This window comes from Arvicanthis niloticus, chromosome 18, assembly GCF_011762505.2.
Source record: "Arvicanthis niloticus isolate mArvNil1 chromosome 18, mArvNil1.pat.X, whole genome shotgun sequence".
NCBI classification, from domain to species: domain Eukaryota; kingdom Metazoa; phylum Chordata; class Mammalia; order Rodentia; family Muridae; genus Arvicanthis; species Arvicanthis niloticus.
Window position 1 is genome coordinate 51,032,600 of NC_047675.1, and position 239,492 is coordinate 51,272,091.

Below are 239,492 nucleotides of genomic sequence, written 5' to 3' on the forward strand. Positions count from 1 at the left end.
CTGACTGATGCTGTGGACCTTAAGATGGTTAAACGTTAGCTGTTTCCAGAAAGAAATGCTAAGGGATTGTTCTTGCTTCCTTCCTTTGCTGTACTAAAACACCCTGACCAAAAGCAATGCAGGGAAGAGAGGGCTTATTTGGCTGACAGTTCCAAGTTATAGTCCATTATTCAGGGGAGGGGGGTGTGGGGGCAGTGAGAGATGGAGTCAAGACAGACTTTAAACAACCAGTCCCATCGTATCCACAGCAGAGAAAGATGGATGTGCCCTCGATGCTGGCTTCTTGGCTGCTTCCGCTCAGCTAGCTTTCTTCACTCTTACACAGTTCAGGGCCAGCCAATCACATGATGTCACTCAACTTCAGGGTGGGTCTTTTCCACTTGAATTAACAATCAAGGAAATCCCCAACAGGTATGCCTATAAGCCAACCTATATCTCCCCAACTCCCCATAATATCTTTCTTCTCAGGTGTGTGTAGGTTGGGGTAGCAAGTTGACATTTAAAACTAACCGTCTCAGGGATTAACTCTGTTATAACTATCTTAACACGTACTGGTCACAGAAAAATCTATTGGGGGTAATTTCCACTCCCAAACCTGAAGAGAGACATTTTGTAGATACAAAAAGGAGAGCTGAAATTGAGGTAGGTGTGAGTTTGCAAGCATGGTGCATCCCATGACGTCATACACAACAGGCAGGAGTGTAGCTGAGTTGGTGGCATGCTTATCCAGCATACGTGGAGCCCAGCAATGCACAGACCAGATGTATCACCATACAGAATACACTCGTAATCCCGGCAGTGGGGAAAGGTGGTAAATTAGCTTTCATCACAGTTTGGCGTTCCTGCGGGAGAGACGTGAGTCCTAGCCTCCTCAGGGCTGTCAGCACGAGGCTCCCAGCAAGGCTGTAATTGAGTCAGTGAGCTTCCGGAGAACGGTCTGATGGACTTGACTATCTTCAGTATCTTGTCACTTCCCCAGGGGAATCTGTCTGTTTATCCAGCTCCTTTCAGGGGCTTTCAAGCAAAGTTTGGGCATCATTAGAGGCTCAGAAATGACAGTTGTTCACCTCCTTCCGGGATGTGTCAAAGCCCTGCCTGGGACTTGTAAAGAAATACAGGTGATTTTAATTTAAGAGAATGCCTCTGATAGTCTTCAAAGCCACTTGTCACATTGTGATGTTGTTGCTGAGAGCTCTATGAGACCATGTTGAGTGTCTGGACACTCTCTTTTAGGACACAGGAGAATCGTGTACCATAACTATAAAGATATGGTGAAAAGCCACTGAAGAGACTGGGGGTGTCGATCAGTGGTAAGGTGCCTGATGTGCAAGCAAGCAGGAGAGCCTAGTTTTGGGTCCCCAGAAAAAAGGCTGGGCATGGTAGCACATGCCTGTAATCTCAGCATTGGAGAAGCAGAGACAGTGGATCCCTGTACCTCACTGGCAAGCCAGCATAGTAAATTCAATGAACTCCTGATTCATCGGAGAAAGGCTGTCTCAGTAAATGAGGTGAAGAGTAAAGGAAGACACATGACGTCAGTCTCTGAACTCTCTACTTGCATGTATGCATGGGCAAGTACACACATACATAGAGAGATAGACACACAAACACACACACAGACACATTTAGACACACAGACACAAAGAGAGATACACACACACAGACACAGATAGACACACACACAGAGACACACACAGAGAACCACACAGATACAGACACACACACACAGACACACAGATACAGAGACACACACAGACACACAGATACATAGACACAGACACATATACATACAGACACACAGAGACACAGAGAGATAGACACACACAGAGAGAGACACACAGAAACACACACAGAGACACAGACAGACACACACTCAGACACAGACATACATATGTGGGGGAGAGGGAAAGGAAGGGAAGTGGGAGGGTGGCCTGTGAGTAGTTTTATGTCACAGCATGTTGAGAGCAGCAGCAGCAGCAGTAGCAGGAACTTAAGAGCTGCCTTGGCTGAAAGCTCTTCCTCTTCACTCGGGCTGCAGGTGTCCATGGATCCATAAACACAGCATCAGGCTTAGCTTCCCAGTCTTCACACTGCCTCTGTCCACTTCGCTCAGGTTCTAGCTCTGATTTAGGAAGATATGGTAACCATTTAAGGAGTGTTCATCTAGTGCTGGTGTATGTGTGTGTCTGTGTGGTGTGGTGTGATGTGTTTTTCATATATAAAAGGATAGCCAAAAATACAAATGCTGTTAGTCTTCCTGAGTTGGGCTTATTTCATTGAATATGGTAATCTCCAGTCCCATCCATTTTCTGCAAATGACGTAATTTTGGTACTCTCTTTGGTTGAATAAAAAGTCCCCTCTATACACATTCCACAGTCTCTCTGATAGGCCTCTGGCTGTTCCCGGGTCTTGGCTTTTGTGCCCAGCACAGAGCTGAGGGTAGACGTGCTGGTATCTCTGTGGTTTGCTGAATGAGATTCCTTTCTTATCATGATGAGGCTCCCAGCTGCCACCCTGAGACAATCACAAACCAGACCTTGACCTGACCATGACCCCCAGCTATGTGACCCCTGACTTTTGTCTTCCTTGTAGACAAAACTTTTCTCAGCACTCTTAAGCTGGTGCTTGGGACTTTGGTCCTCTGTTCCTTCTTAGTATGACCACACAGTTGATTCCTTTCCTCTTTCCAACACCCTTGTTTTTTGTCACCCCAACGGGGTGAGTGGCTGATCCTGCTTCATTGGCACGCCTGAGTTGGACTAGCCTGGAACTCTGGTAGGGCCCCTCTGAGGAGTAACTGACAATAGACAGTCATTTCTTCTCAAGGTTACATTCCAGACTTTGTATTCCATCCCTCTCCTCAGTCTCATACAGTCTCCTGCATGGTCACAATAGAAAAGAATTCTGAACATATTCTCCATGGGTAGAGAGTAGATAAGCTTGGGTTGGAAAGATTATTCAGCTGGTAAAGTGCTTGCCACAGAGGCCTGAGGACCTGAGTTCTGTTTGGTCTAAAGCAGGCTGCTGACAATGTCCTAAGTGACAGTCAGGACTTAGCTCAGGCTGGACCCTGACTATTAGGTCCAAAGCAGGCTCTCAAAATGGCAGTGCTGCTGACAATGTCCTGAGTGACAGTTGGGGCTTAGCTCAGGCTGGACCCTGTATAAACAGAAGGATTGCTGTCAGATAAACAAAAGCCTAAATCTGGTATTCCTCAGAAATGTTTCTGTTTGTGGGAAAAAGCCATTGCTTCCCTTATCTGCCCCTACAGCCAACTGCCTCTGGCAACGGGGCATCTAGGTCCCTATTAATTCAATCAAGACAGAACCAAGTCACCATGGTACATCTCAGGCTGGCCTAGCCCTCATGCCCTAACCCTTACTCTGACTCCTGGACTATCTGGCGTTCTCCCACCATAACCTGCTCCTATAAAACTGGCAAGACTATTCCATTTCCTGTTCTCTCTGCCCTGACCCCAGAAAGCCTCAGCAATTTGAATTTCCCAAATAAGCCTTCTTTTCTACCCACAGAAAGGTCCAAGTGGTGGTTTCACTGTGCCCTCATAAGTTTAATCCTCAGAACCTACATTTTAAAGAAACTCTCAGGCACTGGAGTGTGCACTTGTAACCGACGTACTGGGGAGACAGGCAGGCAGGTCCCTGGGACTCACTTGCAAATTTGCCTTTCCATTACGGCAAGCTCCAAGCCAATGAGAGATGTTGTCTTAAAATCCATAGTGAGGAATGACACCTGCGTTGACCTCTGGCTACTACATGTGCATGTGTGCACAGTCACACACATATGGACCCTACACACATGAGCACACACATCTATACATAGAGAAAAAATAAATAGGTTTCATCAAACTTGTCCTGTCCTAAGATTCTGACCTCTCTATAGCCTGTTCCCTTCAAAGGACCTCCTGTCTGACATGGAGGTTTGCACAAAGATAGCTCTGCATTGGAGTGTTCTCTTGTGGCCCATGGACACAGCTTTTCATTCCAAGCATGTCACTGAGTGTGAGCTGATACCAAGATGAAGAACGGTAGTGTGGTCTTCCGTGAGGTTTTCTTATTGACCACTGTCAGAACAGGAACAATAGAAATGTTTAGCAGGATCCAGTGAACTCAGAACACAGTCATCAATCTCTCAGTGTTCTGGAGAGATAACCGGACATTTTGTACATCTCCAACAGAAATCTGAAGGCCCTTGGGCAGATTAGGAGGCCGAATTCTGTGGCTGGCCTACCAGGCAATCCCCAGTGCAGGGGTGTAGGAAGAGTTAAGGTGGGAGGAACAAGGAGAGGAAGAGGATGAGGAAGGAGAGGAAGAGGAGAAGGAAGATAGAAGCTAGGAGAGATAGAGAACAAGAGAGGGGGACATGGAGGCTGATGTTCGCTTGTCTGTAGCAGTCAAAGGTCGTTGGTATATCTAGGTTGGGTATTGGGTTACACCTCTGATTGTATGGGCATCTTGTTATTGATCATTACTAAATATGTAAGACATTGGATAATCTAAGCATTAGAGTCTCATCTGTACTGAGCCTGTGTGATTGGCAGGATGGTCTGGGCAATGCCCAGCCTTGCAAAGACAGCGTGGAAGATTGGCAGAGCCATCTCCCATGCTGGCGTCTTGTGGGTGGCAGAGCCAGTGTTTCTGGCTGGCCGTTTTTAGCTGTGGCGCGCACGTGGCCTCTGGCCACACAACATGGCAGCTGAGCTAGCTAGCCAGAGCCACAGCAGCTTAGATAGTCGGCATGACTGGTGGCTGCTTTTTAAATAATTAAATAATTACTACAACACAGAGGGCTGTTCACCTGGGCCTCGTTTCCATGCTAACCCAGTGAACTGTGAGTTGTCAGGTGTTTGAGCAGAAACATTTCATCATGGATGAAAGACCAAGTCTAGGAAGCTTTCATATAGGACGTGGTAATCCCACCAAGACAGCCACCATCTTTGGCAGATCTATGCCTGCTTGAGAGAGTCCGTCACTAGAAGGTGCCGGTTCTCAACCTTCCTAAGGCTGTGACCCTTTAATCCTCATGTTGTGGTAACCCCAACCATAGAATTATTTTGTTACTACTTCATAACTGTAATTTTGCTATTGTTAGGAACCATAGTGTAACTATCTGATATGCAGCCCCTGTGAAAGGGCCATTCAACGCCAAACGTCACATGTGTAGAACCATCACTATGGTGTCTGTGCACTGTTGATGAGTTCCCTCATAGAGGATTAAGGAGGATCACTGAACCTCCTCAGAAGTTTCTAGCTTCCCTTGCCATCCATATGTATGTAATTCTGTCCTAATGACACACAGCCTCAGGGGCTCAGGGAAAGGCTAGGGTTCATAGGCTGGGAAGTCTAGAGGAAGAAGACTCCACCCGTGTGATTACAGGGAATTCACCATACAGGCTGGACAGAGATTTTTACATCGCTGATGGAGTCTGCTCTTCCCCTCAGGATATCCAGGCACCCTTGAACACTGGGCTGGACCGGAAGGAATGAAGCTTAGTCGGGTGGGTGGGTTAGACAGGATCTGAGTCTTCGTGAGAGTGGCAGAAAAGGCCTTCCCTAGAGATGGTTTTCAGTGAAACAGCTCTCTTTATTGAGGGTGAACAAGGGCTATATAAACACTGGGGAATGGGTCGGGGTGACTGTACATCGTGACTGGGAATGCTTCATTTTCATGAAGAGGAATTCCAGGTGCTAGCAGGACTTGTCCTTATAGGGAGAGAGGAAGTTTAAGCTGTAATTTGGCCACCAGGCTATGTGACCACCTCAAGGGTGGTAGAAGTGAGAGTCATAAGGCTTACGTGTGCTGGGACATGCAGGCCCAGAGCAAGGAGGACGTAGTTCTACTCTTGCTTGTCTCAGGACAAGATTTTGGGGGTTTGGACATGTCTCAGCCTCACTCTTGCTGTGGACTGGTTCCCCCAGTTGCATGGCTTTCGGTTCCACACACTGCTGCGTTGGGTCACCTGTGTTCTTGCTGGCAACCCTTCATCCACACTCTGCAAGTAAGCCTGCCAAACTTATCAGCTGCCCGGGATGAGGTTCGGTAGAATCCTCCTTTGCTCTCCGGACTTTGTCAGAGGGGGTAGATGTGTTTCCATTTCCCCAGGGAGCAGTTCTCTCAACAGAAGTAACTCTGAGCTAAGCCATACAGCTTGCAGGAAGGAGACACGAAGCCCAAGTGAAAACAGCTGACTCCCACTCTGCCTCTTGTAATGTCCCCCGTAGGGACCTCATACAGGTTTGGCACCAAGTGCCAGACTCGGCTAGCCCTGGGCAGTGTGGTGCATGCAGCCTCCATGCCTGGGACACCATGTGCTTGTGGAGCTGCTATCAACAGCCTGATTGTTCTACCCCAAGTTGTCTTTTCCCCAAATCAGGGTGCACTTAGGCTACTTAACAAGGAGGGCGGCGAGAACTTGTCCCTTAGCCAAAAAGCAAGACCACTCTGGATGTCATCGGCTCCCCACGGATAGGCTGAGGCTTCTTCTGTGAATGTGTCTCTGTGCCGCTCTCCCCTCTGACCCCTCCACTTCATCCATTCACACAGCAAACTTCCCTGTTGGGAGTTTTCACACAGCATCTCTTCCCAGGGAACCCGAGTTGAATCAGGCAGCTGTGTTCAGACAAGTTGGCTCCCCCTCCCCCTTCATCCACTCTGTTCACCGAGGTCATCCTCAGGTAGTGTATTAACTTCGGGCAATTACAAAATGAATAAATGATGTATTTTGGCCCTCAAATAGCTCACAGTCTATTCAAGGAGAAGAACATGTCTAAAAATAGAATCATCAAAGCTTTTGTAAGAAATGGCGGGCCTACCAGTAACCCTTTAAAAAGTGGGTCAGGTGCCTTTTTCAAAGCAGTTTTCACTCAATAACTACTCACATGTGGATATAAAGTTCTGCCTGCAGACTCGGTGCAAGGCGTCCCTGACAGGCTGGCTCAGCTTCAGAAGTCCCACAGCACTTGATAAAGCCAACTTTTGTGTTTCAAAATGCCGGAGCCTCTTGGCTGTGAAGCTAGCTCTGTCAGCAAAGTGCCTTCCACAGGACGGTGAGGACAGAGGAGCTCATTCCCCAGAACTCTGTAGAAAGAAGCTAGGTGTGTAGTGTGTACCTGTCATCCCAATGCTGGATGGTTGGGGGGCGGGCAGGAGGCTCCCCAGAGTTCCAGGCCAGCCAGTCTAGCTGAATCAGTGACTTCTGGGGTCAGTGAGGGATCCTATCTCCAAAAATATGATGGAGCAAGATTGAGGAACACACCTTACATCAGTCTTACACACACACACACACACACACACACACACACACACACACAGAGAGAGAGAGAGAGACAGACAGACAGACAGACAGACAGACACAGAGACACACAGAGAGAAACAGAGAGACAACAAGGGAGAGAGAGAGAGAGACAGAGAGAGAGAGAGAGAGAGAGAGAGAGAGAGAGAGAGAATGCCTGAACCAGTCTTCCTGACTTATCCTGATTCCTTCTTTTTTTCCCCACAGATGGGGATCTTATGAATCCTTTCTGCATCCTTTGTGCTTTATGGTCTCTGGCTCAGGTCTGCTCCCCAGAAGAACTTGACTTGAAATTTGTTCAGATTCTCAAGGAGCTGGGTCAGCCTCTGGCCAGCCAGGAGTGAGGACCTCACTGGAGTTGACAAATGTGGCACCGATGATCCCCTGGCCCAACGTACTGTGGAGGCTGTCAGAACGTCTTTCAGAGGTTAGCTCCAGAACACACCAACAGAAAGAACTGCGACAGTTCATGTTTTGGCTCACTGAAAAGTACAGGCAGACACACGGGACAGCGTGTTGGGTGGCTGCTGTTTAGGGGTGAAGCTTTGGGGAAATGGCAAAAGCCCATGGTGCCGAGTCAGTGGAGTGCTGGGAACAGAGGCCTGGCGTCAGTGATGTGGCAAGAGGGTGTGATGCTGGCAGGAAAGGGATGCAGGAAGCTGAGGAACAGGCCCAGATTGCAATCACAAGAACACTATAGAGAAGTAATAGCTTTCCAAGAAAGGGTGGGCCACCATACCAAGGTCAGGACATTTTGTAAAAAGCTTGGATCCTAAGATGGGAGACAGGGATATCATGATTAACAAACTAGAATGTTTCCCCTGAGCCATGGGACTCCCAGAAGTTACCACCCCAGAAGCTAGGACAAAGGCCTCTGTCCTGTGGGGCAACAAATGCCCCTCTGGAGGCCTTAGCTACCTTCTCTCTGGCCAGGTCAATGGCTAGTCATAGCACAATTCACCAGGGCAAACAGATCCTAAGGAAAAGGAAAATTCCAGATTCCAAAATACTCCCGGACATGCTCAAGGGCACCTGCAGGATGCAGCTCAGGGTGCAGTGGGTTTTTTGATGGATTAGAGAAAGTGTATCATGTTGGGAGCAGGAGCTGACACCTGCCTCAGAACCCTGGGATGATCCCAACATGCTATGGGGGCGGCTCCTGGACCTACAGACAACACAGTGGCTCACACTACCAGGGAATGCTGGGATTGATTCCCCATGTAGGAGGTAGAAATGGAGATCAAAAACCTCAACGTGATCAAAACACCCAAGGGAGTATTGTCTGCAAGGACCGGGGCTGTGGAAGAGATTCAGGGAGAGACAAACAACATCTACCCCTTTCTTCTAAGGAATCTGTGACAAACCAGAGTAGGATTCCATCAAACCCTTTTCCCGGGAATAACAAGTTTATTATCCTTACATGGGTGAGGGTTTGCTGGCAGAAACGGGCCAACCCAACGCAGCTCCTAGGGATCGTTCTCCTCCACCATGGATGATGGCTTCCCCATAGCTTCCTCAACCTATACATTCTGGCCCATCTCCAAGTCCCTGAAACCAAGAGCAATTGAAGCAGACGTGAGTATAGATGCCTGGGAGGGGCAGGTGGGTACTTGAGTAAGGTCTCTCCTCCCCCTGTAAGAGAATGTCAACAGTCACAGGTCTGATCAAGACTGAGGTCTGCAAGCAGGCACAGCTGATCCAATGTACATGGCTGCTGTTTGGTTTAAAGGACACCGTTCTACAATAAAGGACACACATACCCCACAAAGGAGTGTGCTAGAAACATGGCCAAGGTATCGATGAGAATTCCCGAGTTGTTTGTCTGTCAGCCGTAGTGATCTGAGAGATGCTCTTACAGAACCAGGCTTGATGACACCCGTGAGATGGGCCCCTGACAGTATGGCAGCTGGCCGAGCTTCACCACCAGGACAGGGTGGTCACAAGAGCAGGATTACAGCACCCAACCATAGTATGGGCCCACACTGAATAATGAGGATTAGGAGACCTCATCTTTCAGCCAGCAGCGGCTCTGATTTATCTCTGTAACTGAAAGAAATAAGGAATTGAAAGTTACAAGTCCCAGGAGGCCTCCACAAGAACTCCAGTCTCATGTCCACCCTCTGAGCCAAAGCAGTTTGCATATCCAGAATCAGCCTTGCACCACGGTGCTGTATTTAAGTGTGCAACTTTCAGATGCTTCCCTGACTAACACGTGGCCAACTTCTCAGGAGATTGTTCATTAGGAAGAGACAAAGAACAAAGATTCCAAGGAGTGTTAGAGAGTAGAGTCCAGTAGCACAGTCCTGGGGGACCCAGACAAACTTCCCTACCAAGACAGTGGACTTGGAGCCAGTGATCAACGAGGTTCAGCCCAGATTGTTCTCATAAGAGCCCCAACAGCTCTGCAGACCCACTCTGTGTTGTCCGCCTGGTTCTGACTCAGCCACTGCCAAAGGAATGCTGGGATCCTTTTCCATTCCTCACTGGCTGCTGAAGCACCGGGGCCATCGTGGTCTTGTAGAAAGCCAAGCTTGTTATCAGGCCACGCCCAATCACTTCTCAGGTGGTGACACATGCCTGCAGTCCTTCCTCGGGTAATGGCAGCGATCATCCACACATTAATGACCAGGCATGGAGTGGTTGCTGGGAGGACCATTAGTCCCCAGCAGACTCTGGCAGGTTTCTGTGAATATCCTCTAAGTGGTTACCCTGGAGACCTTCTTAATTAATCGAAATCCTTTGCACACAGCTGCAGTCTGTCAGTAGCCAGGAGAAGCAGCCTTTTCCGAAGGTTTGGCCCAAGGCCGTCCTCTATCCAGAGGACTTCTCTTTCTAGGTGGTTCCGTGATGGTACTGAACAGCATCTGTGCGCCCTCAAGTGCCAGGCAGCCCTGTCCTATGAGCCTAAGAAAGCTCTTCTTGGAGGCTTTCTATTCACCCCAAACCCAATAAGACCGAAATCAAATACCCTCTTCCATCACAAGCATGACTAAGTCTGTGTGACACTCTTCTCTGATCAGAACCTTGCACACATTTAGTTGCACAAGCCAGAAGTCTTAGGGGGTTCTTCTTAGCATACAACCAGAAGTTGTCTTGAACCCCTGACTCTGCCTTGCTCACCCAGAGTCATCTCTGGAGCCTGTTTTGTTAAATTATTTATTTCTCCAATCCATCTACGTCTTCCTCTGAGCTACAGTCATCTCAACAGCCCTGGGAGGCAGCAAGCAGTAGCCTCTCAGCTGGTCTCTTACATCTCTAATGGTCTGTCAGTCTGTCTTCACTACCTCAGCAAGAACAATCTCTTCCAAAGTGATCTGATTGCTTCATCCCTCTGAAGCCAAAGTGACCTTCTTGGATCCTAACTCGTGGCAATCACAGCCATTACCATCTCCTCCCATACTCAACTTGAGCAGATCTGTGTGAGCAGTAGATCAAGGTTACCTTCAAGTCTGAGTACACAGATACCATCCCAAGGGATGAGGCACCATCCACAATGCACCCCTCCCCCCCCTTGATCACTAATTGAGAAAATGCCTTACAGCTGGATCTCATGGAGGCATTTCTTCATCGGAGGCTCCTTTCTCTGTGATAACTCCAGCTTGTGACAAGCTGACACACAGAACTGGCCAGTACAGCCGAGCAGTAGGGGTCTGAGAGAAGAAGCATCCACTGCCTAGACACAGCTGTCTCTTAGCCAAGCGGGGCTGGTAGAAGGCCTTTTCCCAGATAGAAGCATCTTAGTGTGTGCCTGACTCCAGAAACAGCTTCGGAAGGGAGCGGCTGTGATTTCCAGATGAAACCAAACCAAGCCAAAAAACCAAACAACAAACCAACCCACCAACACCGGGTCCAGGAAGATGGCTCAAAGTGCTTCTATCTGTGCAAGCCTGGTGACCTAAGTTCAGATCCCAGAACCCACGTAAAAGCTGGTTATGTAAAAGTAGCACAAGTGTCCAAAAAGACCCACAGGCCTCCATGGAGAGATGGGAGGTGGAGACAGGAGGATTCCAGGAGCTTGAGGGCCAGCTAGCCTGGTATATTCAGTGTCAAAGAGACTGCGTCTCACCCAGCATGGAAAGCCAAAAAGTTGTCCTACTAGCTCCATAGGAATCTGTGACGCTCGTGTATCCACACTCACAAGTGCACTCACACATCAAACATAGTCATCAAAAAATCCTCACCAACATATGTGTGTGTGTATATGTATATGAGTGTGCATGGCTGTGTTACCTGTAATCAGTGTGTGTGCGTGTGTGTGTGTGTGTGTGTGTGTGTGTGTGTGTGTGTAGGTAGCCTGGGGAGTTTGCACTCCAGCTATTCAGACAGCAAGTAAGTCCAGGGAATGAGGAGAGAGGGGGGCCTGGATGGGACCCTCCTTTCCTTCCATGTCGCCAAGGTTGTGTGCATGAGTGTGTGCGTGGCTGTGTTACCTGTAATTAGCCATTCTCTCCACTCTGTATATTTATTTCCACCCTAGTATGATTTTTAAGATAAAACTTGAAGTCTCTAGTGACCTCAGGTGTCCTTTCTCTTCTTGGTATTCCAGGTGGGGGTGACACAGCTGAGGGTTAAACTCCAGGCAAATTTCATCATTTAAAACCAGACACCAAGGCAACAGTCAGGGTGAAGAATATTAATATGCTAAGGGTATAGCAGAGAAGGAGGCTGGGCTGCCCTGGGGGCAAGAGTGAGCTCTGAGCCGACCTAGCACCTCCAGAAGATTTTTCTTGGTTCTTTAGATTCCTGGCAGGCTGAGGAGGCAGGTCAGTGGGTCGAGCGCCTATTGTACACAAAGGCCTGATTGAAGATAGTCTTCAGCATGGTACTGACAAGATGTGGTGCTGCCGGCCTGTAATCCCTGTACTTGGAAGGTGGAAGTCAAAGGGTCAGAGGTTCAAGGTCATCCTCAGGCTACAAGGTGAGACCGAGGCTGGCTCTTAAAACAGGACAGACAAAACGGGAGTGAGGTGCTCAGAGGCTGCACTGTTTTTTTTACTAGGATAATACTTGGGTTGTATATTTTTCTGTCTGAGGTTTTGCTCCAGATAATCAGAGCCTGAGACTCCACACACCCCGCCTGGGTAGGAGGAGGGTTGCCTCTCTGTTTGCTCAGCCCAGGGAAGATAGAATGAGGAGTTAACTGACCCTCCCCAGCCTGCTCCCATTTGGATACACCTCCCCTGATGTTTGAAAGCCTCTTCTGTGGATGATTCTCAAGGATCCTCGCAGGGAGAGCTGAGTCCTTAGCTGTAATGGCAGTGGGCGCCCGTCCAGATTCATAACCATTCTGCCTCCCACACTGGATGCTGAATCCAGGCAGGGGTGCGGCTCTGATTTCTTATCCTAGGAGCAAAACCAAACCAAGGAGGGTGAGGAAGGGAAGCATTAATTCCACACTGTCCCAACAGTTACAGCTGCTGGGCCCTGTGGCACATGCTTACAGCACCAACATCTGGCAGGCTGAAGCAGGAGAACTGGGAGTTCAAAGCCAGCCAATGCTAAATGGTGAGTTTAAGACCAGTCTGGTTTGTACAGTGACACTGTCTCAAAACAAACAAATAAACAAACACACAAGCAAACAAACAAACAAACACGTGTGCTTGTGTGTTAGTCTTCTGAAACTTGGCCCATGTTCAGAAGAGAGCCACTGGTAGGGCACAGAGACGCGGAGCACTGAGAAGGTCTTTGTCGAGGATCTCCGTATTTCATTTCAGCCAATTCTAATTCAGTAATGAATAATTGATGATTCAATTTCGTCTTAAGTAGCCACACGTGGCGTAGCGGCATGCGAGGCGGCAAAAACTGTTTATAAAGGCGATTTGTTACGGAGAGGAAGGAAAAGAAAGAGCATCCAGTGAGCACAATGCCAAAATGGGCATCTTTCCTTCGCCGTCTTGATGAATTTCGGGAGAGGGGAGGAGCCGGCTGAGAGCTGCTCACGCTGGTAGCTGTAGGTGGGGAGACCTACTGGACTCCTGTGTCAGCCCGCACGGAACTCTTACTTTATACCCGCTTCATTTTAATCGATTTATAACACAGAAAAGGGCAATCTGTTTTTTTAAATTCTCTCCCCTCACCCTGTGTGTATATGTATGTCCTAGTCGGTGTGTGTGACTATCAGGTTAAGCCTTTGAGATGTGTTAATGTAATGGAAGAGAGTCTCCTCCTGGCTGCCTTCAGATCAGGAAGTAGAACTCTTGGCTCCTCCAGCACCATGTCTGCCTGCACGATGCCATGCTTCCCACCATGATGATAATGGACTGAACCTCTGAGCCTGTAAGCCAATCCAATTAAAGGTTGTCCTTTATAAGAGTTGCCTTGGTCGTGGCATCTCTTCACAGCAACAAAACCCTAACTGTGACAGTGGACTATGTTATCTGTAAACCAAACAAACCCTTACCTTCCCCAGTTACTTTTGGCTATGGTGTTTACCATAGCAACAGCAAACCAGCACAGTCATGCATATTTGGCTTGAGATTCTTCCTGAAGAAAGAGCTATGTTTTGAGTCAGGAGCTATGTAGCGAGTTAAAACTAACTGAACGAAGAGATGGTCTCGTACAGACTCACATTCAAACTCGAGACATTATTCTTGTGCTTTCCAAAGAGAAACGGGACAGACATCCTGGGCTAGTAAGCAAAATACTGCAGAGATTAGGAACTGTCAGAGAAGCCTCCTGGAACCAGGGCTCTTTGACGTGGGAATCTGCACCACTATCTAGGCCCCTGAACATATCAATAAACTTTGATGTGAGGAGAACTGGATGGTGGGAAGAATGCACTGTTACGGTTGTGTTTGTTTAGCTGTGGTACACAAACACCCCTGGGGCTCCCAGGCACATTCTGGGGCTGTGGCTTCTGGCATTTCAGAATTCCTTCAGCTAGTCATCTTCCATCCTGGAATTCTTTCCCGGAGCTTTTAGAAATCTGATTGCTGTTTGCAAAGTAGATCTACCAAAGGGAGTGCAGCTAAGATCAAACAAAAAGTGACAGGCAGCGAGGAAGAGCTGAGTCACCCGCGATGGACAGTGTAGGCGTTGCTTCCATTATGTCTAAATTACCTTCTCCTTTACGTTGGATTTATTTATGGGTATGTGCTCAGGCAAAGAATAGCTATTAGGGCTGTAAATTGTGACTGATACGGAGATTGATAGCCTTAAAAATAGTCCACGAGGGAATTCAGGGTCTTGTTTAACCACCTCTGAAATGTGTCTCCAGCATTCACGGGTGTTATAAAATTTATAAGCCTGTGATCACACTGCCCACGTGGCAGGACTGGAAGTTCATCTCAGAATTCTGCATCTGAAGGGAGCCTCTCTGTAACATTCTGAGTGGGTGTCATATTAACACTGTCATTGTCTGAAGGTCATAGAAGCTAGACTCAGAGCTGGGACTCAAACCATCAGAAATCAGTATCATCTTCAAGATGTAAGGACTGGGAGGAAGAGGAGTCTGCTCACTTCCTTGGATACTGGCCTGAGGAGGACAGGGAAGGACCTATTGTCTCCTGAGGCAGAGGTGGAGCTTTCCCACATGTAGGCAGGTTCTGCAGGCTGGCAGGAGTTTCTTGTTAAACTTTGGGGAACTTTGTAGTTCTGTTTTTATATATAACTGCCATGAATCCAGCTGAGGGCACAGCTATGACTCAGGCACTCAGGTTCTTGAGGCCAGCCTTGGCTGCCTAACAAGTCAAAAGCCAGCCTGGACTACATGCAAGCCTGTCTCAAAAACAAAATAAACTCAATCTTGAAGTTGCACTGCTCAAAAATATATTTCAAGAACAGAGTTAACTCTTGCTGAATATCCTGGTTGTGGGACTGTTACCAGGTAAGGCCTAGCTGGTAAAAGCAGGTCACTGAGGGCAGGCCTTTGAAAGTTCTCTCCATAATCCCAGATACTGGTTCCCAGTCCTCCATGATGTGAAGAATCCATGTGCCCCCTCTGCCATGCCTTCCCCATCATTGACTGAGACCATGAGCTAAAATAATCCTCTCTTAATTGTTCTTGTCAAGTATCCTGGTCACAGTGACACAAAGGTAAGAAACATGGGGTCAGGCAACCTTGCCGACTTGAATATTCTCCTGCAGTGGTTTATTGAACATGACTTTAAGAAAAGCTCTGTGTGGACTTCGTGCCCCTTTCCCTGTGTGGTTTTCATGTGTGTTTTGCTGTGTGGACTTCATGCATGTTTTCCTGTGTGGGCTTCATGCATGTTTTCCTGTGTGGACTTCCTGTGTGTTTTCCTGTGTGGCCTTCATGCCCCTTTTTCTTTCTTTCTTTCTTTCTTTCTTTCTTTCTTTCTTTCTTTCTTTTCTTTTTTTTTTTTTTTTTTTCTGTCTTTTGGGGTTGGGTGGAGGTGTCAGGATTCAGGGAGGACTGACTGGTTTGCCTGGAACTCTGTGATGGTAGAATACTTCTTCCCATGGCATCCCTCTTAGCTTTAGACCGGAGTCAGATTCTTATCAAAATGCATTGTTCAAAAGTCCACTCATAGTGGAAGTTAACAGGCAAATAAGCAAGTTCTTCCTTTATTTTTCTGCCCTTCTATGGTATCCAAAGGTAGAAATCAGAACATTACAGACTGCACTGTGAGCTGGAGCTGGGAGAGGATATGAGAGCATGCTCAGTGTAACAGGCCCTGTCTTCCCTAGCTGGGGTCATCCAATTAGGAGGCTGCTGGAGTTCGTGTTCCAGCTGCCCGTGGTGGGCATCATGAAACCAAAACATGGAGCTGTGGAACTCACTGCAGCAAATGTCCACCCAGTCTAAAGAATGAAACAGCCTTGACCCCGCAGGGCCCTATCTCCCGCGGACATGAGTGGCTAGGTTAAAATATGAAATATAACTGTCTTGTTTTCTGTTCTCTGATGACCTAGGCCTGGCTGACCTACAGAACCCTCAGCCAACACTAATCCAAATTAGACCTAAATTAGACCAGCAGCTCCCTTTCTGTTGGTCTGATGACCTGGAGTTCCCATTTTCCCTGCAGGCTTAAGCACAAATAGGAAATATCTAAATGGCTGCAGTCACATCAATTAAAGTGAAGATGGCTTGCCCACTTTGACCCAGAGTCTTTTATGTTTGATATACTTTCTTAATTAAAAAGTACACCATGATCAGAACTGCAACATTAGGAGGTTTTGTGTGTATGTGAGTGTGTGTGTATGAGTGTGGTTGTGTGCCTGTGTGTGCAAAATAAAAAGGAGAGGGAGGCTGAGGGATAGCTCTTTGTGGTGTTTAAGCTTAGTGAGTCATGCTTATTTTCAACATAATAAGCCACAGACAGAAAGAAAGTCTTTGGTGCTAAAGCTTAGCTTGGCATCTGTTTCTAGGACTTCTGAGGTTGCTGAGGAGAACCTGGAGATCAAGTCTCCTTTCCAAGCAGATACAATCCTTCTTCCTGTCCAGCCCCCTCCAGTGTGTGTTGCCACACAGAGAACAAGCTCACACTACAGCTTGGGCCATAGGTCCTCCGCATGAGAACTCACTCCACACTCAGTGCTTCAGTACACACCCCTGTCATCCTTCACCACATACAATGCTCTCAGAAGTCATCTTCCTTGTCTGCCACTCACCACTCAGTGCCTATTCCTCCTGACTTAAACACAAGATCACAGAGGGCAGGACAAGCCCTTGCTGTCACCATGGAATCCTGGACTTCAAACAGGGGCTATAACTACCATGTTCACGATAGATATTTGATTAACAAGAACATCTGTGAGCTTTAGTGTGAACATGGGATCAAACCAGCCTTGCCTGGACCATGTCACAGGGAGGCAACTAGACTGTAAAATGTCCTGCGTTCAGTTCTGTGGACATGTGCTTCCCCAGCACTGTTCATCTGGGAACCACTGATTCCGTCTGAATGTCTACTTTAGATGACAGCAGAATCCACTCTGAGGTCCACTGAGTACATACGGGGGAATGGTTCATTTTTTAAAAATCTTTTGTTGTGTATATGCACACATGTATGGGTGATGATATGTATGTGTGTGTTCATGTATGATGTGTATGCATATGTATGTTCAATGTGTGCATGATGATGAGTGACAAGTGTTTGTGTTTATGAGTGCAGGTGTTTGTATGAGTGCAGGTGTTTGAGTGCATGAGTGCAGGTGTTTGAGTGCAGGTGTTTGAGGGCAGATGTTTGTGTGCATGAGTGCAGGTGTTTGAGTGTATGAGTGTATGTGTTTGAGTGTACAAGTGCAGGTGTTTGTGTACATGAGTGCAGGTGTTTTTGTGTAGGAGTGCAGGTGTTTGTGTGCATGAGTGCAGGTGTTTAAGTGCTCAGAGAGCATGTAGGGGTTAGAGGACAGACTTGGGTGTCCGTCCTTGCTTTCTATTGTGTTGGGGCAGGATGTTCACCATTGTATACACCAAGTAAGCCAGAGATTCTACTATCTTAGCCTTCTAACTTGCCATGAGTACAGGAATTACACATATGGGCTGCTGAGTCTGGCTTCATGTGAGTTCTGAGCATCTGAACTGAGACTGTCACAGCCACACAGTAAGTACCCTACCCCCTTGAGCCATCTCCCCAGATCAGGATTGCTTCTTAATGTGGCTACTTGATCACTATCAATGTGTTGGGTGCTGGTTGCTACCTGCACTGGTAACTAGTCACAGGTTTTCTCCATGTTCCCAAGACTCCATTTCCCCTCTGGCAATGGCTGGCCAGAAGGGCTCTCAGAAAGCACCAGGTTGTTTTCAGGGTTCTGAGACTCAAAAGACAGAAGAGCAAGAAGCCAAAAATAGCTCAGGGCCACCAAGGAACTGCTGGGAGTAAATTCTGCTTCCTCCTACAACTGGCTGTGTGACCTTGGGCAAGCTCCTCACCCTCTCTCTGCCTGAGGCTGTCATCTATGTGAGGTTAGCTCTCACTGGCACTCAAGATGCTTAGGGATGTCAGAGTAAAGGAATTAATGCCAGCCATGCCAGTCACGAAGTCAGCACAGGGGAGCATGTCAGGTACCTTGTAAGTTTTCTCTTTGCTATCTTTCCTACCCATAAGGAATTTGCTGGGGACAGAGGAGGACAGGCCAGAGCAGAGTGCCCAGAGCATGTCTGATAAAGACCTAGTACACTTCAGTGACTGGAATACCCTGGACTGGGGTTTCAAAAGGACTCAGCATGAGATTTAGGCTGACACCCTGTAACATGAACAGCTATCTTCCTGTGTCCTGGCGACCACTGATTGTGTTGATTAAAACAGGACACAGCTCAGTGATCCTGTGTCCCAACCCATGTTTACTCTCACCTGACTGTTACAGAAAGGTTGCAAGATGCGATAGAGACACCCCAGGGCTCCTCACCAACACAGAACAGTACTTCACAGTACACTGATACTGTTGCTGGAAGAGTTTACAATAGTTTGTTTTACCGAGTTGATACATAGAGGCCTTGGTCAGCAGAAGGAAGCTATTGGAAGTCTTACCTTCTTATCTATGCCCTTGGCTTCTTGGGACTGTCAAATTCTCAAATCCAACTTCCACTCTCTTGACCGGAAAAGGACCAAGATGATAGCCCCTTAACGGTGAGCCACAATCTGTGTAAACCACTCTCCCCCTGCCAAGACTGGGGGCCTCCATACCAACGCCTCTATCCTGCTCCTCTTCCCTGGGTGGCACAGGACTCTGGTTTACTGGTGACTCCAGTGTTCAGCTGTGGATGCAGCTGCCTTCCTCCCTGTTAGGTTCCATGCGTGGCTGCTCATACAGCAGGGTGGGAGTGGCCACATCTTTGGAATTTTTTTCCATTTTGAGTCAGAAGAACCTGCATCTGTTGGCTCCCTGGGAACAGCCAAAGTTAATGAGGAGCTTTGAACTGGCTTTTGTGATACCTCCTGCTGGAGAAGGCATGTGAGGGCAGTCAGGTTACTAGAGACCATCTAGCCAGCCCGGGTATATGTATGCGTTTGTGATGGGACTTTCCTGGAGATACGTGAATGGCATCAGCTCATCCCAGATAGAGAGGACATCAGCAAACCAAAGGGAAGTGCTCATCCAAGGAGTGAATGGGTGGGTTTGTGGAGATTGTTTACAGGAACAAGACCACTCAAGGGCAGCCACACTGACAGCAAGTCCCAGCCCAGTCAACTCTATTTCATACATAATAGTGACTGACATCTTTGGGAGAGGAGGGAACTTGTGGGAATGTTCGGGAGGCCTTGTGTTTCCTATGCCTGGTAAATTCCTCCCATTCCTCCATGCAGGAACATTGACAGACCAGATCTCATGAGGGTGTTGTGTAGGTGATCACAGCTACTCTACTTCAAGATGGCAAGGCTCCTGTCCAGCCTGGAGAGAGCATCTATATTACAATCATATAGTGTCATTATATTGCATATGTACACATATATGCATGTGATATATATTATAATACACATGTGTTACACAATATATATTACATGTGTAATATACAAGCATATATTACACACACATACATCTGTTACATTTATATATACCTTGCTATGTATTCCACAAAGTCTAAGCCTTAGAAACATGGTCCCCAGAAAAGAAATACTGAGAGGAGGAGACAATGCACACTCTCCTTTATTTTAGCATTAACCAAGCTGCAAGTTGTCCCAGGACTGGCTTGGTTAGCATCTCTACTTCCTCTGGCCGACTTGCTGTGTCTCACCATGTGACATGCTTTGCTTCAGTATGATAGTGCTTGGCTGGGCTGAGTAGGCGTCAACCTCATGTCCCTAGCCAAGCTAGTCTCCAGAACCAAGGACTAAGTATATCTCTATCCCATAAAGATTGATAAATTGCCCTTCTCAGGTACTCAGGTATTGCCACAGACATGCCCATCCTTGTAAACAAATGTCTGCCATACATCTATGTTTCAGTCTAAATACTGAATGTTCTGGAACGATGTCATGAAAAGATACCTAGGGGGATCGTGAACGTCTGTCTGTGCGAAAGGCTGTTGCCATGGCAGCTCAGCACCCTTGGGCAGCCTCCTAATGAAGAGTTATTACTTCTTAGCCGAAACACGTCGCAGGGAATGGATTAGTCATCAGCTTGTGGAGAGATACAAGTTATTTTTTTCTTCCAATTGCTCTCGGATGTAAACACACTGATCTACGTGTGACAATCCCTGCCCACGTCTGACTCACTTGCCCTGCTCTTTCGTCACCGAGCTAGTGAAGGAAGGGATGTGAGGTCTCTATTGCCCCCCAGGGACCCTTCAAACATCTGTGGGTGGCATCCTGTGGCATTGGTCGCATCCTGTGGCAACTTAGATGATGTATTCTGAAAGAGGGTTCGGGAAAGTCTCTATAAAGCTGACAGGCCCCATTGTCTGGCAGCCACACTGTGCCTGACAGAAATATACCACAGGCTCCTGTGAGCTTCACATCAGAGCTGGCCACTGTTCTCTCCTCGGCCTCCAGTAATTGGGGCAGGGGAGACTGATAACACGATTAGAGAGGTGCTGAGCGCTCCAGGCCCCTGAGCTGTGGAAAAGGCTTATGTTTCCATCTTGGGACCTGGAGATGTATCTGATAGCTGTGACTGTTACTCCCCTGGGTTCACTGATCCTTCTAAATTCCTGAGATGTCTTCCTCTTCCTCCTCCTCCTCTTCCTCCTCCTCCTCCTCCTCCTCCTCCTCCATCCCAGTCCTCAGGCAAGTCCCCACACATCGATGAACGTCCCACTGTAACATCCACAAAGCAAACCCACAGAAATACCACACATGCTCGTGTGCTCCTGAGGGGATAAAAACCTTAACTCCACAAAACCATCAAGTCATCTTTGATATGTGGGAAAGATTTCCAGGCCGCATATTTGTCAGGCATAAAATATGTGAGGTAATAAACCATAGGGACAATTATAATAAATAATTAAGAGAGTTTCCTCTTCTGCCCTGAAACTGCAGGACACTCGGAGACAGACTGAGACGACAGCTGAGGAGACAAGATGTTTTCTCTGTCACCCTGTTCTAGTTTTCTCTCTGCTGCTGTCATAAAAATGTTTGATCATGGGAGGGGGCGGGAGCTTAGCAGTTAGGAACACTGATGGTTCTTACAGAGGATCAGGGTTCAGTTCCCAGAACTACGGGGTGTCTCACAACCATCCATAACTGTAGTTCCAGGGGATCTGACAGTCTCTTCTGGCCTCCACAGGTACCAGGCATGTGAATGGTGCACAGACACACAAGTAGATAAACACTCGTTCACAAGAGGGGGGGTTGTCCTGGAGGGGGTGGGAGACAGAGGACTGCCCCTAGATAGAGAGGAGACAGACATGGCCTAGGGGCAAATGGAGGTTTATAAAAGTAGAGGGAAAAGCCTCCTGTTAGGATGAGGTGTTTAATTTTAGTTGGGCATGTTAATCAGGGCAGTCAAAGAGGGCTTTTGATCGCTGGACTTCGATACTTTGATAGCTGGACCTTGATAATCAGCCTTAGAAAGAGGAAGCAGCTTTAGGAATGGTGGCTAGCTTTAGGAATGGAATCTAACGGGTTTTAGCAAGGCAGAGGGGATGGGGGAGAAGAGCAAGGTCTGCAGAGCCATGTTTGCCAAGTTTGGGCCTGCTAGAGCCCCTTTGTATATAATCTCGTGTGTGTGTGTGTGTGTGTGTGTGTGTGTGTGTGTGTGTGTGTTTGGCTTATACTTTCGTGTCACACTCTATCACTGAGGGAAATCAAAGAAGAAACTTAATCAGAATCCTGAAACAGAAACCGTAAGGAAACCTGATTGCTGGCTCACCCTCTGGCTCTGACGTGCTCACTCTGGACTCAGCTAGCTTGTTTATACAACTCCAGGACTACCTGCCAAGGAATAGGCTGGTCCCACCTGCATCAATTATCAATCAAGATGATTGATTGGTCTACAAGCCAGTAGACCAATCTGATAAAGACAATTACTCAGTTCGGCAATGCAATGCAATGCAGCTCCCAACACTCCTGTGAGAAGGCGCATAACTGGCCGTGACTCCGGTTCTAAGGGACACGACTCTATATTCTGGCCTCTGTAGGTACCTGGACTTTAATAGGCATACCTACCTACACACTGATTGACACACATCCACACACAATAATTCTTAAATTACTTTTAAAGATCCCTTTCTCCTGATCACAGAAAATGAAAAACTTAACTGGTGTATAGAAAGAGAAGTGTAGGAGCTGAGACTGCTGGGCAGCAAAAAGGGAAAGCATTCACGACATTGATGTGTCACCTACAGTTAACGAGAAATCGCATCCTCTGGGAGCTTTGGGGAAAGATTGGCTGGATAATATCATTTGGAAAAGCCTGACAAGGGACAGTGGCCACCGTCACTTGTTCTCTATCTGCTCTCTGGCTGTAAACTTTGCCTGATAAGAGCTTTCAGGGAAGGGGCCTAGATTCTGTTCCTGCAGGTCCTTGGCTCAAGCTCAAATGACAAATCATATAGGAGATAAGGAAATCATCTTGGTTCTTTAGAGTTAGAAGAAGATGAGATTTAAAATGTCATTTGGTGGCTACATGAGAAGAGTTCCCACAATCAGGCACCACAAATAAACCACGTTACTTAGCAAATGTCCACAGGGAGACAGCCGAGCAGATATTTAGAGAGTGAAGAAAGAGCTAAACATGTCTGGAGCATCAAGAATTCAAGTCTAGGAAGGAAAAACGGCCCCGTGGATGACCGGGGATTAAAGTGTTAAGGGACATGGCTCACATGGAAAAGAAACATTTTGGAAACTCGCAGTGGAAATCTCACGTGAGCCAATTCCAGGGCAGGCATGAAAAGGAGTAGAGAGAAAGAAGAAATTCACCCTAGAATATAAAGCAGAGAGTTTCTTTTATGATTGGTGGCTTCCCCCACCCCCCACTTTCCCCGTCTGCTCTCCTAAGTAACCCATGTATCTCGTTTACCCCAAACAGCTCACACTTCTCATGCACTCTCTTGCAAATCACTAAGAGCCCTGTTTGGCTCTGAGACCAGGCATCCCAGCCCTTCCCAGGTAGAACGGATCCCTACGGTCAGATCCGACTGTATAAAATAGAAAGAGTCACAAGAGCAATGTTTAAATTGGATCTGTTATTTGCTCAAGCAAATGCCTCGCACATTTTTTTTTTTGAGCTCCGCTTCCATTTTGTTTATCTCCAGAATTAAAGATAATGAGACACACTAGTCTGCCGCAGAAGCTGAGGTGGGAGATGTTCCAACCAGAATCCTGCCCTGCCCGACTGGCCCCTCAGTGGCCTCAGCTCCCTCTGCAATCCCTCTGGATGCCAATCTCATTAGAAGGCTAAATCAGGGGAAGAGAGTGCTTGCCTAGTCTCCTGGGCTACATGTTGGGGCTGGGGAGAGCATCTGGGTGCATTTGAGCATGACAACCGAGTGTGTCCAGTCTGAACTGTAAAGCGTTGCAGTCACAGGGACTCCAGCGTAGTGAGCAGAGCCACAGAACCTTTGTTCCAGCTCTGCACTGTAGGTCAAAGCCAGTGGCATCTCCAGTGACTGAGGAGCAGGGCTTCCCCCCACACCAAGTTAGACTCTTGGAGCCTCCCTGCTAGCCAGTACACATTTTGCTAAGAACCTGGAGAGGTCGAGGTGTCGCCAGATCCCAATCTGCAGCAGGCTGTGCTGTCTTGGCAGCCTATAGCGAGACTTGCAGGCTTCAGGCCCTAACCCATTGGTGGAGATAGGCTTTGATCAGCAACGTGTCCACTTGGCGCTGTCCGTGCTAGTCCTGCGCTGTCAGGAACCTTCATTGTCTTCTAGTCCCTAGTGGCTTTCCCAGGAGCCACCGGAGGGAAACTGAGGCATAGCTGATGGAAAAGCAGGGGGTTTCAGGAGAGAGAAGTCCAAGGGATCTGAGCTAAGTCTAGCTGACATATGCTCCTGAATTCTCTTTTCACTGTGTAGCCCAGGCTGGCCTAGTCTAGAACTTGATGTGTAGACCAGGCTAGCCTCATAACAATCTGCCTTCCTTTGCCTCCCAAGTGCTGGGATGAACGTCACACACCACTAGGCCTGGCTAGCCATTTTTTTTTTTTTTAAATTAAAAAAATAACTAAATTTGCTCAGAAGTTTTTTTTTTAATTTTCTTTTATTTTTATTTTATTATTATTATTATTGTTTTTTGGTTTTGTTTTTTTGTTTGTTTGTTTGTTTGTTTGTTTTGTTTTTCGAAACAGGGTTTCTCTGTGTAGCCCTGGCTGTCCTGGAACTCACTCTGTAGACCAGACTGGCCTCGAACTCAGAAATCCACCTGCCTCTGCCTCCCAAATGCTGGGATTAAAGGCGTGTGCCACCACTGCCCGGCGCTCAGAGATCTTTCTTGAATCCTTTCTTCTTTCTGTACTGCTTTTGGTACTTCATTCCTTCTTTACAAAGTCCCTTCTTCGATTCTTCTCTTTCTCCTTTCCTTCCTTATCTTTTTCTCCTTCCTCCTTTCCTCCCCTTCCCCAGCCTCCTCTCTCTAACCATCCTAGCTACTCAGCATCCAGCGTTCAGGGTTTGCCTCACCGCCTGAGTTGCTCCTGTATCCCAGTGGTTCTGTTCTCCGACACCCCAGCATTGTTGTTGGCTGTGCCTCATCCTTTCCTTCAGGATATGAAGATGCTTCCCATCTTCGGGTTGAATTTGAGTCTGACACTTGCTCACACATACTGTGAAGACTACTGGAGGACACCTTCGCCCTGGGCTCTGGTGGGGACAGGGCTCTGAGCTCCCACAATGCCCTTGGATGGGGCGGGGACAGGGCTCTCAGCTCCCACAATGCCCTTGAGGGAACGGGCCTCTGAGCTCCCACAGGAGAAGATGCTCCAGTCACATAGCTGCTTTTGAAGTCTGGCCACACCCCTATGAGGTCAGCTGAGTTCTGCCGTAGCCCTGCTATCCTAGCTAGGCATAGGCAACCACCCCCACTTCCTCTGTTTATAGAGATCTTGTGCGTTGGAGGAACGGGTGCCCTGCTACTTATTATTGAGGGACCTTCTTCTGCCTCCATCATTTTTAGAGACACTTTTCTTTCTGGTCCACAAGGCCTAGGGCTTGTGTTTGTGGCTGGCTATGCCTTATAAGTACTTTAACCGTTTACAATGTTCAGTGAGGGTGGGGGCAGGAGAGAGGCAAGAGTGAGAGCTCTCTTCAACATCAGAGACCCAGTTGTCTTAGAACTCTTCAAGATTGACTCATACTCTGGGACCATGGCAGGTTGGCTTGTCCCTGGCAGGTCTTGAGTGCTCATGAGATTAGGATGGGGATGGAGCCTTGGAAAGGCAACTAGAGAGAGGAAGAGCAGAGCTATCCCCAGGAAGTCACCATGGCTACAAACCCTAAGGTGGAGCCTTCCCTTGTCCAGATTCTTATATCCTGAGTGAGGTTTGCAAGTGCTCTCCGGTAACCACCTCCTCAGGGGTGCTTCATGCTGTAACATATTTGTGTGGGAACATAAGATCCGCAGAACATGGACTGTTTCCCACGTGGTTGATAACATGGCTAATATCTCACCGCCTGGTCTTCACTGTAAGATCAAATGCAAATGGGCAGGGTTTGGGTGAGGAGAGGGCTTGAGTTGCGGGGAGGGGTAGTACTGTTTTCCCAGCAGCAGTGTTGGAACTCCTACAGAATGTGAGCCTGCTCCTGAGGTTAACAACCTTGTCTCCTGGTTGCTGGGTCACGCGGTGTTTCCTCTTAACCAGAGCACAAGTGCTTGGAGCTCATCATTCTAAGCAAAGTTAATCCCTGAGGACAGGATCCTGGCTGAGAGCCCAGAGCCTGTTGACTGGAGCTCCGGAATGCTGGGTAGGAGGGCCAGCCTTGAGGGACGAGCTGCTCTTCAGTGTGGTCTCCACACTTGTAGATTTGGTTTGGGGGATTTCAGGTGAAGAACCCTAGAAGATAGGTGCTAGGGGAGCAGGTCCCCCCCAGTGTGTCCAGCCAGAACTTCAGAGGCCACTCCACTTGGAAATGGATTCTTTACAGATACTGTCAGTCAACACCAAGTCATGATGAGTTAAGCTGGACCTAAGCCAGAGGTCATTGCCCTCATAAAGAAAGAGCGCTTGGAAACAGAAGACAGAGAACAGAGGCAAGAAGCCGAGTGACCATGGAGACAACAATTGCCCAGGAACGGCCAGGGCTGCTGGCCATCTCCAGGGGCTAAGGGGCGAGGAGGAAGGGAACTGAGCCTGACAGTGTTCTGAGGTGTGGCTGCCTCCTCTATATCAAGAATTTCATGGGCACCGTTACTTTGTTTCCAGCAAAGCTTTCTTGCTACACTGTAATATGCTCAAGCTTTTAGTTCATTCTAGAAGAGGCCAAGAACCTAGAAACATCCAGCACAAACCTTTGAAGATGGAAAACAAACAAACAAACAAAAACAAAGCAAAACAAAAACCCTATTGGTATTACAAATTGAAGTGCAATTTGTACACAATAGATAACAGAAACGCCCACATGTTAAGTGGCCAAGATGGTGAGTTTTAATTCCCCCCCTCCCCCCCAGTTCTAGGCCTAGAACCCAGTGTCTCCACACCCTCAGTGAACACTCCACCCCTGAGGTACATCTTCAGCCCCTTTTCACTTCTTTTCAGAGCAGGTCTCACTAGCTCACCCAGGTTTACCTTGAGCTCACTGTGTGGTGGGTGGGTCTGAAATGGCACCTGACTTAACTCTACTCCCTAAAACTCCCCAGCTCTGCAGCAAACCACTTCTTCTGGTTTGTAAAAATTTCACAGTCTTTCAAGCATATTGTCACCATCTGGGGACCAAGTGTTCAAAGACATAAGCCTTTAGGGGACACTTTACACTCAAAGCATAACACCTGTGTATTTCTGTTCAAATCAGAAGCCTGTGTCCACTGGGGCCTACAGTGAAGGACAGAGAACCTTCTCACAAGGGGCTCACACTCATCGTGAAAGCCGTGAAATGATAGGGAAATGTGTTCTCTGTAACCACTGTCGCCTCTGCAGTGGAAAGAGGTTAGAGTAGAGACAAGGTAGGAGAGGAGAGATGCCTCAGGGAGAAGCTGGCAGAGCATTTGTGCTCTGCGCTGTCTCTGTACCACCTTGAGGCCCAGCCTCATCCCACACAGATGAGGTCATGGCAGGACCTAATGTATCTAACACCTTGCCCTGCCTACAGATACTGCGGACAGAAAGGAGTTGGGACGGCCCTACCAGGCTTCTGGGAGAGTTTGGCCTGGGTCCACTTCTGCGTCTGTACTTTTAAGAAAACAAGTTTCTTTACTGCCGATCAGCACCAGCCAGGAGGTCTTGATCCTGCTTCTGTCATTTGTACTTGAGTCCTATCTGTAGAGTGGGATCATCTAACCTGCTAGAGCTGGGTACACTGCTGCCAGAATGATCTGTGGTCAAAGGGGAGCCACTTGGGAAAGCATGGGACAAGATTGAATTGTGTGGCAGTTTCTACTCTGTCGTTTGGGTCATGAATCTGGCTGTAGATGCCATGTAGGATTGTTGGCCAGGACAATAGGACAAAGCCTATGTCCTCCTGGGTTTGACAAAGCCGAACATCTGGGCCCTTTCTTGACTGTGGGGCACACAGTGGCTTGTGTCTGCGGAAGGGCCTCTGGTGTCTTCTCATGGCTGGCTGTGCTATGTTTGGTGGAGACATGGTAGTGTGTGGTGGATGCGCTGCACGAAAGACAGCCACACAGAGAGCAGACACAGAACAGCAGCAGAATGTCAGGAAGAGGCAGGACAGCAGCTGGCTTGCTGCACTGTCTAAAGATGAAAGTGAAAGCCACAGAGAGACAGGAAGAGACACAGAGAAGAACAGAGAACAAGGAAGAGAGAGAGAGAGAAAGAGAGACAGAGAGACAGAGAGACAGAGAGAGATAGAGAGACAGAGAGAGGCAGGTGGCAGGGGCAGGAAGGGTCACAGTGGAAAACAACATTTACAGAAGTGGACAAAGGCCAAAGAGTTTAGCCAGCAGTGATTAAGTCCAGCCTGTCATGTTTCAGATAAGGAAACTGAGGCTGGTGAGTGAGCCTGATCTACTTGTAGCAAATGAGAACTGTGGCTTACTTTGGAATCCAGTTCTGAATCTTGGAGGCAAAAACATCTTAGCTTGTAAAATGTTTTTTTTTTTTTTGTTTTGTTTTGTTTTTGTTTTTTTTTTTTTTTGTTTTTTTTTTGTTTTTTTTTTTTTTTTTTTTTTTTTTTTGTTTTTAAGACTTGCTTGCAAGTGTTTACTGTCTGTTGGGATTAGAGAATTCACAAGCTATATTTGTTTTTCTAGTGTATGTTTTCTTGTAGGATGGAGTCTATTGATCTGTGACCACATGACTAAAGACCCAGGGTGAAGAAGAGGAAGAATGTCCGAACTCCCACTGAGAGAGAGATTGAAAGGAGCGAGATGGAAACCAGAATGAACGGAACGACAGGCTGCACGCAGGGACAAGCACCACGGTGGCCTTAGAAATTAGCCCGTGAAACACTTCCCAAAGCAGAGATAAGAAAGAAATTCTAGTCCAGGACAGGGCAAAGCCCCTGGAAGGAAAGTAATGAGAACACAAAAGGCAAAGTAAAGCCAGACAAAAAGAAAACTCCGAGGCTCAGACGGTGGAACTCAGGAACCCAGCAGGCAGGTGCCTTAGAGACAGCCTGAGAAAGGTTCAAAAGCCACCAAGTGGACATGCATAGGGGCCAGCTCTGCAGAGAGAGGAAGGCAAGGACCTTCTCCAGCCACAGAAGGTGGGCTCTCACAGGACATGCACATGAGAGCAGGTGTGGTGTGGCTCAACTTGGCATTCACCATCCTTGGCATTGCTGACCTAAGGCTCACGTGTAAGGCAAGAAGACTGCATCAGACACATATGAGACCATGAATAAGAAAGTTAACTCAGGGCTGGAGAGATCGTTCAGCTGTTAAAAACATCGCTGCTCTTTCAGAGGACTTGGGTTCAATTCCCACCACCTACATGGCGACTTACAACCACCTATATAACTCCAAGTCCACCGATCCAGCACCCTCTTCTGGCTTCTGCAGGCACCGTACACATGTGATGCACAAGCATACATGTGGACAAAACGCTCACACACGCACACAGAAGCAAAAAGTTTTAAAAGAAAGTTTACTCCAAGAGCCAGAAACCAAGAAAGGCCGTCACGTGGACTGTCCTGTACAAATCCTCTCTACAAATCAAGAAAATCAATCACCTACAGAAGTCAAAAAGGAGCCTCCCCTCCCAAGCTCCTCCCCTCCCAAGCTCCTCCCCTCCCAAGCTCCTCCCCTCCCAAGCTCCTCCCTCTCCCTCCCCTGTTGAGAAGAAAGCCCCCCCCCCCCATTTGAGGGAAAGAGGCTCTTGAGCTTTGCGTATGCTCTGAACATCACAATCACAGGACTTTCCGAAAACCCCTCCAGCAATGAGGCTTTATAAAATGCAGGCTTCTGGGCTGCTGATATCAGCCTGGATTCTAGTATCATCTGTCCACAGTACAATGGAAAATTTGTATTTGTAGTGCTTTTAGGAATGACAGTTCCCCGTAGGCTTAATAACCACTGTGAGAGCCATTGGGACAACACGATTTGCTTCATGCTGAGTCGGCCCATCTGAATCTGACCTGTGTGGTCAGCCACTCCGTCTATGTGTGCTTATCAGGAACTCTCCTCAAGACGTTAGCACAAAAGCTGAAGACAGAAAAGCAATTGAAACCGACAGATTCCTGGCTTCTGACATCCCTCATCCCTCACTCTGAGGTAGCCTGTGGGGCTTTTCTGAGGCATCTCCAGAGAATGTCCATTGAATGAGTGGAAACAGAAGATTTCTAACAGAGGCACAAGAGGTTAGAAGCTGGTTTCTGTACTATGCCATCCCAGGGTCTTGGGTAGCAAGAACAGCTTGAAGAACCTTGTCAGAGGAGTGGGTCACTCTAGGCAAATAAGGCTGAGGTGTGAGCTTATAGACCAAAAACTTTTCTCGACCAGATCATGCCTCAATTTGCCAATGACCTGTGGTCTATTGAAGATGTATGGTCAGTACCATGCCAAACATAAGTCTGCCATGTCACCCTTCCCAGATATTTGAGTCTGGGAACATGCCACGGAACATACTAGCACTATGGGCACATAGACTCTCCAAGGACTGGTGTGAACTAAAGGGAGAAAATGAAGGAGAGAGAGAGAGAGAAAGAGAGAGAGAGAGAGAGAGAGAGAGAGAGAGAGAGAGACCCATGTTAAAGATTCTACAAGGCCAAATGACTGAACTTCGGTTAGGAAGGGTTAAAATGTTGCTGACAGAGCCACATTACCCTGGGCTGCTTTTAGTCCCTTTTGAAAACTGTCTATTGTCCCTACCTGTCTGACCGAATACCCTCCTGACTATGGAAGACCTTATGGTGTATTCTTATGCATTTGTTTTAAGCTGTCACCTGGACACAGCCCACAGTTATCTGAGGGAGTCCCACCTGGGGGACTGCCTAATCAGATTGGCCTGGTGTCCTGTCTGTGGGGCATTGTCTTCATGTCTTACTGTTGTAAACAGCCCAGCCAACTCTGAGCATTCTTAGGCAGAGAGTGCAGGGCTGAGCTGTTTACGAAAGCTCGCTGAGCTTGAGCTCCTGTCCTAATTTCTCTCAATGATGGTCTTGTGTTTGGATATGAAAGCAAATAAGCCCTCTCCTCCCCACGTTGCTTTTGGTGGTAGTGTTTATCACGGCAGTAGAAAGCAAACTGGAGCGGCCGGTCACTCGTTTTTTTCAACAATGCAAAAGCTAGAAATGTCACCAGATGCTGTCTGACATCTGTAGCAGTTTCTCTGCTTTCCTAGAACATGATACACTATGCCCCACTCCGTGTACAGATGGGTGCTTTGATTTCTGACTTTCTTTTTCTAATAAGATCTCATGTAACCACTCCCACTAATGGGACTCTGGCCTGGACACAGTGTATCCAGCTTGAGGAGAGGCTGTGAAGATTAGCAGGAAGCCTAGTTTAGACCCAAGGGTGTGTGACTTTCAAAATCAACACAAAGACTGAAGTGTCTCTTCCTGAACGACTGGAAGGGGTGTGTGTTTCATTTGGGGATGCACGAGACTCTGTTGACGGCTTCCCTGTGAATCCAGATGTGTTTCATAGTCCTATGGAGAATCATAGGCATCCATGCAAGAGCCCCTGGGCAGAGGCTGCAACTTAAAAATGAACTTGGGGCAGCATTCAAGCAGCATTTCCAGTCTCTTGTCAGGGTCACCTTATCACCCTCCTGAGACTCAAGTCGTTTTTCTTCTCCTTCAGGTTTGTTTTAATTTAATTAGTCTGAGCCCTGCAAGAGGCATGTGCCGACCTTCTAAGGCAGCCTCGGAGCAGGTAATTATATATCTGTGCCTAGGGCCAGATGCGGAGGTCTCAAAGGCCCCAAGGATTTGTAAAGCTGCCACAGTTCTGCACCTGGCTTTCCATCCAGCTGCACATCTCCAGTGCAACATTTCAGGCCAAGAAGGCCCAGCTGTCCTCAGGCCAGCAAGGAGCCTATATAGCTTCCGTTGCAGCTGGGCCATGTATCCAGCCATTACGGTGGCTTCTGGCATGGACCTTGGCCATCTGCTCAGCATCCTGGGGACACAGGGCAGTGGATACCCTGGCTTCATCATAACCCCATCTTAGAGCTCAGAGCCACGCAATGGGTCCTCGGCCACTTGGCTAAGAAGCACATGCCATACTCCCGGTTAAGATGCTGCGGTCTGGCGTACACCTCCAGGGAGGCAGTCAGTTCTTGTGGAATTACAGACATATGGAGAGTAGCAAACAAAGTGGGAATTGTTAAGACAACATAAATATAAGGAAGTATGTGGAATAGACCAGAGGGAAAGAAAATTAGAGACCCAGCAGCAAGAAAGCTACAAAAGTTGGGGACATTTATGTCACGTTCTCCAGGGTCTTGGGGGTCATTGGCATAGTGTGGGCCTTCTTGTGCATGTCCTGGTTTTGGGGGTTTTGTTTTGTCTTTTGTTTGGTTTGTTTTTTTTTTCAAGACAGGGTTTCTCTGTGTAGCCCTGGGTGTCCTGGAACTCACTCTGTAGACCAGGCTGGCCTTGAACTCAGAAATCCGCCTGCCTCTACCTCCCAAGTGCTGGGATTAAAGGCATGCGCCACCACCGCCCAGCTGTGCAAGTCCTGTTAACATGAAATTCTCCACACAGCTTCATGCATCCCGTGTCTCATTAACACACTAAGTCTCCACTTAGGACACATATGAGCCATGGGTCACCTTCAGCGCCTCTGCACCTGCACTGGGGGCACTAGGCCTGGAGTGCGCTAGGGGTTGGGTTACCAAGCTGACTCAGCCTTGGTATAAGGTCTTCTGGATGCAGTGCTCTGCCCTATGCTTCTGCCTCAACTGGACCTTCTTCACTTCTCCTGAAGGACTTTCCAGAGCCTCCCTGCAGAACAGAAGCCACCATTCCCTTCATTTCTGTGCCCTCATCTTGGCTCTAGAGTTTAAAATCCTCAGCCCTCATCCAGAACACAGCCCGCTTGTGTTCCTGCACTACAAAGCAAGGTGTGGCTGTGGGGCTCTCCACAGCCTGAACTGAGCATAGTGTAGTTGGCAGTGAGGGTGTATAGTCCCTGTGACTGCATTCCCATGTGAGACTGTGGTCTGGACATCCTCAGCCTGCTGAGCTGAGGTCTGGCCCAAGTAATGAGCAGGCAGTACTGGGGACTTGTGTGCTTCCCACCGTAAACCTTCTGTAGCTCTGGGCCTCCTAGATTGCAGGTCAAAACTCCTCCTCTTTGTCTTGGGCCAAAGAGTCATAGTCTTCTCTGAAGATCTGGGAGAATGGTGCTATTGGGAATAGGTTTCACTCCCTTGTCACAGCTCAGACTCAACCTTCTGTCACCAGGGGAAGAGTTTGGGTTCATTTGGCTAATGAGTGGGAACCTGTCCCCAGACACTGCAGCTCCTGGGTGCTGTGTGGCAGCATCTGGAGCTCACAGTCGGGAGACAGCCCCACTCTCTGTCCTGGCCCTTAGTTGGAATACACCCCCAAGTGCTGGTCACTAAGCACTGTGCCACTGCTGGGGCACAGAATGCATTCCAACACACTTCAGCTCGTGCACACAGCTCCTGCTGCACTAGGCCACTAAACACTGTGCTACTGCTGGGGCACAGAATACCTTCCATCACACCTCAGCTCGTACACACAGCTCCTGCTGCACGAGGTCACTAAACGGCAAGCTGACAACAAGACAGGGGGACCAGGACTAGGGAGATGTCTCCATTGATAAAAATGCTTCCCTGCAAACAGAAGGGCTTCAGTTCAATCCTGGGAATGCACATGAAACAGCCAGGCATGACAGTACAATCTTGTAACCTCAGTGCCGGCCGGGCCTGTGCAGACAGGCAGACCCTTAGCTAACTTAGTGAGTTCTAGGCCAGTAAAAGACCCTGCCTATAAACAAACAAACAAATGGTAGAGTGTGCCTGAGAAATGAGTCTGAAGTTGTTCTCTGGCGTCCATGTGCATGTGTATATGCTTACATGTGCATCTATGCACCCACATCCACCTGCACATGCATACCCATACATAACAAACATGGACAAAGTGACGTGTATTTCTTCAATGCAATACTTGCAGACTTAACCGTCACTGTGGCCCTTGTGAAGAAAGGAGAGGACAATCCCAAGTGTCTTTCCCTCCCACTCTGGCAGATTCTCTCTTGCCCACTACCATGTGCACCAGGGAAGCTGACTTGTGGGCTCCATCAATTCTGTCTCTGTTTTCTGTTCTCCACCACCCATGCTGGCATCATAGCTATACGTGCTGTTACCTCCAGCTTCTTCCCGCCTGGGTTCTGGGGACCTGAGCTGCATTTGTCAGACTTGTCTGGCAAAAGTTTTAACCATTGAGTCATTCACCTCCCCAACTCAGTGGAAAGGGTTTTGGAAACGTCTGTAATGAAAATACACGCAAGCGCAGACTCAAATTACAAAGGGCACAGAAAGTAAAGGGCCAAGTGCAGAAGACAGGGCAGCGCGTGGGGCCGGGTGGAGAGCAACATCTGGACCATCTGGAGAGCAGCATCTGGACCAGGTGAAGAGCAGCATCTGGACCAGGTGGAGAGCGATAGATGGGGCCAGGTAAAATGGGTCATGAAAGAGAATGGAAAAAATTTGCAATGGGTCCAGCTGACAGGATTGAGCAAATCTTGAAATAAGTGTGTGTGTTGGTAAGTAGGTGTGGGATTCATGGCAGAGATGGGCTTCCACGCCAGGGGGAAGGCCAGAAGGGGCCAGCATCTCTGATCTGCTTGCTCACACATCCGCAGTGAGCACTGCTTTTGGCCAATGGGTGCTGCTCTCTGAAATGTTCACACTGTACTTACATTGAGTATTCCTACTGGAGTGTGTCCTCCAGGGTGCCAGTTAGTGTGTGTGTGGCTTGGGGTCCTCGATGGGCAGAGTCTTGGCCAAGTCCGGTGCAGAATCACCTGTCATGTTAAACTGTCTTGCTCTTCTCTCTTGCACCCCGCTGTCAGAAGCAAGTGATAAATACCACCTCAGCTCACCCTCAGTGTGCCCGATTTAGCACAGCAGAGTCAAGAGCCTGGGTGTCGTTCTGCATCAGCAGATGGCAGCCTCCGGTAGAAGCCAGAGTGACAGGCCGGCCATCCAGTATCAAGGTCAGGACCAAGATCTGCCTGTAGCCTTCTGTGCGACCTTGAGTTTAAGTTGTGTGTTCTCCAGCCAGTCCAGCTGTCACAGCCTATGAATGTATGCCCAGTGCAACAGCCTGTCCAACTTCCCTTTATCTTTAAACACAACAAATCGGTATTTAGCCTTCAATCAGCCAACTAAATGATGCTCTTAAGATCACTTAGACTGTTTTAGGGCTGGGTGGTAAGTGTCTTACCTACAATGTAGCAGGCTCTGGGTTTGATTCTCAGCACTGAAGAATCCCTATAGTCCTGTGTATGTCTGCCTCTGCCCAGTGCTCCTCAGGTAGACCCTTAAATTTAACTGAGGACAGAGACAATAGGTGGTCAATTCTAGAACATAGCTTTGATGAACGTTCCTTCCGGAGCTTCATTGGGGGAATTAATGTAGACAGGTACCTATCACCAGACAATGGGGACCCAAAGGCAAGAGAGACTTCAGTCCTGCCAGACAATGAGGTAGTCATCCTTAAAGCTTACCAAGGATAAGGGCAATCCCATACCACAGAGAGCAGGCTTAACTGGGAGAAGGAGCACAGGCAACTTAGAATTGCAGGCTAAAAGCCAGAGGACTAGCTGTTTCCTGGAGTGGTCCTATCTGCTTGGGGTCTGGTTACCTTGGTTACCTGGAAGTCCTGGATTTTCTAATAGGGAAGACATTTAGGATACCATGGTAGCCTCTCTTTTGTACCCCTGAGGTCTTGCTGTGACATTCTGGTTTCTCTGCACTGCAGAGTGTGTCAAAGAAGAGTTACACATCTCCATGGCTGCACTTCTCAGGGACTTTTCTTTTCTTTTTTCTTCCTCTGTTTTTATTAAACAAAATATCTTTTATTTAGTCTTTGATAATTCCATTCATGTAAACAATGTGTCTTGATCATGGACATCACTTCAAGTGACCACCCCATTCCCACCTTTGTGTTTTTCCTCTCTCTCTCTCTCTCTCTCTCTCTCTCTCTCTCTCTCTCTCTCCCTCTCTCTCTTCTCTCTCCTTCTCCATCTCTTCCTCCCCCTCCACTCTTCCTTTCAAGTCCAACTTGTTGGCTTGGCCTTATGCAAGTGGCCATCCCTGCAGTGAACTCAGGAGTACAACAGGCATTTCCTGTCCAGAAGACAGCATCCCACGTTGCTCTTCTCCACCCTCCTGACCTTATATTCATCTCTCCCTCTTCTGTAATGTTCCCTAAGCCTTGGGGGTGCTGTGTGGAGCACGTGGTGGGGCATGGCAGAGACAGGCTACTTAGGACTGAGCTGTCAACAAGCATTTGTTCTCAGAGCTTTGACTAGTTGTAAGTCTGCCTGAACCGACAATCACTGCCGAGAAAAAGTTCTCTGGCCAAGGTTGAGGCCAGCACTAACCTACAGGTGCAAGAACAAATATTTAGAAGGCAGTTTGACAGCATGCCGTTTAGCAAAAACAATACCAGTAGGTTCTTCCTTAGAGCCCCGGGCTTTCAGCCAGGCTGACAGAATCAGGCATGAAAGGATAATTTCTTAAACTAACATTTCTTCTTTCTGGGGGATAGGCTGGGGATGGGAAGTAGGATTGGAATCCTGCTTATGGGTCAGGAAGCAGAAGCTGGGGGACTACAGGTGACCAGACCAGCTGACCTGTCAGGCCAATGTGGTCATTGAACCATAGACTCTTGACTCTCAACACTCTCTGACAGCACTTCACTGGAGGCGGGCAGCTTTGCAAGCCAAGCATGTCTTGTGAGGGATTCTCTGCTGGCTTCTGAGGGGATGTGAAAAGATTAAGCCAGGACAGAGAATATGTATTAAAGTCTTAAAAAAGAGTAAGTGTAGAGGATTTTTAATCCAGCAACAGGGCTGCTATGGCAAGAAAAAACACCCAAAGACCTTCTGGGTAGGTCTGTGTGATCTGGCTTGCCTTTGGTATACACCTTTAATCGCAAACAATGAAGATAAAGATGGTTTGTGGAAGGAAACAGCCATTGAGGGGCAGACAAAGTGAGGAACCAGAGAAAGATTTGACAGAATAAGTTGGAGATAGGATACACCCAACTCTCCTGAGAACAGCAGAGGAAAAAGAAGCTACTTAAGAGAACAGTGCAGAGAGAGAGGCAGGACACAGTCTTACTAGGACAGTTTTACAGAGACCACTTGTAGGTAAAGACAGAATGTGCCAGAGAATGAGAAGGAGGCAGAAGATTAGGACAGATTGCCACAGTTAGAGACCAAGCAGAGCAATTCAATCAGAAGGTGAGAGAAGCCAGATTGAATCAGTCAGCTTGGAAAGGAGCTTGAGTCACAGCAGCTGGGTTGAATCAGCCAGCCAAAGTTCAAAATGAACTAGAAAGGGTGAGATTATTCAGCAGTAAGCCTGGAGACAATAATTACATCTAGTGAACAAAGGTTACAAGTAAGGAAAGGGTAGTTAATGCAAACTATATAAAGCACCTCTGCTGGAGAGACACTCCATGTTTATGTAATGGTGGAGTGGGACACAAACCTGAGAAGAAGCCAAAAGAGGGCCTGTGCTTGACAGCCTCAAGCCAACTTTCACTTACATAACCATATCAGTCAATACCTCCATGGTGTGAATGGTTGAGCCCACAGTCTCCTGAGTCAGAAGGTGCCCATTTCAAAGCCTTGGTCTGAGGCACCATGCTGAGCCACCAGGGTGGAAAAAGCACACAGCAGGGCATATGAATGGAGGAGCTTGAACTTGGAGACCAGAGTCTCTTAGGTGGCTCAGCATATGAATAGATACTCACCCTGCCCCAGCTCCATCTGACCAGGCTCTACCAACCTATCCATCTGTAAAGGACCAAGGCCAGCTTTCCCACTCTGAGAGGAAGTTGAGTAAGGAGGCCATGCTAGCTGGGCACTTGAGCAGGAGTGATGGATGCTCCCTGAAGCTCATATTTAAGCACTGAGAACTGTCAGGTGACTCTAGAAATGGATACTGGACCTCTGCTCACAGAGCTCGTTGAGTAATCTTTCCTAGAGAGTTTTAAAGAAAATGTCTGATCCTCCTAGATAAGTCACTATCCTCTCTCAGGATCAAGCCCAGCTGGGGGAAGAGAGAGTGGGAGCCAGACCCTCAGACAGGAGTCTCCTAGCAACATAATTCCAGGAACCAATACTAATGGCCTCATCACCATTGCCGTAGACCTGGACTTAACTGATTGATTGTCCTGCTCTGACTTCTGGGAGCACAGTGCGCTATTAGCCACTCATTCCTGATGGCAGTGCTCATGTTAGACCCAGAGGCAACAGCTTTGCCAAAGGGGCCCTTCTTGATTCCATGTTTGAAGCTCACTGGGCAGGTGCACAGGATTGTGAATAGAAGGGCATCTCACACTGACCCAGGCAACCATGTGGAACAGTGATGGGCTCTTGGACTAAAATTAAGCCTTAGCTCTGTTCACGGCTTCTAGTGCTTGAGCAGGGTGCCTCTTGGCCTTGCAGCCTTGGCCTTCCAGTTGAGTGCAGTTTTGTTGGAGGGAAGCAGAGGGAGTACAAAATAGGCTCAGGTCTTTACCACGTTTCTTACGTTATTGACCTGGCAGCTCAGTTCATCAGTCACCTCTGTGATGCAGTGAATTCCATGGACCCAAGTACCACAGTCCAAATATACAGAGTTCAACCTCATGTCATAGGCCATCCATTCCAATGGACCAAACTGTTTTTACTTGAGAGGGAGGGAGGCAAGGAGGGAAGGGGGGGGGAATGTCATGGATAATTAAAGTACAAACACCTACTCATCTTGCTTTCCCTTATATAAAACCCACTCCCTCTGGACTCCTTGCAAACAACTCTTAAATACATTCGCACCTGAGGATTTCCGCTATCAGGATCATCCTCACTCTGAGATCCCCTGGGAGACTTGCAACCTCCCCATGTGCCAGGTGCAGACACTGGTCAGAGGAGAGAGTCATTGACACCACACAACGGCTGCACAGGCAGAGTTCATCCCTTCTGAGCACAAACCAGGAGTTATCTCCTCTGACTGAGAGGCTGGGTTGGACCTGGGCAAATACCCAGGTCAAAATGAGCTGAGTCTCCACCTTCCTACGTCGCCACTAAGCTCTTCTATGCTTAACAAACCGTGCTAGACCCTGTCACCATGATAGGCATGGATCAGAGTCCTGATACTCCTATTAGAATTTCTAGTTTCTTGTTTGGGAACAAAGAATTGGTCCATGGACACACGGGGAACAGTAGAAATAGTTTATTATGAAAGAGAAAGGCGATCCTGAAAATGCATGTGGGCCAGAGAGTTGGAGAAATCCTGGACTTCCGACCCTGGGCGGATCATTTGAATAACCACGCCTTCTATTTTGTTAACTTGTATCCTGGTTAGAGGCTTCCACGCCCTCCCCCGACCCCTGCCATTGGTTTCTTTCACAGGCCCATCTTGATGCCTTATGATCCGTACTGCTTCATAATCCATCTATCATGAGCTCCGCTTTTATTAGCAATCTTGAGACTGCATCTTCCAAACTATCACAGAACCTGACCCTGGTGTTTGTTCCTGGAGGGTGAAAACTGTGTTGTCAGCTTCAGCCTGAGCTGCAGAGAAGTCGATAGAGACAGAGCAGAGCGCAAAGCGCAAGCTGACTCACAACAATGTCTGTCTTCCCCTTGCCCATAGCTCTGCTTCCGTTGAAACAAAGGATGGCCCCAGTTCAGGATGCGGCCAGCACAAAGCATCTTGCTTGTGACCTGCTGGAAGCCATACAAGCCTGTTCAGGAGCTGCCTCCAGCTCTGTCAGGCCACCAGCTGTGGGCTGTGGCTCCCTGAAGAACAACCTGATGAAGGACGTGGTGTTTATTAGCAAAATAAAGATAGATGTTGAGCCAATGGTGTGGAGAACTCAGCCAGCTCCTCCCACAGCCACACCCACAGCTTTGGCTCCGCTCTTCCAAAGCAAAGATGGCCAGGAAAAGGATGTAAGGTAGAATTATTTGGGGGAAAATATAGAAGCCTACCTGTTTTTAATAAAATGAAATCTTGATTTAAAAGTTAACTTTTCGGGTTGAAGAGATGGCTCAGTGGTTAAGAGCACTGGCTGCTGTTTCAGAGGTCCTGAGTTCAATTCCCAGCAACCACATGGTGGCTCACAACCAACTGCAAGCGGAGTTAGGGTGTCTGATGCCCTCTTCTGGTATGTCTGAAGAGAGCAATGGTGTACTCATATACATAAAATATTTTTTTTTTTTTAAAAAAAGAAAGTTAAAAAAAGTTAACTTTTCAGTTGATATCCCACTACCCCACCCCACCCAGGTTTGGAGACATGCAGTCACTTGACCAGCTTCTTTCCATAAGCCACGTCTCTCCAGGCCTGTGATATCTTTAGACTTCCACGGGCTCTTTCCCTGCTCACCTCTCTCATTGCCTTGTGTGAGCAACCCCATATTTTGCATGTTTCCCCCTCTTTTCTTAATCAGGACATCACTTTCCGATTTAATATTCAGTTTAAGAACTTTGTATAGTAAGTATCCATGGGCAGAACACTACCCACTCTTGTCTGCTTCTCTAGAGAAACAACCATACAATGAATATGTATCACAAAGGGAGGGGTTTGTTTTTGGTTTTGTTCTTTTTTTTTTTTTTTTTTTTTTTACAATGGCTTACATGATGTGGGCTGGGTAACCAGTGGCATCTGTCTGCACACCAGAGAGGCTGAAAACACTGTAACTGCTCAGTTCGAAGTGTTAGGCAGGAACCCCTGCTCCTCCCACACACAAGCTTAAATAAAATAAAATAAAATAAAATAAAATAAAATCTGCCCTTCTTCCCCCCACAACCCTGCCTGCACAGAGAAAGCTCCCCCACTCCTCAGAGAAATCTTCAGGCAACATGTCATCACTCCTCGCCCAAACTCTACAAAACCCCCTTGCTTCAGCCTGAATGTGTGACTTCCTGATCTCCACACCTGTGAGATGGGTGAACCACTCAGAGCTGCTTCCTAATAAACCTGCCTTTATCTCAGACAGACAAGGAGAGAGAGAGAGAGAGAGAGAGAGAGAGAGAGAGAGAGAGAGAGAGAATGATTATAAGATAAATGCACCCACCATTAAGAGGGAACTCTGGCAAGTAACTTTGTTTCTTCCTAGCTGGCAGATAAGTTTGTTTCTTCCTGGGAAGGCTTTGTATCTGGGCTGCCTGAGGATGGTGACACCCACTCTGTGGAAGGGGTTTTCCCTTTCAGTTATCACCCTGGTAGTGCCTCACAGTCCTGTTTGTATTGCAGAGCCAGGACAAAGCATCACCATGCCACCCACCACCCCACTGTGGTGCCCTGTCATCTTTATACCACACACAGCAAAAGAGCCACCACACCTGTGATTATGTTACTCCACGGAGGCTCCAGGAAGATTGGAGAACCACTGCAAAACTCCCTCAAAACCAATGCATGCCACACAAGTACCACAGATGCCCAGGACCATCCTGCCACCCGGCTCTGGTGGCAGGATCTTGGAGATCTGGATGGAGCCCGGGCCCTGTGCTCTCTCCCTCACGGAGAATGAGCAGGAGAACTTCTGCCAGAGCAGTTGCACACGGTGGATGTGGAAGAGAGACGGTCTGTGGACCACAGCACTTGCCAGGGGCGACCACCTTGATTTGATTCTAGGCTTAAAGGGGAGCCTGGCTCTGTCACTCAGGAAAGGAGAGGTGCAGGAAAGAAGAACAGTAAGTAGCTAAATCACAGGTCATCTGTAGTAGTGATGGTAAGAACCCAGGTCTTGCTGTCTTCACCAGCTATGGGCGTTCTGTAGCTGGGTGTCCACACCCTCAATCTACCTTCTGCCCACGCTTGCTCTGAGAGGCTCAGTGTCAGACACAATGGGAGCTTTATGGACACACTGTCACCTCCACTCCCTGATACAGGTTCTGGGCCTGACTGTTTCCACAGTCTGTGACAGTTCCAAGTATTTGTGCCAGAGAGATGAAATAAACAGGAACACCCCACCTAGAACAGATGGGCTAACATGTGGAACAGAGTGTGGGGGAGGCAGGGGAGGGGAGAAGAAAAACAGATAGGAGACCAAGCCACAGATGAAAAATATTAGCTTACCATTATTCGGTTTGACTGAGAGTAGACGTATCCAAGCCATTCCAAATCTCCACACAGAGTTCATAGGGCATTAGCATGCATTCACCTTCAAAGGGACATGGGCCTGGAATTCCAGCCTACATGTCCCATCAAGACCCTGGTTAAGAGTACTTGGTGCTCTTGTGCAGGACTGGAGTTCAGTTCCCGGCACCCATATCAGACAGATCATGTGGGGTCAGATGTCCTCTTCTGCCATCTGAGAAACACACATGTGTGCGTGCGCACACACACAAACACACACACAGAGTAAAAATAGATACAATAATAATAATAATGATAAATCCTGATCCATTTTTTTGAGACGCAGCCTCATGTGTCTTGAGATGGCCTTAGCCTGGCTGTATATTTAAAATGACCTTCAACTTCTCATCCATTTGCTTCCTAAGTGCTGGGATTTAGAGGCAAACACCACTGAGCCTGGTTTACACGGTGTTGGAAATTGAGCCCAGGGCTTTGTGTGCAGGATAAACACTCTAGCAGCTGAGACCCTGTCCTTAAAGCACCTGATATGTGAAGTTCTCTCAACCCCCAACTGAGACCTTCAACCTCATAGAGGCCCCACTGTGTGCTAAGGCAGCATTGCTTTCTTCACAGATCTGCCTCTTGTGTTTTCTGCTGACATCGGCTAGCCTTCATGCTAATCTGTGAAGGGCTCAGCAGGGTTATCTTATCTTGAAGGTGTGCAGCATTCACCACTGTGGCTCCATCCCTCCCAGCTCTGGCCTTTTCTGCCCATCTCTCCTTGTGTGTGACTTTAAAGCAGACGCCTCATCAGCAGATCTGTAGGCTTCTGGCAATTGATTCGAAATGAGAAAATGTAACTCAGACCCCCTCACGGCCATCTGAAGTGACCTTCAGGAACAGTCTTGTGACTGGGAGCTTGACTGCCTCCTGGAACCTGACAGCAACGATTGTTTCATCTATAGACGCCTCTTGCCTTGTCTCTCAGAATGGGGACCCTGGAAGGATTAGCACCAAGAAAGCCCTGACCCTAGGAGAGAGCTTTGTACATGGCAGCATCCACCTTCGTTCGAGACTCCTTCCCTTTGCTCTTGGGCTTCCAGGGCTGAGATCTTCCTGTCCATAAAAGTTGTTTCTTATATAGAGGGGCTGGCACTTGACAGCAAATGGCCAAAGCTTGTTTAATTTTTTAATATTTGTTGTTTGAAAATTTTATACACGTGTTCTGGTTTCTGCTTCTGCCTCTGCGATAATTATCATGACCAAAAGCAACTTAAGGGAGGGAAGGATTTATTTCAGTTTACACTTCCAGGTCACAGTTCATTCCTAAGGGAAGTTGGGCCATAACTGAAGCAGGAGCTTGACACAGACCCTACAGATGAATGGTGTTTGTGGCCACACTTCCTGGCTCATGCCATTGGCTTTCTCAGACAGCCCAGGCTCACCCACCCCCTCAGCTGGGGTTGGGACTTGGTGAGTCACTCTCCTGCCCATGCTAGAACTTCGGCTGGCTTGATCTTGTGCAGGCTGTGTGTTGGTATCCAAGTGACTGTAGATCAGAGCAGGACACAGCTTCCAGCCATACTGTGCTCCCCTGGGAAGGTAGCACATCTGTCCAGCATCCGTTTATCCAGCTGTGGAGCAGGAGTCTGTGATGCTGCCTACATACTGCCTCTGTGAGAAGACATGAATGATATCTGCCCAGTGCAAACCTTGGCAGGTGTTCTTGGCTGTTGAAAAGTCACTGGCTTTCAAGGCTGACACTATAGGTGAATAAGGATCTAACATGGGTGCAGGACCATAGAGAACAAACATACACTTCTGCAGTCTCCTAAAGAGGCTGACTTTCCCATTCTGTTCTATCTGTTTCTCCCTCTGAAGTCCTCAAGGCTGCAATGCTTAGTAACATCCGTCCCCCAGGGAGAGTGGTGACATTACTCCCCTAGAGCCCAGCTAACCTCACCTGCCTGTGGACTGTGAAGGAGGGCTGGCCATCTGCTCTGTCTTCAGAGAGGACCAGAGACAGTGTGCAAGAGGAGGCATAGGTTCCAGGTCATATCCTTCCTGGAAAGTGAGCATGTCATAAAAGGATAGTGCTGGAAGGTCAGGGCACCCAGCCTTGGAGACCTTTAACAAGACAGTGCTAACCACTCAGCTGACTGTGTCAGGGTTTGTTGTATATGTGAGTACATGTGTATGTGTGTACGTGTGTGTGTGTGTGTGTGTGTGTGTGTGTGTGAGAGAGAGAGAGAGAGAGAGAGAGAGAGAGAGGCATGCTCACTCATGTGCCTTCTTCCTTCCTTTCCCCCCTCTCCCTCCCCCTCCTTCTTTCTCTCTCTCTCTCTCTCTCTCTCTCTCTCTCTCTCTCTCTCTCTCTCACACACACACACACACACACACACACACAGGACACTCATAAGGACCCTGGGTATGGGAGCTACAGACATCTATCTATGAGTCTCTGAGGCAGTGATGTCATGAGGCAGGAGGACTGCAGCCTCTTCCAACAACAGTTCTGCAGTTTACTCCTGTGTGTAAATCTCGAATTCAGTCACAGCCGGCACTCCAGTGGGATCTGGACACTGGGCCTGCTGTGCCCAGTCCCATCTGTGAACCTGTCCCTTCCTCTCCCAAGTTGTCCTCTCCCTCAGATTGACACAGCTTGGATCCTTCACCAACAGGGCTTGCTTAGCTTGTGCAAGGTCCCTCCTCAGACAGCTTCCTCCAGGCTGGGCCTCCTGCCCTTGGTGTCTACAGGTCTATTCATCCATCTAGTATATGTCTGCCTTCCTCAGACTGTGAGACCCTCAGAGCAGAGTCAGGTTCCCTTTGGCCTCTGTTTCTTTAGGAGGCAAGGGCAGAGCAAGTTTTCCTCCCGTCTCCATGCTGGGGACAGAGGAGGCATTGACTTCTGACCCACTGCTTTCCCAAGTATTTGGGAAAGTCGCCAGCGTCAAGCAGGGAGGGTCAAAACTGCAAGCTCTGAACATTTTGAGTGAAACGTCAGCAGGGCTGGGCCTGTTAAGGACTCAGGTTTTTCTAGGATGAAATAGTGGAGGATGGACTTATAAGAAGATGGGGTTATTTTGGCTCATGGTCTCATGGCAGGGAAGCCATGGTAGTGAGGCCTTACAGCTTGCTTCTCACAGACGGCAGATGGGGAAGCAGAGGCCTCCTGTAGGAGGGAAGCAGGCATGCACCCTGCCCCTCCTCGAGGCCCTGAGACAGGGCCACCAGCTGGGATCCAAATGTTCTAACATATGAACTTGTGGGGAACATCCCCACACCCAGCAAGCACCTGCCTCCCCTCCGTCACTGTAGAAGGTTCTTTTAACCTTCAGTTCCAGCATTTGTCTGGAAAGGTCACTCCTGGAGGACTCTATTTCCAGCCCTGAGCTGGCTGCCAAGGAGGCTTTATTTATGGCCTGTGTTTTGATAGTGTTGGGGGTTTGCTGCCTCCGGGCATTTGGGTAGGGCTGGCCTGAGACAAGTCAAGCCTGGCTTCCCTCAGGTCTCCAGGAGCCAAGCTTTAACTTGGCTGAGGTCTGATAAACCTTCAGGACTGCCTTCTCTCTTTTCAGGACTGGACCTAGATTAGTTTACTTCCTGCTGAGCTGGGAACTCTTGGGGCCTCCCTCCAAAAAACACAGCATGCCAAAGAGAGTCAGAGAGAGAGAGAGAGGGAGAGAGAGAGAGAGCCTTTCTTTCTCCTCCCCCACTCCTGGCTGTGCAGTTCAGACCTGGGCCTCTAAGGACAAAACTCCCATCCTGTTCTTGCTCCCACTTGGCAGCCAGGCCAGTCCAAGAGGCCACTTGGCGTCAGCTTGAGGAAGTCAGTCTTCAGGTATGTGTGAGAAAGTCAGAGACCCAGCTGCCTGGAGGGTCCACTACTGCTGTCCAGACCCCAGAGTAGAAACAGCTCAGAGCTCCAACACCCTAAAAGCAGTAAGAACTGAGAAGAGCCACACCTGTGGCTCTCAGTAAGCAAGAACGTCTTAGGGTTTCTATTGCTGTGATAAAACACCTTGACCAAAGGAAACTTGAAGAGGCAAGAGTTTAATTCTGCTCACGCTTGCAGGTAACTAACCGTCCATCGCTGAATGAAGTCAGGGCAGGAGCTAAAGGCAGGAACTTGGAGGCAGAAACTAAGACAAGCCATGATGGAGAAGTGCTGCTATTATCTTGTTCAGGTGATTTGCTTCACCTTCTTTCTTTTCTTCTGTCCAGGACCACCCTGGATAAGCCTACGCACATCACCCATTAAGAAAATGTCCCACAGACCAATGGGAGTTGGGGGGGGGGGGAGCATTTTTCTCACTTAAGGGTCCCTCTTCCCAGATGACTCCAGCCTGTATTAAGTTGACATAAAAACCAGCCAGGTCTTTGAGATTGCCAGCAGAGCAAGGGGAAGTCCCCAGGACTTGCAGAGTTTCCCAGCCTGTGGGAAAACACTGTATAGCCCATGCTTGCTCCAGGCTTCTCTATGGAGGATCAAGGAGGCCAGGGTCAAGGTTGCACTTCCGGGCCATTTTTTTTCCCCATGGGTGCTTATGACATCCTTTGAAAGGGATTGGTGTGGAGTTGGGGGCAGACTGAGACCTAGAGGCACACATGGACAGACATGTCTCCGTGGCTTAGAGTTGGCACTTTACTTCTCTTTTGTTCCTAACCCACTGGGACTAAGAAAGAACTTATTCCCAGCCCTCCAATGGCAGGAAAGGCAAGCCGCCAGGCCTTTCTCCTTCTGCTAAACAAAGGAGCTTGCACATGAAGGGCTCCCAGGAGATTGACTTAATCCCCAGCCAACTCTGGGGGGTTTGTGACCTTGAGAATTGTGGGCCTTCCGGAGCTGGCTGGCTGGGGTGTTCAGCTGAGTCACTGTAGGACCCAAACCCCTGCATGCCCCTCTGCCCCTGTCCCGTCTTGATGGCACCTCATCCCACACTCAGGTCTCCTCCTGTAGAGTGAAAAATTATAAAGGCCATTTTATGAAATATGTGTAGATTTTTCCGCCTTACAGAACTCAGAACTGAAAATAAGATTTCAGGCCTTCACATTCCAGGTGAAGGACACTTGCTGGATTACATTCCCCGAGCCTCACCCAAGGCAGGAAGGCATTCCTGACTACAGATAAAGATGTTATCACCTAGGTGGGGCCATAGCCCTATAGCCGGAAGGAAAAAGTGACTCTAGATCGTTTGGGCTAGATTCTCTGAAATGTTCCACTGTTCTTGGTTACCCCTCCCTTGGTCTTCCCAGTGCTATGTTCAAAATTTGTAAAACAACCAATCATGTGTAAGCGCGCGAAAATGCCTTCCTCCCCCCACCCCATGCTATAAAAGACCCTTTATCCCACCACACGTGGCCAAAAACCCTGCTCTTGGAGCTAAAGAGCTTGTCGTTTTTGACCGCCGGCTCCTCCCCTAATAAACCTCTGCTGATTGCATCCAGGTATGGTTTCTTGTGATTATTGGGTGGTCGCGATTCCAGAGGCTTGAGGAAGGGTCTCCCGAGTATGGGGGTCTTCACTCCCATCCCTCAGATTCTTCCTTCCCTTTCCCTTTAGTGTCCTATGCAGGGATCAGCAGGCTACAGCAAAAAGAGCTCCCCCTCCCCACAGCCAACAGCCAGGGCAGTTTATTCCAGCTGTAAGTCTTGTGGAAGTGAAGAAAATAAACACCCTATCAATAATAAATGGAATGGAAAATAGAAGCAAACATGTCCTCAAGGTAGAGTCAGGGAGGAGACAAACTAACCAATTTTCTTTCGCTCGCCCTCATGCCCCTTGAATGGCAGAAGGATGGCAGTTCTGGAATGTTCCTCATCAGCTGGAGTCCCAGAACTACAGCCCGAAAATGTCTCTCGGGGAAATTCGGAGCTGCCTGACTTTATAAACTTTGTCTGGATAACAGAAAGTGAGCTGGAGAAGAAACGATTAAAAATAAATGCTAGCTGCCTGCCACTGCAACTTTCCAAGTCCCCCAAGTCTGGGCTGCGGTTTTACAAATCTCCACGGCATGATTTGAGACAGAACTTTTTTTCTGTTGGTTTTATTTTGGAAGTGTTGGGGATGAATTCAAGCAATACAGGTCATCCAAATTCCATGTTTCAGCTTGATAACCACTGCATAAAGTTTTTTTTTTTTTTTTTAAGATGTATTTATTTTATGCATGTGAGTACACTGTTGCTGTCTTCAGACACGCCAGAAGAGGGCATCAGACCCCAATACAGATGGTTGTGAACCACCATGTGGTTGCTGGGAATTGAAATCAGAACCTTTGGAAGAGCAGTCAGTGTTCTTAACCACTGAGCCATCTCTCCAGCCCACATAAAGTTTTTAAGGTAGCTGAATAAAGTCATACATCCAAATACATTGGTTGGTAGAAACATCAGAGGCGGTTGCGACGGTGTGGGGAGACCTTTGCTATAGGTTGCAGATGTGATCTGACAATGTTCCTAGTTTTGGGGTTGGCAGAGCTAGAGGTCCGTACAGTCCAAAGGATTTACCCAATAGTCACTGTGCTGGATAGCTGTATGTCAACTTGACACAAGCTAGAGTTATCCAAGAGGAGGGAGCCTCAGTTAAGAAATGTCTCCATCAGATCCAGCTGTAGGGTATTTTCTTAATCAGTGATTGCTGTGGGAGGGCCCAGTTCATTGTGGGTGGTGCCATCCCCAGGCTGGTGGTCCTGAGTTCTATAAGAAAGCAGGCTGAGCAAGCCGGGGAAGTAAGCCAGTAAGCAGCATCCTTCATGGCCTGTGCCTCAGCTCCTGCCCCCAGGTTCCTGCCCTGCTTGAGTTCCTGTTCTAACTTCCTTTAGTGATGGACCATGAGATGGAAGTGTAAGCCAAATAAAGTTTTCCCCTCCAACTTGCTTTTGATCATGGTGTCTCATTGTATTGGTGACCCTGACTATGACTGTCACAAAAGATGTCAGATCAGTGTACAGAGGAGGACAACAAGTGACTGTCAGGGGCTAAGGATTCCTCAAGATGATTTGCCTCTGGACTGGCTGTATCCCAACCTTTGCATCCCTGAAGTTCTAAGCAGTCAATCAGCTTTAGTGGGCATGGCTTCTTCCTTTCATTCACACCAGAAAGCCCACTATGGAGGAAAACACTCAAAGGCTGAGAGCAGGTAGTGATGCAGGTGACACTGTGTCCAGCTTCACGCTTGGGCAGGCTTTGTGCTGTTTTCTAAAGTTTCCTGGCAGACAGCTCCCTTACAGAGGGATGTTACACGGTCACGTGCCAGGTGTGAGCACTGAGTATGTTACACCATCACAAGTCAGGTGTGAGCATGAATGTTACACCATCACATGTCAGGTGTGATCACTGGGTATGTTACACTGTCACATGTCTGGTATGAGCATGAATGTTATACCATCATGTGTCAGGTGTGAACATGAATGTTATAGCATCACATGTCAGGTGTGAGCACTGGGTATGTTACACCATCACATGCCTGGTGTGAGCAGTGTGCATTTATGCCCCTCCCGGAGTGTGTATACTGAAGCTGACATCAGAGCTGATTCACTCATTCAATCTCCCGTTGAAAGACAGTGCAGTAGGAACCTTCCACGTGACAGGAATGGTTCTAGACGTAAACTTACATTTTGGAGAATTATGGCTTTTTCAAAAACTCATATGCAAATGCTTCAACATTAGTCAAGATGTACCCCAAGACTGAAACTTGTGAAATTGGGGTTTCATATTCATTGGAGATGCACAAAGACCATAAACATTGCCTAACTAGGTTGATTCAAGGAACCTGATTACTGTGAAGTGCTTTTTACAATAAAACCACTCTGAAGGTGAGTGAACTATAGAAATAATATTTTCCTGGGTTTTGGGCATAAATATATATTACAAGAAGGAGCATGAAACATGACCTAGGTGTGTAAGAGCCCCGTTTCTCTAACCCAGCTTATGACCAAATACATGGCAACACGCTTTGATAAGTGCAAGGAGAGGTGTACACTGTCAGAGTATCTGTCATTCCTGTCTGTTTCCTATAACAAGTTCAGACCAGTTTAGACCAGTTCTCTCCACTTGCTGGTTGACTTGAGACCTGAAGTTGTGTTGCATCCTTAAGCTAACATTGAAAGTCTAGGTTTCATTCTCGGTTGGAATGAAAACTGGGGTGGCCACTGTGGAACTGGTTCAGAGGCTCTTAAGATGTCTACAATGCACTATCTGACCCCAGTACCCAACTCTGGGTCGACACACCATAGCGTGCTGTACACCTGCATATCAGGGCTGCTCTAGTCACGGTAACTAAGACATGGAAGAAGCCTTGAGGCTGGGAGATGGTTTAGCAACTGAGTGCTTTCTGTGCAAGTGTTCAGAACGGAGTGTAGAAGATGATTCTCAACATCAACTTCAGGCCTTCAGTGTACAACAGACACACACATATACACACTCCCATACACATACATGCACTTGCATACACACATGCACACACACTTACAAACATACATGCACACACATGTACATAGACACACATACAGGCACATGAAATATACACACAGACACCCACATACACTTATACACACATACGTGCACATACATACACACAGAGACACACACTCACATGTATATACATATACACTCTCACACACATACATGCACATACATATATGTACACACACACGTACATGAACACACAAATAAATATGCATATACACATTAATACCATACATGCATGAAAAATAGAAAAATAAACTAGAGTCTAGAAAAAATAAAAGAGGAACACAGACTATTTGGGGATCAGGAAAAGGGAATAAGAGAAGGCCACAGAAAATTGACTTTGACCAATATATATTACATATATGTTTAAAATGTCATGATGATTCTGACTATCTTAGATAATTACTATATATTAATAAAACATACAAAATAGCATTTTAGTAAAGTACGCATTTTAATAAGATCAAACTTTTCTATGCTATTTGAATATCTTATTGCACTAGTATTCATTCATTTATTGAGTATTTTTAAAAGATTTATTATTATTTTAAATTAGATATCGGTGTACATGTCTGTGTTTCTGTGCATATGTGTGCAAGCCTCCCTGGAGGCCAGAAGAAGGTGTTAGATCCCCCCCAAGCTGGAATTACAGGTGGTTGTGATCTGCCTGACATGGGTGCTGAGAACCAGACTCAGGTCCTCTGTAAGAGCAGTAATCACTCGTAACTTCAGTGTCTCTCCAGACCCTTAAGTGTATACATAGCTAATGTGCACCCATGGAAACACGAAGATGAACTCAAGGCTTACGCTACTGAGAGAGTTTGCCACACATGTGGCTCTGGTTTTCTGTGAAGGGACTATGTATGACAAAGTCAGGCACTCTAAGTTATTTGTAGAGGTGCCCAACCCTTTGACACTGCAATGTGATGCTGTAATTTACAAATGTATTGGGGCCCCATCCAAGTCTATCAAGTCAAATTACCCACTTGAAGCATTTCAGTCCTCACGGCTTAAAGTGATTATCCAAATAATAAGAGGAAATAACAAAAAACCCCACACAACGGCAAGCTCGGTGTCAGAAAGTCAGAGTCTCTTCTTCCGGGATTTGACAAGTTCCAGCTGCAACTCTAGTGAGTGACATAGTCCACCGACGATCTGGACCTGACATGGAAAGAGGCCATCGGTCCAAGGCCAGCAACAATATCCGTTATAACAGCGCCATGCTTAGAGGGAGAAGAAGCTTTGAAAAGAAAAGGACCAGGGTTGGGGAGACAGCTCAGTGAGCAAAGCCCTGGCTGTGTAATCATGCATGAGTTCAGATCTCCAGACCTATTGTATTGGCTAGTTTTGTGTGTCAGCTTGACACAAGCTCGAGTCATCAGAGAGGAAGGAGTCTCCATTGAGGAAATGCCTCCATGAGATCCAGCTGTAAGCCATTTTCTCAATTAGTGATCAAGTGGGGAGGGCCCAGCCCTTTGTGGGTGGTACCATCCCTGGGCTGGTAATTCTAAGTTCTATTAGAAAGCAGGCTGAACAAACCAGGAGGAGCAAGCCAGTAAGCGGCATCCCTCCATGGCCTCTGCATCAGCTCCTGCCTCCAGGTTCCTGTCCTGCTTCCTCCAAAGATGGGCTATGATCTGGAAGTGTAAGACAAATGAACCCTTTCCTCCCCATCTTGCTTTTAGTTCCTGGGGTTTTGTTGCAGCCATAGAAACCCTAACTGAGACACTCACATAAAAGCTAGACACCAGAATACATCTGTAATTCCAGCACTCCTAGTGGGAGATGGGGGTCAAGAGACAAGAAAAACCCCCCAAACACTTGCTGGCTGGCTAGCCTGGTATACTTAGCAATGAGGAAGTGACGTTGTTACAAGCAGAGGAAGGTGAACACCAACAGTGAGGCCATCCACTGACTTCCACAAGTACATTCTTGGTTCTGTGGCACAAGTGCATTCCCCTGCAACACATATGCTTGCATGCACAGATATGCACATACACATACATGCTCACATGTTCACACACACTCACATGCTCACACACACACACACACTCACATGCTCAGATACTAACACAGGTTCACATGATCTCACACACAGTCTCACACACATGCTTACATACACACTCACATGCTCACACACACATGCTCAGTGTTCTGACACACGCAGACACACATTCATACACATGTTCACATGCTGTCATACTCACATGCATGTATGTATGCACGCATACATGTGCATGCGTGCACGCACACACACACATACATCACGTCAAATTTTTTCTTAAAGGAAAAAAGAATGAGAAATCAAGCCCCATTTTTCTCTGTTAATTCTCAGGAATGAGTTAACTGTGTGTAGTCTGTGTGTGTGTGTGTGTGTGTGTGTGTGTGTGTGTGTGTGTGTGTGTATGTAAGTGTGTGAGCATGTGTATGAGCATGTGTGTTCGTGTGTGTTAGTGAACCTATGAGTGTGTGTATGAGCATGTGAGTGTGTGTGTGTGAGCATGTGAGTGTGTGTGGATGTAGTCCCTTATTAAATTTAAAACAGCCTCCAGAAAAGCAGGAAGGGGGTGGGGGAGGGGAAGAATAATAATGACTGAAAAGGTATGGGGGAGACTCGGAGGCGGATTAGTGGAGAAAAAGAAGCCTACAGGGAGGGACTGACAGGCAGAAAGCAAAGACCAACCAAAGCTTCCCAGCAACACAGCCCCAGGAAATCCTATTAGACTTCAAACATGAGATTACTGTACTTTCATTTCTCCACAATATGCAAATGACTCCATTTAGCTGCTGAACATGCTGTTATTGAATTCTGAGAAATCCCCTTCATGAGATGTAATATTTTTGTGACAATATTGTCAGCGATGCCAGATTGCTTTTCTATTGCGGGTAAGCTTTTATCCGAGTCTGGTCTATGTCATCCACTCCCAGATCCAGAGTGATGGCTTTTATGTAATTTTTTTTGTGTGTGTAAGCAAGAAATAATAACAGGCTTGGAAATGTGAGAAATGTATTAACCTTCCCATTATTTTTTTTAATGCCCAAGAGAATGAGAGGGTGGGCCACCATAGAGGATGTAATTATTTTTCATGATGAGGTTTTATTTATGTTAATAAACCTGCCAGCCTACAGTGCCTGTTACCAGCTGGATGGGTTAGTCCGGTTCCATACGTCATACCCTCTCCTTCCAACGGCTTTCTGCATAACGTATGGAACTTTAAAACATAGACACAGGGTATGGGATCACAAGCTATCGGACACAGCAGTCCTCAGGGTTGGTTGCTCTCGCCAGTTCTTCTGTGAGTTTGAAAGATGCTGCACTTACAATGCTCAGGTGTGATGCACCCCTCACCTATGAGCTCGGACAACTTCTCTGATAAAGGGAACTCCCACCCACTATCGTGAACCCATGAGGAAATGGGGGACTCAGAGAGCAAGGATTGTTCTGTAAGATGCATGGGTCACAATAAAACACGCCTACCCGGTCATAGCTACTGAAGAGGTAAGTGGTCAGACACTTGAGCCCAGACAGTAACTGTGTGGTCAGCATGAGTAGTGATCTCTGAGGGACAATGGCTTTGCTGAGGGATCTGATCACCGATAGGTAGTGGAAGTTCCATAGTCAATTTTACATGTCAGATATTCGGGGAGTCCGTTGACAGGAAGACTGGAGACTCCTTTCCACACGCACCACATGTACCAGACACGGCATACACAAGAAAAGTGTGTGCTGTACAAGTGGAAGAGAAGCAGGAGGTAATGATGATGACCCAGAAAGGCCATCATGGCCCTGGGTGGGGATTTTAGGCCTCAGATCTGTCCTAGATCTCCAGCTCCTGTTCTCTCTTCCCATCACCTGCCTGTGTGCCCTGAGACAATTATTTTTGTTCTGGGACAATGACTGAGACAGCTCAGTGGATGTCCTGCAATCTCTGCTCCATGCCTGTCACACAGCACTGACAACAGCTCCTGGATTGGTACAACTGAAGCCTCCAAGGAAGCACTGTATCGGCTTAGCTGTGTAACAAACATCCCCGAAGGTGGAGACGTAGCATGTAATGGTTATCCCTGTGTCTGAGGGTTCTGTGACAAGAAGATAGGTAGTTGTTCTGTTGTCCCTTGAGGCATTTGTTCTGACTCCTAGATGTCCTTGGGAGTCAGGTGACACCTCAGGATATGAGCTTCTTTCCACATTTGCAGATCATTCTGGTGTTGGTCACATGATGGCAGAAAGGGTCCCAGCAGCCAGTGAAGGATACCACAGCGCCTGTGGCAGGTGCTGTCTGAACCTCTGCTAGAATCAGCCACTTTGCTTGGGTCTGTTTAGCAACTCCAGCCATGCTACCCCAACTGAGGGCTGGAAAGATTCCTGCCACATCTTGGCAGGGACAGCAGCAAGAGGCATTTAGATTAAGATTGAGGGTTTGTGGTCTGTGGCCTGTGGCCTGTGGCCTGTGGCCTGTGGCCTGTGGCCTGTGGTCTGTGGTCTGTGGCCTGTGGCATAGTTCCTACCTATCCTGGAAGACAGCAAATGGTGAAAAGGTGACCAGGCCTCAAGCCATCCCTTTGAGAAAAGTGTTAAAGGAAGCAATAGAAAGCGAATGGAAATCACAGTGGGCAGTGGAGCCCAGAAAGAGTTTTATTGTTTCTGTGGTTGGAGAGATGTTCAGTAACTCATTACTGTTCTATCAGAGGACCTGAGTTCAGATCCCCTGGTGCCCACATCAGTCGGTTCACAAACACCTGTAACTTCACCTCCAAGGAATCTGACACCTTTTTCTAGTTACTGTGAAAACCTGCACTCAAATGTGTGTTCGCATGCACACATGCACACACACATCACCCCACCTACCCTCCAGCACATACACCACACCCCACCTGCCCCCAACACACACACCTACCCCATACCACACACATATACACACTCTGTCCCCAAACACATATACCACCCCATCTGTCCCCCAATATACACACACCTAACACACACACACACACACACACACACACACACACACACACACGTGCAGCTTTTACTAAGGTTAAAAGAGGAATCCAGGCACTGGCTGCTTTTCCAGAGGACCCAGGTTCAATTCCCACCACCCACACGGCAGCCAATAACCAACTGTAACTCCATTTCTAGGCATCCTGGCAGATGCCATGCAGGAGAAGCTGTCTACAGCAGACAGGTGAGCTTCCTGGAGATGGACCACTGGTTTGCACAGCTGTGATGGGTGCACCTTCGAGAGACACAGCCCCAGCAGCTTTGTCCCAGGATTGCTTCTTGCTACTGCTGTGCCTTCTCGTGTTCATCCTTGCTATATTTCTCATTTATCCGGGATGGTGCATTTGGGTGTGGGGAAACCCTTACTGCTTACAGCCTGGTGTGATTACTTCTCCTGCAGATCAACATGAAGATGAACTTTCATGAGATAATATTGTTTAGATGAAAGAATGATTTTAAAGTTTCCTGATTTGATTTAAATAGGTTTAGGAAGTTGGAGTCGTTGACAGGAAGTTTAAGGAGATGGTTTAAGTTGTTTGGCCAGAAAGGTGTAATCAAGTTAGAATCAAGAATATAATGTGCCCCCTCCTTGCAGAATAGTGAGGGCTGCCGAGGTTAAAAAAAGAGCAGTGAGTTCTCATGTGTTGCAATCAGGTAGTTGTACTGGGACAAGTCAATGATCAAAGAAAACGTTTCATTCTAGGGTCTGAGTTTCTGCATCTTGTGATCTAGGGATGTAGCCACAGGCACAGGTCTCGGTGTGCACCATGAAAAGGCAGGGTTATGAACAAAGAGTAATTCTATTATGTCTATAAGAACAGGAAAAGGATGATTAGCCATTTTAGCCGAACAAGACTTTACCAATAAGATGTAAGATAGATGATGTCTTCCTTGGTAAATACAAATTGTAGGGGGAAACTTGCTACTATAGACTGGCTTGCTTAAACTTTGTTAATCAATGACAAAAGAATTATTGCGTTGGGGATACAATGAACTTGTGGAGAGAAACATAGATGGGAAATGTTTAGTTAGGTTCATTTCAAAAGAAAAACACATGATCAGCAATCTTGTTGTAATTTCCTTTTGTGTAATGATTTTAATATGTTTTTGAGGAACATGTTTTGTAGTGGTTGTGTTTTTAGAGAATATGTAACTTGTGGCTATGAGGTAATCTTTTTCTTACATAGAGGACGGTATAAAAAGGCTAAGAGAAACCTGGAGAGATGGCTCAGTGGTTAAGAGCACTGGCTGTTCTTCCCGAGGTCCTGAGTTCAATTCCCAGCAACCACATGGTGGCTCATAACCATCTGTGATGCCCTCCTCTGGTGTGTCCAAGGAGAACCATAATGTACTCACATACATAAAATAAATAAATCTTTAAAAAAAAAAAAAAAAAAGAGGCTAAGAGGAAAAATAAAGTTGCTGGAGCCTGCTCATTTGAGTTTGGTCCATCCACCAAATGTGTGTGTGTGTGTGTGTGTGTGTGTGTGTGTGTGTGTGTGTGTGTGTGTGTAAAGTAGTTGGAGCCTTGTTCCATCACATTCAATGGGTGAATGTGAACATGTCTGTATCTATGTATTTATGCGTGTGTGTGTGTGTGTGTGTGTGTGTGTAAAGTGGTTGGAGCCTTGTTCCATCACATTCAATGGGTAAATGTGAACATGTCTGTATCTATGTATGTATGTATGTATGTATGTATGTGTGTGTATGTGTGTGTGTGATATTCCCCCTACCTTTTTTCCCTTCTTGCTGGTCCCCAAAGAGTTTAAAGAATTCAGAGTAGAGTCTCTCTCCAGTCAGAGAGGATGTCAGCTCCAATGCATCAAGCTTTATTCCCTCAGAGAGAAGTGTGCTGAGTGATCCATCGCGACTCTACACGGCTCCTCAGATTCCCCGCCCTGTGGAAGCTGGCCTGCGACGGGGTCCGACGCCCTCTCCAGGCCGTCACAGGCAATGCACGTATGTGGTGCGCAGACTCACCCACAAAACACAAAACAAAACAAAAACGAAGAGAAATAATTTTTAAGGAAAACTGAAGTGCTGAGAGACCCGAGGACCCGGGTCCTTGAAGAAAGTTCCTCAGCTGGAAACATCTTGACTCTCAGATGAGGGCGAGTGTTTGGGCTTGTCAAATAGTTTGCGTGGCCAGAATAAGACTCCCAACCTCCATCTTTCTCATCCATGGCTAACTCAGAAGGAAACGGTGGGATGTGGGGTTTCCCAACGCCCCTTCATTCCCCATTGGGCATCGCTTGAGAATGGTTTCTGACATTCACACATCTAAGGAGATTCTGGGTTTCCCAAGTTTATTAAGTCTTAAGTCCACTGAGTAGCAATTCTTTGTATGCAACAGCTACTCAGAACTTCTAGCAGGGTTGGGGTTGGGTGGGTGAGGGGGTGGGATGAGGTGGGGTAGGTGAGTGAGGGGGTGGGGTGAGTGGGGTGGGTGAAGGGGTGAGGCAAAGTGAAGTAGGGTGGGGTAGGATGGGTGAAGGGTGGGGTGAGGTGAGGTGGGAGTGGGGTGGGGTGGGTGAGGGGGTTGTCTCCCCTGCAGAACATTGTGAGACAATCTCAGAAAGCTTCATTTAGGAAAGCCTAAAATTGGAAACCAGGATCTGCCCTTTTAAGAGCCCCCAGGAGACCCCGCAGGTGGGCGGTAACTGAACACTGCATTCGTTGAGTTACTGCCTCAACTGGAGTGAGAGGTTTTCTGCAGAGCCCTGTATATATGTACCTGGCATAGAGAGGCACTGGGAGACCATAGATGAATGATTCCACTCAAGTCCCACTTGGTTGGGTTACTTACAGAAAGGCTGGCTTGTGGCTGGAGGATTAGGGGCTGGTCTGAGTTCTCCCCAGGGGCCTGTGCAAGGGAAGCTAAGCCCCAGTATGACCACGTGAGAAGTCACAGGCTCTTCCAGGGGCAGCACCCAGAGAGCGGGTCACCCTTAGAAGGTATTGATGGGATTCTAGGGCCCATCGTTCTGAGATAACGGTAATAAATGAGCCTACCTGGCCCTACCCACTCTCTCCTGTCCTGCCAGGAGCTCACTCTCTGTCAAACTCTTCTGCCTCTGTGACATCCTCCACGTGTCCTTCACTAGAGCCCAGCAGAATCTGATTGTGAAATCTCTGTTGACACAGCAAGTAGGTGGGAGGTGGGTGGAGGGAGCCAGGGTTTGTTTGCCTGCAGTTGTTTGCTGAGCAGCGCCAGCTAAGGGCTTGACTGGGTTTCTGTAAACGAAGGCACCGACCGACGACCGACCGGGACTCTTCAGGTCCCTCCTCAGCAAGCAGTGCTGAGAGTCAGCTCATCAGAGGTTCACAGTGCCACCCTGCCTTCGGAGCTGGCTGGAAATGCTTTGTGCTTGTGTGCTACCTAGTTTTCTGTCAGTTTCACACAAGCTAGAGCCATTTGGGAAGAGAGAAACTCAGTTGAGAAAATACCCTACCTGATTGGCCCATGGGAAAGCCTGTGGGAAATTTTTGTGATGGATGATTGATGTGGGAAAGACCCAGCTCACTGGGGACAGGGCCACCCTGGGCTGGTGGTCCTGGGTGTTAGAGGAGAGGCTGAGCAAGCCATGGGAAGCAGGCCAGTAAGCAGTACTCCTCCATGGCCTCTGCTTCAGCTCTGACTCCAGCTTCCTGCCATGTTTGTGTTCCTGTCCTGATGTCCCTCAGTGATTGAATGTTACTGAAATAACTGAATAACCCTTTCCTCCACACGTTGTGGTGTATTATCACAGCAACAAAAACCTCAACTAAGACAGTTCACTGTTCCCACTGTCCCACTGTCCTTCACACTGTCCCACTGTTCTTCACACTGTCCCACTGTCCTTCACACTGTCCCACTGTTCTTCTCACTGTCCCACTGTTCTTCACACTGTCCCACTGTCCTTCACACTGTCCCACTGTTCTTCACACTGTCCCACTGTTCTTCACACTGTCCCACTGTCCTTCACACTGTCCCACTGTCCTTCACACTGTCCCACTGTCCTTCACACTGTCCCACTGTCCTTCACACTGTCCCACTGTCCTTCACACTGTCCCACTGTTCTTCTCACTGCCTCACTGTTCATCACACTGTCCCACTGTCCATCACACTGTCCCACTGTCTGTCACACTGTCCCACTGTCCATCACACTGTCCCACTGTCCATCACACTGTCCCACTGTCCATCACACTGTCCCACTGTCCATCACACTGTCCCACTGTCCTTCACACTGTCCCACTGTCCATCACACTGTCCCACTGTCCTTCACACTGTCCCACTGTCCTTCACACTGTCCCACTGTCCATCACACTGTCCCACTGTCCATCACACTGTCCCACTGTCCTTCACACTGTCCCACTGTCCATCACACTGTCCCACTGTCCTTCACACTGTCCCACTGTCCTTCACACTGTCCCACTGTCCATCACACTGTCCCACTGTCCATCACACTGCCCCACTGTTGTTCACACTGTCACATTGTCCTTCACACTGTCCCACTGTCCACCACACTGTCCCACTGTCCACCACACTGTCCCACTGTCCATCACACTGTCCCACTGTCCATCACACTGCCCCACTGTTGTTCACACTGTCCCACTGTCCATCACACTGCCCCACTGTTGTTCACACTGTCCCACTGTCCATCACACTGTCACACTGTCCATCACACTGTCCCACTGTTCTTCTCACTGCCCCTCTGTCGTTCACACTGCCCCACTGTCCTTCACACTGCCTCACTGTTCTTCTCACTGTCCCACTGTCCTTCACACTGCCCCACTCTCCTTCATACCACCCCAGTCCCCTTCACACTGCCCCAGCATCTCATAACAGTGCCCAGCTGTTTCTTCAAACTGTCAACACAGCTGCAGTTGGTGCTTAGGGATGTGGGGATGGCATGAAAGTTTGCAGGGTTCACTACTGATGGTAGGAACTAAGGCATCTAAGGTTAGGAGACCCAGTGCCCAGATCCACCAGTGGAGTTCAGTCTCAGAGAAGAGTCATGCCTCTGAGATGAGTTGCAGTGTCTTCAAGAGCAGATTGTATCTCCAGGAACTGACCTGGTGTCCATTCACGGACTTCTCTAGAATGTTCCAAGCCCACATCCCACACAGTGGACACCCAAAGGGTGAGTAAACACAGCAAAGATAAAAATCCACCTAAAGCACAGTGAAGACACATTGCTGTGCGTACGGGGCACTTCTTGTAATTTCTAAACTATGGCTAACGAGAATGTCAGTGGTTCATTTCATTCCCTTCTCAGCAGTAAATGGATTCCAGCAGGTTTTTCCTCTACAGCCTCATCAGGAAGCTTCTGTAGTTAGGTGTAATTCATCAGGGTTTAGAATTAGCCCAGATTTCTGTAAATTCTTATTTTTTCACACAAGGCTGGATGATTGTAGCTTTGGAACATTGAGATGCAAATGATGTATAAAGCCTGAGATATTTGCACGTGTGCCTGCTGAGGTTCACACAGCTCAAAAAGAAAAAATAAATAAAAAAAATGCTGTCACCTGGGATGCTGGGAGAGGATGAGGAGGCCAGCCTTACAGAGCTTTGGGGGCCAGTGGAAAGATTCTTCACTAGGTCTTCAAGACCTTGCAACAGAAATCTCAACCCAAGTCAAACAAAGCAAAGACTGACCTTGTCTGGAGACCAGGCACGTAGACCTGACATGCAGACCCTACATAGAGACCAGCCATGCAGACCAGACATGGAGAACAGGTATGGAGACCAGGCATGCAGACCAGGCATGGAGAACAGGTATGGAGACCAGGCATGCAGACCAGGCATGGAGAACAGGTATGGAGACCAGGCATGCAGACCAGGCATGGAGACCTGGCATGCAGACCAGACATGCAGACCAGGAAGGGAGACCTGACATGGAGACCAGGCATGCAGACCAGGCAGGGAGACCAGGCATGCAGACCTGGCATGCAGACCAGACATGCAGACTAGGCAGGGAGACCAGGCATGCAGACCAGGTATGCAGACCTGGCATGCAGACCAGACATGCAGACCAGGCATGCAGACCAGGCAGGGAGACCAGGCATGCAGACCAGACATGGAAACCTGGCATGGAGACCAAGCATACAGACCAGGCATGCAGACTTGTCATGTAGAACGGGCATGCAGACCAGACAGGCCTCTCATGTCCCTGACATCTGCCTGAGGTCTGATAGACCCATCTTCCTTCCTCTTTGCCTTGCAAAGTTCGGGGGAGGGCCTTTGACGGTAGCCCTCCCCCTGCCACTCATTCCTTGCCTGGTGCCACAGACATGTTTGTCCACCAGGGCTTGCTGTTAGCTGCTCAGGACTCTAACATTCTACCCAAGGAAGGATGAGCAACAGCCTTGGGCCTCAGGCCTTGGAGGGTGAGGTGGAAAGATTAATGTTTCACTTTGATCTTGAGCCAAGATGAACCAGAGAAGGGCTTTGCTTCCAATGTGCTTGCCATGCTCAGCAGAAGGGCACTGAAACCCTGCTCTCTGCCCAATCAGGCCTCATGCAAAGAAAGCCAGGCTGTTCTTGTTGGACAAGGATGGCAGGCCTGCTCATGTCTGGTGGCTGGTGGCAGCTGACACACTCAGTAGCCTTGTGAACCTGTGCAGCTCCCAGACCTAATCTTGGGAGAGCAGAAAGATGGTCATGAATGTCGGGGCCCTGGATGAGATCCCTTGATTTATCTTACTGGCTTCGTGTGGTCCAATGAGCCAACACTAGGCTCTGGGCTCCGGGGTCACCACTATAGGCATGGAGAGCTCACGTCTTCTGATGCCCACACCTTCATGCATGCTGAGTGGGTACAGCTCCACCCTCAGTGTTGAGAAGCCCTCTGAGCACCAAGTTATTCTCAGACACAGCTTTCGGTTTGCCTAGGACTTAGGAGTTGGCCCTGAGGAGTGCATAGGCTGGCAGGCCACCCACCCCTTCCTGGTCTTCCTTCTCCATGTCTCTGCTGGTTGCTCTAATTTCCTGCCAGTGCCCGAAACCCACCATGACTTCCTTGGCACCCACAGTGCCCACTGGGGGACATGATTTGGACTTCCATTTTCCTTTTTGTTGCTCTCTGTAAGATAACTCATGAGGATGCTGTTTGTTCTGGTGGGGTTTAGGGTGCAGTGGGGTACAGACTCTGTAACAGCACTTTGTGTGTATTTCCTCCTGTCATTACTAGCACGATCTCTCTATGGGCGGCCCCTCCCCCAGCTCCTGCCTGCTCTTTCTGCTCCTACACAGTTGGCATGGTTATGACCATAGATCCTTGGCACACACTTCTCCCAGCCCTCCCTTCCCCTCTGTATTTCACAGCCCCCCGCCCCCCAGTTTCTGCTCCATGGCAGATAGTCCTCTTTTACCCCTCTTTCTGGCTATTTCCCATTGGTCTCCTAGAGCTCGCCTCTGCAAGTCAGCACACATACATTATAGGCGCTCAGTTGGGGCAGAGCCCTGGCCCAGCCAGCCATGGCAGAAGGAGGGGCTGAGAGATTTGGCCAACTGTTTAGCAGATGCTGTGGGAGGCCCCTGCTCCCCAGCAGGCAGGGGTAGGAGGGGCATGCTTGGCATCTCCACCCACAGGCAAGGGACTGAAGAACCTCCATAAAAGGGAGGTGCCTGCTCCAAAGAAGGAAGGCCAGAGGAAAAAGGCCTGGTCCCACTGACACAGCTCTTGTGTTTTATCAGAACACATGGCTTGTCCTGGTCCTCTGAATTGGCAGGGACCTATGTTGACCTCGCAAAGTCCCTGGGAACACACAGTGTGCCATTTGGGCTTTCTACACTGGCTTACCAAGATGTTCGTGTCACTGGGAACAATCAGACCATTCTAGAACTAATCAGAAGCGCTACATTCTATTATAAACGCCTGAACAGATGATCATGCTGCCTGGAGTTCTTTTAGGGGCACAAGGGTCCCCAAAAGGGAGTTCCTGGGTTATAAATATCTCTTCTCTACAAAGGCTGCTCTCTCTCTCTCTTCTCTCTCCCTCCCTCTCTTTCGACTGAAACACCCCTGTGTCTAGCAGGGGCTTCCAGTTTAGCTAAAGGAAGCGTAATCTAGAGGCTCTTGCCAGAAACAAAAACAAAAACTGTGGTACAGCCATCAGTAGCTGGGGTGAGGAGCAGAGGTGGGGTGGAGAGAGGGAGGGAGAGGGAGAGAGGAAGAGAAGAGTGGGGGGAAGAGATGGAGAGGGGGAAAGAAGAAATGAGAGAGAGAGAGAGAGAGAGAGAGAGAGAGAGAGAGAGAGGGAGAGAATATGCTGGTACTCAATTTGCTTCTGCTTTTTTATTTAGTCTAGGACCCCAGCTTGTGGGACAGCACTTGCGACATTGAGGGTGAGTCTTTTCTCCTCATTTAACTTCACTGAAAACTTCACAGACACACCCAGAGGTCTGTTTCCATGGAGATTCCAAATCCAATTAAGTTGACACTTAAGATTAAGGCTAACACATGGCTACGGCATGTCACAGCCTGTGATGACTGTCTATGTTATGAATTTGGGAACGGGAAGTCCCTGAGGGAAGCCCTGGTGAATTGTAGCTCCTGTGTGTTCATTGTCCTTGAGCCAGGCTGGAAGGACACTCCCCACTGCACACGTGAGGAACTGCTGGTGCCTTTGTCAAGTATAGAGAACACTCAGCATATACTGCCATCCCAAGGTACCTGTGCCCAGTATGCATTTTGGGAAGGTGGGGTAGGTGGGGTGGGGCAGGAGAAATCAACAAAAGAAATCCCACAAATCAAACTCTGCAAGCAGTTAGCAGAAGTTCACCCGAGGGCCTGCCTGCCCCGAGGAAGGGGTTCTGTTGTCTTCTAGTCCTTCTTGGCTCCAGTTTGCTCATCCCTCCCAGCCAGGTGCCTGAGGAGAGAGAAATAAGAAGCCAGTGGACATTGGTGGGAGCGTGGGTTGTTCATTGTGGCATGCCTGAAACATCCTCCCCTGTACATTATCCCAGACTCAGAAGACAAGAGCTTATCCTGTTTGTACTTAAGGGGTGGTGCTGTGCACATTTCAAAAACAGAATCTGGAAGCAGAGAAGTGTAGGTAGTTGAGAAGAGGATTCGATTTTGTAAAAGTTGTCCTTAGATGTGTGTGTGTGTGTGTGAGTATGTCTGTGAATGTGTATGAGTGTGTATCTGTATGTGTGTGTGTCTGAGAGAATTTGTATGTGAGTGTGTATGTGTGAGTGTGTGTGAGAGAATGTGTATGTATGTGTGCATGTAATGTGAGTATTATGAGTGTGTGTCTGTATGTGAGTATGTAAGAGAATGTATATGTGTATGTGAGTGTGTGCATGTGTGTGAGTGTCTGTGTGTATGTATGGATAAGTGTGTGAGTGTGTGTGTGAGTGTGTGTGTGAGTGTGTGTGTGAGTGTATATATGAGAGAATGTATGTGTGACTGTGTGCAAGTGTGTATGTGTATGCATATATGTGTGAAAGAATGTGTGTGCATGTGTGTATGTGTGTATGTGTGTGTGTATGTGTGTGAGTGTGTGAGTGTGTGTGTGTGTGAGTGTGTGTGTGTGTGTGTGTGAGTGTGTGTGTGTGAGTGTGTGAGTGTGTGAGTGTGTGAGTGTGTGAGTGTGTGTGTACAGATGGAGGCCAGAGGTTGACATTTCATGCCTTCCTCCATTACTTGTCACCTTATTCCTCTGAGGCAGAGTTTCTCACTGATCATGAACCTTGCTCCTGTCTCTGCTCCTCAGCACAGCGTTACAGTGCCTGGCTGTCTGTGTGAACTCGGACCCTCATGCTTGTGTGGCAAGCACTTTGCACCTTAAGCTGTGTCCCCAGCTCCAGGTATAGTCTTGCAGAAAACAGCCATATTTACACAGGTCTTCCTCTACGCGATCAGTGCTCTCGAGTCTGCTTTATCCATCAAAGCCCAGCCCCAGGAAAACCCATGGAACACAAGGGCAGAGCCTGGTTTATGTACATGTGAAATGCATTGCACTGCAAAGCCAGTGCCTAATATGCCTCTGTGGTACCGTTACCCCTCCAAACTCCTGGCTGCCTTCCTCTGCTGGGTCACAGCTAAGTGCTTCTATAATCTGAATGATGATCACATGAGCCACTGAGAGGACAGGCACGCACAACAGGCACGCACCATCATTTTTCTGAGAATGTCTGAAGACGGAGGGGTTGTGGGATGTTGTCACCTGATCATGGTGGCCATTACCACCTTCATCAGAGCAGCTGTGACTACTCACAAGAGACCCTCAAGATATGACCTGCTGACCTTTTCTTTATTGAAGAAAGGGCTGGGGAGGGTCATTACACCCTTGGTTGAGATTTCAGTCAGTCCCTCCCAGCTGTGTGTAGTTTGCTGCCCAAGGTCTTGGGAGGTGCTAGAGGTTACAGAGTGAGGAAGGTTAACTGAGAGTGGGGAGGGATGCCATCTATGTGGCTCTGAGAAAGTTGTTACTCATGCCAGAGAAAGACTCCTACTCTGTTGCGGTTTGGGGCTCGACCATTCTCCTTTAAGTGAGCTCAATAAAGCCATTCACCAAGGTTCACCAAGGTTGACTCTGCAGTGATCATTCCTTTGCTCTGTGGTTTGTGCACTATCTCAAGGAGACATGTTTGTTTCCTTCAGGAAAATGAATGAAACACGAGTTTCATTAATCAAGAGAGTGTCTGATCCTCAGAGACAGCATTCCCTAGGAAAAGCCCTGTGGGGAATCTTGGAGGATGCTCTAACCCCTGCTCTTTCTGCACTTGGTTCAGGATGACCCGCCATTCCTGACAGGCTTCTTGTGGGTTATCTGCATTGTGAATGACCTCCTTGCTTCAAATGGGACATTGAAAGATAGTCCTATCTCAGGCTTCCTGCCAGATACAGAGACTGTCAGCTGAGGCTGTGTTCTGGCACCAACTCTCCACTCCTTTTGGATAAAGCTCGAGAATGAAAGCCTGGCTGTTTATGGACAGTATCCAATTGTCCAGACGCACTCAACCATATGACTATGGAAACATTTGAGGTTGTGTTCAAAACAAGGAGAGCTGTCGTGCCGTGGATCTGGGCACATGGCTCAGAGGCAGTGGACCCGATGGGTCTCTGTCACATGACACAAGCTCTCCAGACATAGACCTGTATGTCACTGGGTTTCATTTTTTTTTAACAGAGAGATGTCATTTCTGCCACTGTTACTTCTGCTAGCTTAAGATCTCTCAGAGCCAGAGTATATGGCCCCACCCCGCATCACTCAGAGGCTGCCCCTCACTGTGTACAGCTGACATATGGCTATCAGTAAGAATGGTGTTCTAGGAGAACCAGGGGCAGGTGGAAGGCAGAAGAGATACATCACACAGGGATTCCTGTTTACAAATAAATAAATAATTTAATCTGTGTGTGTGAGTGTGTATGTGAGTGTGTGTGTGTGTCTGTGTGCGTGTGTGTGCATGTGCACACTCCTGTATGTATGTATGGAGGTCAGAGGACAACTTGTGGGAGTCCGTTTTCTCCTTCTACCATCTGGGTCTAAGGCATGAACTCAGGTCATCGGACTTGGTGGCAGGCGGGTGCCTCTTTCTGCCATCTTGCTGGCTCCTGTTTACTTCCTCTTAACAAAATCAGCCTTGCTTGAACAGTTCTTATTGATTCTTGTTTTGGTTTGGTTTTTTTTTTTTTTCATGCAGAGTTTAGTAAAAGGAAACGTTCATGTAAAAATCCGGATTTTCCTTTTCCTGGGCTCAGCTATCCCAGCACTAATTGCTGGCCAGGAAGGGCCTAAAATAGCAAGGCTGCCAGTCCCTGCCTGGGCCTGGAGCCAGATCCCCAGAGAGGATGCAGGACGAAAGGGAGAGAAGACTTGGGAACAGCCAAGCTCCTCCTAACGGCCCTGTCTACAGAGTCAGGCATTGCCACCTGTCCCCAGTGTTTCTCTTTAATTATTGTGAGGCCACTCTGTGACTGTCACCAAGGATGCTGCCACTGCTGTTCTGAGCATAGTAGGGCCTGATGCAGGCTCAAAAACGGGAGCCATTCCTAGGTAGACTTGGCCTTCCATTGGCAAACCCCTGTAGCATTCTTTCCCTGAGATACAGAACCAAGGACTTCTGGCTCCATCTAGACAGGGAAGGAGCCTGCATCTTTGGTGTCTGGGGCGGGGGTTGGGGTGCAGCACTGTATGGATAGATGACATCAGCTGGAGCCCATCCCCAGTGAGGACGCTGATGCTAGTTAATAACTAGCAGGACCCCAATGGATGACACCATCTGCAGCTGAGCTGACGAATTAAGGTCTAAGTGGTGGGAGCTAGAAAGAACATTCTGGAAACATGGCTGACAGGAATGCACATGTGAAGAGAATAGGGCTTTTTTTTTTTTTTTTTTTTTTTTTTTTTTTTTTAATTGCACTATTCTCAAAGACATTCTGTTCCAGCCAACTCTGCCTGGCTTCGGGGTTGTGCTCTTGAGGACACAGCAGGGCAGACTGCTGTTGATGAGTCTGGGATTGTGGAACCTAGGTTCACCTTAGTCTGAAAAGGGAAAGCTGTATGAGTTCTGAAGAGGTTTCATAAACATTTCTGGACTTTGGGGATTTTTGTTCGTTTTGTTTGTTTTTTGTTTTTAATTATTTACAAAATGAAGGCAGCGATGTGTATCCATCAGGATTTTTGGATTAGCACAAGAAGAGATGGGTGAAACCGTCGTTTCCTTTTGTTTAAAACAGCACGGTTTCCGTTCTTAGGCAGAATGGGGGAGTGATGCCTTCGTTGGAGGAGGGAGCAACGTGCCTGGGAGTAATAAATGTAGCTTGCTTGTGAGCAAGGGCCGGTGCATGCGGGGTGCACGCTGTCCGAGGTTTCCTCCCGTCTCCCACCTCCCAGCTTGAGCCTTCCTTCTCTATTTGTGAAGATTAACTTCCTCTGCAAGTCAGCTCTCAATACTCAAGTCAAAGGACAACCCCCAGCTTCCCGACTCATTCTAGGTTGGGTAGACAGACAAGACAAGAGGACAAGAGTCTCCGGCTCGCTTCTCAGGGAAAACATCTGATTGGCTCGTTCTTGATCAGGTGACCAGCTCTCATCCAACTAATTAAATCCCCTGCAAGAAGTACCTCACAGGTAGAGATTACATCCCGAGAACTAGGTAATGGTTCCAGAGGGTGGACGGCTGCTCTGCTCTGCTTTGTAACCTACAGAGGGCACGTTGGACATGAAGCCTGGGTGGCAATTACACCAGGACCTTTGGCACTTTTGCACTTGTGCCTTTAACAACCGTTTCCAGTCTGAGCCACCCTCTGCAGTGGTTTAGTGGATCGACCCCCAAGAAAGAGCCAGGAACAAATCCCTGCTCTGAAGGTCAATTGGAACGTGGGCCTGAGATACCACTCTGAATAACAATCAGAGGCCAGGCAACGAGAGGTTTTTACTCCTGTGGGAAGACGTTTGCCTGTTTGCCTTCTTGGTGGACTAGACGCCAAAGAGCCTCATCAGGAGGAGACTCTGGACTGAGGCAAGGTATAACAGGACCGCCACTGCTGTGGCCTATGACCTTCCAAGGGCATTAGCTACCAGGAAATTAACACTTAGCAGGTATAGGGAAGAGACCAAGGGGGTTGCTCGCTACAGGGCTGGGGAAGAAGCTTGCGGCTTCACTGCTGGCTTCAGGGAGCTGAGATCACTTCCTGCACAGCACACTGGCATTTTGCTCCGGGCCTGGACCCCTCTGAGCATTAGTCTGGCCACTTTCAGCTCCATTTCTCCCGTGGGGCGGCTACTTTTCTCATCTTTGTGATAAAGATCTGGATAAAGCCACTTGAGGGACGATATGTTCATTTTGGTTAAAGAGAAAACAAGTCTTGCCTGGTGGGGAAGGTTCTGTGGCAAGAACAGCTTGTGGCTCTGGTGGGAGGGCCGTGAGGCTGATCCGGAAGCAGAGACTGGGCTGTAAATCCCAAGTTTTGCCTGCAGGGACCACTTCCAGCAACATCTCCTAAATGTTCTGAAACCTCCCAAAAAAGTGCCACCCATTGGGGATCAAGTGTTAAAACACAGGGACCTAAGGAGAACACCTAACACTCAAACTCTAAACCCACTAGTGTATGCCTGGCATTCCCTCGGACGACTGCTTCATAACTCAGGAAGTAGGCGGGGTGGGGTCCAGCTCTTGGAATGCTCGTCCTTCTTCTTCTATAGTAGACAGCCTAGATAGTAAGGAAAGAAATTGTATCCAAAACTATCCATGGCTGTGCAACCTGTTGCTCATTAAATATAGAAAAATAAATACAATGTATATGTTGGAGAGATGGCTCAGACTCGAAAGTGCTTGCCAGGACCTGGGTTAAATGCACAGAATCCACATTTAAAAATCCAGGTGTGGATCAATGTTCCTGTAACCCTGATACTGGGAGGTACAGATAAGAGGCTCTTTGGGGCGTACTGATCTCCGTTCTAGCTGAACCAGTAAAGTAAAATCAGGAAAAGGAAAACAGAGACACTGTGTCAAAAAGTTAAAAAATGATTGCAGGACAACATTCAAGTTTGCTGCTGGCTGCCACATACCTGTGCACACATGTACATTTATACTTGAATACAACACACATGCATATGATCCTTCATACTAACAATAACAATGTGTATTTCAAAAACCTAGCTGAGAACGAAAAAGTGAATTTTAACACCTCGATTCCAATATGGTTGGGCTCCCTCAGCTGTAGACAACACTCCAAATCTTAATATTCAGCCTACAAAGGCCTTTGGAAGGGCATGGTAATACCACCACCCTAAGTGCCCAGCCCCACCAACATGCCCACCGGATTTTTGCCCTCACACCTGTGATAGACAATAGGAAATGGGCCCAGTGCCCAGAAGGGGCGAGGTGCTGTCTTTGGCATCTGTTCAACAAGACATGGCCTAACGCAGGAACTGATCATTTGGGCACCTGTCCTCACCCCACCTCCCCACCTGGACCAAAAGCTGTTCACAGAAGACCATCTGGACACTGTGTAAGTTTATGTGGCCACTGAAACAGGGGAGGGATAGGCACACAAGAAAGGCCCAGAGAGGAGCAGCCAGCAACCTTGGAGGAGGGGGCAGTGGGACTGTGCTAACATAGAGAACAGTGGGGCACAGGGAGGGCACAGACAGACCCCTGTGATGGAGTGGTTACAGCACCAAGCTGATGGCAGAGGCTGGCTCTGTCACACCTTAGGGATCTGTTGAATTCAGATAGCCTAGGACCTGGGTTAAATCCACAGAATCCACAGACCTGGAGGTGAGCAAACAGGCAAGAGCCTGCTTAGGGTGACATTTCTAGGCACTGAGGTTTGAGTAAACCCTAAATGAAGACCCAAGGTTATCTCTGTAGGGAATGCCTGTAACTTTAATTCTTCTTCAAAGTCTACTTTAAATGATGGTTCTTAAATGCTTTAACCTCTCTTTTAGCCCACCACCCACCAGAGGTAGAGGGAAAGAAAGGATACAGGGGAAGTGGACCTGTTTAGAAAGGTTCTTTGGAGCAACTCCCATCTGTGTTGTCAGGAAATCAGCAGTTCAGTTCACAGGTCAGTAGCGGCAGCTTGACCCACTCACAGACATGTCACAGATACACCAGCAGTCCTGTTTTGTAGTGTCAGGATAGCAGCAGGTGGTATGACCTAGCAGGAATAGCCAGGCAGGAGGGAGGGGATCAGCATCGGGGACTTCAGGAGCAGTTCTAGTGGCCTTTCCCAATAAAACAAAGGCCAGTGAAGACCAGCAAGCATTTAGCTATGCAAGCAAGCCAAGCTAGGCCTCCATCGCTGTCCATCAAGCCCTTTTTATAGTCCCTCCAAGCATCATATGTCCTCCACAGGCCTTGCCTAGGCATGTGAGTCTCAGTTGACATCACTGTCAATCAGCCTGAGTCCTTGGAAGCAGCAACAAACTGCAGCACACCACCAGAAGTTCTTTGGTGTGCTTCTTTCTATGGAATCTGGACAAATACAGCTCAATACACAATGTAAGGTGGACCAATACATGCATGTTGTTAGCAAAGAATCCTTCATCATGTGTCCTTTCACGTGCTCGCTTCAGCAGAACATCCTCCTGTGTCTGCTTCAGTGAAATGTTCCTTCTTGAGTCTGCCTTAGCCTTTCCACCTGTGTCCACTTCAGGAAAACACTCTTCCATGTGTTTGCCCCAGCAAAACACCATCCAACACAACTGACTTTCCAAAGAACCCTTAAGTTTCCACTTCAAAGGCCAGCATCCTAGTGGGCGTGGTCCTGGGGTCCAACATCAGTTATCCAGAAGGAGGTTCCGCTGGAGAAGAGCCTGTAGCCCGAGCACATTCGCTGATAACATACAAAACAAAAAACAAGATGGCTCGCCAAATAAAAATGCCTGCCCAAAGAAAGAGGTGGTCCCTACAGAGAGGGCAGGCATTCTCCATGGCAACACCACATGCACTGAGGCCAGTGGCTGGGACAAAGAAGAGCCTGAGGTACCTTATCAGGGAACATCTAGAGACTTGTTCTTGCCTCCAGACCCATCACCCTGGTCCTTTGTATCGGTGCAGCTCAGAGACCCCTGCATCGAAGAACACAGGACCCCAGCTGTTCCCACAGGTTTCTCTGATCTCTAAGCTGCTCTCCCCCATTCAGGTTTTGAGCCAAGTACTATTTTTGCTGCCCGTACCATGCAACAGGAATGATGAATTGTTTGGTGCCAGGGACAAAACAAAGAAGGACAATGGAGGTGAAACCAGTCCTGGTGTGATTTATGGGGCATCTTAGCATCCTGTCTCCTTTCGACACTCGTCCAGCCTCCACGCTCTCCCTGCCTTCCTAGCCTTTCTCCTTACTTTCCAAAGTTTGTTTCAGAATGAATATCTTTTCCTCTTGTGGCATAGTCTCTCCCTCTCTCTCTCTCTCTCTCTCTCTCTCTCTCTCTCTCTCTCTCCCTCTCTCCCTCCCTCCCTCTCCGTCTCTCTCTCTCTCTCTCTCTCTCTCTCTCTCTCTCTCCCTCTCTCTCTCCTCTCTCTCTCTTCCTCCCCCATTTCCTCCCTCTCTCTGGCTTTCTCTCTCTCTCCCTCTTTCTCCCTCCCACCCCCATCTGTCCCATGCGTGTGTCTGTGTATGCACACGTGCAGGCCAGAGGCTGACAGGAGGATGGCTTCTTCAGTTGCTCTTATTTTGAGGCAAGGTCTCTCACTGAACTTGGAGCTCACCGATTGGCTAGATTCTGGGCCAATAAGCTCCCAGGACCTGCCTATCTCCCCACCTTCCCCCAGCACAGAGTTATGGGCGACTGCTTCCATGCTCAGATTTTGATGTGGGTGTTAAAGATCCACACTCAGGTCCTCAAGCCTTGCTCACTGAGCCATCTTCCCAAGCCCATGGTGTGCCCTAAGCAAGTTCACAACGAATCTCACCACCAAATTCCTGCACTTAATCTTGTTCTTAATATCAAAGCTAATTAAACAGGGGAGATTTTCAATCATTTATTGTTTTCAATGAGTATTTGCTAGAAATTATGTCTCCCAGCAGATCCACTCCGTATTTGGCCACTGTCTAGGGGTCTGATAACCTGGTGGTAGATACAAGAAAAACACATGGCTTGCTAGTCCAGGGAAGAGACACAGGCAGAACAGTGATGAGAGGTGCTGCATTGCTCTCAGAGGGAGGAAAGGCAGGCAAGATGACAGAGTAGAGCATCCGCTGCTTCTGCAGACACCAGAAGGAAGTGCGTCCATAGGCGGAGAGCAGAGGAAAGGGCCTCTGGACAGGGGTCTTTGAGGGCGGTTCCCTCTGGCCAGGGGGCGGGGCTGTGAGGGCTGTTCCTGGAAGGAATCACCTCACTCTTCCCCTCCCTTTACAGAAGTGCTGAGGAGACACTTGTGGATAGAAGAAACAGTGAGGGCAGCGAAGATGGTGACCGTACTAGAGAGTAAGAAGCCATGTAAATAAACCTCTGTTCAGGGATGACCATAGTTCCAGTAGCTCACCAGAGGCTGAACAGACAGGGAGGCAAAGGCCGAGGGGGCCATGTTGGCTAGGTCTGGGAGCAGCCAGAAGATTCCAAGTTTCCTCCCAGGGGTGCTTCAGGCACTATGTACTTCAACAGAAAAGAGCAAGACATGCTACTACAGGCCCAGGAACCTGGGCGCCGCACCCCGACACCCACAGATGTTGCTGCTCATGATGTGATTGTTCAGGTCTCCCCAGCACTGGTGACTGTCTCCCCAAAGAGCCGCAATGAATTAAGAACAAAAGATGCCTGCTGTTGGCCTGCTGTATTCTGTACTCCACTTCCACGCAAGCCAGTGGGTAGTAAATCAACCCCAGACCATGTTTAATGGCTCCCAGTAAAAGCCGATTTACTCACCTGCCAACCGTGAAGAAGCCGGTTGCTTTGTCAGAGGTGGGAGTTTCATTCACTGCAGACTGCAGGGGCTGTCCTAGACAGAAGAACGCATTCTCCTGATTTAGATCAGGACGATATATCAAAAACGAGCCAAAATAAAATAAATAAATAAACCCGCCCAGGAGCAACACGCCTGCAGTTAATAACACCAGGCGTTATTATTCGTCATCGACGCCAGATCCAGTCACTTCGGGAGCTGGCATCCTTCTGGAATTTTTAGCCAGAGCCTAACAGGGCAGGGAGGGAAGATGGATAAAGACAGACTCACAGAAAAACTACATCCTTCCTTCCTGGCTGTTGAAACAAGCCTCTAGGCTCAGCCTCAGGGGAAGTTTTGGGCTTTCTAAGTGACATCTTACTATGTGGTGACCTACTGCTGGGTTTCCAGAGGACCTTTCTACCTTCTGACTTTTGGATTGACCTGAAGGGAATTAAAGGATTTTTTTTTTCCTTCCCACCCAGTGATTTTGGTCCTGTACTGTGAGTAATGGATTTCTTTATTTCTAGGCACTGGTCCTTCATTGATGGAAGTCAGGACAGGAATTCAAGCAGGAAGCAGGAACCACGAAAGAACACCTACTCAGAGGGTCATTCTTTCTTATACAGGCCTGGACCATCTCTCAGGGAACGGTGCCACCCACAGCAGGCTGGGCCCACCTACAGCAATTAACAGGAAAGCCTTCCAACAGTCATGCCCACAGGCAATCAGAGTTGCTCGATCCTTCAATTGAGACTCCCCTTCACAGGTGATTCTAAGCTATGTCAGGATGATCGTTAAAGCTAACAGACAACAAGCCCTTTCTTTCTTTCTCTCTCTCTTTCTTTCTTTCTTTTTTTGTTTTTTTTTTTTTGTTTGTTTGTTTTTCAAGACAGGGTTTTTCTGTGTAGTCCTGGCTGTCCTGGAACTGTAGACCAGGCTGGCCTCGAACTCAGAAATCCGCCTGCCTCTGCCTCCCAAGTGCTGGGATTAAAGCATGAGCCACCACCACCCGGCTAACAAGCCCTTTCTGCCTTGTCTTTTGGTCTGTAAGCATCAGGGAAGATGATAAAATGCTTCTGGCCTCATAGCTGGGATAACTGGAAAGGTCCTGTACCTCAGGCCTAGCAGCGGCTCACACACTTGCTACACATACATGGGAAGCTGGGTTCCATATCTAAGAACTGGAGCAAAAGTTGGGTTTGGTGCTGCACCCTCGTGATGTTAGCTCCGGGGAGGTGGAGACACATGGATCTCTGGGGCTAGTGGGCTAGCTATCCTAGCTTAGTCTACAAGCTAGTGAGAGAGCCTGTCTTAAACAAAACAAAGCAAAGCACTGTGATTGATGTTACCTGACAGCAACACACACACATATCCCTTGGTGACTATGGCCTTGAAAGTCTGCCCAGGAAAGAATCCAAAATCTAAGACATAGTGAGCAAAGAACTTGGGTGCAGCCTTCAATTTCCAGACTTAGAGTATGGGCAGGGTCCACAGTTACCCACAGCCTGTGGATTTATGTCAAAGCTGAGCCCAGGTTTATGTCTGCAGATAGCAAAGACTCATAGTCAACCTGCTGATCACAGTTACACACATTTATCCTTTGCATGCTAGGCTCACACAACAGCCCTATGGCGCTTTAGAATCTGTTCACAGCCACAAACAAGAGGGTGTGGAGTGTGCCAGACTCCCTATTAATAGTAAAAGTCATGGTTCACACAGTATTGTCACAGCCTATAGTTCTCTACAGAAAATGGTTGAGCAGGGCATTTCTTAAATTAGTCTAGGATGATACATTCTCAGGGGCCTTGAAAATGTTTTATTACATTAACCAGTTAATTAATTAACTAGCGTGTGGGTGTGTGCATGTGTGCGTCTCTGTACCATAGCGTAGGTGTAGAAGTCAGAAGTCTTGTGGAAGTCAGCTCTCGCCTTTCACCGTGTGGATTCCAGGTCAAACTCAGGTCACCAGATTTGACAGCGAGCGTCTTTACCCACCAAGCCAACTCAGCATCTTTTCTTGGTGTCTCATGGCATGAGATTGCATTGTTTGTGAAGACGGTTTTATTTCTTTTTATTTTATACATATGAATGTTTTGCCTATATGCATGCAGGGTCCACAGAAAACAGAACAGGGTGTCTGGTCCTCTGGAACTGGGGTTCCAGTGGGTTGTCCTCTATGTGTGTGCTGAGAACTGACCCCGAGTACTCATAACCATGGAGCCTTCTCTCCAACACCCAAGATCTGGTGACTCTTAACTACGTCACCGTTTTGCTCTTCCAAGCATGTATCTTCCTTTCCAATCCAGCACTCAAAAACTCAACTGTTTTGCTGCACAAAAATGGGGACATGTGGTAAACATTCAAGAATTACAGAAAATTACTTCTCCTCTAAATGCAGCCATACACCCCTTCCAGTCGCAAAAGTACAAACTCTGGAACAACTCAAGCTAGTGTTGAAAGCCAGACAAGGCTCCTTCGGTTATGGGACGTGAGGGACCTGTCTTACCTTTCTCTGTTGCCCTAGCACAGGTGCTGTTGAGAGCAGGAGTGCTCCTGTGTCCCCTGTGCAGGGCTTGGGTAACAGGCAGTCTTCACACCTGTATCCCTGTGCAGGGCTTGGGTAACAGGCAGTCTTCACACCTGTATCCCTGTGCAGGGCTTGGGTAACAGGCAGTCTTCACACCTGTATCCCTGTGCAGGGCTTGGGTAACAGGCAGCCTTCACACCTGCCTTTCTATCTGGTGGCTGAGTATGGAACCTTAGAACATTCGTGACAAGTGCTTAACCAATGGAGCCATCTTGCCTTAACTCTGGTTCAGAAAAAGTGTTCTATTGTGTGACCTTGTGTTCTACCCTGTGACCTTGTATTCTACCATGTGACCTTGTATTCTACCATGTGACCTTGTATTCTACCATGTGACCTTGTGTTCTACCATGTGACCTTGTATTCTACCATGTGACCTTGTATTCTTCCCTAGCTTCTCTGGTCTCTGTGTTTTTATACCTTAGAATACAGAAAGGAGACATTGCCACAGCTAGGGCTGTATGAAGAACCCAATTCTTAGTTACTCCCACTGAGGCCAAGCACAGCAGGTGGAGATCACCTAAGATCCTCTGTGTTGGCTCATTCAGCCAACTCCCTCAATAATATGTTTGCCTAGAGCCCCAGGTTAATTGAGAAACAAGAACTAAATTTCCTCCCCAGGAGCTGGGTTCCTACCAGATCATATCTGGCCACGAACTGTTTAGCCTTCTCTTTCGGACACCTGTTCCATATAATTTAGTGTCTTGTGGGATGCTTTAATCTCCCTTTTCTAAGAGATGAATCATGTCCCAGGGTATCCCTTCAGAGGTTTTTAAAAAAAAAAAAAAAAAAGCCACAGCTGGGTGAGAGGCTTAGCAACTTTTTTTGCGACGAAGAGATTTGCCAAACTCAGCAATCTGAGGCAGTAGAAATTCATCATTATGTTCACAGGGCACCTGGATACCAATTGGCCTGGGGAATCCTCCTTCCACCAGTAAGGAAATAACCTTCATTAAAGTTCTGAGAAGACACTGCTTGAGCATTTGCCAACCCCGCTTCCCCTGTTTCTCTCTCTCTCTCTCTCTCTCTCTCTCTCTCTCTCTCTCTCTCTCTCTCTCCCCTCCCCTCCCCTCCCCTCCCCTCCCTCTCTCTCTCTCTCTCTCTCTCTCTCTCTCTCTCTCTCACACACACACACACACACTGGATACCCTCAGAACTCAGCTCTTTGCCCAGAGCACAGATATTTCTTTTTCTTTTTTCTTTTTGTATAGTGCATTTTAAAAATTAAATTTATTTCTTTATTCACTTTACCACTCCCTATCAGCTCTTCCTCTCCTCAGAGCACCCCCCCTCTCATGCAAGTCCTTCCCCTGTTGTGAATTAACAGCTCAATAGTAACCCTCAGATGCCAAACAGCATTGCTAGAGAAAAGAGGGACAGGGTGGGTGGGGTGGCGGTGGGAAGGTAGGGAGTAGGGTGGCTCAGCTGTGAAGGCTCAGGGACCTGAACAATAGCAACCTGAGTGTTGGTGCACCTATGACCCCAGCATCATCAGGGGGAGGCAGAGGCAGGCAGATCTCTGGGGGTCCCTGGCCAGCCAGCTTAACTAAAATCAGCAAGCTCTGGGTTCAGTGGGAGACCCTGTCTCAAAAATAGTGTGAGGGCTATAGAAATGGCTACAGGGTAAAGAGCACTGGCTGCTCTTCCAGAGGACCTGAGTTCAGTTCCCTAGCAACCATGTGATGTAACTACAGCTCCAGGGGGCGGATGATCTTTTTTTTTTTTAACCTCTGAGGATATTCGCAATATTTGGCATATAAACACACACATGTACACGCACACGTGCGTACACACACACACACACACACACACACACACACATGGGCGCGTCCTAATTTTGATGCAGTGACTTGCTGGAGACATTGGGTTCTCTGGAATGCCTTACCACCAAACTAAAATATTGCTGTTTTTGCATTTTAATGTCTATGGCCCTGTGTTCTCTCCTAAGACCCTTAACTTTGTTCAGTCAAGGGAACTCAGATCAGTGATTCGAGATGATTCATAGCTAATTTTTAGGACACACGCTAGACATAACAAAGACTGTTCCTTAAGATAAGTTCTCTATGTTAACGGCCATACATACATTTGGGCGGGCCTTTATCCACCAGTCTCTGACTACCAGCCCTGGATTATAGCCACACCTCACCTTACCTGGGTTTTGGGGTGGTTCTGGAGACCTAACCTGGGACCCTAGGCTAGCATAGCAGGGACTTTACTGTCTGGGCCTGAACCATTTGCCCAGTCCCTTTCCCTGGAACTGTAGCTACATTCTGGTTGCTGGGGGACTGAGTTCAAGCCTTTTTCTTATCAGCACCAGGAAAAGGGAGTCAAGGAGAGAGAAAAATGAATAGAGTGGTCTGAGCATTGACTGCAGTTAGATGCTGGGGTGTTCTCGTGAGTAAAGACAGACGTAGCCCTGCTACTGCACAGGAAGTTGCAGTGACAGGTCAAAGCTGCCACAATGACGTACGTAGGAGAGTCCCAGGGATGGCTTCTTTCTACCTCAAGCCTGTCCCACCATGGTGCATCCCACCGTGATGCATTTACCAGCGGACTCTTCTCACTGACGCAGGGAGCCTGAGACAGGAACAGGTGCTCGACAGCATTGCTGCTCTCAGCTCCGAGCCACTCACCCCCACGAGGATGGCTGTGGACAGAAACCCAACAACCCCCCCCAAACAACAACATAAAACCGGCAAACCCCAAAACAACAAACAAACAAACAAACAAAACCAACAAAAAAAGCAAAAAAAAAAAAAAAAAAAACAAACAAAAAAACAGTACTAGATGCTGGTGGGGGTGGGGGGACCTCATGCAGCATCAGAAGGGGTGTAAAACTGAAGTAGTTTGGCAGGTCCTCTGAAGATTAACACGAGTTATCTTGTAACTAGGCTGTTCCATTTGCACATAGACACACAGCCAACGCCCTGACACTGAAAGTAACCCAGGTCTGTCAAGCGAACGGGTAAATAAAATGATCCCCAACCATATGTGTTGAGGCTACTTGTAAATGAGAAGAAAAACAGCAGGTAAAAAAGTCAGCAGAAATGAAATGCCAATGGATGCTAGGCATGGCGGGCCTTAGACATGTTTCCAAAGCCCTAGGTACTTGGTTAAGACACCACATTCTCTAGGGTTCCACTGACGTAGAAGGTCCAGAACAGAGATCCCACAGAGACAAAGGCAAGGGAGTTACCGCGAAGGACTAAGCAGCTTGAGAGGAAGTGGAGAGGCGTAGCTATAGGCACAAGGTTTCCTTTTAGGGTGTGAAAATATTCTAAGATTGTGCCGCTGGCCACAGAGGTGTGTGGATTCCCTAAACCCCTGGGGTTAGTGAGGCATGAGCTATGTGGATTATTTCTCAATAAAATTAGTGCACAAGAGAAATAAATGACCTGGAAGACCCTAGATTTGTAACTCACCTTAGGCAAACAGAACACTGGGTCGAAAGGCAAGCAAGGAACATACCTTTGCCTTTACGTCATTGACCAGACGTGGGATGGAATTTGAGTTTCAAACCAGCAGAGAAGAGAAATTAATTGCCCTGGTAATTCAGTAACAGACATCTTGGTGATCTCTCCAGGAAAGACTGAAGTTAGGTACTGTGCTTTCAGTATATAGAAAAGAGTCCTGATGGACAGATGTATATGTAAATGGAGTGGGTGGAACCACCTAAATTTTCTAAAAGAAATAGCAAGTAATCCCCCCCCCCCTTCAGAATAAAACAGCTTAACACCAGGGCAATATAAAAATCTAAAGATGGTGAAGATGGGACATTGCTATAGAAAATGCCCAGGGAACAGAATATTGAAGTTCTGAGCCCAGAAGAAGAAAGAAACAAGGACTAAGAAGCTGGCTCAGTTGGCCAAGTGCTTGCTGCACAGGTGTGGGGGCCTGAGCTGACTGCCAGACCCCATGTTAAAAAAAAAATCTATTGGTATATGTGCCTGTCAGCAGAATTTGGTGCCATCTTTACAACTATCTTTGCAGTTCCCAATTAAAAATCCAGCCTTAATACATATCTGCACAAGGACTTAAAAGCACAAGTAAATATCAAATATAGCAATTATTTATAACAGGAAAAATTGAAGGCCTCCAAAGAGACAGTTGCTGGGGGAGTCGCATGAACCATGGTAGGTTCGCACCATGGAACAGTTCATGGTTGTTAAAATAATATACACTGGGCTAGGTGTGGTGGTGCATGCCTTTAATCCCAGCACTTGAGAGGTAGAAGTTGTCAGATCTTTGAGTTTAAGACTAGCCTGGTCTACATAGTGAGTTCTAGGACAGCCAGAGCTACATAGTAAGACCCTGACTCAAAAAACTGGGGGAAAAAAAAATACCACACAGAATGACCTTCAAGGTCATAGGGACTGTAAGAAAAGTCTCAAATTATAAGCACAAGAAGGTCCTGTCTATATTGAATGGTGTGTGGGCATCATTGTCTGGAACAATGTGCGTGCAGCGAAGGACTCCACTTGGATCTCTTTAGTGAGTGTTTTTGTATCGTTATATAATTAACTATGAGTGTGTGTTCATGTACGTGTACTTGTACGTGTGTACATGTGTATGAATAAATGGGAAGCCAGAAGACAACCTTGAGTATTGTCTCAGTTAGGGTTTCTATTGCTGTGATAAAACACCATGACCAAAAAGCAAGTTGGGGAGGAAAGGGTTTATCTGGCTTACACTTTCAGATCACTGCTCATCATTGGAGGAAGACAGGACAGGAACTCCAGCAGGGCAGGAACCTGGAGGCAGGAGCTGATACAGGGGCCATGGAGGGGTGATGCTTGCTCCCCCTGGCTTGCTCAGCCTGCTTTGTAATAGAACTCAGGATCACCAGCCTAGGAATGACACCACCCACAGTGGCCTGGGCTCTCCCCCATCAATCACTAATTGAGAAAATGCCTTACAGCTGGATCTCACGGAGGCATTTCCTCAACTGAGGCTTCTTCCTCTCTGAGGACTCTAGCTTCTGTCAAGTTGACACACAACCAGCCAGTACAGACATTATCCTCAGGCTTTGTTTGCCTTTCATTGATGGAGAGCCACAGGGACTTTCATAGGCTTAGAGTTTGCCAAATAGGTGATCTGTGGTGCTGCTTCTGGCAAGGGCTGACTGTAGAGGGAAGACATCTACCAACTTAGCCTTCAGTGATGGTTAGCTTTGATTGCCAAGTTGACACAACCTACAATCAACCAAAAAGAGAATCTTAAGGAGTCATCTAGATCACGTTTTCCTGTGGGCACTTCTTCGAGGAATTGTCTTGAATATTAATTGACATGGGAAGACCTAGTTACCAAGCCAGCTCAGTCAGTCGACAAGGTCTCCAGGGAGGGAGTGAGGATTGAAAAGAAAAGGACAATTAGACAACACTATAGCATGACTTCAGACAGTGCTGAGGCTGAAGCGGGTTTATTTTTTTCCCGTCTGCTTTTATATTACTCTAGGTACATACAAAGAATATGGTCAGTCCTAAGGCATAAACAGAGTAGTCAAGGAACAAAGCATAAACAAAGGTCCCATGATTACTGTATTCAGGGTCTTAACAAGACCCATCAAGATACAAAGAACACAGTCCTCAGCTGTATTCATCTTGAGCCTACTTCCGTGTCTTAGCCCAATGTCAAATTCTTGGCAAATTCCTAGAAGCTGGCCCCAAATGCTCTCCGCAACCTAGACCACTATGGGCAGCACCATTCCCTAAGCCGTGAACTATGTAAGAGTGGAGAAAGCAAGCTGAACACAAGCGAGCAGGTGAATGAGTGACTGTGCATGCATTAATCACTCTGCTCTTCACTGTGGATGTGATGGTGTGAGTGGCCACCTCAAGCTTCTGCTGTGGATGACAGACTATAACCTGTAACTGTAAGCCACAACCCACTTTCTTCCTTAAGCTGCTTCTTGCCAGGATATTTTATCACAGCAGCAGAAATGATCTGGGACAGCTTTTCCTACCACACTATTGTCCTGTCAAGCATACAGCTATTGTTCAGGTAGGAGGGAAAGACACCAGGGAGCCCAGGCCTCACCAGGGTTTGCCTCACTGTTAAGTTTGGTCACATGCATTAGGCCTGCCTGACCCCTGAGACCCAGGCATCAATCGATGTCAAACCTGTTATTCAGAGGAAAGCTGGCTGCCTCAGGCTTCTCTCTGGGTTGCTTAGAAGGCAGCAAACCCAGGCACTGCCCCAGCATCATGCACACCCAACCTGGGCCTGGCAGGGAGAGTGATAGCATTTCTCTGTTGCTTTGTTCTCAGGCATTCCCCAGGACTCAAAACCTCACCCAGGAGTCAATATCCAGAACAAATAGCAACAAACTCTGTATGTCCAGGTAGCAGCAGATACGGAAGCAGGAGCCGGGATCTCAGCTCACAGAATGAATGGGAAAGATCCTCCAGCCTGCTGTCAAAGCACTTCAGAGAACTGGAGACTCTAGTTGCTAAGCTGCCAGTCACAAGGAACTTTGTCCAATCCTCTGCACCTCCTCCTCTAAGAGCCCTTCTCATGACCCACCGGGACTCTGTGACCTTGACAACCATCAGGTCATCCCAACAGCCTGATAATGTGTCAAGAGACAGAATTGGGGGCAGACAGTAAGTGTAGTGCCTGGAAGTGTGGTTCTCTGCACAGGGGACAGGTGTTCCAATGAGCTCTCCCTTCAGCCACTGGCTGAGACTCAAGCTGACAGTGCACGTGGGAAAGCCCTGGGGACAGGGTACTCTTGGAACAGGGATGCCCCTGGCTGGGGTTGGGAGCATGAAGCCTTGGTTGGCTGTTCTGACAGTCCTGCCTTTGAAAGCTTGTTTTTCTTCTTAGTCTTGCTTATCTGTTTAGGCCCAACAGGGGCTCTTGTCTCCAGGAAGAAGAGCAACCTTGAAGAGGGTCTGTTACAAAGAGGGGAGTCACTTGGGTTTGGTCTTTAATGAGCTGGAGATAGGGAAGACTTGACACAAGGTCTCACTATAGCCCAGATGGACTTAGAATTAACTGTTCAGACAAGTGTGGTCTCTAGCTTGCAGCAATCTTCTGCCTCAGCCTTCTCAGTTCTAAGATCACAGGTAACCATGTCCTCCTGCTTGGGAAACTTTAAATCTATGAAATGTTTTCAATATACATATAGGCATACAAGTGTACACACATGGGCAAACACCAAACATATCACACATACACGTATGTGCACACATGAACACACATGCATTTGCATGCATATACATTCATAAACACATGGAGACACATGCAGATATAAATACAGAGAAATACATACACATGTACACATACATACATGATTATTCCTGTGTAGGCACAAAGATATACACACACACGTATACATATAAACATACCCACACCTGCACACACACACACTTACACAGGGACACACATGCAAAAGCACAAACATGCCAATATAAGGACATATGCAAAAACACACATGCACACACATACATGCAGACATGCTCACACAGGGACATGCATGCAGCAGACACACATGTGCACACAGGTACATGCATGTGTACACATAGGCCAGGCACACACTCAGTGATACACACATGGGTTGTGATCTCAAGGACTGATCTGCTGGGCTCAGCGGGGGGCCACTCTCCACCCTGTGTTCTGCTGATTCGAAGGACAAGGCTCAAGACTCCGCTGGAGCTTTGCTCCCTTGCAGGGGCACCAGCCACTGTGCCTCCTCATGTTTGCTCAGTGCCACGGAGATGAGAGGCCCCGTGAGAAGAGAGATGCTGTTTCATTATTGATGGTAACACCGACAGCTCAGCTCTCCTCCAGCTGTGCCACTTGTCCTCTTGAGCGGGCAGTGGGAAAGGCTGCCAACAAAGAGAGCTGAGCTAATGTGGCCTCAGGTGGCCTGGTTAGGATGCACCTTCCTGAGTGAGATGCTGGCTACCTGGATTCCTTCCCCCCCAAACATCCAGAACCTGGCAAATGTCTGCATCCTGGTGCTGTACCAAGGAAAAGGCAAATATTGAATAGTGATGGCAAGAATCCCACAGGCCTGTTGGAAGGACTGATCCATGGAAACATGGCCAGTTAGGTGTGAAGCCAAGTGGGCCAGGCAGCGTCCTGACACTATCCACCTGAGGTAATTAAGTTACAGAGAGAGGGGGTTTACTTTGGCTCAGTTTGGATGGTTCCAATCTAAGATTGAGAGACCCCATGTCATCAGCCAGTGAGGAGGTAGCCCATGAAGGCAGGAGCCTGTGGCCTTGCACACATGCTCACCTCATCAGAGAAGATGCCAAAGAGAGAGGAAGGGGCTGGGTTCCCACAACCCCTTTCAAGGACTCATCCCCAATGACCTAAAGACCTCCCAGGCAGCTCTTTCTCCTCAGCTCTCCAGCAGCATCACCAAGGGGACCAACCCTTTTACATGTGGTTCTTCTGCATGTTTGTACCAGGTCTCTGAGAGGTCTGTGTACACTTGCTGAACTCCTAACGAGCATCTGACATCTCCATTGACAGCGATACTGCAGAAGAGCGTTTGGACTCTGAGGATGTCTGGTAATTCCAGCAGCTGATAGGTGCTTTCCTGCATGCCTTCCAAGGGCACTCTCAACTCTCACTGCCATATTAAGAAGTAGTTACTATTATCAACGTTCCCTTATACACAGGGAAACTGAGTCACCGAGAGGCTAAGCATCTTGCCCAGCACCACACAAACTCATGAAGATCAGCATCCTGACGTGGGCTCTTAGCACAGAGCTTGACAAGGGTTCTCACTGGAAGAACCGCTGTGCATGTTGTGGCTGTGGTGGGGGAGGGGTCAAACCGTCTCCTAGAGTCCCAGCGTCCCTCTGGTCTTGCTGCTGAAATAGGGGACCAGCAAACAGATCCCGAGTCTGTGTCTTGTTCCGACCTCTCCCTTCCTTCTTCCCCCTCTTCCTGGAGACGAGGAAGAAGTCAGGCCACCCTGGGAAGTTTGGTGAGCCATTTTGAAACAGGTAGGAAGTTCTTTGGAAGATAAAGTTGAGCTCTCAGTGGTAGAGCAGCCATGGGGAGGAGCCAGGGTCTGGAAATCCAAATGACTTCCCAGAGGAAGCCACATCTGAGGCCTGCTGACCAGCCCTGTGGGCAGCAATGCCCCTGGGTCCCGTCTGCTCACTACTATAAATGAGAACAGCTGTGTTGGCCTAGAAGCAAGCTCCCACCCCTGAAGCAGGATGCTGGCATACACAGGGGGAGCCATCAAGGTGAAGGGCAGATGGGGGAAGGGCGGGTAGACAAGAAACGCTGTTCCCTGTGGTAGCTTCCTGATCCCAGAAGACATTGTGAGGAAGGTTCAGAGGCAGGTACCTAAAAGGACTAATGGAGAAGGGTTAAGGCTATAAAATATCTAAGCTCTCTCCTATCCCCCCAAAAGCTGTTACTTTCTCTTTCTCACAAGCTTGTCTGCACTAAGGAACTAACTCAGCCATCCCTGAACTGACCACCAGCACCCATTACAAAGGACCCTTCACAGAGGGTCAGCCATAGCAGCTCCTTATGGGGTTAAGTGCTTTGAACAACAGGAGCGTTCTGGAGGTGAAGTGACTGTTGCTCTGTCCAGGCTGAGCCAGCAGGTCAGCTGGGTCCCCATCCAGCCCTGACTTTCTAGGAGCAGAGAGAGAACAGGCCACATAGTTTGCCATCCTTCTACCCGCCCCTGTGTCACCAGGGCAGAGTGGAGGCTGCAGTTCCCAGCTGCCCAGCTGGGCTATGCACTCAGTTTGGTTTGAGTATGCCTCAGGCTTGAACACCAGGTTTGAACATTTGGTGTCTTAGTCAGTGTTTCTATTCCTGCACAGATCATCATGACCAAGATCAGCTTACACTTCCACATTGCTGTTCATCACCAAAGGAAGTCAGGACAGGAACTTGGAGTCAGGAGCTGATGCAGAGGCCATGGAAGGTGCTGCTTACTGGCTTGCTTCCCCTGGCTTGCTCAGTTTGCTTCTTATAGAACCCAGGACTACCAGTCGAGGGATGGCACCACCCACAATGGGCCTTCCTCCCTTGATCACTAATTGAGAAAATGCCTTACAGCTGGATCTTAGGGAGGCATTTCCTCAAGGGAGGCTCCTTTCTCTGATAACTTCAGCTTGTGTCAAGTTGACACACAAAACCAGCCAGAACACTTGCTCTCTAGATAGTGTTCTGTTTGGGGAAGGTTATAGAACTCTGTGGGAGAACAAAGCATTTTGGTTTGATAGCCCGGCCTTACTCCTGTCCATCATGTTTCTGTACCCCAGACACAGTGTGACTGGCAGTGTCCGGCTTCTGTGGTGACATCTCCTCCATGACGGATGCCTGGATAAGTCTCTGAATCTTGATCTGAAAATAAGCCTTTCTTCCCTTAAGTTGCTTCCTGTAAGGAATTTGGTCATCCTGACAAGAAAATAACTAATACACCAGCTTAGGTGCCCAGCCTGATCCCAAGGGTGCTGGTTCCTGCTGAGGCCACTCAACACGCCTCATGACAATGACCCACGGCCATCTGCCCTGCCAGGTGCCTGAGCACTACACAAACACGGGCCTTGCTGGTTTCAAAAGAGAAACACTAATTCACAGTCTCTGTGTTGTGGGGCACAAAATCCAAGTGTGTTTACACAGTTAATATGGAGTTCTGTTGTCACAAACCCTGGCTCTCAGGTGGCTCTTCCTGGCACGGCTCCTGGCTCTTCTGCTCCTCAGTCATGAGGCAGGAAGCAGGAACCATGGAGACCAGAGATGCAGTAGATTGGACCCAGTTCTGTGCACCCTTTCTCCTGACCCTGCATGCTCCCTGGTGTGCATAGCCTGGTCCCTTCCTTGATAACAGTGGTTCTCTCAGGCTGCTACCTCCCAAAAGACCCATTGCATGGTGCTCCAGCTCCTGGAACAGTGTCTACACCATAGAAAGAATCCGCCCCTGGCTGAAATGGAGTCAGCAGTTGGCTGAGGAAGACGGGAAGTGGGAGCTATGATGTGGGGGTCTGGGCCCATCAGAGATCAGGAGTGCAGAACTCAGCTTCCTGAGAGCCGAAGTCATGATTGGGAACGCTCTTCCCAGAGATGTCGTACTACAAGACAAAGAATCCACACAGCAGAACTTTATCCACTTTATCCAGGTCTGCTGAGAAAACAAAGGCTCTCCTTATGCTAACCTTGAATTGAGAGCTGCGCCCCTTAAGGCACCCCGCTGTGGCCACACTGCTCCTCATAGAGGCCACCCACCTTGTAAAAGGCAAAGAGTTGGGGTGATGGTCACATGATCTTCCTCAGTCTTCTTCTGTTGAGGCTCTAACCCCAAATTCACCTCAGCCAGGCAAAGGCCAGCAAAGGGAAGCCAGGGACACAAGCGCAGCCTCCGGTCCCTTCTGAAGGACACACTGGATCCTCCCACGTTCTTGGCACTCAAGGCTCCTGTGGACACTTCCCAGGTCTCACAGGCGAGCATGGACTCACAGGAGCACAGAGCCTCTGCAGGGACACACAGATAATTGGTTTCTTCTGACTCTGACTGAGACACTAGCTGCTTGCACCGGTAGAGGTTCAAGTCCCAAGAGGCTGAAGGTAGGATGGCCCTGACCCAGTGTCCCCCACAGCACAGATCCCTCCTGCCTGCCTCCTATTGACTGTCATAAGCATGTCCTTATTGACATGCTGAACCATGCTTCCCTCTCAGAAACAGACAGGGTGGGGGGTGATGGCCCCAGCATCTCTGAAATGGTGACACAGCCATGGGGAGTCATGACTCCCTTGTTCTTCACCTGTGCTGTGGTTTCTCAGGAACTCAATGGTCCTGAGATCCTGGATCAGGGTGGGGAACAGTTTGGAATTAAGGCTACCCTGGAATTAATAAGTATGGGAACCTGAGTTTTACTCCCATCACTCCCTCTCCATCACACACACAAACACTTGCACACACATACTCACACTCTCACACACACACTCACACACACACTTACTCTCACACACACTTGCACCACACATAAACACACACTCACACACTCATGTTCATACACTCCCCCCCACACACTTGTACAACACATGCACACTCATACTCTGACACACACACTCACACAATACACTTGCACAACACACACAACATACTCTTACTCACACACACTTGTACACACACTCTCTCACATACACACCACACACCAGACATGGTGGCTGTAATAGAACCTCAGACTTTAGCAGACTCCCAGGCCTTAGCACAACTGACTCAATGATGGAAGGACCTAAAACAACACGACATAAAACAACAGCACACGGCCCCACCTGCCAAAATGAAAACAAAGTCCTAATCCATCAAAGCCTGTAGTTTTGGGAAAGTCTCTAAAGGTAAACTTTCCTTCTGGCTTCTATGATTCTACCTCTGGCTAAGTGTTCTTGTTAACTGAAGTATGTCAACCCAGAATACAGGCTGTGTGCTTAAAGGCTCGCCCTGAGACAGGCTTACCGGGATCCCCGCTCACCCTGAGACAGGCTCACTGGGATCCCCAACAGAGTGTAGTTGCTGGCCAGCTAACAGTGACTTTCTATTGGCTTGAACCCATGTTCCAGGAGTCTTCTCCGGTGGATACCTCACCCACAACAGTGGCAGTCATCTGAGATCCTAGCATTGGGGTACTGGAGACAAGAGAACCTCTGGAGCTGACTGGCAGCCAGTCTGGTGAGCTGCAGATTCAGTGAGACCCTATCTCAAGATGATGATGATGGTGGTGCTGATGATGATGTGGAGAACAAGTGAGGAAGACAGCAACCACTGACTTCTGGCACCAACACACACACAGGCACACTCACACGCACACGCACACACACAAACATACACCCGACTAAATTTTGACTTACAGGGTCTCACTTGTCCTAACATACACAGGTTAACCAAATTCTAAGCACAGATATTTTAGTCAGAATCAAGCCACCAGGGCCCTCTCTGTTCACTAGACCTTCCTTTGGGGACTGCCTTTCCAAAGGCTGTTCTGTGAACCTGGTCTCCCAAATGCCTCATCTGTCCATTCTGTCTAAATCTGGTTTTACAGCACTGAGGACGCTTTCCTCCTGCCCCATGGCACCAGAGGCTTCTCACAGTAGCTGGTCTTCTCCTTTGAAGTGTGGGTCCCTCTCCTTCTCCCTGAAGCCCTGTGTCTCTAATCCCCTCCCTGCTGCTTCCGATCTCACTCCATAACTCATCCTACCAGATGCTGCAATTGGAGATTGGTAAATGTTAAAGTTTAGGGCCCGAAGCAAACGTTCCAGAACCATCCTTCTTCTTCCCTGCACCGATTCATTAATTGTTAAGTTAATCACTCTTCAGAGAGGCTTCTCTTCCCTGTGGGCCCAGAGCTAAGCCTCCAAGGCACCCAGTGGGCTCTTCAGTGGGATTTCTGGTTTCCTACAGGCACTGGGCTCTGCAGATCTGTTTTCTGTATAAGTGAGTCTGACCACTCCAATACCCGCACTTCATATAAGAGGGGTCACATGGTCACTGGTCTGGGTGGCTGGCTTATCTCTCTTTGCATAATGTCCACGTTCATATTATAGCTCATGGTGGCATGCTTTCTTGCCTCACTGTTGTGGCAGAAGGGTGGGGTCATTTCAGTCTGGGGCTATGGTCCTTCCCAGTGGAAAAGCCAGTAACAGGCTCCTGAGGTGGCGGCTGGTCGCGAGTGTGTGCCTGTGCACACACGCACACACACACACAATACTAATGCAATAAGAATAAACTAAAACAGTCTGGAGAGATGACTCGGTGGTTAAGCAATGACTGCCTTTGTAGAAGACCCAGGTTAGATTCCAAGTACCCACCCGGCTCATAATTGTTTGTAAGGCTAGTTCCAGGGAATCCAACACCCTTTTCTGGCCTCTGAGGGTACCAGGCACCCACACAGTACACAGACATTCACGCGGGCAAAACATAAATACATAAACTTTAAAAACAAAACTAAAAGCTTCTCTTATACATGTAAAATGCACGTATAAACGCACGGATTTACTGTTGCTGTCCAGTGAGAGCGTTCACACAGAACAACCTTTACGAAGTTTAGATTTTAGGAGATTCTGCTGAGCGTGTCTCCTTCTGTAGGTGTGTTTGTAGCCTGAATTACTTCAGATCATTTGCTGAATGAAGCACTTTCACTCTGCATGGCACCCCTGCCCGACTATCAGGCTCCACTTCCCATACCAGTCCCTCAGAGGCTGATGGATGGGCACCGATGGCCAGGACAGCAAAGTTCCACTTTTAATTACTTTTGTTCTTCAGTAACTTGAGGACAGTTCAGGGGTCAAAGGGAGATTTTCACATGTGTCTGGTGGGAAGGGCTCACTGTTTCTTGTTGACTGTGCTGGCACAGGCTGCTCTGCAAGACTCAGGCAGATCACTGACATCAAGGAGGGAAAAAATCCAGCTGTTTTTAGTTGACCCTGTTATCAGGTGAGCAAAGACTTGGATAAACTTTAGAGGTCAGCAAATCTGGTGTGTTAGGATGAACTGGGTCAGGGAGGGGCTCACATGTTTGGATGTGAAAGTATGTGATGTTTGGGGATGGGGTTGGGGGGGGAGAGCTCAGTCAGTTAAATGCTTGCTGTGCAGATAGGAGACCCCACTGCATCCCCAGAACCCGCAATAAACTAAGTCAGAGTGAAGATGTGTACAGATAGTCCCAGGGCTGGAGAGAGCTGGAGCTGGGGTTTGCTGGCTAGCCCAGATAAATGGGCCAGCCCCATCCAGACCAGTGAGAGACCCTGCCTCACACTCCATAAACTAGAAGGCACAAGAAGCACAGCAGATAGAGGTTGTCCTCTGGTCACCACACATATTACATGTTACCCCCAAATGTGACATCTGAGGTGACACCTGTTGAAGTCTTGTATGTACCTAATTTTCAGGAGAGCAGGCTGACTCACTTTCCAAGGATCCAGAGCTACTTAATGGTCTCCCAAGGCACAGACTGACAGCAGAGCTGGTGTAGAATCCTTCAGAAACTTCTCATAAGTGCATTCATGGTGAGGTGGCACAGTTGCCACTGTGGTCAAGAGGGACACAGAGGCTTGGCCAGATGGTTCACCTCCAAGGATATGGAGCTCTCCATTTGGCTGGAAGTACATAGTCAGCTCCATAAGAAATCTCCACAGCTTCCTTCCTCATACCAGAGAATGAACTAGTGCCTCCGTCAGAGGCTCGGCTCCGAGGCAGCTTCAGGAGTCTCAGGCTGGTGTTTCACAAGGGCACGTGACTTATCCAAACACTCTGCCACTATCAGGTGATTCTGTCTCCTACCGCCTCAGCATAGGAGTGTGTTGGGATTACAGATGCATGCCACTGCGTCCAGGTCCAGCGGTCTGCGTGGTTCCACAGACAGAGCTCAGGGCCTCGGGTGTGAATGGCTAGTGCCGTTACCTGCCGAGCCATCTCCCCAGCCAGCAGGCCCTTATGCTCACAGGTGGACATCTCCCCAGCCTTAGGCTTTGCAGGTTAGAAGCTGTGGCTTCCTGATTCTGATGCCCTTTCTGGTAAATGACTTATAATCAAACTGCATTTTGAATGACTGGTGGGGCCCTGGGCTTCTTCTATCTCACTGATAACCAAGCAGCTGAGCAAAGCAGGCTTCCACCATTGCCCTTCGAGGCCAGCCTATGTTTTTAATAAGCCCTCTCTGTAGTCCAGGAAAAAAAAAACCCAATATGCTAATTACTTTCAACTGCCACATACTGGGAAGGTTTTGACACACAACTGTTCACCCCACAAGGGGAGAAGCAAGCACCAGCTTAATTATTCTGAAATCAAAGATATTTCCTTTATTGGCCTGATTCCAGTATCAGTTTGTAGGAGTGTGTCCTCATAGCAAGTTAACGTGCGCACGTCAGAGGTGTCAGTAACCAGGCATGTCTGGTGCAGTGCAAAGCCGTTCAGAACTACATGTACGGCAGGGGCAGGAACCCACGTTCAGTTAGCCTGGCTAAGTGGAAACATCACTTTTGAAGAGTAACGAACCACAGTCACCTTGCCCCTGTGTTAAACATGTCTCAGGACCTGAGGGATGACTCTACTCTGGTCTTAGACACACGAGGGAAGACTTAACCTCAAGAAGACACTGCTGTCTTGGGCAGAGGTGATGCCTAAAGGTGGGACGGCTGGTTTTGGTTGGAGCCTCCATTTTCTCTTAGGTATGCTCACCACAGCTGCTTGGCTGCACTCTAAAGATCAGACCTGCTCCAGATCAAGGACTTGGACCGGTTGTGCTCCAGGTCCTGGCTAGACACGTGGCTGTCATGGCTGAGCTTCTGCTACTGTTTTGCTGTACAACTGCCGTACAAACAATTCTGAATTCCTGGAGTAAAGCAGCAATGTATAAAATGAGTTGTGTGAGGTAGCACGAATCTGTATGTCAGGTGCTGAGGCAGGAGGAGTGAGCTCAGGTGAACCTGGGCTATAAAGTGGTCCCCGGCTTAAAACCAACCAACTAAATAGTTTCCCACCCCAAAGGAAGCTTGAGCAAGTTTTCACCCCAAGTCCAAGTTTATAAAATGGTTATACAATGGAGACCTCCAGACCCCTCCAAGGAGAGATAGCTACTCTTGGGATCAGGGGACTTGAAGCTGAGAGAATCGTGTGTGTGACTGTAGCAGTGGATCCTCAGCACTCTGAGCCAGCAAGAGGGAAACAGTTCTGAACATAGACCAGGGTCCAAAGTGATCTGCAATAAACTCACAGGGATGACCCCGACATGTCACAGTCCACAGACAGGGAACACTGCTTCTAACGTTGACTTCTTTTGAACATTTATTAAAAAAGCAAAATGTATGTTCATCTCAAATATAACAGTTAAAAATGGAGAAGCAATACAAACAACGTGTTAGCCAACAGCAGCCGGTCCTCAGCTCGCCCACCTGCTTCAGCCAGGCCCAGGTGAGCTAAGTCACTGCCTGCCTGCCTCCCGCCTTACAGCTAGCGCAGGTGAAACAAAATCATATAAAATTAACAAGTTAGGGTTAAATAAGCTTAAATAAGAGTGTTAAATACAAGACACTTCATCAGAGGTTCTGTACACAGATAAACGATCTGGTGTTGTACACAGGACCCTGCTGGCACTCAGCATCGGGGGCTCTATCGGGGAGGGCAGACTGACTGTCTGCAGCAGAGCAACTACGAGAAAGCAAACTATACGGAAGTGACTACTGACAGGTCCAGCCGTTCACAAGGCATACGCATCTTTTTTTTTAAAAAAAATCAGAACACTGTTAATATTCAGGCACTGTTTGTTCCTGCAAATAAATATGTCTCTACGGCAACAGCGTTCGTGCTAGTGTAAAACTTCAGGGCCTGTCTCTGACAGAGCTCTGCAGACTGCAGACTGCTTACTGCGCCCTTCTTATTGCTATGATAATGTGGAAATAAAACTACTGTACATCCAAAAAAATAGAGCACCTTTAACATTAAAGTACATGTCTGATTATCTGCCACCTATTTATTTTACAATCCTACAGCCCTGCCATAGTACACTGGCTTAGCATCTCTGCAGGTCACCTGCTTAGGTTCTCTCCCCATGGGAAGCTGAGGCCAGCGCATCGTCAGGGAAACCACTCAGCTACGGGCTATGTTAGCATCCACCAGCAGCTACATTCACCTTCTGCTGCGGCTACCCGGGAGTCCAGGCCCCTGACCCGCCTGCTGGGTGAGACAGACAGACAGTGCGTGCGACATCTACCTACAGGTGATGGAAAGCACATGTAAAAACTGCATTGCCGACTTAGAAGGGACCGCGGGTAGGGAGGGTGACAGGCAGGCAGGCCAACCAGCCCATGGTCCCACGGTGAGGGGCAGTGAGCTGATCAGGCCTTTTTGTCAATGGTGCTAAAAAACCACTCGGTGAACTTGCGCAGCTGGGCTGTGGCTGTCTGTGACTCTTCCTGCAGACGCATGTTGTCCTGCCTCAGGTGCTGGACCTCAGCCTGCAGCACTGCCTTGTCCTGCTTCTCCTGTGGGGACCAGAGACAGATGGTGTTACAGGGCCGCTGGGCAGCTGCTCTCATTGAGCTGCCCACGAGTCCCAGGGTCTTGCCTGGGTTTTGCTGCTCACAGGGATTGGAGCCACCCTAGCCTCTTGGCTCCCCATTCTTAAGGAGCAACGCTTGGAGCTGCTGTGAGGAAGGCTGCCAATCAGAAGGTATACTACCCCATGCCACCTGAAGAGACAGCTAGGCTGGTGTGAACCCCTCCTGACTCGCAGGGCGTCTCCAGCTGACTTCCTGAGACTGGCACCGATGTGGCAGCTGCAATGCTAATTCTAGGACAATCACTCGGCCTCTCACGCCATCCTTCTGGTGCTGGCGTAGCTCCACGCTGACCTTCAACGTTTGCCTCTCACGAGTACACACTAGGACTTTCAGAAGAACTGCTTTGGGTGCATCTACCATGAGAAATACATGACAAGCTTCAGATCTCCAGAGCTGAGGGGCAGAAGTCACAGCAGCTACTGTTCCTAGTGTGGTTCACTGCTGTGCCACTCAGCGGGTGAGCAGGGGCTGAGCCACTGGGAGCCCTTCACCTCCTTCATCCTTCAATAGCCTCCCGGTTCCCCAACTCTTTACCCTGTCCACGTGTCTTGTCTCTAAGATCCTCTCAACACTAATGGACAATTCTAGCGCCCGGTTCCTCTTCTCTCTCCAACCCTCAGTGCGCCACACTTCAGCACTGATGCCACGGGCCCTTCTAGAGCAGTTTCATGTGTTTTACTTTCTAGCTTACTGCCACGTCCTGTTTTCAAAGGAAGCTTCCTGGTGTCCACCCTCCACTGTCTTCTAAGCCCACCTGAATGCTCGCCTCCCACCACCATTCCTGCCCCACACTACCGTGCCCTCCTTCCCAAGTGCTCCTGCAAGGAAGGATCTTGTGCTGGTACACACTCCTCAGGCAGCTCACACTCTATGTTTCACCCCTGATGTACTGCATACCCTGGGGGCCCTTGTGTCTCAATTTCTCTCTTGATTTTGTATCTAGATCAAGTTAAACTCAACTGCCTTATCTGCAAGGGAGATAAAGCTGAGTCCTCTGCTGGGTTACAACAAAGTCCTAGGGCCTGGGAAACTTCTTAGCCCAGGCTGACTTGGCGCGTGCACGCGCATACACACACACACACACACACACACACACACACACACACACACACACACAGCTCTACCAGGAGGATCACCTTAACATGAAGTAGAAAAGCAAAGCCTTGTTGGCATCTCAGCTGAATATGCCCTGGCAGTTTCCCCCTGCCCTTGACCTTAGCTGGTGGTGGGAGACGGTGACCATCAGAGGAAACTGTGTCAACACATGAGTGTGCATGTACACACAGACCCACATGTGCTTAACAAACGGCAAAAGCTGTCCCAGTGCCCATCCTAGATCAGCTCATTCCCTGCACACTAGGTAAGGACTTGACTCTTGTATAATAAATTCTCTTCATTAGTTCCTTCCGGCTTGGACCAACCCCATCCACACTTACCAGCTATTTACACCCCAGGAGGCTTCAGGGGCTCTCTGTGACACTCACTCCACTCTGCCTCCAAGGGCAGCAAAGGCACCCAACATAGGGGCACAGCAGTGGGAACCAGCATGTTATTCCTCTGGGGAGAAGCTGGTACATGAACATGTTCAAGGCAGCTGTTCTGAGGTGGGAGAGCTGACTGACTATGAGAGCTGACTGTGAGTGCTGACTGACTGTGAAAGTAGACTGACTGGGAGAGCTGGCTGACTGACTGAGAGCTGACTGTGAGAGTTGACTGACTGGGAAAGCTGACTGACTGGCTGTGAGAGTTGCTGACTGACTGACTGACTGTGACAGCTGGCTGACTGTGAGTGCTTGTTGACTGACTGACTGACTGACTGACTGTGAGAGCTGACTGAGACCTGACTGACTGTAGGACAGCTGACTGACTGGACTCTTGGAGATCTTGTCTTTAGTGAGTAACAGATTCTCCTTTGGGTTGGCTCACATGTGGCTGCTGTAAGCAACAACCCACAGAATCTTACTATATGTAGAAACCTCACCATTTAGAAGCACAGACACCCCCAGGCATGTCTACAAGACTCTGTGCCCTCAGTGGAAACCCCACACCAGCTGCCGGTGAGAAGATGAGAAGAGATGAGGGAAGCTCCTTCCTGGCTGGACCCAGGTCTGCTTAGGGTTCTCATCTATTCATTTGCAGGAATTAAAGGGGCTGAGTGTGGGCAAAACTTTGCTTTGTCTGTGGACTCCAGCAATCACATACCTTCCGAAGGTCAGTCTGCAGTTGTCGGAGAATCAGTTCTAGCTGGTTAACTTTCCCAGTCAGTGTGGAGGGTGATCGCTCCCTGGTAAATGGTACAATTAAGAGGACTTAAGAGACCTAAGGCTAGGCCATTGCTCGTGTTCATGTTAGTAAACTTCTCACTGAAAACATTATGTGTAAGTTGACGACTTAGGACATAGCTACCACCACGACTCAGTGTCCGTAAGACACTAAGGCTGGTAAAACCCAAGCCAGGCTTATTTACATGGAGGAGAGGTGGGCCAGAGCTAAGTCCTGGGAGCCACGTGTGCATACGATTTCCCGTTCCCCAGCAAGTTAACCATGACTCAGTTCACCAAGCTCACGCATCATGAGTGGGGTGCATCCCTCATACATGTCAACTGTAGGCAGATAGTTGGGTCAAGGATCAGGGTCTGAGAAGAACTGTGCCCTAGGCAGGCCTTACAGCACGAGTGGCCTGGCTGGCCAAAACTGACTGACAAGGAGTCCTTGCCTGGTGCTTTTGTAGTAATTAGCTGACTGGAGGTTCCACTTGCTCCTCTCAGTCAGTGAGGCACAGGCAGCCAACAGGCAGGATCTGTCTATGAAGTGTGATGGTCACACATACCAGTGTTATCATTTCTAGTGCCCAGGTAGTCCCATTGTCTCCAGCCTGGCTTGGGATCCCTAAGTGTCGGGAAAGTGGGAGAGAGGGTTTACATACCCAGGTGTATCCATGAATTCTTTGCCACTGGTGGGATCTACACACAAGGACAGCTCTGGGGCCCCTTCTAGCTCTTGTCCATGTTGGAGGTCGGTCAGGGTACAGAAGGAGGCCACCCTCTGGTCTGGAGATGAGAAACATACAGAAAGCAGGTTGGCGAGAGTCACCAGGCCCCGTGACTTTGTGGAGACCAATTTACTGAATGGAATCTGCTGGCCCTCCTTACCACACTGCCCTGTGTGAAACAAAATGGAGAAACAGAAACTCAGGCAAGCTGGTGGCAATGAAGAAGCATGAGGCTAGCTGCCCTCCACAGGGAGGGTATGGTCCATATAGCACAGCTACAGAGCAAGCTGGCTTTCTTCTTTCCATACTCCAAGGAATCTAAAGCTCCTGGCTGTGTGTGGTTTAGCAAGCTGGATGATGTGGCTGCTGACAACCATGGAAATGAACCCTGCTGCAAGCTTCCATGAGCTCGAGAACATTCCCGAGACAGGACAGCCAGGGCACACGTCCCTGTGCACCCCCAACACAGTATGTGGACCACCATGCAGGCGTGCAGACATATGAAATACAGAACAGGCTACAAAACAGCAAGAACCTGTGCCAATCACCTAGGTAGGAGGCGTGGTGACAGAGAAGCCCGAGCTCTTCATCTGAGTCAAGACCTGAAATAAGATTGAGAATTCTCCTGTGAACAGGAAGATCTCTCTGACCTTGAGGATCTTAGGGACCCTTCTAAGGCTTGAAAGATGGGGTTGTGCAAGTAGAGCATGCATGGGGTGCTGGCATTTGTTGGAATAGGTGTGTGTGTGTGCTCATGTCTCTGAATGTGCAAAAGACACAACCAGGTATTATATATAGTGTCACACACCACGGTGAGGTAACATGTTCCATGTGTTCTAGTTAGAAGTCAGGTGGCAGCGTCTGACACAATGGATCAACCACAGATGCCATCATTTCAGACTGACAGGAACGATCCATGCTTCGAATTTAAGAACAGTGGTGGTGACAGCAGTCAGCTGGGCCGTCTCACTAGGAACTGTGCAGGAAGCTCAGAGGTCCCAGCAACGCCAGGAGCAAAGCCGTACGCAGGTGAGACTCGGCCTCTTACTACAAGGCATTATGAATTTGCCATTCAACGTTTCCAGAAAGTTGGGTTGGAAAGAAAAGGAAAGAGGAACAGCCCAGCCTTGGGGCTGAACTCTGACCCAGAACTCAGGCCAGCAGCACTGCAAGGTAGGCAGGAAGCACCTTGTCCTTACGGAACATCACCTTGCCCCTGGACTGAGTGGTGTGCATTTGCAGCTGGGAAGTGAGGGAGCGATCTGCCAGCTAGTACTGAGGAGGTCCTTCGCACAGGGACTGATTAATGGGGAGGAGCGGTACCCAGGCACGCTGGGAGCTCTGTCTCCTGCTGGCTGCTGCGCAGGCCTCCTAATGAGGTGACCTGCCTGTTTGGTTGATGTAGGGTCACACACTACCAGTTAATTAAAAAGGGGAGCGATGCTGAGGCTGCCAGGAGCACACGATGGGAAGTTACTGCAGCCACACAGCGCTGAAGGGCTCAGATGCTTACAGTGCCCTGGGCCCACCCAGTGACTGGTCATATCAAGGTTCTCCAACTGCATGGCCCCCACCTAACACCTGCCAAGGGCATGCAGGTCCTTTAATTGACCTTCTGTGACACTCAACGTAACCTACACATGACAGAGATTCTGTACCCACTCAGCCCAACAGGGAGCTGCATTACCCATGTAGCACTTGATTCTCAGCTGCAGGCACGTGGTCGCAATAACCTGCAGCTTAATGATTGATGCACTTGGACCACCATCACATCTGCAGGCTTGCTCAGCATCTAAGCCACCAAGTTTTAGAACCACACTGGTACTCCTGACATTCTGATTATGAATGGGAGTAACTAACTTCAGGGCCTGTGTGTGTGTGTGTGTGTGTGTGTGTGTGTGTGTGCATGCTTATGTGTATGCAGGTGTGTGTGCAGACCAGAGGTCAACTGGCTACTATTCCTTAGGATGCTGTCAACCTTGTTTTTGAAACAGGGCCTCTTGCTGGCCTGGCCCACTCACTGACTGGAGTAAGCTGGCTGGCTGGTGAGACCCAAGGCTTCAAGAGCCTCTGCCTAGCACTTTACTGCCTGAGCCCTTTCCCCAGCCCTTTACTGCTAGGACCATTAAAGAGACCCCACTTCCCCTCCCTGCCTCAGTTTGAACCATAGCCAGAATTTTCTACTTGGCTTTGATCCTATTCATGAGGTCCCATCCTGTTAAACCTGGGTTTGAGTGAACACACTTTTAACACAATTTCAGAAATGCATGTAACACAGTGCCTACAGGACACCGCGGCCCAGCCACACAGCACATTGACAAGTGCCTGCCATCCCCATTATGATCACAGAGCTGATGAAAGTGCAGGCGGCACCTTGGGAGAGGGTCCCAGAGCTCGGCAGATTCCATGTGCCTCTAAGGAGGTGTGTTGCTCTTGAACCATTGGAAAGTAGAAGAATTATTAAGAAAATGAGTCTACATAAGCACATCTCAAGCAGCAAAAGATAAACTGGGCACCACATGGTGGGCGGCTAAAGGCTCTTGCTCTGTTAGGCAAATCTACAATTCTGCTCAGAAACTCTGACAGGCAAAGGGCATTATCACATTCCACACCAAATGGAATGGGAAATAACAAACAAGCTTGCATGTGGCTCAGTCAGGTCTTAAATGTGACTGTCATAGCACAGGGGAATTGCTGGCCTGGGCTGACACCATTAGCACCTAGACCCTCTCCTAGACCAAGGAGATATCTCCATTCTGACACTGTGCCTTTCGGGTTACAATCTGGTCACCTACCTGCTTCTGATTCATTTCAACTGTGCTATATTATTTTATATTGAATAACTAGCAACCAGCCAGTTCTTAGGAATGAGATTTCAGGTTTGGGGAGGGGATGTGGTACATTTTTCTTGCTTGGCTATGAATTGTCACTGTGCTTGAATGAGAAGATGGATTGCTTTATAATCCACAGAGTGGGCCAGGCTTCATGTGCTCTCTGTGGCTTCCTGGAGCAGCAGAGCGTTTGTTTTTCACACTGAGCAGGCAAGCATCCAGAGCTTGTTAGCACTGGCATTTACACCAACATCACTTGCACACTCAGTTACTGTGTGTCTTCTTCAACACGCCACACACACTCACTCTAGCTGTTTAGCACAGACACAGCATCTTCCAATGCTCACTTACTGGACACATCTGGCTTTCTCTGCCACGTTCATTATAAACCTTTCTCTACAGCTCACATGTCTCTTTTAAAACTTACTCTTTCAGGCTCATGAAACGTCTAATACATATGCTTTTATCTGGCCATATCATATTTCACATTTTCTCATTATTCTGTAATTAAAGCTTCCAAATGGTGATATTATTATTCACTTTTATAAAGTTGACTTTTCTAGTTTCTATATGTAAATGGTGTATATAAATTGCCTTCTCATTTAGTGTTAAATACATTCTGATGCCTATGTTCCTTATTTTTTCAGAAGGACTTACTCTATTTTTGAATCATTATTATGCTATTTTAATTATTATTGATTTATAATAGGTTTTTTGTTGAATACTGTTCGTCTTTTTTTAAATGGGTGCAATTAAGTTCTTAGCATATCTTTAGATAGCTGTATTGAAACTGCACTTATCTCAAATTAATTCAAAAAGGACTGTCATTTTTACCACAGAGGATTCTATCCATTCCTGTCCTTGTCTATATTAAGACACTACAGTTAACAGTGGCTCCGTTTTCTCATTGTGATTCTAATGATAGCTTGATTTACAAAGAAGACATAGCTGGATCTTGCTGGTTGGCTTAAAGTGTCCTTCACGGCTGCTCCAGAGACTGTATGACCCAACCAGACCTTCCTCTGCTGTGTGAACATGCCACCCTGCCATGAGGTGTTGGCCCCAGCCCCAGCCTTGTGTCTAACTGTCCTTGTGTCCTGATTGACCCACAAGGGCGGCAGGTATCACAGCCTGGGACTTCTCAGATCAAACAACAAGCCATCACAGAACTGCCATTATCCTTTTGGGCATTCCATCACACACAACAAAGCACCATGACCCCAGATGGGTGCAGAGTTCAGCCAGGGTATGGCCACTGCAGACAGACACAGGCATGGAGTCCTCTGGATGAGCCTGACAGTCAAGCTCTATGCGTGTGCTCTGTGGCCTATGAAGCAGAACCAACCAGTCAGCTCAGCCCTAGCCAAGCACAGCACTGGAGGGCACAGAGCGCCGATGGCACCAGCTGTACGTATACTTTGGGATGGCTTATTATATAGAAACAGTAGATAAAAAAATCAGGAATACTTTGAAAAATTGCTCATCTAGTTTATTTTAGATTGTTTGTTTGTTTGTTTGAGACAGGGTTTCCTCTGTGTAGCCTGGACTGACCTGGAACTCAATTTCCTGAGTGCTGGCATTAAAGGCATGTGCCACCACTGCATGGCAATTTTAGAATCTCTGATAATTTCCATTTGATCCTACTAGATATATAAACATGACTACAGCTTTAAGCCACTGGAATTCAGTCCTTTTTTCCCCGCTTTCCACATGACATTGTTGATGTGCTAAGGACTCCAACACAAACAGTAAAAGATGTGGTTTCAGTGAGTTCCTGTTGTGTTTGCATACGTGTTCTCCACGAGCTCATTGGTTTGAACATTTGGTCCCACTGCTGGGAAGGTTGTAGAACCTTTAGAAGGTGGAGTCTCAATAGAAGACGAGGGTCTCTGAGTGCACTGACCAGGCCTCTGTCATGTGACCACACCCCCTACATATGGTCACATAGATCAGAACTGAGTTCAGACAATAAGCTTCCCTTCCTGGACATCCCTTCCTGCAAAAGGTATTTAATCTCTGGTCCACCTCGAGGAGGTGACTTGTACCCATTTTCTATGATGAACAACCAAAAACCAGTTTGGAACCAAGGACTATGTCTCTCATCAAGAACTGCTGTGGGAAGCATGGAGGAAGCCTTTGTCTACAGAGCCGCGCCATCTAAGTCTCCTGTAGAAGGCCATCCATGCTCCCAGACAATTGCTGCCAAGCTAAGGACAATGAGCTAATCCGGGGTTTCCCATCCCCCTGGCCCCAACCCAACTCTGTTCCCAATTCCCCAAGACTCAGTGGTGTCTGGATGTCCAGGAGTACAGGACCACCAGCCCCCGCTCCTCATCACAGTCCTGTGGACCCCTGACCCTCCCTTTCAACTCCTCTGCATGGTTTCCAGTGGCTACTGAATGCCCAGGAGTCAGGAAACCCCAGATTTGGCTTCCCACGTCTTAGGCTGTGTTTTCCCACCCCCTGAGCAGTGTATTGGTGCTTCCCTCATAGGGTGAAACACAGAACCACACTACCTTGTCTTGTGTCCTGTGTGTGGACAAAATGGGATCAACCAGCTTCCAATGCTGTGGGCAGCCACACCATGCCTTCTCTGGTGATTGGAACGTGTTTGGCACAGGGAGTGGCATTATTAGGAGGTGTGGCCTTGTTGGAGGAAGTGTGTCACTTAAGAGGTGGGCTTTAAGATGCTCATCCTAGGTGCCTGGAAGCCAGTGTTCTCCTAGTGGCCTTCAGATGAAGATGTAGAAGAACTCTCAGCTCTGCCTGCATCATGTCAGCCTGGATGCTGCCATGCTCCCACCTTGATGATAATGAACTGAACCTCTGACCCTGTAAGCCAGCCCCAATTAGATGCTGTCCTTAATAGGAGCTGCCTTGGTCATGGTGTCTGCTCACAGCAGTAAATCCTCAGGAGACACCTTCCCTGACACTACCTCTTAGGAACTGGGAATCAAAATACATGCTTCTCCCTTACGTTCTATCAGGGCATCTTATTTCAGCAATGAGAAAAACACTAAGGGCCGGGCGGTGGTGGCGCACGCCTTTAATCCCAGCACTTGGGAGGCAGAGGCAGGAGGATTTCTGAGTTCGAGGCCAGCCTGGTCTACAGAGTGAGTTCCTGTCTCGAAAAACAAAAAACAAAAACAAAACAAAAAAACAAAAAAAAAAAAAAAAAAAAAAAAAGAGAGAGAGAAAAACACTAAGGCAGCTCCTAGTTTAACTTCTGACGAAGGAAAGCCCTGCTCATCAACATATTCCCTGCTGCATCATGTAGACATCTGGGAATAAGGATACATCCTTCATGAGACTGTGGAAGGATCTCTCACATCTTACCTCTTATTAGAAATCTGTCCCAATTCCATTAGATATACTTTTAGGAAATTAGTATAATCACTCTTAATTACTTCACCTACTATAACTTACTATAATTAAAGCTTTTCTTTTATTAAACTAGTTAAACTCTTGATTGTAACAGTGAATAACCTCAGTCTACTACAGAATCTCACGCACGCTTTCTCACTGCAGTCACTGCAGACAGAGGCTGTCTAAATGGGGCTCTCTTTTTAAGAGATTTGAAAAAGAACAAATTCTGTTACACAAGAAAGCTGCCTCTAGATTTCAGGAAAACCTTGTACAAGGGCACCATTATTCTTTGAAACTGAGAACAATTCACTGAGCTTGGTAGTTCTGAGTGACACTTGGTTCGGGAACATTCTCATGGCTCTTCAGTGACCTCTACACTCTGCCCTTTGTTCTTCATCCCCCGTTGGTTCTTGCAATAAATACTCAATTACGTCACCATAAAGTTTATTCCTATGCAGTTGACACTCCTCAATAACTTCTTGTAATTTTTCTTTAGTGTCACCCAGAGAATATGTAATGAGGACGTGTGAAGGAACGAGGGGTGGGGAGGGGAGAAGTGGCATCTCATACTCAGTGCAAATGGAGCCAGCCCGGCTGAGGCCTCAGAACAGGGCCAGGTGCACAGTCTACCACCAATCAGAAGATGGCCCAACAAGCACTGTGTTGAGGGAGAGCCCCATTGGAAGTAAGCTAAGGCATGGGCAGAGGGGACTGTGAGCCAAGGGACTTTCATCTATAAATTGTCTGGTGACAGGTTCCTTTTACTCTCAAAGTTAATTCCTAACACTGGGGAACTGTGTCTGAGTTTCTTAGGGAAAGTTCTGTTTCTTGTGGCACTAGATATGGAATCCAGGGCCCTGCACTTTCTGAGGCAGGATCTCCTGCTGCCCAGGCAAACACTGAAGCCATGCTTCACCTCCTGCTCAGGTTTTCAAGTAGTTAGGATGACAGGCCTGGGTCAAGGTCTGCATTCTGCAGGGGTCAACAAGCCCCCAAACACCACAAGGCCTCCTGACACAATCCTGAGAGAGGTCTTATAGAGCCTGTGTCTTTCCCAGAGGATGACAGTCTGCTGCAGCCCCAGTAACCTTCTCTCCCACAATTCCATCTTGCTCTGCTTCTATGACTTGGAAACATATCTGGTAAATGTTAATCAACATTCAAAGAAAAACTCATTATTGATCTATCTACACACTGATACTTTATTGCTGCTGTATTTTAAAATGGGTTTCTTTTATTCCATTCCTTCTTTAGCAAGCTCCTGGATCCGCCTATTTCTGCTCCACCTACCAAGGCTGGGTTACAGGCATGCAGTCAATGTGCAGCTTTGCTGGAGTGCTGGGGATTCAAACTCAGGTCTTTACACGCTTGTACAGAAAGTGCTGTTACCACGGGACAGTCTCCCCAGCCGCTCTGCAGTGCTTAATTCTTCTCAGACAGTTATCACAGTAATATTTCACACAACTCTAAAGTTCAGACCTCAAGTTTCATCTCTAGTTTTCTTGATTGTTTTATTGCCTGTGGTCAGCAAGCCCTGGAAACACATCCCTCTCTGTAGGGTGTTCATCCAGTGGTCTCGGTAGCACACTTCCCTTCTCCACAGTAACCATATATAAACATATTCTAACAGTTGTAACTGGAGGTGCCGTGAATTTGGTGCCTTGTCTGTATTCTGGAAGAACATGATAAAATTTAAGCACCTAAAAGCTTTAGCTCAGTGAAAATGAACGTGACCTTTCTGGATGAATGAGGCAAGTCAATGGGAAACATGACTGCCAGAGAGGGATTCTTGTTTTGATTTTCTAAGTAAGAATCATGTGTCTGTTGTGTGACTTCCTGAGCTGATGGAAAGAAACATGTATTCATCCCAGATTCAGAAACAGCCTTGACAAGCCAAAGGGAAGACCCATTCAGGACAGCATGGAGAACCAGTGAGTTTCCTGGGGTGACTTAGGAGAGCACAAACACCCGGGAGGCAGCTGTACTAATGAAAAGCCCCGCCTCACCCTTCTACCTCGTATGTGCTCTGGGTAAGAGGGTATGGCAACTGAAACCTCAGATCAGGGTCCCATGACCCTCTTCTTCATGAGGGAGTACTGGTAGGTTCAACCTGGCAAGCACTCCTGCATGTCATGGCTGCTGACATAAGATCTCAGACCTGGAGGAATCAGTTACCCTGATGTTTCACTCTAATAGGTTAATACATTCCATTTTTAAGAACCTGTTTGCAGATATACCAGCTGCTACTTATATGGTGCTAAAGTCTGATCCATCACCTTCAGCAGTTTGTAACAGTAAAACCATTAAGTATCTGGATACCATTCATTCAGACTTTCCAGGAGAGAGAGATTCACTAGTGGGAGGTAGGGACGGTATGCTGACTTACAGTGTCTCCTCTCAGCTGTCCTGACTCAGAGTAACACCCCCACCCATGCACCCCAGAGGCACGGGTACAGAGAAGGCCTCTTCAACAGGCCAGGTCACAAGAGGAGAGGATGGCTTACAGTAGCAGACTTTGTCTTCTGTAGTCTGATACCCCTCTGGGATGTGACCCAACCTGCCTTCCTGAAGCCTGATGTCACAGGTGTGGGGGTCAATGGAGGCGCTGAGCCCTAGGGCCACATACTCTGATAAGACTGGAGGCTGGGAGTCTCACAGTGGGCAGAAGGCAAGACATCCCTGTGAACAGCCTCAATCAATTCATCTACTGTAAAGGTGGGAGCAGAAAGAATGATGGAGTGTCAGTTTGTATGTAAGATGTCCCCACGGGCTAGTGTGTAAAATGTCTCCATGGGCTAGTATGTCTGAGATGTTCCCATGGGCTAGTGTGTCTGAGATGTCTCTATGGGCTAGTGTGTCTGAGATGTTCCCATGGGCTAGTATGTCTGAGATGTCTCCATGGGCTAGTGTGTAAAATGTCCCCATGGGCTAGTGTGTCTGAGATGTTCCCATGGGCTAGTGTGTCTGAGATGTTCCCATGGGCTAGTGTGTAAAATGTCCTCATGGGCTAGCGTATCTGAGATGTCTCTGTGGGTTAGTGTGTAAGATGTCCCTGTGGGCTAGTGTGTAAGATGTCCCTGTGGGCTAGTATGTTTGAGTACTTGTCCCCAGCTGGGAATGGTGCTTTGGGAAATTGTAGAAACTTGAGAGCCAGGTCATTATAGCTGGGCCTACTTCCTGGCCCACTGAGATGTGACCCAGTAACTAACTAACTAACACACTAACTAACTAACTAACACCCACTGCCTACTCCCCAGCCAAGGCCTGTCCACCACCATGCTGTTAAGGGTCCTTCTCAAACCACAAGCTAAAGGAGATTTGTCCTCTCCCAAGCCATTGCTTGTCAGGTTTTGGTCACAGTCTTGAAAAAGACAATGCAAGTGAACAATGGAAAAAATTCCTCAGAGTTGTGGCCCCACATCCCATTAGGCCCAAATGCTGGGAAGTAGGTTCTTTTTTTTTTTTTTTCTCCTCTTGTTATAGATAGATAGATAGATAGATAGATAGACAGACAGACAGATAGATAGATAGATAGATAGATGAGGGAAGCTGGTTCTTCATCTACTTTGTGGACAGTTCCCAAAAAGGAGAAGGATATTCCCCAAGTGGCAGCTTCAACTGGACAATCACAGCATCAATGGTGACCAAAAGCAGCATGGCAGCTGGAGGGCTCTTCAGAACTCAACTGACCCATGGTGGCCCACTGACCACAGGCTCAACTGACCCACGGCGGCCCACTGACCACAGGCTCAACTGACCCACGGCGGCCCACTGACCACAGGATCAACTGACCCACGGCGGCCCACTGACCACAGGATCAACTGATCCACGAAAGTCCACTGACCACAGGCTCAACTGACCCACAGGCTTAGAAGGAGCCAAGACCCACACAGACAGAGAGACCTGCAAGGGGCAAACAATCCTGCTGGAGTCATCTGCATTAAACTCAGAAGCTCTGGCCTCTACTGGGTTCCCTCCCATGTCACCTTGTGCTTCAGGACAGAGACAGTATGAGATAGGCAAGCATGCTTGCTTTTCCCACAGGGAAATGGAGCTAAGGAGGAAAGGGGGCTGTGGGTGAGGCGGCAGTTGGTGCATGGAGCAGAATTTAAGCATTCAGACCCCTGCCAAGTACTTATCAAGTGACCGGCCACCTCTAGATGCTTCCCCTCCTGTCATCTTCAAAGATGGGCAGAGCATCCAGCATTTGCCAGATGATCCAATACACAGACATGATCCTAAGCTGCAGCACAGGCCCTGCAAGAGCTCTCTGGGCACAGAAGGACCCTGCATGTGGGTGAATCTTTACCTTCAAATGCTCGTGCAGCATCCACGAGGTGGGACCAGTCTAACCCTGCAGCTGTGTCTGGCAGTGGCATCAGGCCAGGATCTGCACACTTGGACTTGTCTGATAAGGACCCGTCGGAGAACCAGAACTCATCTAAGTAGAAACAAAATCAGAGTGTAAGTCAGTCAGCCTGTCTCCACCCAGTCACAGCATGGGCGCCACTGTCCCAGAGTCTGACAGTCTATTAGTCAGTCAGTCATAGCACACGGGTCCTTAGATCCCACATGTACAGTGATATGAGCCGCACAGTCCCCCAGAAAGACAACTGGTCTCGCAATCCACCAGTCACTGTCTTCATGGTCTGTCACAGCATGAGCACTGTGACCCAGTTAGAAGGTCACAGCTCTGCTGCACCTTTTGCACACAGTCAGTCCCACATAAGCACCACAGTCCCTATCTGGAGTCAGTCAACCTAACATGCCATTAGTCACTGTCCTCACAGCCAGTCAGCCAGTCAGAGCATGGGTACTACCACTGTCACAATCAGCCAGTCACAGCCTGAATACCATTGGTTCCTATGTAGAGTCTGTTAGTTTGTGATCCTTTAGTCCATCAGTCCCTGAATAAGCACCATCATCCTCCGAGAGTCAGTCAGTCACAGCGCCAGTACTGCTGATCCATCCAGGTCAGAGTCAGTGAGCATGGAAAGCATGTCCCGACTCAGTCATGGCGTGAACACCACAGTCCCCAGAGTTGGTTACAGCACAGATACACCATCCACTCTCACAAAGTAGCCCAGGAAACTGTGTAAAATGTGCGCTGCTAAAATAGGAACCCTTGAGATGCTATCACCCAAAAGAGACAGAGCTTTGTCATAAGCAGACCAACTAGGCGCTGGACAGCAAGCAGGGGGTCAGCATGGAGCCTTGTGGAGCATACACTCTCTGGCAGAAGCTTTCTGGAAGTACCAAAATCTGAGTGACCTGAGATAAGCTCCTGTTTTCTCAGGGTAGCCGTGCCCCTTTAAAAAGTGTTGCAGCCTCACACTGCCTTGAGACAGCTGGCAGCCATCTCTTTCTTGATGATTTACAGTCTGAGGAACAAGGTTTGCAAAGCTGAATGGTAAACATCTCAGACAGTGCACGGGCCTCTTCTCACCGGGTACAGTGAGGCTGCTTCAGTTAACAGACTGGAAAGAGAAAGGAAGTCTCCTTGTGACCTGTGCACAGAAGTGGCTGCTGGCCTGCTTTCCTGATTCCACAGGACAGGCCTACTGCTGCCCCTCCAGAAGCCTCCATCCCTCCCTCACTTCCTGAAATACAGTTCTCCTTCAGCCTCGTGTTTTCCCAGCGTCCCTTTTCTCTGTAAGTGCTTAGGTCATTAATAACACTCATTGTTAAGAACTCGTTACGCATCTGAGAATAAATTCTGAAAGGGCCTGACCGGACACTTTCAAAGTGACTTTTCTGAACCTGCCCAGAGCATTACATGCAGCTGCTTGTGGCTGCATCAGACTAATGAGGCCAATCAAAGTAATGGCCACCTGGCTAGCTGAACCTGCAATTAAGTTCAGGGGCATAATTAAGCAAATGCACCTGTGATTTCTGTGCCTCCATCCTTCTGGGGTGCTGTGAGGTGCTGGCATCTGGAATGGGACAGGCAGCATTTGCACACGTGGCCTTGAAGGACACCCACAGTCTGCTCCCACTCCACAACTGTAGCCTGTGCAGACCTCTCATAGTGACGGTGACACCAACCAGACAGGGCTGTTTCCAGGCAACCATGCTGAGATGTGGTGACACCTGCCAGTGTGCTCCCAGTCTCTCCTGGGAGGGAATACTATGGATCCCCTCCCTGTACCTCTGGACACTAACAGCAGCTCATGCTTGTGCTCTGCCCTGTCAGTACTAAGCCAGCAGTAAGGGTAGAGCAGGAGCTGGGAGAGAACACTCATGATTTTTGGGTCCCTCCTCTGAGGTACAATGGAGGTACACTGGCCAGTGCTGGGGAGAGAAAGACAGGCTTGTGTCAGTAGAGTAAGGACAGTGGCTGGCTGGCATGACAAAGGAGGAATGGAAACCTATATGGGAAGGGAAGGGAAGGGACAGTGGCTGGTTCTAATTCAGAAGGTGGGATGCAGTTAACATTCTCCTGTGGAAAAACCACTCCCTCAGTCACTCAACGAAGCAATCAGTTGGCAGACTTGGGCTAAGTCCAGCTCTGTTTCTGAGGCGCAGCACATAAGAGTGTTGGAGCAGAGGGGCCGATGTGAGTCACTGGGTATGCAGACAGGTAGACCTGGCCAGCTCTGGAGTCTGCTCATAGGAGCACACCAGGACAGTCACTACTAAGTGGCACTGAGAACTTGGGAAGTATCCTGCATAACCAGAGGCAAACGCAGACACCCTCACCTCCTCCAGCTTTCAGACATGCAGGGAAAAAGGGTGGAATACAGCAGGAAAGGCTGCTCAGTGTCAGTGTCCCCTCCACTGTGAGGGGGACTTTGCAGACTCGACACTGAGGAATGGAGGGAGAGGAGCTGTGAGAGTCCCTCCCCTGCAATGTCTTTAGATGTGACTGCTCCATCTTATGGGAGAGGGACAGCTGAGACACAGCTGCGGTTCAGCTCTGAGGCTCTGTCACTAGGAGACAGACAGACCAGACGGGGCTTCTGCAGAAGACAGGCTAGGTGATGTGCTGTGGGACAGAGTCCTGTCTAAGGAGGTGACACCTGCCTGAGATCCCAGTGACAAGGGGAGCTGGCAGGTGCCTGACACACTACTGGCATAAAAGCTAGGGCTGAGTGTGGGTAGATTTGAACCTCCGCCTGAGGCTTGACCTGAGCAGGGGGAGCCTCAGGCTGTGGCTGTCTCTCAGACAACCCAGGAGGCACATGTGCCTTTTCCAATAATCAAAATCAGGCACACTTAACATTTTTTTTTCTTCCACTAAGTGGAAATGAGGTAATTAGGAATAAGATCTGCCTTTTAAAATTAATTTTTTGTCCAAAGTTTCAAACCGGCAAGTCTGTTACATGTCTTGAGCTGACATGAACACCCCTGCCAGCATTACTGGACTCTACACTGGGAAGCCAGCAGGTGTGGCCACCGTGACAGAGCAAGAACCCGTGTGGAGCCAGCACTGCCAGATGAACACTGTCCATAGTCTGGTAGAAAGGAGGAGACACCACTCTCCAGTGATGTCACACACAGTTCCTGTTCTGTTCTCCAGGCTTGAGGGCTTCTAGAAAAGACTCCCCCACCATGGCTACCCACAGCTACCCTTTCCAATTTAACTCTCTAAAGCCTTGGAGTGCCTCAGGAGACTCAGAAGAAAGTGACCAGCTGGTACTGACTAGCTCCCTGGCCACCAGCTCCCGGGGCACAGTCGGAGAGCATATGGCAGCATGCAACGGACTCTTAGGATAGCATCCGGGGCTGCACAGAGTCAAGAAGGCCTATGCTAGCTAATGTTCCGGTCAGGAAAGATGATGCAGTTAGAAGAAAGATACACAAAATGGTAACTTTCTGGGGGCCCTGAGGAGGTGAGAACCAAGGGGCATGGCTGGCCTGAATGCATTTAAGAGTACAAGTGGACAATGTTCAGCTTACCCTGGACAGAACCTGGCAATTTCTCTGCTCGACCATCCCTGCCCATATTACATGAAAACCTAGATTTTGAGGCCTGGCTAGTGTGTAGGCTCTGCTGCTCGCCTGACATACTCTCCATGTCTGGACACCAGTCTTGTGCATTCCTATAGTCACTCCACTGTCCTGACTGTCTGGTTTTATTGGTATTGTTATAAACGCTGAGGGGCCACCGTGACAGCAACCACATGGCTCTTGAATGTGAGTTTCATAGGTGACAATGTTGTCTCCCAAAGACATCACAAAGATACTCCCAAGTCTTCATGTGACACAATGTTTAGGTCTTTTTAAGAGGTATTCCCAGGCATTTGCTCTTGGGGATCGGGGTTTATACTGCAGCAAGTCAGTCTGCGGCTACATTCTCAGAGGGCCATGTTCCCTTTGGGTATCTGTGGAACATCCAGGAGGGCACAGGGAGAATGGATCTGGGAGGACAGATGGAAACTGTCATATTTCTGAGACAGTCATGGACTAGGACCCAGCATCCTTCAACTGGATCCATGATGCTTAAGGTTCATAGGCATGCAGTGGGAGGGACTCAGAGGTTTTGTGGAGGAGGTAAGTCACTCCATGTTATTTCAAGGTTTCTTATTTACATAGTTACACATTTCAGTTCCCACTTGTATCCCAGAGCAGCACCTGAGCAGTGTCAGGCTCCGAGAGGCACACGGCCAAGTAAGGGAGTGTACCCGAGAGCAAGGCCCTGAGAGAAGCCACAGGGACCGGGGGCTTCTGCTTACTCCCTCCTTAGGCTGTGGACAGTTCTGGAAGGATTCAGAGATGAGAAAGGCTTAGAGCTGCCTCAGCTGCTGCTACTAGGAAAGGCAGCATGAGGGCCACACTTCAGCTACCAGGCATTGCAGCAGCATGGGAAGAGCAGAGACCAGGGCTCACACAGGTGGAGGGTAGGAGGGAAATTCAAGAAACTAGCTTTTTAGGGCAGTGAAACTGCTCTGTACAACATTGTGGAGGCAGACCTGCGTTACTGACCGTCTGTCAGACTTGTGTTACTGTCTGTACAGACCCTGCCCGTCTGTCAGACCTGTTACCATCTGTATAGACCCATGTAACCAAATGTCTGTCAGCCATGCAGTGTGGAACCGTAAACAGCGACTGCGGGCCTGGACAGCAACACTGCATCACCGGACTCCACTGTAACCGATAATAATAACCGACATGCTATGTTACTTGGGGTGGGGTCAGGATGGAGGACCTCACACTTAGGAAGGGAGTCTCCCAGGAGCAGGGAACACATGCAAACTATAGTATTTTCTGCTCAGTCCTTGTAAGAACCTAAAACCTAAGAAGTAAAGTTTATCACCATTACCATCACCACTACCACTATTTACTTTAAGACACTGAAACTAAGACACCATGTCTCTCACAGGGAACAAAAGAAGGGCTGAATGGAAACCCTGGCTACACAGAAACCAAGGTTAGTCACACCTGTACTGTGGGGAATGGAAGAATAACAAGAGCATAAAACAGAACTTCAGGAGGTTCACAAAAGCTCTCAGGAGACACTTAGTGACCATCTTGAGCTACAGGAGACCCTGTCTCAAAAGAGGCAATGGGGGGCAGGGGTAGAGGCTCAGTAACACTTGACGGAACACGAGGACACAGACGTGTCTGTCTGAACTTCTGTCTTGCTATTGAGAAACTCAGAGGCTTTCTAACAGGCAGGGTACCATGCTCTACACTAAGCACGGCACAAGATGAGGTTCAGCCCAGCTTGTTAAACATTATTAGAAGCCTTATGTCAGATAGTCTGGGATGTTTATATACACTGCAGAAATTAATTTGGTTCTAAAGATAGTTCTTTTTATGATGAAGTTTAAAAAACAACCTGAATATAAATGTATAGTTCAACTGCCATCCTCTCTGTGCAACAAGAATGGAGGTAGGACAGAAACTAACACACTGATGCTGCAGAGATGGCTCAGTGGGTAAATGCTTGCTGTGCAAACATGAGGACCTGAGCTTGGGAACCCAGTACCCACGAGAAAACCAAGCATGCTGGTGCATGCTGTAACCACAGTGTTAGCAGGGGAGATAAGTAGATCCCAGAGAACTGGTGGCCAGCCAGTCTAGTGAGATGGCAAATTCAAGGGTCAGTGATAGACCCTGACTCTATGCATATATGTGCCTCTCTCTGTCTCTGTCTCTCTCTTTGTGTGTGTGTGTGTGCACAAATACACAGGACACTAACATTTATAGTTTTAAAATTTGATCTGGTAATCATCAAACTGACCTGTGACCATGGTGTGGTGTCAGCTGGGACACAGGGATACAGAGGTGATATGCAGAGGGTCATAAAGCTGTATCAGGGTCTCCCAAAACCCACCTGTTACCACATGCTACCAGAACCATGAAGAGGAGGAATAGACTACTTGGCACAACCTGAAAAGCCACCCTAGACCACTGTTCCTCTTTGAAAAGGTTACAGACTCTATACAGCACTTCCTTCAGAATAAAGAGAAACAGTATTTGATAATAATGTCTAATGTAAACCACCTTGAAGTCTGCTACTTGGAAAGGACTTAGGAAAGAAAGAAATGGTGGCCAACAGTTGACATCACATCCCACATGTATACCTGGATCCAATTCAAGGACCACATGAAACCACAGGTTCCCCAGGAGCCCTCCCATGCAGCCCTCACTTACTGCGTAAGCTCCCCATGCTGGGTGCAGGGTGGGTTCTTGGAGGCAGCGTACTGTGGTAGGGTGGAGTCGTGCTGAACAGAATGTCGTTGGGCAGGGCCTGGTCCAGGATGGAGCTTCGAGAGCTGGCGAAGGAAGAGCCCCTCCGGTTGCTGCACACACTCTCATCGGACAATGTTCGGTACAGTGACCTCCGTGGAGACAGGTTTCCATAGAACGAAAACTAGGGGTCATAAAGACAGGAACGTTGACAATGTGAAGAAAGCTAGGGGTCATACAGGCAGGAACGTTGACAATGTGAAGATCTGAGTAGTGCTGCACACCTATAATCCCAAATACATGGGAAGCTGAGGCAGGGGGACTGCTGAGAGTTCAAGGGTTACATGGCAGGTAAAGGCCAGTTTTGGCTACCATACCAAGACCATCTCAAAACCAAATCAAATACCCACAGTAAATATGCAGTTAGAGTGTCTGCCTGTGCTATGGCTTCCTTAAATTTTCTGCTAGTTGAGGAAAATCCAGCATGCAGGAAGGCTCCTGGAGCACGCCTGGATTTCAGAGTTCCCTCCTCTGACAGTCCGTGAAATACTAGCACAGAGTAGACAGGTTCAACGGGACTGAAGAGGGTTCCAGTGCTCCGGGAATATACAAGGTCGTCATTCAGGTCACTGATGGTCACAGAGGGTACATGCTGTGGGCTAATGGTGATTAGAAATGACTACATTTTAATATTCATCAATTGACAGCAGGGAGGTCCGACTGAGTCTAAATAACAAACTAATTCTGAACGCTGACATTTCCAGAGTCATATAAATGTGCTCAAGAGAAAAAATTTAAATCTAGTAAATTCTGCTGTCCACTCAAGAATTACCACTTGCAAAAGTCTGTGTAATTGTTGGAAATCGAATTACAGTTAATGGGACAAAACTGTTTTGAGAGTTAGCTTTGTCAACTGACATAACTCTAGGGCCACCTGGGAAGAGTGTCTTAAATGTCTACTTTGGGTTAGTCTGTGGCATGTATGTGGAGGTTGTCTTAAGCTAAGTGATGTGGGATGATTCAGCCCACTGTGGGTGGTACCATTCCCTAGGCATGGACTCCTGAACTGTGTGCAGTAGAGTGGAGAACAGAGCTGAGCACAAGCAAGCAAGCACACACCCGCCTACTTCTCTCTGTTTTTGTCTGTGGGCATGCTGTAAACCAGCAGTTTGAGCATCCTGCCTTGCTTTCCACACATTTATGGACTGTAATCTGAAATTGCAAGATTAAATGAATCCCCTTTTCTTAATTTTTTTAAAAAAAAAACAGCAAGAGACATGAAAGTAGGACAACCAGCTGTAAGGAAAGCACTAACATCACTGTGTTACATCTCAGATACAGTAAAACAATTCCAACCAAGAGTGGTCATAACCAACCGAACCTGCAGCACTTCCTTGGCACTGAAACACAATTGTCTCACACCAATACCATTTCTAACACACACAGAAGCGGCCATTAACATTTCTGGATGTGGTAAGGAGGCTAGAGACCCAGCTATTGCCCATGTTCTACCCATTCTGTCCAGCCTTTCCAGTGAAGAATACAAGAAGTATGTGTGTGTGAACTGCAAAGCTCACTGGTATTGGGCCAGCAATTTGTCTTCGAAGAAAACACACACATCAAGCACAAGTTCAGCCATTCTGAGAGGATGCTTACTGTGGAGTCATCTGCCTTTGAACCCAAGCACACAGTTCCTTAACGGGGCCCTGATACAAACTTTGAGAAAAGGCTCCTTGTGAGACATTCTGGCAGGATTCCCGGTTCAAGTCCCAGCAAGTTCTTTAGAGCTGAGTGCCAGTGCTCACATCACAGTGGACAGGGACAGGCGCAATGTCTGATGGTACTGCTGCCCCAGGAACACAAGACAGCTATCTGTAGTAAGATGTGCAGACTGGGGTCACGGCCATCCCAGGCGATGCCTCACTTTCCCAGGGAACCACAGAAGCCTGGGTTGTAAGTGTGAGAGGGGTTCTGTTCTAGAACCAAATACTAGTGTGTGCTCCACAGTCTGCAACCAGAGTCTCAGTTACTCAAAAAAGAAGTGATTGGCCCAGCTTATTTAGGCTCTTTAATTACTCTGTACTATTTTAAACATTGCTTTGCCGCACACGCATCATTTGTGTGGGGCACATACCCACGGTACACTGGAGGGCAGCTGGTCTCCAGAATTCAGGTCATCAGGCTTAGCAGTTCCTGCTCTGCATTATTTTAAGAAATGACTTAGGAAGGAGAACTTCGGGGGAGCAAAGCAAAGACATGAATTCCTCCTGAGAAGTCGCCGCTGAGGGCCATCGCTGAGAGCTGCAGCCCTGTGTGGCAGAATGCAAGGCTTGACTGATAGATGGGGTTGCAACCATTTCTGGAGCACACAGTCGGTCAGGATGTCCTATGGTCAGGATGACCTGGGCAGGGCACAGGTGGAGGCACTGGGGCACTGGTGAGTTAAGCAGTGTGACCTCACTGGTTGAGGTCTGATGGCCAGCTGTGTCTAGGCACCATGCTAGCTCCTGTGTGTCACTTCCTGGCATAGCCCTGACCCTGAAGGACACTTACTGCCATAATCTTTATCACATCAGCACACAAGGGCCTACTTGCTCATGTAACAGGTCACTGCTGGAGCCAAGACCTGAGGGAACCTGCCTGGCTCTCAGAACAACTCCAAGAATATAATGGCCCCCACCCCAGCCTCCTCAGTTCTTCGTCTTCTGAAGGAACTGGTAGTGGCAAGGGCCATGGTTGGGCTGCAGCTCTTGCCTAGAACGTGCAAGGCCCTGGAGTTTCATCCTCAGGACTATAAATAAACCGAACTCTGACACCCATGACAGTTAGCAATGGCCACTCTACACTGGGCTGTTGGTGGGACAAGAAGGGCTGTGGGGAACACCCAGAGTTGCATCAAAGCCCTCATGGTCACTCACCTTCCGTCTCCCCTCCTCCACTAAGGGGCTGTCAGGCAGCATCAACTTCAGAAAGTCATCTTTGGATAAGACGTGTTGAGTTTCCGAAACAGAGTCTCCCACCACTGCCGGGTGCTGAGTGGCTGTAGACATGATGTCCATCTCGCCATACATCCTGATAGAATAAACCAGAGCATAGGTTCAGAGGAGCTGCAGCCTACCTATAAGCTGCCCCTTGGCGGTCAGATGAAAGTCCAGGAGGCATCTGAAGCTAAAGGGATAGCTCAGTTAGTATGAGGACTTGAATTCAACCTCCCAGAACCCAGATTTAAAAACAGTCAGGTTGGTCTGCCTGGCACTGGAGAGAAAGAGACAAGCAGATTCTTGGGCTCACTGCAGACCGTCTAGCCTTAGCAAGCTCTAGGCCAGTGACAGATACCATCTCCAAAATCACAATGGGTAGAGCCCAAGGCACATTAGTCAAGGCTATTCTCTGGCCTACACACGCACACACTTACGCACACAGACACTCCACTATGTGGAGGCCCACAATTCTCAGCTGCGGCAGTTCACTGTGGTTGTGTGTATGCCATCCCCACAGCATCTCACATCTGTGTAAATACAGTTAGATCTCTGAGTAATTCAGAGACACCTCAAATCCCCAAAGCCCAAGAAGAAAACACTACAACTTTAAAGTAAGGCCACCGGCCCCTAACCTTCAAGAGTCCGTGTACTCTCCCATAAGCCATGCACCCACAGGCATGTGCAGCCCACGCCTACACCAGGGCTCGCTCCTACTGAAGACCACATGATTCAGACCTACGGTACAGGGTCTCTTGGGCTTCCCTGAACAATACCAAACCTTCTGTTTTTCCTCCTTTTTTCATAAACATGGGTATTCCCCCCACCCCCGACACCTGCCCATCAAACCTCAAGAGTCCCACTAAACAACCAGGTAAAGTGTTTTTGCTTTTATGTTCTCTGACTGTGGGGTTGATAGTGCTCTTGGCCTTGAGACACCATGGAGTCTATGCACCACCACCAGCTGTTACCATGGCTCCACCGCACACACCTTCTGGATATAGGTCAAAGACAGCAGAGCGTTACACACTGCTACATTTAAAAGCCAGAGAGATGGCTTAGCAGGTGAAGGGCTTGCCTTCTCCAAGTTCAAGCCTGACGAGCTGAGCTCAATTCCAGAATCCCTGTGGTGGAATGAGGGAATTAACTCCACACATGCCACAGCAGCTTCCACACATCATCATAAGCCTCACCACCTCCATCATCATCACCACCATTACCACAACCACCACCATCAACATCACTACCTACACCACCATCATCACCATCATCACAATAAAGTGAAGACTTTAAAGAAACATAAACCCCAACACTTAAAGAGTTTAAAGCAGAGGGCAGGAATGGAGATGGCCCAGTGGGTAAAATGCTTGCCTTGCAAGCACAGAGACTTGAGTTCCATCCCCAGGAGCCAGGTAAACAGCTGAGTGGTCTGCACTTGTAACCTCAGTGTTGGGCAGGTGGGGACAGGAGGGTCACTGGGACCAAGGGCTGGCAGGCCTCACCTGCCTGTGAGTTCAGGCAGCGCCTGAAGGGGCTCACCAGAGGTGGTCCTCTGGACTCATGTGACTGCCTACTCTGTGCTGGCTGGTTTCCTGTCAACTTGACACAAGCTACAGTGATCTGAGAGAAAGGAGCCTTGGCTGAGGAAATGCGTCCATGAGATCAGGCAGAAGCCATGTTTTCTTATTAGCGATCAATGGAGCAGGCCCCGCCCACTGTGGGTGATGCTGCCCTTGGGCTGGTGGTCCTGGGTTCTATAAGAAAGCAGGCTGAGCAAGCCAGTAAGTAAGCAGCCCTCCTCCATGGCGTCTGCATCAGCTCCTGCCTCCAGGCTCCTGCCCTGCTTGAGTTCCTGTCCTGACTTCCTTCAGTGATGAACAATGATGTGGAAGTGTAAGCCAAATAAACCCTTTCCTCCCCAACTTGCTTTTGGTCATGGTGTTTTGTCACAGCAACAGTAACCCTAACTAGGGGACAGACAGATGGACAGACAGACATGGTAGGGTGTACAATGAATATGGTTACAGATATGACAGAAGCCACTCACCTGGGGCATTCAGCCACTTCAGGTTCCTCGGGTGGTGGGCTGCCTTCTGACTTTTTCCAGCCAATGACGTACTTGTTTGCTGCTCCTTGTCTGTGGTAAGGCTTTGCCACAGCCCCAGGGACCTGCTGTCCGCTGCTGTGAGTGACGATGTAGACTTTGGAGCTGTCCAGAGACCCAGTGCTTTTGGAGCAGTGAGTGGAGGGGCTTCCTGAATGGTGAGAGCCACTGTGGGGACAGCCAAAGGCAGTATCACTATTAGATGCAGTGGTGACTTGTGGTCCCTGGCCACCGGGCTGAGAAGGCAGGTGACCTCTCCACCACAATGCTTGCTGGAGGGGAAGCCTCCCTGTCTAGAGGCTCTCTTGTAGCAGGAACAAGATGAGAAATACAACGGGGGGGAATGCTACAGCAAAAGGCAGGCAAGTGGCAGGCCACTCACTCGGTGCCTAAAATTCTAACTCAGCTGCCCACGCTTCCAGTCTCACAAGTACAAAACCCTAGGCCAAAGAGGTGCTTCAGGCCATCTCCTCATGGACTTCTAATCCCCTAACCTGTCAAATTAATAAACAGCTGCTGTAGACAGAAAGCCCCCTGAACACCCTTCCTCTACCTCATGAAGGGTGTGCACCGAAGACAAGTGTCCAAGAACACTGGGCAGTTTCCACTTAGCGGTAACCCGAAACTCACTACACAGATTCCACGAGTCCCAAAGGTACTCTGACTCTTGACACCAGGCCTGAACTTTGAAAAGATACTACATGGCTACAAGACTCCAAGGTGGCTTTTATAGAATGGCCGACTTTCATCGAATCCTGGAGACGGTGGGGATCATCCAGGAACTAGAATTCATGTGATTTCTGAATACAATGTTATCTCACACTGAACTTCATTAAACCGCACCAGTGAAAAGCAGCAGGAATGTCTCCTTGGCACACAGCCTCATACCTTGTTCCCCTGCCCAGGCCAGCAGGCGCTAGCTCTAGTTCCCGCTCCCTTCCCTGGCATGGTGGATGTCTCACCACAGTTTAGCAGCCCACACCCAGCAGAGGTTCTAGCTGTCCTCAGTGGTGCCACCTCAGCCATGGTGGTTTAAAGCCAAGGACAGCTGAGAAGACACATGGTGCTGGGTGTGATGTTTACTTTTGTCAACTTGACTAGATTTGCAATTTCTGAGGTGACAGGTGTGCCTGTGTGAGATGTGTTGAAAACCCACCCTAAACATGGCCAGCAGCACCCACACACTGGGCCAGCTGCACCCCACACACTGGGCCAGCAGCACCCCACACACTGGGTCAGCAGCACCCCACACACTGGGTCAGCAGCACCCCACACACTGGGCCAGCAGCACCCCACACACTGGGCCAGCAGCACCCCACACACTGGGCCTGCAGCACCCCACACACTGGGCCAGCAGCCCGCACACTGGGCCAGCAGCCCTGCACACTGGGTCAGCAGCCCCGCATACTAGGCCAACAGCTCCGCACACTGGGTCAGCAGCCCCACACACTGGGTCAGCAGCCCCACACACTGGGTCCCGGACAGAGGGCTGAGCACCAGCGTGCATCTCTGCTTCCTCACGGCAGACCTTGTTCTTCTGCCATCATGTCCTCCCCTCCACAACAGACTGTATCCCTCAAACCACAAGCCAAAATGAACCCTTCTTTCCTAACTGGTACAGGGACTTCTCAGGGGAGACCTTCTGTAGATACTAGAGAAGACCCTCTTCTCACCTGGGGATGGCCGTGAACATTGTCAGCAGGAGACAGGAAACCTGGTGTCGGGCAATGTCACTTGGCCTACGGGGTTACATGAATTAAAGTGGCACAGAAAGTGACCCCTTGGTTATACAACCTATGAGAATGTGGTTTTACCCTACGGTTGTTACCCAGCACTCATGGTAGACACTGTCCTTCAGTAATGGCCAAGAAAGGGCAGAGGAGGAACCCAGGGAGAACTATGGTGTCCACTGCTTAGGAACAGAGGCCTGTCACCAGAAACTAGGGGCCTGCAGGTACCACTCCTTGGGGACATGCCTATCAGACGTCTAGGTCCCACTGGAAAGCTGGGGAGTAACCCAGAGCCCTGGAAGGACAGGACCAGGGACAGGGAGCAAACATGAGAGAAGCCACAACCCCTGATGAGATCCCACGGAGACACACTGGATGAGATCCCACGGAGACACACTGACACATGAGCTGCTTCTCTCAGTCTTTCAAAGAGAACTCAGAAACCTGAAGTTATCAGCTTTTAAACCAGCATATAGATGTCTGTCAAGCAGGAGTACAAAACCATGCACAGACATGTGTTAATATTTATATTTAGAATATAATTCCATTATACTTAGGTCCCTCTTACCCCCAACACTGGGAGGTTGAATCACCAAAGCCCAGAGTTATTTCACAAACAAATCAATTAATTTTGAGACAGGTCTCACTAACAGGCCCAAGCTGACCTTTAGGTAGAATATGCCCCAGGCGGCTTTGATTAGCCTCTGAACAGACAGGATTACAGTCCTGCACCATCAGGCTTAGTCAGTTAATGTTTACTTAAAAAATCCCAATGGAGGCTGGGAAGACAGTTCAGCATTTAGGAGTGTTTATTGCTCTTCCAGAAGACCCAAGTTTGGTCCCAGCACCCACACTGGGTGGATGACAACTGCCTATAACTCCAGTTCGAGAGGCTCCAACTCCCTTTCTGGTCTCTGAGGGCAATTAACTATGTGCACACATCCTTGCACACACCCAAAACAAAATTCCAGCTGTACATGCCTGCCATCAGGCTTCAGGGACAGGGATTGTGTGACGGTGCTCACAAGCTTACACAAGGGGTGAGGTAAGTCCCTCACAAGGAGCCTGCTGCTCTGCCTTCCCTCCTACAGGCTCTACAACTGTTTCTGACAGGCATGGTGAGATGACGTCATGTACACACGTGTTGTACTGTATTCACAGTTAACCTGGGACACAGGTGGCCTGCATGGTGGACATGGCTGACAGACACTGAAGATTAACCAGTTTACGGTTCTCTATCAAAAGATATCAGGGTCACAGGATGAGCATGGAGAGACAAGGGACCTTACCCTCCAACAGAAAGGAAGAATAAAATTGCCAGGACACGAGTAAACACGCACACCTTGATGACAGAGTTCAGGAGAGCACGCTCCGTGAGGTCAGACAGCCGGGCGGAGCAGGTGCAGCCTGGCACATGCTGGCTCACCTGGAGTGAGAAGAGACCTCACTGAGGTCACCCGTGCTGCCGTCCGCAGCGCTGCTGGAGATGGCGGAGGCATAGCCATGCAGTGTATACATCTTGGCAGGTTCATCATCAGCTCCCGTGACATCAGCAGCATCTGCCCACTGTTCGGCCCGGCTGTGGATCAGGGACCTGCTGCCCGTCAGATGCACTGGGCCCAGGATGGTGGCTGGCATGCACGGCGTGGTGTCGATGCCGCTGTCGGTGGACGCGCCTTTGATGTAGGTCAATCCCAGCAGCTCGGGGTCCATCAGGTCCCCTGACCCAAAGTGCTTGTCATCGCTGTTGCTGGAGGTGTTGCTGGAGAGTGTGTTGCTGCTGGAGTGGCTGGAGCAGCTCTTATCCCCAATCTGGAGAGAAGGACAGACAGACAGACGGCCTTTGAGTAAACCCCATACACTGCCCTCCCCAAACATTAGGCTACGGCCAAGGCCTGGGTTGAATTCTATGTGTTCCTTAAGCCAGCAACAGAAATAGAAATGGCTTTTTTTCCTCAACAGCCTAGTCATGTGTGTGTGTGTGTACATGTGTGTCTATGTATGTGTGTGTATGTGTCTATGTTTGTATGTGTATGTATGTGTGTCTATGTTTGTGTGTGTACGTGTGTCTGTATATGTGTGTACATGTGTGTCTATGTTTGTATGTATGTCTGTTTATAAGTATATGCTTGTGTGTGCATGTGTGCGTGCGTGGACTTGTGTGCTTGTTTGCACCAGCAGTCAGGCCCCACTTTGTTCCTTTGGTTACCAGTTTATTTTGGAGTCAGTATCTCTGACTTTTACCTGAACTTGCCAGTTCAGCTGGTAAGCCCCAGGGATCTGCCTGCTTCTGTCTCTCCAGTGCTGGCTTACACATGAGCACCCACAGCTGGTTTTCAGAGGGTGCTGGTGATTGAACTCTGGCTCTCAAGTTCACACATCAGGCACTTTAAGGCAGCCCCCCACCCCCGCCCCGCTACAGAGCCACAGCCTGGTCTCATGCAGAGGTCCTGCCTCCTGCCTCCTCCATCACTGACATGAGCTCAGCATCCTGTCTTTAGTCAATCACTGGCGTATGCAGTGCTCTCAAGGAGCTAAAGCCAAACGAAGTCCCAAGAAGGAAGATTCCAGACTACACTGTCTGAAATGCACCCATGCGTTAGGGAAGACCAATGTCAAGACAGAAGAGATCCCCTCTGTCACTATGCTCATACCACTCAGCCTGTCCCAATCTGAGAACCAGCAGGACCAGAGCTTCGGAGCCAGGACACCAGCTCCTGCCCAGGCAACTTCCTAGGGGGCTTGGCCATCTCTTCCCTCCATCCTACTTTATGCAAATCCTGGCTTCTTTGGTTTTAACCTGGTCTCTCCACAGCCTGTCTTCCTCTACAGAACTACTCTGGATAACTGTGGTCAAGGATGTGAGTGGACTTGGGAAGTGACTCAAGGCCAGGTCAGGGCTGTGGCTGCAGGAAGAACTGCTGTGTACAGTTATGGGAACTGCTGATGTGCCAAGGGGAGGGAAAAGTGGTACCCATGAGTTTGTAAGTTTCTTTCACCTGCACATTTTCAAACCTTACAACTGCAGCAACTTTGTACAGGGTCTCACCAAAAGCCGTTTCTCCTACAGGACCCTCATAGAGACTTCATGGGGGAGATACCTTGGTCTGTGGGATTAGCAAGGACTGTGCTGTCAGTGGCCTGTCAGCAGGGTGCTTTGCTGCTATGGTTACAGATATCTCAGTGACATCAGCAGAGGGACCTTGCTGTAGCCCCTCTGGGGAGTCGCCTGTTTCAGTTTCTACCACTGCACTGTCCCATTAAGTAGCTAAATGGTTGACCAGCTAAACCTGGGGCAGGATCTCATCACTGTCACCCTGGGTAGCAAGGTCAGAGGGCTGATGTATGTGCCAGCTTTACCAGGAATCAGCTGTACACCCTTTCTGAGGCCTTCATGAATTGAGAAAATAAAAACAAAAATTTTCCAATTCCTGTCTCTTTTTATCCCCTTTTATGAGTGTCCTGAACGGAAGACAACACACACCTAATCCCTGCCACAGGTGTGCCACCTACTGTGTGCTGGAATGTGTTTATGTTCTCAATCCTGGCCACAGGTATGCAGCCTGCCCTACTCTGTACTGGGATGTACTCCACATAGCACTGAACACCACATGTGGGCACATGCTGCCATACTGTGTGCTGGGCTATACCCCACACTCTCAGACATGGAAATACCGTATGTAGTCTTACTGTGTTCTGAGATGCATCCTATGTTCTTGAGCACTGTGAACAAGTGTGCTGAGCCACCCTCCATAGGCTGACATGCGTCAATCCTGCTAAAGGTGCGATCGGCTGCAGGCGAAGGACTTACGTGAGATAGCTTGTTGGGGGACTCTTTGCAGCTTCCATCTTTCTGCAGCACCCTCTCCTTATAGGAGCTCAGGACTTTGGAAGGTGGGCCATGCCATTTGGTTTCTGTGACATAAAGAGAGTTGAACCCACAATTTCCAGTGTTAGCAAGAGGGAGAAAAGCAGGGTCCTGATAGGTTAGAACAATCAAGCAGGACACCTTTACTACAACTTCCCAGGTTACCAGTGAGCAGCAGGAAGGAGCAGCGCTCCCACACAGGGGGCTGATTTCTCCAGGAGTCATAACCAGTTATCCAAAGCCATAGTACAACCACAGCTACACCAGAACCAACCAGCCACCCACAGGCACCTCACGTGGCTCACAGAGAAGCTCATCAACTATGGTTGTCCAAGTGGATGAGTGGAGACAGGGAAAAAGTACAGGTCAAGGGGCGCCCTGGAGGTCGGGTCCCCAGGGCTGCATTACCTGGAAGCCTGCCTCCCTCCATGAGGTCCTCATGCTCCCCAGTTCCATCACACTCCACAGAGCCTGGGCCCTGGTGCTCCAGCAGTAGGGGGGATGGGCACCTGCAAAGAAGGAGTCCAGCTATTCTTTTCTGACACCACCAGCCAGCAGAGGACACAGGGGTCAGGCACAAGATGGCTGAGGTTTCCTACGGAGGCCACCACCATTCCAGGGCTGACGTCATCCTAGGCAACAGTTCCCTGACCAGTGGAAACACAGTATCCTGGCTGATCTCTCCAGAGCAGAGGATGTAGTTTCACCAGGGCTGACACACAGCCGGCCTCGACAGACAGACACCCTGTCAGCATCAAGGCCGGTCGCAGGCTGTCCAGCACTGGTGGAACACAATGATCAGCCTTACTTTTGACTGATGCCTGTGACACTGGTTCATCAGAAAACTAATGCTTTTAAATAAAAGAAAACCTGACTCAGTCTGGATTCTCCCCTGATGGCCTTTGCATTATGGAAACCAGAAAAAGGAAAACATAACCTTAGAAATGAAGGGAGTGAAGAAAATGTGTGTGTGTTGCAATGTGATTCTCATGGACTGAATCCATGCTGTGGACCTGAAACCACACAAGGCTTTCCATTTATATAAAAACAAATCAAAGCCCCACTCTCCTTGTTTAACCATGGCTTCATTTAGAAAAGATATTTGCTATTTAGCTGTGAAGAACTCTGTCTGCCATCTGAGGTGAAAAGCATGGTGTCCACTTTCAAGCCCAAACTGGACAGCAGAATGCCTGGACTTGAGTTCTGCTCTGCACCTGAAGACAGTACCATGACTGCTAGGGTCTGCCATGGACAGGAGTTTCCTGTCCATGCCAGTTGAGGCCTCAAGGATGACTGTGTTCTGTTTACAAAAGGGCCCAGCTGCTGACTACCATAGATGGACTGGAGTCACCACAACGCACATGTCGAACTTGAATGCTGTGCTACATGCCACCTCAAGAGTCCCACATAAGGTCAGCATGTGCGTGTGCTCGTGTGTGTGTGCCCGCGCGCGTGCGTGTGTGTACACATGCGTGTGTGAATCCACCACAAGGGTCTCCAGTTGTGCCCATACTGCTGATTCCTGGGGTATGACACAAATCACAAAGGCTCCTGCCAAGGAGGCCTCCCTGGCCAAGGTGGCCACTATGTTGCTTCTCCAACAGGAAACAGAGAAGTTTCAATGATAACCTCATTCTCTGGCTCCTGGGAGCTGTCTCCTATTAGGTTGAGTCAGGGGAACTTCCTGAGAGTTCCCATCCACAAAGTCCCAGATCTTCTTTGTGTTCAGAAGTCCATTCCATGTCACAAAGAAAACAGGGAAGACTGGGGAACACTGTCACAGAAACAGAGTTTCCTAACAGGGCATGGAGGCATGAATCTGCCATCCCAGCACTTGAGAGGCTGACACAGGTGGATTATCATGAGGTAGAGACCAGCATAGGCTACAGTGTGAGCACTGATTCAATCAGAAGACTCTGCACTTGCTAAAAGTGCTTGCTACAGGTGGCCTTCCATGAAAATCACACACAGGATGGCTTTTGAATAAGTCCCAGGTACACACACAGCCCCCACCCCCACCCCTGGGGAGACAGAAAGGCAGGAAGGAGCCATACCCATCGTAGCCCACTTGTGGTCGCCAGGGTCCACTCCCACCAGGTCCTGGGTCACTGGATGATGACTGGTTGCTGGGAGAACTTCTGAAAGGGGAAGAAGAGCAGCAGGGTTATGGACATCACCAGTCCCAGTCCACCCACCATCTGACGTGAGCTGTTTACCACAAATTCCCCATGTCTACTTCACATAGCAATGTGCAGTGGAACCATCATGGAGATAATCTGAGAACTGGTGAAGCCCAAGATTTCTCGGCTATATGACAGAACTACATCACAGGAAGGAGATATGGATTAGTGGGCATTTGCTGTCTAAAGATGAAGGCATAATGGTGGCTCCAGAGGACACAAAACCAGGCACACAGCGGGAGCATACAGTCTTTGAAATTGCCTAGGCTCTATATAATTAAGGGAGGTGCTGCTGACACTTGCCCCAGGTGTCACCATGTGCGCCTTGAGCACAGGGAGGCAGCATTGTAAGCCCATGGTCTTCAAGTACAGAGGCTTGGAGCCCAGATGACTTGATGAATATAAGTTAAAAGATTCCTGCTCCTCCTGGGAGCATAAACTAGAAGAGGCAAGAGGGGCCGCACATTTTGTTAATTCTGGTAAATATTTGTATAGGTTTACAGTGTGCAGTGCCTGGGTCTAAGCCCTTCAGTGATGCTGATCTGGGTGGTCTTTAGGAGGTCCTGCCAGGGTCTGCATCCTCCTTATATTTCAGACAAAGGAAGTACATCAGAGAGGCCCAGGGGACAGCCCAACAGGCCAGTAAGACCCTGGCTCCTGGTGTGTACTGACAGGTCTACTAGATCAGAGCCCTCAGGGATCAGCTGTCCGGAGTAAAGGCGCACATCTCTACGGTGTAGGTCACACGGAAGTTTAGATAAGAAATATACACAGAATAAACTTTTTTGCTCTCAAACACAACCTATGGAAGTTAAGGTGCCCTGAGCTCTCATCACCTTCTGGTGTTACTGGATTTAACTTTAAAAGCTGTGTCCCGGGTGGGTAGAGGGCATCTTCTCTGACACCAGGACAAGGCTAGACTCTGAGCGGCACTGTGACTGAGGCTACCCCATTGCCCTGTTTGCCAAAACTCATAACAAGTTATCATAGAACTGGCCAGGCTGCTTAGTTAGTTTCTAAGGGAGGCTGTGGTGTTACCTGGTGCCATCAGGCAGCTTCCTATCAAAGGACGTGCTCCGGGGGATGACGGCCTGGGCCTGCTGCAGCAGTGGCTGGCACTGTAGTCGGTCAGGTGTGCCAGGCACAGGCGAGGCTCTGGAAACTGGCTGTAGGGCAGGGGTGGGCACACGGTGCCACGTGGTGTTCCTCCTGAAAGGTGTCTTGTACTCACAGGGTGTGCCCTCGCTGTCCAGCTTGTATTCCACCATGGGGATCCGGCAGAGCTCTGAGCAGCCCCTGTGGAGCCAGGAAGAGGTGGTGAGACTATAGCTTCTTGGAGGACCCAGGCAAGGCCTGCTCATGGCTAAGCAGATTCTCCAGCAAGTACACCTGTGCTTACTGGGGCCTAACTGGATAGCAGCACCTAAGAGGCATCTTTCCCTAGATGCTCGAAAGTGTTCAGCTACTGTCTGGCCAACAGTCAGACTGCGATTCTAAAAGATCCAATTGCAGCTTTCTCCTGCTTGCCAACATACCACAGGCTGGTTGGGGTGGGAAGTGCTGCACAGTGGGAGGGACCACAGCCCTTTGGATGCCGTGGGTTATTGTTAGTTGTTTTCAAAGCCCTTCTGTATTTCTCCAAGTTCTGCCTACTGTCACGAGATATCAAGACCCAGAGATGCTGCAAACCTGCTCAGTATTACATGTCAGGGTCATGGCCAGACCCAAGTGCTACAAATGTTGTCCACAGAGCTAGACATGGGCACAGACATTGTTCACCAGGGCCCAGGCATCAGTGTCAGTCACTCAAGTGGCCATGGCTCAGCAGTCAGCTTCTGAAGGGAGTGCCCTCTAGATACTCAATGTGAAAAAATTGTCTCCTGGCCAACCTTTGAAAGAGCTGCTCCAAGAACATGCACCCATTAGCAGACGCTGGAGTAAAGCTTGTAGGTCCCTTTCAAAAGTGTTGCAGAAGAACAGCAGGAGCTTAGCATCACCTAGAACATAGAGAGGGAAACCACCATGCCCTGTACAGCCCATAGAGGCGCAGTGAAGAGATATCGGTATAACCCACTGACAGAGGAGTGCAGGGGCTTACGACAGAGGGCTGTATAGAAAGCAGGGTTCATGAGAAGTTCGATCCTAGGCCCTGAGGAACAACGGGCAGGGAACAACCAGAGGGTCCTAGAGAGCAGGGCTCCTCGGTGCTCTGCAGAAAGACAGGTACTTAAGCCACTGGCACTGAGTGTGTAGGAAAGGAAGAAAGATGAGACTTAGCTTTCTCTGCCATGAGACAGACCCCCACTGTCTTCAGATGAGGTTCTGACCGCCACACACCTCAGTCCTCACCATCTAACTGCATTTCCTTCCCCCAAAGCAAAGCTTGCTTCACACGATAGCTTATATTTCTCTGGATTTTCTGAGTTTAACAGTCAATATTTAAGTTCAGATTTGCCCTGGATTGTGATTTTTTTTTTTCTAAATGGAATCTGAGGAAACATTTACCAAAGACTGGTAAATGTTTTTGAGTATTTTGCTATGTATCTAGATTCAACACCTGCTGGCACTGCAGATTCGTCCACATGGCCTAACTGGAACTCACGAAATGAGACACTATAGTAGGAAGTACCCAGGAGGGTCTACTGAATTCACGCTCGTGGACTCTAGCTGTCAACAGCAAACTACAATTTAACTTGGATCTTGGAAGAAAGAACTTACATAAATTCATACTCACATCTCGTATTTGAGGGGAGTGTCGTGCATAAGGCAGAGTAAGGATCAGAGTAGAACTAAGTCTCCCCAAACATCTCAAAGAAAGTCCTATATAAGAGGCTTTTCAGATGCAGATAGTTAGATAGATAGATAGATAGATAGATAGATAGATAGATAGATAGAGACAGATGTGTAGTCTTCTGCCACAAGAGAGTTACCTATTCTCTCAGGCTGCAAATGAAGCTGAGTCACTGAAGTGCTCACACTGTACAAGCATAGGAGCCAAGTTCAATCCCTTAAACCTACCAAAATGCCAGAGGTAGCTTGCGTTTGTAGTCTCAACACAGGGGAGGTGGAGACTGGCAGCCCCAGGGCTGACTGACCAGCTACTCTAGCAAATCAAATATGAATTGAACAACTGTGTTGAGCCACAGTAGCCGAGGCCTATGACCAGATATTTGATGGTGACACTTGACCACACACTGGCACAGGTACTGTCACCACTTAGCTAACTGTTCACAAGTGTTCCTCAGCGAGCTTCACAGGTGTTCCTGGGAACCCAGTGCCTCACGTCATGCAACACACATCACATGTTCCACGTGTCATGTACGGTTCTGAGGGACCAAAGAAGTCACCATCTCTCAGAGTTTTCTCAGAAAACTCAAGAGCAGAAAAAAAAATGTTTCTTCCATTATAACATTTGTAAGTTACACAGAGAAGTTTCCTGGTAGCTACAGATAATGAAGGGTTTTCTAAGAAGGGAGCACCCGGCTGTCCATCATCTAGGCCATGGGTAATCTGGCTGGCATGGGATGGCGGCCTTGTTGCCCCTGCGTTCCTGTTATTGAGCAGTAACAGCATCTGTGTAACATGTAAGAAGGAACTGGCCAGCAGGAGGGCGACAGTCTTACAAATGGCTACACACTCTTTGCTATCAGGTGAAGCAGTGATGCTCTACTTAGCAAATCACTGTTTTAAATAGCCAAAGCATGCACAAGAAGAACTGTGTAAGAACACTGGGCAGACTCATCAGGGTGAAGATGAGGCTGTCCTGTCAACACTGCAAGTGATCAGCAATTTCTGGCACTGAGTTTTTGGGAATTATAACTGAATGAATTGAACCAACCAACAAACAACTGCACAGATGAACAAGTGAACAGATGAATTAATGAATAAACAAATGGATGGCAGAGAGAATGAGAGAATGATGAAAACATGCAATCTGGCAATGGCTCTGGGATGCCAGGCTCACGATTAGAACACAGGTACACATGGTACTGCCAGGCACACCAAGACTGAGCATGTGCCAGCTGCTACAGTTTCAACTCCTGAACGGTTTCTATATTTCACACCAAGATTCATTAGAGGGTTGGTAAGATAAGAATAGACACAATAGCCATTTTATTATCTATACAAACAAATTAGAACTGTAATCTAAAAATCTCACTTGAGTCTAGATTCAACTAACACAGACTCTCACTTAAGTCTAGATTCAACTCTCTTTCTCTCTCTCTCTCTCTCTCTCTCTCTCTCACTCTCTCTCTCTCTCTTGCTCACATACATACATACACACACACACACACAGAGAGAGAGAGAGAGAGAGAGACAGAGAGAGAGAGAGAGAGAGAGAGAGAGAGACAGACAGACAGACAGACAGACACTACCAAGCTGTTAAAACAGAATTTTCTTCCTGTTTCTCAGTTCCCATCCTCCTTTCTCCCTGTACTTCAGGCAACAAAGGCATGGTGCACAAAGCTTTAATGTTATAGAACACTGTGAGAGCAATCATTTTGGCTCCAGATAACCCATGGAAATCTCTGCTGTCCCATGTCACATGGAAATGTGGACCCTTGTCAACAAAGCACAAAGAATCGCAGGAGCCAGATGCACAGCCTGGAGTTTCATTTCCATTTTTATTGGACATATTTACTAAATTCGCTAGCAATGTGTGGCAAGTCATGCATGATTCCGGAGAGCCATTACTTCTCAGACAGTGGCCTTTGAAGGAGGCCTTTTCCCTAAAATGTCACTGACAGAATGTGAGGGTTAGGGGTGGGGCCTCATCCTTGGAAAACAGAAGAAGAGCTTTAAAAACAAACACAAAAACAAAACCCAACAAGTTTGTGTGTACAAATGTGGGTAGGTGGATGTGTGTGTGCCTCAGTGCCCATAGGGAAGTCACAGGACAATCCTGCGTGTCTATTCTCACCTTCCACCTTGAGACTGGGTCTCTGGTTCACTGATGCACACCAGACTAGCAGGCCCATGAGCCTCTGGGATTTCCTGGCTCTCCCTCCCATCTTGCCATTGGAACACTGGGCTCACAAATTCCCAGGCTGGTCTCATGTGGGCCTAGGGATCCAAGCTCAGGTCCACATGCTTCCTGGAAAGCCCTGCACCTACTTAGTAATTTCTGTCAGAAAGACCTTAACCGGGCAGCCAGGGCTGTGGCTGCACTTCCTGCCCAGTAGCCTGAAAGAGCCCATTCCTCAGCTCATTTCCATCTGAAGAGCCATCCCAAGATAGCCCAGGCCTCTCAGTCCAGACATGCATGAATTTACTCAAGGGTCCCGAGCCAGCAGGAGGTCCCTTAACAAGCTTCCCTCACCAACTCCATCAAAAACCAAAAGTGGCCCTGGTTTCTTTCAACTGAGAGCAAGATGGGGGCAGGCAGCTGGACTGCCCTTGAGACTGGATCAGAAAGGCTTTTGATGCACACAAACACCATCCCCACAGAAGACTTCAGTTAACTCTGCAGTGAAGGGCATAACCAGGCATTGCTGACTCCAGGACTGCCAGAAGTGCCCATTAACCAACCTGAAGGCCCCTCAGGCTGCAGGCAGAAGCAGATGGGTTCTCAGTCAAATTATTTTGTCACTGATACCCTGTAAGACTATTACTGAGTTGATGTATGTATGTATGTATGTATGTATGTATGTATATATGTATGTATGAATGAAGCCCCTTCCACATCTATCTATGTATCTATGTATGTATATATGTATGAATGAAGCCCCTTCCACATCTATCTATCTATCTATCTATCTATCTATCTATCTATCTATCTATGAATGAAGCACCTTCCACAGCATTAAGACTCCTTATAATTAACTGGTTTTACCGTGCCTGTCATCCTTGTGGAACCTGTGCAGAGGACTACTGCATAACAAAAAAATCACACAGATGTGTGCACATGCACATAGCTGCTCATTTAATTCCTTTCCTTCCTGACAGGCTCTAAGAGCCAATTTATGAAAGAAGATGGAGGTAATTTTCCACACCACAAATCAAATGTGATGTCAGAGCCTTAGGCAAATCCTGTATCCTTAACTATGACTATGGAACCAAAGTAAGCTTCCCTTAAAAAGAGTTTCCAGTTTTAGTTAAAAGATTTATTATTTATTGGTGTGCATATGTATGCACACATAAGTAGCATGTGCAAGCAGACTCAGGGGTACATAGAAGAGAGAACTGGATCCCCAGGACACAGAACGAGAGGCAGTTATGAGCAGCCAAACATGGGTACAGGAAACTAACCTCACGTATCTTATAGAGCGGCAGGTGCTCTAACTCCCTAGCCATCTATTTCTTCAGGCCCAAGTTTTTTGGATTATAAAGTGCACCAAAGCATGGCTAGGACTCTAGCATGAAAGAGGCTACCGTGAGAAGATGGAGAGTTTTGGGCCAGCCTGGGCTACTATGTAGTGGGGGCTCTGCTCCCCGCCAAGAAATCCAAACCAAAATTAAACCCAATCCATCACAGAAAAGCCAATGGTTACCTGCTCTCCTTTTAGCAACTCTTCTGTGATTTCTTAATGTCTATGAACATAGGTTGGGAGTGATAATGTGTGGGATGCAGGGGTCGAAAGAGTGCAGCTAGCTCAAGGCTAGCGGCCCCAAAACTGTAGGATTGGGAATGCAGCTTGGTACTTGCCTGGCATTCCTGAGGCCTCTAGGGACACAGCACACAGGTACACGTGTAAGACACATGCACACAGGTACATGTGTGAAACACACACACTCCTTCTTTCCAACAGGGCCAACAGTGCTACACGGCCTGCCTGTGCTGGGACACAGCTGGCACACACTGAACAGCCCTTCCTGCACATCTAAGAGCTGGTGTGACAGGGCTGCAGGCCAGAGGACATCTGAACACAGCACATACCATCCTCAGGGCCCATACGTATCAGAAGTGAAAATGAGTCAGGAAGAATGAAAATACGAACCTTAAAACAGTTCAAAATCAGATTCACAAAGAGCAAGGAACAACCGAGAATCCTGCTTGCTGTGTGCTAGGTTGGTTCCCTCCCCAGAGGTGAGAACATAGACAGGGTGACTGAGCAATGTAAAGCAGAGGACTGTGTGCTCAGGGAAGGACATCAACAAAAAGAATTAATTATAGGCAGATCCAGTCAGATAAGAAAGTCTCTCTGGAGGAAAAACATGCTCTTGAGGAAAAGACAGCAGGAAAAAAAAAAAAGAAAAGAAAAAAAAAACCACTCTGTAGTTTTGTTTATTTGTTTTAGCTGAAAAACAATTCAATATTCCTTAGGAAATCCTATTCTTTGAAATTATGTGCTCAAAATACCAGGCATAATGAGAATGTTACTATTTTTATTATCTAACGTTCTTAAAAGCTTCTAGAGCTTCTTACAGAGCAACAGCAGACCAAACCTACATCAGGTCTGGAAACGTTTTCACTCAGCTCTGCAGTGTCCAAACTGAAGCCCTGACCCTTACTGACGGAGGAGACACACATCTGTATTCTCACCACAGATGAGCTTAAAAGTTGCTGCCAAAGACACTTACAGGACACATTAGCTTCTAGCAAGGCCGAGAAGAAGCTATGCTCTTACTCAGTCTGAGTCTTGTTTTATGAAACAGTTTTTTATCTTCCATTGTGGCTTCTTTATCCTAAGCGTGGCTCCTGCGTCCTGGGTCCTGCGTCCTGGGGCAAGGCAGCTGGGTCTAACGGGCAGAGTCTGGAATGTGAGGCTGTGAGAGACTCCTGTGGGGCTTTACAGGATCTGGACCTTTAACACCACGAAGGAGTTCAGCTCTTCAAACCTTTATTTTATAAACCTATTGACAAATGTAGGAAACATGGCCACTGAGAGACCGGGGGCTGCAGCTCAAGGGTGGAGTCCGTGCTCAGTGTGCACAAGGCCTCTGGTTCTATTCACAGCATCACAAAACAGACACATCAGGCTGGGATGCTAAGCACAATGTAACAGACTTTACAAACCTGGCATATTAAGCACAGAGACCAAGAGGACACAAGAGCAGTTTGTTTTCTAAAAGATCCCCATTTAGGAATGAGCTCCCCAAAAGGGCAGCCATTAGAGCCACCTGTGGTTAATTAAGCTGCATTAATTAAAGTGGAAGGCTCAGCCACACTTCAAGTGTGTAGCAGCTGCACGCGCTCGCCCGCTATACTCGGGCATGGCATAGATGCGACCAGGCGTGTGCCGCTGGGAGGGAGGAGAAAGGACACCTTTGTGTCATGAGTCCAGAAGGTAGGTACAGCCAGTGTACTGTCCTCATAAGAAAGTCCCCTTTAATATGACAGGAACTTGTTGGGGGAGGGTCTCAGGGAAGGGGTGGGAGGGAAGGAGGGAGAGGAAACTGCAGCTGGGATGTTATATGAGAGAAGAATAAATTAATTAAAAAGTGACAGAAACTCCAGTGAATTTAAAGCAATCGCTTTTCCTGTCAACTAAAATGTAGAAGAAACACTAATTATGCAGGTGAGTTCTGAGTGCTCTAAGGGATCAGGGTCCCTGTGGTGCAGATGTGAAAGGAACTTTAGGATGTCTTAGTTCCCCAACCTCAGGCCTCCTGCTTCCTCTCAGCAGGTAAACTCTGGAGCCTGCCTCCTGACTAACTGGATGGAGACACAAGCTGCATGGTAAGATGGCCACTAGAGCCCCACCACACCCTTAACACTGTGGTCTTCAGGGAGCATAGTTTTAACTAGTGTTCTCTGCCTTATGGTATGACTGGCAGGCAAACTTCTAACACTGAAATATGACCTTGTTATCTATGCACCGAAACTAAAAGAACCACACAAAAAGTCAAATGTCAATGTTTTAAATACATTTATGACTCTCAGCAGTTCCTGCTGCAGCTGCAGGTTGGACAGACCTACTGGTGTTGCCCTGAGGCTGAGAAAGAACCATGGTCATCTGCCCGCAGCAGACAGACCACGTCCCACTTCACGCCTGTCCCTTCCTGCCACTTGTGCATCTCCAGGCTTTCCAGTGGTTTTTCATGACAGGTCACAGGGATGCCCTGTCCCCGCCCAACACCTCGGAGGCTTCAGTGTGCGAACAGCACGGCCCCCAGAATCTGTCTGCTGTCCCACATTCCCCCAGACAGGCAGCCCTGTCTTGTTAACTAAGCATCCTGATTTGAGGTGTACAGGCTGTGAAGGCTACACTGTGCATTCTCAGTCCCAGTGCCAGGTGAGTCAAATGGACCCACTCCCTGGTCTTGGTGACTTAGTTACATACACAATATCCAGTGTTACTCTTTAGAGTGGCAGTGGTGCATGTCACATGCCCATTTAAAGCCCTTCAACTGCTGCACTGATGGCTCTCACGGTCCACAGAGACATCTCACTAGCTCTCTGAGGATCCTGCAGGCAGTCAGGAATGTCCTGGTGACAGTGCACACTGCTCAGCCTGCCTCCTGGTCTTACCTGCGGGGAGAGCCATCCTCGTGGGGCTGGATGATAACCACTTTCACAGTCACAGATGTCCTTAGGAGGTCAATCATCTGCTCGTGGGTCAGTGTGGCCACGGCCACCTTGCAGATCTCCACGAGCCGGCTCCCCTGGCGAAGGCCTGCCTTCCAGGCGAAGCCGAAAGGTTCCACATCGGCAACAATTCCTTCAAAGTTCACATGGAAGCCAAGCTGACCCAGCCCGTTCCTTCTCAGGGTCATTTCCACAGTCTCACAGCCTCTTGTTACTATCTGAGGAGGAAGGAAGCTGTTAGGCAGATTTGGTCTTTCTCCCTGGCTACCATAGATGGGACCCTACTAGGGACCCACATGCACATGTCTAAGTAAGTCCCTCTCCTCTTGGTTCTATCCTCAGTCATCCCTCTGTCCCTCCGAGTGACCTGGAAGGTATCTGAATCCAGAGCTCACCATGGTTGCCCTTGACAACGAGCAACAGAACCAAAGACCAGCTTTACCACGGCTTGAGTGGCAGGCTGCCTGGCTGGAGAAGCCACCTGCAGCCTGTGAGCTCTGCATGTGTTCTGCCATTCCCTCCGCTTCCTGTCACTAACGGGACTCTGAAGCACTTGAATTCCTCTCTTCTGGATGAAGCACAACAAGAGAAAGAATGAGACCATCTTGTTCTCTCCATCTCAGACTCTGAGGCCTCCTGGGTACTTTTATCTAACTCAAAACAGCAACATGTGGCCTGAAGTGGTTTTGGTCTCCTACACAGTGACTTGCCCCTGTGTCCAGGAAGGGTGTAGGAGAGATTGGACTGTGAGAAAAGCCTTAACTGTACTGAAGCACTGGCCAGAAGACTTCCTAGTCGGTCCTACCTGGCGTCCAGGGAGTGACCACCTATGTCCATCTGGTACCAAGGGCTCTTCTGATTAACATGGGGCTTTGCAGGTAGCAGAGGAGCCTGCAGCCACCCTTCCTTCTGCCACCTGTGCCCTGGAGGCTGAGGGCCATCCCAGGAAGCTCCAATGACACTCCTCTGGAAGACCAGGAGTCTATACAGTACCCCAAGAACATGAAAGAGCCAGTTCAGTGGCTCAGTACCACAAGTGAGGTAATTAGTCACTGTAAGCCTCAGAGGCACTGATGGAATGTGGCTTGCAATGCCATGAAAGGAAAACATGGCTCATTAAACATCATCTGAGGATGATGACATCACGTTTTTGTGGGAAATTTCAAGTTGGGAGGTATCATCCCCTATCCCCGAAGCCCTGGGGGCAGTGTACAGGAGTTTCAGTTCAATAAACTCTGTTGTCCAGGAACCTGGCTCTGAACACACTCATTCCTATTACGAGCCCTGTGGCTGTGAGCGCAGCTGGGGAGCTGTGGCTTGCTTGCTCCCTGCATCAGCATCTGGCCTAGGTTTCTATGGTTACAGAAGTGCACACACTGCCAGTTGGCTTCTCCCAGACCAGCACAGATGCTGGGGACTCAGCAGAAAGGGAGCCCTGGTGTCAGCCAGGAGGGAAGTTCCAAAAAGTTCAGGTTCTCACTGATCTGAACTCATGCCAACTGTTAAGCGAGCAGTCCCTCTGTGTCCAACCTCCATAGACACTTCCTCATCTCTCTTCCAACTTTGCCCTAAGCAGCCCCAAGACAGCGGCAGGCACCTGAGATGCCCGCATTCTGGCAGACAAGAATGCAGCTGCTGCCTGAAATTTAACTGGAGACACTGGGTAAACAGCATCAGCTGGCGCTGTTCCTGGCTTCCTCCCTAGTGTCACCGTCCCCTGCTTCTAGACATCCCTGAAGGCAGAGCAGGCTCTCCTTGTCTCCCGGCTGCCCCATGTACTTATGCAGACTCAATGACCCTGTGACAAAAGCAGTCTCCCATCCACATACCTGGGATGGGCAACATGATTTGTGGGGTCCACTGGACAGGACAAACAGAGGGTCTTTATTCAAAGTCTATTAAAATGAAGTGTGACAGGGAAACCTCTGTCCAAGCATGGCCCTCTGAGGATGACTTTCCAGGACTCTCAGGTGGCATGCCCAAGGTCCCTCTGGGAGTGAGCTCTCCTCCTATATGACAGTGTACACTTCTGGCTGTACTCTGTACAACAGGCAACAGGCAGTAAGCTCACCATCTACAAAAATGTGGGGGCCCTACTGTCTCTAACTGGATGGTCTCATGTACACACTGCCTGCAATGACTGTAACCACTCAAATACCGACAGATACTGGCTGATTCTACTCTCTCACAATAGCCTTGCAATAATAGAAGAGACTCACTCTGTGTGAAGAAAGGACAGGAAGTGTAATCCATATCCCCTTTTAATGATTCTCAGTTGACTATACAGTACATCTCCTTGGGAGAAGATTTCAGTAAGATATTTTATGGCCAAAACGTGCCTTCTTTTTGTACTGCACCAAGCAATCCAAACTGTAAATTATTGCTATTATTCTACTGCACACACACAAAAAAATCTGAATTTTGCTTTGTTAACATTAGGAACAAAAATGTGACTGTTTCCCATCTTGGGCACAATGCTGGGTTTTGGTGTTAAAAATCACATTAAGTCATGGTGGCACACACTTGTAATCCCAGCACTTGAGAGGATGAGGCAAGGGGATCTCAGATTTGAAACTAGCCTGGGATATACTGTAAGCTCCAGACAGCCTGGGTTACATAGAAAGACTCCATGTTTTATTTGTGTGTGTGTGTGTGTGTGTGTGTGTGTGTGTGTGTGTACATGCATGTGTGTATGGAGGACAGAGGTCAATCTTGGGCATCACTCCTTAGATGTTCACCTTGGTTTTTGAGATGAAGTTTCTTTATTATGATCTGAGGTTCTCAGATTAGGTGATGCTGGCTGGCTGGCAGGCCCCAGGGATTCTCTCATGCCAGCCTGCTCAGTGCTGAGGTGCACAGCACCATGCCTGGTCCACGTGTGCTCAGGAGGAAACTCAGGTTTTCATGCTTGTACAGTGAGCTCATCGTTAACTGACTCAGTGGCCTTGTCCAGCCCCAGACCTTAATGGTCTCCTCCTCTTTTCAGAAGTCTCTCTCTCTCTCTCTCTCTCTCTCTCTCTCTCTCTCTCTTTCTCTCTCTCTCCCCCCGACTGTTTTTATTTTCTAACTTATTGTCTAATTTTGTGAAATATGAGATATTAGCATCACATTTAACATTTTTAAATTAAAATATTTGCTATACAAACATGCAAAAAGGGAGGAGAGAAGGCCCAGTCATCAGCAAACAACAAATCTGTGTTTTTAAGGGTGTGCAGTGTCTATCACACAAACTTATAAAATATTTTAAATTTTCTCTTGGTTTTTCAACTACTACAGAAATGGTTCGTAACATTCTTTGAAGTTGGCTCAACTTTCTTAGTCACGTGGTTGTGGGTGGCCTCTTTATTGCTTGTGTTCACTGACTCTTGTTTAAAAACAAAACAAAACAGAAGGCTGTGGATGGTCAGGCGGTAGACTGCTCAACTACCATGCAACTATCGCACCCTGGGTGTGATCTCCAGTACCATACAAAACTGGACACAGTAGACTATAGCTATAATCCCAGCACTTCTGAGGTGAAGGAGACAGGTGGATTACAAGATCAAAGTCACCCTTGGCTACCTGGTGAGTTCAAAACTGTCCTGGGCCAAGAGAGACTGACTCAAAAGAAAACCAGAGGGACCCAGTCCTCTCTGGAATAGCAGCTGCTTTCCCAAGCCCTGAGGCCACAGTGGAACTCCCTATACAGCCTGCTGGGGCTCTGAGGCTGAAGCACAGACAGTGGGAGACATGCCATACTTACTACCAGTCGCTGCACGATTTCTCGGATGTCTTCAGAACAGTTATCCACTGAGGAGAGCAGGAGACACTCTCCCCTTTCATAGAAGACTTTGATGCTCACTAACCCTGAAGTCCACCCAATCACATCCCGACAGGAACAGTTAAACACAACATTCTTGGAATCTTTCTCTATCAGCATGATGAACTCATTGGAGATCCCCAGAAGACACTCAATGTCTGCTGACTGGCCAAAGTCCCGGGCCACCACATGCCACATGATGGCCCCGATGCTGAACAGGTGGGCATCCTTCCTCGGCTTTACACGCTCCTTCTTCTTTGCCCCCAGGGTGATAAAGCTGAATTTTGCAGAAGTGTCCACTGTGGCGGTTGTGACAAAGTTCTCAGCTAAATCCTTCAAGTATTCTTGCCTTGTTCGGGTAGCCATGGCCCGGAACTTCTCTGACTTATGGGCCGCATTTTCTGCGTTGATCACTTTGGCTAAAAGGAAGTCCCGGAAGACGGCCGACTTTGGAAAAGTTACACCTTTGGGGATTGGGGGACCGAAGGGAGGGACATCCTTTGATCTGGAAACTCCAACGCTGAGGAAGGAAATGACATTGGATGAGCTATGGTTCTCTCCTTTGAGGTGACAAGTTCCCACACTTGCGTCACAAACCCGAAGACCAGAGTTCAGATCCCCAGAAACCGTATCAGTGAGCTCTGGGCTTCACTGAGAGACTCTATCCAAGGAAGAAGGGCCACTGAGGAGGACTCCTGACATTAACCTTGGCATTCCATATGCACGCATGCAATGTGGACTTTCCCCCAGCAGGTATGTACCCATACATGCAAAACATGCACACATGCACACACAGACACACATGAATACGCTAAAGATAAAAAAGTTATGGAAAAAAGAAAGCTCCCATATGCCCAAGACAAGCAGTAAGACAGAGAGCGATCCTATCTGCTTATACAGATCAGTCAATCATCCTAGTGGCCTCCCAAGGCACAGCCCCAGACAGACGCAAGGACTGAGCCGGCCTAACAAAGATGGTCTTGGGGCTCTGAAGCAGACACAGGCCGTTAAGGTCATCAAAGCAAGTGTGGGCTCTGGGCCCCAGTGGCCCTGCCTGGGAGTCTCTAGGCTTTTGCTTGCCTTTCACTTCCCTGGTGGTGGTGGATGGGCCACACCATCCTGCTGAAAGGCTGGTGTCAGCCATGGGCCCTGTTTAGCCTCTTAGGAAAGCAGAAAATTGAACCCCACTCCTCTGAGCTGCCATGCAATTCCTTTCTCAAGGGAAGAAGGCAATTACTGCTTGCAAAAATATAATTAGAATGTTATGAGGCTGGCTAGGAACTGTAGCTCCGGATAGAGCATGTGGCTAGCATACACAAAGCCCTGGGTTTAATTCCCAGCACTAGCAAAAATAAATAACAATTATTATCGGGCAGGTTACAGTGCCAGCTGTTGAGAGGTTGAGTTTCTGGCCGGCCTAGGCTATACAGTGGGAGAGGAAGGAAGGATGGAAGGAGAGACGATGGGCTGAAGGAGGGAGGGAGGTTAGGTAGTTATGAAGCTAGAACTGAAAGCCAAACGGGAGGCGGGGCCCCAGCTCACCTGTAGCACACGTTTTCAGTGCAGGGGTTGTGCACCTTCACTATGACGAAGACGTGCTGAAAGTGTGAACGAATGTTCTTGGGCGTGAATGGGAGGGCGCCAGGCTCTTGGAAGACGATTGTGACAATGTCGTTCCCGATGTGCCTCTTCCTCAGAAGCTGTGCAGAAGAAGAACACCCAGAGTGACGCAAAGTACACTAATATACAGCCTACCCCTCTCAGCTGAGGAAGGAACAGAGATACACAGGCCCTTCCTGAGTTCCAGTGGCCTTAGGCATACTAACAGCTGGGTGGGCCACAAGCAGAAGACCCCCAGGAAGAGAAACTCAACATCCAATGTCATCACAGAGAACATGGTCTGAGGAGGAAAGTGGGCCACCCTGGGCTGCATCCCCACCTATCCCTCTTACATAGGAATCTGCTTCTATTTTCTCTCCTTTTATCTAGCTATTTCTTTCATTCTAAAATAGCACTCTAATGGTCAAAATGCTTTGTAAGATATGTTATAGTTTAAGCACGTCAACTTAGTAAGGAAACAGTTCGAGGAGGAGTGACCTACTGCACAGAGAGCCCTGGATTAGACCACAGGCTTCCAGACTGGCTTGCACTTCTGAAAAACAACAACAACACAAAAACAAAAAAAGAAAACAGGAGGCTGCCTCCAGGGGCAGCATAGACTTTTAAACTAATTAACTGAAACTTGGCTTTTTAATGCCATCTAGATTAATTAATGAATCCAGAATTCCACTACACTAGTAGCCAGAAAACCTAATCTTTTGTAATCTTGAAAAACTCAAAGTCCAGGGGAGATCCCAAAGCTGCAGTGTTGTAAACACCTTTGCTTCCGACACAGCTTCTGACTGACAAGAATGCTCCTCACTGCAGGCTCTTCCTGGCAGTTACTGTTTGGGTGGAGTGAGGCGTCAGTACACCTCACCTGGACAACCCTCTCTGCTCTTCAAGTTTGGATCTGAAATGTCTCCCAAAAGCTCAAGCAGAAAAGCTTGGTCCCCACGCAGCAGCGTTCACAGCGGGACTCGGGCTCTGCTCTCCAGTAGATAAATCTATGGAAGGCTTCTTGTAGAAAGCACTATGGAGATGAAAAGCTGGGGCCTGGCAGGAGGAAGCAGGCCATTGGGAAGTGCCTTGGAGGTACCTTGTGTTTAGCCCTGTCTCTCAGATGCCAAGGAGGCATGCAACTTTCCTCTGATAGGCCCTTCTGCCTCACCACAGTAACCAGAAACAGTCAGGTGACCACGGGCTGTAGCATTAGAAGCTGTGTGAAACAATAAATCTTTCCTCATCCACACTGATTTTCTCAGATGTCTTGTCAGTGAGAGGTCTGTCAAGACTGCATCTCTGCTCCACACTCACACCTAGGTGTCCCTGTTCCCTATTGGTTGGTTCACATTCCTATAAATGTACCTTCCTGAGGACAGGAGGTATACTGACTGGCTTCTTGCCTTCCAAAGCCATGCCCAGCACCAAGTGGGCACCCAAATAAAGGAGGCACACAATTCATGTTCCTCATACTGTGCATTAAAACCATGCTCGATTTCCTGTGACCACATTGCCAAGACCTGCACATAGGAGGGTCCCTGAAAGTGCTGGGAAGTATCATGGCACATCACTTCAGATGCAGCCAATCATCCACAAAAGAGCTGGTGCTGCCTGTCACTCCAGGGCTGGGTTCACTGGCAACAGCAAAGGCCGTGAACTTTGCCCTTCAGTTTATTTGTTACCTCCAGAGCAGTCTCCCTGTCAAGAGCATGGAGTTTAACTTTTACTTTAACATAGTGACGGGCCAAGGAAGAGACAAGAAACTGTTCCTCAGAGGAGCTCTCCATGGGCCAGCCAGCATGTCCAAGGTCACAGCCTGGAAGCACCCTGCTTGTATCCTGTGGTTAAATTTCTAAGCACAGGGAAATCACTGTACTGTTTGAGAAAAGTTTTGAAACATGTTTTAATATACAGTAGCAGATCCACTGAAACCCCCAGTTCAAATCTGTAGTCTTAATAGAGTTTGATACATCTGAGTAAAATGTACCATTTCAAATTCATGTAAAAACTACACTGGGCAAAAATACAGTGAAAACTACACTAGGCAAAGTTGGCAAAACAATTCTCCCTTTCCCGACACCTGAAATGCTTCTTTTCATATGCTGTGACCAGACATGGGAAGGTCAGAAATGAGGCAACTACTGAAGCAGAACTGTCCTGGTGCTGCTGTTGGGCACACCTGTAGAACACGGAACAGAACTTGTCCTGAACACTACTCATTCAGAGTTCCCAAAGTACAAGACTTCTTAGAGTGCCTTGAGGACAGAGCTAAGAGAAGATGTTGGGGTAACCTTTTTCCTACATGGAGTGGAGGTGTGTCTCTGTATTGTCAGTTGTTAGTTCAGCGGAGAGCTACAGGATGGTGGTGTAGTCCTTTCTATGGCCTCCCCAGCCTTACATTTGTAAATGCTTGTCCTTCCACACCTGCTTGGATACTTGAAGGTCAGACAGCCCTCGAAGCCTAGAGGCAATCTAGAATTGGATCAGAGATTGTCTCACTGTTGATTGGTTGTAATAAAGATCTGATGGATAATAGCTGGGCAGGAGGGAGGGGGCGGAACTTCCAGGCAGTAAGGGGAAGAAAGAGGAGGAGGAAGATTAAGAGCTCAGACTTGGAGGGGACAGAAGACCAAAGCTCAGCAGAGAAAGGTACAGATCTAACCATGTGGGGGTTGTAGCCAGGAGACTGCCCAAGCAGAAGGCCTTAGCTTTAAACTATAACAGAAGCCTCTGTATTATCATTTATACTGCAGGCGGGTCTGAGAATGTCCCACTGCGAGAACCAAAGGCTGGGCAAGAGGGCTCTGCACCACCTGTGTCCAGAACAATCATGGTGCCCTGTGTGTCCCCTGGCACCCAGACAATTGACCTATGAGCATGTGACAAGACCCCAACTGAAAGCACCTACAAACTAAGGGAGGCAGGCAGCCTCTGTACCAACAAGGCCTTTATATCCAAAGACAACCTTTCTTGCTCCCTACAGAGCACAGAAACTAGCTGGCAGTTCTTGACTGCACCTTTGACTGATGGTGCAAATGTTCATGAGTGACTTACTGTCTCCTATAGCAAACTCTGCTGACAGCCAGAGTAAATGCACAAACTAGCCAAGCAATGGCAATTCACAGTGAAGATGAAGACATGGAGACTAAAGTAGGGTCACCCCAGCCCTCAGCTTCCACAGCAACACTACAGCTGTGTCATTCCTACCCAGGGGTGGGGAGGAAGCACAGAGGTGGCTCTGATAGTGACAGCCAAGGGGACACAGGCATAAGGGCAACCTGCTCAGGTCTTGCTGAACAAGCCAGGCTGCTCTAGCACCCACAGTACTCATGAGCTGTAGCAACTAGGACCCAGAGGTACAAAATCCTTTACAGCAGGGCTTGCCACCAGTCTCAGCAGCCCAGGCCCAGCCAAGTATTGCAGCCTGTAAACCCACTATGAGCATAATACCGAAACCCACAGGACCTGGTTACTCCTCATATATTTCATGGGCTTGATGCCCCTTCCAGTCAGGCCCACTTGAACTTCATACATACACTAAAATTCTAGGCACCACACCATCTCCTCTTTTATGAGCCTACTCTGAAGAAAGCATGTCTCAGCCAAGGTGAAGTCTGAAGTTGCCATGTGGAGTTCTTGGTGATGACATCACATGATGGCTGAGCTGTGTTCTCCTCAGAGGAGGGACACAAAGGAAATACAGCTTTAGGAGAGGCCAGTGTGAGCTTATCCTGTGAGATGTGGGGTCCAGGAGCATCTGTAATCTCTGGGGCAGGTACGGCTTCCTCCGTGGGAAGGGCCACGGGCTGAAGACTCCCAGGTCTTTACTGCCTCAACCAGCAGTTTCTGGATTGATTTATTACAGTAGCAAACACATGAACAGATCCTCTGAGGACAAGTCTGGGCCAGTTAACAAGGTACGAACACTCTGGGGCTAATGAGACCCAGGGTACGGGCAGGGCCAGGGTCCCAGCTGGCCTGAGTCCTACGGCAGTCACCGAGGGTGTGTCTGTGTCTGGTCCTTCAGACCTTTCTGCTCTTGGTATTATGTTTGTGGGCATCAATCGTGGGATAAGAGAAATGGGAGGAGTCAAGAGGGCCCATGACAAAATTTTAATACTCATGTTCAAGATCAGAGAGCATCACTGTTTAGCTACAGACATCTTGATGGCAACCTGCAATCAGGTCTGTTAAATGTCAGGGTGAAGAAAAGTCTCCAAAGTTACCCACGCATCCAGGCCTCACCTTTACACAATAGATCTTTAGGGATGGGATATGCAAATGTAGCCACCTAAAAATTCACACCTATAGGATCATAAAATAGTATCAGTAAAACCCGAGCACACCGCACATGACACTGCTTTAGGGACTCAGCCAGAACTGGTACTGGAGGCTGGTGGTCCCAGGACTCTAGGGACAGATCTTCCAAAGGTGAAGGAGGAACAACAACAAGAATGACAGAATACTAGAAACACTGGACAGTTCAGAAAGATCAAGGGATTGAGCTAAGGGCCTGAGAGAAAACGTTCAGCTAATGAGCACCAAGAAGGGTGGGGAGTGAAATGGAAGCACCGAGCCTCCCGTGCTCCACAGTGGTCCTCTCAGCTGAAGGACCTTTGGGGCTTAGAAGTAGTGAGAAGGGAACAAGCAATTGGTTTCTTCTTTGGTAAGAATGAAGTTTTGACTCAACTCATACATTTCACAAGTGTTTAAGAAATTATAAAACTCAGGGCTGGGGAGACGGTTGCCATTCCAGATGATCACCTGGGCCGGGTTCCCAGCACCCTCATGGTGGCTGCAACAATCTGCAACATCACACCCAGCAAACAATTACTCACACTGTGCTGGTCTGAATAAAATGGCTCTCAAAAGTCCGTAGGGAGTGGCACTACTGTGGGGTGTGGCCTTGTTGGAGGAAGTGTGTCACTATGAGAGAGGGCAGATTTTGAGGTCTCAGATGCCCAGTGCCCAGTGTGCCAGTCTCTACCTGCTGCCTGTGGATCCAGACGTAGCACTCTCAGCTCCTCTCCAGCACCATGCCTGCCTGTGTGCCACCATGCTTCTTGCCTTGATAATGGACTAAGCCTCTGAACCTATAGGCCAGCCCCAATTAAATATTTTCCCTTATAAGAGTTGCTGTGGTCATGGTGTCTCCTCACAGCAATAAGACCCTAACTAAGACACACGTAAAATAAAATAAGCAAGTCGAAAAAGTTAAAATGAAATAAAGGAAATGAGATCATTCTCTGCCGTTAATCATGTTCATTCTTCGGATGCATCATGGTCAAGCCGCACTGTGCTCTCTGTGCTTCTGTCTGCACAGGAAGGCAAGTGTGACACCCAGAATGTAAGCACCCAAGCTCAGAAACAAGTGTGTCTCAGTCTGGCCTTCACCCCAATACAAATGCCACAGGCCACATCCCAACACGACAGCTCATGGCCTTCCCCAGGAGCCTCCAGCACTAGGCAGCACTCTTCCTTCAGTCTTCAGCTTATCTTGGATACAGCCCAGATTCCAGAAGTGCTAAGACGAAGCTGCTGCCCCACGGGACCACCCTAAACTCTCACTCTCCCAAGTTCCTAGAGCAGCCATGCCATGGCCGGTATTTGCTATCATGTCTACACGCTCTGTAAGAAAGCTCGGCTCATCTTACAGCGATGGAAACCAGCCCGTTAATTACTTTGTGATGTTTTAGGCATCGTTAAGCTTTCAACACTTCCTTAAGTCTGTGGGAGTGATGGCCAGGGCAGTAGAACCCTCTTCTCACACGACTGGTCAGCATACTATGTTGCAGCGACAACTGCTCCAGCCTGCACCGCAGTGCACTGCCCGCACTATTTTCTATAAGTAAGTTATTTACACACATGTAGAAACCTGTCTGGTCAACACAGTTGTTTGTTTTCATCATTAGCATGGTTGACATGGGGTTCTCTTAGAAAATCTGTGTAGCCAGCTTCCTGATCAATGAAAAACACCATAACATCCCCATAAAGGCTCAGATATCCCGCAGTAACAGCTGGAGACTGTCAGCTTACCAGGAGCAGCCTAAGACGTAAATATAAACTGAGTCTCACTCTCACTCAGGGCCACCTGCATGGGGGACGTGGGAAGCTGGAAGGATGTGCAGGTGAACATGGGGGCCATAGCAGGACGCACACAGGAGGCCTTACCTGCTGCCTGTTGTTTGGCATATACGGAAGCAGTGTCGACACATGGAACATGAGTTCGAAGTCTTTATACGTAGTGTAGAGGGAGTGGGTCCCTGTGGAATCCGCTGAAAACAGAGTAATTATAAAGCTAGTTAGGCAAGCACAGAATCAGGGCTCCTCCACTTGGACAGTGATTTCTGCAGAAGGTGTTGGGTTGAAAAGCACAAGCCACACTGTGTGTAAACCCGGATGTAATGCCTCAGGCACTCTCTGCTCAGCTGTCAGCGCTCTTACCTGGAGCTGCCTCCCACCCCACTTTCCTGTCAACTTTCTACTGAGCATGCTCTCACAGATTCAGGGACCCAGGAGGGGAGACTGTCTCTTACTGTCTGTCCTTCCTGCATCACACATGTTACGAAGCTAATGTGAGGCTGGGGGATGGTTCAATCAGTAAAGTGCTTGCCAAGTGAGTGTGGGGACCCGAGTTAGAGAGACAGCACCCATGCAAAAGCTCGGTGAGGCAGTGAAGGCTGAGGCAGTGAAGGCTGCATGTGATGGTGTGGAGACAGGCTGACGGAGGTTGCTGGAGGCCAGTGTAGCTTCATCAGTAAGCTCCAGGTTCAGAGAAGGACCCTGTTTAAAAAGTCAAGTGGATGGCCCACCAAGTGATACTGACATGACCTCTGGTCTTTCATAAACATGCATGCAGCCACCATAATATACACAAACATGTACACATACGTACACCATATATAAATATTTTAAACAAGAAATGGTGGTATCTGAACTATTGACCTCAGAGTTAGTCATCTGTTGTTTTTAAGCGTATATAAATACATAAACGTGTATATCCATAAGCAGACGGGCTACTCACATACTCAGGTATATAAACATACACTCACAAAAAACCACAGGAACTCTCACATAAACAGAAGCTATACAGATGAACACACAGGCTATGTACATGCACATGTGCACAGACACACAGGAGTGTGCACTTGCACACATGCTTACTCTTATTGTCCAGCTGCGCACGGTACTTGCTGAAGCCCTTCAGGCGCACTCTCTGGCCGAGGAGGTCCAGGAACTCCTCGAAGGCTGGACCCGCTGTCTCGTTATTGTACATTTCCTCCTCCGTGCTCTGCCCAGCTTTGCAGTACAGGATCCCAATTTTGTGCTGGAAGCTCAGCTGAAATGAGAGGAAACATGATGAACTTGGCAGAGACTCCCGACCTGCTTGCTCCTAGCCAAGTCGAAGCTGCGGAAGCCTGGGATCCGGTTCCCAGGAAAGCTGCTGGAAAAAGTCCCAAAGGCAACTCTAGGAGTAACAAGCCCTGAGGAGCAGCCTGGGCCTGAGCCACGTGGGAATGGAGAAGGAGAGTGGGCAGCCCTGCTCAGATATGATGCTAAAAAACGCAACCATACACGCACCTCATCTACCACACCGTGCGGCATAACTAGGACCAGCTTCCAAGTTCAGAACAGGGAAAGGCCAAGGACTTAGACACATTTTCTCTCTGCCTCTCCTGTCTTTTTGTTCTGTAATTCATTTGAACATTCATGGAAAAATGTTGGCTCAAAGGAGGGAAATCAAATCAAATTAAGGTCGGGTAAGAAAAGAATTCCAGCGAGGACTGAAATACGTGTGTGTGCATAGAAAATGTTTTGTTTCCACCAAAGTAAGCTTGATCTCACAATTACAGTCATTTCTCACATTTTTGACTATTTTGGAAAGAAAACATTGGCTGTAGACACGCTACTTCAGAAAGAGCTGTAGCAGCAACTGAACAGCTCCTGTCACAACTCTACCTCAGAGTCAATGCCGTGTAGAGGTGGAAGCCATAGCTCTCCTCCAGAACCAGAGAGAGACCAGTGGCAGCTTCAGCAATTGCTTGTTTTCCTCAAAGACCTACTTCTCAGTCCTGCAAGCAGAGGCCTTGAGCATCCTAGCAGCAGCCCAGCCTGAGACTGGCAGGCCTTAAATGCCATCAACTCCCTGCAGACGCAGATCTGTAACATGTTGGGCTTCAGTCCTGAGATGGGAAAGTCAGCCTCTAATAGAACCCCACAGCTGACCCCAGCAGTAAAGCAAGGCAGAGTGACAGGCAGTTCTTGGAACAGGAACACAGAATGGATAGTCTCATCCATCTCATTATCCATGGTGAGAGAGCGCTGGCGGAAGTCTCCCTATCTCTTTGATGGGTGCCCACAGCATGACAGAATCATCTTTCTCTGCTGACAGATACTAGGGTGAGTGGAGAGTTTGGGGCCACAAGCTCCTTCCTCATCACAAAGATGGCGATGATGACTCTGGCTTCAGCTGTGGGCTCAGAGAGGCCGAGCAGCAGCTACTGAGCACCTGGTATTATGAACTTATTCTTTGCTCAAAAGGAAAAATCCCCCTCAAAAGAAAAAAAATCACCTAATTTTAAAATGCTTTGTTGTTTCTTTGTGAACAGCAGTTGGGTCTGAGCTGCTTAGGAGATGGCTTAGGACCTTCAGAACTTTGGGGACACTGAGGAAGTTGACTTAACTGAGAGTCCAGGTTGACATCAAGATGCTACAAACATGTACCTTGCACAGTGGGCAGTCCTTACATCCTGACTTCTCCATTACCAGAGGGTCTGCAGAGCCACTACTAAATACCGGAGCATCAGGTGTCATGTCCCCATGTCCTGAGGTGTGGTTCAGGCTGGCTAAGCAGAGCCTCCACGGGCCTGTACACATTCCCTGATTCCCGACACCTGGCAGATTTATGGAATCCTTGAGACTGAGATCCTGGGAGGCTCGACACTCAGTACTGTGCCAATTCTCACTTTCTGCCACCCAGGCATCCAAAACCCCAAACTGCCTAGATCCATACAGAGAATGGGGGTGGAGTTTCCAAATATTAAGCCTTCGTCACGGGTACCAAGACCTTCGGGAAACAACAACAGTTAGAACTTAGATCTTACAAATACAGGAAACGCGACGCAGCCAGGGACAGGGCTCCACCCTGGTTGCCAGAACCACACCTCCATCAACCGCTCTCCAGTGAGTTGCCAGCAAGATAGAACATCAGGGAGAAAAGCTTGCAGGGATCCAGAACCACTGGCAACAATGTAATGATATCTGGGAAGTGACCTATTGTCACTTGGCCTCTTAGAGAACTAAAACGTGGTCCAAAAGGCTTCTCATCTACTAGAAGCCAGCAGCAGGCTCTGCTGCTCACTGCCCACTGCCACAGACAGGCAGACATTCTGACTCGCTTCTTCTCAGACCACTTTTCCAGCCCTCACCTGCTTGCCTCAGGCTGATCGCAACACTTACCCAAACTCCAAGCCAACTAATGCATCCAAGAGAAACTGCAGGCAGGGGTGTGAGGGCAACAGCAGAGCTGAGACCTGAGAGCCAGGATACAATCACTGGGACCTGAGCTCGTCACACACTCAAACACTAGATTGTCAGTTTCCTTTGGCTCAGGGCTATGAGCAGGCTACACACTCAGACAGCAGGGGACTCAGCCACATCTATACCTCCTGGAATAGAATCAAGGCTGGCCACTCTGTCCTCAACACCAGAAGCTTTAGGTAGTGGTCTGAATAAGAATGGCCTCCACAGTTTCATATATGTGAATGCTTAGTCAGCAGGAGGTGGTACTATTGAGAAGTGTAAAAGAGATGAGGTGCAGCCTTGTTAGAGGAAGTGTGTCACTGGGGTGGGCTTTGAAGTTTCAAAAGCCCACACTAAGCCAACCTCTCCTCTCTCTGCTCATGAATCAAGACGTACAACGCCCACCTCCCTCTCCTGCACCATGTGTCCCTGCGTGCCACTATGCTTCTTGCCATGATAATGAAATGTCTGTAAGCAAGTCCACAATTAAATGCTTTCTTTTATAAGCGTTGCCTTGGTCTTGGTGTCTCTTCACAGCATAGAACAGTGACTAAGACAGTTTGTTGTTATCAACAAGAAGATTTAAACACAAATTTAGGCAGCAAGAAAGAAAAGCGATGGACGTCCTTGAAATCCGGCTACACACACAGAGCAGCAGCTCAGCTCAGCTCCATCCCACGCTCAGTTGGTGGTGTGCACCTGAGGCCTGGGTGAAGCAAATGTCTACCTGGTGTGTCCAGGCCATGTGGCCAAGAGGGGAGGAGCAGCGAGCCCTCAGGACAGACTTTGTCACAGATGCCATACTGAGGTGTGTGTCTGGAGCCTATCACGGAAGACCAGCCTATGAATTCCTTGGTGTGTAAAACTAGAACAGTTTCTTTGAAAAGGAAAAGAAGAAATGGCTGTGAAGAGCACTTGCTGGCCGTACAGAGGATCCAACTTCAACTCCCAGCACCCAGAGGACGGCTCAGAATCACCACTAACTCCAGTTTTAGGGAACTGACCCCCTCTTCAGGGGTCATACACACAGGAAAACATCCACTCATAAAAATAATGTATCTTAAAAAACAAAAGGGAAATGCATGCATAAAAACACATGCACACACGGGCGAGCACACACACACACACACACACACACACACACACACACACACAGAGGCATTCTAGAAGCTGGGGGGTTAATTTATGGAAACATTGTGTCAAAGCCTTCAAGGCCCCACAATGTAACTTCTTTTCAGCTTTCCACAGGGTTCTGGATCCTAGCTTGAAACATCTTACCAAATCCAACAAACAAATGAACAAGCTTGAGTTTCCACATTGTGTCCTGAAGGGAAATATGATGGCCAGGAGCCAACCACAGCAGCCCAGCAAGGCTACAGACCTTGAGAAAGAGAAGCCCCAGTGAGGTTAATTACCACTTGGGTATCTGAACTTCTTTTTGTTGTGCAGGTGCCCTCACAGGCAGATTTGCTTTCAGGAAAGTAAACAGCAACAGCGGTTTCCGGTTAGAAGGGTTAGAAGGGTGGAGTCAGCTGGGTGGGGGCAAACAGCATCTTCTTTAGGAGTAAACAGCCTCAACAGTGATTTCCCAACAGCCCTTTATGTCCATGACACCCAAGGAGCTGTCAGAGCAGAAAGGTCAGCTGATGCTCATGTCTACCCGTCCTCACAAAATAAAGCCACGTCAGCAAGGCAAAGCCAGAAGAGAAAGCAAGGAAACACTTGGAGCCTGCCTCCACAACTGCCTCCAGGACATCCAATTCCCAGACAGTGTCACCCCAAGGGCTCACAACGCTGGGCATTACTTCTGGACCTGCCTGGCTTATGGTCTCATGAGTCACCTGCCTCACCGTGAGAACACGGCAGGCTACAGGCTTTGTGGTCTGTTCCCACAAAGCAAAACCACATGGGTTTGGGAAAAATGAAGCCTCTGTGGAATTGGCTAAAGTGGTTTTTGGGGCCACATACTTCATTTGAAGGTCTTAATTATAAATGGTTTCAAAGGAAAGAACATGAGAAATCTAGCGTGACAGTTCATGTTTATAATTCTGGCTACCTTGGAGACTGAGGCAGGAGGATTCTGAGTTCAAAGCCAGCCAAAGACTTGTCTGGAGGTGGGGTTATACAAATGAAGAGTTTCATTTTCAAGTGTGCAGTCCAGATTTGCATGAGCTTTCTGGTCACATGCTGTACGTACCCCTTGTTCATCCAGCTTGAGCAGCTGCTCTGGGACCTTGGGGGAGTTGGCTGCTTGCCGCAGACACTGAATACTCAGCTCTGGGATAACATACTCCAGGACTTCCTTGAGGGGCAGGCCCCGGGCGGTGCCGTGCCGGGCTGTGGACGGGACAGCATCTTCTAGGATTGCTCCTCTCAGAGTTGTAAGCTGTGGCAAATGAGACTCCCATTAGTACTTGCTGCTCATTATTCTCAAGGGGATCAAATAGTTTATCAAATGGAAATGAGGCACTCCATCTGAAAACATAAATTGAACATGCTGTTTATCAACAACATCCCTACAGAGGGATGGGGAGACATCAGAGGAGCTGAGACAAACAGGAGCCAGAGCTTCAGCAGACAACCAGCCTTTCTGTTAGCCCTCTCTCTGCCTCCTGCTTATACATCAAGGATATGAGCTCTTAGCCACTGTTCCAGTGTCACGCCTGCCTGCTGCCATGGTTCCGACCATGATGATCATGGACTCTAACCCTTGTCACGCCTGCCTGCTGCCATGGTTCCGACCATGATGATCATGGACTCTAACCCTTGGTAACCATAAGCCCCAACAAATGCTTTCTTTTATACTGCCGTGGTCATGGTGTCTTTACAGAAATAGAAAAGTATAGAAGACACCTAGGTCACCATTCTAGGCTGACATGATAGGGAAAGACACTGCCCTATGTCCAAGGGATCTTACTGCTTGACCTTGGGAACCGAGTGTCATCCAGAGACACATGGCACACACACTAGCCATGCTGTCAATAGATGGAAGGAAGGTGACTAGTGTGACAGTTGGTTTCATCAATTATTTAAATTCAATTACTATCCTAACCTTTAGTCTGCACAGGTCTATTTTCAAAGCTGTCACTCAAGAAAAGGGCTTAGCACATATGAACATAGTCAGCCTCAGGTCATCAGCATTAGCACCCAGTCAGTCTAGCTCAGCAGGACATCTGCAAATACCAGCTGAGGCACAGTGTCAGCATGCTTAAAGAAGCAGAGGAAAGTAGAAAGGCCTCTTTTTCTGTCTGACCTAAAGTGGTTAGCTGACACATTCTGGAAGATATGCCAAATAGGCCCCATGCTGATTATGTGAGCCAAAAGACCAAGACCTGCTGTGCGGGGACCCTGATTCCTTAGGGTGGCTGGTGTCTGCTGTTTAGCTGCCCAATGTGTGTAATGACCTCAGTTGTTACTCAGTATGAAGCCCAGGGGCACAAAAAGCTGCTCTCTGTAGTGTGGTCACCTTGGTTATGCCAGCCCCACTGCATGCTGCCCCACTGCGTGCTGCCCCACTGCGTGCTGCCCCACTGCATGCTGCCCCATCTTTTGCATTTAGTTTTAAACTCATTTATTACTTCTGATGGGAACTGTGTAGATCACATCCGTTCTTATGTCTCAGCCCCAGAACTGTCCACCTTCACCATGCTGTCCTATCATGCAATTCGGTGAAACTGTGGTCACCTGAGACCCAAAATAGGGGCTTCCAAGTGTTTTACTTAGGATGAAACCACATAACCACCTCTCAGTGTCCTCAGTGGATGACGTAAGTAGTGTGGCAATGACCAACAGCAGCTTCTTACCTCACTTGTTCTGAAGGCCACCCTATAGTTGAACTGCGACCCTTCTTTCTCCCTGGGGTCTTCCACCTTCTCCCTCCGGATGCTGACAGCCACAGGGCCAAGATTTTCATCTATTCCAAAGTAGTTCTGGTGCTCTGAGAGTCAAAACAGCAGATTCAGGAGAGAGTGACGCTATAGCAGCAATCCATGTAGTAAGTCCCAGAACAGTGCCACAAGGCTACACCATGATCCTTCCCACAGCTGGGGTCTTCTGGCTTCGGATCTAGACAAGCTTACCTAGTTGGTGTCGTCTCATGGGCTACCTCTCTGTTTTCCTACTCTGCTTTGCACTGTCACAGCATGCTGAGGGTCCCACCTCAAAGCTGCTGTTCTGCAGATAGCACCATTAGGAAGATGGGTCAGCATCCTCACACAGTGGAGGGGGGAGGGGCAAGGAGTCTGCACTGCTCTATTCCATATGGAAGGTGACCTTCTCATACTGAATGAGACGCCTGAGGTTACCCAATGAGCCATTCAGACTAGCCAGAGTAATCTTAGCCATCAGTGGAGTGGCAAAGGTCACCATGTCATTAAACTGTCCCTAGTGTCTAAGGAGAAATTTAGAGACAGGAAGCACATGATGGTTTCTGGGCTGTGAAGGTCACTGCTCCTAAAAATTCAGTAATTCCCTCTGCCAAGCTGTCAGTTCATCTTTTCTTTCCCATAAATCCCTGGTCCTTGAAAAAACACCTGAGTCACACAACCCCATGGCAGGGATGGACCTTGGGATGTCCCATTTACCAAGCAGAGGATGTCACAGGACACACTTTCTAATGGACGGTCACCAGCCTGCATTCTTCTGTATAATAGCCACATGGGAGGGGACATTTACCAGTGTGGACACAGGGGAACATTCAAGGAAGCAATCCTCACTCACAATGTGATTCTCTTCCTAGTGATGGGTGTTCCCCGCTCTATGGACAACCCTCTGGACTACAGAACAATGAGGAGTCACTATGTCTCATGGTAGCTTCCATACTTTAGAACAGCCCATCTTAGCACAGCATAGCAGAGGCAGTTGGGCCTTGCCAAACAGAGGAACTGCCATATACCCACTGACACAGGATAAGAGCTTGTCTATTGTCAGCAGCCACATCAGACGGCGAGTCACGCAGAACAGGGGTAGCTGGGACCTCAGGAACTGCTCCTTCATCCTCTGCAAACCACTCACAGCCTGGTCAGTGCTCCAGGGGTTCTATCCTTCACCCCTCATTTTTTTCCCTGCCCTTACACAAAGCTGCACATTCACCCCTCTGATGCCACCTTCCAGGTTTCAGCTACTCTAGCCCAACTCTCAGTTTTTGAGTTTGGGAAGCCTGAAGCTCACAAGGGTCCTAGCTGTGGTTTTGTGCTCTGAGAACTTCTGGAGAGATCTGAAGTCACCAAAGGGGCAACTGCCTGCTCCACTCCAGCCAACACTGCACAAATTGGTTCTGAAATGCAGGCCATTTGTTTTATACTGCTTGGGGATCAGACTAGTGTAACACAGATACTCAGTTGTTCTAGAACCAGGCGGAGCCAGAAACTGAAAGGAGGCTACTTTTGGGGTGAAGGTGGATTAGCTTCAAATTGGAGAAAGCCTGTGTGGTAGATACAGTATGTGCTGCCGACAGCCAAGACAGTGGGTAGAACAGTGTCACCAAACACACATCAGGTTTGAAGAAGCTGAGAAGCCATTTGTGAGTGTAATCAGTAGTTTAAAACCACAGTACGAGGATGTTAACTGGTCACTTCAGTGTGTCTTGTTCTCTTGACATGCATTAGTGACTGAAGCATATAGAGCCAGTGAGCAGAGGATACAGGAAGGTGCCCTCTCACCTCCCTGCGTGCGGACCCATGTCCCAGCCACATCTTGCTTTCATTTCTGGCTCTACCTCTGACTCATTCACATGCTTGCACTTCTGAACGCAGATGTGGAGGTGAAATCCCCATGGTTCACAGGCACCTGTGCCTGCAGACCCCACAGCAGTTCTGCCTCACCAGTCTTTGCTAGGAATCTCCTGGTGGTGCTTTTAGTTTCAGTAAGAAGTCTGTGGAATGCCTGCATGTGTTTCTAAAGAAATTAAAATTTCCCTAGGTTTGAGAACATGCTGCCTAGCTCAGCTCCTATATAGAGCATGCCCACAGACCGTGAAGATGTGAACAGTCTATGCTCTGTCCCCTCCCCCACTTCCCCAGAGGGAACAAAGGCAACTCTTTTAAAGGACATCCTGCATCCCTTTCAGGAAAGATCTGTGTTAATTCTGTTCAGAGAAGCCCTGCCACTCTGGACAGAGGCTCACAAGCAAGCCCCTCATAGCTGTGTGCATTCAAACCCTGGCCCCCCACAGCCTGGCCTTATTTCTAAACCAATGAGCTGATGATTTCCATAAAATTGTTTCAGGGGTGAATCAAATGAAATCCTTCCCTGGCAGGGTGGAAACCACGAGGAAGCTGTTGATAAGTTGAATGAAAATCCACACATCACACGAATACAATAGAACAGGATTTTAAAAAGTGGTTAACAAGATTGCAGTGTGGGAATGAGAGTCGCAGTATCTGGTGTTGTATCCTGGCTGTTCCATCAAGAATGGGGGAAAGGAAGACAGCGGACCGGGGCGCTCAGGCCCCCAGCCCAAGGCTGTTTCTAGACTCTGCAGTATCTTAAAAGGAAGATTGATTAATGGGTAAGTCGCCAATGAGTCCATGGGCCTGAAGAGATGGACGAGGCAGCTCTGCCAGGCAGTTAGTGCCTGTGGTAAAGCACATGGCAAGATCATAGCAGCCACGCGCCCCAGGACCCATGTCCCCCATGCCTCTGAAGCCTGTGACTCCTGTATCCTAAAAAGCAGCTTGCAGGTTCTCTGCCTTTCAACAACTGACTCCCTGCACCCTCACTGCCTGAGCAGGGGAGCAAGTGCCTGGCACTGTCCCTTGGTGCCAGAGTCCCAGGTCATCTGTGCAGTTCCTCTTGCTATGAGTTCCTGGACTCAATGGACCTGTTTGCAGCAGTGATGAGGGCCAGGGAAAGAGGGTGGGCAGAGAGCATCAACAGTGTCATAGAATAGTATTCTTGCTAGGTGGCACTCTGTTCACCCTAATGAATTTAACAGTGCCCAACTACCTTTTAGTCACTGTCTCTATAAAATGGGAAGAAAAGGCGGGGACATGAAACTCAAAGGAAAGAGTCATGACTGACTCAGCAGAGAGTTCAGGGGATTCATAAGACATGCCCTTCCCTCAACCCTCAGGCCAGCATCAGTGACACTGGGGTGAGTGTGTGTGGAGCCAGGTGGCAGCTTCACCAGACAGGCTCCCTGCTCATCCCAGCTCCCTTCTTCTCTCATCTCTTAACCATCAAAACAAAGTGCTGCCTTTAATTCTGTGTCCGGGTGTGGCAGAGACAATGGCCTCTTTCAGGAGAGAAGGACACGGACACACACACACACACACACACACACACACACACACACACACGTAAGAATGCAGGGGCCTGTGCAGTGTGACAGGCACTGTTCTAAGTCCTTTGCAGAATGTCCCTGAATCATTAGCTCATTTTAAAGATGGACTTGGGTGGGCTAGGAATCCATGAGTGTTCTCCACCTGGCCCATCCATAGTGCTAGGTTATCAAGCATGGACTTCCAAGCTGTAGCTACCATAGATGGGCACTTCAGCCGTGGCAAAGGGGCAGTTCCTGAGTCCTCCAGACACTAAATAGCATCATGGTGTTGAGACGGGAGAGAGGGATGGTGCAGGGATTTTGTTTATCAGACTGACCACTGAGCTTAGGGCCTTGGCATGGAAGGCAGGTGCTGTGCAAGCAGCTCCAGCTCCAACCCAGGGGACCTCTCTTCTTTGGCTCACCCTCATCCTAAGTGCTGCGGAGGCAGGCCAGTGCTGGAAGAAGGGAGCTGGGTGGAAGCAGTGGTCAAAAATAATGGAGATGTGAACCCGGACAGTAAGAGGCTCCCCTGGAGCAGCTCAGTCTGAGCAGTGCCACTGCCACCGTGAGGGAGCTCATGCCACTCTGAAACTCTCCTGCCCCCGCTCCTTCCAAGTCGCCTCAGACCCTGAAGACAGTCAAATGCGTCCTGTCAGGTGCCATTCTATACAGGAAGGAGGTGGGGAAGAAGTAAGGAGCTGGGGAAGAAGAAAGGAAAGGGAAGACTGAAAGACAGAAGAAAAGGTGAGGCAGGGAAGGAGACGGAGGGAAAGGGAGCTTGAAGTTAGCGCTGTCAACCTGACAAAACCTGGATTGCCTGAAAGACGAGTCTGTGGGCACACCTGTGGGGGACCATCTTCATTATATTAATTGACATAGGAAGATCCACCTTAATTGTGAGTGGGGCCACTCCTGGGCTGGGTAAAATGAAGTAGACACACCAGTGACTGGCTCCCATTCATTCCTCTGTTTTCTGACTACTTCAAGCTCCTGGTGTTTAGACTTCCCATCCACGATGGATTCTACCTCGAACTGAGTTAAAATAAACCCTTTCTCCCTAAGGTTGCATTTGTCAGAGTATTTCAACATGGCAGCAGGGAAGAAGCTAAGGAGGCAGAGGGAGAGCATGGAGGGAGAGCACAGAAGGGAGAGCATGGAGGGAGAGCACAGAAGGGAGAGCATGGAGGGAGAGCACAGAAGGGAGAGCACAGAAGGGAGAGCATGGAGGAAGAGCATGGAGGGAGAGCATGAAGGGACAGCACAGGAAGAAGAGCACAGAAAGGAGAGCATGGAGGGAGAGCAGGGCTCACAGCTGTTGGCCCCATCCTCCCTGAAACACATCCCTGTTTAACAAAGTGTCAAGAGCTGAGCCTGTGGTGCTTGCAGAACCCATCTGGTGTGAAGTTTAGGACTCTTCCAAGTGGCCTGTGCCACCAAGGAGACCCCCAGCGAGGGGCCACTGCGGAGCGAAGGGCATCAGCAGAGCCAGGGAGGGACGGTATTACTGCCGGGTGGGCAGGCTGACTCTCCTGCTCATCCTTTCAGACCGCAGGAGGATGCAGAAGGACTTGTTTGGACAGGTCATGCTGCTGGCTAGCTCTGTTTATGGTGGCCAGCTACTTCCTGGTTGACAGGTTCACATCCTTTAGTGACTGTCCTGGGACACATCTTGGCATCAAGAGCCATCTATGCATGCTAGTGGCACAGACCTTACAAAGCCTATGCAGGAGACAACCCACAGGACCAGGAGTTCCACAAGGAACAAGAAAGAGATTATCAGCAGGTCCCCTCAGAGACAGGGAAGAGCTCTCAAAGGGGACTGACTGGGAAGGCAGCTTTCTGCACAGGCCGAAAGTCTCCTGGTGCTTCTGTTTTTAACCACACTGCTGTCCAATTGCTAGTGAGCTTGTAGGAGCACCCGCTCTGCCTTTGCAGTGACTGAGGTGCTGGAGTTAAGCTAGTCTGTACACTTGAACCCTCAGGACTCTGGCCACCAATGTCTGGTCCCTAATGACTCCTGCTGTCAATTTTATCTCAAGTCACACTGGGTCACAGGCAAAGAGCCAGGCCTAAGGAAGCAGGTGTCCCCTCTGCCCCAGCAGCTTTCCTCTGAGGCCACTCCCTCCTCAGGGGTTTATCAGGCTTCTTCCCAGTGAAAAACCAGGGCCTTCCTCCCAGTGCATGCCCTCATTCTGTGGTCTTTACAGAACAGTCTAGAACTCAGCTTTCCAGCTACTTCCTAGGTCCTGGGCCTAGCCCCCAATCAGAGATGAGTCTAAAAGTCTGGCACTGCTAGCCAGCACGGCTGCATCCCCTCACCATGCATTCGGGCGCGTTCACACAAGCTGCTACTCGGAGCTGATTATTTCTTTACCAACCTAAATAATTGAGAGTGTTGCTTCCGACGCTCTCCAGCGTCTGCATCATCAATCAGAGAGGGCAAAGGTCACCACAGAGAGGCCTTTACAACAAGTGACAGACAAGTCCAACAGTGGGGTGCCAACAGTCAGGGTGGCTCCTCACACACACTCTGGATGTGAGCCGCACTTGAGTCGGAGCTGCTAAGCTTTTGCACAACAGGACCAGAGAATCTTCCCTCCTGATGGCCCAACTCTCCACCACTCAGCTGCCTGGAGGATGAGCCACTTACAGGCTTGATGTCATGTGCCAGCTTCTAGCTATAGCAACAGTGTTGGGGAGGAAGCCTGTTTCTCTGAGGTCAGTTTTGAAAGCCAAAAGCAACTAACTGTCTTCTTCATTTCCAGAGTTCCACAGGTCTGTGCGCTCCTACCCCAGGGAGGGCACCGCATGGGAGTGTCAGTCAGATTCTGAGCTTTCCTGCGACAAGGACTGAACTCAAACAGGAGAGTTGGGAACAGGGAAAGGAGCATATTGGTGACAAAGCCTATGTTACAGATGGTCAGAGAAAAGTGAAAATAATTTATTCTATACTATATGAAAGACGTCCGTAATACCAGCAGAAGGAACTCTAACTGTATTTCTGCCTGTGTGATCCTGCTTCAAAATCACACATGTCTGGGCAATTCATGAATCCTTTCAGTGGGACTCTGGTACATCCAGTCTATGAATTAACAAGGAGGCAAGAGCAGAGAATGGTGGGAAACCCACAGTTACCCAGTGTAAGGAGCCACACAGAGGACAACACAGGACAGATGTAACCACAGGACACTTAGTAAGAGGGTAAAGTTTAAATAGCATTGATGTCAGAGGGAAGAAGCATGTCCTCGGTGAGAACGGAGTCAGCACGGACAGGCGAAGCGGCTCTCACAGGCTGCAGTGGACGACTCCTGACCAAGAACATCCCAAGCCCTGGGCCACAGCCCTGGAACCCTGAGGAAGCTGCTCTAAAGCAGTAAGGCCCCCGGCAGTGGCCGGGACTGGGATGATTTCAATGTCTCCTGCAGGCTCTGTAGCTGCCAGGGCTACTTTGGAGGGCCCTAGAAACTTTACAAGTAGAACTTAGTCGGAAGAGCTGAAGTTGTGTCACTGAAAATGATACCCAATCCTCAGTCCGTCTGTCTGATCCTCCCTGTCCACTGTGCAATTAAAAAATTCTCTGCATAACATAACCCATGTCCACTCCAAGAACACAGGGACACCTGACTATGGCCTGGACTCCCTGAAACCATGTCAGAACAAGTCATTCCTCCTCCTAAGCTGCCTCTCAGGTGCTGTGTATTTTGATCACGGTGTGTTGTGCAGGACTATCCTCTGAGCCAAACCGCTGCCATGGGATCAGAGGTGCCTGCTTGCAAAACACTGTCACAGCTGGGCTTTTGGACTACTGATATCTTGTATAAGGAATGTCAGGGAGGGTGAGGGCCCCTTACCTCAATACTCAGTCATCCACCCATCAGCTGTGTGTTAATTCTGCCCTAACTCAGAGAGGGCTAAAGTACAAGAATGGGGCAAGAACTGGGGAAGAGGTTCCCATCTGTGTAGCCATCGGAGTCATCCATTCTGGGTGCAGAATGCCTTTCCACATAGCTGCTATAAGGCCACCTTGCTCACAGCCCCTTCCTTACCTGCACTCTGTTAGCAAGGCTAATGGACTCGCTCACTGATTCTCCAGAGTGAATGCTGATGGAATTGTACCTTGGTTTGTCCTTAGGACATTGGGGAGGGTGTGTGTGTGTGTGTGTGTGTGTGTGTGTGTGTGTGTGTCCCAGGAGGGAATTAAAGTAACACAGCAGTGTGGAAGAGGCCCAGAGTCCCCACAGGAAGCCAGGGACTCTACCTACCTTTGCCATAGAAGAACTTGCGGTAGTAGTAGGCCCCAAGGTCAACGTGCTCTATGATGTAGCGCTTGACCTTCTCCCGGTGGATGGGCTGGTTCTCCCGCGGCACCTCCAAGACAGAGACACCTGCATTGGTACAGTGTGAGCTGAGGGAGGACTCAAAGGAGCAGCTCTCCCCAGAGCTGAAAGAGGCTGAGTTGGCCCGAGAGAGGGCAATCCGTCTGTCGCCCTCCCCACCGGTCTCATTGCGAAAGTACGGACAGCTGAGGACCAGGTCATTGCTCTTCCCATCGCCCTCATCAGCATCTGGGTTCTCCTTGGAATTGAGGTCCTCCTTGCTGCCCAACGGGGACTCGCAGCCTCCAGCTGGGCCTCCTGGAGTCTGTGATGCTGCCGAGGCCCCCGTGGTGATGTTCTTTCTCTTGCCCACACTGGCCCTAGTGGCCATGGCTTCATTGATGTTGAAGAGGATGCTCTGCACATCGTAATGGGCAAAGCACCTCTGGCAACTCCACGGGCGGATGCCCCGGTCCAGGCGGCCCTCCTCCAGGTCGGAAGTGAACTTGAAGGTCTCGTGCTCACTCTTGACTGTCCGAAGTCTTCGGAAGAGTGAGGTTTCCACAGACTCTGACTTTAGCCTGCGCTTGAAGGGCTTGTCTCTGTCCCTCCCCATCAAGAGGCCACCGTCCATGTAGTCCAACCCTGAGATGCGGATGAACTCTCCTCTGGAAATCTGGGCTGCAGCGTGGAGGCTGGGGGAGATGGCAGTGTCACAGGGAAAGAAATCGGGAAACCCAAAGGTGCCAGTCACTTTAGGGTCGTAACTCTCCATTCGGTACCCTCGGAGCATGGCAAAAACATTCTCCCCAGACAGACCCTGCCTGTCAATAGAGGAGGTGCTTCCATACTCCCTGTGCAGGGCCGCTCCAGTGTTGGGGTTGACTGCGTGTTGGTCCAGGACATCCTCCGTATCAATGTCACTGATGGTGATGTCACTGTTGCTCCTCTGTCGTATGGGGTGGAGCCCTCTTTGGGGAGAATGGACAAAGATGTCTCCAATGGTATACTTTGCCTCCACAAAGTCCAGGTCCAGCTGCTCCTCTTGCTGCCTGTCACCCTGGTCATTTTGGCCATTCTGGATAATAGAGGTGACACTCTCGTAGCTGGACTGAGACCGGCTCTCCCACAGCATCTTGCAAGCCAGGTCCTTGGAGCAGTCCTTTTTAGGAGGCCACTCAGACACTCTGGCCCTCACGCCCATCTTGGGCACTGCTGGGGTACCATTGGCTGGCCCACCCCCACCTCCCCCACCCTCACTCGGACTGGAAGTGTTTAAAGTAGCAGGTCCCATGCTGCCATTGATGGCTTTAAATTTCCGAGCAAAATAATCATCAGACTGCATGATTCTGGAAGGGTCCTTGAATTTGGAGGCAGCTCTGCCAAGCTTGTGCTTCTCTGCCTGTGACGGCCTTGGATCACTCATATCCACAGAGGCAAGAAGCCGTCATCAGCAATAGTGGTGTGAACTTCCCTCCATGGATATCACACAACACTGTAACAAACACAGACAGAAAGGCTGGCTGCTGTTTTCACCAAAAGCAAACAGCATCCTCAAAGCATGGTTTCTCCGAAGCCACGACAAGTGACCTTTCCAACGGCTGTGGCGACACGGTCCCAGCTTCAGCAGCGCTGCATTCAATCCTTCTGTCCGCTAGCTGTCCACCTGAATTAGAAGACAGAGAACAGTCGATTGTGACGGACACAGTTCAGGTCAGTACCAGTCTACAGGCGATTGATTTCTCATCTCTCACCCTTGCCTCTGCTGATATCAACCCTCCTTACACTGTCTCACAGCTCAGGCGTGCCTGACTATCCTGTTATGCAAGGCTGACTGGAACTCTTAAGGAAACTTTCGTAGGATGCAGGATTCACTACAGGCACCACACAGGAAAAGATACAAATGTATGGAGCAGAACAAATCAAATGTACCTTTTGATATCTCTTTATTTTATCTTTATACAAAATTTTACTAACACTGCATAATTTCTCAGCTTTGACAGGCTAGGTGACTTAATCATCAACCTGAGAACGAAATAGCTCTTGTCCCTTCCATAAGTATCCAACTACAGTTCATTTGGCCAAGATTAAAAATCTCAATCAGCTCAACAGTTTGAGAACTTTTGGGCAAGCTCCTGGTGGCCAAGATGAATAGATGGGCATTCTTGAGAAATGCAGACATTTTCCTAGAGTAGTAGCTGCTTTGTCCCAATACTAAAAAAAGCTATCTGTCTGCGCATGGCCTCATGCTATTTACCCCAGAGACATTACGTAACCGAGAAGATAAGGGATCTCAGGATGTGACAAATGGAGGGAGGGAGAAGATGCAAGCAGATGCACAGACAGATATCCTGACCTGTGTTCTCAGACACAAGGGAATGGCTGCCTCTTCTCAATCACCTAGAATGACTATTTTTAAAAGGATTGCAGACTGCTATGAATTGCTGTTATTTCCTATACAATTTAGACTCTTATGAAACAGTCCTTGGAAACCAAGTGAGTGACAGCAGAAAAGCAAACATTCTGGCCCTCTTCCACTGAATCACATTTGACTCTGTGAACTAGGCTTCCACAGAACCCATCAGTTCTTTGGATGGCTGCTTTTTACAGACAATAAAAATTTAAACTTAAAAATATATGCTGGCTAGGGAGCTGCCTCAGTGGGTGAAAGTGTTTATATGACAGCATGAGGACCTGCATTGATATCCTGAGAAGCCATGTAAAAGCAGTCATGACTGAAGTATCTGTAGCTTCAACACTGGCAGATGGAAACAGGTGGATCTAGGAGCCATCCTTGCCATCCCAGCCAAAATTTCAAGCTCTGGGTTCAGTAAGAGATCTGTCTCAAAAACTAAAGGGGGGGGGGCGGGAAAGGAAGTGAGGTGTTGTACACCTCTGGCCTCTCAAGAGCACTTCCGGGGGCACACATCCACACATACATGCCTGAGTGTGCCCCCACACCCTTTCTCTTTAAAGCCTCCTACCCTCACACGGGCTCTAAGATGAGAAGGAAGGCACGAAGGACACATATCCAAAGCATCGATGTTGATTCGAGCATAAGAGAAGCCTGAAACAGCCATGTGACAAAAATAAAAAACCAATAATGTCCTAGCAAAACATAACTTCTCCAAACTGACCCAGGAATGGAAAATGCAAATAGATTCACTGGCACTGAAAAGAACAGAAACTTATTCCTAACAAAGATGTGACAAAACACCTATGAAATGCTAAGGGCCTCCCTGGTACCTTCTCTGAGATGCTCTTCCTATCCTCCTTTCTTCCTCATGTCCTGCACACACTGAAGGACTAACATGTAGGACACAAAGTGGGAAAATACACAAGATCCCTGCACAGCCCATAAGGAGCCCAACTCCAGCACTGCAGAGCTGAGTCAAACAGGGTCTCTTGGAGAGGAGTGGGGAGTGCTGAGGCTCGGCTACCTCACAGACCCGCTAAATCACGTCAACCAACAGACCCACTAAAGCCACGTCAACCAACAGACCAGCTAAAGCCACGTCAACCAACAGACCCGCTAAAGCCACGTCAACCAACAGACCCGCTAAATCACGTCAACCAACAGACCCGCTAAAGCCACGTCAACCAACAGACCCGCTAAAGCCACGTCAACCAACAGACCCGCTAAAGCCACGTCAACCAACAGACCCGCTAAAGCCACGTCAACCAACAGACCCGCTAAAGCCACGTCAACCAACAGACCAGCTAAAGCCACGTCAACCAACAGACCAGCTAAAGCCACGTCAACCAACAGACCCGCTAAAGCCACATCAACCAACAGACCCGCTAAAGCCACGTCAACCAACAGACCCGCTAAAGCCACGTCAACCAACAGACCAGCTAAAGCCACGTCAACCAACAGACCCGCTAAAGCCACGTCAACCAACAGACCAGCTAAAGCCACGTCAACCAACAGACCCGCTAAAGCCACGTCAACCAACAGACCCGCTAAATCATGTCAAGTATTAGCAGCATGCCTAGGACTAGTGAGGACAAGATGTTGGCCAGCAAGATAAGCCACAAAGCTATAAAAATTAGGGGCTAGTCTTACTTAGCATCTTCCTGGCTGGGCAAATAGCTGTGTGACAGAACTCTGGATGCTGGTGAGGCTCCATGTGCTGTGTGTGTGAGCTCTCCCCCTCGTCCTCTTCCCTCTCTCTGTGTGGCTCTCCAGTGTGGTGTTCTCTCCCATCTCTGTCTTCTGTTCAGCCCTACTTTCTATGCTGTGTCTCAACTACATCATACCGAGTACCTTTTGAGTCTTCCAGCTCCCTCACACTTTAGGCTGCTGTCTGAGCTGCGCCCTCTAACTGAAGCACCAGCTGCTGGGCAGAGCTGACCACAGCATCAGCCTCCTCCTGCACCAGGTTCCCATGGTGTTGGCTACTTTCTCTCTTTTGTACTTTATAGCAGATTCCTGATTCTCTCCGTATGAATCTCCATTCAAAGCAGCCCCATGGGTTCAGGGTTACATCATTTTGCTCACAATTTCTTTTGTGGGGATCAGTACAGTTTCTAGTATGTGGTAAATGTAGCAAAAATCAATAAATAAACAAACAAGCAAATCAACAAATAACTAAAGGAATGCATCAGCTGCTAACACTCGATAATAAGAGACTCTACTAAACTGGCTTTAACTGTAAGAGTTCAGGGCTGGGGATGTAGCTCAGTCGGTAGAGTTTGTGCCTGGTGTTCATGAAGCCCTGGGTTTGATCCCACCTCTGCACACCACTTGGCATGGCAGTGCACTCAACCCACTGGGGAAGGAAGGCTGTAGGAGCAGAAGGTTAAGGTCACCTCCGATACATAATGAATCTGAGGTCAGTCTGGACTACATGAGACTTTGGTTCACTATAACTTTACAGATATATGTTTACAAGGTCGATTGGATATTACTATTATAATATTACTATATTATATTACATGACAGGATATTACTGCTACATGCTTTTTCTCAGACCCTTACAATGACTACGAACTTAAAACCCAGCAGCTATTCCATTCTGTAAAGGGGGCATCCTATCCCACTGAGGTACCAGCCAAATGAGCTGCAGACAGCCCAACTTGTAGACGGCAAAAGGCTGCCACCCTTCATTCTGTTCATTCACATCCCAGCAACTCCCCCTGGCAAGGTAGAGTCCCAGAGAAGCAAGCAATCAACAGTCCCCAGAGCATATCTGCCATGGGTCTCTGAGCCTGAGGGCCGTGCAGAACCCTCTTCTGTTAGGTAGAACAGAAGACACTCCCAATGTATGCTATGAACAGCTCCATTACAACGAAAGATGTTGTGGAAAACAGGGGACTTGGTATTCCATCCCTCAAGCTTCATGTCAGAGTTAGGAGCAAAAGCCTGAGACAAGAAGTCTCTACAACCTTCTTCCTATGATCAGCCATGTGCTTGCTCTTCTTGGCTTGTCACAAACACTGGCTTTGATAGCATATTGGCAAATTTGGGGGCTAAGATGATAAGTCCTAGCACATTTCCTTACAAGACATGAAAGGAAGGCACTGACATATCAAGAAGGTATGTTATGAAGTATACCCGGCACTGAATGGGTACCTAGTTAACATAGCCTTCTAACCTACTCTGTCCTGCTAGGGGTAACATAAAGACAAATGTTTTCTTATGTAAATGATAAATAAATTCATGCTTCCAAGTTCCCAAGTCCAGTCACTGACGCTGAGGGAAGGGGGAGACACAGGCCTCCGGAGATTATTAGTTTTCCTTCTCACGCTCATTTTCAATATCAAGAACACTCCACCCCCTATCCTTACAGCTATTCCTTCCCTATCCCCTTCCCTCCCTCCTTCCCTCTATCTGTTGTGTTTTGTTTTGTGTGTGTGTGTGTGTGTGTAGTAGTAGTAGCACTAGCTAGCCTCAAACTCACTAATGTAGCCAAAGATGGCATTGAATTCCTGGCCCTCCTACCTCTACCTCTCCAGTGTGGGAAGACTGTTCCATACACACACTTTATGCTGAGGATAGAACCCAGGGCTTTGTGCTTGTCAGGTGAGTGACTCTACCAACTACATCCCCAGCTACAATGAGTCTTGCACGGTGTCAGGTTCTATGCTTTCTGCTGTCTATCAAAAGTTAACAACCTGCCGGGCGGTGGTGGTGCACGCCTTTAATCCCAGCACTTGGGAGGCAGAGGCAGGTGGATTTCTGAGTTCGAGGCCAGACTGGTCTACAGAGTGAGTTCCAGGATAGCCAGGACTACACAGAGAAACCCTGTCTCAAAAAAACCAAAAAAAACCAAAAACCAAAAAACAAACAAAAAAAAAGTTAACAACCAACTGTCTGTGGACATTAGAAAAAAAGAAAAAGGAAGCTGTGTGGACTCCTGGGAATGAGCAGGAGACCTGCAGTGAGAAGCTAGGGAGGGCAATGGAAGACAGCTCAAGGACAAATTCGGGGACTGGGAACCCGAGAAGGATTGGCCCTCAGCTAATACCCAAGGTATTCATCAGAGAAGGACAAGACAGAAGCACAGCACCTCGCTGCTGGAGTACAGCTGTCAGTAAATAAGATGCACTTCCACGTCTTCCCTGAGACATCAGTGAGTCTTAAAGACTAATACTGTGCTTATAATCAAGCCTCTATCAGGACTGCAGCTGTAGCAAATGGTTGAAACCCACAAAATGCACACATTATGAGTCCCATTCATAGAAAAGAGTGGTTAAAATTATATAGCACATTGATAATACGAGGGAAACTATGGGGAAATGCTTATTCTCCACAGCAGAATCCAATCAGAGAAGGTCTGAGGAACGTGCAGAGAAACAAAGGTACCCCACCCCACGCTGACTCTCCCTGTGTCCAAAAGGACAAGAACTAGGCTGTGGCGTCCTCTGAAGTCTATCACCTGAGCCACCCAGATGTTCAGTATGCTCATCCGACAACCTCCAATGCACATGTAGATGTGTAGTGACCTGAGAAATGGGTTTTCATAGTGGTTCATCTTCTCTATCCACCTGACTGGATTTGGAATCACCTAGGAGATACACCTCTGAGCCTTCCCCTGAGAGGATTTTCAGAGAGATTTAGCTGAGGAGGAAAGATCCCTCTGGGATGTGAACAGCAGCATCCATGAGCTGGGTCCTAAACAGAAGAAAAACAAGGAAACGAGCTGAGCACCGGCATTTCTGTCTCTCTGCTTCCAGACTAATGAGATACAGTGTGACCAGCTGTGCACACAGCAGAGCCTGCCTCCCCACCATGGCTGCTCACACACACAGCAGAGCCTGCCTCCCCACCATGATGGACTTTCCAAAGAGTTAAAACCTTCCTTAAACTGACTTTGTCAGACATTTGTCACAGCAATGATAAAAGTAGTCAAGACAGCTGTTATTAAATAGTAACCATTAGTGACAGGCAAATTCAATCAGAGTATGACAACTTTTTTGTTAAATCTTGGCAGGAAAATAAGTGCTTCATTCAGAGACTTTTAAAAACAAAATATGGATCAGGTAGCAATGTTAACATGGCCACAAAAATGCAAAACTCACTCTGGAGTTTTACAATATGAGGTAAACTACACATGGGTTCTACCTTGGTAGAAAGCTCACACTGGCATTATATCCACAGTTCCTTAGGCAAGCCTTGTGTTACTGGGAGGTGGGGTCGGGGGGCGTTCCCCAGTGTGGGCTTCAAGACAGCAGATCCCCAAGGTACAGTTAGGATGTTTTGCATCAGAGTTCACGACTTTATGATGAACCTGGAAATATTCAATCCCTAGAGAGCCCCTTATGATGAACAGCCTTGGAGGAGCAAGGGAAACAAGGGAACCTGAGCCACAGGTTTTTCAGATGGGATGCTAGTTTCACATGACGGGCAGGGCCCCAGACTGTTATACAAATTGTCCCCCCTTTGCTGCCCCACACCCCAAGTCCCTTCTCAAAATTGTGTCTGGCCCTGGGCTGGAACTCATGATCAACTTACATCTAAATCTATAAGGCTGCAGCCCCAGGTGCCAGGATGGAGCAGGGAGCAGTATCATAGCACATGGGTCAGACACAGAAAATCTAGTTTGCTTCTTTTTATCGCCTGCTGGCTCCTCCTCCTGGGGCTTCCTGCAGATGCTGGTGTTCCAGCTGTCTCTAGCTGCCTTCTCTAAATTCTGAATGCATCCTGGAGATGCCACACACCCTCCCTATGCTGATGATTCAGTCTTAACCCACAACCCAAAAGCCCTTTCACTCAATGCTTCCTATCTGCACTGTGACTGCTCGTGCTTTGGTCCAGCCTCTTGAGCCCTTGCCCAACACGGTCACAGCAAGTTCTCATACAGATCATCAAGTCCACATCCAACCACAGCCTGTCAAGTTCACCACCCAGCCTTCCCTGAGACATGCTTCTCTTCCCTCCCTGCTCCAGCTGCCACCAACCTGGTTGGACCCTCATATTCCCTCAGAAGAAAGCCTGCTTGATTAAGTCAGCATGGAGCACTGTACCTATCCCGATCCTTGCCAGGGCCTGGCCTCCTGTCTCTGTGTCCACACGGCTAACTTCATGTTATTATCCAGGGTGTTCTGTATGCCTCCTACCGGCAAGACCTTCTTCCCTATCCTTGTCTATGTGTCTGACTATTTAAATCCTACATACAGCAAGTCTTTCAGAAGTTACCTCTGTGAAATGTTCTCAGGTGCACTATCAAGTCTCCTTCAATATGCACTGTAATAATCCAACAGGAGAGACGTTTCCAACAAAAGAAACTAGATATACACATGCAAAATATAAAATTGGACCCTACCTAACTCCACATATAAAAACCACTCAAAACGATTAAATAGAAAAGTGCAAAAACTATAGACTCACAGAAGACAAATGAGTCTAGAGAGATGGCTGGGAAGGTGCTTGTCCTGCACTCACATAAAAGTCATGCTTCATGGCACATGACTTACACCAGGAGTGACTGGGGGTGTCGAGACAGGACGATCCCTTGGCCCAGTGGCCAGCCACACTGAATGGGAAAACTCCAGGACAGTAAAAGACCATGACTTAAACATTATGGAGGAGAATGACTGAAAAAGGTGTGTAATGTTGACCTCTGGCCTACACACACACACTAACCCTAACCTACACACACACACACACACACACACACACACACACACACACACACACGAAATATTGCTCACGGAAGTTGAAGTGTGAGCGCAGGCTTGGCAGCAACCTCCTGGATAAAGCACCAACAGCACTGTCAGCCAAAGACAATGATTGGGAATTGGACTTTGTCAAAATCAGGAATGTTTGTGTATCCAGAAGACTACAGCAGACTGAGGTAGGCAGGCATCCCTGGCATGGGAGGGCACATTTGGGAACAGCCTTGACCTCACTCAGGTCAGGGTAGAGGCCCAGGATGGCTAGGTCCAACCAAGCAGGAAGCCTTTCCCCCTAGCCCACAGGGAGAGTGCCTCTTCGGGAGTTCCTTGCCCTCACAGCTAAGTGGTCAGTGGTAACTGGGAGCCCCATGGTCACCATCTAAATGGCCTTTTAAACTCATAAAGACAGCACACCATGACAGGACGCAATCACTTCCACCCACAACATCCAGTTTGATCCTACAGGAATGTTCAGAATCACCAGACTGCATACCATACGTTTTGGGGACTGATAAGTCCAAAGACAGATGAAAGGATGTTTAATAAAGGCCTCAGACATGGAGGAGCCACCTCCTGCTCACCACAGAAAGCACCCGAACACACCTGAGAAGCATGTGTAACATGGGCCTTTTAGGCCCCTCTAAGCATCTACTGTTTAATCTAATTTTCCCTCATGAAATGTCTGGCTTTGGCTCAAATTGAATCAGCATTTCCATTATAAATCTCTATTTCCACGTTTTCCAGGTTTGACTGTAAAATGTCTTTTGCACAAAATCTGACACGGGCAGAAGCCTGAATTTTAATGCTTTTCATTGGCAAAATGTGTCCTCCCCCCACCCCTTCCCAAAATCAGAATCATAGTTTTTACAAGTCAAACACCTGGAAACATGTCTACAAGAGAAAGAGAAATCCTGAGTGGCTCCTCCAGTGTCCGACTCCTACCTCAGTTCTAACACACTTCTACAGGAATCTATTAACACCGAACATCCCCAGACGCCACATAAAGACTTGACCTTCTACCCAGGCTATGACTGCTGAGACTGCACAGTTCTCTCCTGAGGATGGGGGCACTGCAGCTGGACAGGGTCCCCAGCTCTGGGGGATGGGATTGGGGTGGGAGGTGCTCTGGCTTCTAGGTCAGAGTCAAGGCTGGCAGAGAACAAGTTGGGCCTTGGTGCCCCAAGGATGGAGCCCAAAAGGGAGGGAAACAGAGACCAGTCATCACTACCTAGAACAACTCAGTCTCTCTCAGTATGGCCAAAGAAATTTCCCACCTCCTGTCCCAAACAATAGTCTCTGATAGCCACACAGCTCTGTATTGGTAGCCAAGACACAAAAATTCCAATGTTTTAGGCATACAGTGTTGCCCACATGAGATACCTATACAGAGAACAAGAGGAAATCTGACAGAGCCCAGAAGTTGCAGACACTTAAGGCTACCGTGTGGCTTTGAGGATGAAGTCTCAGCTCTGCAGACCTCTTTGGTCACAATACTGAGGGACAAGTTCCCCCCAGCAGCTTCACATGGTACCTGTCATTAACAAAAGCTCTCAGGATAAGCCAAAACAGGTATTAAATTAACCCTCCAATCCCCGGGCTGTGGCGGCTTGGTGCTTAAGAGCACAGACAGCTCTTCCAGAGGACTGAGTATGATTCCCAGAACCCACTTTGGGTAGCTAACAACTGTCTGTAACTCTCGTTCCAGGAGATCCAACACCCTCTCTGGCCTCAGCAGACACAAACACATGCGGCACACATAAACACAGGCTAGTAAACAACAGGCTTTAGCAGAACGAAGAGACAGCCCACACACTATAAAACTGCATGGATAGTTTCCAAGAATCAATGCCACAGAAGTCCTTGGCTATGTGTTCCCTTTTGTGTGTGAACTATAATCACGTTACTTTAAAAGTAACAAATAACCAACCTTTCCGCAAAGAGATTCACAAGTGACAGAAGAGTGAGCTGACAGAAAGGACATGTCAGACCCCATCTCCTGTGTCCACACAGCTGAGCAGCCTAGCTTCTCCACTGTTTCCAATCAAGGAGAGGAAGTGAGAGGCTGGTCAGCCTGAGACAGGTGCGGCTTCTCTTACCTCAGGAGGAAGGGAGATGATGACAGAAAGGAGAGAGAAACCCAAGAAAACTGCAGATCTCTTCCTCCTGTGAGGTTGTGAGCAGTGAGTGACACACCTTGTCTGTACACACTCCTCCCTGTGTGGTTGTGAGCAGTGACACACACCTTGTTTGTACACACTGGAGACTGCATATGACAAAACCAGGCTTCACCACCTACTATTTCCGCAGACCCAGAGAAGCAGCCAAGCTGTCCAAGAATCAGCAAGAAGCTATTCTAGGGAACCTTTACGTGCTTGTGTGCTCAGACTGCGCTGCAGGAGGCAGCACTGTAGTGTCACCACACAGGCTCCGAAATCAGATGGCCCTTCTGTAGCAGCTGTCAGATCTGCAGGTTCTCACTACTGGCTTTTCATACCTGCTCTTAACATCCTGATTTGTTTCCTTAGTTCTTTCTGAGAGAGAGTCTCGTTTTGTAGCTCTGGCTGGCCTGGCACTCAGTACGTAGCACAGGCTGACTCAGACTCATGGCAATTATCTTGTCTCAGCCTCCCAAATTCTGTGATTTCAGAGGATGTGCTATCACCTGGCAATAACACCTGACTTTTGGATGGCAGCGCTGGACTAGAATATGCAGGGCACCGCGTGGGAGCCACACACTCATCTTTGTATGACAGTGGTCAGCTTGCCTTCGAAACCCACAAGAACGACAAGAACACTTACACGTACACATAAGCTGGGAAGGAACCATTTCTCCTGTCCCTATCCTGAACGTGTTCCTAAGCTAGAATATGTGGCTATTCTGATAAAATGCAACTGCCTAAAGAAAGAACCCAAACAGAGGCAGGATGTGGTTCACATCTGTAATCCTCACATAAGAAGTTGAGGCAAGATTCCTTTTTTTCCAGCATGTGTATATGCATATGTGTGTGTGTTGTATGGGTGTATATGTAGGCATGTGTGTGTGTATAGGCTGGTGTGTGCGTGTGCATGTGTGTGTGCGTGTGCATGCACATGTAGGCTAGATAGATATCCACATTAGGTAATTTGCTCGGTCACTCTTAACTCTTTACGACATTTACTTGCTTGTTTACATTGTGTGTATACAGGAGTGCACACATGCATGTGAAGACAGCAGGAGTTGCTTCTCAAATTCCATCACAGGGCCACTCTAACCTCATCACTGAGCTTCAGGCTGAGTGACAGATCCTGAAGGAGGTTGTTGTCTGGCCTACTCCACACATGCTCACATGGGCTGCCCAGCACAGACACAGGAACACATACACACATATCCAAGACCTCGGACAGAAACAAGAGGCAGAGGGCCAGCATCCCCAGAAGGCCGTGAGAAGAGGCCGGCTCCCCCAGATGTCTTAGGGAGCCCAGTCAGCTTTCTGTTACTAAAATGAGGTTCCTGCAGCTGGGTACTTAAGAGGGGGAAGCTTAGTTCCAATTCTGGAAATTTCTAAGCATGGGATAAGGATGAGCAGGGGAGCCAGAAGCTCTGAATGGGGATTCTATCCTCCAACAGTTCACTCTTACAAGAACTAGTTCAAGGTCCTGGGGGAAAGACCTTCATCCCTCTGAAGGAAGCAACCAAGGGTCTCTCCTGGGCCCCAGCTAACCTTCAGAATTAAGACTAAGCCTCTATTCTTGGGCTGTCTTTTAATCATTTGTCTGATGAACCCTGCCTTGTAAGACATGTTCTGTGCAAGATGGTGGATATTTTTCTATATTTCTGGTCATCTACACTTCTCCTTTTGAGAGGTGTCTGTGACTTACTGGGTATTTTCAGGTGTTGAATTTCTTTTAGTTTATCATATATTTTAGACATTAATCCTTTATCTGATACACAGCAGGCAAAGTTTCCCCGTACCATAGTTGCTGGTTCAAGCATCTAGATTGTTTCCTTCAATGTAAAAACCTTTGTAAGTTCAATTACTTTAGGAAAAGAGAGAATGGTATTACAAACAAACAAACAAACAAACAAACAAACAGACCCATCAGTGTCTACCCAGTTCTCAGAACATATCATGAAAGCTGGGAGTGGAGTCCACATCTCAGCACTCAGGAAACAGACAGGAAGATCAGAAGTTCAAGGCCAACCTCAGCTATGTAGGAAGGGCTATATGACACCCCATGTCAAAATACCAAAGTAACTCAAACATAGTTCCCTTCAGAGACAGTATGAGCCAACCATGACCCAGCCGAGACAGAGTCTTCTGTCTACAATCCTCTCCTCTCTCAGTCTCTCTTCTGTTTCCTTAAGACCATGTGGAAAAGACCCATGACCTGCCTGTGCACCATGAAAGGCTCCTAACCTGTCTGCCCAGAATGTGTGACTGAGGAGGCTCCAGGCTCGTCTTCCCATTTAAGAAGCAGAAAATGATTTCACACAGCTCTAATAACTGTCAATCCACCTGACAGATGCAACCGAAGCCCAGAGAAAGCTGGGTCAGTGAGCGTGGTTGTGGTGGGCAGGGCCTCTCCTGTATTTTGGCTGCTGAGATATGAACATCCTGTTTAGACTTAATCTCATTTTAGGAACCCAAAGACAGACTTGAGGGTTTTCCTGGATCTCTTTATCCCTCCTCCCGATATAGCCACATAAAATAAATCTCATTTTTTTCTGTTTTTCCCTTTTGACTCTTCTAACTGCTTGGACTCTGGACATATGTGGTAACCCCCCAAGTTAAATGATATCACAGGGGCCATCGAACACCTATGCTGTGCAGATGTGTTCAGAGATACACAACAGCCCAGGAAAGACCCTGCATGTGTCCCACAACAGAATCTCAGTCTTTTCAAACACTAATCCCAAGTGCAAGTTGAAAGCCAATTTTCTAGAGAGGTAATTACATAATCCACTTTTTACAGTCAAGCTTTGCTACAGCGTAATTACTTGAGCAAAAGGAAAATAAATACTCAAATGAATATTAGTGCAGTAATCAAGAGATGCGAAAGGCAGAGCCTCTCTGGCTTTAATGACTTCTATGAGGCACAGACAGAACTGTTCTGGAGCTGTGCTGGGCTTGCAGGATGAGCAGGCACAACAGAGGAGCCCCACCCCCAACCCTGAGACCAGCACAATCTGCAAACAACCACCTCCCTCCGTTCTTCCTGTCTCCTGGCAGCCTTAGCTCAATTCACAATGAACTTGGAACCCAAATGGCTCTATTGTGTGGCAGGTCCCTTCCCACAGTGTGAAGACTCACAGAAGACACAAACAAACAAGAACAAGCTCAATAAAGACACTCTGTTCATTTACTCTTGCAACAAACATGAACTAATCCCTTGTTCAGACTGGTAGCAAGCCAGCACTGCAGCAGTGTCCCTGAAGAGACAGTTGCTCACCTTGTGAAGACCACATGCAAAGTGGAACACAGTACAATGCCTGTGCACAGACAAACTTTAAGGAGGTGGAACACACACCAAACAGGGATGGTGTCCACCCAGAGAGGAAGGCTGCAAGTAGGATTAGCACAGGAGTGGAGAAAAGATTCAGGCAGGTAAATGTGGAGGGCATGCACCTCCACAGAGACCAAGGGGCCTTGCAGAGCCAGAGGCATGGAGAAAACAGGCAAAAAGCAGAGATGCCTGTAGTAACTACAGAGGGTACAGAACCCAGCCCTGCACGCTGAGCGTGCACTACCCCAGAAGAGGTATAGGAGCAGAGCCCTGGCCACTGACCACACTTCTGCTTCTGCTCTGCCTGGCAGGCACCTCACGGGCTCCAGCACTTCCATGCTGAAGCTTTCCTCTGGGTCTTCCCTTCCTCGTCCACCCGCCTGCTCTTCCAGCAGCAGGCTCTAACTCTTCCCAGAAAGGCACCTGCTTTGGGCTGCACAAAGTATCCCAAATGGAAACTGCCCATTTCAAGGCATCTGTGGTAGTTTGGGGTGATTGTCAGCTACAGAAGGGAATAGGCCACAGAGGTGCCAAGAAGGCCCAGTGTCGAGCGCAGTGTCCTATTTGAGGAAAGCTTATGTAGACGGATGTTTGGAATAAGTGAGGTCACTGTCGGCCTGACTGGGGACAGATGAGTAAAACTTAAGAGGAAAAACTCTTTTATGAACCAACACCCTGCTGGTCCAACTTGAACTTGGGGTTTGAACATGCAAAACTACGATCAGCTTTACTTTGCTTCTTCTTCATGTTAACCTTGATTGTGTGTTTTATGTGTGTGGTGTGTGCACATGTGGGAAGGTGCAGGCACCATTATGCACACGAGACCAGAGGATGCCAGGTGTCCTGGCCTATCAGCGTCTACACTAGTCCCTTGAAACGAAGCCCTCTCACTAAACTTGGAACTAGTCTGGCATCCAGGAAACCCCAGTGATCCTCCTGACTCCACCTTCCACAGTGCCGGGGTCACGGGTCATGACCTGTGGTCATGTCCAACTTTTACAAGCACACTGGGGTCTTTGAACTTAGATCTTCAGGCTTAGACGGCACATGCTTTTATCCACTGTCTCCACCATGAATCTCTGTTTCTAACTCTCCATATCCTTGTTATCATAAATGATAAGCAAGAAGGAAGGCTTCCGGATCATTCTGAAGCCAACTGCAGATACAGAGGCTCTTCGTGAACTGTTTCATGGAGGAAACCCATAAGGAATTTCTTCATGGCAGGCATGCAGACCAGATATACAAATCTTTGAACACGTTGCTACTGTCTGTCCACTTTTCCTGCTGTGTGTAAATCCTTACTAATAAGGCCTCTCGTCAGTTCACCAATGGCACCTTGCTGCAGGCAAGGGAAAGTGCTCACTCCTCCCAGGAACAGCTTTCTGGAAGTCTGGCAGAAGGCTGAAAGAACCAAGATGCAGCGCAGGGGGATGGCTGCGCTACAGCGAGTCAAATATTTACTGTTCTCAGGGTTTTAAATGTGAACATTCTTATTCAGTCACCCGCGAGCCAGACTTTATCACAGTGCTTTGGGCTTGGAGTATTTTTTGTCTTCTTCTATATTTTCCAAACCAATAGAGAAATTTCAATGCCAGGGTAGCTTAGCTTAGGCAAACAGGACTGCCAGCCTCAGGAGCCTCACAACCACCTTCATTTGCACAAGAAATAACCCTGACTGCGTGGCACTACCAGCCAGAAGGACTCTGAGAAGCATTTGGAAAACAGCTGACTGTGACTTTGGGAGCTGTTGTCACAGTCACTGCGGGATGAAGCAGCCTGTCAATCTCACCGGTAACACCAATGGTTCTATCAATTCAGCTAACACCCACACAGGCAGACTGCACACCCAGGCCGGCCCGTCCTCTAACAGGGAAGGCAATAACAACACAAGACACACACACAGCAAGTGTGGCCTAAGACAGACACTCTGGTACAAACCTTGTATTTGTTTAAAATATGCACAAGCACTGAGACATTCAAGAGTATTTCAAATGGGAGCCAGGAATACCGGCCGGTCACTAAAGTGCTTGCCTTGCAAGTAAGTGTGAGGACCTAAGAATGAACCCAAGATCCCACATGAAAGAGCTGGCCATCGAGCACCTGCTCGAGACCCTGATGCTACAGAGAAAGGAGGACTGATGAGTTCTGGGCCAGTGAGAGACTCTGTCACAGTCACTGCGGGCAGAAACAGCCTGTCAATCTCACCGGCATCACCAATGGCTCTCAAAAAAGAAAAAAAAAACACCATGGAACAGTACACTGAGGATCAATGTGTGTTGTTGCTTCTATCCCTCTGGTGAGTATGTGTAACAACTGGAGGAGCCATTTGAACGCAGTCATGGGAAGGACACAAAGACAAGGCAAAGGGACAGAAATCTGAGAGTTAGCCATAGCTTGCAAGCGAGCAGACCCTTGAACACACGAGCTGCACAAAGATGGCCACCACACACTGGCACAAGCTCATCCGAGGACCCCAGAGATGATGCCTTCCCATAGCAGTTCTAAAAGAGGGACCAAGAAACAAGTGTTTACACTTCAGGTCCTATTTTTAACAAACTGTTTTCCTAGTCTCTGTGCCACCAAAGCCTTTCTGCTGCGCTCCCTTAAAAATAGTGATGCTTTTACTCCTGCTCAGGATGGCACGAAGGCTCCCCACGCTGTTTCTGTGATGGGAATGCACTCAAGAAGAACGAAGCACTTACTCTTTTCCTGACAATATGGTACTTCTGTTAACACACAGAGCAGATACTGCCACATTGGGAGATGTCTTCCTTGCAGCAACACAGGTCTGCAACAATCATGCTTGTTGTGTATCCTGGCCTCGAGGCTGCAGGAGCTATTGACTTACACATTCCCAGAGTTTGATAGTTTATTTTTTTATCAACAGGCTCACAGAGGGTCAACTTCTTTCTATTACAGTAAGGAAGTAATTTCCGATGACAAAGTTTAAGGGGAAGAATCAGCTTTCTGCCCTATTGCACTTCCCATACAACCTGACAGCCCAGAGTTAGCTGGGAGGAACTGCCTGCATCAGGCTGGATTATGGGTGTGTCTGTGGAGGACCCTCTTGGTTTTAATTGACCTAGGAAGGCCCAGCCCACTCACTGTGCGCAGCAACCTTCACCTGTAAGTGCTCTTGTGCTGCATAAGAGAACTAGCTAAGCAATAGCCTGAGAGTAAGCCAGCAAGCAGCATCTCTCACGGTGTCTGCGTTACTTCTCAGCTCTAAAGTGAGCTCCCTGGTTAGAGAACGCTGCATGCATAGCAGGCAGGCCTATCCCCAAGTGCCCATTGTGATATGCACTGAGGTCACACCTTTCCCCCCATGGTCAGAGTGTTCTATCTCACAGGCACAGAATCTAACTAGAGCACAGAATACACCTACACACCACCCTGTAACTACAAAGCAAAACCAGCCCCCCTACCCCCCATGTTCCTCTCAGTTGCTGTCTTTGGTATGTCCTCAGAAAGCCCAGCTCTCTTCTCAGGGGACCAAGCCAATGTTACCATTACCAATAGCACACCTATCTGCCCCACAGAAGCAAGGATTAAGAAATCTGAGAACTCTAGTCCTGGCTACACTTTCTTACCTGCCTAACACAAAGGGCTAGTCAAGTAAATTATTGCTAGCAACTGCTCAAGAGAGAGAAGCCTCTAATAACCTGCATGACCACAGTTTTATCTTGAGTCTACAGATAAATCACAAGTATCCTGACAAGGGCTTTCTATTGAATTACTATCCCACATCAACACAGTACTGTTGGCTCTGAGACTAAGCCCAAACAAAGTAGCAGCTGCTGCCCTGGAAAGGACATGCCACACACGCTGTGCAAACAGAACCCAGCCTACAGCTCCCACAGGGAAACCTGCACCCCTTCCCACCACAGGACCTGGAAGGATCAGCCCCTGGATTCAAACTGAAAACAACAAAAGCCTCTAGCAGGTAAGGTAAAGAGAACATCCCAAGTGACAAAGACATCTGGAAAGGGCTGGAGGAGCTGCCTCAGTAGGTAAGATATTTGCCATGGAAGCACGAAGACCAGAGTTCAGAGTCCCAGCACCCACTATAAAAGTCCAGATGCTCCCACACCTGTGTGGCTCACTTGTTATCTCCTGAAGAGGCAGAAGCAAGTGGATCCTTGGGCCCTACTGGACAGCTAGCCTGGCTAAATTGGCAAGCTGAAGGCCAGAAAGACCCTGTCTCAATAAACAAAGATGTAGGCAAGAGAGATGGCTGAGCCACCAGTCCTCTTCCAGAGGACCCAGGTTCAATTCCCAGCACTCATGACGTGCTGCCTGCAACTCCACTTTAAGGGAATCCAACGCCATCCTCTGGCCTCTGCCACTACATGAGCACACATACATATAAACACATAAATCATTTTTAAAAATTCCTAGGCAGGCATTCTCATTACAGTCAAGACAGTGAGCTTCGTATCACAGTGGGTCTGAGATGCAGAACCATCTCAGAAAGAAAAACCAACCTTTCTTTCCTGAAGGTCCCTTAATGAAAGTCTGGAGATCTGTTTCCAATCGTAGCCCCTCCTCAGCCTTACATTCATGTCTGTTATCTTTAAGTGTGTGAGGTATTTGCTGGAGTTTGACTTGGGCAAGCCTTTCAGCCAATGGCATTTTTTTTTTTTTTAACCAAACAGAAAATTTACACAGCCAGGGTCCTTCATTATCCTAGTGTGAAACCATCCTCCCATCTCAAGGAAACAGTTCAGTGTCAACAGCACTAAATTAATGCTGCCTTTGCAAGGCTGACGCTAATTTCTGCAAAATTTAATTTGCAAAAACTAGCCCAAGGCTACTGCAATATCAAATTCACTTGATGTGTTAATTTCACACTCCAGGGTCTTCATCCCATGGGCAGGGGGAGGGGGGACAGCAATTATATGAAGGAGCAGAGTGCCTGAACTTACCCAAGAGACCCCAGAGAGTAGTCCTCCCAGCCCAGCAGGGAGCTAAGGCCCACCTTGCCTGCTGCCAGCTCCTGGGAGTATGAAGAGGACACCAGAAATTTGCCAGGCAGAATCAGTCCCAGGAACCCACTTAATAAACTTTGTCTTTCACCAAAGAAATTCAGTTTGCATTTAAAAAATAAATTCAAAGGTTTGCTGGATGGCTCAGTGGGTAAAGTGCCTGCTGTACAAAATGTGGATTTTGGAGCCTCAGCACCCACCCACTGGAGTCCAGCAATTGGGAGACAACCTGGAGCTTATGGCCTCTACCCTAGCCTAACCAAAGACCTTAGACTTAATGAGAGACTCTCTCAAAATACAAGCTGGAGACTTTCCAAGAAGAGGCCTAGATTAGGCTCTTACCTCCAAATGCACATGTGTGCACATATGTACACACACATAAATATGCACACACACCTAGGTGACAGAATGATGGATGCAATGTCATTTTCCAGTGGAGACTACTTAGGAAATTGTCCTGTGTACCACAGACCCTTCACCTGAGCCTACTAGTTGTAAACATGACACCAGAAACAGGCAGACACTGGTACCCTGGCTATCACAGTGACTTATTCAGTCAAATCAGAGCCTTCAAAAGTTTCTCCACCATTGGACTGCATCCCATCAGTCATTCATGAGTCTCTAGGCAGTGGTTCTCATCCTTCCTAAGGCTGTGACCCTTTAATACAGTTCCTCTTGTTGTGGTGATCCCAATCATAAAATTATTGTGTTGCTACAACATAACTGTAATTTTGCTACTGTTATGAATCATAATGTAAATATTTTTTACAGACAGAGGTTTGCCAAAGGGGTCGTGATGCACAAGTCGAGAACTAGAGTTCCAGGAGGTAAGAGCTCAGTGAGCATCTTTACTCCATCTGCTCACTGAGCTGGTATTTACCTCAGGTCATGCAGCTCACATGGAGGCTGCTTTCCAGCAGCTGTCCAGGGCTCTCAGAGGAGCAGTGTTGCTTGATGGCTCCTCTTGGTCTAGAAGAACACCAACCAGTCGCCTCAGCCTCTTCAAGTGTCTCATGTGGGCAGGAGGCTAGCTAGCACCAAGGTCAGGCCCAGATCAAACCAGAGGCCTCCACTTGATGGAAGTTTATGGCTGTAGGTCCCAGGCAAATCAGTAACAAGTTGTAAGTCAGCTGGAAATGGAAGAGACTACAGAGACAGAAGTTCTTGAAGAAAGAACAGAAGGTAGCATGGCTAGAGAGATGAAAAACTCAGACAGATAAGACGTGCAGACAGTGTGGGGTCCCAGAGATGCTTATTTCAGAGCCCTGGTTTCTATGAAGAAAAGTAAACAAACCCCTGTGTGCTGAGCTAAAGTTCAAGAGCCGTCCAAGGACCTTGGTTAAAGCATGTCGCCTTTGCTCCTGAAACATTACTAACAACTCCTGGTGGCACAGGCTTGTCAGCTCTGCGACTCTGAAGACAGAAGCAGGGGAGCAAAGGTTAAGGCTGTTGTGACCGACTCTGAGAGACCCTGCCTCAAATTCTAAAATGTGAAGAAATGTTTCCCTAGCATGTACTCATAGATCCCAAGTTCAGTCTCTAGTAGTGAAGAAAAAAACCAGCATGGTGTCCTGATGTGCACATCCCTGCCACTCATAGGAAGAGTCATTTGCCTCAGGCATTCCCACCTCTGGTTCCCCAGGAGGAAGACCATCTCCACAGGAAGAGATCGAGACAATGCTGAAAGGGAAAGAAGACTGACTGGACCCTTCTTACTACCACATCCTTCTTCCTTATCCACCCTGCTCCCTAAGCTAATTTATGCTAAGGTAGAGTGAGGGTCAGATCAACTCTGAGAACTTGTCCTTTGATTATTTAAATAGATGTATAAGCTAGGTATAGTGGCTTCCATCTGGAATATCAGTAACTAGGAGGCTGAAGCAGGAGGACGATTGTATTTGGGGGGTTATCCTGGGCTACAAACTCAGAGTTTCAGCAAACAAAAACAACCAAAAATGTTTTGAGCTTTTTTTTTTTTTTTCACAAAGAGGAACTTGACACCATGAAATGTAAATGAAGCTACAGTTTAGACATGTCCCTACCAGGTTCTGAGTCATCCCTGAAGTAAACCTATGTTTTCTAATAAAACACAGTTCACATACCTACCAGCATGCAAAAGTAAGCACAACAGTATGAGACACAAAAAGACCAAGATGGTGCCAAAATAAGATAATTACCAGTAGTAACTCAACATACAAAGACACTCGATGAGACTGACTCAGCCTGTAGTCTGGGGCCAGATGGACATCTACACAGTCACCCTGTGTCACAGGCCCTCCAGCAACAGAAAATCCAGATGGGCAAAGCTAGCCCTCACATCTGGGTGGGCATCTTAAGAAGCCTGTGTGCCCTTCTGCACTGTGAACAGTACAGAGCAAAGAAGAACCCTGGGGTGAGCCACGTCTGAACTTTCTTGCCCTGGGGTGAGCTACATTTTGTCTGGGCTTTTATGGTTCGACCCCTGATGGTCCACATGGACAACTCCCTCAAGAGGGTCTGGTGGAAAATTCATCCTCTGGCCTACCCTAGGCCTACCGAACCAACACCAGAGGCAACTGGAAAGAGGATACAGGATGCTCTGTGCAGTAACCTTGGTAATGAATCTATGAGCTGAGGTGACATTTGGAAATCACTAAACAGCTTCACAGTTGAAGCGAACAGGTGGCCATAGAGTCAGGCACCTGAGGAACCTGAGGATGCATCAATACCGACTAGCTGCCCAGCCAGGCCACTGACAAGCTCAAGGAGAGTAACAGACACTGGAGAGGACATGTGGGAAGGCCTGCTCAAATGCAGCCAGGTGAACCTGAGTGGTGCCCTCCACACAGCTACCTGCTTGTCCTTACAGTGGCTGACGTCCCAAGGCCTGGAAAGGCAACCAAAGGAGGCTGACCCCCTCTGCAAGTATCCCAGGGTTATATGGACAGCTTCGAGTCTACCACTCCCTACAAATAACACTAAAAAAAAACTTTATTTGGCTAGTCGCCTAGAAGAAAATCAGTTTGAGAATGATCTTGATAAAGTGTGTTTGAAAGTCAGTCTCACAGAGTAAAGTCAGTGTGCTGCTTGGTACAGCATCTTAACTGAGAGATACAAAGGGGAAGAAGTGGCCAGTCTATCCCATGACCTCAGGAGAGCATCATGTTCTATAAGAGGCAGGCAGCAAATCAGTTCTTCCATCCTGATGAGCAAACATATTCAGAGCATAAAATCAGATACTAACAAGATCCAACTGCCCAAATTGGTCTTTCTCATCCTCTTTTTGATTCTGCAGAGACAGGGTCTCATAAAGACCAGACTGGCTTTGAACTCACTATGAAGCCAAGAGTGACTGTGAACTTGTCATCTTTCTACTCCTACCTGCCAAGTGCTGGGATGCCAGGTCTGGGTTACCACCTGATTTATGTGGCACTGGGATTGGAATCCAGGGTCTCCTTCATGCTAGACAAGCAAGCTGCCAACTAAGCTAGTGACATCCCCAGCCCAAGTGGTCTTTTAAGAATATAAAGTAATAAACAATATTTGCTTTCCCAATTGGTCATCAAGCCAGGTCAATGGGATCCCTTCCTTGGAGAAAACAACTCAAGACACAAAAGACTCAGAAGGAGAAAACAGCTCCCTTGTTCACTTTTCCCAGCAGCACCACTAACTGTGCATATTTTTGCACATTTTAAAAGGAGGAGAAATAAAACACTGCAACTTAACCGGTGTGTGTGAAACAGAGCTGGAAAAAACTGCAGAGTGCTCCACAGACACTCGAGTGCTCCACAGACACCAGAGTGCTCCACAGATGCCTGGCACAGCTGGTCAGGACCAGCAGACCCCTCTCTGGGTCTCCAAGTATTTTCCAAGGAAGAAAAAAGCAAATAAATAAAAGAAAGAAGAGGGGAGAAGACGTAGAAGAAAAGAAAATCCTACACTTCTGAACAGTGAGGCGGGAAAGCCTGCTTGTAACTCAGCCTTGTCAGACAGAACACAGCAGCCTCAAAAGGTTCAATAGCCTTTTTATAAACCTATTGTGTGGAGAAGTTCCTAAAAATAGTGCAGTTCCCAGGCAGGCAGATCACAGGAGTAAAGCCTGCATGCTAAGCTTCACACAATAGACAAAGGACAGGAAAGGAGGCAGGATGGCGCTCCCTCAGTACCAGGCTCTTGAGGCTGGCTGCCTTCCTCCCTGAACACTCCCCCAGGCTCTGTGTACTCAGATACTGGGTGGACCACGTCAGCCCTCACACCCTCTCCATGAAGATGAGAGGGCAGGCAGATGTTAGCAGAGAAGTCAAGCCAGGACCCATGACTCACATATTCGTGGCCACTAAAGAGAACTTTCTCGTTCCTTGAAGGCAGTGCTTGCACTATGACAATTACCATGGCTCTTGCTAATTTTCCCTTGAGCCAAAGTAGCTTCTCCACCTTCACAGCCTATGGGAACCACCCAGGAAAGCCTAGGAAAATATAGATGTTGGCCGCTCACTGGTGAGGTGATTTGGCTCTCAAATACCAAACACAGGATTTTCAAGTTTCTTAGAGGCAAGATGGCTCTGCAGGTAAAGGTGATTGCAGGCCTGGTGACCACAGTTGGATTCAGAACCCGTGTAAAGATAGGAAGACAGAACTGACTGTACAAGTTGTCCTCTGACCGCCACATACGCACTGCGGCACGAGGCGTCCCATCTCTGATACATAGATTACATAATTACATTACCTCCAGTACAATGACGCTTTTAAAAAGTGTCTTGACTGAGTAGCTAAGAGCTTAAGGCAACATTGGGCTCCTGACCAATCCAGCAAAGCAGGCAACCAAGCACTTAAGTCTAGGGCTTGCAAGGTGCCATCCATGCAAGCATGAGGACCTACCTGAGTTTGAGCCCAAGAACCTATGTAAAAAAAAGCCCAGCACAGCACACTCATGGCTGGGGAGACAGTGACAACAGGCACACAGCTAGGGAGACAGTCACAGGTGGGTCTCTAGTTTATTTCTAAGAGAGTTTATCACCAAGCTAGTAAGAGAGTCTGTCTTAAAACAAACAAACCAAAACTGGAAAAAAAAAAAAAAAAAAAAAAAAAAAAACCAAGGTGGAAGGCACCTCAGGAGTGTAACCACCTAAGAGTGGTTCTGTCCTCCTTATAGACATGTATGCATGTGTCCCTGCATTTAGAAATGTACACGCACACATACCAGTCGAGAGTGAGCCACTGTCAGTGTTGAAGCCCACACAGTCTACACAACCAAGAGATCAATAGCACCGGCCTTGTGGAGTGCACAGAGGAACTGAACAGACTCCACTCTGAGAAGCAGGAAACATATAACAAACTGAAAACTTAAAACCCACATTTCAATAATCCTTCATCCCTGATACTAACTTAGCAGTCACATTTTCTTTTTTCTTTTCTTTTTTTTTTTTTCGAGACAGGGTTTCTCTGTGTAGTCCTGGCTATCCTGGAACTCACTCTGTAGACCAGGCTGGACTCCAACTCAGAAATCCGCCTGCCTCTGCCTCCCAAGTGCTGGGATTAAAGGCGTGCGCCACCACCGCCCGGCTCACATTTTCTTTTTTCAATACAGAAGTTAACATCTTTGCCATGAATTCTTATTATGGATGGAGAGAGGTAACTGTGCTAAAGCTCTCTGAGGAACTTCTTCACTGGTCTGCAGTAAAGAAGCTACAGATGGCTCACCCCCAGCCCTGGAGGATACCCTGACCCTGTGACCATCTTGGACAGGCTAATGAGGGTACTCTGTAGATGCTGTGTCCTCTTCCCATCCCTAGCTATCAGAACACTGAAGGAGTGGACTCTGAGAAACTGGAATTTCCAAGTAATCTCATGAAGGAAAAGGCTGATATCGCTGCCAGCCAAAGGAAGAGCTTGTCTCCCCGGAAGGGATGCCACACAGCTCCGACAACCCGTCAGATACCATGCAGGGCAGACTGGAGAGAGGAAGGTCAGTGCTGGGCGGGACCACACTTGACCAGCAGCACTGCTTACCTACGCGCACCCTCAATTCAAACCTAAACCTCCAGTCAGGACTCTGAAGAATGGAAGTTGGGAGAAGGGGTCACTGGGCATCTGGGCTCCTCTTCTCTCTCCCTGTGTGGCCACATGGAGTAATCTCCTTTCTTGGCTTTCCCTATCACTTGTCCCTCTAAGTGTTCTAGTGAGGACAGGCTTCTAGGGCCTGGCTGCAACCCTAACCTAACAGTAGCAGTCCCTCCATGCGGAATGCTGCCAGTCCAGAGCCAAATTTATTCTTGGTCCTTTAAAAGGCGGTTAGCTTTTAACTTCTGTGCCAGAAGTTACTGAATCTTAAAGCGTGGCAGACTCCTAACTACCCCAAACCCTGAGGCTAAAGAGGCTGAGACAGCCCAGGAAACATCAGCAGAATGGAAAGTGCATTGATTTCCAGGCCCAGAACAAACGGAGGACATAAAATGCAACTCATCTCTTCCCAGGTGGAAGACGCCACTCAGGGTCTTGACTGCCTGTGCTCAGTCCCATCTGCCTCAAACGGAATTCTCACTGTATTCCCTTCAGAAATTATGTCACATGGACATACAGATCATGGTGTTCTTACCAACAATTTAGCTAATTATTTTTCAGAAATTAGTTAAATAGCTATATCAGCAGTGGCAAGTGTCCCTATTAATAAAACTCATCAGAAACCTTGAGAGTGACATTTGTATAGCTATTTCTCCAAGCTGGACATGAGCGTTCCAATCCTGAAGCACAGCAGCTGAGATCACCCACAGGAGATGCTCACCACAGCTCAGCAGACAAGGAGGCTCCGAGTCTTCACTATGCCCCGCCCCTCCCAGAGGTCACTGTCTGGGTATGACTCTACAGTGCATTTTGCTTATATGTAAAGTGAAGCACAAAAATCTAGGTTGAACTCAAAGTCCTGGGCTCAATCTCCAGCAACAAACAAAGGGTTCAGGTAAATTGCTCAAGGTCAAATAAACTAACCCTGACAATCTGCTGGCGGCACTCAGTTGCTGACGTCACTAATGTGAAGGCTCCCATCGCTAAATCGCAGGTCCCACCAAGCCCAGCTTTGGGGTGTATGTATGGGGATTGTTTTTTCTTTTTTGTGACAATGTCTCATATGTAGCCCAGCCTAGTCCAGAGTTCACAATCTTCCTGCCTAAGTATCTTGAATGCTCCAATCACAGGTCTTAGCCACCAACACAAAAAGTCCACATACTAGCATGTTTGTCTACATATATCCTGTGCCAAAATGGCTCAAAACTGTAGTCTTCCAGCCAGAGATGCAACTCTTCTTTCACCCTGAGGCCTTGGCAGGTTTTCAAGCATCTCATCTCCATCCTCACAGGATTCAGAACAGGAGTAGCAATGGCAAGCACAGGTAGACTTAAAGCAAGCGGTGCTGCTGCCGAGTGCAGTTTAATGAAAACAGAGAAGCTCCCCACTGTCCACGAGACAGCCCCCAGAATGGATCACGTGCTTAGCATTTCTGTTCATCTTTCAAAGTGGGGGATGGCCAAGCAGGTGTGTGAGGGACCGAATGATCCAAGGTCTCAAGAACTTCGGCCCTAGAAAGTCGGAGGCAGGAGAGCCCGGGCTGGAGCTACTCAGGATGTGGCAGATCCCCAACTGCTCTCAGACACATGGTTAATTAACAGAGACAAGCCTCCATGGAACAAAAACAGTTATTTCACCAAGGAATCAAAGTCTGAACGCTACCCATTGTTCCTCAGTGAATGCCTCCTTCAGGAAACCTTCCACTGCTGCTGCCACCAAACAAACACTCCATATAAACAAACAAACCAAAGAAAGGAAACAGCTTATGAAATTACAACATGTTCTGTGACAGAGCCCAGCCCTCCCATTCATAAACCCAGAGCCGACCGACTCAGCGGCTTTTCACTAAGGGAGAGAGAAGACAACAGTATGTCTTTATAACGCAGGACTGGAAACACTTTCCAAACTGAAGCACACTGCAAGTCTGGTACACAGTGGGTATGTCCTTCTGTATATTAGGATATATATGTATATGTATATGTATATGTATATGTATATATGTGTGTATAGAGGTCAGAGGGGGGCACACATATGCCATTGGATGTATGTGGAGATCAGAGTTCTTTCCTTCTACCATGTTGTTTCTGGGGACAGAGCTCAGGAAGTCAGTTTTGCGTGGCAAGCACTTCTACCCACAGAGCTACTAGTTCCTCTGGGGTGCGTTGGGTGAGGATCAACAGTCCTGGCTGAACTCATATGGAACTCAATATGTAAATCAAGCTGGCCTTGAACTCACACATACCCACCTGCCTCAGATTCTGAGTGCTGAGATCAAAGGTCTGCAAAGCCACACCCAGGTAATTCTGCTTTTTAAATTTGCCTGGATTTTAAATGTGACTAGATTTACAGGAAGTCTATGGGTACCAGTTACCTTTGGAGAGTTCTCCTCTGTTGCATGTCTGGGTTGTATGAAGTAATACTCTTATATATAACACAATAAACTATGATCTGACACACTACAGATGCCTAACATCTCTGGCAGGCATCAAAACCACTCACCCTGAAGCACACACTAGGACCTGTCCAGGACCTCCCTTCCCATGGTGATCCACTAAGTGTGGGTCTGGAAATGGGTCCTCCAGGTGGAGAAACCCAAGCACAGCTGCTTTCCATCGCTCTCCTAGGTGAGAAAATGCCAAAGGGTGCTGAGCTGTGTCAGGTAGCTCCAGTCTCAGCCAGCCACCTGGCTTTGACAGCACTGACTTGTCACACAGCTGGAGAGGAGCCCACAGCACTGGAAGGACAGATGCAGTGTCACAAGGTTCCTTCCTTTAAGCAAAACTCTGCAGTCCTGCCTACTTCCTGTTCTGGAACATTCCTCACCTCTCTGCACTGATATTTCCACAGCAGAATTGACTTAGGCTCAAGGGCTTCCCTGAGCACAGGAAATGGACTGGGTCTTCTAGTTCCCATCAGGAAGGAGCAAGGTCATGTCAGAAAAGCCATCCTGGCCTCTGCTGCCGCTCCTCAGCAGTCACTCCTTCCTGTAGAGACTTCCACAGTCTCACCACACAGGAGCCTCATGCACTGACCCTGTGCAGTGAGACAGTATGCGGTGATGCTGGCATCTCTGGTGGTGATATCCTGTCCTTGTTCAAACACTTGCCTTGACAACATTATAAAGGCAAGCCCAGCTATAGCTGCCAAAGGCGCATGCAGACAGACAGACAGACAGACAGACACACACACACACACACACACACACACACACAGAGACAGAGAGAGAGAGAGACAGAGAGAGAGAGAGAGAGACAGAGAGAGAGAGAGACAGAGAGAGAGACAGAGAGAGAGAGACAGAGACAGAGAGACAGAGACAGAGAGAGAGAGAGAGGAGGGAGAGGAGAGAGGTCAGACAGACACACATACAGAAACAGACAGACACACACACATACACACATACACTCACACACGAAACATGGCAGTTACATGTAGCACCCAGCCTTGGACTGGACACTGGATGGAGGTGGACGATGCCATGAAGGACGGGTACTCTGTGTCAGATGAGGAACTGAACTGGGATGCTGGTAACAGATGGAGCATAGATGGGTCAGCATTAAATAGCTCAAGGTTGATAACTTAGCTGTTGTGACTCAACACACACATTTACTCCTAAGAAACATACACTGATGTTCTTGGGGCAAAGGGTGGAATTTGTACATGTGAGGCACAAATGTGCATGTGTGTGAGCGGGACTTACGAGGCAGGGCAGACAGAGGCTCCTTCAGAGACCTATCTCACTTCCTGTTGTTTCCATGTATTCTGTAATTCATGTAAGGAAAGAGGAAGCACACCTTGACTCAAGGCTGAAAGGTTAGCCAACAGCCATTCCCATCTTAAGGCAGCCCACCTCAGCACACCCCACCATGACCTAACTCTCCAGGACAGTGGACTTCAGGCAGCCCTTTGCCCACAATATGCTCACCTGAGTCCGTCTTACCTATGGGGCACTCTCTGCACAGATATGCACAAACTGATTATAAATGCATATCCTCGAAAACACACCAATGGACACACAGAAACTCAGTGACTAGGTTTGAACCCCCATCCCACCACATTAGGCAACTCTAAAGTTCAAAGGAGCCTGTGTGAGCCCTGCTCACCACATCTGTTACAGCATTCAATACATGGAGAGAGAACACACCTTTCCAAAGAACCATTATTGGGATGCAGGAGTCCAATTAAAACATCAAATAGCTGTGGAGGGTAACTTGGTCTGCGTGGTCTGCACGGCAGCCTGCAGCAACTTACCTAAAAAGACTCCAACTTCCGATGGCAAATCCTGGAGCTCACACAGCCTGCAAGAACCTGCAGGAGAAGACAGAGACCTGGTCAGATTCCTGAGGGAAATACCAACAATAGTTTTCAGTACACTCAGAATCTCTGGGCAACCAGAGCTCCTTCCAGAGACCTCGGGATGTCAGATCCAGGCCCATCAAGGACACCAAAGCATTATCTTAGCCATTTCTGTCTCTTCCTCTCCCAGCATGTAACAGCTGCTGAGGTAAATGATAATGTCAAAGGCTGACCAAAAAGTAGATGAGAGAACCCAGTGGGCTGCTCTGCATCCAGGTGGCAGAGGCTGGCAAGCACAGTCTCTTTTGCAACACCACTCTTGCCTTGGACAGGTTATTTTTGTAAAATATTGTTTATAACAGAAGGTAAGAGTTTGTTGTCGGCTTTCCCATACATCCCTACTGTTCACTGTACTTCAAGAAGTACTCTGAAAGGCTTATTTACCTGTATATGAGTGTGTTGCTCACATGTATGTGCATAAGCCCTAGAGGCCAGAAGAGGGTGTGAGATTCTCTGGAACTGGAATTACACTTTTGTGGGCCACATATGGGTGCTGGGAATCTGTTAGGTTTCAAACCCAGGATGAATGGCTGAGATGCTTATTTAGCATATTAAAACCAACACTAGCCACCAGGTTCTCCCAGCATCCCTCAGTTCCTACCTGCTACAGGACCCCTCAGCTAGCTAGGACCCTGTCCCCAGCCCTGACCTCTCCAGCCCAGGGAGCTGGGCCGCTCTTCCCTACACAATCCAACCATTTTGGCTACCTGCCTTTGCACCTTCAGGCCTCCAGGCTGTTGTACCTGGTTCCCTCGCTCCCCACAGGGCTCAAGGTCATGTCCACTCAGGACTCTCCCAGATGTCTGACTCTGGCTACTCTTTCCCACATATCTGTAACAGACTCCATCATACCTAGGAGTGATCATGCACCTTTACTCTTTATTTCTTTATTCAGAACCTGGATCCTTATCACTGAGCCATTTCTCCAACCTCAACAAATACTCTTAAAACACCTGAGTTCTAATTCTACCACAGGAAACGACAACACGAATCAACTACGTCACTCAACAGCCTTTGGAATCACAGTCACTTCTAAGTGCTATGGAGGCAACATCAAGACCAGAAGGAGGAGGATGTTCCAGAGTACCCCGTTGAACCACATCTGCTTCTAGTGACAGTTCCGGTGCTGTTTGCAAACTCACACCTACTATAAAAGGGAAGGGAAGGAAAGAAGGGAGTGGCAGAGTAGACAGGTCATCCTGCTTCCCTGAATGAGGAAATCTGTGCTCAGGGAAGCACTTCCCTGTTGGAAGGTCAGGATTCTTGGGTCTTGGCCCAGAGAGCAGTTCTGTTGGAAGAGGGCTTGCCTAGCATGCACGAAGCCATGGTTCCTTCCAGAACCTCACCTAAACCATGTACGGCAGTGCACATTTGGGATTCAGCACTCAAAGGGGGAAAGGGGAGGAGAGAGGAGAGGGAGGAGAGAGACTATGAATGAATATGAATTGAAGTCAGACTGCTCCTCAGATCAGGAGCTTCTTCATCCACCACTCAATTTTCAAAGCAGTAGTTATAAGAAATCTTCCTAAAATCCACACTCCTGTATGACAGCACTCGGACCCAAGATGCAGTAAGGAGGGGATACTGACCAGAAGGAGCCCAGGAGCAGGCTTCCTGCAAGATGAGGCAGCCCCTGATAAGGAGGGCTCCCGGCCATCCTGCTCAGTAGCTGCTATGCTGGCTTGGTACCATCATGAACCACTTCAGTATGACATAAAGACAAGGCCACTTATTCAGAAGGATGTCACTGGCCTGTTTTAGAAAGCCAACCTTTCCAGTCTGCCTCCATTTTTAGGAAGCCCAAAGCAACTGATGAGACATTCCTGAATCCCTCAGCAGCAGCTGGATTTCTCATTGCATTCAATGACAAATTGCTCTTGTTCTGAGGTTCAGAATCAGAAGCACAGTCAACAGGTCCTTCAGCCTTGCCATGGGATCCAGGATTTGCATCCAAAGAACTTACAGTAGGCTCTGGAGCAGTGGTTCTCAACTTTCCTAATGCTGCAACCCTATGATACAGTCCCTCCTATTGTGGTGACCGTAAAATTGTTTTTGTTGCTACTTCATAATTTTGCTCCTGTTATGAATTGTAATGTAAATATCTGTGTTTTCTGATGTCTTAGGCAACCCCTGTGAAAGGGTCATTCGACCTCGGATGGGTCATGACCCACAAGTGAGAACTCCTGCTCTAGAATATGTATCTAGCCACTTTGACAGCCGCTCTTTCCAACCGACCCAAGTGTCCACTGATGGGTGAATAAACAGAGTGTGGCCCAATCATACAATGGATGTTATTCAGCCTTAAGGAGGAAGGGAATTCTGACTTCTGATACATTATGGCTGAAGCTCGAGGGCCACTAAGTAAGGTACGTGAGTCACAAAGGGACAAAGGCTGAGACAGGGGATTTCTCTTAAATGGGGTTCCAGGAGCAGTGCAGACTCAAAGCAGAAGCAGAATAGGTTCAGAGGAGGGAAGATGAGGAGGTTGCTTTAGCAGGTTCAGAATTCCAGTCTTATGAAAAACCACAGACAGACAGACAGACAGACAGACACAACGGCTACCTAAATATATAAATTTATCTGATAATGCTGAAATGCTTATTTTACAATATAATGCCTTCAAACACAAAATGTTTCTGACAGATGTCCTTTCCAAGTGTTCACTGACTATCTATCACAGCCACCACTGGGCCAACTCCTACAGGCTGCCTCCTAGCTTCTAGCTATTATAATAGGACAAGAGCATACTGCGTACATGATGGTCTCTGCCACTGAGGCTGTGCAAGAACGCCACATGTGACACACGAAGCCTTCACCAGGGAGACCTGTGCGGAAGACATGACTTCACTACAAATAACAAGTATCTCTTGCAAGCACAGTATGACCTTCCAGACTTTAAGAGAGAGGTGCTTCTGAAGCACCCGTGTTTCTCAAAGATCAATATTCCAGTTTTTCTGTAAGGAAGGTTCTATTCTCAAGTGTCTTCATGTGCATGCTTTATGAGACCCTACACAAGTTAGAAACTCTGCTGCTAACAGTCAGATTCACACTGCACTTCTGGGTCACTGCCCGTAATTTATGGTGAGGCCCCTACATGATGAACATTCTGGAAAAGCTCCTTCCCTTCCCCTGACTCAGCAAGCATCCCATGATAAGCAAAGCCCACTCTTTCAGCTGCTTTTGCTTATGGCCAGAAAAGGAAGTCACAGATTCTCCTAGAAGCAAGGAGGACTCTGGAGCCTGGTCGCACTTCCTCCTTCACAGGTGGTTTAATGAGGTAAGGGCTCTGGGCTGGAAAGGAGGAATGCACATAAACCTGGGTCTCCAGCAAAGCAGTCTCCCCAGCAACTGTCATGTACTGGGACACAAGGGAAGGGGCAGGAAGAGCCCCATTCCTAGGTCGGTGCTAGGACACCTCACAAGATGCTCTGCATAGAAACATGCCACACAGGCATGCCCCCTCCCATGCCTTGTTCCCACCAGCGGGCTTCCTGATAAAGGGAGGTTCTGAGGAAGTGCAGCCAGCACCAACCCACAGATATTCCTTTCAGCTCTTCCTCCAACTGGTAGGAAGACAACCTGCCAGTATTCAGGGAAATCCAGCACCTAAGCAAGGCTACATTCTGTTTTGTTTTGTTTCTTTAACAGTAAAATTCTTGGGGCTGGGTAGAGTGCTTGCCATGTAAGCTTAATGCCCTAAGTTCAGTCCCCAGAACCCAGGAAGAAAAGTCATGCATGATGTTGTGCTCCTATAAACCCAGCGCTGGGATTTAGAGGCAAAGAGACAGGTAAGGTCACTGGGGCACACTATCCAGACAGCTCAGCTGGATTGTTGGACCCCAGGCCAGTGGGAGACCTTGTTTCATAAAATAAAATGAACGGAATCTAAGTAGAGACACCGAAGGCTGACCTATGCTTCCATACGCCTGTGCATTAAGAACATATACATGTATATACACACAAAATAAAAACAAAGAAACCAAGGTTCCCTGTCAATATACTGAGATCATTCCAAGTCAAAACCAGGCTAAGTCACGCCCTGTCCATCTGGGTCCACAGCCCAGAAGCTCTGGAAATCAGCAAAGGAACCGTGTCTCTCCCCTCAGCATCCTGTGCAGCTAGGATGGCCACCACACTCCCTCACCACTCTGAGATACAATGACATGAACAAGTGGCAGCGGACACCAACACGAGGTTAGCCCAGCTTGCCCAGTCACCACGAGCCCTCAAAGCCCAGACCACCTCTCAGAAGACAAGTTGAGAACATGACAGTCAGCACTGGGTAAAGACCACAGCATTAGGACTGTGGGTACCTGGGGACTTGAATATGTCAGATGACATCAGTCTTCCTGGGAATGTGCTCTGGATACTAATGTTCCTGATGATAGTATGTGTTCAGCATGCTGACCAGTCACCCAGTCTAAGATCTTGTGGAATTCTCAACATCAATGGCACTGAAATGCCAATGGTGGTTTATGATTACTCTGGTTCCTTTCAAGTTACTCAGGAAAGGAAGAGACACTGGACACAGAGACCCTTTGAAGCTGTTTAATATTCAACAAATATTTATATAGCAAATCTAGCACCAACATGCAGCCCTACATGCTGTCTACACCAAGATGAAATTCTTGGCACCAGAATCACTGCCTAAAGCCTGCCTAGGCTTCTCACAGAATGAATCCAAGTGTCCTCAGATAGCACCAGAAGAGATTTCTGGTGGGTTACTCCTCAATGGAGAGGAGGAAGCCATATTTGACTTGGAAGAAGACACAGAAAAAAATGAAAGGCTTTGTAGGGCAGGGGAAACCAGAGAGGACCCCATTCCTTCACCTGAAGACTGAGGAAACTACCAGCCACACCTACACTGACCTAGCAAACTCAATCAGACCTGCCCTCTCATCTCAGCCCAGAGCTAGTAAGGACACACCTGGGACCTGGATCACCACACACACCTCAGACATAGAGCCCCGCACCTCACAGAGCACTCTGAGCGCCAAATCACCTCAGAGGACACTCTCCATCCTTTACCTTACAGAGCACTCTCTTAGTCCAACAGCACTTCCTCTCACAGGGCAATCTCTCAGGCCTGCACCTCACCTCACAGGGCCTTCTCAGGTCTATGTAGCATCTCCAAGGCCTCAAAGGCCTTCACTCTCCACTTCTCTGGCACCTCTAAGGGAGAATACAGTTAAAGAGCTTCCTGGTGCCTTATTCCCCACTGCACTCCAACATTTTCAGCTTCTTACATGATTTTTTAATGCCCATGCCACAAGACTGTGAGTTTTTAACAGGCAGTAGCCTGAAGTGTAATTGGCAGGAATTAACAAATAGTTATAAAGTGAATTAACAACAGCAGGCAAGCTTCTTAGACTCAAAGGACAGTGGCAGCAGACAATGTTTGCTCCACTGTTTGTTATCCTGTCCCCCGCCCCAACTTTATGATATTAACTCTTTTTGGGACTTAGCAGTAAATTACTATCACGACCATATGCGGACTAAGAAATTCTCTGCCTCTTTCAGCATTTACCATACAAAAAAATGAATAAGGACAACTTCAGAACCAAAACATTCCTGCTACACTAATGCTAAAAAGCTCTATCCCAAAATGAACACAAAAGGCAAATGTGTAGACAAGGCAAACAGCTCAGCTCTGCAGCCTTCCTACCCTCTGTCCACCCAGGTACCGACCCTACAGTTCCGGTTCTCATGCCCAGACAGGTGAGACAACACAGGGTGTTCAACACAGGGTGGAGTAGGGAGAGGTCATTAGGTACCTGAAGAACCATCCTCATCTCCACCCGATCTGTAAAACACTACAGACAGGTGCCATTTTGGTAATGGGATGCAGGCTCACTCATAGGATGCTCTGTGTCAAGAAGGAAGGTGCACCACACAGGCATTCCTACCTGGGAACAGCAAAGGCCCTTGGACCTGACATGCACAGCTGACCGAGGCTTCCATAATCATCTGCTAGTTTGCATCAGCACCTGCTCACAGACAGGCGAAACATTGGAAATGAGAAGGTATCATTTATATTCATTATCTAGAGCTGAGCTCTGATCCAACCCCAGACCATGCAGCGCAGTGGGAGCCGCGCTGCGCTGTGCTCTGTGCAGCGTCTGATCGGAGCTCCAACTGAACAATGTCTTGAAGGTGTTCAGCCCAGGTACCCATAATGTGAACCTACGGTGGTGCTCATTAAATCAAGGAGAATGAATCAGACTCGTGAAATCCAAGTGTATTTTCTATTTTAAGGATGCAGATTAAGAGCAACTAACAAACTAAGAAAAGACCAACTTAAACAATTGCCTCTAGGTGTCCTTAACAGGCACACGGCCCCGCGGCTGATCATTTCCCAAATCTGCTGCCCCCGTGTCTATACACACTCAACGGGGCAGAGCTCACAGCCCCAGGAATTTCTTGATACATGCCCTGCTTACCATTCCCTGGAAACACAAATGAGAATCCATGAGCTCCCCATGAGCTCCCTGAACAAAAGAAAAATACTAGAGAGAAAATAAACTCATGCCGCTGTGTCCCCCACAGGCTAGACCTCTCTTGTAAGAGAATCAGTGAATGTATCCATTTGAAATTATGTAGCTGTCTTCTCATGTGGGGGAGGGGAAGGTTTGGCTCAGGAATACTGAGCATTTCCTCACAGAACAGGGTTCCTAAGTTCACACTGCTCACATTTTAACCCTTTGCGCACCTAGGGTGTAGGTTATCACTTACATACGTTCCCGTGTCTGCAACCAATTATGTGAGAGGAAAGTTCCAAGAAAGCTTTGGAGATGCAATGCAAGAGAATCAGCTTTTACACCATTTGGTAGCTCACTGCATCCAGGACTACGTGAATACCATCCCTATCTCCCTGTAACAGTCAGGTGAATGTTCTCTGTTGCTCTGGTAAAGTCAATGTCAAAGAGCCATTTTCTCCTCTGGATCCTATGCTCTCTCCCACTCCCAACTTCCCACGCCGAAAAGGCTGGGCAAAGCTCTGAGTGCACACCAGACAGCAAACTGCAGCACTACAACAACCCAGAGCGGAGAGGAAGGGTGAGCCCTGACCACTCATCTCCTGAGGAGGCTCTCAGTCTTAACAACCCACCAAGGGAGAGCTGAGTGAGGAACAGGCGGCGCAGTGGTGGGAGGGAGCATGCTAATCAAAGAGCTCTAGGCAACATGGAAAACAAGGAGGCAGGTTTGTAATAATGCAGCTACCGACTTGCAAACACCCCATAAACGCCTACAGAACTGAATTAAATCTCTCACAGCTTGAATTAGGAAACCGTGATGAGAAAGACTGGAAAAGGTGGTGCCTCTAACTGCAAAAATAATAACTATGCATAGACAACCAGGTAGGACAACCGAGTGGAAATATTTCAAAACGTGAAGCCAACACCAAAAGCTAAGGATGACTCGGTGTGGATTCAGGAGCCAGCCCAGGAAGATTCCACAGGAAAGAGCAGGTGAGGCTCACCGTGTGCCCACCACACAGTAAACAGCTGCTGCTCTGTGCCAGGGGACTCTGCCTCCAACCACAGTTATGCACATGTCCTCTCACTAGGAAACTGGGTCCTTGGGACACAATTAGAAAGACAGTGTGACATCACTAGGTTCCAGTTCTCCACATGTGCAGACTGTACAGACTCCTGTGGGAAGCAGGAGGACCCTCTCACCAAGTCACATGGCTTCTCCAGCCCATGTGCTTCAAGCTATTGGAAGAGAACCTTCTTGCAGTCACAGAAATTCAGCAACTTTTAGAGAAGAATGCAACAGGGCAAAATGTCAACTACAGGGAACCTGGTACCTCAAAAACTTCTAGGCATACGCTAAAACTAAAACCAAAGCACAAGGTGATGGCTTTGACCCACAAAAGAGTAAATGGAACACTTGCTATCACCAGGTTAGATTCTGTCAAAGGCAGAAGAACCAGGGAAAAACTCACTGAGAAGTCCTTCTAGGAAAGCCACACACAAATGGAGTTCCCTGTTCTGTGCACACAACTTGGACAGCCCACAGAGCTGGTCATAGGGCAGAAACTGTGGAACTGAGAGTGAGGGTAGCTGTCACCAGCAGAAAGCCTGTTATGCTAGTGTAGTCCAGTCAGAATCCTACATGGCCAGTTTTCCTAACGGTGCCTCATACTTCAGGAGAGCATACACAGTTGCCTGGAGGTTGAAGGGCTATGGACAAGTAGGACCAGGTACAGAGGAAAGAAGACAAAGTCAGAGAAAGGTGGAGGGCTGGCCAGGCACAGCTCATAACACTGTTGTTTTACTGCATAACATATTTTACCCTTGACTCATTTTTATGCACTAACACAAAATTAATTTTTTACACTCTCCATCTGTGGATCTAACTCCCTCAAATTGTTCAGACTACCAAAGATATTCAGTGGGTCATGTTGTGTGTGTGTGTGTGTGTGTAGCCAGCAGCCTCAAAGACCTTCTGCCCTCTTCCCTCTGCCTCCAGGGTGCTGGGATTATAGGCACCACTGCCCCAGCTAGCACTCCAATCCAAGTCCTCGAGCGTCTACAGGAGACGTTAACAACAGAGTCATGTTCTCTAGCTGCTCTACATCTTAAGGCGGTGCCTCTCAAACTCTGTGCCATGGACCTTCTTACGGTGTCAGCAGTAGAAAAGCAACGGCGTGTTCAGTGATGGCCTCCAAGCACAAGGCAAGGTCATAACAACAAACTGGATCTGGTGCCTGTTCCGGCTTCCATAGGCACTGCACATATGCACATGCAGACAGACACACACACACATAAAATAAAATTTAACATCTAGAACAGAACTCCTGAGCTTAAGACTCAGAGATCACTGCAGAAGAGGGGAGAGAACAATTCTAAAGGCCAGAGGAATGGAGAGTTTTCTGTGACATTGTGTTTCCTAAAAATGTCAGAAGCTACTCACCAATATGGCTGTCAAACAGACCTGAACAAGGAAGGCATCAGTAGACATGCTAGTGTAGACAAGGGGAAGCTCAGGGGCCTCAGCCTAGACAAAGAGCTGCAGGCAACTAAGGAAATCTAAGAGTGGTAGAGAGTCTTCCCTAGCCAAGAGCACAGAAGCATGTCAAGTGGTTCTCCAGTGCCAAACGGGCAGCTCTGAGAATACAGACATACAAGTAACACTGTACAGACTGAGCAGGCTCCATTACATATTTAGGAACACACACACACACACACACACAGAGAGAAAATGAGACCATAAATTTGAAAGCAAGAAAGAGAGGGCAGAGCACAAGAGGGTTTGAAGGGAAGAAAAATAAAAAGAGTAATTATATATTATAATCTCAAATTTTTAAATATTTTTAAAATTTACATAGACTATTTCCTTCAATATTGTTTAGGGACAAATAAAAATAAATGGTCCTGTAAAGTCTTGACCCTTGAAATCCAGAGCATCTGTTGTCTGCCATTCAGGGGACCACACCTTGGGATAGACCTAGGCGGCATGGAGCTACTTTGTCCCAGATATACCTACACTTGAGAGTAGACTACCCAGTACTTACCCAAAGAGGCCACTCAGAGACAGTTTAAAGAGAAGGAATGAAGTGCCTGTTTTAAAGGAAAATAGAAATGCCATGCTTCTTATACAAAACATAGCCCTTCTGAAAGGTGACACCATCCACCATGTCCTTGGCTGGTACCTGACATCTCACAGTGCCCTGCCTGGGCTCTGCGGCACTTGGGACAGGACAAGTGTCTAAACTTGCTTATGATTTCCAATATGATGACTACTGACAGATCTCACATAAACAAAACAAACATCTCTGAGGTCCTCAAAGATTTGTAAGGATGGAAAAAGCCCACAAACAAGGACCTGCAATTAAACTAGCCCAGAGTCAGTATCCTCAAACATCATTAAGGCAGCAGCTCCCTTGAGGAAACACAAAGGGGCGATGAATGGGAATGAATTTACTCTGTGAAGAAAGGAAATGAGCTAACATTTTCTAATTGTCTGACTGACAATGCAAAGGTGGTCCATTTTAATCACTGAGTCAGATATATATTCACCAAGGCTTCTCCCAGGGTCAAATGCTTGAGAGGTTTGAATATTTGGGTCTTGAGTCTCTGAGGGTTTCCTGACTGACTAGCAGCACAGGGTACCACAGAAGCATGCAATATGTAAATTCCTCCAATCAGCTCCCTGCTCCTGGTGCTGCTTCCCAAGTGCACTAGCATCTCACTGCAGGGTCTTTGTCACCACTGACTGGGAGACTTCTCACTCAATTATTGATTTTTCTGCCAATTAATTACCATAGCAGGAGTCACTCAGGCTTAGCTTTGCAGGGATTTTCTCCTCAGTCTCCTTTCTGGAGTCAGGGGAGGGAGGAGGAATCAAAATAATTGAAACCCTGAGGATGAAACGAGTTCTAAAAAACATCTTCTGCATAACTCGCAAACAGTTCAGTTGTCACCAGACACTTGAGCGGGCACAGACGTGTTTCCTACTTGGTCCCAGGCTTGGATGTTTTCCAGGGAGAACTTTGCTCAATCCTGCAAACAACTTTACTACATGACTCTCGGGAGAAATGAGGTTTTCCTGAGTCTTAGGGAGGAAAGCTAAGTGACTGTGTCTTGTTCACAAACGTGAGATGTATGAGGTACACATGAGAAAAAGAAATGATTTCTCATTATCACCTCCAAAGGAAAGGCAGTTTGACTTCCTGAAGTTATGACTGCACAGCCAAGGGTACTTTTGCTGTGAGACATATGAGGTGATAAGGATGCCACACACAGAGATCCGGTCTGTCCCCAGCAAAGGCTTCCTCCACAGGTCTCCAGAGTCCATGAGGACATGTATGATCCAGACACCATTACTCCCATTCTGCTGACCTCTGCCTCACCAGGAAACTGAGACCCCAGGACACCTTACAGAACACACAATGTGACAGGCCACCCCACTGTGTCCTGATGCAGTTTTACTGTGAAATGTCCCACACAGGCTCAGGAATTTGAACATCAGGTCTCCAGATGATGGCTTTGTTTTGGGAGGTTGTGGAACCTTTAGGAGGTGGGGCCTCATAGGAGGAAGCAGATTTCTAGGAGCCTTGAGGTTTACAGCCCAGCCCTCTTCCTGTCTGGTCTTTACTTCCTGGTCCACTGAGATTAAAGCAAGCAGCTTGTGCTCCTGCTGCATGCCTTGCCCCCAAGACGGACACATCCTTAAACAGTAAGCAAAAGTCCTCCATCAAGTCGCTTCTGTCCACATCCACAACAATAAGAATAGTAATGGATCTCTCTGCCAACTCCATCCTCACTCAAGGGTCTTACCAATGCCTGCTTCTGTGCCCTGTCTCAGGAATGCCCACGAAGACTATGCTTCAACCATTGACCGCAAGATACGTCAAGGGGAAATTTATGTTGGCACACAACCTGAGTTTGCAGACAGTAAACAAGTCACACCAAAGCTCAATACAGCTAAAGGAGAAAGAAACTTAATTCAGCAAGAGCAACACAACAGCAAGGCTGACAGAGCAGGAAAGCAAGCCTGTGTTCAGCTACTCTTTTGGAAGGAGGGGGTGACAGAGAAAAGACACAGTGGACTTGACAGCCATGTAAATCCAACTCCAGCATCTCTCCTCCAGAGGCAGAGCCTGGCCAGGAGCTATGCACAGCCAGAGGCCAGCCGGCAGAAGCAGCTACATACTAACAGTCCCTCCTACCCTCCTCCTAAGGTCTATCTACTCCACCTCAAACAAGAAAGCTGGAATGAGACCCTGTAATTCCTGCACACCAGAGAGAGACACTATGTCCAGTGTGGTGCATGTGCACCAGGCCAGTAACCAGAGGGAACCAAGATCTACCATGTGCACATGCGGACGGATGGACCAGGCTTCTAGGTTATCTCCATGCAATTTACAACATAGAAAAGGCAATAAACCTTGGTCCCACTGAAGGTCTGGCAGAGATAAAAGCCCAGTAACTCAGTGTGGGGAAGGGGGAGGCGCTCTTGGTTGTGGACCACAGACAACAGAAGGTGAACTGCGGGGCCCCTGCCTTGTGTGGGCCCTACCTTCAGACCCTGGTCTAAAAGAGAACCAGGAGCACCTGAATGGGAAGACGTGGTAACAAAAAGTTAGCAGCTGCCTGGAGCTCACGTATTTTGGACGCTCCCACTTCTCAGACCAAACCAGAAGATTATCCAGCTCTCTGCACCGCACAGCAGAGGTTGTAAAAAGCTGCCCAATGATGGTAGTGAAGCTTTCCACTAGAGCAGGTCAGAGACGGAGCCACCCTGTGGGAGTGGCACTGACCAGCCCAAGGCTGCTACAACAGCACAGCAGACAGGAGGTGGCCAGCTCTGACCCTGTCTGACAGGCTTTGAAATTCCCAGGGCCAACTGCCTCCACAGCCTAGGATGCAGTCGGTTGGGTTCACATGGTCATCCACAGGCAGAGCTGTACTTGGTCTCTAACCCTTGCCTGTGGGAACTTGTGTTGCTGCTATAGGGCTTTTGTCTGTAAGCCCTTTCTCTGGCTAGCTACCAACAGTGAGGGCTTTCTCGTAGCTGTGTGTGTGTGTGTGTGTGTGTGTGTGTGTGTGTGTGTGTGTGTCTGTCTGTCTGTCTGTCTGTCTGGGAGAGGTGCTCACAAGGATAAAGCATAAGAAGTCCAGGAAGCTCCTAGATCCCTGGGCTACCACAGTGGAGGGATGTCACACCACACCTGTCTCACCTGCTGGACCAAGAAGAACAAGACACTTTTCATGTTCAGTGTGTGTATGTGTGTGTGTGTGTGTATGTTTGTGTGTATGTGTGTGTGTGTGCATGTGCACATTCATATGAAGACCAGAGGTCACCATAAGGTATTGTTCCCCATTGAGGTTGCTTTCTGAGACAGTCTATCAACAGACCGGGTGCTCAGGGTTAGGCTAATGGATATGCCTGTCTCTGCCTCCCAGGACTGTGACTTTTTTTTATCTGGGCCCTGGGGTCAGTCAGGCCTCATACTTCCACAGCAAGCATTTACAGACTAACCGGGTCAGTCAGGCCTCACACCTCCACAGCATTTACAGACTAACCTGTCTTCCTTGCCCTTTCGCATTTTCACTTTTAATTTCCTAAAATACGTTCAGACTCTCACGAAGAAACACAACACAACTGAAATGATGAGAGCCCTGGCCTCTAAAGGGCACCTGTCACAGAAGACCACTGCCACAGGCGCTGCCCCTGGCATTGAGTCCTGTGTCCTCTCCTCCACCACTTCTGAAAGACTATTCCCATAAACTGGCTACTGGGAGCAAACCACCAGGGAGGAGGGAGGGAAGGAATATAAAATTATCGGTTCTCACACACATGCACGCAGCCTGACTGGAGGCTGTCTGATAGCAAGAGGAATATTTAGCAGACATTCGCAGACGCTTACTGCCAGAATTAAAAACGGGAAGCTGGGCAGACAGAAGTCACTGAGGAATGAGCAGCCAAGACACGTTTGTTCTGCACTCTCTGCTGGAGCAGTGAGTGGCAGCCATGTCTCCAGAGGTGAACATTTCTAAACTGGTGTAGTGGAGCAGGGCCACCTGCTGCTGGTTTCTCAAAGGTTCTTATTTGGGGAGAAGCCTTACATCATCTAAAACATTCACTTCCTTAAAAACAACAAGAACCACCACAAAAAAAGAGTGTTATATTACACACTGCGTCTACTAGCTTCTAATGGAAATAGTTTTGGTTCATATATAAAAATAAAACAAAAGGTGATTCCTTAGGCCTTCGACAGACTCCTGACCTTCAGATACCAGAGGATAAGAAAAACTCTGTGTGTGTGTGTGTGTGTGTGTGTGTGTGTGTGTGTGTGTGTCTGTGTCTGTGTGTGTGTCTGTCTGTGTGTGTGTGTGTGTGTGTGTGTGTAATATTGGGCCACAGCAATAGCTCTGTGAGTAAATTGCGTGTTTAGCAACCATGAGGACCTAAGTTTGTATTCACAGCTCTCAGATGAAATCCAGGTTGGGATGGTATGTGCCAGTGACCCCAGGTTGGGGTTGTGGCTGAGATAGGTAGATCGTAGATCCTGCAGGCTCCTTGGCCAACCAGTCTAGCTGAGAGAGCAAGTGCCAGACAAACTAGAGATTTTATCTCAAAAAGAAGAGCTAAAAGCCAGAGAGCCATAAGTGACAGATAAGACTGACCTCTGGCCTTCATGTGGACTCCCACACAAGCACCACACAAGAACATAGTGTACACACACACGCGCGCGCGCGCGCACACACACACACACACACACACACGAAATGTTTATTATCAAAAAGTTAAGTAGGAAGTCTTCTAGAAGGTTTCTAGTAGAAGCCACAGTTGTTAGATGAAAATCCCAATTCTGGACATAGGATATGGCTCTGTCATGCAGTACCAGGGGCCCCGCAAACAATACATGCCACTGCTGTTGTTCTTGGCCACCCACTAGAACTAGACAGTAAGATCTAGTGCTGAAGACACAACATACTGTGGTTGCAGGATATAGATAACCCAAGCTAGAGCTGATCTGAAAAATGTTTTCCTCCTACACACTAGCTTTCAAAGTACTGGAAAGTGTTGCACAGCCAGGCAGTGGTGGCACACTTAATCCCAGCACTTGAGAGGCAGAGGCAGACCGATTTCTGAGTTCGAGGCCAGCCTGGTCTACAGAGTGAGTTCCAGGACAGCCAGGACTACACAGAAAAACCCTGTCTCGAAAAACCAAAAAAAAAAAAAAAAAAAAAAAGGTCTGCACAGGCCGCTGGGGGAGAAAACATACATCAGTGGTTTTACTCAGCACTGGACCCTGCATTCTACAGTACTAATATAATGCTAATACCTGCCAAGCAAGATGTGCCCATTGTTACGACAGTGACACAAAGGTCCTGGGGAAAACCAACTGCTTTTGGATTGGATTTCTGCCCCACAGGAGGGAACCTATGTTTTGTTCTGCAAACCTGGTCAAAAGCATGGCTCAGGAGGCCATGGACCCTAGAGGGGAACCAATTATAGTCGACTTGGCATATGACAGATTGTCAGACTGCCCTTGAAATATTTATGTTTATGCCCATAGATTAGTCCTTCCCTCAGCCTTGACCAGAGAAGTCTCTCTCTGCAGTAGGCAGCACTTAATGCCACGGATCATAACTGATCAAAGTGCTGAGAATAATCGCCTACTGAGTGAGCCCTAAATAGGACATTTATCTCAACACTCATCCTACCCAAGGATCAGGAACATCATGGGAGATGGGAGTGGAAACAGATCTAAGTACCAGAGGGCCGGAGGAGTCTGTGAAATACTATCTTCTGGATAAGGCGAGTGACTGCGTGTGTGGATGGCCTACAGCTGTATTACCTGTACAAGACCCAGTCAAAAGCATCAGTCAACATCCCAGCAAGCACTAATTAAACGTATTAAGCTCAGTAGGTTATTTTTAAATGGCACAGAGGGAGCACATGTGGAGATGCCTCAGCAGCTTATAATATGTATTGCTCTTGCAATCAATTGGTTCTCAGTAGCCAACACTGGGCAGCTCACAAACATCTATAACTACGGCTCCAGGAGGATTAGGGATTGGATGTCTCATCTCTGGCCTCTGCGGATCTGTCCACTCACATGTCACTCACACATGGGCACAAACACATAACTAGAAATAAAATATCTTAAATTAATAACTTAAAACATTTAAAGAATAGACCATGAAGAGGAGGGGAAGTGACATGTTGGGAGTGCCTGAGGAGTGGGAGGGGGTGCTGGGGATAGAGGTGATCAAGACACAGTGTTTACATGTATGAAACTGTTAAAGAATAAACAAAAGATATTCTGTTTTTATAAAGACAATCCAGAACCTTCCCAAACGTTCCTTAGAGAACTTTAGGAAACTAAAAAGATTAATTAATATAAAATAAAACTATGCACTAGTATTTCAAGATTTAGTTTTATAGGGAATGGAAGAGAAATTTTTAAACATACCTGTTTCTGGCATGTAACAACAAAATGGAAGCAAATTAGTCAGGGCCAGTGGGAATAAGGAAAACTGGTTCTTTGGGATTTAGCGCTTCTAAGCTTGGGAACTCCTGTGTTAACTGTCCAAACTGTAAAACATTGTTAGGTAACTCCAAAGTCAGCAGAGTGGCAAGAACTGCCTAACAAGTTGTCAAAATTCAAGAGGCAAAAATCTTGTCAGTGCACAGGACAGGTGCAGATGTCCCACGTACGAGCCCTGTCAAAAACGCTGGGTCTACAGCGAGGGTGTGGGGTTGCAGCACACACTGCAGCACCTGCCCTCTGCAAGCGTGCGTGACACTCAGGTCCCGGGCCAGCTCCACAGCACAAAGCTATTCCAACAGCTCCCCCAACTCAGGCACTCAGGACACAGGACACAGCAACCCATGTGTGGCAGGCCCTGAGACACAAACTCCTGATATACAAACTGAGAGGGGCCAGAGCTAGGCAGTAAGGTGGCACATCTGGAAAACGGCCAGCTTCCTCCTCACCGGCCTGCCACCTTCTAGGCCTTGTAGACTTTTGTCTCCCAGCAGCAGACCCCCACCGATGGATGGGCTCAGCTAGTTCAAGGCCTGCCCAGGACACGCCACACATGGTTCTGGTCCAGCCATCCTAGCTTCCCATAGACTGACCAACCCTGAGTTAGGAAGAAAATTAAATTTAAAAAAAAAAAAAAAAAAAAAAAAAAAAAAGCCTCACCCTCAAGGAAAGACTTGACATTGTTTGGTGGTGTGGTGTGGTGTGGTGTGGTGTGGTGTGGTGTGGTGGTGTGGTGGTGTGGTGGTGTGGTGGTGTGGTGGTGTGGTGGTGTGGTGGTGTGATTTCTGAGTCCCAGCCTCTGCTATGCAGAGGGTCATCTCTGTGTTTGCTGTTTCCTCTCCCCCATAAATCTTTCACTGGTGATTGTTTGCAGTACTTGAGACTCTGCTCCGCAGCTCCCTGTTGGGTTTCAGGTCTCTCCTGCCTTTTAATTCTTTAACTAGCAGAGAAAACAGATCCATCTAACCCTGGCCAGGCCCACTAACTCCCCTCCCCCTACCCTTCCTATGACCTCATTCTTGCCTTCTGCCAGCTAAAATGGACTCACATAGGTGACTCTGACAGATGCCACACAGCTGACAGTATAGAGGCTGAGCCTCAGACCAGAACGAGAGGGAGAGAGGGGGCATGGAGAGAAGGCTAGGCCACACATGGGCAAGAGGGGTGCCATCTGAGGAGAGGATCTAATGCGGTAGAGGGGACTGTGGGAAGAAGCTGGGAGAAAGGCCTTGGACAGCATTGGGCAGAGCCCGGTTTGATGTTCTTCACCCTGCCTCAAGTCTCACACTGCCCTGGTTTGAGGTTTTAGAAAAAAAATCCCAGCATGCATCTTCCCATCAAAGCTTTCCCAGCCCCAAATAGCCCAAGATGCCTAAATTTAACACGAGCCACTCGTCAGAACCTCTCCTGAAGTAATCTAACATCATGAAACCGTTTTAAATTCCTAGTCCCTGAGACCATACAGAGAGTGTCAACACTACTGGCAGTGACAGAGGGATAGAACAGCAAATCCCAGGCAGGAGTCCTGAGTCCTCACCTAAGGCCACATTACTTCCTGGCAGCCCACGTGATGGCATCTCATAGCACCTGTGACACTCCTCACAGGCAGCAGAATGACTGTGGGGACACAGTTCCCAGAAGGCAAATGGCAGTGCAACTTCTCAAATGCCTGGCGATTCTAACAAGCAGCCTGGCTGGAGAAGATTCCACAAGTATACAAAGGGCTCACCCAGATGAGCCTGTGACAGACAGGCCACTTCCCAGGTCCTACTTCACTCCCAGCTCCCCAGGGGCCCCTCTTACTCTGCATGATGGACTCTTCTGGGTAGACAGCAAACAAGGCCTGATGTCCAGTCTCTCAGGAACTACATACACTGAACCCTACCTTAGCAGGTGTCCAGTCCAGAGAGTTTCAAGCCTTGGGCCAGAGATGCCTCACTCTGACATAGTGGCTAAAAATTAAGCTGTAAAAGAGAACAACCATGCTGTGCTCACCTACATCTCTAAGGGAGCAGCCTCTCTCAATCACCCTTTAGAAAAGAGCAAGGCTGGTGACGCCGCCCCTCCATGCCCCACTGTTCTTTGCTGCCAGGCAGCTCCTGCCTTCCTTCAGCCGTCACCTTCCTCAAATCCTGCTCACTCCATTCCTATAGGGCAGCCTGCCAGGGCCTCTCTGCTCTCAGCCTGCCCCAGCCTGACTGTCAGCACTAACTTCTGGCAGGAGATCCCTCCAACTAGGGAATACCTGCAATCAATTTGTGAGGTAAATGGCATCCCTCCCCACCCCACTCCCACCCCTTAGAGCAGGATAGGCTCTCACAGACATCTGAAGTTGAACTTTTGTTCCTCAAAGTCTCAAAAGAAAAGAACCAGCACTCACTGGGAACAGATTAGGATAAGTGGAGTCCAGCAGAACTCAGGAAGCAGAGGCAGGAGGATCACTGTAAGTACCAGGCCAGCTACAGCTACATAGTGAAACTCTGTCTCCAAAACAAGAATATCTCAAACCACCATAAAACAAATCATAAAGCTATGCCCCCCTCCATGGCCGACACTCTCCTGGGTTCCACTCTTAGGAACCAAAAGAGGGGACTCTTGTCACCTCCCTGGCTGCTTCCTCAGCCCCTCCATTCACCAAGGCACCCTGAGTGTTCCTTCTAGAATGCTGGTCGGCCACAGGTTTTAAATGAGGGATAGTTGGACACAGAGGACAGTGTACAAAGCTGGGAAAGCCCAGGCCAAGCAGGACTTCAGGGAGGCAGTGGTGGAGGAGGAGGTAGGTGAGTGCAGGCCCCGAAAATACTGTATAGTCTGACCTCCCTCCTTGCTCCCACCCTGGAATCTTTCCTTTCCATAAACAGCAGGAAACATCAAGAAGACTACAGCTAGGAGGATCTTCCAACACATGTGTCCTCTGTGTAAGAGGACTCGTCAGCTGAGGTGGCTCCAAGGAAGAGCTCGGACATTGTGGGACAGGCCCAGTCACACACAGGGAAGGACCCTGACTGAAACCAACAGCACAGACCCAGGTGATACCAGGAAGGATACTCACTGAAATCAGGACAGCCCATGTCACATGCAAGAAGGACTACATTCATTCATACATTCATTCATATGACTCTGGAACACTACAGAAAATAGGAGAACACAAGGCAGAGCCACCGTGTCAGCTGGAACGTCGCTGCTGCTCCAGACATGGCCACCTTCACTGAGCCACGTGAGCACCATGGTTCTTAGAGCAGCAGAGCTGTGGGGGTGTGTAAGAGACCCAGCTTGTTAACATCCCCCATGGAGGGCGGGGAAGGTTGGTGGGATCACAAGACCTTTATCTGGCCATTGCCTTCCTGAGATTCCAATCTCCACCAAACCAGAGGTGAACAATCCACTGGGTGGGACCTGCTAGGAGTGAGACTGCCCAGTGGCTAAAGGATTTCCCAAGGTGAACTTGGGCAAAATCTTTCCTTTGGTCAGTTGGATCATCTAAGACAGATAGGCATCTATCTCTTTTTATCTCCCCAGAAGTCACAAGACAACCATATCGTGTCAACAGTGCATTCTAAAAACAGCATTCCTAAGAAGGAAGGGCAGGGTGAGTTCGCCAGACTTGCTGTGCTTCTCAGAGCTTCCCATGTATTGAAGCAGCAGCTGTTCATTACCCGCTGAGAGGCTCAATAGGGAAGAAAAGGTTTCAAACATGCAGCTGCTCTTAGCAAGAAGTGTCTCCCACCTGCCAGAGGCTCCAGGTTCTATCTCTCTCTTATGTAGTTAGAAGGTGGCCTGACTCACCTCGTCCTGCCCAGCTCTTGGCCTGAGCCTACTGGGTGTAGGGCCTCATCCTGAGACTGTCATCAGAGCCAAGCTGGGCCCTCCAGCTTCCTCTGTCAAGAGCCAATGAGAGACAGACAGCATGGGAGCCTCTGCCAACCAATCTCTATCTAAAGCTCCTATCAAAGTTAGGTCAGGGAAAGACTGAACTTTCTAAGTACTCTAGACACCCAACAGCTGTGTGTGGTTAACTATCAAGTTTACTTCCCAGATGGACACATCTACCTAATAAATATTAAGCCTAGGAAGGCAACCAAAGTTAAAGGTGACAAAAGTATACATGCACACACAACTGGTACACCTAAGCTTATACCAAAATCTGCTCATGGGCCAGGCAGTGGTGGCGCACGCCTTTAATCCCAGCACTTGGGAGGCAGAGGCAGGTGGATTTCTGAGTTCGAGGCCAGCCTGGTCTACAGAGTGAGTTCCAGGACAGCCAGGGCTACACAGAGAAACCCTGTCTCAGGAAAAAAAAAAAAAAAAGAAAGAAAGAAAGAAAGAAAGAAAGAAAGAAAGAAAGAAAGACAGACCTAACAAAATCTGCTCATGGGAAAGCTGGTTACTGAATTGCTTCTAGAATGGCCACTCATTCATTGCACAATGTGCTGACCACATGAGATACACGGGAACTGAGCTGCCAAGCAGAGCCCTGACCCCAGCATGGCTGATTCAATGGGTGCAAACAATGAGGTGTGAAAAGACCATGCAGGGCCGAGGGTACAGGAAGGCCATATCCAGAACCCCTCAGGGAATCAGAGATGGCCAAGTGGGAATGGGGCAGGAAGGGCTGGAAGGAGAGCAAGCACAAGGATAGAGGCCACAAGAGAAGCAATCTGGGGATAGGAAGAAGAGGAGTAAGGGAGAGGTATCAGAGGGGCATGGGTCAGGGGCCACCAGCCTTAGTGATGACAAGAGAGAACTGGCTTCAGCTTGAAGAGGTGACAAGACCATGTGGAAGTCACTGCTTCTTATAATGCAGCTAGTGTGGATTGTATAGGGAGAGTGGAGCCTTGAACAAAGTCACACTGAGTAGAAATTCCACGTGGACCGGAGCCTGCCACATGTGCTAACCTTGTGCTAACTATGGTTTGACCTCAGAAAGTATGGCCAACCTCTGTGCCCTTAACCTCAGGGTGTCCACAGCCGACGGCTCACAAGGTGGCACTGTGTGACACTCCTCCTTTAAGCACAGCTTGCAGCCATCTTGGAGACTCCTGGAGTCCTTTGAGGCATGCATGCTGCATAATAAACACACAAGTGTGATACGAAATCTCAGTCTGGCCCAGTTGTTGTAACAACAGCATGAGATAGCCCAGTTGCTATCACAACAGCATGAGACAGCCCATGCCTTATTAGCACAGCTGTTTACTTCTGACTATGCTGGAGGCTGTTAGTCTGACAAAGCCATGGGCAGGCTTGGTACTAACTAAGGCTGTGGGTACCCACTTTCTGTCATGAAAGATACATGCTGTTTCCAAAACATGGGGTGGAAGAGATCTCTTTCATCAGTTACTAATCCCATGCCTGAGGATTCGCCCCTCATGCCCCACCCTTGTCTAAGGAGCCACCTCCCAACACCATCATCTCGAGAGCTAGGAGTTTAAGCTGTGAAAGAGAAGAAAAGTATGTTCAGCCTACAGCATGAAGAGACTAGTAAACCAGACAGGGGTGGCCCAGGCCACAGGACAGCTCCACTCCAAGTCTGTCTGACCTGGAATTGGGCTGAGCATTCCCCTAAGGCCTTCGACAAAACCAGGCTACTGTCTGGTTAGAGACTAGCCACCTCTAAGAAAAGACCTTCAAACCCCATAAAGTTAAGCCTGTCCATTTAAGTTTAATTCTGTACTTGCTTTATTGTGCAATTTCCTTGATGACCCAAAATCCACTAGCTCTGATCACACTTCTTCCCTTAACCAAAAAGGAGAGTCTGCTTGGAAACAGGTCATAGGAATGTGCTTTAAGCCCTGGGTGATGCAGAATGGGGGTTTCAGATTCACATTATACGCTGTGTAAATTAACAGCAGTGGCTGGGGGAGGGGTGGTGGTCACACATTACAGCTGACAACTTCCACTAGAATGGCTGCAGTCACACAGCAGATTCTGTAAATGCACCCCCACTCCCACCCCCACCCCTGAGCCCATGCCATTATGGGCTCAGTCTGACCAGGGAGCATGATTCACTAGCACCTCCCGCACCCCAATCCCTATGCCCACTCAAGTTTACCACCCAGACAGGAGGCCTGAGGCTGCACAGTACTGACAGCTGATCAGGCAAGCCCTGCCTGTAGGAACTGTGACCAGGACATTTTTACCCTCTGAGGAAGTTGTACTATGTAATGAATACTGTCCCCAATATGTACGGTCAGATCTGGGGAAGTCCAGTCTGTGGTGTACAACTCCCATGTGCTCATCAGGGGAAGAAGCAGCCTGGTTGTTCCATCTAGAGGCAGCACACAGGGCAGAGTTCCCCTGAACCTGGAGGTTTATGGAATTAAAGGTGTGCATCACCATGTCCAGCACCACGCCTTATTTTTAAACAAGTACATCCATACCCTTTTTATCTGGGTGCTTCGGACCTCTGGCCAAGTGCACACTCACTCTCAAGTGTTAAGCATGGGAAGGTCACTCCTGATGCATTCCCCAGGAAGAATAAAGGATGGAATCTGTCCAGAGGCCCAAGGCCAGGAGATTGACTGGAGATCGCACAAGAGAGCCTTGTGCAGTCACGAAAGCACCCATCGTGCTGTCTGATGTGGTAGCAAGCAGCCATGCGTGACCACTGAGTATGTGCGCTGGCTGCGGCAAGATGGGGAGAGCCTGCATTTTTAAGTGCAGGTTGTACCGACCAGCATCATCACATTGGCTGAAAGGGGGCCTCTCCAACACCTGCCGTCTGCTGGCCAGTCTAGAAAGCTAGAGTGACAACTCAGAGGAAAGAGAGACCTATGGACAGGGGACAAGAGGACCATGGGCAGACCCAGCAGGTGTGGGTGACCACCAGAGGACTGCAGCAGGAGGACACTGAAAGCATGGGGTGCATCTGGGTTAGGAGTAGAGTTGGAGCCAGGGTTAGGGTCATGGTCAAGGGTTATGGTTAGCACCAGGGTAGGGATTATGGCTATTGTTAGGGTTAGGGAATAGTGCTCTTCAAACGGTTCCGTCCAGCAGCAGGGGGAACCAGAGCCATTCCCTCCGCAGACCCTGGAGCCCACAGCTGAAGGGAGAGGGGGCCTTCCCAGGTAGCCAGGGTCAGGGAGGTTTCTCCAAGCCTGTGTTCTAACATTCGCTATCACCAGTCACAGAGACCTTCACCTTGAACACAACAGGGGTATTCTGACCTTAAAGTACTTGCTTGGCTCTCCTTCCTGGTTGTCGTGAACCCCCAGCATTCTGGACAGCAGCCAGCACACGTGGAAGATCACTCATGCCCAGGAGACTTACTTACAGTTGGGTACTAGGCACAGCTCTGTCACTAGACTCTCAAGAGCTCTCCCTCAGTCACGCCATCTCCATGTGAAGGGAAACTGGGAGTCTGCTGCTCAGACTCACACTACGGGGTCACCACAGTATCCTGATCATGACTGGACAGTGATTTCCACCTCACACTCCACTCATCCTACTGAGGTTACACTGACTTGTGAGATACTGTTCCTAAGTTAGAAGAACAACACCTGAACAGAAAACATCATTTCTGACTCTCCATGGATACTGTGTGGCTACAAACTGCCCGGACTCACTGCCTGTGTCCTTACTCTGGGATGGCTGCCACCTGCTGACTCGAAATGATGCCACGCTGAATTCTGCCACTCCAAAGACACACTTATGTTTCACACGCAGGACACCAGGAAGTTGGTGTAGAACACTGAGTGTGTCACGGGCATCCAGTGTACTCTTAATTCCCTCACATCATACTTGTATATAAACTGAATCTGGGCAATTTTGCCCCTCATTCCCTCTCTCCTGCTGAAACCACCTTCTCCACAATCCCCCTCCCACTTTTGTATTTCGGCTTAGGGAGGTCAGAGCCCCATAAACTCCTCCCCCAGCCATGAGGAATGGAGGCCTTTCCTGTGCAGCAGCCACAGTGAGCTCTCAGTGCAGGGCCACCACGGACCATGTCCCCCCAGTATTTCACTGCACTCCTTCCGTCCCCCTTTCACAGTGTCTCTTGAGCCTCAGGGGAAGTGTGGAGAATGGTCCATGACAACCTGTTTAGGGACGGAGTACTCTGTCGGTTACTCTCCACACCCTGACCAACTTGGAGCCTCCACCTTTAAGTTCAGTGGCTTTCTTTCTGACACAGAGGGGGCCTCACAGTCTACAGATGTTTCATGTCCAAACACTCTGAGCGGATAGATTTGAAAAGTGGACTTCAGAACTGCTACTCAAAGGTGATACTTAAACTCGGCCCTCCTACAGCACGTAGGCTAATTCACAGAGAGACAATTAGCCTTTGACACTGCATTTAATTTAATAAGCCATTTCAGAATTTTAATGGAAGCATTCACAGGCATGAGAGAGAAATGAACTATTTTTTAAGACCTTATAACTTACAAATTAGCTAATTTTTATTTTTAATGTAAATGTCAAAGAGCATGGTATCAAAGGGCTGGCAATTATACAGCTAAAAAGGCACACGAAATCTTCTGAGTCAAGACATCTGTGTTCTCCGAGATAAGGGAAAGCTGCAAGGCTATTTTCAATAAATGCCCAAAAGCTATGCTTTGTAAGAACTTGGGAAAGAAGATGTGCCCCATCACCCTGGTGTCCTGAAGATAACATCACAGGAAGGGCACCTATGGGGGTTAAAGGAGGCACATAAAAGCAAGCCAGATGGCCCCTTATAACAGTGAAAAAAATTAAACAGCCAAAATTATCTGTAGTGCTTCTAAACTAAGCATATATAGTATGCATACTGCATACATACGCACATATGGAATTCTGAAGTAGAAAGCTTAAAGGAGAGAAAACACTCAGAAGGTTAAAAAACCCAATGCCTAAATCCCAACAAGGGCAATAGTACTGGACGGAAACCTCCCGATAGGGGATTAACTGAGACCATCGGATCTCCAGTGCGTTCTGTACATACAGAAAGCATTTATTAGACACTGGGGGTGGCTAGTAAAGTTGCTAATTAGTTGTCTTTAAAACTTTCTAAATATACTCAAAGGAAGAAAAAATTAAAAGGAAGATTATATAGGGAAATAAAACCAATCCAAATTACTAAAAAGACTGGTCATTTTTAATGGACACATGTTAACCCAATCACAGCCACAGTAAATGTTTAACGTAGTTAACTGTAGTCTTGTGCTAACTATATGTGCATATCTCATTTCCTGGGACACTGAGACCATACATACTGCATTAGCATTCTGTGAACGTTCTCCCACATCACTAAATAGCAAGATATTAAATTGACATAAATTACTTGATAGTGCGGAGTATCATAATTTATCGTCCCACTGCCAACGCTTTTCACCTTATAATCGATCTTCTATTCAGTACTTTTATACAGAAGCCAGCTGTGGCTGTTTAATGGGGGCAAACTCCCACACAATTACTAAGCTTCCACTTGGCTCAGTGCTCAGAAGCCCCCCCTAGAAGCTGTGCAGCCTGGCTTCGTGGAGCCTGGCGGAGTGGGTACAGTCCCTCCCGCACTCTTCCCCAGGCCTCCCCCCAGTGCTGGAGCAGGACAGCCTATTTCAAGGGCTTCAGCACACTCATGGTTACCTAGTCCTGAGGGCTGATGATGATCCGTCTTAGTGGAAGACCAGGGTGAAATAAAGTCCTAGTTATCATTCTGGCTATCTGTCCCTGAGACTTTACTGTTCCCAGAAGCCATGGTGACTGCAGTTGGGACAGTAACTTGAGACTCTCCAGTCCCCCTGGGTCTGGAATAGGAAGCTGTAAACGCTACACAATTGTGTCCCAGCCTTGGAGGGGATAAGTCAGGCTCTGTGGGTTTGGGTAAATTCCCCTTAAATGACCAACAACCCTTGATGCAGTGAGGTAGGTGACTGCATGGAGCAGACAGAGAGAAGGCTGACAGGCCAGGGTGTCAGCCGTCAGTGACCCTTGTCCAGTTTTAGCAACGGTGTTTCTAAGTGCTGATACACCCTGTACTTGAACCCACCTCTAGCCACTGGGTGGCATTATACAGAAAACTGTTGCCACGGCTTCTCAGTAGAGATATAAGTCCCAGAGGGAAATGATACAGAGGACAGGCCACATGCAAACACAATAAGGACTCCACAGTGACGGAATAATACAAAGAGATACCCTGAAATCCATGAATGTACACTTTTCTCCATACACCCTCTCAGTGCAGGCCTTTCCCCATCATGGCTGTCCTCTCCAAAAACTACTTATAATACAGCATAGTGACCTGAGGTGACTTGCATTCATGAAGGGTTTCATTTCCACATGTTCTGCTACCATCACCACAGCAGAGGCACACGGCCAGCAAGCGTCGGCTCATCTGGCCAGGTGGACTCATAGGTTCCATTACCTCATTCTAAATTCACAGACCCCCCAAATAAATCTTCTGAGAGGTCGCCAATCCACCAGCCTTCCTAAAATCGGGGTGGTACTCACCCCAACCCACAGTGCACTCCTTAAAGGGAGTCATCTCTTCCCATTACTGTCCCACGTATTTACACCACTCCTCTGAGAAGTAATTTGGGACAGCCATTCCCCTCAAATCACCAAAGACCTGTCTCCCTCCTGTAGAACTGGAATGGCAAGTAGCTGACTAAGATTATAAAGACAGGTGACTATGAGATTTTTATAGTTGGCAACTGAATACAAAGACATGAACAATCTAGAAGCATGGTGTTCACAGGACAAATTAACCATGGGCCCACAGAGTGGAAATCTTACCCCCAAGAAAAAGTCAAAGAGAAACTCTGGAATCCAATATCCTGTATTTTACTTTGGGAGCAAAAGTTTAAAATGACTTCACTGCACTTTCTGATGTTACTTCAAACCTCCCTTCTGACCCAGTACAACAGCGCTGAATTGGAATGCTAGGAGGCACAGGCAGAAAGATCCTAAGTTCAAGGACAGACTGGTCTACACAGCAAGACCCTGTGGCAAAAACACCAATTAATCAACCCCTTTTCCATTTTTATCCACTTGCCTTTAGGACAGAGTCTTTGAGAAGTATTAAACATAACAGAAACACACACACACACGTGCACACACACACACACACATGCATACATCTCCTGCCAAAGATATACAAAGCCAACCTCAATTAATCACCAAGCAGGCTTATCACATCATGCTCTTTACATAGCTACATGGTACTTGTTGGAATGTGTGACTGGCATTTCACTGGGGGTGGGTCTTCAGACTCATTTGTTTGGTTACAACCACTAAGCAGCAAAGTTACAAGAATCATCCTGTGTGCCGGGCAGTGGTGGCGCACACCTTTAATCCCAGCACTTGGGAGGCAGAGGCAGGTGGATTTCTGAGTTCTAGGCCAGCCTGGTCTACAGAGTGAGTCCAGGACAGCCTGAACTACACAGAGAAACCCTGTCTCGAAAAAACAAAAAAATAAAAATTAAAAAATTAAAAAAAAAAGAATCCTGTGTTAAGTTGTCAACATTGTTTCCTTAGGGTTACTGTGGTTCCAGAAATTTAAATGGCATCTGTTAAAGCCAGCAATCCTATGTCTCTGTGGGGGTTTGACTTACTATTAATACCCATGTGGTACGTATCATGGCACATGTGTAGAGGTCAGAGGACAACTTTGAGGAGTGGGGTCTTCCTCCCACTTTTACATAAGTTCTAGGGATCAAACTCCGGTCATGAGGCTGTGCTGCAAGCACTTCTCTCTGCTGAGCCACCTCACCAGCCCTGTCCGTGTGTTTTGAACAATATTTATTCTATTCTCAGAAGCACTAACCAGTGAGGGGATGGAAGAAAACAGAGCACATTAACCCCTCACGGGCAAGGGTGCAGAGCTGTGATGAGCTGGTCTGGAGGAGGACACAGGAACCCCTGGAAAGCACAGGCCAGCCCTGAGCTCCCATATACTAACAAGGGATCAAAGGCCGAGTGAGGGATGGAGGAGGGAGACTCCTCTCCCTGAACTGTAGCACAGAAATTCACTGGAACTGATAAACAGTGATGCACTTGTCTGATTCCTGGATCCTTCATGGCTTCAAACAAAAAGTGGGAACATGCACACACAGCTCACCCACAGCAGCTATGCCAACAACCTGTGGCAGCTGCATATAGCCCTTGGAGCAGAGACGCTCCCATGTACATCTGTGTCCTGTCTGTAAGTCCATCTCACCAGGACTGAGAGCAGGCCACAAAGTGGAGGGAATATGCCTGTGGGCAGCATCCCAGCCTTGCATTTCCAGAGGAGCTCAGAAGGAATCACTCACACTGACAGGGGCCTGAGCTGCATCTCGGTGCACAGGACAATTCTCTATTCAGTCAGAGGGGAGTGAGAGGCCTCGTGGTATACATTGAGTGAGATGATACATACCAGCACTTGGGAGACAGAGGCAGGAGGATGGGAACGCAAGGTCATCCTCTCTCGGCAACAGCTCGAGTTTGAGGTCAGTCTGGGCTATATAAGAGACCTATCTCAAAAGAAATTACTATTTGAGAACAAAATAGACAAACTGCCAAAAAATGTTTTTACTTGGCCAAATTAATTCATCCCAATTTAGAGAGCCCAAGCTATGTCCCTCCAGGTCCCAATACCTTTTTATATCCACTGGACACACCAGGCACCTGAGCCTCAGGCAGGGAAGTACGTCCACACAGAACTGTGGGAATCTCCCTGGATTCAGGGTGTGGCCCGGCAGGCCTTTCTTCTGAGTCCAATGGTAACAGAAGGAACACTTAGTGCGAGTGCCTGATGTAAAGCCCACTTCTCCAGGGGATGCCAGGATCTGTAGCTTCTCTGGCACCTCCTCCCCAGTCTTCCATAAAGGCAGGAACTCTGAGAAACTTTACCCCTGCTGCCAAGAATCCCCTTCAACTCATGGTCAGCCACGACACCTCATTGTCCCCACTGGGCTCTGCTGACAGCATCAGCAGAAGGGAGTCTAGCCAATGAATGGCAAGTTATAAGGACACAGGTCAGTGTGGATGCGTGTCCACCAGTGGACAGTCAAAACACAGCCTTCGAGTTTAATCAGACACTCAGAGCCCCGGCCCCCCAGGTCAGTTATCCTGCTTTCACATAGGTGTATATTTTACTTAAGACAGCGACAGTGTCCTCAGGTTCCATAGCCACCAACACCACCATCAGGCTGTTCTTTTGTTTACTACAAACAAAAAGACACGAAAAAACCCAAAAACAACAACAACAACAACAACAACAACAACAACAACAACAACAACAACAAAAAAAAACCCACCAACTGGAGCAGGGAAAAGGCTCAGATGACAAAGTGATAGCTCAACTCACAATCACAAGGACCTGAGTTCAAATCCTACCATAAAACCTAGAACCCACCATAGAAAGCCCAGCATGGTAGTCTGTGCTTATATCTTGAGAGTCAGGGAAGCAGACAGGCAGATACCTTGACTCACTGGCCAGCCAGTGTAGATAGTCAAGACTCCAATACAAGCCCCAATATGACAATAAGAGATCATGTCTCAAGAGAGGTGGGTAATACCTGAAGAGCCATTCCCAAGACTGGCACCTGCCCTCCGCACACAGGAACACACACATACAAGGATATGAACACACATGGACACATGTATTCCAAACTACAGCAGCAGGAACAGTGTACAGGCCCTGCAGCTGCTTAGCCAGAGCCAGTGCCCCAAGTCAGATGGAAGGCCCAAGGAAACTCTGCTCAGCCTGCCACACTGGCCGCAGGGAAGGGCAGAGAGCGAGCTTGGCTGGGGTGTGACACTCCATGATCCTCCACCCTGCGGAGGCCTCTAGTAGAGACAGCTGTGATCAGCACAGTAAATCCCCTGCCAGCCAAGGCTCTTCCCAAAAGGGGGAAGGGGATAAACTCAGCCTGCAGACCAAAAGGCTGAGATGCCATCCATTCTATGAAAAGTTCTCAAATGTCATTTTAACCAGGGTCCTACCTTCCAATCAGCTAAACAGTCCAGCACAAGCCACCAAGATTCATTCAAGAACATAAATGTTTCTATCTTCAGAGAAAAGGACAACTGTAACCCAGAGCTGGATACAGTCTTAGCACAGTACAGCTACTGTCAGACTGAGGATGTAGGTAGAGTGTTTACAGGGAACACTGGGAGGCACTGGGTTTGAGCCCCAGCGCTGCATAAAACCAGATGTGGTGGAGCACACTTGGGATCCAGCACCCAGGAAACAAGAGCAGGAAGATTTGAAGCTGGAGATCAGCGGATGCTGTGTCCATTAATCACGTGAGATGACTTCAATTTTTTTTTTAAAAAGTATATTGCCTTCATGGATAGCTCCGTACATCCTTAGGATACACAGGGAAACTAAGGCAGGTCCAGGAAAGCCAATCACATTATTACCAGTCTCTGGGCACTGACCCAGCCCTCAAGCAACCACAGACTGCCCCACAAGCTTCAAAGTGGCCACTACTAAGAGCCTGAGCTGACACCTAGAAGGGGCACTATAAGGTGCTAGCAGCCAGTGGGCCACTGAAGTCCTCTCCTGTGGTTGGGACAGAGCCCAAACGCCCATGGGACATTTCCGAATGCATACATGCCCCAGAGCCCCTGAGTGAGGAGTCACTATTAAAGCAGTCCCAGAATATCTATCCCTTAACCTTCTATTGTGAGCTGAACTGTGAAAGGGAAGCCAGGTCCTTCCTTATATCCTCTAACCATGTCCCCAACAGGGAACCACTGAGATGCAGCTCCAAGCATCTGCCCTCACTCACATCCATACTGGATTTTACCCTCCTCTCCTCCGAAGGAAACCAATTGCACTCTGCAGCACAGGGCAGCAATGCCTTCAATAGCAAAGACTCTAAAACTGACCAGGAAACATAGTTAGGAAGTCTACTCTTCCCACAATGAAAGAATCCCAACAGCAACACCAAGCTGCCTTCTACTACCAAGGGTTGACACTGCAGACCTGAGCCTGATCCAGAGGAGCCCACGACAAATACCAGACAAAGTCAGGCATGCTCCTGGGTATTTGACAGACTCCTCCCAGCAATGCTGCATGGTAAACAACTACCTCCCATTCATGGGTACAGAAAATGAGGCTCTGACGAGAAAGCCTTGGACAGCACAGCCATGAACACACACATCCTACAGTGTGGGATAAAAGTGCAGCAACCAGGGGCCCAGGGTCAGCGACTGCACTGGCTTTGCTTTCCGAACAACACATGGTGTCTCAGGAGTCGTCGGCTATGGAGGCAGGTTTCAGGGAAGCCTTATTCATGAGCATCAGCATCAGACAAGGAAGGAGTCGTGAAGCCTGGTGTCAACTCCACAGAATTAGACATAAGCCAGGGATGTCAGGAACAACAGTTCCCAGCCTCCTCTGAGGTCAGGTAAGTTCATCAGAAAGAATGAGGGCAAAGTGAGAGGGACCCTTAGCCGCCCACCTCACAGATGTTCCTTTCTTCTCAGCAGGCCTGAGTGTGAACCACCGGTCACTTGGAGAGATAGGGATGAAGCCTTATGAAGGAGGAAGACGTGGAAGGAGCCTAGGTTCAGAGTAGCTTCTTACAGACCTCAGGCTGTGCATTACAAAGGAAGGCTTCTTGGCTGTCAGGCACTATACTCAAGTGGGTCTTCTTAACAAAGCCAACCTGGCCGCATGCAAGAGTCAGACATTAACAACAAACACACGAAGCCACCAGGAACTGCAGACATTGAGTAGAAGCTAGAACTGCTCACAGCTGGAAAGGCCTGGGCACCCAGAGGCTTCGGTGACTGAGCCATGGCAAAGGTGCAGCTCTTAGGTCTGAAAGTTACTTTTAATTCCTCAGGGATTTTACTGTATTAGCCAGTATCACCTCAGCACAGCAGATCTGAAATCTGGTCTTCCCGGTTTAGGTAGTTTGTGTCCTCCATAGATGACATCATCAAACTGAATTCAGGGAGTTGGAGCAACTGTTGTGTTTGAACTAAAAATGAGTCCTCAGCTTCACAAGGACACACCCATGTCTTCTTTTGCCTCAAGTTTTCCAAAGAGCACACACAGCTGAACAGCTGAGCTCTACTGACCCATCTTCAGAGGCAAAGCAACTGAGCCAGCGCCAGGAGCCCCTGCCAGGCCTGTGCAGATGCCAGGATACAGAGGTCAGACTCACCTAAGTCTCTGAGTGCACAGTGCTAAAAAACCAGGCAGGCGGATGCCAGGACAAGGCAGGAAGTCACTCCTTGGCAGGGAATTGGTGTACACATGTGACTGAGAGACCAGGTGACAGAAAGCTGCTCCTGAAATCACAGGCCACTGAAAATGATCCCTGATCCCATGGGGAGAGCAAAGCAAGTGTAGATGGTGATATACCCCAATGCAGATCTAGAGTAAATATAGTAATATTTCCACACATAGCGGAGAGTGCGAACCTTGTAACTGAGTTTCTATTTATATCTTCTCAAGAACATGCAACACTTCACAGTAGAAAACTAGAAACTAGGGTGGGGGTGGAGCAAGCTGTCCAGGAAGGGACAGGAGAGAAGTTCTGGGTAGTCATTACACTTCACACCCTGACTGAAGCATAGGTTACAAAGGATTACAGGCATGTCAAAACTCCCAGGATGAACAACACACTTAAGATGTCTGCATTTTGTTCTAGAAATTCCACCTCAGGTAACAGGAAGTGCTCAGTCATGAGAAGCAAGGATTCCGCACTTACAGTTTATGTTGACATACAGTTAACAACAGAGCCAGCGCTGGCATGATGGTGCATGCGTGTAATCATGGTGCCCATGAGGCTGAACCAGGAAGGCTGTCATGAGTTCAAGGCCCATTTAAATGGTGAGTGCCATACTTGGAAAGGCTCCAAATCCCAACCATTTTTCAACGCTCAGCTGCAGACTCACTGTTTCCCATTGCTCTCAAAGTACCCACAAAGCTCTAGTCTAAAGCAGACAGGACAATCCCGCTGAGAAAGAGCCCAAGGGTTTCTACGAGGTCTAAAATTGTGTGAACTGGTTCTGTTGGGGGTTGCAGCATGAGGCTGGAATAAAGGACTCTGCCCTCGGATGTCTGGAACTCTAGAGGTTCCCAGCCAACTTGACGCTCTATCAACGGCTGTATAAAGCAGACCTGTAGCCTGTAATCCCCCATGTCATTATTAAAACAGTCTGTAAGAGCTGGGGGAACAACTCACTGGGTAAAGTGCCTACTGTGCACACATGAGGGCCTGAGTCGGGTCTCTAGAACCCACATAAAAAGCTGGGCGAGATGGCACATGTTTGTGATGCCAGTCCTGGAGAATGGAGACACAAGGACCCCTGAGTCTCTCTGGCCAGCCAGCATAGCTGAAAATAATGTGGAAAGACACCGACAGTGTCGGTGACACCAGATGTTGACCTCTGGCCTTCACATGCACACATGCACCCACACACAGCACGAAGCTCTAGTTCTCTTCTGTGAGATACTCCAAATAGCTGCGGCTCCTTTATGATTTCTTTTAGTTATTTTTTTTTTCCAGCTTTACATTTCCCAGAAAGGATGGTTAGATTCAGTTTTTAGCATGGTGAGGCTGGCAGAGACCAGAGACTGCAAGGAAAACTGGCCTGAGGGCTGCTGCAGGAAGGTGGAGCCTCAGTGTGCCCCACCCCCGCCTCAGCCCGTGTGTGTGTGTGTGTGTGTGTGTGTGTGTGTGTGTGTGTGTGTGTCTCTCTCTCTCTCTCACTCTCTCTCTCTCTCTCTCTCTCTCTCTCTCTCTCTCTCTCTCACACACACACACACACACACACACAGTGGCCTGCTTTGCCTCCATGATGCAGTACAGGTAAGACCTGAGCCCAGCCTCTCCCCAGCTGCCAGCCTCAGTGTTCCTGCACTGACAACATCCCCTCTGCCCCAGGCTTATTCTAGAAAGAACCAGGAGCTGTGGTGCCAAGCTAAAAAGATGAATTTAGAAAGCGCCACTGAACCAGACGCATGGCAGCCACCAGACATCACCCGGATTTAACTGCCCTAAAATTAGTTGCAAAGCAGTTACGGGACCAAGTGATTGCGTCAGAGCCCCCGGCTGGCCAGCTGCCAGCATGAAACACACCCACTGCTTTCTCTAGCAAGGAAACAATATTTTGGCACACAGCCAGTTTCAGAGCCTGTCAAATGCAAGCTTCCCTGTTTCAGTGACAAGGTGGACACAGTCTATCCGGGCTGCATCTGCGAGGGTGTTATTTTCTTTGTTGAAAGCATTTATTCTTCGGGTGAGTAGAGAACTGTGGATGAATCCTTTTAAATATTTAAATGCCTGGAATTTATTTAGGGCTTCACATTCAGCTGGCTTCAACAAAGATTATGCAAATGTAGCAAAGGAGAAATGAGAAACAAGACCGTTCCCCTCTTACAGTTCTTTTAATCTTGGCAGAGATTTTCAGAGCTGAAGAAATGGTCTCTGAAGGACCAGCAACTCCCAGGCTGGGCTGCTATTACAGGAGCACCCCAGCATCCCTGACTGAGAAACTCAGCTCAGCGCTAGGTCTTGGTACCCCACTCTCGGGACAGTAAGCTAGCTGCCTCCACCACTCTCCCATGGCCCCACCAATCTTTACTCCTCCCTTCCTTCTTCCTTCTCTTCAATCAACCTCTCTCTCTCTCTCTCTCTCTCTCTATCTCTCTCTCTCTCTCTCTCCCCTCCCCCCCCCCCACCCCCCTCCATGACGTACTGAGAGCAGCCTTGACTTAAGGCAGCTACAGTGTCCAGGACAAGACAGAGCACCAAAGCTGGAGCCAAGAGACCCAGGTTTGAAACATTAAAAAAGCACAAGACCCAGGAAGAGCACACTTCTCACTAAACCACTGTGTCTTCAACAGGAAACAATCTCACTGGCCTCACAAAATTCCTACATAGGGGCTGAAGACACAGCTCAGTTGATAAAAAGCTTACCATGTAAGCATGAGGCCTGAGTTGGAGCCTGTCACCCCAACACACATAAAGTAAGCCTCCCTTAGTGGTGTGTGCTTGTGATCCCAGAGTAAGAGATGGGACAACAAGTAAGGCCCTGGAGACCCCTGGTCAGCCAGACTAGCTAAATCAAGTCCCAAACCAAGGAGAGATCCTGTCCCAAAAAAACACACGGTGAGTAGTGCTTATGGAAGGTTGTCTTCTGGCCTCCACAGGCATGTGCACGCACATGCATGCACAGATGCTCCCACATGAGACAGGAGCAAGGAAGAACAGCAGGAAAGCTTGCACACAACTACCTGAAAACAGCCTTGGTTCTCATTCTCTTTATATGTCAAGCACAGCAGTCTCCTTCATTCCTACCATCAGAACTTTCAAGGTAGCAATCAGACCTGTGATTCATGGAGAAGGCCCTAGAATGGCCCTTAAATAAAACCTGGTAGTCAATTGGATGCCCCTACTATTTACTTGCCATGGTTCTGCTCATAGCATGGAGACAGGACCATGATTCTCAGATTCCACACAAAATAGTACCCACAACTCTGCTGGGGCATGAACATAAGGCTCCTGTTAAGTTATAACTGCAGCTGCAAGGCCGGGGTATAGCTCAGGGGTGCAGCGCTTGCCTCACATGCAGGAAGGCCTGGGTTCCATCCCCGGCACTGCATAAACCTGGCATAGTAGAGCATGTCTGTACTCCCAACATTCGGGAGATGGCGGCAGGAGGATTGAAGGTTGAAGACTGCAGAATGAGTTCAAGACCAACCTGGGCCATATGAGACCTTATCTCAAATAAAAGCAAAAACTGTAGTTATGCAGTGCCTGTCACACTTCAGTCACTAGTAATATTCCAATGGTCTTTGCTAGTCTTCAATGAAGAACACATAAGCAAGGAAGCATGGCCTGTAATCTGCAGACCAAATTTGCAAACATCCCCATTTCTAGAAGGAATTTTTTTTGTTTTGGTTTGGATGTTTGTTTGTTTGTTTGTTTGTTTCTCTTTTTTTTTGGGGGGGGGGGGGTTGGTTTTTTGAGACAGGATTTCTCTGTGTAGCCCAGGCTGACCTGGAACTCACTCTGTAGACCAGGCTGGCCTCAAACTCAGAAATCTGCCTGCCTCTGCCTCCCAAGGGCTGGGATTAAAGGTGTTTGCCACCACTGCCTGATTCTAGAAGGAATTTTAAAGGTTGAACAGGAAAGGAAATAGAGTACTAGAAACTCAGAATTCATTTTCCTCCAACAATCTGTATCAAGTAGCCCAAGCCAAGGCTTCCAAGAGAACGTAGCCTCCCCTCAGCCTCCAGCGGGGCTAGGCCCACCCGGGGAGACCAAACTGACACTGGGAAAGGAAAAGGCAGCCCACCAGCACATAAGAGGTGGCAAGTGTGCCGCCTTCCCAAACCTCAGCACTATGGGCACAATATCAGCAGTCTCCCAGATCCTGCAAGAGCCCTGCTAACCCCTCTTCAGGAACTCCTGCCTCCCACAGCTGCACTACATAGCTCAGTGGCAGCCACTTCCTGTGACCCTGGGAAAGATGCAGGAGGAAGTAGAAAGGCAACCTAGGATGATGAGTCACAATGGAATCCATAACTTATTCAACAAAAATCAAGGCACAGAGAGTTCCTTCATATCCAAACCCACAGCTACAGTCATTTAACCATAGTGGTCAGGAACAACTCTGTGGCACAAACTTCTGAAGGCCAGGGAACAGAGCAGGAAGGTCCCTGCCCACAGGATAAAGATGCTCGAGGGAGGAGACACAAGAGGCAAGTGCATATAACAAATGCCCAGCAGCACACCAGGAGAGGTGCAGGCTGGAGCTGTACCCTGCTGAGGAGGACAGCCTGCGTGGGAGCATGGCAGGTAGCTAGAACCCATCTTTCTATACTCGCAGGCCTCCTGTAGCTTAAGGGCTGCCAGGCTGCTTCCTGTACTTGTTCCTATGACCAAATACCTGATAAGAAGCAACTTAGGAGACGCTGGGCTCATTCTGGCTCGCAGTTTGAGGATACAGTCAGTCCGATCACAGCTGGTACTAATGGCCGAACTGAAACTGTTACTGTGGGAAACAGGGCAGTTGGGCATGTAAAACATTATGCACACCCAGTGATCTGTTGTGCGGGTTTCCACAGACTTCCGAGAAGTATGGAAGGCCTGGTGCCTGTGTGGTCTCACTGTGCTGCCTTCTCTGTGCTCTGGGGCATGCTTTGAGTTTGGTACTATGTACCGTGGATTTGAGTGGTTTGGAATATTACCATGGTTATAAGCCATCAGGCCAGGTCCCAGTAACCCACTTTTTCCAGTCAGGCCCCATTTCCTAAAGGTTCTCAAAGCATCTGGGGACCAAGTATTCAAACATGAGCCTATGGGAACACGTCCCACTTGAGCCATAACAGGGTAACACAGGGCTTCGCCGATGAGCTAAGAACAGTGCGTGCCGCCATCTCATCTTGTCCTGTCTCATCCCATCCCATCCTGTCATACAGAATGCCACTGTGAGGCTGCACTCTTCACATGCTTCTGACGCATGTCTGCACAGACAGGTGACATGTCATATCTCCAGGAGTTCTGTGCAGGAGGCAGGTGTAACGATATAAGGTTTTCTCTGCAGCCAAGCTGACGCATTAGCATCCCTATTCTCACCCCCAACCAAGGCTCCGCAAGTAGCTCCAGGGACCAAGAGAAAGGCCACCAGATAAACACAGATACAACGGCTAAACACAGAGCCCATAGTAAGTAGCATAGCCTGGGCTCCTGGAAACCCGTTTTCACACAGCAGAACATTCCCCAGGGGAGGATGGGGAGGTGGGGTGGAGGAGAAAACACTTCCATTTCAATCACTTTAGGAACATCTTCTTAAAATTCATACTTTTGCTCATATTTTATGGTGGTCAGGAGGTCTTGGCATGATAAACCACATAAGCAGATCTAGGACACAGTACACATAAGTATGTATATGTTTTATTTTAGTTTTTGAGGCAGGGTCTTACTGTGTAGCCCTGGCTGGCCTGAAATGTATCATGTAGACTAGGCTGGCCTTGAACTCAGAAATCTACCAGCTTCTGCCCCTCTTGGTGCTGGGATTAAAGGCAAGACCCACAATGCCCAGTGCACATATGTATACATACAGACACATGTATTCATACATGTGTCGGCACATACACAGGCATTCAGAGTTGACTTTACAACTCTGAATACAGTGGAAAGAGCCTGCAGACCCAGCTGCAAAACAGCCGTTATTCACTGAATTAAGGCATTAAACACTTGAAACAGTAGTGTTTCACTGGATGAATGAGCAAAACTGTAATTCCTAAACTCCCTTATTAGACAGTTCAACACAAAGAGGAAACAGCCCAGAGCTATCCCGGAACCACATGAATCCCATGGTTACATGGGAATCAAATTAACACAACCCAGAGCACAGAGAAGGCAGAACTGGGCTAGTGACACTGGCACCAGACACGCCACACCTCCCGGAAGTCTGCGGAAACATGCACAACAGGTCTCTGGGTATGCATAATGTTTTACACACCCAAGAGCCCACGTGCATGAGGGCGCCATGCCCGTGTGCCACAGTAACAACTTCAAACACTGGTTCTTTGCTCTGGTCTTCAGTGTAGGCATGGTTGGGTGCTAGCACATCCCTGTGATGCCAGCACTGAGGCACCAGGGTGAAGTCCAGGCTGGCCCATGAAGACCCTGGCTTGAAAGCACCCAACAGAAAAGGTGTAACTGAACACACAGTGTCCACCTGACTTCACGTGGACTCACCTAACTGGCAAGGGCCTCATCTGGGTGTGTCTGTGAGGTCAATTCCAGGGCATTAGCTGGGTAGGGAAGACCTGCCATGAGCGTGGGTGGCAGCATCCCACGGACTGGGTCCGGGATGGCATGAGAGAAACAGTAGAAGGGCCTCCTCCACTCTGTGTCCTGCCTGTCATGTGAACTGCAGGGCCATGCTTCCCTCCCATGACAGCTGATGGCCTGGAAGCCACAGCCCAAGCAATAGAAAGCTAACTAATTCACCTACTTTGGACTTTTGACTTCACCACAAATAAAAGGGGAGATTCCTCAGAAGACGTAGCACACATACCACGTGGGAACACGTAGACAGAGTTCCAGATGCCCCTATGGCTGAAGGAAACGGCACATAAGGAAGAGATGAGAGCTGCAATGGTTCATGTTCTCAGTAAGATCTAGAATCTTGTTGCCAAAGAGTCAAGCCTCTGAGCATGCCTCTGAGTTTCAGGCTTGGTGTTAACTGAAGTGGGTTTTCACACTCACCCTAAGTGTGAGCTCTACTATCCCATTGCTGGGGTCTCCACACTGCATAAAAAGAGAGTAGACAGAATCCCAGCATTCTCTCTTTCTCTGACCAGGTACAATGTGACCAGCGGCCTCACACTCCTGCTCTGCCTTTCCTCCATGTCACTATGAACCCAAACAACCCCACCCCCCTGTCTCAAGCTGCTTTCATTACAGCAACAATCAATGTAACAGACTGTACATGCACCACATAGGGACAACACCAGGAAAACACCACTCTGCCCCTAGCTGCAAGGGACATAAGACTATGCAAATCTGAGGGGGAGAACAACGGTCTAGCTCTATTCCACTTTCCCCATACTTTCTGTTGAGTCCTTAGAAAGCCACAGGGTCCCCTAACAAGTCAGAGCCAGTCAGTCATTAAGCTTATATTTCCTAATCACCAACTACATGCAAAGCAGGTCTAACTAGGGACACACTAAAACACAGACTCACTTCTGACTTAGAAAAACTCAGTCTGCAGAACCCGTAAAGCAAGTTAGGTGCCATCTTTTATAATAACCCGTGAGAAGGGGGAAGAGACTCAGGCAGTTACAAAAATCAAGCACTTCACATGTACTAGTGTATGGCTGTAAGAACATGATTCCTCAGACCCCACCAAAGGGAGCCCCTATGGCTAAGGATGAACATTGGGTGCCCAGGCAATTTATCAATCCTACAGGGATGCAGGCAGCATTATAGAGGGTCAGCTAAGGTGCAGGCGGCACATTCTTTCCTTAACATGTTTATTTAGAGGAGGGCAGGGGTGCATGCATGTCCATGTGTGAAGGACAGAGAATGATTTCGGGAGTTAACTCCTTTCTTCTACCACATGGGTCCAGGGTTCAAACTGGAGTCAGACTTGGTGGCCAGTGTCTTTACACACCCCAGCCCAAAGCAGCACTCCTTTGAGAGGAATGGCTAAGGTGTTAACAGAACCAAATTCTAAAACAAAGGAACTAGTAACAAGGAAGGAAAACAGCACAGAGACTGTCACATGGCTCCTGGACTCAGGGATGCTCACCAAGACAGCAGCAGGGCCAGCCATAGACACAGAGAAGGCCTCACAGCACCCTGTTCCTCCTCTGTGTGCTCAATATCAGGCAGAAGGAGCTCTGCTCACTGGGTCCCACCGTGACAACTTTGGTGCAGAGATGAATGGCTCTCTAAAGCAACCTGTGGGTCATGATCCCTTTGGAGTCACATATCAGACACTTACAATTCATAACAGTAGCAAAATTACAGTTATGAAGTAGCAACAAAAATAATTTTGCAGCTGGGGATTATCATAACATAAGGAACTATATTAGAGGGTGTCGGGGAAGGATGAGGAGGACCACAGCTCTAAAGGATTTGTTCTGAAGGCCCCCGAAACAGTCAAGTTACAATGACAAGGTAGCATAGACTATGTTCTTTATTCTATATATTCTATGTTCTATATATTCTATAGAAACTTCATAATGTCAGGCCTGGTGGTGCAGCTCTGTCTTCCCAGCTACTCAGAAAGCTGAACCAAAAAGATCCCAAGTTAGTTCAAGAATAGCCTAGGCTAGTGAAGGAATTTAAGGTCAGCCTGGGCAACTTAATCTGAAAATAAAAACAGAAGAGGCAGGGAAGGCATATGACTCACTGGTAGAACACCAGTCTAGCATGTGTACGACCAGAGTTCAAGCCTCAAGCATTGCAAATAAAAATAAAAACTTTCTGAGGGCTGAAACCATCAAAAGTGGTGTTCAGTCCCCTCTCACAGGCTCCGCTGAGTGAGTACAGGAAGATCTCCTTTGTCCCCTCTCACAGGCTCCGCTGAGTGAGTACAGGAAGATCTCCTTTGGAAGTCGTTGGGAATGTAGCTCAGTCGACTTTGCCTGGTTTTGCTAAGGCCACAGGTTCAGTTCTCAGTGCAGTCAGAAAGCACATGGTAGGATCTAAGCAGCAGAGAACCTTGGGGAAAGCGGGCTGTGCTCTCTACACCCTCTGCCCAGTGACAGCCTCGCTGTCCTATGAAAAAAGCAAAAGATGTGTAGGGGTGGTCAGATGAAATGTGAGGCCATTTTACTAAATGTTCTCTCCAGCTAATCTCTGTCTCTCTCACACACTCACTCACTCTTTTGCACACTCACACACACACCGTGTAGAAACCTGCCGTAATACACATCTTTTCTCCTGTTACTTTCTCTTTTGTTGTTTTGAGATGGAACCCCAACTCTGTAGTCCAGACTGCCCTCAAACTCCCAGCAATCCTCCTGCCTTAGCCTCTTTAGTGCTGGGATCACAAATAAGGGCTAACACATCCAGTTTTATTTTATCTTGATTAAATGCACTAATAATAGTTAATAATGGCTACAGTTGGGTTAATTACACTTATGCATATTTAAGTAATATGGTCACGGTAGCAATGCCAAATGCATATAAACCTAACCTCCTTAAAATCTGCTTTTGTGTTGATTTTGTGAAACAGGGTCCCATGTAGCCCAGGCTGCTCCTGAACTCATTATGTAGCTGAGGATGGCTTTGAACTCCTAGTCTTCCTGCCTCTGCTCCTCAGTGCTGGGATCATCAGAGTACACCACCACACGTGGCTTGGTTCTGTTTTCTAAATTTTACAGATGGATGGAAACAGTGGTACTTCGTGAAGGTGTTTATGCTTTAAGTCCTCTCTGGCACAGAGATGCTGACGTGACAATTACACTCGGCTCACAGCCTGCCTTCCCGTCCGTCGCTCAGTTTCTACACAACACTGTTTAGGACACAGGTCTCAGGAGCAGCTTGCACTACAGTGGCTCTGCAGAACAGCATCAGATCCGAGCTGCATAACACTCAGGGTCAGAGCCATCAAGCCAATTTACCCTTGAAGTTGGGAGACATTTGAATTCCAATCACATGGTTACCGCTCCTTAAAAAGAGTCAGAGCTAAATGCAATTGGCAGAGAAAAGAAACTCCTGAGTCACCAATTTCAAAGGTAAGCCTAGCAACTATAAACCCATATAAGGCGGTTCACTGTACACAAGCTTACAATACACGGAATCAAGCAGAACTCGTAATCATGGGAAATATAAACCATTCTGGCCAGACAGGCATTTTTATTGCTCTAATACATGTATTTCAAACAATAAAGAAAGAAAAGGAGCTGGCAAGACGGCTCAGTAGGTAAAGGCACTCACTGTCAACCCTGAGTTCAGTCCCAGGAGCCCATGTGATGAGAGAAGAGAATCAACTTCTACAAGTTGCCTTCTGATCTACACAAACACTATGCCAGGCACACAGACAGACAGACAGACAGAGACACAGACACAGACACACACACACACACACACACACACACACACACACTAAATAATAAAAGATAAAATGAAAAAAGAGAGAAAGAAACTGATAGTTTTGGAGCCAAAAGGAAATGTGCTACACTTTACCCAAACTCACCTGGAACTAGAGAATGCCTCCTCGAGGTTCTCACCCTCCTTCTCATCCAAAAAGGAAATGCAGGTTCAAGAAGAGAATCTAGGCCTTGGGTCTTTGTATTCTGCAAGGCTTGAATTCATATTTCATTCAAGTAGACAAGTATAGTCCAAGTTTTCTTAAAATTCATTGTGTCTTTATAAAGACATATCTGAAACTACCTCCACACTGAGATCAGAAGTTTAAAGACATTCCAAGCTTTCCTAAAGCTGGGTTTAACAAGTACTGCTGAGGCCGAGGGTGAGGGGCAGATCCATGTAAACAGAAGACGAGTCGGGAAGCCTGTGCACAGCATCGTCAAGCCCGTTTCAATGAGCAGATCATAACGGCTTGTACTAACACCTCTTCAATTTCAGAAATAGGTCTTCAAGTGTCTAACCAACTGTCCCTTTTATCTCAGGCAAGATTCCCCAAGCTCGGGAAAGGTGACAAAGCCTGGGTATCAAAGAGCCCATGCAAAATCATACAGGGAGAGGGGTTGCACCTTCCAAATGATAATCCCACTAATGAGGCTAAAAGTTACAGAGCACTAAAGCAAATGCTCTTGAGGAAAGCCTAACGGTTTACAATAACAAAATCACGTTCTAAAAAAATATATACATTCAAGCCAGACAGTGCAACTCTCAGCCGGTACTCCCAGGCGGAAGCTCCGCCCCCACACCCTGACTGGATACTGTGTTGCCTTCTCTCCATCCTCCCGCTCTCTCCATCCTCCCGGGCAAATGTCTACTGGGCTTCTTATGCAAGTTCACCTCACCCCATCTATAGGTAGCATGTGGGTACTGAGGAAAGCCTTTCCTGTTTCCTTATGTTCCCCAGACATCTACCCAGTCGAGCTTTTCCCCCCCTTCAGCTATTTATGAATACACTTTAATTTAGAACATACAAATTTAACATGTCATATTTTAAGCCAAGCAAGCCACAAGAAATAACTATAAAGCCAAATTCCAATTTCTTCAGCTAATAAACCTGCCTACCAGGGCAAGACTTGGGCTAGCTGTGAGGTTACTTGTAGAACAAAAGTACTGAACAAGAACTGGGGTGTGGCAGAGCACCACCTGTCTGTCATCCAAGCCACTCAAGGGGCAGGAGGACCACGAGTTCAAAGCCTGTTTGAGCTACCGGGTGGGGTCAGCCTAGGGAGCTTAGTGAGACTCTTTTTAGATAATAATAAATGGCTGACTGTTTTGAAATAACAATAAATGAGGCTGGGAATGTAGCTTAGTGGTAGGGTGCTTGTCTACCATACCCAAGCTTTAGGTTTAATTCCCAAATCTGACCCGCTCAAAAAAAAAAAAAAAAAAAAAAAAAAAAAAAGTACTTAACCCAGAATGTGAGAATCTGCTGCGCTACTGGATCAGTTAACTAGAGACTCTAGTTTAATAACTAGACTGTACTAGTCATTAAAGAGTCGTACTGGGAAAAGACGAACCAGATCTCACCAGGGGAGAAGGAAACGCAGAGGTCCGTGACACAATCCTCAGTATGACTCAGGCAGACGCACTCGCTACAGATCTTCCTCAAATGCTGTTGGTCAACCCTTAGGCATGAACAGCCCTGCATTCGCCCAAAACTGACGATAGATAGACTGTCTTCCTCCTCCCGCCACCCCACCCCTCACCCCCCCCCCCCCCCGCAATAGATCCCATCTCTGCCTGTTCTGGAAACCTCTAAACTAAATCCAGCCAGCGGGTAAACAGCATGTAAAAATCCACGAAGCTGTAATCACCAAACCCACCCAAGAACTCTACATTCTCCAAAGAAGTCAAAACGCGAAGCAGAGCGGAGTAACGAGCAGCTTGCTCATATTCACCTTTGGGTGCTAGAGATCAAAGCCCACTTTCCATATTTGAAAAAAATAAATAATAAATAAAACCAGTTTAAACCTTACAGGGAAGTACCGTGTTTCAAACAAAGCAGCAGTTTGGGATAGTTTCTTCCTTTCATTCCAATTTGCTAAGACGTTTAATAAATAAATAAATCCCAGCCAGCCTAGACTGCAGACGCAGGAAACTCAAGCGGGCAACGGACTAAATGCCTGTCATAAGAAAGCCATCTAGTGTTAAAGTTTAGAAGTGAAACCGCAGACAAAAGGAACATTTCTGGGACTATTTTGAAGTTACTGGGAAAACCAATGAGAATAACCAAGACGCCCCGTTTTCTGTGGGTGACTTGGGTTTTGGGGTGTTTTTCATTCTGCTTTTCCCCCTCGCTGTTTGGCCTTCTTTTTTAAAGTCATCCTTGCGCAGATCGAGGCAAAGCAGAACCCAAAGCGCGCCTAAGACCTGTTTTGACCAAAAATCAGGTATCACCGAGCCCCAATTCGGGAGGGCGCACTTGCTGTCCGTTCGCCCGTGCTGACGTTGGCCGGGAATGAATTAATGTAGCCGAAGCCGGCTAATGACGACAAACGTCTCCCCTCAGAGGGGTGACGCCAAGTTGTCCTCGGCTCTCGCTCTCGGGAAGACGAGCCGAAATTGATTCTCGGGGTTCTACGACCAGGCTCAAATGAATGTGCCGGCGCTGCCGGTCGCTCCCCGACCGCGGTCCTCACCCGCGGAGACGCGAGCCCGCGCGTACAAAGGAGCGGGGGAGCCCCGGGGGAGCGGCCCGCAACTTGCGCACAGCCGGGCAGGTCCGGTCCCCGCGCCCCGCGTCGGCGGACGCACCCTGCACCCCCCGGCACTCACCTCGGAGCGGCGGTCCTCTGGGCTTCTCCAGGGCCGGCGCGCAGAAGCCGGGGCCTCGCCGCCCGCCGCCGTCCCGCGCTACCCATGGGCGCGCTCCCCGCGCGGCCGCTGCGCCCGCGGCTCGAGCTGTCGCCAGGCGCCGCGCTGCGTCCTCGGCCGCCCGGCTCGGTCTGCAGCCGGCTCCCACCGCCGCCCGCCCGCCCCGGCACCGCCCCCACGCGCTCCGCCCCCGCCTATTGGCCGGTGCCCCGATAGGCCCCACCCCGAGCGCTCCGCCCCCTCTCATTGGCCGGTGTCCGGACGGTCCCCGCCCCTAGAACTCCGCCCACGCCCATTGGCCAACCGGACAAGCCCCGCCCCGAGCGTTCCGCCCACGCCCATTGGCGCGCCTCCTGGCCAGACTCGCCCCTTGCCGTCGGGCGCGCGCGAGCGTCCTGGGAGTGCGATTCTCCCGGTAGCGGCGAGCGCGAGGCCTGGGCTTGCAGAGACAGGCGGCCGGCTTCGGAGTGCTCGCGATCTGGGGCCCCCTTGGAGCGACCCGTGCTCTCCGGGTGTGGACTCTCAGCCCTACATGCTCACACTGTATCAGGACCCCTGAGAGTCGCCACGGTCGAGGGGAGCCCGGAGGGACGCACTTGACGCAAAAGTGCAAGCCGCCGTTTCGCGGGCCGGGGAGCCTGTGCCCAGTGCGATGCACGAGCCGGCTCACTTCAGCTCTCGGTGTTCCGGCCCTGCCTATCTCCACCCGCTCCCATACCCTCCACCGCCCCCCACTCCCCGGCCTCCCGGGAGCCTTACCTGCTGCTGGCTGCAGAAGACCTGCTTGGGCTCTTTTCTGACTTGCACCGGCGGGAGGAGGAATAAATAAGGCTAGAGCAGGTGGCAGGATTTCCCCAGTCTGCTTCACCTTGCGTCCCCAGAGTCCCGATCTGGTTTGTTTGGGACTTTGAACTCCTCCCTGGAAGAGATAATGCTAATAATGTTATCTCTCCTTCCCTGCCGCAGTGCTTCCTACTTCGCGCACACACCCTGGTGAAGTTTAAACAGTGGGTCCCCACCCAAACTGTATTTCTCTGCGTGCACATCGTCCAATCTCTTATATATCATTTTATAATACAGATGTAATGCGTAGGAATGGG

General features: G+C 48.4%; 1 protein-coding gene and 1 long non-coding RNA gene across 7 annotated transcripts; both read right to left on the reverse strand.

Moving 5' to 3' along the window:
- Nucleotides 1-12,273: 12,273 nt before the first annotated feature.
- LOC143434905 (uncharacterized) lies at nt 12,274-18,992 on the reverse strand. Its single transcript, XR_013104760.1, has 2 exons — nt 18,743-18,992; nt 12,274-12,653 (listed from the first exon to the last, which is right to left on the reverse strand). It is a non-coding gene; the product is annotated as an uncharacterized LOC143434905 (long non-coding RNA).
- A 74,114-nt stretch (nt 18,993-93,106) lies between these two features.
- Sipa1l2 (signal induced proliferation associated 1 like 2) lies at nt 93,107-239,272 on the reverse strand. 6 transcript variants are annotated; one of them, XM_076916053.1, is made up of 23 exons: nt 238,354-238,519; nt 192,931-192,987; nt 163,001-164,720; nt 155,278-155,411; nt 153,672-153,860; nt 149,117-149,291; nt 148,124-148,227; nt 141,893-142,050; nt 140,294-140,870; nt 136,495-136,769; nt 128,121-128,378; nt 126,957-127,040; nt 125,311-125,411; nt 124,846-124,949; nt 122,461-122,846; nt 119,248-119,472; nt 117,141-117,294; nt 114,187-114,406; nt 107,897-108,028; nt 97,939-97,992; nt 97,325-97,448; nt 96,601-96,682; nt 93,107-94,320 (listed from the first exon to the last, which is right to left on the reverse strand). In XM_076916053.1, the coding sequence occupies exons 3-23, from the start codon at nt 164,478-164,480 to the stop codon at nt 94,174-94,176; spliced, it is 5,163 nt and encodes a 1,720-aa protein (XP_076772168.1). In that variant the 5' UTR covers nt 164,481-164,720; nt 192,931-192,987; nt 238,354-238,519; the 3' UTR covers nt 93,107-94,173. The 6 variants fall into 6 exon arrangements, with proteins under 6 accessions (XP_076772168.1, XP_076772166.1, XP_076772165.1 ...); XM_076916051.1 differs by lacking the exons at nt 97,939-97,992; nt 238,354-238,519 and adding an exon at nt 239,152-239,272 and having other exon boundaries at nt 97,325-97,559; XM_076916050.1 differs by lacking the exon at nt 97,939-97,992 and having other exon boundaries at nt 97,325-97,559.
- Between the last annotated feature and the right edge of the window lie 220 nt (nt 239,273-239,492).

Coding starts and splice junctions, on each gene's coding strand:
- Sipa1l2 (XM_076916051.1), bottom strand. CDS start 164,480: ATGAGTGATCCAAGGCCGTCACAGGCAGAGAAGCACAAGCTTGGCAGA. Junction 140,871..141,892: donor ACTGAAAACGTGTGCTACAG/GTGAGCTGGGGC, acceptor TTCCTTCCTCAG/CGTTGGAGTTTCCAGATCAA. Junction 114,407..117,140: donor TGGAGGAGGGGAGACGGAAG/GTGAGTGACCAT, acceptor TATGACCCCTAG/TTTTCGTTCTATGGAAACCT.